At 37.1% G+C, this 278332-nt stretch overlaps 34 protein-coding genes, 1 long non-coding RNA gene and 1 pseudogene across 66 annotated transcripts in view; 14 read left to right on the top strand and 22 right to left on the bottom strand.

Moving 5' to 3' along the window:
• Positions 1-6219: 6219 nt before the first annotated feature.
• Positions 6220-31167, top strand: LOC140762690 (uncharacterized). 2 transcript variants are annotated; one of them, XM_073100588.1, is made up of 15 exons: positions 6222-6426; positions 7704-7799; positions 7906-8013; positions 8931-9169; positions 10631-10787; positions 16481-16558; positions 16738-16812; positions 17659-17778; positions 18505-18669; positions 25505-26030; positions 26113-26269; positions 26431-26540; positions 27982-28094; positions 29503-29863; positions 30618-31167. In XM_073100588.1, the coding sequence occupies exons 3-15, from the start codon at positions 7939-7941 to the stop codon at positions 30935-30937; spliced, it is 2496 nt and encodes an 831-aa protein (XP_072956689.1). In that variant the 5' UTR covers positions 6222-6426; positions 7704-7799; positions 7906-7938; the 3' UTR covers positions 30938-31167. The 2 variants fall into 2 exon arrangements, with proteins under 2 accessions (XP_072956688.1, XP_072956689.1); XM_073100587.1 differs by having other exon boundaries at positions 6220-6426; positions 7704-8013.
• A 596-nt stretch (positions 31168-31763) lies between these two features.
• Positions 31764-45207, bottom strand: LOC140762484 (uncharacterized). 4 transcript variants are annotated; one of them, XM_073100319.1, is made up of 18 exons: positions 45052-45204; positions 42611-42829; positions 42284-42359; positions 41488-41671; positions 40082-40134; positions 39716-39804; positions 38099-38335; positions 37730-37794; positions 35802-35862; positions 35603-35720; positions 35446-35527; positions 35283-35355; positions 35145-35206; positions 34810-34905; positions 32928-33082; positions 32468-32564; positions 32146-32223; positions 31764-32069 (listed from the first exon to the last, which is right to left on the bottom strand). In XM_073100319.1, the coding sequence occupies exons 1-18, from the start codon at positions 45056-45058 to the stop codon at positions 31959-31961; spliced, it is 1863 nt and encodes a 620-aa protein (XP_072956420.1). In that variant the 5' UTR covers positions 45059-45204; the 3' UTR covers positions 31764-31958. The 4 variants fall into 4 exon arrangements, with proteins under 4 accessions (XP_072956420.1, XP_072956422.1, XP_072956421.1 ...); XM_073100321.1 differs by having other exon boundaries at positions 42284-42347; XM_073100320.1 differs by having other exon boundaries at positions 42611-42826; positions 45052-45197.
• A 192-nt stretch (positions 45208-45399) lies between these two features.
• On the top strand, positions 45400-47705 carry LOC140763325 (ubiquitin-like protein 5). The gene is made up of 2 exons (XM_073101457.1): positions 45400-45765; positions 47524-47705. The coding sequence occupies exon 1, from the start codon at positions 45529-45531 to the stop codon at positions 45748-45750; it is 222 nt and encodes a 73-aa protein (XP_072957558.1). The 5' UTR covers positions 45400-45528; the 3' UTR covers positions 45751-45765; positions 47524-47705.
• Positions 47706-49075: 1370 nt separating this feature from the next.
• LOC140762901 (auxin response factor 18-like) lies at positions 49076-53251 on the bottom strand. The gene is made up of 5 exons (XM_073100880.1): positions 52643-53251; positions 52418-52475; positions 51130-52283; positions 49755-50635; positions 49076-49293 (listed from the first exon to the last, which is right to left on the bottom strand). Exons 3-5 carry the CDS (start codon positions 52246-52248, stop codon positions 49224-49226), a joined length of 2070 nt encoding a protein of 689 aa, XP_072956981.1. The 5' UTR covers positions 52249-52283; positions 52418-52475; positions 52643-53251; the 3' UTR covers positions 49076-49223.
• A 10601-nt stretch (positions 53252-63852) lies between these two features.
• Positions 63853-66353, bottom strand: LOC140763972 (UDP-xylose transporter 1-like). Its single transcript, XM_073102371.1, has 8 exons — positions 66223-66353; positions 65868-66046; positions 65459-65643; positions 65299-65366; positions 65028-65160; positions 64732-64893; positions 64272-64544; positions 63853-64143 (listed from the first exon to the last, which is right to left on the bottom strand). The coding sequence occupies exons 2-8, from the start codon at positions 65986-65988 to the stop codon at positions 64018-64020; spliced, it is 1068 nt and encodes a 355-aa protein (XP_072958472.1). The 5' UTR covers positions 65989-66046; positions 66223-66353; the 3' UTR covers positions 63853-64017.
• A 1197-nt stretch (positions 66354-67550) lies between these two features.
• On the bottom strand, positions 67551-71499 carry LOC140763973 (cytokinin riboside 5'-monophosphate phosphoribohydrolase LOG1-like). Its single transcript, XM_073102372.1, has 7 exons — positions 71226-71499; positions 70567-70664; positions 70453-70483; positions 69920-70019; positions 69320-69390; positions 68433-68576; positions 67551-67807 (listed from the first exon to the last, which is right to left on the bottom strand). Exons 1-7 carry the CDS (start codon positions 71355-71357, stop codon positions 67715-67717), a joined length of 669 nt encoding a protein of 222 aa, XP_072958473.1. The 5' UTR covers positions 71358-71499; the 3' UTR covers positions 67551-67714.
• Positions 71500-83311: 11812 nt separating this feature from the next.
• Positions 83312-85111, bottom strand: LOC140763474 (probable cytokinin riboside 5'-monophosphate phosphoribohydrolase LOGL6). The gene is made up of 4 exons (XM_073101677.1): positions 84986-85111; positions 84328-84425; positions 84214-84244; positions 83312-83743 (listed from the first exon to the last, which is right to left on the bottom strand). Exons 1-4 carry the CDS (start codon positions 85085-85087, stop codon positions 83573-83575), a joined length of 402 nt encoding a protein of 133 aa, XP_072957778.1. The 5' UTR covers positions 85088-85111; the 3' UTR covers positions 83312-83572.
• A 314-nt stretch (positions 85112-85425) lies between these two features.
• On the top strand, positions 85426-88717 carry LOC140762403 (uncharacterized). Of its 2 annotated transcripts, none has more exons than XM_073100183.1 (5): positions 85426-85623; positions 87204-87225; positions 87824-87901; positions 88177-88281; positions 88361-88717. In XM_073100183.1, the coding sequence occupies exons 2-5, from the start codon at positions 87208-87210 to the stop codon at positions 88475-88477; spliced, it is 318 nt and encodes a 105-aa protein (XP_072956284.1). In that variant the 5' UTR covers positions 85426-85623; positions 87204-87207; the 3' UTR covers positions 88478-88717. The 2 variants fall into 2 exon arrangements, with proteins under 2 accessions (XP_072956284.1, XP_072956283.1); XM_073100182.1 differs by having other exon boundaries at positions 87201-87225.
• Positions 88538-92995, bottom strand: LOC140762401 (protein CNGC15b). Of its 3 annotated transcripts, XM_073100177.1 has the most exons (8): positions 92872-92995; positions 91926-92478; positions 91142-91354; positions 90781-90840; positions 90551-90648; positions 90366-90477; positions 89932-90168; positions 88538-89807 (listed from the first exon to the last, which is right to left on the bottom strand). In XM_073100177.1, the coding sequence occupies exons 1-8, from the start codon at positions 92898-92900 to the stop codon at positions 89127-89129; spliced, it is 1983 nt and encodes a 660-aa protein (XP_072956278.1). In that variant the 5' UTR covers positions 92901-92995; the 3' UTR covers positions 88538-89126. The 3 variants fall into 3 exon arrangements, with proteins under 3 accessions (XP_072956278.1, XP_072956276.1, XP_072956277.1); XM_073100175.1 differs by having other exon boundaries at positions 90551-90840; XM_073100176.1 differs by having other exon boundaries at positions 90551-90840; positions 91142-91225.
• Positions 92996-94426: 1431 nt separating this feature from the next.
• Positions 94427-101732, bottom strand: LOC140762402 (synaptotagmin-3). Of its 3 annotated transcripts, XM_073100178.1 has the most exons (12): positions 101459-101732; positions 100693-100791; positions 100517-100567; positions 100231-100354; positions 99097-99215; positions 98921-99022; positions 98759-98833; positions 97088-97164; positions 96505-96754; positions 95901-96266; positions 94921-95049; positions 94427-94837 (listed from the first exon to the last, which is right to left on the bottom strand). In XM_073100178.1, the coding sequence occupies exons 1-12, from the start codon at positions 101570-101572 to the stop codon at positions 94709-94711; spliced, it is 1635 nt and encodes a 544-aa protein (XP_072956279.1). In that variant the 5' UTR covers positions 101573-101732; the 3' UTR covers positions 94427-94708. The 3 variants fall into 3 exon arrangements, with proteins under 3 accessions (XP_072956279.1, XP_072956282.1, XP_072956281.1); XM_073100181.1 differs by lacking the exons at positions 98921-99022; positions 99097-99215; positions 100231-100354; ... (1 more) ...; positions 100693-100791; positions 101459-101732 and adding an exon at positions 97260-97360 and having other exon boundaries at positions 94429-94837; positions 98759-98794; XM_073100180.1 differs by lacking the exons at positions 98759-98833; positions 98921-99022; positions 99097-99215; ... (2 more) ...; positions 100693-100791; positions 101459-101732 and adding an exon at positions 97260-98736 and having other exon boundaries at positions 94429-94837.
• Positions 101733-106406: 4674 nt separating this feature from the next.
• Positions 106407-112564, top strand: LOC140763883 (protein ETHYLENE-INSENSITIVE 2-like). Its single transcript, XM_073102258.1, has 5 exons — positions 106407-107172; positions 108585-108763; positions 108848-109878; positions 110531-111725; positions 111977-112564. The coding sequence occupies exons 2-4, from the start codon at positions 108742-108744 to the stop codon at positions 110834-110836; spliced, it is 1359 nt and encodes a 452-aa protein (XP_072958359.1). The 5' UTR covers positions 106407-107172; positions 108585-108741; the 3' UTR covers positions 110837-111725; positions 111977-112564.
• Positions 112565-125698: 13134 nt separating this feature from the next.
• LOC140762241 (phenylalanine ammonia-lyase 2) lies at positions 125699-129447 on the top strand. The gene is made up of 2 exons (XM_073099916.1): positions 125699-126210; positions 127576-129447. The coding sequence occupies exons 1-2, from the start codon at positions 125813-125815 to the stop codon at positions 129323-129325; spliced, it is 2148 nt and encodes a 715-aa protein (XP_072956017.1). The 5' UTR covers positions 125699-125812; the 3' UTR covers positions 129326-129447.
• A 1169-nt stretch (positions 129448-130616) lies between these two features.
• Positions 130617-134316, bottom strand: LOC140763077 (uncharacterized). 2 transcript variants are annotated; one of them, XM_073101115.1, is made up of 3 exons: positions 134171-134316; positions 133991-134073; positions 130617-131192 (listed from the first exon to the last, which is right to left on the bottom strand). In XM_073101115.1, the coding sequence occupies exons 1-2, from the start codon at positions 134264-134266 to the stop codon at positions 134014-134016; spliced, it is 156 nt and encodes a 51-aa protein (XP_072957216.1). In that variant the 5' UTR covers positions 134267-134316; the 3' UTR covers positions 130617-131192; positions 133991-134013. The 2 variants fall into 2 exon arrangements, with proteins under 2 accessions (XP_072957216.1, XP_072957215.1); XM_073101114.1 differs by lacking the exon at positions 130617-131192 and having other exon boundaries at positions 131202-134073.
• An 851-nt stretch (positions 134317-135167) lies between these two features.
• Positions 135168-141455, bottom strand: LOC140763603 (uncharacterized). 3 transcript variants are annotated; one of them, XM_073101876.1, is made up of 5 exons: positions 141353-141455; positions 138158-140134; positions 136644-137012; positions 136328-136535; positions 135168-135763 (listed from the first exon to the last, which is right to left on the bottom strand). In XM_073101876.1, exons 2-5 carry the CDS (start codon positions 139931-139933, stop codon positions 135411-135413), a joined length of 2706 nt encoding a protein of 901 aa, XP_072957977.1. In that variant the 5' UTR covers positions 139934-140134; positions 141353-141455; the 3' UTR covers positions 135168-135410. The 3 variants fall into 3 exon arrangements, 2 of the variants coding, with proteins under 2 accessions (XP_072957977.1, XP_072957978.1); XM_073101877.1 differs by having other exon boundaries at positions 136644-136925; XR_012104850.1 differs by having other exon boundaries at positions 135751-135763; positions 136079-136535.
• Positions 141456-142764: 1309 nt separating this feature from the next.
• LOC140763604 (adenosine kinase 2-like) lies at positions 142765-149375 on the top strand. The gene is made up of 13 exons (XM_073101878.1): positions 142765-142947; positions 143839-143892; positions 144276-144322; positions 144422-144453; positions 144546-144647; positions 144768-144835; positions 145613-145689; positions 146317-146414; positions 146486-146556; positions 146641-146707; positions 146782-146904; positions 148452-148512; positions 148967-149375. Exons 1-13 carry the CDS (start codon positions 142865-142867, stop codon positions 149107-149109), a joined length of 1026 nt encoding a protein of 341 aa, XP_072957979.1. The 5' UTR covers positions 142765-142864; the 3' UTR covers positions 149110-149375.
• Positions 149376-149979: 604 nt separating this feature from the next.
• On the top strand, positions 149980-157224 carry LOC140762253 (uncharacterized). 15 transcript variants are annotated; one of them, XM_073099934.1, is made up of 5 exons: positions 149980-151310; positions 152956-153503; positions 153895-155246; positions 155565-155757; positions 157086-157219. In XM_073099934.1, the coding sequence occupies exon 1, from the start codon at positions 150042-150044 to the stop codon at positions 151257-151259; it is 1218 nt and encodes a 405-aa protein (XP_072956035.1). In that variant the 5' UTR covers positions 149980-150041; the 3' UTR covers positions 151260-151310; positions 152956-153503; positions 153895-155246; positions 155565-155757; positions 157086-157219. The 15 variants fall into 15 exon arrangements, with proteins under 15 accessions (XP_072956035.1, XP_072956036.1, XP_072956037.1 ...); XM_073099935.1 differs by lacking the exon at positions 155565-155757 and having other exon boundaries at positions 152956-153184; positions 153415-153503; positions 157057-157196; XM_073099936.1 differs by having other exon boundaries at positions 155565-155735; positions 157057-157196.
• A 6224-nt stretch (positions 157225-163448) lies between these two features.
• Positions 163449-164772, bottom strand: LOC140762950 (phosphoenolpyruvate carboxylase kinase 2-like). The gene is made up of 2 exons (XM_073100938.1): positions 163949-164772; positions 163449-163834 (listed from the first exon to the last, which is right to left on the bottom strand). The coding sequence occupies exons 1-2, from the start codon at positions 164739-164741 to the stop codon at positions 163779-163781; spliced, it is 849 nt and encodes a 282-aa protein (XP_072957039.1). The 5' UTR covers positions 164742-164772; the 3' UTR covers positions 163449-163778.
• A 4106-nt stretch (positions 164773-168878) lies between these two features.
• LOC140763210 (subtilisin-like protease 4) lies at positions 168879-172198 on the bottom strand. The gene is made up of 3 exons (XM_073101294.1): positions 171272-172198; positions 170596-171104; positions 168879-169820 (listed from the first exon to the last, which is right to left on the bottom strand). Exons 1-3 carry the CDS (start codon positions 172186-172188, stop codon positions 168979-168981), a joined length of 2268 nt encoding a protein of 755 aa, XP_072957395.1. The 5' UTR covers positions 172189-172198; the 3' UTR covers positions 168879-168978.
• A 5625-nt stretch (positions 172199-177823) lies between these two features.
• LOC140762587 (subtilisin-like protease 4) lies at positions 177824-182151 on the bottom strand. Its single transcript, XM_073100460.1, has 3 exons — positions 181230-182151; positions 179559-180065; positions 177824-178790 (listed from the first exon to the last, which is right to left on the bottom strand). The coding sequence occupies exons 1-3, from the start codon at positions 182149-182151 to the stop codon at positions 177949-177951; spliced, it is 2271 nt and encodes a 756-aa protein (XP_072956561.1). The 3' UTR covers positions 177824-177948.
• A 2021-nt stretch (positions 182152-184172) lies between these two features.
• LOC140762586 (subtilisin-like protease 4) lies at positions 184173-187354 on the bottom strand. Its single transcript, XM_073100459.1, has 4 exons — positions 187240-187354; positions 186183-187148; positions 185213-185719; positions 184173-185128 (listed from the first exon to the last, which is right to left on the bottom strand). Exons 1-4 carry the CDS (start codon positions 187352-187354, stop codon positions 184287-184289), a joined length of 2430 nt encoding a protein of 809 aa, XP_072956560.1. The 3' UTR covers positions 184173-184286.
• A 1418-nt stretch (positions 187355-188772) lies between these two features.
• Positions 188773-193435, bottom strand: LOC140763774 (inositol phosphorylceramide glucuronosyltransferase 1-like). Its single transcript, XM_073102122.1, has 10 exons — positions 192990-193435; positions 192297-192417; positions 192003-192188; positions 191283-191440; positions 190985-191092; positions 190714-190851; positions 190474-190623; positions 189574-189853; positions 189364-189487; positions 188773-189015 (listed from the first exon to the last, which is right to left on the bottom strand). Exons 1-10 carry the CDS (start codon positions 193221-193223, stop codon positions 188874-188876), a joined length of 1641 nt encoding a protein of 546 aa, XP_072958223.1. The 5' UTR covers positions 193224-193435; the 3' UTR covers positions 188773-188873.
• Positions 193436-194041: 606 nt separating this feature from the next.
• LOC140763620 (protein root UVB sensitive 2, chloroplastic) lies at positions 194042-199204 on the top strand. Its single transcript, XM_073101897.1, has 10 exons — positions 194042-194169; positions 194252-194374; positions 194783-194871; positions 194960-195044; positions 195218-195277; positions 195354-195447; positions 195609-195706; positions 195927-196106; positions 198247-198369; positions 198447-199204. The coding sequence occupies exons 1-10, from the start codon at positions 194155-194157 to the stop codon at positions 198873-198875; spliced, it is 1296 nt and encodes a 431-aa protein (XP_072957998.1). The 5' UTR covers positions 194042-194154; the 3' UTR covers positions 198876-199204.
• A 5229-nt stretch (positions 199205-204433) lies between these two features.
• LOC140762856 (transcription factor MYB4-like) lies at positions 204434-205954 on the top strand. Its single transcript, XM_073100826.1, has 3 exons — positions 204434-204673; positions 204799-204928; positions 205301-205954. The coding sequence occupies exons 1-3, from the start codon at positions 204541-204543 to the stop codon at positions 205818-205820; spliced, it is 783 nt and encodes a 260-aa protein (XP_072956927.1). The 5' UTR covers positions 204434-204540; the 3' UTR covers positions 205821-205954.
• Positions 205955-208899: 2945 nt separating this feature from the next.
• LOC140763827 (uncharacterized) lies at positions 208900-210292 on the top strand. The gene is made up of 3 exons (XR_012104896.1): positions 208900-209025; positions 209295-209537; positions 209922-210292. It is a non-coding gene; the product is annotated as an uncharacterized lncRNA (long non-coding RNA).
• Positions 210293-210607: 315 nt separating this feature from the next.
• LOC140763336 (probable E3 ubiquitin-protein ligase XBOS34) lies at positions 210608-216141 on the bottom strand. Of its 3 annotated transcripts, none has more exons than XM_073101477.1 (9): positions 215714-216141; positions 215493-215596; positions 214367-214447; positions 214178-214266; positions 213998-214089; positions 213740-213821; positions 212895-212997; positions 211830-211915; positions 210608-211535 (listed from the first exon to the last, which is right to left on the bottom strand). In XM_073101477.1, the coding sequence occupies exons 1-9, from the start codon at positions 215791-215793 to the stop codon at positions 210900-210902; spliced, it is 1353 nt and encodes a 450-aa protein (XP_072957578.1). In that variant the 5' UTR covers positions 215794-216141; the 3' UTR covers positions 210608-210899. The 3 variants fall into 3 exon arrangements, with proteins under 3 accessions (XP_072957578.1, XP_072957577.1, XP_072957576.1); XM_073101476.1 differs by having other exon boundaries at positions 210609-211535; positions 215493-215623; XM_073101475.1 differs by having other exon boundaries at positions 210610-211535; positions 215493-215607.
• Positions 216142-221168: 5027 nt separating this feature from the next.
• Positions 221169-222625, top strand: LOC140763195 (chitinase 2-like). The gene is made up of 2 exons (XM_073101278.1): positions 221169-221680; positions 221784-222625. Exons 1-2 carry the CDS (start codon positions 221363-221365, stop codon positions 222378-222380), a joined length of 915 nt encoding a protein of 304 aa, XP_072957379.1. The 5' UTR covers positions 221169-221362; the 3' UTR covers positions 222381-222625.
• Positions 222626-223723: 1098 nt separating this feature from the next.
• On the top strand, positions 223724-226576 carry LOC140763696 (zinc finger BED domain-containing protein RICESLEEPER 2-like). Of its 3 annotated transcripts, XR_012104874.1 has the most exons (4): positions 223724-224039; positions 226005-226132; positions 226226-226280; positions 226376-226576. XR_012104874.1 is itself a non-coding variant. In XM_073101997.1 (3 exons), the coding sequence occupies exons 1-2, from the start codon at positions 225143-225145 to the stop codon at positions 226271-226273; spliced, it is 1038 nt and encodes a 345-aa protein (XP_072958098.1). In that variant the 5' UTR covers positions 225050-225142; the 3' UTR covers positions 226274-226280; positions 226376-226576. The 3 variants fall into 3 exon arrangements, 2 of the variants coding, with proteins under 2 accessions (XP_072958098.1, XP_072958099.1); XM_073101997.1 differs by lacking the exon at positions 223724-224039 and having other exon boundaries at positions 225050-226132; XM_073101998.1 differs by lacking the exon at positions 223724-224039 and having other exon boundaries at positions 225050-226132; positions 226226-226292.
• A 1332-nt stretch (positions 226577-227908) lies between these two features.
• Positions 227909-230598, bottom strand: LOC140761953 (putative wall-associated receptor kinase-like 16). The gene is made up of 3 exons (XM_073099512.1): positions 229559-230598; positions 229296-229463; positions 227909-229227 (listed from the first exon to the last, which is right to left on the bottom strand). Exons 1-3 carry the CDS (start codon positions 230457-230459, stop codon positions 228053-228055), a joined length of 2244 nt encoding a protein of 747 aa, XP_072955613.1. The 5' UTR covers positions 230460-230598; the 3' UTR covers positions 227909-228052.
• Positions 230599-233211: 2613 nt separating this feature from the next.
• On the bottom strand, positions 233212-235801 carry LOC140763186 (putative wall-associated receptor kinase-like 16). Its single transcript, XM_073101269.1, has 3 exons — positions 234784-235801; positions 234521-234688; positions 233212-234449 (listed from the first exon to the last, which is right to left on the bottom strand). The coding sequence occupies exons 1-3, from the start codon at positions 235688-235690 to the stop codon at positions 233314-233316; spliced, it is 2211 nt and encodes a 736-aa protein (XP_072957370.1). The 5' UTR covers positions 235691-235801; the 3' UTR covers positions 233212-233313.
• A 2034-nt stretch (positions 235802-237835) lies between these two features.
• LOC140763257 (putative wall-associated receptor kinase-like 16) lies at positions 237836-240460 on the bottom strand. Its single transcript, XM_073101363.1, has 3 exons — positions 239497-240460; positions 239221-239391; positions 237836-239118 (listed from the first exon to the last, which is right to left on the bottom strand). Exons 1-3 carry the CDS (start codon positions 240404-240406, stop codon positions 237983-237985), a joined length of 2217 nt encoding a protein of 738 aa, XP_072957464.1. The 5' UTR covers positions 240407-240460; the 3' UTR covers positions 237836-237982.
• Positions 240461-242028: 1568 nt separating this feature from the next.
• Positions 242029-244678, bottom strand: LOC140762039 (wall-associated receptor kinase 5-like; annotated as a pseudogene).
• Positions 244679-246306: 1628 nt separating this feature from the next.
• On the bottom strand, positions 246307-249113 carry LOC140762585 (wall-associated receptor kinase 2-like). The gene is made up of 3 exons (XM_073100458.1): positions 248006-249113; positions 247742-247909; positions 246307-247650 (listed from the first exon to the last, which is right to left on the bottom strand). The coding sequence occupies exons 1-3, from the start codon at positions 248919-248921 to the stop codon at positions 246515-246517; spliced, it is 2220 nt and encodes a 739-aa protein (XP_072956559.1). The 5' UTR covers positions 248922-249113; the 3' UTR covers positions 246307-246514.
• A 1821-nt stretch (positions 249114-250934) lies between these two features.
• LOC140762655 (PH, RCC1 and FYVE domains-containing protein 1-like) lies at positions 250935-261647 on the bottom strand. 2 transcript variants are annotated; one of them, XM_073100535.1, is made up of 10 exons: positions 261135-261647; positions 260821-261065; positions 259577-259663; positions 256719-256808; positions 256490-256576; positions 256276-256395; positions 253276-255330; positions 252990-253136; positions 251879-252327; positions 250935-251363 (listed from the first exon to the last, which is right to left on the bottom strand). In XM_073100535.1, exons 2-10 carry the CDS (start codon positions 260866-260868, stop codon positions 251204-251206), a joined length of 3243 nt encoding a protein of 1080 aa, XP_072956636.1. In that variant the 5' UTR covers positions 260869-261065; positions 261135-261647; the 3' UTR covers positions 250935-251203. The 2 variants fall into 2 exon arrangements, with proteins under 2 accessions (XP_072956636.1, XP_072956637.1); XM_073100536.1 differs by lacking the exons at positions 256276-256395; positions 256490-256576; positions 256719-256808; ... (1 more) ...; positions 260821-261065; positions 261135-261647 and adding an exon at positions 255980-256083.
• Positions 261648-261792: 145 nt separating this feature from the next.
• Positions 261793-268405, bottom strand: LOC140762656 (protein CHLOROPLAST J-LIKE DOMAIN 1, chloroplastic). Its single transcript, XM_073100537.1, has 10 exons — positions 268161-268405; positions 267886-267979; positions 267683-267787; positions 267483-267560; positions 266503-266558; positions 264948-265005; positions 264068-264193; positions 263126-263221; positions 262903-262974; positions 261793-262266 (listed from the first exon to the last, which is right to left on the bottom strand). Exons 1-10 carry the CDS (start codon positions 268268-268270, stop codon positions 262204-262206), a joined length of 858 nt encoding a protein of 285 aa, XP_072956638.1. The 5' UTR covers positions 268271-268405; the 3' UTR covers positions 261793-262203.
• Positions 268406-269283: 878 nt separating this feature from the next.
• On the top strand, positions 269284-271853 carry LOC140763337 (wall-associated receptor kinase 5-like). The gene is made up of 3 exons (XM_073101478.1): positions 269284-270298; positions 270382-270549; positions 270635-271853. Exons 1-3 carry the CDS (start codon positions 269308-269310, stop codon positions 271801-271803), a joined length of 2328 nt encoding a protein of 775 aa, XP_072957579.1. The 5' UTR covers positions 269284-269307; the 3' UTR covers positions 271804-271853.
• A 4500-nt stretch (positions 271854-276353) lies between these two features.
• LOC140763506 (putative wall-associated receptor kinase-like 16) overlaps positions 276354-278332 on the top strand; it is a 2629-nt gene continuing 650 nt past the window's right edge. Inside the window, exons 1-3 of the mRNA XM_073101723.1 lie at positions 276354-277266; positions 277349-277516; positions 277600-278332. The exon at positions 277600-278332 is cut by the window's right edge and continues 650 nt beyond it. Of these exons, the coding sequence (XP_072957824.1) occupies positions 276354-277266; positions 277349-277516; positions 277600-278332 (1814 nt within the window). The remainder of the gene's footprint in view (positions 277267-277348; positions 277517-277599) is intronic.

Raw genomic sequence — 278332 nt, 5'->3', positions numbered from 1 at the left:
TGCCACTTCTTCTTGCCGTCCTTTTGTCTACGATCAATCTCTCACAAGGAATTAATTCTACTCTGTCCTCCGTCCTAACCTCTAACCCATCTCTAGCTCCGTTATTTTCAGTATTAACTTTTTTTTCTTATCCTAAATTATATTTTTTTTATTTCAAAATAATAATTAAAATTGTATCACTAATTTATTCTTAATACCTATCTTATTAACCTACTTTATATTAATTTTATAATAATATTTTAAAAATTAATGTTCGAATTTTTCTCTTTTTATATTCTCTTACATTTCTTTTATTTTATTTTTCTTTCCCTGATATATTTGTTATCCTCTCTTATTACAAGTAGACAGGAAGATAGGCATGAGAAAAGTTCTGTATGATTTTGTTTCTCTCCATGGCATTGGATGAGGAGTTTGGTCAGTATAGGAGGTTCTCTCTTACTTGCCTGCCTTCTTTCCTCCTCTCCCATTTCGATGTTCTCTAGGTCTAGGGCTCTAGGGTTATTGGAACGGTGACTTGAAAGATTTTTGGAGGTTTCCTCTCTGTGTTGATGCTCTCAAGGTTGAAGTTTCTAACTTCATTTGTTCTTTTTTTAATTATTATTATTTTATCTCAATTCAATGATCACTTAACGTTGAATCCTCTTGTATGAGTGTGCAGCTATGTGCTCTCTTATCTCCTGAAATACTTGGAATATAAATAAAGTTGTTGTATGATACGATGCTCAGGTCTTTATTATGGATTCTATTTGCATTGGGAGGCTTAATGTTAGTGTCTTGAATTTATGTAATCTTTATCAGTTTTGTGTATAAGAATTGTATTTACTCTCGTCTTGTCTTGAATGAAAGGTTCATTTAAATATTATATTAGCTAAGTACTGACACAAATATGAATTGAATATTAGATATATCGATGTTTATTTATTTTTAATCTATAATAATTTGCAAACTTAATAAACATATAACATAGTTAGTAAATATCTATGAAAAGTAGATTAGAATTTCATAATATTGTATATAATATACGCGTATATAGATATTGACTCAGATACTATTCCTCGACCTATACAAACTATTCGAATATAAAGTCAAATTAGGTTCAGATTTTATCCATGTTTTCACCTTTATATCTTAGAAATTTATGAATACTACTTATAATTTTGAGAAATTTGTCAAAAGCACTTTACCATATGAAATTTTCTGACCTATATATCTTGCTTAAAATGTCTATAAGTTTCTTGACGATCAATTACCATATACATAAGTTAAAATAACTGACCTTAGAACCATTAAATGACTTTGAATAAGGCTTTTAAGGTTAAGATAAAAATAAATGAGTAATTAGATTTTAAATTCAGATGAGAGATATTTAAACATTTTTACTTTTGAGTCATTAGAACTAAAATATCCATATTGTAAGGTGACAAAAGCAAAAGGTTGTGCGTTGAATAAATATTTCTATTATTTGATCAATAACAGCATGTGAATCAGATAAAAAGAAAAGTTGGCAGTCATTTCACTTGGAAAGTTCTGAGAGCTAGCTAGCTCAAAGCTCGGCGAGCAATGGCGGCAGAGTAAAGAAGAAGCAATGGAGGAGGTAAAGAGGAAAAATAAATGAAAAGGACGAGAAGGAGAGGGCCCAAGTGATGCTACAGATGTTGATTTGCAAGTTGCAACCCCATCCATGGCCTTGATGTGTTCACCATTTACTTTATGATTCCATTACCAAAAACACCTTCTAAAGCTAGCATGTTTACAGATTCAAGTATTATTGTAGTCGATATGTGTGTGATCTCTAGGCAAAACCATTGCCTTTGCCATGGAGGGCCTCGTAAAGCCTTTGCTCCCTGGTAAGTGGGCGACGAAGCTTTCTCCTGGCATGCAGCCTGTAGTGCAGGTGTGAGACTTCTTACAAGGACTGGCGATCGAAGGCAAGCAGATGTCAACACTATCTCTTCTCCAATGCCATCGATATTGAGTCAGATAGTGAAACTCCGATACTTATCCTCCCCTCCATTTGTTGATTAAATAAAATGTGTTATACTAATCACCCTCCCTCGGAAGAAATACTTTCTTTTATTTGGGCCTAAGCTGCTGCCCATGATGCTAGCTTTCTATTTAGGACTACTTTGGGGAACTGTTTGGGATACCTAAAATATTTTGTGGCCCACTTTCTAGGTAATGAAATTTGTCTTTCTTTATAATAATAACAATAATGATAATAATAATAATGAGGAGAATATGGAGAGGATCTTAATGTAATCATCTCTTCTGTCAATTCATTTAATTTTTTTTTATTATTTATTTCACGTAGCACGCAACAAAAAGGAGGGTCCATAATTCCATATGGAGTCGCATGGCTCCAATTCTCGGATAAGAAATTATTATTCAGTTTTGTTGGCATCTCGGTAGTTAATTCCCTTCATACGTACTTTGCTCGGGACTAAATATGGTTTTAGCGTCACGGGTGGTCAAAGAAATTTAAATTTAAATTTAAATTTTAAAATTAGAAAGAAAGGAAGAAAGAAATGGAGGGGCCACTCAGCCGAAAGGTACATCGTGTCTTTCTTTTTCTTTTTTCTTTTTTTTAATCAAAGAATTTGATGAATATTCTCACATGAATTAGATTAATGGCATCCATCGATATAAGTTTGGATAATTAATAGCCTCTCTTATTGCATCACTGGTGATGTCTTTTTGTGTCACGGTGCAATTGTGCAAGTGTTGTTCTTTTTCACGTCACTCTAAGATGGTACGGCCTAGAGGCAAATGGGATATGATCTATACTACCACTGGTTCTTATATATGTGTGTGTGTGTATATATATAATTAGCGTAGTTTAAATAGGAGATCGTTCTTACTAATGCAACTGTTAAATAGCTCTCAATTAATGACTTCTTAGGCGAGTAATTAAGTATTACCACATAATTACAAATATTTTTTCTCCATACATAGTCCTCCAAAGTTGTGTATTTCTAAATTTCATATTTTCGTGTGTCTTTATAATTCAAGAGTTCGTAGGCCACGCAAAGATCGGACAAGCCCTACTTAGATATAAAAATATAAATACCCCGTGACATATTAATCACTGCTACTATATTACAGAGGTAGAAGCACCCACTCGTGGCGAGAGGTCACGGATTCGAATACCCACGAGCATAAATTTTTTGCTAATAGAATAGTATTCTTTTAGTTAAAAGGGTCCATGTTATATTAGTGTTTCAAAGTATAAATCTTAGTAGCATCAGATTAATATTAATAATAAGCTAAACAGCTGAACCAAGAATAGACAGGCCATCAAGCTCAACCTACAAAGCCTCTAATCTAAGCTAATGTATCACCGAATAATTACTCCGAACTAATATATCCCAAGCTATTCTTTCAAACTAAAGCATTGTCGAGCCATCCAACTGATATGCTAGTCCAAACTGTATGCGAAGCATTTTTTAGATCTACGCATCTAATTTGCATGAATTCAAAGTTGTGACCAACCAGTCAGTACCTCCTAGCTTTGAAAGGTTGATAAAGTATATATTCTAAAACGTAACTTTTTTGCATGGATACCAAGTTACTTTTTTTTTTTTGACACTGATAAGTTAAAAAACTTAGTAATTTAGTGGATGAAAAAGACGTATATATTTTTAATTGTAAAGAGTGTATGGGAATATAAAAAAGATAATTTCTATCTTTTTATAATTAATTCAATGAAACATGATCGGTTACGTTTTTATGAATATCCATGCAAAACAGCGGCAAATAATATTTAAAGTTAATTATATAAAAATCAAATATTTTGAGAGATATACATACAAATAATAGATTTCAGAAGAGTATGTATACAAAACATCGTAAATAAATAATAAAGGGGTGTCTATTAAGAACACGACTACTAATTAATTAATTTTTAGGTTGCTTATCAAATCCTTGGTTGGTTAGATGTCGGATTAATTGATCTCCAAAGTTACTATGCAAGTCTTATCAAAAGGATATCACTTAGAAGTTGCCTTTTGACAACTTGCTAGGGGGCCGGCTACTAGATTCGACTCTCAACCAATCTAAAGAACCTGAACTAAATTTAAACTTTGATTTTAAATCCTATCTCTGTATCAATTCACCACACTTAATTATCTTTACCACCTCTCTCTTTGCACCATATCAAATCTATCTCCCTCGTAGTTGCCTTTGGTTGCTTAATTAACACACTTCCACACTGCAACCCCTCTCTCTCTCTCTCCCTTTATTTCTTTTCTTCTTCTTTTTTTGGCCTCTCTAGCTATTAGCTACCTTTGATTGTTGAACACACTTCACTCTCCCCCCACACCACCCCCCCCCCCCCCCCCCCCCACAACACTTTGCATGCATACTTTGGGCTTTTGTTTTTGAGCTTAAGGGCCACTTAGTGCTACTTTTGGAGTGTCACAAGGCTTGGCCATGAAAAGACTTGCTCTCTTGCTCTCTTTTGATCATTAGGGTTTAAAGAAAACTGGGCCATATGTTTGTATGAGAAGTAAAACTAACTAGACCTAGTAAAAGAGTTACTAGGTTGCCCAATCCATGCAAACTTTCACAAAACCTAGCACTGTCTTTAGTTGTCCTCAAAAGAACACTTGCTTCCCCTCTTTTGGGTGTATTTGGTTGGTAGGGGTAATTCTCTAATCTTATAGGATAATTGATCTTATTATGTTATTTGTGTTAGATAACCAATTGATTGAAAGGCTAATTATATTTATGCTCTTCGAACATTTTTTTTTTTCACACATACTTTTCCTAAATTCTTTTTTATGACACATACACCCTCTGAAGTATTAAAAATACTTTAAATACTTGTTTCGTTAAGTTTTTATTACTTTTTCTAATATCCGAGAGAAAAAAAAAGAAAAATTTTAGTTTACCCTAATAATTTTACTTCTCAAGGGGATTTGATATTTTCAGTTTTTCCGTCTACAATATATATATGTAAAAAAAGAGTGATAGTTTAACGAGTTTAAGTATAATTATCTCTTAATGAAATCTTAACCTATAAATTTTTTTTAAGAGAGATGAGAATTTAACGATATTTAAATTGATGTTGCCGGAATTTGAATCTCAAAACACTAATACAATATGAAATTCTTTATGATGACCTACCTACCTCTATCTCTAAGAAACTATGTTATATTTTGACTTAGTTTTATAGTTTGAGATTAATCTTTTATGATGACCTACCTCTACTTCTACCTCTACCTCTTCGGAGATTAATCCAAACGGTCTGATTAATATGGTTCTCTAACATGTGATTGATGGCCCCCAACTTTTGTATAAATAGATGAACCTTAATTACCATTTGATGTATATAATGAATCTTCTTCCAAACATTGTGGCTTTGAAATAAAATGTTTGATTAATTATCATTAATCAGCTTGACTTGAGGCAATAATTGTTGTCAAATCCGAACCACCCAAACATTTGTGGTCATTTAGATTTGGCATATAATTGCGGTGATAATAATTGATGTATAAGACTATGAAAACGAAGTGTTAGTGAGAAGAGATGTCTCACATCTCCAATAGGATTTAAATTTCTTGTTGGCTCTCAAGATATCACAGTGATTTAACAAGGTAATTAATTATTGTGAAGGTTTTACTTGTGGGCAAATTTGTTTGGCTTTTTATTTTAGATAGAAGACTTAAGATCAGTATGTTTCTTTACTATGCCTTTTTGAAAATTAAGTTGTTTGCAATAAAATATAAGGGGGTGAGGGGAGGAGTATATCATCGATGTGTTCTAATTTATTAGTTTTGTTTATCCGATGAAGTATGATATGAACTATCGAATATGCATGACTGACGTGCAAATCTATCCAAACAAAAACTGCGCTCGTCTTATTCAATTTAGATAGTGTTTGATTCGTGCATAAGAGTTACTTATTCATAAATTAAATTTTATTTGTAATCAAACACTTATTTATTTATATTTTAATTAAATTTATATAAAGTAAGTTACATAATAAAAATATTATTTTCTAAGTAAATTTTTTTATTATAGTTAATATACTTATTTACACTTTAATAATTAAATGTAAATTCTTATATAAACTTATTCTAGATAATTATTTTATTTTATAATTAAATAATAAAATATAAGTAAAATTATAGTTATACCTAGTTAATGTTTAAGAGATTACGATAAATTATCCTTCAAAAATCTGATAAACTAACCAAACTAGGCTTTAGAATTGCTAAAGGTTGCTTAATTGTGCCGAGATTACTTTGGATAAACATAAAAGATGAGTATCTACGAGGGCAAATCAATCGATTTTATCGTTCCTCTTATCGAGATCGTCGGATAATTCTCCACTATCGAACCCGGAAACTTCATAATACCCTCGATCCCGGGGTTTGAAAGGTTCCGTTTATTTGAGAGCCAAAGTCCGGCAAAGCGGAAAAAAGAGTAAGCTCGTTTCCTCTCTACATCTTTGCCCTAGTTTTTTTTCGGGTTTCTCTTTCCCTCAAATCTCTACTTTGTTTACTTTTGTCTATTGTGTCCGATCCGATCACCCTTATCTCGTAGTAGTTGATTCTCGTTCTCTCCATAGGTGTGTTTGACTTCATCTGATTTTAAGGGCTCCGAGTTAGCATTTTTGATACCTTCATCAAGATTCTTTAGTTGTTAGCTTTGGTTCTTATTGTAGAAAATAATGACGAGAAAAAAGCAGTACGTTTAGATTAAATGTATTTTTTAAGGTTTTAGATGATAATTAATTGTGATGCTACACTATGATCATGAGAAGAAAAAAGAATAATTTGTTGAGACGGAAAAATTGGTGGGAAGCAGAAGAAACATTGAATATTCCGAGGAAGATAACAGTAGTAGTCCGCCAGAGTAACCGTATTCAGTAAATTTTAGCCGAATAGTTCTAAAGTTCTATTTTTGCTTATTTCTGTTGTGCTATTTTCTATCTTCATCATCTTAATGCTAGAGCTTGATAATTCTTGTTTAAACAATGAAGGTCAATCTTCCATATCTTAGTAACAATTGGCATCTAAGTTTACTTGTATCCTTTCTAATATACCATTCTTCCTCGTGATATTTGTTTTATCATCAACATTGAGAGGGTCAATGTAGGTGGACAGTCTGTTGTGAACTTCCGTCAATTCCATCCGAGCCTTCTCATTTTTAGTTGTTCTGCAGATGACCTCATTTTATTGAACGGCTGAGCCTTCGTTTTTGTTTCACTCTACAATTATGGAAGCCTTCCTTTTCTCCTTTTCAACTTCTGCTTAATATTTCAACTTTCAAGGATCTTTGTGAATCACTTTAACATCTGAAAAGCATCTACCTACTCATTAATATCACTGATTTTACTTTGCTGAAATATCTTTCTGGACTTCATTCTTTTTACTGCCAGACAAATAATAACTATCCTTGGCTTCCTTGAACAACTTCAACATGCTTACTTAGATCAAAAGCCTCTGCTTCAATCATTGGATTATTGGGTGCCTCCATTTATCCATTTTATAGCTGCAGGGTGTTCAACTATTTGCCTTTTTGGTTCTCATAATCTGGACAATTTTCTTTAGAACTTTTCTCTATCAAACCAAATGCTCTGAAATATCTTTCTCAGTTAGCCGTTGGCATTCCAGAAGAGTGCATTCTTGATTTTATCTCAAAAGTAGTATAATAATGCTCATCCTTCTAGGTATTCTTTTTCTTGTTTCTATGTACAGAATGCCTAAGGGACCTGGGTCTTCTCTATCAACCACCAAGCCATCTAAGGTCGATGAAGAATTTCATCCAGATGAACCTGACAGCAAGCCTAGAAGGTCTGCTTTTTTGTGGCTGGCATTGTTTTTCCTCCTCCTTAATGGCTCTTGGGCAGTCTACCATATTCAGTTTGAGAGTCTCCCTCTTCCTCTGAATGCTGAGCAGGCTGGTAAGAGGGGCTTCTCAGAAGTCTCAGCAATGGAGCATGTTAAGTACTTGACAGGATTGGGTCCTCATCCAGTTGGTTCAGACAATCTGGATCTTGCAGTAAAGGTCTTTTTCTTTTAAATTGTCTAACTTTGTAGTTTCCATAATGTTCTACTAATTTAGGCTAAAATTTATATCGTTGTTCCCATATCATCTACATGTTATGGAATATACAAATAACTGCGGGTAGTATGTCTTGTTGATCTTTCCCCATTTTCAATTTTAATGAATGAGTTACTATCAACTACAAGGGAATAAAATTTTTATATGTGATACTTGTTATCTTCCTGTTGAATGTAGAAGCACCAGTTGATGCAGGAATTTTCTAAAGAAGCTAGTGGCTTATTATGTGTATATTTGGGACTACAAAACCTTGGCATTTGAAGTTTTGCACGGTCATCTTTCTTTGGTTGATTTGTGTAACAGTGTCATTTTTCTGAACACTGTTCAAACTGTAAATGTAAATGACTGTAGTAGGGATTGTAAGTTGATGTAGCTGAAGATGCTCAATTGATTCTCATTTATTTTAACTGCATATTTAGATGAGCTGTGTAGAACATCTGTGTAAAATACAACTGAAGCAACCAAATTGATTCCCTTATTTCCATCTATTCCCAATTCAGTGTAAAACAGGAATAATCTTCATAATTATCCTTTATGGTTATTTAATAGTTTGGAAACTTTTATATTAATATATTAATATCATATTTCCAAAATCTATGCAACTGGTAAATAATTTTAGTAAATGACAAATTATCATTGTATCCCTAGATAAACAGATCTTAGTTAAGGATATTAGTGATGGAATTTATCATTTAGAATCAGAATTCTCTTAGGTTGACATCATCCATGCCATTCTGTGTTTAACTAAAGAATATATAACTTTCCTGTGATGTTCTCTGTTTAATATTAAAGCTCCTTTTTATCATGCGTCATCTGCTGATCGTTGCAGAAGTCTTCTTTTGACATTTCTCTGCATTTAGTATGTATTTGCAGCATCAGAAAAGATAAAGAAGACAGCTCATTGGGAGGTTGATGTTCAAGTGGATCTCTTCCATGCAAGAAGTGGTGCAAATCGCCTTGATAGTGGTCTATTTAAGGGAAAAACACTATTGTATTCAGATCTGAAACATGTGGTCTTGAGAATTGTCCCCAAGTATCTACCTCAAGCAGAAGAAAACACGATTTTGGTCTCTTCTCATATTGACACGGTTTTCTCAACGTATGCTTCTCATCTGTTTTATATTATTTAGTAATTCTCTAATAAAACTATTTTTGGTTTGGCATCAACTTTAGATGAAGAGAAAGAATAGCGATAATCTGATAGATACTGTACAGTGGAGAAAAAGGGTGCAGATCTAGGGATAGGCCTGTTTCTTGTTTTGTACTTGTACTATTCATCAATTTACTGATGCTATTGTTAATCTTGTTCTTGTCTCTTGATTTGTTCACAAAGCATTATCTGACATGCACAGTCAAGATGTATGTTTAATCATTATTAATTCAGAAAGAATGGTTTTTTTTTTTTGGTTTGGTTTAGGGTTTTATATGTTTCAGAAGATGACAAAGGTTGGTACCTAGATGTTGACCCCAGGAAAACTGGTTAGAGTCCCTCCAAGGAGACAATATGCTTAATCATTTGAATCAAGTTTTTGTTTGAGGCCAATAGGCCATGTTAGAATATGGAGGATATTGACTATAAAATTCTATTTAACATTGTGAAATCAGTTCTGTCTGTTGATTTTACTTCGAAACTCTGGTGATTTACAATATAAATGAATTGAAATCACCAGGCTTGACACAAATCATTTTGAACTTTTAATTCTTTAGCCTAATATTGTTGGAAATCCATGTAGAACTCTTCAAAGTTTTAGCTTCCTTTTCTTATGAGTGATCTGTCCTCAAATACATCAATCTCGAGTAGTCATATGTTTTTCAGTTAGACTAGATCATCTGTCAACAACTGCTTTGTGAGATATTTTTTGGAAGCTTCACTGGTTTTTGGTACATATCTTGGTACAATAATGTAGCTATGCACAGCTGTGTTGTTGGATTCCTCATCCAGTTGTAAGAGTACGACTTAAAGAAGCACTCTTCTTTGTGTGACTTTTTTTTATTATACATTTCTGGAGATATATATAGCTAGTCGAAGTTTGACATTGTAGATTGGTCCAAAACTCCAAATGGTAATATTACTGCAAAATGGGAAGTGTTCTGTATACACTTATTAGAATTATTCCAATCTAAAATATGAAATTATCAAGAAAGTTTTATGAGAATGGCTGATGGTACCTAACTAGTCTGAAAGAATAATGATGTATACGAAAAACTAGTAACTTGAAGAGGTTTTGTTAACTGACAAGCATATAACTTGGTCAAAAACTTTACCGGAACACTTGTATTGAACATCTGTTAATTCTGTGAATTGATGTGTCTATGTTTTAGAAGCTGTAAAGGTCACAAGGGAATCCAAATGGTAACCTACTATATGATTGCTTGCTGTGCATATGTTACCTGGATAAGAGGCCTGACTGCACCAATAGGAAGTTCTATGTGTAACATATGTGATGCTGAAGTAATTTGGTGAAAGATAGAATTATTTTGTTTTTCTAATTCTAATGAGATGCACCTAGAATTCTTGGTTACTTGATTATGTAGAAGCTAACCTTTTGTTTTTTTCCAGGGAAGGCGCTGGCGACTGTAGTTCATGTGTAGGTGTGATGTTGGAGCTTGCACGTGCAGTATCTCAGTGGGCTCATGGATTTAAGAGCGGTGTGATTTTTCTATTCAATACTGGTGAGGAAGATGGACTGAATGGTGCCCACAGCTTTATAACACAGGTCAGTAGCATTTCGGACCTTAATTATTCAAATGAATTTTCAGTTAATTCAGAGATTTATCATGGAATTCTGAGAAGGTCCTAAATGGTGAACTCTTGAAGGCATAGATAAGGGCTATTTATACTCAATTGCCGCACTGTTATCAATGATGTACTTTACTGATGCACTTGGCTTACTATATACATCTTGGAGGTCATTTATTAAAGTGGCCTTTCATACCCTAGCTTCATTGAAGTGGCTATTTATTCTGACATTCTAAAATTTCTAACATAGTAAGTACTAACATCAATAGTTCATCTAATGCCCTTCAGTGTGTTTTGGATTTATAGATATTTTGAAATTGATGAAGATTATCATTTTTATGTCTTTGAGTCATTTCCTCTTTTCAAAAGTAATGTTCCTCCAAGATTCACATTTCCTGACTAAGAACTGTTGGCCAATTCCTGTAAGAACTTGTTTATAGTACTTGTTGAATTTCTATTTTGATTTCTATTTATTTTAATATTTTCTTACCTTCTCTAAAGCATTTCAACCCGCCACATGCCTCCCATGTGAGGTTTATGTGGAGGCGAAGAGGGCTAGCAACATATGATCAATATTGGATAAGACCAAGATAGCAAAAATGAATGAGGAGCTTGTAGGTTGTAACAAATCCATCCAAAATATAACAAAACGAGTAAAGTTCTTGAATATAAGAGCATATGTTGAAAAGAAGATACAATAAAGGAAAATGAACATAACTCTTTACAATATAATACACCATAAGAAAATAAAATAGGCCTTACGCCCTACTAAGTGAACTACTACCAAGCTCCTGTCATGATGATAGCCAATCTGCAACATATGTCAAATATAGATGAGCCTAGCGCTTAGCAAATGACACTATCACCAGCAGGATAACAGAGAAGTAGGTATGCCTAACATGAAAAGTGCATTAGCTAAATAATTGAAAGTTATGATAGCATAAGTCATGAACGCAAATATATTGGTTAGCACGGTCCAACCTAACGCATGCTAACTTTATCAACTCTCACTATGACTACTTAACATGCCTGATAGAAAACCCATCGACCATCACCCATACTCGTTTGACTTAAATGCCCTTAAGGGAGGATAGATCATAGCTGTAGAATCACTTGTTGTTACTCGACGAACAACTGATGGATTATTTGCCATCACAGACTAAGGATCTCAATTGTAGGTTCATCTCCAGATGACTTGACAGATCGTTCTCCACCTCCTTTATGATTTTGGTCATCTCTAGATCCTCCATGCTTGCTCTCCTTAGATCTGAAAAGAAGGGAAAGGTTAGTGAAGAAAACGTGGCTAGCTCCCTCGAGTTTGGTTGCCGCAACAAGGCATCCGCGGCACGGTTCTCGTTTCCCCGTTTGTACACCAACTTGTAGTCATATCCAAGGAGCTTGGTGACCCATTTTGCTGTGTCGACGTATACACCTGCTGTCTCATGAAGTATGACAATCTCCTCTGGTCCATTCGAATGACAAATCGCCAACCGACCAAGTAAGGACGTCATTCGGTGACGACGTGAAGGATTGCGAGCATCTCTTGCTCATAGGTGGATAGTTGCTGCAACCATTCAGATAGTGCCTTGCTCAAGTACGCCATGAGCCTCCTTTCTTGTATTAGCACCTTCCCAATGCCGATTTTGGATGCGTTACACTCAACGACGAACGTCCTGCTGAAATTGGGCACGCTAAGACCGGGGCTGTTGTCATGACGATTTTTAGCTCTTCAAAGGCTGTCGAAGTCTTTTGTCGAAAGAAATTATCCCTTGCGTAGTAGGGAGGTTAGTGGGGCAGCAATCTTGCTGTAGTTGACGACGAATCGTTGGTAGTACCTCGTAAGTCTGAAAAAACCTTGAAGCTCTCTTGGGTTGGTAGGAATCGGCCACTCCACCATGTTTTTGATCTTTCCTGGGTTGGCTTCAACTCTCGTCGTTGAAATGATGAGCCCTAAGTATTCTGCTCGTGGCTCGCCCCACAAGCAATTTCTCATCTTGACCTTGAGTTGATTATGCCGCAAGATGTCAAGCACCTATTGTACATGTCGCAGTTGATCCTTCCATCCCTTATTGTACACCAAGATGTCGTGAAAAAGACGAGCACGTACTGATGCAAGAGTGGATGAAAGAGATCGTTCATCAATCCTTGAAAAATTGCCGGTGCGGTGGTGAGCCGAAACGGCATTACCTAGAACTCGTAGTTCCCATCATAAGTCCGGGATGTTGTCTTGTGTACATCCTAAGGGTTTATACGTATCTGATGGTAGCCTGCCCTTTAGTCGAGCTTGTTGAAGTAAGCGACCTCGTGAGCCTGTCCAAGAGTTTCTCGATCATCAGTATTGGGTATCGGTTTTTGACAGCGATTGAGTTCAACGCCTGATATTTGACGCAAAAGTGCTGACTAATATTCTTCTTGTGCCCCAATAGGATCAGAGATGAGTAGGCTCTCCTACACAGTTGGATGATGTCGTAAGCGAGTATCTCAGCTACCATTTTGTTAATCTCCTCCTAGACATGAGGGTAGTAGTAAGGCCGAACATTGGCCAGTTTAGCCTCCGGAATGATGTCGATTTGGTGATCGTGCTTGCGGTGGGCGGCAGCCCTTGCAACTTATCGAATAGAGCCCTAAATTCTTGCTATAAACTTGTCATGTTAGCATGTATACCCACGGGTGGTTGTGACTCCAGATTTGTGGGTACCATTTGCATCAAATAGGCTCGGTCCTCACTTCACAAAAGACTAACCAAGGGCTGCAACACAGCACCGGGTTGTGGTTGCGATTGGTTGCCACCAACCGAACTCGTTTGCCGTTTTTTCTAAAGGACAACGAGAGGCTTGTGAAGTCAAAGGGGACAAGTCCCAAGCTCTTAAGCCATTGTATCCCCAAGGCAATGTTAGCACTCTTGCAAGGTCGACGGATACAAGTCGATGGTGAAATTCTGCCCTTGAAGCTTCAGCTCGACGCACCTGCACATGGTATTGGCTTTTAAGGTGCTGCTATCCCCAATAGTCACGTCGAACCCCTTTGTGGATTTTGACTCCAGCCCAATTTTTCTCAGCAACCTTTCGTCGAACTAGTGTCAATTAAGATTCGAACCACCGTTCTCTTCACTGTGCCACTTACGCGTAACATTATAGGTGTTGCAGATCCTGAATATGCATGGAGTTAGATCTCGACCATCAACTCTTCTATGCTCTACTCAACCACCTCAGCATCCTCTTCAGCCTTTGTAACCTCCTTAGCAGCAGGGTACCGTCACCATCATTAAAACCATCAATAAGCATCACTGATCCAATCGGTTTTGTGCAACAATGCCTTGGAGTGAATTTTTCTTTGTAAAGAAACACAACCCCTTCACCCTTATTTCCTCCAGTTGTGCTAGTGTCAAAATCGACCAGGAAGTTGTGGGGGTAGCTTCACGTCGTCAGAAGCCCTCAAAGGCACCAGTGGAGCCACGACTGTTCGTGTAGTCCTCGGCCAGCCCACGGTGCTCCCTCCCTACTGCCAGACTTGATATAGGTGGAGGTTGTCCATCACGAAGTGTCCAACTGGGTCTGGACTGAATCTTCATGTTCCGACGCTTCTCCTCCATCAGCACTGCATCCTCAAAGTCTTCCTTCAATGTTCGAGGTCGGAGGGCTCGTACGTCGGCTTGTATCTCTGACATGGAGGTGACGGTACTCTGGAGTTGCTGGTTAGTCCACCAGGGTTGGCACCAACTACTCACCCTCTCGAACTCCTCTCAAAATGCCCCAACGGTTGTCTTTCGAATGGTCTTCAAGAGGATGGCATCAAAGTCATCGTATGTTGTGGTGCCAAATCGTCTCATTAGCTCGGTGAGAAATCCTCCCACTATTCAAGCTTTCCTTGGGTGTTGGCCGATCGAAAGCAATGCAAGGTCGGCCCCTCCAAGTGGAAGCTCGCTAATAGTACTTTCTGCACTTTCGGAGTCCCTTGATAGAAGTAGAGCTGCTCCACTTGGTACATCCAATTGATCGGATCCCCACTCTTGAACTATGGATAGGCAAAGTGTAGGATCCTCGCCTACACCCGCATCTTGTTGTCTGATCATGCCCACTGCAAGGTCTGAGTGGAGGAGGGTGCACCATGACTGGTTGGTAGCCCCTTTGACGATGATCGTCTACTACGACGCAGGGAGGGATCATCTTGTCATGCAGGATTCCTCGTTAGGGCGGTCCTCCACTATAGTTCAACCACAGACAGTCTGTGTAGAATTGGTCTTGTTGGTCTAGGACTTGGAGGCGGCATTATGAGGGGCTCCCAATATTGAGTTGGCGAAGCCGGTGGTGGAGTTGAATGTTAGTGTCGGTGTGGTTGTAGATGACGCCTCCACATAGGATCTGCTTCGAGAGTTTAGCCACACTCCCCGGCCTCCCTTGATACTATGGTATTTCTCAGCATGTCCATGAGCATCCGGTTGGTCATGGCGATCTGCTCGATAAGGTTGCTATGTTGTGCTTGGATTGAATGGGTCTCGGCATTAGGGTCACCCTCGGTGGTCACTCTAACCGCTGCAGCCTCCGAAGTTTCTGCCGCAGCTGGGGTGGTCTTTTTTGCCGCATGTCTCGCCGACATAGCCCTGGTCGTCACGATGAATGTGGAAGCGTGTCAAGGACAACCACGCTTAGTATGGACCTTGTCTTAGTAGCTGGTCAAATATGGTGAATTAATGAAGGTGAGGTTTAACTGTGGTTTGATGGAGACGGTGGTCGGTTAACTGAAAATGGTGGTGGATGTTGGTGGAATGGGTGTTGCTAGGGATGTTATGATAGTGGTACCAAGGGAAAGAAAAGGTGGGGGGAATGGACCAGCCCTTCAAGACTACGGGGTTTGGTCGGACAGAGGAAGGTAAGGGATGGTGGCGGTAGGGCTGCCGTGGGAGAGAGGCCAAATCAATCATAATCCCAATATGGTGCCCACTACAAAGCTTTATAGGTGGCTATTCGGTCTTAAGTCGGTTTGGCTAACACAATCGATGAATCCAACTTCAACTTTAGCAAATAACAAAGATATAAGGATTAGAATGCAAATAGCAAATGCAAACTAAATAAGATAACTAGGGACTCAATCCCAGCAGGTCTAGCTTGAGGCAGTTTGGTCTAGTCCAAATCATATAAATAGTTTAAACTTTTGGATTGAGTCGAATTTTAAGACATGTATCAAATTATTAGGGAGGGCTCTAACAGAAGAGTTGGCTAGGGAAGAAAGAGGGTAGAAGGTAGACGAACCTCTGCCCCAGCTCGGCCACCCTAGACGCGCGCTAGCTCACCGTTGATGGCGTGTGCTGGGCGGCTGCGATGCCTGCCCCGACATAGGATAAAATCCTCCTTTTTTTTTTTTTCTTCTAGGTCTTGCATTCTCCATTTCTCTTATTAGGTCCTTTATCAATAGATTTCCTTCCTTTCAACAGGATGAACAAAGAAAAAGACCACCTCCATTTTTCTTACCTTCTCACTATTACATGTTTGTATTATTCTAGGCCAAGTCTGCCCAGCTCATAACTTTATAGAGTTGAAGTTCAGGACGTGTTTGAACAATCATGCATCAATATCATTGTAACTGTAATCTGGATAAATTTTATATCATTATAATCTTGTCAATCATATATTACCTTACATAACATTCTCAAATTGAATTATATTTGTGCAGCATCGATGGAGTAGTACTATTCGCTTTGCAATTGATTTGGAGGCTATGGGAATTGGAGGGAAGTCCAGTATATTTCAAGTTTAGTAACTTTGAAGTTTGAAGCTCCTTAACATTCTCACTTCACACATATTTTCCTTTCATAATTTCTGTTTAATATTTAAGTTCCTCGTTATTCTGTTTATTCGCGAATATCCTCAACAATACGAACCTTCATTTTCTGTCAAGTAGTTCACTGTGTTATAGTTATCTGTGAATAGGGTGGCTCTGCGCCATGGGCTCTTGAGAGTTTTGCTGCAGTCTCGAAGTATCCATCTGCTCAAATTATTGCACAGGTTGGCATCTTAAGTTCATGAAAATCTGTCATATTAGTGAACTTGTAAACTCATTGATCTTATATTTCCCTCTATAATATATCTATCACACTGTTATGCTATTGCTTGTCCATCATTTATTACAGGCAAACATTGAAGTGAGTAAAGGCTAACAAGTTGGCGAATCATCTATATTGAAGCATAAATAATTAAAAATGAAAAGATCTGAAGTACTAAATTTGATGTTTCAGTATGTATATTATTGTTCAAACTTTGAAATATACAGGCATGATCATTCATCATGTAATCCCCATGCTAGCGGATAACCTGCATGCTGGATTTTCATTCTAGTTCTGTGAACCTAGTTGTCAAAATATTTGTTTGGTTCAGATTGCTCATCATGCATCCATATATTAAACTAGCAATTTTATCAAAGTGATGTATTTTGAGTGAGAAACACCTTTGTGCATTACTAATCAAGTTAGCAGTGTTTCTATCTAATTCCATATAATTTTTGTAACTTGTCATCACTTTCATCTATTTATTTTGGACTGTTGAATTTATTAGCTAACTGTTCCTGCATCAACAAGTCTATGTTCTATTTTCTTTCCAGACATCCTGAGTTAAACATTGATTATTTCTGTGGGAAATAATCTGGCCATGCATATCCCACAAATATTCTCTCTTTTTAATGTTTACACTGGTACATGCAGGAATATTCTATTCATCTATTTTCTTTTTGAACCCCATTCACCTTTTCCATATGATACCAGAATAAAATCTAATTCTAATTTTGCTCGTACCTTGAGCAATATAATACATCCTCTATGTTAGCCCATATATCATATAAGACTAATATTTCTGCAGGATCTCTTTCTTTCTGGAGCGATAAAATCTGCCACGGATTTCCAAATATATCAAGAAGTTGCTGGTCTTCCTGGGCTTGATTTTGCATATTTAGAAGCTACTGCTGTTTATCACACGAAGGTCCATATTGTGATTTATATGAAATACCTTTTTGTATAGTGAAACACTGAAATTTATTCTCACTTATAAAATGTTTAATTACATTAGAACTGTATAGCACTGATATAGGAGTGTAAAATATGTTAGAAGTTGCAGCATATCTGGCTCTATGAGAATGTTTGTGTATATACTGTTGATATGCTTTGGTAAAGATTGATGGCTAAAATTGTGAATGAGATACATGTTTCAGATTAGCCATCACATCAATTGATGTAGGTCATCTTCCATATCCTGGTATTTTCAAATGCATGCCTGTTGACTGAATTTTCTTTGCCATAATGTATTTAGGTTAGCCATTAATAGTGAAATTTTATGTGATCTCTGAGTGCAATGGAACATAGTCAAGATCTGTAAAGAGAGTATGAGAAGACTTAATAGAAAACTTCTATCTACTCCATTATTTGATCAAAGTGAGGTTTTCTGAGGGGCCAGCAAGAAGTCTTGACTATGGATACACCTAGGAGTCCTCAATCCATTATCTTGTTGTATATATTCATTAAATTTACCAAGTGACATCTAGTAAAATTTATATACAAGCTGCCAGGAAAAAATGTAAAAAAGTACTGACAAGAAAAAAAAAGTGGACAAGAATAATTGGCAATAATTAGTAAATGGGTAATTATACAACTCCAAGTATTTTAGTTTTCTTAGTAATTAATAACTTGTTATAAAACCATGTTCTTGCAGAATGACAAGTTAAAGCTTTTGAAACCGGGATCTCTTCAACATCTTGGAGAAAATATGCTAGCTTTCCTGCTTAATACTGCTTTGTCTTCAAAACTTCACAAAGATGTGGAACAAGGGAAGGAAGAAGTCATTGATCAGAACCAGGCTGTTTTTTTTGATGTTCTGGTATTGTAAATAACCTCCTCAGTATTTTGATTCTAGTTTTGACATGAACATTTTATCATTTATATTTATGAGAATTGTCTATAGCTTTTGTACCAAATTTTCTTCTGCCTAGTATAGTATTACAAAATACAAATTAGTCCTGTGCTCAAACCAGTAAATATAACCAGGCTATTTGCATTTTTGGGTTAATGATAGCCCATGTATGTGAAAAATTGTGACTATAACTGACTAACTGATATTGCTGAATATATTACTGATACTGAAGTTTCCTTGTATGAGATCTGTTCCCACTCATTTGAATGGTTAGACATACATTAATGGTCTGGAAACCGACATTACTTTTGAAGCTTTATTCACTTTATTGTTTCCATTGTTAATCCACCACATCACTATACTTCATGGTCATAGTGAGATTATTGTTGGTCATATTGTACTATTACTATCAAGTAGAACTAAACCAGGAAAATAATTCTTTGAATAAAATAACCTTTGGACCTCTATTCCAGGAAGCAGTGATATGTTCACCCTATAGGTTTGTTCATAGTGGATACCATGGATGAAATACTTGTTGGATAATCCAGAGAAATATACTAGATATTTCCATTAAATATCTGACTTGAGAGAAAAAGAAAACTTGCTGATATGGCCTGGATATGTCTCAAAGACATTGGATACACTCAGGACTCCTATGAATGAACTTTTTAAGTATGAAGGAAATTGCTGCCTTTTATTGTGGCAAAGTCCAGAATGTTCAATGTAAAAGATAAGACTTTATTAATTATTTTAGGAGGCATGGTTTATGCACTAGGAGGGCAATATTACAACTTTATTAATTATTTATATGAAGCAATACAAGACCCAATCCTGAATGGGTTGTAATATATTGCTAGATATGAAAGAGGAGACTTAGCTTTATCTATACAAAGTTACCATGTATCTAAATAATATGAGTAATATAAGTTTAATAACTCTAATACCCTCATTTTCCTTAAACTCAAGATGGATCATAAATCGAGACTGCTAACTAGATGCTCAAAGCGCAAAAGGAGAAGATTTCGTAAAGAAGTCGACAATTTGCTCCTCGGTCTTGAGGCAATAGAGAAAAATGATGCCATCTCAATAATTCTATTGAGTGTAGTGCATATTGACTTCTATGTGCTTCATCCTATTATGAAAAATAAAATTCTCAATGAGATTCTTAGTACTATAATTGTCAATATGAAGAGAAGTTAGGAAGGGGTAAGAGAATACCTATGCCATTAAGTAGGCGACGGAGCCAACAATCTTCTTAGTCGTAGTACAAATAGCATACTCAGACCTAGTATTAGGGAGACAATATTCTGCTTCTTGCTTTACTAGAAAATCAGAGTCTTCTAGAAAAATGCAGAAGCCAGTAGAATAAACATAATTTGCATTAGAATAAACCTACAGTACTAAGATAGAAGTCAATGGCATGAAGAGAAAGCGAGTGATGGTGCTATGAAGGTATTAAAAAATACATATAAGATTAACATAACGAGTAGATCAAGGAGCTTCCATGAACTAAGTGACAAGACTAACTGTATGAGATGTCAGGCTAAGTAATGGTAAGGTAGATGAGGGGCCTGACCAATTAATATTATCCAGTCGAATATGGAAGAAACTGACCATCATTCAGCTGAAGCTTCACATGAAGTTCAACTGGGGTAATAGCGGGATGAATACCAATGATAGTTACATGACTGAGAATGTTTATAATTTGTAATATATTTCTCCCGCGATAAACAATATTCAGATCATGGTTCGCCTTATTGGCCGATCCCGATCTAGGCCCGATCCAAACTCTTTCTCTTTCACTCTTTCTTTTTGCTCTCTCTTACTTTTTTTCTTTCTTTTACTCTTTCTTTTTTTTCTCGTCTTACATATAATAATTGTTTCTCTAACGGAGAGATCTAGATCCGGTGAACTCCGACGAACTCCGACGAACTCTGGTATAATTTTTTAATTAATTTTTTTAATCTCTCTTAGATTTTCCATTTTTTCCACTCTCCCTTTTTCTTCTCTTTTCTTCTTTTTCTTTTTCTTCTTCACGACAGCATGTTTTTTTTTAAAAAAATTTTACTCATGCTTTTTTTGATCTCTTCTTCTTTTCAATTTTTATTGCACCATAATTTTTTCTTTTTTCTTTTCTTATTTTTGGTAAACTTTTTTTCTAAATTTTTAGAAGTTTTGCTACATTTTTAAATAATATTTAGAATATTATGTATTTAAAAAGTCCGATTCGATCCAAACGACCGATACGGCCGATTCAGCCGATATGCATCATTTTTTTGGAAGAATGATCCTGATTTTTCGAACCTTGATCCAGATATTACTGAAGAGGATTGAGGTTTTTCATTTCAAAATGGTGCTGAAAATGCTATTGAAGAGAGCAAATGCTAGCCAAGTCATCTCCGGTGATAAATCTATTTATCAACATACAGAATGAAGACCCAACCTTGAATAGAAGACCACAAAATAATGGATGGCTCAGAAGGGGTTCTTATGAAATTCATAATCTATACACAAGAAGCCTGCTTGAGCCCGTAGATAGCTCGTCGTAGTTGACAAATATGACCTAAAAGAATAGGGAAACCAGATGAAAGATCCATGTACACGTTGCTAAGAAGACCGTGAAGAAATGAATTCTTCACATCCATCTGACGTAGAAGGCACTGTGGACTAAAATCAACAGTAAGAAGAGTAGAACAGAAGTCATCTGGGCAATAGGAGCAAAGGTTTCCTAATGGTCTATTTTGTATTCCTATGTAAAGCCCTGAGCAACCAAACGAGCCTTATACCTGGCAATGGATTCATTAGGTCGATACTTGGCTTTGAAGATCCATTTGCAGTTGAGAGACAATATCGGATGGGCGATGAGCAACATCCCAAGTATACATTTGTTGAAGAGCCTGAAACTCATCTGCTATGGCATGTTGCCACTTCAGAACCTAGAAGGTCTCACAATAGGACCTGAACTAAGGGGGTGGAGTGGATGACTGTAAAGGTGTGAGACTAAGAAGAGTAAAAGAAGACATAAAAAAACTATACCAATTAGGAGGGGGATGCATACACTCTAGATAGCGAGGAGTGAGTGCAAGAGCCACAGTAGAGGATGAGACTATCAGAGGGATACTACCAAAAAAGAAAGGCTCAACTGTAGGAGGGATACACAACCTACAAGTGTAGAATATAACATAGTCGTCATGGGAGCGGGTACTCCTTTGGAAAGGCTAGGGACTCAACAAGAGAGCGGCCTGGAAGGGTAGAGGGAATTGGTAGTAAATGAGTATCCATGAGTAGAGGAATATTAGCATGTGGGGGACATGGTTGGGCCAGATTGGAGATACTCGAGAGAGCAAAGGATAGAATAGGGATAGGTAGATCTAGAAAAGATAAGTCCGAGGGAACTAAAGCATCGAAGAGAAAGAAGGGAATCTCTTTCAGAAAAGCGACATGGCATAATATTCTAAAACCACGAGCAGAAGTGTCATAACAAGTTAACAACGATAGCTTTTACACTTAGGTCTATATCCTCAATAAGATGCACTTAGCTACTCAAGAGGGCAATTAGTTGCGTTCACCTAGAGAAATAAGAACAAAACAAGTGCACTCAAAAATATAAAGATGATCATAAGATGACGAAGTATCATAGAGACGCTCGTGTGAAGTGACACTAGCGAGGATGGATGATGTAGTTCGATTGATGAAATAGAGGACAGTAAAAAATATCTCAATTCAATAAGAGTGAGGAATAGAAGCCTCAAAGAGTAGAGCACAAGTGGTCTCAAGAAAATGACAATGATTTTGATTGGCAACACTATTCTAAGCAAGGTATAGGGACACGATTGCTGAGGTAGGGTGTCGGCAGAAGTATGAATGGAACGAAACGTAGAGAAAAGATACTCACGAGCACCATTGGATCGGCATATCTTAATAGATTAATCGAACTGAGTACGAACTATAGAAAAGAAGTCAGGATAGACCTTATACACGTCAGAGCGTTGAGGTGAAATGAGAGAAATTATTATTAAAATACACATATTAGAGAAAACCAAGACCCAAAGAGAGGGAGTAGAGCCCCAAATGTCATAGTGCACTAGATAAATAAGGGAATCAAAGATACTTCACTAAGAGCAAAAATAATAGTAGTGTTTTGCCAACCTGCATCTAGTATAAGGTAACAAATAAGAAAAATATTGTTGTCTAAGGATCTAGATCGAGACATGGTTGTGAGATATTGACTCGATATATGACCTAGATGTTGATGCCACAACTTTGAAGGAGAGAGATGAGTAAAGGGGCAAGCACTGGGATGAGGTGATAGAAGGTGAAGCTGGTCCAAGTGGTAGAACTCGTGAATCCGTCTACCAATCTCAATTTGCTGGCTTATAGAAGGGTCTTGCACAACCCAAAAAGTAGAAGAGAAAAACACTATGTAATTAGAGTCATAAAGCTAGGTAATAGAAAGAAAACTTATGATTAGATCGGTAACAAGCCAAACATCCAATAAAGTAAGACGACTTGTGGAAACAATGGTGGGGGTAATGCTAGAAAACACGAATACTCCAAAACAGGTGGAGTATTTGTATCCAATATGTATTGAATACAGATACAGGTCTGATACACCTAGGCACGTGTTTGATACTCATAAAAAAATATTTGGATTAAAAATAAATCATTCAAATTGCTAGATACGGCTTGGATATGCCTAGATACGCAATGGATACGGTTTACTTGGTTATTGGTTATATCGAGTGAAAAGAACTTATTGACCTATTAAGCTTAAGTGAGAGGAAAAAGCTATCAAATCCTATTCATTTCATCCCTTTCTCGACAACGTGTTCCTCTCTCGACGTCGGGTTCCTTCCTCTCTCTATCAATGGTGACGTCAATGACAACACCACTCTTTCCTCTCTAATGATTACAATGACGATGAAGAAGATGACAATGGGCGACGACAGCCCTTGTTTCTTTCTCAAGGATATGATGACATTTGTTTTTATATCTTTTTCTTTCTTTTCCTTTTTTTTCCGCTTTCATTTTGGCAAGAAAGTAAGGCTTTTGCCTCGTTTTTTTTCTTTTCTTCTTTTTTCTCTTGAAGGTGGCTGCGGTAAGAGAAATATGTTAGAATATGCCATATGGTTTGTATAAAATGTTTTGATGTTAAGGATATGTTAGTAGGTCATAGAGTCTACAGAAAATATTTTAGTTTGTAAATGCTTTGATGTTGACAATAGATTTATTTATTAACATATCTATATTCTATGTTTTGAGAATTTGTTATATCCCTGTATCTGTATCACCGTATCTCCGTATTTTGTATCTGTATATATGCTTCATAGGATTAATGTAACCAATGCGAGAGATGAGGTAATGAGTCACATTAGCAGTGTGAACATGAGAAAGGGCGAGAGGGGCAATGGTGAGACTAGTGAAAATGGATGAGACATCTATTATATGATATGAGGTGCTAGAATAAAAGATCTAGGGTTTAATCATACTAGAGACAACAGAGGTAGAAGTAAAGACACCAGCGAAGCTAAGGGCACTGTGAACAAATTGTTGAATTTGTTGGAGTTGTAGATTGCCAAAAGTGGGACTGGTGAAATGATTAGATGGGCCGATGTTTGGGGCAACGATCAAAGGAGCCAAATGGCGACTCTCGTCCTTGCTTGATCTCTTCTTGCTAGAGCGGGGAGTGAGCTCAGGATGAAGACGATAACAATGAGCGGCAAGATGACCAAGATGACTGTAATGAGTGCACATAGGGTGTGATGAGTGATGGTCTCGTCTAGGCACGAGTGACACAAGAAGTAGTGAAAATATTAGTCGTGACTAGTAAAGCAGTGGGAGCAACGCCAAGCGCAATCTCTGTGGTAGTAGAGGGTGGTGTAGAGAGACCTACTAAGAAAGCAGGAGATGCTGCCTAAGCTCCTTAGGTTGTAACTCAGCGATGGCATTGTCGAACCTCAAGAGAGTGGGGCGATGCAACAGATGATAGTCAAAATTTCAAACTCTTAAAACAGCTAGGAAGTCCATCAAATGATCCTCATTGCGATGACACTGAGCAGCCACCAGGTCAAAGGACAGAGAGTATGCTCCATTGATATAAAGCTCATGTCTGATGTCAGTTATGCGACTGATCTCAAAGCGATGCATTAGACTCGACTGGACCAACGACTGAGGAGCCCAGATAGCTGATGATACTATTTGGATTTGAGGTGACCTTAGATAACCTAATCTGCAGGATGAGATAGGTATAGACCTTTATGTCATGTAGAGCCCACTCAACATATGCAAGGGAAGGAACCTCCAATTGAATTGTTTTAAGCATGTTAAACTTAGTAGAGGTCACAATAGTGGTTTGAATGGCTGTGCGAGAGGGACCACACCCTATAGAGATGCCATTAATGTGCCCGAGGAGATGTCTCATGTGGAGGAGCATCTTGATAGAAAATGCCAATGTGATCCAATTCTTGGTTAATTATTTTCATAATTTATTAAACCATATGGATTTACTGATACACATTATTAATTTTGTTTGTTCTATTGTTTTAGCACATATAGACTTGGATAGAATTCTTCAATCCCATAACATGTTTGGATAAGACAATTGGAGGATGTAAATATCTGATTTTTCTTCATTTTCTTTCATGGCATGACTTCAAAAATATGATACGTGCCATAGAAGTTAACTCGAACCTCCGATAGTCATGTTTAATAAAACTGATCATGCCCTACTTCTAGCTATTTGCTGCTTCTATAATTTTATTCTATGGTACTGTGTTCAATTTACATTTTGCTAATTTTACAGGGCATGTACATGGTTGTATATTCTCAACGACTGGCAACCATGCTTCACAACTCAGTTATATTTCAGGCACTTCTTCTATGGACTGCATCACTACTTATAGGCGGTTATCCTGGTGCCATATCTTTTGGCATAGCATGCTTGAGTATTATTCTGATGTGGATATTTTCCATCGGCTTCTCTATTCTAGTTGGCTTTGGTCTACCCCTTATATGTTCCTTTCCTCATCCGTATATTGCAAACCCATGGTTAGTTGTTGGGTTATTTGGTGCACCTGCAATTCTTGGGGCATTAACTGGTCAGCACATTGCCTTTCTCCTCATTAAGAAAAACCTGCAAAAGAACTTTTCTAAAAGGATTCCCAGGCTGTCAATGAACATCGAGGAAAGCATAATCAGGTTAGAAGCTGAAAGGTGGCTTTTTAAAGCTGGTTTGGTCCAATGGCTAGTCCTTCTTATTATTGGCAACCTTTGGAAGGTTGGATCTTCCTTTATAGCTCTTGTTTGGCTAGTGTCACCTGCTTTTGCTTGTAAGTCAGCATTCTCTATAAGCAATTCATGATTTTGATATTCATATTTGAAAATTGAAATGACTACATCCTTTCTGCACAGATGGTCTCATGGAAGCGACACTATCCCCAGCACGGTCACCTAAGCAGCTTAAAATTGTGACTCTGATTCTTGGTTTGGTCTTGCCCATTTTGTTCTCCGCTGGTACGGTTATTCATTTGGTGGGGACAATAGTTGGGAGTACTGTTCGCTTGGATAGGTAGATCTATGACATAATTAAGCTTCCTAACCTGCTTTCCGTTATCTCAATGTTGGTAGATTCTGCTTTGGAGCTCTTATTCCATCTTGACCTGTAAAGATGCAATATATTTCCTTAGTGTCATTCATGATATGCATTACCTCATTTACATTGGCATGCAGGAACCCAGGTAGCATACCTGATTGGCTTGGAAATGTAATAGTTGCAGTTTTCATAGCTGTTGTTGTTTGCCTTATGTTGGTTTATCTTCTTTCCTACATTCATCTCTCAGGTATGTGTATCTTATCTGTGGAAATATTGAACGTACCAATGAGCTCTTTTATATGTCACTTGATTGTCAATATCGATTGCTCTATTGGCTGATTTTTTGTTATCTAACATTCCTCTTTCTTTCTAGAGATGTATTGCTTGTGGTTGACTATACTAATTCATTTATCTACCTGCTGTACATGTATAACCCTATCAGGTTCATTTGTATATAGCAAAGCACAAGCTGTTGCATCACTATCACCATATTCCTGGTTTTCATTCATTTATTATCATCCTGTGATACATGTATAATGTTGCACTGACGTGCTTGTGAATCTCGTATGCCATCTGTGTTGTTATGATCTTCGCATTTCTATAAAATGACATGCTGGGAAAAGTCGTCTTTGTTTAACATGTCATGCATCAAAAGAATGATTAATGCAACTGCATGCTTTTTTCTTTTAAACTTTTCATAACTGATGGTAATCTTTCAATGGTTTAATAATTCTGGTTCCGGAGAACCTATTTGTTTCAGATTGTCAGGCATTTAGATTTATGGAACAAACAGGTTCTAGTTATCTGACTTGCATATGCCATTTCTACAAAAACCTAAAATATTAGTAGTCAAGATAACAGAGAAATGCTTGCTGAGTGTGGGTTATTGCATAGCCTTCAAAGCAGTTATAAGCCCCCTGTTGCAAGGGTTAACGTGAATAGTGAGTTGCAGATCTGCACACACTCCCGAGAATATTCTTATCGAATGCTTCGGGGATCTGTTGCATTCTGTGATCTTTCAAAAGTTCCAGGTCTGGAACAAGTTATAATGCAGAGGCTATATCTTTAAGAGGTCAGGTTACTCATGTTCTAACAAGTGGTACAAGCACTGGGGCAGACAACATAACATATGTTCTAGCTTAGGCTACTATACCTAGATGAAGGCACGACCATGTGCGCTGAGGCATGATGAAAATCCAAGTGATACGCCTCAGGAAGCATGTGTTAATTGGTCAACTGCAGACCTGGTCTTAATTTTACAGTCCAATATTCCAAAGATCAAATTATCTAGCTTTAGTATTGGACTAATCACTTATTCATAATCAAGTTTTACTAAATGACTTAATTAGCAAGTTGTGCTAACTAGCTCCCAAATATTTCAGCTAATCTCTGAAGACAGAAATTAGGCAAAGTTGGTTTTATGTCCAAATTAGGAGACACATTGAGCTGGCTGAGCAGAAGAACGGTAGAATATCTCAAGTGACAGATATAAAGCTCTCAATTATAGGATAAAGACTTGTTTGGAATCAGGATTTAACAAATAATTTTAAGTTTGGATCTCTGTGCTATTTATTTATGTTGACTTTGCAACTGAGTTAATGACACTAATTTTCTGGTTTTGTATTTCCTATGTAAATATATTTTGGACATTCTTTGAGAGGTGACTGATTTCTAGAAACTGATCATAGGTGCTAAAGGACCACTTGCTTTTCTGATGTGTGCACTCCTTGCTATAACACTGGCTGCAGTATCAACCGGCATTGTCCCAACATTTACAGAGGATATTGGTCGAGCTGTGAATGTAAGTTATTTCTCTTTTGCGGGTTGTTTTGGTCGTATGAATTGCTATCATGTTATTGTTATGCTCAGCTTCTTCTTTGGTAGCTTAATGTTTAATAATTTTTTGTTCATAAACAGTTCTATTGAAAGCTACTAAAAGAATGAGAGAAAGGAAATTACTAATGGTATGAGATGAAAGGAATTAAATTATCCACGTGGTTAGAGTAGAGTTGTGTGAAGAGAAGATAAGTTCTAAAAGTTAATATTGTAGACAATATCTCTGCAAATCCTTCTCGACAGTATCAAGTAGTATAAATAGCAAGGTTGCAACATCAAGTAAATGCCATATGGTAACTTGCTATCACTAATGCTAGATAGATACAAACTACTTATGCAAACGATAATTTGATTGCATGACTTTGATGGCTTGAATTGGATATATCATATTTTTATTGCAAATTTATTTTTGTATCTTTTTTCCCCAAACATAGAAGTTCTTGTGAAAATATCAATCAAACGATACTTCTCTTTCCGATGAAGAAAGAATACCTTTCTAAATGATAAAATGTTCAATTTTTTACCTTTTTCTTCCTACATGTGATTATCTTGTCGGCCTATTGGAACCTCTTGAATAACAATATTTTATGTAGAAATGTTGATTCTTGGTTTTGTTATATTTGAAGTTTTCATCGATATATATTCTTGTGGTTAATTGTCACTATAGATCTTGTTATATCTAAGGCATGTTAGTGTTGTAATAAGTTGATTTCATGATTAGAAAATGTACTGTGTAAGAATGAAGTGTTGAATGCCTTCTAAGTTGTACTACTACATCTCTTGAACTTTTAGGCTTAAAAATAAAATCAATTCTAGAATATGTACTCCTCTTTGTTATTTCCAAAATAAGATACTTATTCTAGTAATAATTATTCTTTTATTCACTTGTCTTTTAGAATAAGGGTGTAATAATTATTTTTCATGTGATATAAAGTGAAGAAAATAAATTTTTTTTTAATTACCATAACTACCTTTTGATTTGATATAAAGTAGGTTGAGAAGATAACTATCAAGGGTAAATTAGTAATTGAGTTAGTAAGTGATATAATATGTAATTTTAATGAATAATATTTGTATTTTAGAATATAGTTATTATGATGTTTAGTTATCTGGAATAAGTTATATTTCAGAATAAAAAAAAATGTTCCTGAAGTGAACGGGGCGGGGCTTAAGGTTTTCTCTTCACTTCAATTAATTTCTCCCACAATGTGCTTTTTCTTCTGGAATTACTACAACCTAGGTTGAACCATACTTTTCTTTATCTTTTCTCTTCCTTATCATTTACCTGCTATATGCTACTTGCTAGTTCTGCAATTTTCTCTTTTCTCTTCCATCTGCTATATGGTAATCTGCATATTTTATTTCCTACACAGGTCGTGCATGTTGTGGATACAACAGGAAAATATGGTGAAAGTCCAGAACCATTATCCTTTATTTCTTTGTTTTCTACTACTCCTGGTAAGCTGACAAAGGAAGTGGAGAATCTAAAAGATGAAGAATTTGTTTGTGGGAGGAGTAAAGCTCTTGATTTCGTTTCTTTTACTGTAAAATATGGCTGTGGTAGTCACAAAGAGAGCAAGAAAGGATGGAGCAGATCAGAAATTCCAACACTCCAAGTAGAAAGTGATTTAATAACAGACGTTAGAGAAACAAGAGTTTCTATTGATACTAAATTGTCTACACGTTGGGTGCTTGCAATCAATAAAGAAGAAATTCGTGACTTCACATTTCAAGGTGAGCTTCTTACATTTTTCATGAATGATTTGTGGCATAATTAAAAGGAGTGTGTCAGATGGAAGATTTGATTCTGTTTGAGATCCCATTGAATGTAGAATGGACTTTATAACAACCATTACTTAGATCATATGTTTTAGCTGTTAAAAATTAATCTGGTTTTATTTTAATCGGTGGGATCTGTGTTGGCCTTAAAACTGTCAATGCACATCCCCTGCATTGGAACCATGGGGCTCAAAACAGAAAGATATGCTCGACCTCATGGACGCCCACTATCACCATTTTGAGCTCTTGCAGAAACAGGCCATCTAACTAATTTTCAATGATTGTAGCATAGAGATCATTAAAGATATTTTTCATCTCGTTTATGTCCATTACTATAGCATGTACCTTCAACTGTCTATAGAGATGCCTACTGCTCTTTGTATTTCATAGATCAGTTAGAACTGACATAAAAATATTAAAATATTGACTGGAATTTTAGTTGGAAAAGCTACTATGTGAGCAAGACATTTTTCTTTTTCTTCCTTATTTATCTGTTACGTGTGTGTATGTATGAAAGAAACAATGCTTTAGGGTAGTATCAGTTTTTTCTTTATTAGTTATTGGTGTATGAAAGAACCATGTTCACCATTTCAAGTCTAAAAAGAGTATGCTTAGTTCGTGATATTGTAATAACTTTTGGCTCCTGTGAGACTTTTCTCATGACTTTTACAATCTGATACTTCATGTTTTTCTTGGAATTTCATTTCAGTGGACTCGGAGGAACTGGTTCCATTAGGCGAAAAGGGTGCAGTTGATGGATGGCATATTATTCAATTTGCAGGAGGCAAGAACTCACCTACAAAGTTCCAGTTAAACCTTTACTGGTCAAGTAATTACACCTCTCCGTTGCTGAAGGACAAGCAAGAAGAGGACCCTCCTCTCTTACTGAAACTAAGAACAGATGTGAACAGGATCACACCACAAACCTCAAGGGTCCTTGAGAAGCTTCCATCTTGGTGTTCCCTCTTTGGTAAATCGACTTCTCCTTATACATTGGCTTTCTTGGCCGCACTTCCTGTTCATTTTTAGGGACATAGATCTCACATACCTGCCATGAGAACTTGCCAGTTGTTTTGAGCTCAAGGCTGTTGATGGATTATATACGCATCTTCTGTTGGAAGGCTTGTAGTTATTAATCCTTCTGACTTGTATTTTCTAGTATTTATTCATGTATTATTTGAGGATTGGACATTAATCCATTATTTATTGAAACTGAAATCTGAACTTGAAAAGATAAATATGTCATCATTTTGTCTCAATCATCAATTGTAGTTAATGGAATGCCAGAGGCGGACAATTAGATTGCGTTATCTTGGTTGATTTCAGATATTCTGTTACTCTTATTATGCCTTCGACTCAGAAAAGCTGGAATCTGTTTTACTGTTGTGCGGAAAAGCTTCAGTGGCATGGCAACATGCCCTTGAGTAGCTGAGTGGTGTTCCGGATGTGATGAGTTATAATTAGATGCTTGCCTGTATATATGAAGGGTTTACAGGTTGTTCTTTGATGGTACTGATGGATATATTTTAATTTCCATTTCTTGCACGTTAATTTTGAGTTAGAATTAAATGTCCAACTGATCACCTGTTCCTGCTGATTTTAGTTCGTTAGAACCGTCTTCCCTGTTAAATAGAACATAGTATTATTTCTGATTGACCAACAATGCAACGTTCTTGAGGAGGCTATAGGACAAAAGAACAAAGGGCAAGTCGATTTACTGATGCCAAAGGGCAGTTCATGCATATTAACACTAAAGAACATTGGAGTGAGAGAAGGAACTTCACCTGCACACTCATGCTTTGAATAATGACGCACACAGAGACTTTCTGGCCATAACTTATTTCTTGATCATTGAATAGCGTGGCCTTATAACACTGAATACAACAAAAGAGTTGCAAAAAAAAAAGGCTTAGATATCCTATACTCACTCCCCTAACACTTCAAGCAAGCTATTGCGTAAGCACGAAGGTGTCACTCAGCCATCTCAAGCAAACAAGGAAAAGATGTTCGGGCTACCCGCATCCCTGTGACATGCCTAATCTGCTTGATCTCATGATTGGTGTACGTATTTGTGAAGTGCTGACATGTCCAGCGCCGAAAACTCCTGCACGGCTGCTAATACGACAAGCCCCAGCTTAACAGCATCTTCATTGCTTGGTGCCTGTGAGCATATTCCATGGTGTGAATGATGCATAGAGCCAGACCAACTGCTAGTCAAACTATGGGGGGAAACTCACCTCAATGTTCAAGGGAAGAACAGGATCATGGAGTGATAGCCTTAGCAGGAACCACCCACCATGGCCTGAGACTCTTATCTGCATAAACAATACAAGACATTGGATTAGACAAGAATGACATCGAGACACAATGGGGCGCTGAAAGGTTTATGAGCAACAAAGCTGTCTAGGGAATCAGGGAGCCACAAAAGATATATTTAACTGCTGAATGAAGCACCTAGGGCAGCATTTTGAATGTTTCATTTTAAAAATACTACACTTAAGACAGAAATGTAGTAAATAGATGTCTACATAATAGCAAACCAAAAGATATTTGACATACTCCTTCGTAATTTTTGGGAGCTTTCTGTAACTTTGGATCTAAACTGATGGTGTTCTCCAAATGTTTTAGCACAGCCTCTCCATATTCACGGAAGGACCTGGAATGATCACCAAGGACAGAAACTTCATATTACAAATATACCATCAAATTAGGAAATTGATATGTACATTACTTCACCCTATATAATCTACCCAACAAAATATACATCCTTCCAGTCAATTATATGCTTGGTGATAAAGAAAACTTGCATAGATTTGGAGCCTTCAGATGCAAAGTTATCTCAACTAAGATCTCATTTATGAAAAATTGGAAATGGATATAAATATTAGACAGAAACATCCCAGCTTATACCCTATATGCCAAGAACCCAGAGAGAATTAATTTGAAAGGATTAGATATCAAACTTTCATGTGATATAGGCATAAAAGATACAAATGCTGTGAGCTTCCATCAGACATACCCTCCTTTAAGGTCTGCATGATTCTGATCAATCTTCAACCTTAGTTCGACTGTGACAGCAGCTTCCTCCAGACCCGCAACCAACTCAGTTAAAACTTTGCTACCGCCATTTGATCCCAGAGCTCGAGTAGAGGCAAGTTTATTCAGAAGCTTAACCTGCAGTAAAAGAAAGAAAGCAATTCAAAGTTGCAGGTGATTTGTAGGAAAAATGCTGAGTTTATATTCCTTAATCTTTGGTTGGATCCATGGATCCCAATTTTGGTGGGATCAGTTATCACTGATCCTGATCTTGTCTAGAAACCAGTCTGGTGACTAGTTTCGGTTTGGTATTGCCCAGTTTCAACTGTATAGGCCAATTTGCTTCAGTTGTACTAGATGAAACTGTTTTTTTTTTTTTTTAAAAGACTTCGATCAGGTAAAAAATGGATTGAATATATAATACATTAGTAATCAATGACCTCAACTACAATTTAACTTTTCTTTTTTCAAGTTTTCAACTTTTACTCTATCTCTCACATAAAACACTCCTCTTATCTCTTACATTTCATTGAGCTCATTTGACAGCCGATCGATCAGGTGAGCTCTTTCAACTACTTTGTATTCTAGTGAATTTAGAAGAATGTTTTTTTTCTCTTTTATTTTTTTCCCATTTCTTTTTGATCTCTTTTTCTCGCTCACTCTTTAACTCCCATTTTCTTACTACTACAGAACAATAGTGAAAAAGAAAGTTTTTCTTTTTATCATACTTCTGCAATAGTAATTTACAAGTATAGAAATTTATCAGATTTAGTTTGAAATTCATCATCATAGTTTTAAGTGAATATTTTTTTTTTATTTTTTAGGCTTCATATGTGAGTAATTTTTTAATCCATTTTTTTAAATTTTTAGAAATTTGTCTGCATATTTAAAATTTTATTTAATTAGAAAATAGTCTAATCTGATATGGACGACCAATACGAGCGATATAGCCGATACATATTATTTTTTTGGATAGCCAATCTTGATCCTGAGTTGCAGAACATTTGTTGGATCATATTGGATAGGCAACTTGCTAGCTTAAGCCTTAAACTACAGCACTAAGGTAGACAAACTAGCTAACATAAAACACTAGGGAACTTGTGAATTTGATATCAAATCCATACATTTACACAAGAAAGGCTTAAAAGTTAATAACCAACGATTGAAGGATGGTGGTGTGAACCCAAATAAATAAAAGCTTGTATAAGATATAGTAAGTTTTTGCATCTTTGGATAAAATAGAAGTATAAGGACTAGGAAAATTTTCGAAAGCAACTTGCTAGTATAAGCCTTAAACTGCAGTAATAAGGTAGACAGTGTGAAACACAAAAAAAAGTTGATAGAATCTTGTATAAGATTTAGTAGGATTTTGCATCTGTGGACGAAACAAAGGACGATGACATAAAGCAAGCTGCGATAATTGGCTATGTCGAACAAGATTCCTTCTTCTAGGGGATCTTCACGAACCAAGAGGATAAGTGACACTAACTGAACATTACATTGATGTAGCTTTACAAAGGTGCTCACGAGCATGGCCATTCTGATTGGCTCAGGGTTGGAGTTTAGTTATAGACAATTAGGCTCAACTCTAATCCTGAAACCCTGAAGCTTGATGATCTAATGCTCAACAAAAGTTTTGAGGAAAAAAGAAAGAGCACTATTCCAGGCTATCCATCCTGACAACAAGATTGGGTTCACTTGGCCAGGTTCTACCTCAAAATATCTGGCACACAGTTTACAGTTTACTTTGCAGCCTATTTACTGAGAACAATTTATTACCATCTAGGCTTGCAATAGATACATGATTCAAATCCAGCAAGGCATAAAACATACAACAAAGTACCAAACAAAAGTCAGTTACTTACCATAAGGAATGCTCCATCATCAAGCCAGTGATTTTCCTTCAAAGCTCCATGACCGCTGGTTTCAATAGCCAGATGTGACTCTTCGCCAATAGAATTCTGACATTATTTTCCATATAATAAATCCTCTCCATTCACAGCAACAATATGATGCAAACTCTTTCCAAAGTTTAACAATAAAATAACATTTAACAGCTAATGGATGCTATACCTAACTTCAGGAACCTTATAACCACAGTTTTTAACTAGTAAGATGCAGAAAGTCAACTCATAATTGTAGGGTATTTTATTATTAAGAACCAAATTTTGTGTTGATTGCACATTAATTCAAATCTCACCAAGCGAATTGCTTCATCAATGACATTTTTGTAGCCTCTTTTGAACCGATGATGTTTTCCTCCTTCAAGAAGACAAGTAATCAATCTGTTATCATGTGAACTGTCTATAGACTCTATACAACCCAAACTTTAATTTACCTAACTTCTTTTCGATAAATGCAGTCAGACCATCTGAAGTCACACTATCCGTGACGATAGTTGTCCCTGGATGCTACTCATAAGAGAAAACGCAGATAAAATTGTAAATGTCACACTGATGAATTTCTCAATGTGCAAGACAGAGTTCTCATAGAAATCTTACCTCCTCGAGAACAATAGCAGACATTAAAGCAATTAACCTGTTGCGGTTAAATTCACGACCACTGGAATCCACGGCAGCAGATCTGTAGACAATAGCATTTAGTAATGGCCAATTGTGCACACAGAACAGAAATGATTAACTATGACTCTATGAGTACCTGTCAACATCTGTATCAAATATAATGCCTAAATCTGCATTATTCTCATGCACTGCCTTGGTTATTGCTTTCATTGCATTCTTATCTTCAGGGTTAGGAATGTGATTTGGAAACAAACCTGGTGATAAAAATTATACAATGTAGTTAAGAATTAAGATATAATAACCAATCCCTCCACATAAGTGTAATTAGTTATTACCATCTGGATCCAAGAACTGGCTTCCAGCAGTAACTGCACCTAGAGGTTCAAGCACCTTTCCCTGATAAAAACACCTAATTTGAGCATTAAAAAAAATTGCATAATAACAAGGATTATGGATGTACAAAAAAAATATTAATATGTGAAGACTTCGATTAAAAAATATGATAATCAGAAACATAGTAGGTAAGGTGTAAGTTGCAACAAACAATATTTAGGGAAATCTCATGACTGCTTAAATATTTTATTCCTTTTTTACCAATATATAATGTACTAACAAGCCGGCTGTTGTAGAGTTGTAAAAACAGATCTATAGTACAGTTTCATGATAGGAGCTAAAGTTACTAGATATAGGTGCCCATTCCTATTGTTTTCCTAAATAAACATAAAAGTGCATAGAATAGGTAGCAAGGCATGTCTCCGAAACCTTTCACAAATTGAGAGGCCAATTCCATTAGTTTCATCTCTGTATATGTATGCCATACATATTTTAGATAATTAGATGTCAACTCTTTCTAGTTTCTACCTAGTCTAAGAAAATCACAGTGATCATGGACTAACATAAAGACAAGAATGCTATAGGGTGAAGAAATGCATGGAGGTTGAAACATTAATTTTGAGGACAGGAACTTCATTCCAGAATAAATTTTTCCATGAACCAGATTATCATCGTAAATACTGTACTATGCACAAGGAAAATGACTTTCTAAGGTTAATTTCAAGGCCTGAAGATTCAGGCGAGATTAACAATCAATAGAAAGAAAACTGAGAACTAGGAAATTGCAAAATTGCTGACAAACTAAGCTTTTCCAGAACTAATAATTAAAGATGGTATAACTAAAAATGTGCAGAAAACGGCATAAGATAAAAGATGACCAAGATCATGAACCTAGAGTTTTATGACTTTATCGCACTTTGAATGCAGAAATTTAGGACGTCTATTTCTTCAGACAGTTGATAAGACAAGAAAAGGCATGGATAATGGTAAGTTACAAATTTGCTTCTAGAATTGGCCTTGGACCAACTTTTTGCCTAACCACACCACATCAAGAAAAGAAGTAGCAGCACTCTATTCATTAGACCTAGAAGCCTACTTGCATTGCCTAAAGGAAGTTGGAAAAGAATAAATCTGCTAGTAATGGGGTAAACATATGATAATGGCCCATCATTTATCTATCACTAATCTAATAAAAAGAAATAAAAAGAATAAGAAGAAAACAAGTATATTTCTTAACCATAATTACAGACTCACAGTGGCATGTCAGCAGATGTGATACAAATTTCTCAATTACACATGGAGTTAATCTAGGTTTATCTCCAAAGGACAACAAGGAGAAAAGATAAAGATAAAGAAGAAAACTAGAATAATCTAAGTAGGTCGTATCAATACCTTGTAATGAGACCATCTCAAGTGACTGAGCATTGCAGATATATGCATGATCACAGAGTTAGAGATATGCTTACAGATCAGGAAACTTAAAGAACATTGGCATGTGTAACTCAATCTATTTCTTCAAAAAATCATGACTTGAAGTCGAGAAATAGTGAAGATAATATCTTAAATTCCAGTATGTCTGTGCTAAGGTAGGCAAGGTTTTAGCTGCCTAATAATTTTAGTCAAAAAAAGGAGACTCAGGAAGAGCTTGGAAATTTTACAGGAGAGTTAATAATGTAGATATAGTCAAAATGGGTCACCAAAAGTGCAACAAGATATGCTTGAATTGGGGAATCTAGACACCACAAATTGAAAGGGATTTAGAACAGTCCCTCATGCTGTTTTAAAGCAAGAGAACCATATACCAACAAAATCACAATGTATATCTGGTTTAAGGCGGTGACCAGCAGATCTTTCATGATTAGCCAACTTACTATACAATGTTGCTCTTTGGAGGCTCCAACCTAACATGTAAGGGCAAAGATTAAATTACCGCAAAAAATCCACCTGCTCCATTTCCTGCATCGACGACTATGTGAAACCCTTCCAATGGCTTCTCTGAAAATCGATAAACCGAAAATAAGTTGATAAGGTTAAGGTTATATTTCTTATCAGATAATACTTTCTAAAACTTGTTGTTCACATGACATAGAAAGAATCCCCTCTTTCTAATATCCAATAGTTCAATATGATTACTATATTTCCCCTGACTCTGCTATACAATACATAAGAAATATAGACTTGCAACTAAAGGCACAGTAAGAAGAATAATATCTGATCTAAAAGTGACAAATGATAATTAAGATCTTGTAGTCTAAAATCTCAATATTTCAAAGTGGATTTAACAGAAAAGAAACATCACCTATGTTCCCGGCAGCTTTACGAACTGCTGCCACAAGATCAGAAGTATAGACTGCCATGTAATCTACATTTCTTACAGCTGCATTAGCAGCTTGTGCTGATGCCTTTAGACTAGCTTCTGAGAACTTCTCGTATATATTTGTAGCACGCTCCAAGATGTCCTTGATATCAGCTTTACCGAGTCCACCATCACTTGTGAAAAACTTGAAACCATTGCGATTATAGGGAAGATGGCTTGCTATTAATACATATAAGCCACAAAAAACCAAGTTAGTTGATAAGGATTGCAATAAGAAGTTTGTAAAACCAAGGTTCCAAAAATCGGTATCAGGATCGGGATCGGCCGTCCGAAAAAACGATACGTATCGGCCGTATCGGCTGCCTGTATCGGATCGGATTATTTTAATTAAATAAAATTCTAAATATTATTAAAAATGTTGAGAAATTTCTAAAAATTTAGAAAAAATTATAAGAAAATAAGAAATAATAATTACTCACATATAAAGCCTAAAAAGTAAAAATATTTTTTTCTCCCTCTCTTCTTTTCTATTCCTCTAACTGTTAGTCTAAAGTATCTATTCTCTCCCACACTCTTTTTTTTATCTTTTTCTTTCTCATCTTTTTTTTTTAATCTTTCCCTTTCCCTCACTCTCTCTTCCTTTTTTCCTCTCTCTCTCATATCCTTTTTTTTTAATCTTTCTCTCTCCCTCACTCTCTCTCTCATACCCTCTTTTTTTTTTAATCTTTCTCTCTCTCTCTCTCTCCCTTTCTCTCCCTCACACACACACACTCTCTCTCTCTCTCTCTCTCTCTCTCTCTCTCTAGCTGCTGCTGATAGCTGACAGCTGACAGCTATTGTTGTCTGCTGCCACCTGCAACAGGCCGGTTTCAGCCGATCCCACTCGGGATCGGCCGAAACTCGAATCCTTGTGTAAAACAAGATGACAACAAACACCACATGCTCTGGTGCAAGACTTCACTCACAATGACTCCAAAGAAGCATAATAGGAGCTTAAGATTGTCAAGACCTATTAAGTAAGGTCAGAAAACCAACTTAGCTGAATGCTGAAGAACCCTCATAACCAGCTCCTTAACAGAGTAATCTATTCGTGCATCATGTCCATTTGCACCATGGGACAAACCTTTTTTTATGGTTTCTGTTTTACTCTTAAAGGTGCTCAATCAGACAGCCACACATGAAATGTCAAGACGATTAAATGAGGTTAAGAGCTTACGCTCCCAGTCAAAAGGACATCATACCTATTCAGCAGGAGGATGTACATTTCCAAAATAGTGAGAATAATACAAACGAAGCTATTTGGCACCAAGATCATATAATGTTAAGACAATCTAAAAGTCTAAAAACATTTATTCTTTCATTTTTTTTCTATTTTCATTATTACATCGATAAAGAGAAGGAATTTTATGGCTTTGACTCTCTAAATGACTTTTAAGACCTGAAATTGTATAAAATTTCTTTTCAACAGCTGCTAAACTACGAGGCCGCAGAAGATTTGAGGACAACATATCAGAACTACTTTCACACCAATTTGTTCATCTTCAAGATAGAAGCTCTATTCTTTGTTTTTTTTTTCACGAAATAAATTTTAAATTATACCTGTTATCATTATGGCTCCATCAACGGGACAAAGATAGTTCTCATCTTCCGTAAGTGTGCTGTTGAACATTGCTGGTGTTGATGCCAATCTGCATTTAGAAAGAACACAAGTCAGGAGAATGTCTGACCATATCTACTATCACAGGGAGCATTGGAACTTAGAAGGCATCAATATAGCCTCTCATATATCAGTATATAATAATAAACATGACGTTCTTTGGGCAACCTTCCTAATAAAGATTCATGACCATTTCAAGATCTCAGATATGATGGAAGTAGCTATATTAGTCCATATTGACATCAATATTTGTTGTAGAACTGAGGGAAACAGAAAGAAGAATATTAAAGGAGAGACCATCAACTCACCCATACTGAACAACGTCAAGCCCTGCACCAGCAATTCCACGAGAAACTGCATCCTGGAAGTTGAGCAGCCAGAATTATAATAATCAGAAAGTTTGCAGAAAGTGTAAGACTAGATGAACTCATACATGCAGTAAGCATGTGCATTTCCTGATTGTTAATAACTTCTCTAATAACAGCAGTAGACACATCCTAAGATGGTATGCAGCAATTGCTCAGAGAAAGCAGCATCAGTTGCCACAATAATTATGCAATTACCAATGATAGAGCCAACCTTGTGCACCTTAGTCAGTAAATTTTCTGTCAAATGATTTTGAATACAAGTCAAAAGAAATTCCTAGAAAACTCCAATATTATCAGTAGTTAGTCTCTGAAATAACTAATAATGCAGTATGATCTATGATGTGCAGAGGAATCAGTAAAAGCAGAGAGTGAAATTCTAAGCTTGGGAAATAGATGACAAAATGTATGGTCTGACTTTTAAGTCACTGTCACCCTGCAGACCTGTAATTGGGATTTTCACCCCTTTGACTGTGATCTTTTGCATGGAAATAAAGCCAAATATAAAAGATCAGGGTCAATAAAAGTGAAACTCCCAATGACCGGCACATGAACTTTGGAGATCACCAAGATTGACAACAGGGAGACAAGAAAGCCCAACGGAGAAACAAGTGCCCAAGTTGGAGAACAGCTCGTTATTCAATTGAGAATAATTTCAAGTGCAAAAGCTGAAACAGAAGATGAAGCTCAATTGAGAAGAGAAAGGACATCGAACCAAAGTAGCAACTAAGAATCTGGCTGACAAGAAAAGACGATATGAAATGCTTTTGTCATGATAAACTGAATGTCTCATACAGGGTAGGAATTGAAGATGAGATTACTCTTCAAAGAGGATATGCATGTCTCTTGGAATATAGGCCTATATGTCGCACCTATTGATAAGTCAAGAACTAGTTAGCTGGTGCAGGATGCACCAAAGCAAAAAATTGCTGTATTATTGCCTTATCTTTCAAAGCTAGTCAGAGGCTCAAAATGTGTGGGTGGATGTTGGCAGCCTGTTGTTTCAGTAAGTCGGAGTTAAATTTTCCATTATGCAAGTCGACAAGCCATTACTTTTCCTGAAGTTCTCATTTCAGTGCAATGAAACTTATAACTAAGTACATCTTCCTATTTAGCTGGGGTTGGACCCTTTGTATATGAGTCACAAGGAGAGTTGTCCTGCGAGATGGATGCATTAGACAATGTGGTTGAATCTGTCAAAATGATAAGCATCTCCATATTGAAGACCTCATAATCTAGCAAGCATCATTTGTGTTTGAATTCAGAGAGGGCGAAAAGAAAATCTTTATAATTAGAACAAGAAGACTGCTTAGGAGTTAGGAAGCAATAAAACATTTAAACTAAGCTACCTGTAGTTTTTGTGCAGATATACGAGAATCATGACCAATGGAGATCTTTAAACGTTTTGATCCATCTGTTTTCTTTTTATTTAGTAACCATGCGGCAAAAGCAGCAGCTATAGCTTCTGTAACAGGTTCAGTAAGATTGACAGGCTCCCCCTCAACACCAGCAACAGCAACACCGCGGATATCACTGTGAAAAGGCATGGAATATGCCAATAGCTTCAATACATTTTCAAACTTAGAAAAAGATAAGAATGTACACTGGATGATGCCAGCATTAATAGCTCTTAGATTTGCTAGTAAAATACATAACTGGCTGACAGCAGACAAACTAATATCATTTTCCAACATATTTTGAACATAGATCTGGAAATCTCAAGGTGATAATAGATTTAGCTGCTAAGGCCTAAGAATGTAACACAAACAGTACAAAATGAGGTTACTTTGAGGAAACCTTCTTTACATGTTACATTATTTGGTGATTGAAAGAAATAGAAGAAGAAAAAAATATCAGAAGATAAGGGAGAATTACCTAGGAGTATGGAAAAAAAAATTCTCCTTTTTAAGTTGGTGCCTTGGTAATTGAAAGAATTTGATCTAAGAGCGCTTAATTTTATTAAAAGCTAATGTCCTTACAAATTTACAGACTATTGTTTCAGCAATGGTCATATTCAATGATCATTCATAAAGCAAAATGAAGAGAATATATTCAAAATTCCAATAGTTGGATAAATCTTTTTATAAGTTCTTAGGTTGCAAATACAGCATATTAAAAGCAATTATAAATTAGTCCCAACTTTACCTTCCATTTTGGAGCTTGAGAAAATTAACTTTCTCAAATGATGAGACAGCATTGCCTTGAGTAGCTGCATTGAGAACTACTATATTTTAATCCATCGTATGCATAACGAAAACAATCACAAGAAATACAAACTACTCAATGACTAGCTGGAGATGCATTATATAGTTAAATGAGGATAAATGGAGCATGGATTCGTTTGTAGTATAGTTGAGGAACATGATAAAATTTGAAAACAACAAAATGATCTAGTGTGATGAGTTCTTTGAGTAATGAGTAACCTAGCATCACACTTGAGAACAATCTGAGTGGTGAAAGTCTAGAACACACCGTTGCAATAGACTCTTTCTCCTTTTCCAATATTAGTCCATGGTGTTGCTAAGGTATGTGACCGTATGACTAACATGTCAGTCCATGCTAACCGTAGCCCGTGAAGGGGCTGCGTTCTGTGCATATGGAGAGCACAAAACTCACTGGGATATCTGGTGTTTTGTCTAGTCCATTGGCACGATGCCAGATTTATATTTTGTATAGTCTTCCCAGGTACTGCTGCACAGATTGCCAAATCTATCAGAATCTTGATCTTTTGTTAGCTTAAGACATTCAATATGAAATAAGTTTCTTAGTTCAACTGCCATAGATAGGTTTTCAATCACTTTGTTTATGAGTTACATACAGTAATTCAGCAACAACAAGTTTCAAACGAGCATGACAGTAGCAGAAAGATTTCGTAATTTTCGTTAATCAAACATGTAGTTGATTGCAAATCCAGAAAGAGATCTAGACCACTCTTGATCACCTGGTCATTCTCAGAATCTTAGATGTTCACCACAGGATCCATTATGGGATACACAAATAAATGCTTCAAACAAAATTTGATCTGCTCTAATTATGATTTAGAATGCACAAACTTGATGATATGATGCAATATCAAACAAGAACTTCCATAGAGGTTACATAAGAATGACAATTATGTTTGGCAACACACATTTCATTGCACTAATAACCTACCAGAATAGTGCACGACACTTCCTTCAATATTTTCTATGGCTTTGAGCCCAATTGCAAACCCACCCCAAAACAGGTAAATTCACTGTTCGCACAGGCTGGTTTCAATCAGTTTCAATTGGAACTACCAAAACTAGATAAACAAATGATTTTAACTCCTATTTTATGTTATTAAGTTGTATCTTCGGGCTTTCTGAACCAACTCTAACTCAAATTTATGAATAACAAAAATAGGTATTGGCTCTCTTTCTCCTTTCCATTAGGATCTTAAGCCCGATCTACATGACATAAAAAGAGGGTGTCCTAGGGCATGAGGCTCCTAAAATGCATGATATCACTTGGTTAAATGACTTAAATCCCAAAAGGCCAAAATAGGAAAAAAGAGAAGTTACCTTCAACAACCAAGTTATATATTCTCTTCTTTATCATCGATATTTTACGTGTTTCTCCTTTGATTTGCTTCCTGTTCTGTATTGCTACCACTATTGCAACAGTGATACTGACAGCTACCTTTAATACTTGCATGATCCACTCCCGAGTTTTCTTTGTATCTGAGAGCTATTTCATTATGCCGATGGGTGTGAGTTTCAAATTCCATTTCGACACCATAGATAAAAGATCCGTAACACTAAAGGTGGTATCATGCTCCCTTATTTTGCATACAGTCGACAATTAGAAAGCCAACATTCTCATTTCATCATCCAAGGTCTCTCCCCAATAAAGCCGTCCCAGTTCATGAGGCTTTTGTCAATGCATGATCTAGGATCAAGAATAAGATGTATGCAGCCTTAACCCCTAAGGCCATAATCGTGCATCCATAAGAGGTTAAAAGTTAAAAAGGATTTACATGTTGGGGTCAATCATTTACACCCAAGGAAGGAAAAAAAGTTTCCCACTTAAATCCAAGGATCGACCTATGCCAAAGTATACTCATATCTTAAATTATTTGAGTGCGAAACTTTATATTGAATCCATGAAAATTCCCATAGATTAATTCAATCTCTCGAGACATCCCTAAATGTCCTTGTGAGAACATGACTCGTCTCTAATGATAAGAAGCCATTCTTGTTAAACTGTAAGAATAGATCTTTCAAGATTTCGGGATTTCCTCTTGAGAAATTCTCTCCAATTTTCTTATGGATTTCTCCTCTCTCTCTTAGATGGTGAAGAAGAGGAGGATACAATAGATCTGTATAGATTAGAATAACCATTCAGATTCTGTCTCTTCAAAATCTTGTAGCTAAGGGACCAATCCACTTGGAAAATAGACAATTGAGATTTTAGAAGTTGACTCCCCTTATTTGCAGATCTCATAATTAGTCTATCAATAATTATAGTTTTACTTGAATAAATCTACATATTTATGGACCACACTTTAATGAATATATAGATTACCAAATAATCTGTAATTCAAATTGATCGCTTTAGTAAGGCTACATGACAGCATGTAATTCATAATTATATTACATAATTGCGAAACTTTGGATATTATGATCCAACATTACATAAAGAAGTCAAAAGGCTTTTCTTTCTAGCATGAAGAAGATAAGCATCTTTCCCCATTTCTCACAAACATCTTAACTGTTCAATCTAAAGGCAAGTATAATCCATATAATCCTAGGGTTGAAGAGAAAGAATTATCTAAGTCGAATCAGATTTAGGGGCAAATCGACATTAACGTATGCTCGAAGATTCTAATACTTCCGACGATACATTTCAAGCGTGAGGGAAGGAAAGAGGATAGTATGGAGGAGCGAGGAGACCTGCCATCGGTCGAAGGGAAGAGCAAATCTTGGTTTCTTCTTCGGACGGAGAAGACGAAGGAACCAAAAGGCTCGAGCGAATGTTCCTGAAAGGTTCGAGCTGGAGTGGCCGAGTGGGTGGGTATGACTACTTATACGGGGGCGGGAGAGAGGGGCGGTGTTACGATGGATGTACGTGTTCGTGTATGTGGAATTGTAGATCGTAGACCAAAACATTTGGATAAGCCGATTGGCGAGTTTGGACTTTGGATCCATGTCTTTAAGGCCCGATCCGTTTTTGGCCCAATTAATCCGATAGTAGAATACCAAAACATATACGACAAGAAGACGGATGCCGTGACTCTCTTGGTTTCTTCAATCCGCGTCGGGCGTCGGCTCATCATCCTTATGTATCTATCCTTCCCAAGTCCACAAATTATTAAATACTAATACTAAAAAGTTTCTAGGGTTTGAGAGGAGATCGAAAGGGCGGCGGCGATGATCGAGGTGGTGCTTAACGATCGATTGGGAAAGAAGGTTCGCGTCAAGTGCAACGACGATGACACGATCGGCGACCTGAAGAAGCTGGTGGCCGCGCAGACGGGCACGCGGGCGGAGAAGATCCGCATCCAGAAATGGTACAACATCTACAAGGACCACATCACCCTCAAGGACTACGAGATCCACGACGGCATGGGGCTCGAGCTCTACTACAACTAGGCTCCTTTGCCTAAGGTCGATCCCCTACCGTTTTTTTCTGTTTTACTCCAACAGTCCTTCTTAATTGGTTGTGGTGCTAAAACGATCTGCTTGTAATGAATTATGCGTTTGCTGCATGTTTTCTGCGATTCTCTTGTGGAATTTAGATGTTTGTAAGGCCTTAATATTCGTGAAATAAGTTGGAAATTGTGACTTTATATGATCTTTTTTAGCTTTTTCTGAGCAGCAGTTCAATATGCTTGGATTGAGTATAATTAATTTAGTGGAAGATAAATATATGAATAATTGTCAATTTAAATTGGGACAAACCAGGAGCATTAAACTGCTTAGCGATGGGAAAGATTGAAACGGAGAGGTGCTATTATGAATTTGTTAATCATGTCAACAAATTACGAACATTGGAAACTTATTAAGCTTGATAGGTTGTTTTCTTTTTATTTGTAGAAGCTAAAGTACTAATTTTTTAAAAGAGCAAGTCCTCTTTTTGTGACTTGTATGATTTTAGGAGTATGTTTTAATTGACTTCTTAGCATTAGTACAATGTACAACTACAGGAAGTAGTTTGATCATGTATTGCTTTTGTAGAGGTTTTAAGAAACACAAAGGCACCTAGGTTACCATTGTAGCCAGTGTTGAATCCTTGCAGCATATGACAAAAGTCATGAGTTCGATTTCCACCGTAGATGTTGAGATTAATATTTAGTAGGTTTTTTTACTGAAGCGCTATATGCGTATGGTTTGAGCGTGTTGTGCTCTATCTTTTGAGAGAGTTTGTCTAGTTGTTCAACCTACACATCAAGACAGTCTAGCCTATTTATTTAGTCTATGATTAGCTTATGAGTTCATGATCTATCAAAATGAAAAGAAAAATCAAGGCTTCTTCAGAATGAGAAAACTTTTATTGGTAGTTTATTTTGAGTTTTGAATGAAGGTGAACATATTTTAAAATTTAATAGAACATTTCAAGATAAAGTTGTCCAAAATTTTGACTGTAAAATGCTCATATTGTTGAGAACTTACGTAATATGTAGTGTCTTCTTTGATCATATATTGTGGTGCTTGTGCTTTGGCTAAAAAATTTGGGGTACAAGGGTTGAACGAGAAAGTCGTTTTACAGTTGGATTGCAGCAACTATCAACATGGAATGCTTAGAGCAAGTATTAATTTTAACAAACTAGTGTTTTGTATAGAAGTTTTAGGAGATATGGAGTAGGGCTGTCAAATGAGCTCAAGCCTATAGTTCCAGGCCTGACATGTTTCGATCCTATTTGGTAAGTCTGGATCCACATCCGGTCCAATAAGGTAGCGGTAGGCGTAGTATCAAGACATCAGTTTCTTGGTCTTCCAGCTAGGTCGGTTGATCCTTATTTATACTTTCAACCCGCACAAGAAAGAAAGAAAGAAAGAAAGAAAGAAAGAAAGAAAGAAAGAAAGAAAAGGAAAGATTCTAGTGTTTCTTCTCGTCTTCCACTAATCATCCGAGCAAGATGTGGTCGAAAAGTGGGCAAACAATGAGACAGATGAAGCTCAAGTACCACATTGCCCTCACGGACTATGGGATCGAAGACTGCATGAAGCTAGAGCTCTACAAATCTTAGGTAGCTTTGCCTAAGGTCGATCTCCTTACCTTAAATTCCATAATCCAAGAAGTGTTTGATTTTCTTGTGTAAATTGGATATGTATGAGTTCATTATCGACTTGTTCTCATTCAGAATAATTTACTCTATGGAAATAATGTCTCTGCTAATCAATCAACCTGCTTTTGAAATGCAGGTGTACTAATATATCTATACATATAGTGATGGCGATGGACGTCTATTGGCATAGACATGCTAGTCCATAAAGTTGTTGTTATAAAGACTGACTGTTATGTACTGGCCTGTATTCTATATGATTGATTCCAGATATACTGTAATGCTGCTATAAGAATATGATGGCTCTAGTTTGGTGTAGAATTTGATGAATGCGTTTCGTTAAGTCATTTTAGTCTCTCCTCTCTTTTTATCGCAAAATTCTCAAGCGTCCTTTCAGCCCCACGTGATGTGATGCTGTGAGCCTTTGATCAGACAGTGGATACTTACGGGATTTAACGCAAGCTTTCCCGTGGTTAGCTTGTAATAACAGAGTTTTATAAGGGATAATCTTGCTAAAAGGAATTGGATTGCTGCAGCTTTAGCGATAAGGATGAAGTGATCTTATTGCTAAAGTTCTTAATCTATGCTAAAATGACCTGGAGGAGGTTTTGGTATGCGGAAAAATATCAAGAGTGGAGAAGAATTGTTGAGAGGATTTGGATGGCTGCTTACTTTTCGGTCTCTTTGGCTTAAAAGAAATAGCAGTAACTTTTAATAAGTTAAAGCCTAAGCAGTCTCTTGAGTTTGTCTATCATATTAACAAATTGTTTATCTGTTGAGCTGGTTTAAAAAGATGATGAGGCGTAAAAAGAAGGTGAACATCGAGGTTTATGGCAGGAATGGGACTGGCAATGTTTTTTTTTGCTTTCTTTCGTGTCTGATAGCTGATGTTCTGGGCGTGAGATATAATTCCTTGATATGTTTTGTTGAATATGTGTGAACTGTTTTATATCTACATGAGGTAGATCAAATTTTTGAGCGTTTCATGATGAAATTTAGTCATTTTGGGCTTTCGTATAAGAAGATAGAAAACAAAAACGCAATCTACAGTAGATCACACGATCGTTCTATCTAGCTACTGAATGAACGCTGCATGTTTTCTTTCGTTTCTTTTCTCTTTTTTATGTTCTTTTAGAGCAGGCTAAGGTTGGAGAAGCATTGGACCATTGAGAAACGAAAACCATAAGTATGTTTTGGATTATCAAAAAAGTTAATTAAACCTAGACCTCCTATGCTGGGAGGATCGTTTTACTCTTAATTTAACTTTGAAAAAACAATTAAGAATAAGACAGCCTTTAATTATAACCATTAAGACAATTGAAGAGATATTTACAGGTCTAGGTATCATTAAACATTCACAAAATTAGTGTCTTTCTCAATTCTTCTCTGCTCATGGCAAACAACTATGGCATAGGAATAGGAAGTACAAAGACAATCCAGGAACATGCAAAAATAATGTAAGCGTCCCATGATTAATGCTTTGTTTGCAGAAAGGGAAATCAAACTAATGCAGAGTAAGGGGGAAAATTTTAAATGCTTTCACAATCTGATAGAGATGCATGCTCATCTCGTAAACATTTCTACCCTCTAAGCACAGAGAACTTTTCATATGAAAGTATGCATGACAACAAGTGATTCATGTTGGTAGAAATTCCTAGACAGAAGAAAACTTTACAAGATGAACAATGATCTGCATTTAAAACCATTGTGGAACTAAAATGAAAGAATACTACATCTTGGAACATGCGTGAGAAATTGAAATGAAAGTTTCCATTAACTCTGAACTGAATAAGAGACTTTGCTCATTGAACTGTACATTTCGACAAACGGTTTTCTTTCCTACCTCTCTAAGTTGTTGCTGCCCGTGTCTGTTAGTATAGTCAGCCTTCTTGCGGATTTCATGAACTCACTGCATGAATACAAAAAGTTTGGGTTATGTGATGCAATATCTCAAAAACTTTGAAATCATGCTTAATTTGTGCAAGACAATTGACAAAATGATGAAATATTCAGATACAGAATCAACCATCACAAAATTCCAGGATGTAACAAACTTTAAAGGAAAACAAATCATAATATTAATATCCTTCAGGTATTGAGTTAAGAAATATATACAAACTAAAATTTGTATTTGAAAAATGTCAAGACATTTCCTGATAAATTTACTTTTCCAAACCCCTAGTAGCTCGCTACATAGTATATCAACTTCAATTGCAATTTTGTCTATAGCTCATCCGCATCAAAAATGTAGTTGAAGAAATATGTTATGCTTTAGCCAGATAATGGGACAGTGATAAGAGAATGAAAAATTAATTCCAGAGCAAGACAACAAATTTGTAGCAAAACATAATCTAGTGCAGTCATGCCCACCTGAAAGGCTCATTGCCAGTATGTTTAACTGACCCAGCTGCATCCTGGTAGAGGACATGGCTCGCCAATTCAGCTTTCTCAACTCCGAACATGTCCGCCAGCCGCCCATATAATTCCTCATATGAGCCAAAGACGGAGAGGTCGAGCGTGCGACCAACATTCTCCGACTCCATAAATACCTTGCAATGCCCTGTTCCCAACCCAAGCTCAGATGCCTGGCTTCCTTCAAATGATGAATTCTCTGTGGGACCATTCTGATTAATAGCAGAACCAGAACAATCTGAGATATTTGCCAACTTCTCAGGATTCCCATCTGATGAATTATTTCCCGTGACCCCTGGGGACAGGGTGTCCCAGGAGTTGCTGAGCGATATCTGTTGCTCTGTAAGTATAGGCTTTCCAAAGAGTACCAACTGAGGCACCTTTCCATTGTCTAATGTCTTTGTGCCCTCAGACGGAGTGCCAATGGTTAGCAAGCATGAGATATCGTTGTGAACTGGGGAATTGCTAATGAGAAGGCCTGTAGAGTTTCTTGAGGGCGGAGTTACGTGGTCAAGCTGATGAAATCCAGTATGCAACAGACTCGACTGCAGTTTGTTGAGGTGGAGATCTGATATAGATATACCAAATTGAGCATGCCTGGCTCCCTGTATGCCTGCAGGAGTGCTGTTGACAAAATAAGGCCCTATTGTGTTTCCATGATATGTTGGAGTTGGAAGCTGGCAATCAAGAGGAAAGTCAGGGTGTGGGGCAATGCGAAGCTTCTTCCTCGGCGGTGAGAATGGTGCTATATGGATTGCAGGCATGTTTGAAACAAGTTCAACCAGCCATGGGTTCACCCGTTTCACATTCTGCAACAGATCTGGTTCATCCCAGGTCACCTGTAAAGCAATTTCAAGCAATAATTGGAAACTCCATACATCAACAGAGAAATAAGAGAAATTAGGAAATGAAGAAAACGAGGCACAAGCTTTATGTTGCAAATCCAAAAGCAAAAAAGCTACATTTTGCGAAAATTAAGCATCAGGAGATTAATGACAGCATATCAGTAGTAGCAGTTAAATTGTAAGTTTTTGTCTATAGCCCGACAGCTATCATTCATTGAGGTGTCAAAAGGAAGAACTCTGGTACTAAAGCAAGTTGAGAAATGAGGTATCTGATTTGGTTTCGTAAATTCCAGAGAAGTTGCATTAATTCAAATGCCGTAGTCCGTAAGCAAAGCATATATTACAAGTTAGAAGCTAAATCTAGGTTAGAATTGCTGCCCATGAAGAATCAAACATGAAGAAAAAGAATTTATTAGAATATAAGCAACATGTGCGCAATGCCATCCCAAATTCTACTAGAACTAAAGTATGTTGGCTAAAATTGGTACCTGAAGAAGCCGCCAAGGTGAATTTGGCCATCCAATAGGATCAGCAACCTGAACAGAAGATATTGTTCCCATGAACCAGCTGATTCTTGAGGAGTCCTCAGTTTCAAAGGCCATCTTAAATCTCATGCCTGGGCACCACTGGATCCTCATTGCAGCTCTCATTGCTGCAGCCTTCACACAGAATTCAGGTGTACTGGCTCTAGGGTAGTAAACAACCTCAAAAGGTTGTCCTTTAGCTGCAAGACTAGCCGCCTCAGCAACAGACTCGGCCCTCAGCCTCCCCCTGCTCCTCATATTCCCACCACAATTCACAGTTCCACTTGTCCTCATCAACTTATTCTCCTCCTCCCTTAAGAGGACAGAGAATTTTCCATACGCTGATAGACAATTTCCAGTCGGAGGATTCCACCCTGGTGGGGATTCAGGACCCACACCAAACCCCCGTTTAGCCCGCCTGATTCCAACACAGAGTTCGCCGTTTTGCGTTCTCAGAAAAACTATGGAATCACCTGCCACGAGTTTCTTCTGGTTCACAAATGTGCTCCACCCAGTTGTGAGAAGATGCCGGCGAGGAGTCCCCCTATATATATGCCTAAACTTCCAAACCTCGCCGTGCACATCTTTTGCAAGCACGGTCTGAACAGGAGGGTCTGCCGAGTAGTCCAGACGAGGGAAGATGGTCTCAGCACAGTAACGAGGAACAGAGAAACCACCACCGTTGTTGGCATCTGACTGTGTCAACGTCTTTGCAAACGAGGCGGGCTTCTCAACCTCCGGCCCGTTGCAACCAAGGCCGATTTCATCATCATCAGCATAGTCTGGTTCGTTGGACCTCACTGGAACCAACCGGATCTTGGTGAAAACTTCGTCGCTCTCCGGATCAGCCATGAATTTTACACCAGTCACCCTGCAAAGGATGAAAGCCGGGATCTGGGAGGAGCTCTCAAAGTCGACCGTTCCGTGAGCATGTTCTGCATGACCCTGAGGGAAGTAGTAGACCTTGGAGTGCACAGCCGGCATCTGAACCATTCCACCAGCACAGGCATGCCAGAGCTGGGGATCTAGGCACTTATCTGAGTCCTTCATCGGTCCCTTGGTCAATTCATCGAATGTGATCATGATATAGAACAATTCTCACTAGCTCTCAAATAGTGCTGAGAAAAAACATATATATACATATATAAAAAAGTGAGAATTCTACTGGGTTAGGCAGGAGACAATGAAACAAGAGAGACCTACTTCGCATGAGAACTTAACAAATGCACAGAAAAGTTCAGATATATCTCACCTTCCGACAAGAAACCCAATCATCTCTTCCTAAAAACGTATCATCTTTTTCCGAGACACTGGATATAGCAATTGCAACCATGAAAGACCCAAATTAGACTTCCAATTTATATATATAATAAGATCAATTTTATGAAGTAAAGACTCGGAATAGACTATAAAAAATTAGCATAAATTACAAGATGGTTAGCACTGTATAATCTAAAGAATTGACCTGATCTCTTACCTTTCTTAACCAGTAGACAAAGTGCAATTAGATCCAATCTACAATGAAGAATGCGAAGAAAAATCCACCTCTGCCCAACCTTGCTTCGGATTTCTTGAAGACAGCCCTTAAAACCCCAGATCTCAACTACTCTACACTGACCTCTCTACAACTAACAAAACCACTAGAGAGGAACAGGAAGACTACAGACCCTACTAACTCAGAGCTCCTCCAATGAAAAACTAGAAACCCTAGACCCCCTTCGAACCCTTGGAACCAAGATTACAACTTGCACCGAATTCAGCTAAAATACTAACAAAATATCATTCGCCACAGACCCACCTCCCAATATCCCACCTTTACCCCCCCAAAAAATCCCAACTTCCTCAGAATCGCACCACTTGCCTCTTTCCCATAGACTTCCTGCTCCCAATTCAACACAGATTCCTCACAAAAGAGGCTTGTATATTTTCCCTTCTAATATCTTCCTCGCCCCTAAAAATCACAGCAATTACACCACAGGTTTTTTTTGGTGGAATCTCGGTTGATCTGTGACCTCCCAAAACAGCAACCAAAAGGTTTCTTCCCTACTATGAACACCCTCTCTCTCTCTCTCTCTCTCTCTCTCTCTCGCGTTTATAAAGAGTTATCTCCCTTGGCAAGTGGAGAAATTTAAGGAAAATATCTTTAAAGAATTAATTATGTTGAATTATATTAATTTATTAATTCATGGAATGTTTGCCGATTATTTTAATGCCGAAGTGGCAGTGGAAATGGATGACAAGTGGATCACCTGTTTTACTCGCAACAGCGTCGGTAAAGAAGATAAAGTAGGCGACACGTGTGCTGGTAAAAAGTTGGGGCGGGAACAGCGAGGAGAGAGGCGATCTGACCGTCCCCTACGGGTTTCGACCGCCGATCTTTTGGTCGGGAGAAACGGGATCTGTGTCGACGATAACGTCGGCAATTCCTCGCCGAGGCGCCCGCCTCGGTCGATCGGTTGCAGGTTGCAGGTTGCAGGGTGAAGCTGACGAGATCCGCGCTTTTTCTTTTTCCACCGAAGGACCTCCGCTTCCCATTTATTTACGTGCCTGCCACTGCAGCTGTAGTGAATTAGCGAAAAAGAAAAAAAGAAATAAATTGAGAAAAGTAATTTGCTTTCTTCTGTGTGTTTCCAATAGGATAGCATTTTTGTTATATATACCCTTCAATCTTCTTTTCTCTTAAGAAAATTCTCAATCATATCTACTTAAAAAATATGTTAAATAAATAAAAATCTCTCAGCACCCATAAACAAATAGGGTTCTCAAAATAATTAAATCATCTCAGTATCTCAAAGAGTCAATCCGGATGTATTAGCTCATACTTGAGTTCAATTTTAAGTTAAAATTACACATAGGCCGACTTGAATCAGACTCGAAGTTGACACGTTCAAAGCTCGAACTTGAAACAAGACTCGAAGTAAAATTGATCGATCTAAGCTTAATACATTCGGTCAGCTCAAATTTTAATTTCGAGTAATACTTGTTTACACCTTAATTACGAAGAAAAACAAGAGTTTTCATTTATGACTCTATTAAAAAAGACCCCAAAATGCAAGTATTTTTACCTACACACACAATTCTAGAAACATAAAAAGGACTGCTGATGCACATACAATCTACTTATCTAATTGATAGAAATGGACAAGGATGCATGTCTGTCAACTTCCTTCTTTAGACAAATAGTTTGAGACTTTTACAAGAGTTTTATAATTCTCAACAACCTGAGCAACTTCATTGTTGAACCATGTAATCTTTTCACACTCTTAAAACACTAAAACAGGCAGGTAGATGGCGACTCTTCAAACTACAATACGGAAGCTTTAGGCTGCTGCTTGGTTGGAGAATAACTTCAATTGCAAGACTGAGAATTTGATAGGATTGAGATATGAAGTGAAGTTGGTCAAGAATTTAAAGTTGTTGGGTCTTTGTATTTTAATCTGAGACGCCATCCATTTAACTTCACCACCCAATTTTCAATCTCTCTCCATTCTACTTATTTTATTATAACAAGTGTTACTGTCCTAAATGAGGGGTTACTAATATAATTTATCTTGAAAGTATAGCTTTTTATTCTTTCTAACCTCTTGAACAAACCCTGCAATTTCCTCTCATAAATATCCATATAGCACGGTATAAGTAATAATAATTGTTTTTAAAAAAATAAAAAAAAATTCACAATAAAATTAACCTAATAATATAAAGGAATAAGGTGCAATAAATTAATGAAATTTGTTATATATAAATCTAGGATTCATAACCAAACAAGCTACAATTTGGATCTAGTTGAGGTTTCAAATATTCCAGGTGATCAAACGAGGACAAACTTATATCGATCTCAATCATTTTTGTCGTCCTACTCCTCTATCCAAAGAATTCCAGCTTCAGAATAGCTGTACCAACTTACATAATTTATCTCATTTTTATTCTCAGGAACTCTTCTTATCCCCTATTTTATTCCTCCACCCTTTTTGTTCTCCTTCGTAGTTCTTGCTTTATTAAAAAGATAAAATAGGCTCTTGGTTTAGTTAATTACTGTTCACATATAGAGATTTATGACACCCCAACTAACACCTCATGGAAAAATAAAATAAAAAGGATCTGGATAACATCAGAAGAATATAATTTTATTATAGAATTAGAGAATGAGACGTGCATGATTAAGAAAAGAAGCGTGTGAACTGTCTTCCTATCCAAAAAAGATTCAAAGTATTGTACTATTATAAGATGGTTGATGTTAACTCACATTACATACTTAAACTTAGGGGAAAATTAATATTTCACACCCTAAATAATCCTTTAGGGATTAATGGTTCACATCCTACCTTCTCTATTTTCACATTTTGGATCCTATATTTTATATTTATTTTTACCAAAGTATTTTTAAGACAGTAGATTGAGACTTAATGTGGAATCCCTAATATACCGATCGATCTAGTTGAATGAATTAAAAGGTTTACTAAATTCAGTTTTATATTGACAAATAAAAAAGAGAGTTAGTTAATCAACTTTGTAAGGCCTGCTTTAAAAGTCGCGCTGCATTGGATTTGGACAGTAGAGTGCAACACAAAGTACTAATGTTTTTACTCAACAATAATAATAATAATAATAATAATAATAATAATTATAAAAAATTATAATTAATGGATGATTAAGACATTAGGTTATTTGATTGGGCACTGAGGAATGACTACTGTAGCCTTAGAGATCATGTGGACTTTGGACTTGTGCTTGCCTTGTCATATTGTTCTAATTTAGACTCCAACTTGACATTGAAAAAGAAAACAATTGGGATTCTTTGGCTTCCTGATGACTTTTGTTTTAATTTATTCTACAACTGCCGGTCTACAATGGTCTTTTGAAGCAAAAGCACAAGCATTGTGGTGTTACCAAAGTCAAATACCACATCTCTTTTATGATAGTGTAATTCCACCTAAAATGTCTCTATCTTGGAGGATTATTATATGAACAAAGATGTAGATTATTGGATAATTATTTAATAAGTAGCTAGAATTTACAAAATAAAAACGATTGGATATTAGAAAGTAGTTGTGGGTTTGGTAGTGGATGGCAACCATAGATAGGATAAAATCTTTATCATTTAAGTTGTATTCAGATATGGTTGCTCTATTCCATCATTAGTTTGCTCTGTTTAATACTTAAATATCATCAACTTCATTTATTAAGCAAAGTAGCTGAACTAAAATGAGTTAGAGTTTGATTTATGTCAAATATAATTATTTAGTTTTTTTTTATTATTCAAGAGTCCTAAGGCTAGAAATAGTTCACACAAAAAGTCAACTCTTCATAGATACAGAGGTACTTAGATCTTGCCGAGCTTTAGCTAATATATTAAGCCCCCTTTTCTAGGCTTCGAGCTATGTGTATTATCGAATTAAATATCGTCGAGATATTACTCCAAGTTGTCGCACTATCGAGCTGCTCCTCCAAGTCAATCGCACCGCTGAGCCATTGAGCTAAGCCAACAAATAATTTTCTTCGAATTGGAGTTGATCTTTCAACCTTTTTTATTGTAGAAAATGATACCTACAAACTCTATAAGAGTTCGTTGGTATTATTTATTATTTATATGTAGGCCAATTTTATGCATGTCAATCTAAGTGTGCTGTATGTCTTAGTCCTAGAGAATAATACATACAAACTTTACAAAAATTGGTTGGTATCATTTATTATTTTATTAAGATTAGTATTTACTAGATAGGAATTATATGCAAGCCAAATTTTGTCCATATTGGTTCGGGTGCCTCATATGTCTTAATTTCACACATCCGTCAGCTATGTTTGCAACTGCTAAAATTTTACGACCTTTGTATTTATTTCCAAGCATGATTGAAGCTATTGGGTGTGCACGATTAATATATTGACAACGTCCTCTTACCCGTATAAAATCTATGCTTCATCTGAGTCTCAATATGTTTTAAGCTAATAGTGAAAAAATTATGATATTGTCAATAACTAGAATATCATGCATGGCAAAATTATAGTCATTTTCAAGTAACACCTACTATTTTCTAATAATTATATTTTTTATGTTTTTAAATTAATAGAATTTATGTATTATACTCTTATTTTGCTACACTGCATTATAAAATACCATATACTCTTATCTTGCTATACCGCATTATAAATACCACTATTTACGACACAAGAATTGGTCATAAATTAAAGAGAAATATATAAAAAAACAATCTATCTTTTTTTATTATCGTTTACATCCAATATTTATTATTGAACTATTTTGCTTAAAATATCTCAAAACACCCTATCATTAGTTCTCCTAATGGTTAGCTATTATATAGATGAGCTAAAATAACTATAGATAAATAATATTGAATAAAGTTATTTAAAGTTAGAGAAATTTATGAATATACTATGAATTTTGTTTTTTATATAGTTTACACTTACTTAACTATAAACATATTTATTATTCAAACCCTATATTTTATCTTTAATATCTCAAAAAAATACTGTAGTTAATTTTACCCTAACGAAAGTTAACAATAGATAATATTATATTACTTTTAAAAATTAAAATTAAAATACCACTCATTTGACTTTAAATATTTATTTTTATCTTAACCTAAAATCCTTATTCAAAGGCTTTACACTTATTTTGTATCTATAGTTATTTTAAATAATAAATATTATTTTAAAATCAGAAGATCGGTATTTAGGTAATTTTTCTTAAATTTTAAAATCACTGGAAAATATTATCTAATCTGTTAGCTGCTATTAGTATAAAATTAATTTACGGTGTTAAAAATAAAATAGAGGGTTTAAATAATAGATATGAATGATAAATAAACGTAAAATGTACGGTGTTTGAAACAAAATTGATTAAATTAAATATACCTCAGCCGATTAATGTACAAGACCTCGCCGACTATTTCTCGTGTGGATAATGAGAGGGCATTCGTGGGATCCCGTAACGGAGGCGCCGGGGACGGACAGCGACAACCGAACCCCGATGCCGTCGGTGGGCCCCGAGGCTTTGTTTTGACAGCTAGGAGACAAGACGTAAGCCACAGTGTCCGTACCCAGCGCGAATTACACTGCCGCTGACGTGTTGCGTGGCGACGGTGCACGTGGCGAGATCTCGGTGGACGGAGTGGTCACGCCCCGTGGGGGGGGGAGATTTTTGTCGTAGCGGACGACGACGACGGATTCGGTGGGATGGGGACCCCACCATATTGGAGCGGCTGTTGCCTGTTGGTAAGGTATGCGTCCGAATTATTCTAACATAAATATTTTTCTTTAAAAAATAAGTTTAATTTTCTACTGCTTTATCATCCGAACCGATACATTAAATCAATCCACCAACTTTATTTATAAGAGTTAATTAGTAATATTACTTTGATATTATCTTTATTTATCGATATTTTTTTAAGGAGCCTGAGACGCAGGATTCAGAGTACAATTCAGATCAGGAGGTATAGAGTTATTCCTTCCAAAATATATATATATATATATATTAAAGAAAAAAGAAGAAGAAGAAGAAGAAGAAAAAACTGGCTGGTCCTACCACAGCGGGCAGTTAACAGATTGTAGAATATTTATAAAGTAGTGTTGGTGGTAATGCCAGATTGTGAGAGAATGTGGGATGTCGGCACCCAATTTTAAAGGTTGGCTCTGCATGCATGGTTTCCAAAAGTGGTCAATGTTGTCATCTTCTTATATTGGATGCCAAATCACTGTTACAGTGAAAAAGAAAAAGAAAAAAAAGGATTGTAAAAGATGATTGTTACCTAATCAATTACTATAGCTTTTAATATAATAATAATAATTTGTATTATTAGAATTATTTGATTTTAGATGTAACAAATAGTAAAAGAGAAACACGTAGAAAATCTGAATCCTTCCAAGCTATTTTGTGGTTTATTAATATTTTTGCAGTTGCTTTGTTTATTTTTTTTCTATGCCCATAAAACCCTTCAAACTATCAAAGCAAACTATCCCGAGCCAATCCTAGAGCCAAACTTATCTTAACTCGTTTCAAAGGCTAATTTATTATCTAAAAAAAAATCTCCATCTATTTAACTTAATTTTTAAAAAAAAAACAGTTATTCAAATGTCTTAAACTTAGAAGGGAGAAGTTATGTTAGAATATAATTGTATCATGTTGGGGTTACTAGTGGGCACCTTTAATTGTGCATATTTTAGGATTACATCATGTTATATTAGGCTGCTTCAGCAGTGGTGGTGCCCAATGTGTTCCACTACATGTCCAAACTTTTAAGTAAATAGTTTGTGGTGACAGCCTATTCATACTACTGAGACGTTGACGGTGTCTCTGAGTAATTTAATTAATATATATTTTCCTGCCAAAGATTAAAAGATGTAAGATGAAATGTTTGTGAGAAGTTATATTTTTATCACCTAAAATCTAATTAGTATAATTTTAAATATATTAAAAAATTTATTCAATTATTTATAATTTAGTCAATCTTATAATAAGAGTTAAGTACTCGAGTTAATAGTACACTAAAATTTTATAAAATTGAGCTAAATTATGAGGAGGTAGCCAACTAAGATGTCCGATTGGCCATCAGATGCTTCATTAGATCTCAGGATCACCTCTCGTATTCGTTAAAAAACATAAGCTTTGAAAACTTGGTTTGATTAGTTCTTTTCAGGGAGACAGAAGAATACTTCTGCTGCCAAAAGGTAAACAGCACCTGTAACTATAACGCCGGAATCCACATCAAGCTCTAACCTTTTAAAACTTCTAATTTTGCTCCCCTTTTAAAGTAAAGATAAAAAAAATTAAAAATTAAAAAACAAGGGGCCTGTGTGAAAATAGCGACTGTTCAAGGGGTCTTATTCCAAAATTGCCTACCGAATCCATTTTATTTTAACGCCTCGGGATTCGGGATCGTGCCCGTCGCCCCCGATTCCCAGCGCACGTGAACGGCGCGTGGTTCTATGCGCCTCACGTGCCTCATCATGAGCCGTCTCCGGTGCGGCCGCCCTATCATGCGCCGGTTGGCGATGGTCGCCCCCACCCCACCCCCCACGTGCCATTAATTAAAGTTAATTAAATAGTTTTAATTTGTCCGTCATTAGTTTAATTAAATTTTTTCTTCTTCTTCTTATTATGCACTACTCTGGTCATTTAAATATTTATTATTTGACTCCTATATTTTACTTATAATGTTTTAAAAATAACCTTATTCATTATACTAAAATTACTGTATAGATGAGTTAGAATTAAAAGTTCTAATATCTGTTAGGCTTCAGATGTACAAACAACCACACAAGTTAGTACTGATTACTGTTCAAAAGACACTCATCTGTCTGAAAAATAAATGAGTCAGACAACATCTGGATTAAGTTACTCTCTTTTGTTAGGCTAATATTCTAATGGCAGACATCCAACTGCTTAGACTATTAACTCTACAATTGAGGATATCATTACCCTCACTCAAATTAATTAAAACCTTAAAACTACTCACTACACCTATAGGAAAGCCAACTATATCATTGATTGACTTGCAAATTGGAGGTGAAATACTATCTAGCTTCTTCAACCTTTAGTTTTCAACTCTTCTAGCAGAGCATTTTGTAGTCGTGGAAGTTAAATTTATAAATTGACTTTCTTAGAGTGTTATATATATATGTATTAAAAATAAAATATAAGGTGGATATCTATGTGATGCATTGTGAATCTTAATAAACAAGACATAGGTTGTTTCAATAGTTCCTCTTTTAAGTTTAATTGGATCATTTATATAACCGATGACATAGAAAAGGCTAAGGTCAACACTAATATGCGTATGTGGTTAAATATATAGATCTACAAGATTAGTAATTTAATATAGTGTTACATATTGTATGACATAGCTCATGTGCCGTGTCCTTATATTGTGGACTATTGTTCATAATAAGAGATTTGGTGGACTAGCGACTCCTTCTCCTTAATGAAAATGATCGATTACTTTGATATTTCTACTTGACATGGATGATTTTTATAATTGTTCAAGAATATACTTAGGTGGTTGACCCTTTAATTTTCAATTAGTGTCGGTTTTATGAATAGGTGTAATAATATTGCCGCTCATAATTTTGCCACAAACCTAGTTTAGGCCGCTATAATTCTCATCTCGAATTATATACCTTGTTTTAGAAAAATAAAATTATGAAATGTAAAGCAATTTTTATTTCATCCCTCCTCTTTTTTTGTGTTGTCAATCTAGATAGATTCCTACATATTTGAATCATTATCTAAATAAAGAGCTCCAATCTAGTACCAAGTCGTTATCATCTTGACAAAAATATTCTTTATTTAATTCAAATTATATTTTAGATAAATACAAGATTCCTATATAAGACATTAATTAGGTTTTTTGTCCAAATTACGTATGCATCGCCTTTGTCATTTATATCAACCTAATCAACGATCAATTCTAATAAGCATCTTAGCTTTATTGTTATGCATCACTTCTTCACGAAGCATCTTAAGAATTATTTGCAAACAAGTTTATGCTTTGAATGACATATAATGGTTTTCTTATCTTTTTGATAAGAAAACCCATAGAAAATTTATTAACAAACAAAAGTAACATTCCAATTTGATAGCAAATCAGTCTATTTCTTATATAATTGATCTTGAATATCTAGATTGACTAAATTGTGAGCTACCATATTGTTACCATTGTGGCCTCATGATTTGCCTCTAAAAATATAATTATTTTGAACTTTCCAAATTGCCTACATGACAACAAAGGAGTAAGCCATTTGCCTATGTTATTGGAAAAATTAAGTAATAAAATAGAAATACATAAAATCAAACTAACCTTTAAAATTTTAGTTTCGTCATTTTTCTCTTGGTAAGTCAATTAAGTTATGTAAGCAACTAAGATAAATTCAATTAAATCATGTAAACCACTAAGATAAGTTCAATTAAGTCATGTAAGCCTCTAAGGCAAGTCCTAGTTCGAGTCGTATAAATTTTTCGGGCTAAGTCTGAGTATGACTTATTGTACCCCACCTCTATATAGAGGGGCTAGAATTCTTTATTTATTTATCAAAACATTCAAGCATTGAAGATTAATTGGGTTTATTTATTTTCTTATTATCGTATTTATCATTTTATCATAACTGTCAGATCATTCTTATCTTTTTAGGAGTAGATCGTAGTCGTAGAACCTCCAAAATTTTCAAACCCTGGCTACCATCTTCCTCCAACAGCCACCATACTATAGGCCATCTATTACCACTGTCTGTCACCCTCCGACGACCGTTGCAACGTCGGATATTTATCGATCTGTTCCGTTCTAATTTTTCTCTATTATTTTATTCATATCCTTTTATTTTGACCTCCGATTTATGTAAAACTAAAATTATTAGAATCCTAACTTACGAAGCTACCACTACCTATATGAATTCTCTTATGTTTGGATTGGTCTAAATCTGGTATGGAATAAAATATAGTGAGTAAATTTAATAGAATAGAATGATGACTCTAAAATAGTCTTTCCAAGAATCTTTTGAAAATATCTGGTGCGTTTTTCGTTTAGTTTGGATAGAAAAGAAGATAATTTAATTTTAGACATAATCACAAAGGAATAATTTGTAATTTATCCTAAATAAAAATTTAGTGTGCAAAAAATAAAAAGCAATCCCCCAATTTAAAATAAACCTTCATCATCAAAACTCATACAATTAGGGATGCAGAGGATCCACAGTCGACAGTCTTCTAAGAGGATCCAAATAACAAATGGGATCATCTTATATTTTTCTTTTAATTTTTTATTTTCTCCATGTAGTCTTTGACTTGAGAAGCACCAAAGATGGTGAAACCCTAGATAAAGCCTGCCCTAATTTTGTGGCACAAGACTAGCTCATTACTTTTGTTTTTTTGAGATGCACACAAAGTAGATGACAAGGAGAGGAGACATGGTTCCAAAGTTTCAAGTGGGCCTTAAAGAAAATAGTCTTGGTTTTTTCCAAGTTTTTGACCAAAGGCAAGTCAATGGAGGAAACCCAATTTATTTGTTTAAATTCTTAGTTAGATATGGTTGGATTTTGGAGTTAAGGTAGAGGCATCAGACAAGCAGTGGTTGTAGTAAAATAATGGCATGGACTTTTTGGCTTAATAGGCTTGGAGTTTATAATTAGTAGGGTTGGTCTGATGCACTGGTTTTTAATAGCTCCTGCTGTGTTATTAATTTATCTTGGCTGATGGGATCTAGGACTTCTTATGTTTGTTGACTTGTAATAAAAAGTATAATTAGTCTCTGTGACCAACCAAAAGCACATACCCTCCCTCCTCTAGCCTTCTATGTGGTATTTGGGCTTTATTTTGCAAATGGACAACGGGCCGGCCTTTGGGAAATTACCCGTTTAGTTTAGTTGCGAGATAAGAAAATTAGGGATAAAAATAAAATTAAATATATTTTATTATTCTTTACTTATATCCAAAATTATTTTATATTTTAGTTTTTCTATCAAATTTAACCGAGCACCATCAAAATGACTAAATTGGAATTATCAAAATAGCTACGATGCTAAATTTTAACGGTTTCATTTTAGTTATAAATACAGAAACTATTTCGAGACTTTTTGAAGCGTAGGTGTTTAAAATTATATTGGGCATCCAATTTTTTCTTTTAATCTTTTTGTATTTGGTTGGATGAGAAAAGGAGGATAAATGCAATGATAGTATTAAAATTGGTAAGAGGTGCAGATTATTTAGATGTTCAAGTGTACACTCAAAAATACACGATCACCTTTTCTTGTTTAGAAAAAAGAATTATCAATTGAAAGAAACTCCCTATTTTTAAGCAGTAGAATGGTAGTTATACATCCTTCTACCAATATAATCAATAAATAATACTAAGCATAAGAGTTCCTTGACGTCAAGGGGAGTCCATTTGGTTTCTTTGTATCTCTGCTGTCTTCTTCTTGGTGATGCACCAAACTTTTGGTGGTCAAAAGAGGTTCGACCTCCTTCTCTGCCATCTGCAACAACATCAAATGATTGAAATTAGAACTAAATCTCCAAAAAATTAAAATAAAAAACAATCAATAAATTTTTTTTTTTTTTTTTCTGGTTGCAGATATGGAATTTAAAGGTGCATGAATCAAACCTGGGAGATCGGCAACGAGTCGTCGATCGATTTCTTCTTGTTCTCCTGAACTGAAGAGTAGGAATAGAGTGCCATACCAAAGATGGCAATGAGGATGCCTAAGATGTTCCTGGCAGTGAAGGGGTCATGCAGTAGGATGTATCCAAAGGAGAGAACTAGGCATGTCTTTAGGTGGCCAAGCACTTGGTACGTCACCGGAGATGTCGTCCCGATGACGAGGAACGTGCTAAAGTTCACCGATACCGCGATCAAGCATGACAAAATGATGAATCCCTGTATCATTGTTCATGCACAAAAGAGAAAAAGAAGAGGAGTTTTAACAAGGCCAATGCTTGTTCATAGCTTGAATAGGTATTGCAGAATGTATTTGCATATGAATGGACCATTTTATAGAAGCATTTACATACAAACTTTGTAAAAATATTATGTGAGCAACTTTGAGATTGAACTGAAAACATACCAAAACTACAGGGGAATAACTGTAAGCGAAGACACTGCGCCTGGTAAGAAGCTGGTCCACAAAAGGGCCAGTGACAAACAAAATGGCAGCTTGATATGGTGAGGATTGGTATAGGAGTTGTGTGGAGGAGATCTTCAACCTCTTCTGTATTGTATTTGTCAGCTTTGTAAATTATGGAGTTAAGGACTAGAAATATAAGAGTATTTGATTAGTGTTATATATATACTTTTTTCTAGTTATATGTGTGTATGCCAGTGTTTGCTAAGCATGTCTTAGAAAAATGGAATAGAGGATACAATTTGCCCAACGCACGTCGTAGCGATGGCGAGGAGGGAGAGGATGGAACCAAGAAGATTGAGCTTCAGATCGGTAACGGAAGCAATGCCAACCCCGAGGAGCAAGACGAGAAGAGAGAGCTTGATGTTTTGGCTGCAAATTATATTTACTATCAGTTCATCAAATAAACTAGTTTGAGCTATATATATATATATTTATATGGCAAAACTATTCATGACTCAAGCTAACTCAAATAGGTGTCAAAATATTACTTCAGTTTAGTTTCATAACCTGAATTTTTTGTTAAGAAAGAGAGTCTCCAACAGCACTGTGAAAGGTATGATGGCCAATTTTGTCATCTGCAAAGAATATTGTTTTCAATTCAAAGTTTTGTTACAAAAATTTTGGTTAAGTATGAATAGAAGAAGATAGCATAAGGGAGACTACTTGCCTGGTAGAATCCAATGGAATTGAAGCCCAAACTAAGGTTGAGGAGGCCAATGGAGGTGCCATTGAGTACCCCGAAGAGGATCACCGTCCGGCCGTCGATCTGCTTTGGTTCGAACATGCGAAAATGCTGCGCTACGTGGAGTGTGCAGAAGGTCACCATCAGATGCCAGCTTGTTAAGGTTGTTGCTGTTCAAAATTAGCATTTCAGTTCAGTATCAGAATAGACTTGCTTAGTAGTCAAGTGATCAATTAATTTGAGCTTCGAAATCAATAGAATTTGTCTTCTTGTTTTTAGTTTCAAGTCATGTTTCAATTTTCCCAGATACTTGATATATGGATAAAAGCCAACCTCATAGATCTGTTTGATGGCAATGAGCAAAAAGAAGTGGAGAAAAGGATGAGATGCAAACCAAAAGGGAAGCCAAGAAAGCTGATCAGAGCTTTGTTGCAGATGACAATGGCGACTGACGATGTAACCGAGAGCGCCAACGATCCGATCACGCCGAGCTGAAAGCCTAGTCCTGCCGTCATCTTGGCCGGCTAATTCTTCTCTCTGTTGCTCGTAGCTAGCTAGCTATCCAATTACAAGCTAACAAGAATAGATGTGCAAGTATATCAAATTAGTTTGTAAGCAATTATAGGAGATTGAGTATAACTTTGTCTTATATAAATATCAAGTGAATCTAGTCATACGTCTAATACTTTGAAGAGTAACTAGGATAACAAAAGAGCATCTCAACCTATCAAACTATTAAGAGGACTCACCTTGATACTTTTAGGTCGCTCCTCTGAGAATGGCTGTGAGAGAGAGAGAGAGAGAGATGTTAAGTATACACTTTGAGAGGAGAAGGAATTGTGCCATTTTATTTTCAAATTTTGGGAGGGTGGGTGGTCAGATTCTAGAAGCCGTCAAGTGTTCGTTTGTTCGTATACGAGCATATGATTGTATAGTTATAGTAAGAAGTTCATTTTTCCTGTAAGATAAAATAGAGACAAACAAAAAAGAAGGCAAAGAACCTTATAACTAAATTATTGTAATTAATTTCCATCTGAGTTCGTTTCCTTTTATTTGAAGCTAAGTTGGGTGGTTGAATATAATGCACTTTCTGGGACTGCAAGCAAAGGGAATGGCTCGCCAGCCTCTATCAGATTATAAGGTCGTTTGTTAGAACTTAGTATTCACTCTAAAAGGACTCCACTTTACTAAAACTCTTTTCTATAATGTTACTTAGATATCACTCATACCTCTAGAGCTTTGGAGGACCCCTTTGGTTTTGCTTAATTAAGAGAGGTATTAGGTCTTGGATGACCATACGGTTCATAGAACCTTCCAACATAGTACTAATAATGTGGCCATTGGCGATTGGTTAGACAAAGAATTTAGTTATAAAAATTTCAACTTTATTAGTCGTTTGATGACCTCTTCCAAGCATTTTCCCCTTAATTTACTCTAACTAGTTGATTCACTTAATGGCATGAGTTACAAATTCCCACTCAGTTGTTCTTCTGACAGGCAGATGTTGAAGCCCTGGATAATACTTGAAGGTTTACAACTGACACAAGGCTTCCTCTTGTTTCTTAAAGCATTTCCAGTATGTATACTCTTTTCAGTGAAGCAAAGCCTACATGGGTTCAATTATTTCTTCTTCCTCTTCTTTTAAATTCTTAGGAATGGTTCTTAAGGCAGCGCTTAGAAAGAAAAATGATCAAGTTAGGAGCTTGTAATATTTGAAGTAATGACAGCAAAAGATGTGAAGAGTTGAAGAGGCAAAAGAGACACCATATGGTAATTTCAAGAGAAACTTTTAATAACATCCTATCTCTGAGGGTTCTGTAATCCAACATCTCTTTTTTATTAATATTTTTCATCTAATATCTTGAATTAATCTAATCTAACTATTTTCAAATATAAGTGCATCAAACAAGAAAATTATATTCGACTAATTTTTAAAATATCTAAATTAATTTTCTCTATTTCGCATAAGAGGTTGTAAGCAATATTTGTGGCTGAGTTTGGTTTGGAAAATGAGATCAAGACCCTGAAGTTGAATCATAGAAGAATCAACAAGCATATATTTGAGCACAATAAAGAGTGAACTGAAAAGTTCTACATGTTGATGACCTTCTCCATAATTTACAGAAAATGGAATCAAAACGTGTAATCCAATGTTCATGCTATAATATTTTCAATCTGCTCTTTACTACCAAAATGCAAAATGTGCTTCCACCCTTGCCTTGGATTAGCTTTCCAGTCTTCTTACATAGAAACCTCACATTTCTGGGAGTAACTTAGCTGTTCGATGTCCCAATTCAGGTTGGCAGCACCACCCTCTTGACAAGGGAAGTACTCCTACATGAAAAAGAAAACTAACTTCAATACCCTCAAGATAATCGTGACTGCGTAGAACAATGTCGAGGAATGCATGAGATGAAATAACGAACAAAGTAGAGACGAGAGAATGTCCTTGTTCAAGTAAACATATGTTTCAAATGGATACGTAAATAAGTAAAAGTAGCGGAATCTGAGTTCATTTATTTTGTTGACCTTTTATGTCGCTTGAAAGAAATTTGCCTAGTATATAAATCAAGTACTTTAATCATCCCGAACGACTGTCTGAGAGAAAACCAACAGCATAAAAGAAAACGAGTTCTATACAACCAAGAGAGAATCTATTTATGAACTTGACAAGTACTACCTCACGGTAGATGCACAGTTCCTGGTATCAGATGAATCTTTTTAAGGAAATCACATAAAAGAATCATCATAATATAAGATTGTCCTATTGCTCTATTTCTTCTGCATATCATTTACAATCTAAATCATCCATAAAAGCAAAAGATATATGAGAAAACCCTGCTAGATATATGTGCCACAAAGTTATGAAAAGCAAAGTTACATTAGGTGCATGGGAGAAAGATTTAGATTGAATTTCTTCATAAATAAGCATATTTGTTGCAAGGGAAAGTCCTATTACCTCTAATTTCTTGACCAATTCCTTTGCAGTTGGAGCTAATACAATGATATGGCGAGCAGTAGGGTTGATGAAACCTTCCTCTACAGCTTTGTCAATGAAAGATAGCAATGAGTTGTAGTATCCATCTACATTAAGCAATCCCACCTACAAAGTTTGAATGGTTAGAATTATGGCATGTAGTCAACTATGTACTTCCTACAATAAAATGCAAGAGCAATGAACCTGAATATCGTAAGACAAGTTTCTGAAATGAGTTTCTCTAGTCCAAGCCAAACAGAAAACAGAAGAGTAATATAAAGACACAATAATAAAGTAAAATGTTCCGGCAAAGGAGATGAGATTACTCAGATTGGTTTGTTTTAACAAAAACCAATTTGATAAGCCTCAATTCTTCTTACAAAAGTTTAATAGCTTTGTTGGACTCTGTTTGAAGCAAAATTAGACTAAGAGGAAATTTAATCTAACAGCAAAGATGAACTACATATAGAAGTCTACAATATTCAAACAATTTTGTCATATCTTTCCCTTTATATCTCTATCTTTATTCTTCTTGTTTGAATGACCCCTCATTAATATGTCATCTTGTTCACAAAAGTTAGTTTTAGATCCTTCTAGTCATGATGACATCAGAAGCCTCAAATTGTGGCTAGTTTGAAATTCTAAAGGATCTATTTATAGTTTAGTCTAAGTTCTAGTAGCTCAAACATTTCTTGTTAGCTTTTTTGCATATAACTTACTTTTCAACTTGTATTCATGCTCAAACTGGTAAAAGAAATAACAAATTAAAAAGCAAGAAAACAGACTAAACACGCACATATTTTTCTGCTAGTATGAAAAATGCATGAAACACTTAATTGACCAAGTGGAGGGAGAGAAAAGATCATTACTGGCTTGTCATGTATTCCCAGTTGAGCCCATGTAATTACTTCAAGCAACTCTTCAAGAGTCCCATATCCCCCTGCACAACAACCCAAATCAGCATTACCATGTATAATTCATGAAGATGCTGAAGAATTCTCTAGCACAATATTGGATAACATATGCTTTTATCAAATATGTGTGATAATCAAGCCCTACAGCCCTTGAACATTACTATTAGTGCTACAGAGCCAAGTGAAAAGCTTGAAATGTTAAAGAGCAATGAATAATTGTTTTTTTATTTAGTGTTCTACCTTCTAAATGCTCCACCTTACCAATTGGACTGTGAATTACATGAATAAAAATCATAAACGAAAAGAAGAACAGATTGCCAAATTTTGCGTCCTCAGTTTTGGATTTTGGATTTCCAATGAAATGTAGATAGGTATGGCCTACTACCCTGTTTCCTATTTGTCCTTTTATCTAGACACTGAGCACTGAGCTCCGTTACTAAACTCCATATTTGTCTTCCTGTGCAATCACCCTCTACCCTGTGAGAGTATTTGGGATATCTCCTTTTATTTTCACCTTGAGATATCAGTGACAAATATGCAGGCTTTTACACTAACCAGGTAATGCAATAAAGGCATCAGACTGTCTAGCCATCTCAGCCTTTCTTTGGTGCATATCTGCCACTGCCTTGACCTCCCCCACTGTCTCACCAGTTATCTGCAAAGGTAACAAAAGAGCACATAAATATCATCCTTTTTCTGTTTTAATCCCCAGAAAAGTACTTTTAGCATAAAGCAGAGAGAGAGAGAGAGAGAGAGTCTCCAAAGAAATAATTTAATGGCTCATTGCAGAGAAACAGTAATGAATGTTGCAGGTGGGGGACAAAAGAAATTGAGACTATTTACAACAGTAGCTATACATATGAAAGGTTAAAGAATAAACAAATCTTTTGAGCAGAATTCAACATAAAACAAGTGAATTAGAAAAGATTCCGAAGGGGCCATTCCAGAGAACAAATTGGCTAAGTCTTGTCACCTTCTTTGCAATGCTAATAATGTAAGAAGGCCATCCAAATGAAACTAGTAAAAGTGGAAAAAGGAAGAGAAAAAAGAAATATGAAAGATTGCAATCAGTAAAAAGACAGACATACCTCTCGAGGCATGAGAGTCTTCGGAATCACCCTGCACATAGACAATAACATGACATAAATAACTACTGACAATTAATCTTAAACTACTAGACCAAATAATAAAACTTCACATACCCAATGACATGCCTTCCACCATCATAAACAGCTTGGGAGACCAAACCCATCAAGCCAATACTCCCTCCACCGTACACCAGATCAATGTTCCTTGACACCTGAAACAAAACCAGCACACTATTTCACACGAGGATAGATGTCACCTCGAAACCCACATTCTTGTGCAAGTAAAAAAAAAAAAAACCATGTCTTAGATTCTACAGGTTCCCAACTTTTTGTTTGAAACTGATCAACTAAATCCATCTACGCACATTTGGTTAATGCTTAGGGGACCATGGAGTAAACGCCAACACACATTATTGGAAACAATGAAGGATGGTAATTAAGATGACAGGATATGTGGGGCTAGAAAGAAAAGAGGTACCATGAGAAGACTCCAAAAATTAGTACAGAGAAGGGTAGAAATTTGAGTCAGCTAGATAGGTATTGTGATGTGAGAATCAAACTCCACTAGTAAATGTGATAGAGAGAGGCATTATCCATTATAAAAAAATGGCACATAAAACAAGCCAAGAAAACACAACGCCAAAAGCTACTGAAAGCTAACAAAAAAAGGAACAAAATTTCCAATGGCAAACACAATAATACTTCATAGCAAGCAATACCAACATCGTAAAAATTGCTTTAAGAAGTTGGAGGGGAATCATTAGCATGCATACCAACTCCATGCCAAGCTCAATGGCAGCATCGTGATAGGTCTTCTTCTTCCCTTGGCTGCTTCCACAGAAGACACATATCCTCTTAAATCTTGATGGTCTCATCTCCTTCTCCCTCTCCATTACTCTCTCCATTACTCTCTTTCTCTCTCTCTCTCTCTCTCTCTCTCTCTCTCTCTCTCTCTCTCTCTGGTTTGCTTTGCTGGTGAAAGATGGCAAGGAGAGGAGAGAAGCAAATATCCACTACTAGGCTTGACCACTTCCGAGTGCGCCACCAATCGAGCCTATATCTCTCTATATATATATACACACACACACACACAAACGCACGCATGAAAGGGAAGGTTGCGCACGTGCGATCAGGGCCCACAGTACACACGTGCCAGCACAGGAGGATGGCCTCCCAAATCAGGTTGACACGGTTGGAGGTTTTAATGAGGATGGAAGGATCTCTTAGCTGTTGCTTTGTGGTACCACTTTTATCCTTAAAAATTAATCTATTATTTGAACAACTTTGAATCTTCTCTCTATATTTATTAAAAATTTAAACCATACTTTATATTTCTTTTACTAATACTTAGTTTTTAAGAATTTTATAATACAACTCCTTATGTTTTCCCATATGCATACAAGAATCGTTTAGTTTTTGAGAATATGATTTAGATTTAAGATATAATTTTGAAAAGTAAAATTTAGATTTAGTGGAATAAAATTTAGTTTTGAAAAAATATATATACTTTGAAATATTTTCTTAAATTAGTGCTCACCAAATGAGTTTACGAAGGCTCCATCACCGGCAAGTTATCTGAAGAAGTACTAAATTTTTACCATCTACTCTTCTTTTATCACCTTTCCATATCATTGAATTCATAAAAGCTTGTCGGAAATTCTTTATATATCGAATAGTGTGGCATTAATTCTTTAAATCAAGTACTTGAGGCAATACTTGCTACTCTAGGTGGCATCAAATGCCTCATGCTGGGCTGGTTATGGATGTACATTGCCCACATACACAGAGAGAGAGAGAGAGAGAGAGTTCCCATCAACATCCAATTTCACTTTAAAAATACCTTTGATTTGCATACATATCCTTCAAAAATTTAAAATTTACCCCTCTAAATTTGATATTTACATATATATACTCTTCGAATCCGCACTCAGTTCTAAAGAGAGAGACAGGAGAGAGAAAGAGAGAGAGAGAGAGAGAGAGAGAGAGAGAGAGAGAGAGAGAGAGAGAGAGAGAGAGAGAGAGAGAGGGGACCACACGTTTTATCTATAGACACGGAGTGAGAGATGGGGAGGTTAGCCAATCATTATTGGAGCAATAAAAGGTATAAGGATAAGTACACATATAGTATTCACTCCATTTATTATTTTTATCTCCTCATCATCTCTATGCTCTCATCTTGCCATGTCCACAGGAAACAATATGCGTTACACTCCTCCATCCAACTCCCTCTCCAGACCAAGCATGCTCTGCTCCATCCACGCCATTCTCCCTCTCTCCCCACCACCACCACCACTAATTAATTCCCAGTTTGCTATTTACTCACCCCTTCCTTTTCCTCCAAAATTATAATGACTTTAATAATATCCCAATGTCCACATATCTTAATCTCCTCATGTATTTTTATTTGTCACTGGGATCTCCTAGGTGACCACTTCTACTATTAAAATTAGCCCTCATTTCCCAAGACATCAGGAGCTAATTAATATGGCTTATGATTGCAGTGCCAGCGCTTTAACTCGGGTCCTTCTTCCTTCTAGGTACAGTTCGATGGGTTTAGTGTCCATTTATTATCCATATAACCATCAGTTTTGGCAAAGTTGGGTAATATAATAAAAAGTTAATACTTATCTCCATGCTTGCATCATCTGAATGTCATACCAAACCAAACAAAAGCTTCAAGGGACACTCATCATTGCAGTGCAACACTACGCAAACTGGATTAAGTATTTGGTCTCTAAAACCCCAACACAGACAAAGCGTAATAACTCCACTTCCCAGGGCTTACTTGGCAGCACACTCCTGGCTGTGGTGCTTAGAGAAGTCCTGCAACCTTAGCTGCAGTGGATCTCTCAACTCTCCCTAGCTTTAGATTGATTGGTCCATTCATCTACCACTAGGAGGATGGATGCCGAGCATGTCCATCGACGACACTTTGGATGACTCCCACCTTCAAATGTTGCAGGGGCAGGGCAAGGAAGACAGAGGTGAAAGCAGGATATATTAGTAGGTGTTGCAATTTGATATGACACCGGCAAGATGGGACTTGTAACTTAGTGGACAGAGCTAATGAGCCGTCTCATGGAAAGAGAGTCCACGTCAGATGGGCCACACAAATACTTAAAAGCTTCATCTCCATAGTCAAACACTTTAAAAACTTTGAATTTTTTTTTAATTTTACATTTAACATCCGGCCTTTTTACCGTTTGGATAAAGATAGGATTTGAAAGTTTCTCGCTAATCTTGGTTTGAAGCACCGAGTGTTTAATAGCAAAATTAAATTATTGTTTTGCTGTCGATAGATATCACTTCACTCGACTCGTTATTTTAATCATTTATCTCCTCTCTCTCTCTCTCTCTCTCCCCCACCTCGTAGATCTTTTGTTAATATTATTTAGTGTACTTTACTTATTAGTGAAAAATGAATTTGTAGAAATCAATGAAGCAATAACCAATCTCTTTCTTGTGTGCTTTGAGTTCATAGGGTTCCTTGATAGGACTCACTAACTATGTTTTTTTTAAAATTTCTAATAAAATCCACTTCTCAATAAATAAAGAATTAAATTTTAATTAATTTTAACTTTATCATTGACATGATTTAAAACTATTATTTCTATCATTAGAGTCAAAGGGCATTCTAATCTATTAAATTTATATGTAATTTTTTTTACTCTAAACCTAATACATTCTTTTTTGCATCACATCAATAATAATAATTATAATTTAGATTAGTTTACAACCAAACATCATATTTTTCTTGGCTTAATTTAGTGTATTTAAATCAATACTAAGAAATAGTGTCATTAATCAAGTTCGGGACTTAGCCTCAAATTAAATATAGCCAAAATTAGAATTAGTAATAAGCAAACTATTAATCATGAAAGAAGAGGTATGATTAATATTCTTGTCATTTGTAATAGTGCAGAAATATTTGGTTTTAAGGCCTCCATTAAGTAAGATTGCCTGTATCTCTAGGGCAAACAGCTCGACAACCTTTTTCCATTCTTGATCAAAATACTTCTCCATCGAGCTCTTCAAAACTCTCTTATTTCTCTATTCGTCATGTCAGAGTTGGTGAGTTTTCCTTATTTTCTTCGATGAAACCTCGCTTTTGGTGTTATTTTTCACTTTGGGCTGTCGGGTGAGCATTTTGGTTTCTCCTCTACCACTGCCTCCTTTAGGGATGTCCTGTGGGCAATGAAACCCTAGTCGACGAGCTTGAGGGATTAAGTTACCACTATTTGGAACCTTTTTGAGCCACAAATATCATCTAGTTAGGCCTAGTCTTGCTCATGGCATTCACTCCTGTTGGAGCTTTGAGCTCTTTTGCCGTGCCCCTCCCCTAAGGATACAATAGACACCATTTCCCCTTTGGTTGTTATCCATGGTCGACTACTTGTTGTTCCCTCATTTGCCTTCCTTAGCGTTAGAGCTATCTGATTTGCTCCATCTTCTTTCTCGTCTCCTTGATTGTTAGTTGGTGTGTGTTGGACCCATTTCTTGTTCCTTGGCCAAGATCTCCTTACGACAACCTCCCCTACTTGCTTTGCTCGCTTGTTAGTTGGTCGTTTGGTGATGTGGGTTGCTGACGCCTTTCCTTTGCCTTTCGTGGCTATGTGCGCGAGATTGGGGATAGGGTGACCCCTTATTAGGCGAACCCAAGCCCTAGAGTAAGGGCTCGGGTTGGGCTAGTTGAGCTTGATCGGGTGGGTGGGTTAGGCTAGTCTGGCTAAGCCTGGCCTGAGGCCATGGGGTTGGTCTAGCCTGGCCAAGCCTAAACCTAAGTCCATTGCGGGCCTTTTCTTATTCTTTTATTTTAAATGTTGCAATGCTAGTTTTGACTTAGTATTTTATTGCAGAGCTCTTCTAATATAGCGCCCACCTAGAATAGACTGGGATTATAGTGGAACGGCTTGTCACTAGAAAAAATATAGTGTATCCGTGCAAGTGGACTATCTTATCTTACTGATTGTTGCTTGATATGATATGTCACCTTATAATTTAGAATAGTCACATATGATAGAGTACCTTGAATTTTATAGTCGAAAATATTAATTTAATTTTGGTGGTTAATATGACTAATTGTCATGATTGCTATGCATATCTATTAGCAATGCTTTTGTATAGTAACAAATATTACCCCATAATGATGATGTTTCTATTATGCTTATTTTTACTGTATAATATCATGCTACTAATACACATACACTATTATGAAGACAATGATGTTTGCGTCTCAATAACACCCAGTACCTCCTCAGCCAGGGTAAGACGCCTATATTTGAGGTCTTATCTGTGGATCACAGATAATCAAACATATTACTCGTCAAGCGATGAGGTGATTTTTACTATCAATTGACGAGAGTCAAACATTTCATGATATTTAAGTTAGAGATTAAAGGATATAATGATATGGATATAGCAGTACTCGATAACATAGGGTGAGGATGCCCTTGAATGGCAACTCATAATTGTCGCACAGATAGTGTGATGATGTTGAGTCAAGAGCTTCGATAGATAATATTGAGATGCGACACTGATGCGCTTACAACTTAGATTCTTAGTATGCAGTGGTGCACAATTAGTCAGCTGTTCAAAGGGTAATAGTGCTAGTGATGAAGCACCGGCTTGGCTTCTTGTACAATGAATAAGAATGAGAAACTCGAGAAAATCAAGAGGAAGAGCGTACCCTTGATTTGCTCCACTGGCTTGGAGGTTCCATAGTTCAACTCCTTGCCCCATGGCTTCTCACTTACTTTCCTTCTTCCCCTAAACCCTCGCTTGAATCAAAATACTCAATCGACTTCACTTTCCCAGATGACCACCACTGGCTTGCCCTCTTTTCGGGTCTTGATTTGCCACCTATTACGTGTATTTTTAATTATGTTTTACAACTTTAAACATAGTAGTATCATGTTTAAGGTTAAGAAATGAGGGTTAGTTTGAGACTAGCCTAACTAAAATTTGGAGTTAACCTACAATCAAATGCCACCATATAGCTTACTAAATTGAACCTAGTATTTCACAAAAAAATTTCAGAGAACAATTTGCTACTAGATCTTATTAACTGAACTTAAATAGACATCCACGTAGGGTTCCTCGTTTCTGGCGAATCCCTTCCAAGCTCCTCACTAACAACCAGACCACCCACCCAGCCCGTTTGAGATTTTGACAAAAAGAAAGAAGAAAAAGATAAAAGAAGATTTTAGTCCTTTTAGTATTGTTTTTATACATATCTTACTGTTACCTTAACCCAACATATATTATACAAATAATATATAAAATGCATGGTGCGATTTACAAATATTAAAAGTACAGGGTGCAAACTGTAAACACATATAGAAATGATAAAGTACTAAGCGTATATTTTCTTAGATAAAAGTGAAAAGAATATTCAACCAAATAGTTGGAAGTCGTTGCAGCAAGTCAAATTATTTAACTTTTTTTACCTCTAATGCGAATCCTAGTTTACTATCATATAATGCATGCATTTGCTGCATATATTGTTTTGCTAGAACTTCATGGGCTGCACTACCTTTGACTGACTAATGACTAATTACAAAGTGCTAATATATAATTCTTACTTCTTAAGATACTGGGATCTATTTCTTTTGTCGCTTATATCGTTGGCCGACATTGATATCTTCATTAGTTACAGAAAGTAAACTTTTTTCTGAAGCATCGAATCTATCTCTTGTCTTAATTTGCTCGTTCTGTTTGTCCATGTTTTGCAATATGTCCAAATAGGCATCAAACAAGGAGATGGTGAATGACTTAAATTCACAAAGATCGTGAGTACATGAAAACTGTCAGGCAAATGCTCGAGCAGTAAGCAAAGCCTACAATTTAGCCCTAAAGTTTTGGCTTTTGCATGATCTTTTTTGACTAACGTCTTGTTTATGTAAAAGATTCGAAGAGATCGAGGCACCAAAAGAACGTTCTTCGATTGAATCATGACATCTAATTCGATGTTTTTGGATGCCTTCAATGGTGTAGAGTTGGATGATCTGCATGATATGGTCGATGCAAATTAGCTAAACCTGCTAAAGTTTGGGCCTAGTAATTATCTTGGATCGATTCTGCCAGACGTTCAAATTTCAGTCATTTTTATGAGAATTTGGTACAATATGGATGAACACATAATATAATTATAAGGTTTGAAATGAAAACCCTTGCAAAATGATCCAAATAGTTCAACTCTTAGATGGGCTGGTTAATGGGCCATAGTTTTAAAACCCAAATCCGATAAAGGTAAACGGATCAAGTCGGATCCGATATAATCAATACGCCAATATTGTTATTGGTTTTTGAGTGTATTTGGATCCGGATAATTCTACCGATCTTCTCTTTTTTGCATCTCCATTTCCGCTGCTCTCACTTTCAATAGTTTCTACAATAGGAGAATCGACAAAAGGATCGAGGTAAGCCGTCCGTCTCATAGAGATATCTAGGATTTATATTTATTTTGCCGTTATCATTTACGTCTTTTGGCTTTGGCTTTCAAATCGTCTATTTTCTTTTAATTCTCTGTGGAAAAAGGTTTTGGTGGTGTGTACTCTTAGATGGGTCTTGGCTAATGGTTATTTACTTGTTAAAGTTTATAACTTGTTAGGATTTAATTTTGTCTTAGGTTTACTCATGGGAATTTGTATTAGGTTTACTCTCATGTGAAACTTGGGCTTTTGATAATTCCAATAGTATTTGGATTTATTCTAGTGGAAGTTTAGCGTGAGGTTACAGTTTCTTGGTTTCATTGGAAACTCTGAAGAAAAAAACCATGAGGCTTTGACCCAGCAAACTTCTTCACAGAGAACCTTGATTTTGAAGCCTCTTTGCAAGGCAACAAGAGGTCTTCTCTTATGGCATCTCTGTTATCCTACCACTGGGGAAACCCTTCTGTTCTCACTCTTTCCATTCTCATGGATAAATTCAATTAGAACCAGACCCAAGTTATGGGGTGGACCAATATCACAGCTTGTGTGCTTGGTTTCTTCGTTTCACGTAATGGTTAATGGCTTTATTGAGGTCACAACCTCGATGAAGTTCATGGAATGAGTTTACAAGATATCATCCGAACAGAGTGGGACATTAAATAAAGCTGAGCTTGCCAGTTGGGTCATTAGATCCAGAGTTGGATTATAGGTTGAAGTCAACTGACTTATAGATATTTATTCTTTTTTCTCTTTTGGATATTACTTGTCAATACCAAGCACGTTGTGCTTTTCTTATTATTGGCTTCATGCTGGCCGTCAAGTGCGAATATATATTTTCCAATTCCTAATTTCTTTTCTTACTTGATCATAGTTTACTTAATGTTGTACTTGTTCATCTACAACCATTTCATGTGCTAACGTAACGTAAGTTTTTGTTTTGCTTTACAGAAGACCAATGGAGGAAGATGCCAGTGTAAGCTTGCTCTTTGTATTCATCACGATAACTCAGACATGTTTATGATTAGAAGATATGGCGAATAATAATGAGTTATTGATACGGCTGGTATCTTCTTACAGTAATAGAGGGATTCAAATATTTGTCTGTGCCATTACTAAGTAGATTTATATTTTAGTGTGGATGCTTGATTCAGTAAGTCTTAATTCTACTTAAGTTCTCCAAGACCTCTGATTCTCCTGAGACGTTCTGAAATCTGCTTAAACCAAGCAGAACTCTTTCATTGACATAGTTAATCTGTCACATTCACAATGTTCCGACTGTAATGCAAGTATATCATCTTGTTCTGTGAAGGGACAGCTTACATGGGCTAGATTAGATTTGCATTTGCATATATTGGTATAGGTCTATCTATCTACCCTAAGCTTAATGCAAGTTAAATTCATCTCTCTCTCTCTCAAACATCAGCTCTTCTCCTCCTCCATGGACTCAGAGACATTCATTACTTCTTCATTATCGGGTGGCCCCGGCTCCACCACATCTCTCTCCTTGCTGCAACGTTCTAAAAGGCTGAGCTCTACCGACGTCCTCCTCCGCTTCTGCTGCCGCCGCACCGCCTGCATGAAGCATGCGGCCCATGTTCGCCATTGGTATGAGTAATACCTGAACTTATGTCGGAGCTGCTTACGATGAAGCTGTCGAAACTGCAATGCGACGAGCGGCAAACGCCTCGACGTCCGTCACCGCCTCAACCGTGGGACTGGACGACGGCAATGCAACCGTCGGTTGTGGGTCAAGTGTCCACGTCAGTAACTCCTCTCCGCAGAACTTAGCGGCGCCGATGCGGCAGGAGTTGAAGCAGCCGGTGCGGTTTACACCTTGAGAGGAGAAGGAATTGTGTCGTTCTATTCTTAAAGTTTGGGAGGGTGGGTGGTCAGATAGATTCTTGACGCCGTTAAGTGTTCGTTTGTTCTTATACGAGCATATAATTGTATAATTAATACTAATAACTTCTCTTATCTTGTAAGATAAAATAGAGAAAAATAAAAAAGAAGGCAAATGACCTTATAACTAAATTATTCTAATTAATTTCCGTCTGAGTTTGTTCCCTTTTGGTTGAAGCTAAGTTGGGTGGTTGAATATAATGCACTTTCTGGGACCGCAAGCAAAGGGAATGGCTCGCCAGCCTCTATCAGATTATAAGGTCGTTTGTTTGAACTTAGTATTTACTCTAAAAGGACTCCACTTTACGAGAAGTCTTTTCTATATTGTTACTTAGATATCACTCATACCTCCAAAGCTTTGGAGGATCACTCTTGTTTTGCTTAATTAAAAGAGGAATTAGGTCTTGGATGACCATACGATTCATAGAACCCTTCCAAACATAGTATTATAATGTGGCGACTGGTTAGACAAGGATCTTAGTTCAACTTTATTAGTCTTTTGATGACTTCTTCTAAGCATTTTTCCCTTAATTTACTCTAACTACTTGATTAGCTTAATGGCATGAGTTACAAATTCCCACTCTGTTGTTCATTTGACAAGCAGATGTTGAAGTCCTGGATAATACTTGAAGGTTTACAACTGACACAAGACTTCCTCTTGTTTCTAAAAGCATTTCCAGTATGTGTACTCTTTTCACTGAAGCAAAGCCTACTTGGCTTCATTTCTTTCTTCTTCTTTTGCATTCTTAAGAATGATTCTTAAGGCAGTGGTTAGAAAGAGAAATGGTCAAGTTAGGAGCTTGTAATATTTGAAGTAATGACAGCAAAATTTGTGACGACTTGAAGAGGCAAAAGAGACTCCACGCAGTAATTTCAAAAGCAATTTTCAAATAACAACCTTGCTTTGAGAATTTTGTAACCCAACAAGTTCTTTTTTTCCTTTCTATTTCATTTTATCTAACACCCCCAGTTAACCTCAATATTTTTAAACATTAGCACATCAACCAAGAAATATTCTATTAAAATACTAATGATAATTTCCAAAATATCTAAGTTACCCTTTCCTCTCTTCTCTATGTCGTTTAATGGGGGTAATAACCAATATTTGTGGCTATGACCTCTTTCCCATTTCAGTGGGTGTATGAGTTTGGTTTGGAGAAAGAGATCAGATAATAGAGAGGGTTGGTGCGCTAAAGTGGAGTACTGTAGCTTAGAAAGGGTTTGGTTACTGTTGATCAACATGATATATTTGAATCCGTATAAAAAGAAAGCATGATATATTTGATTAATTTGGTAATTTATCCAATAGAGTTACATAAACTATAAATTAAGATTAATGGCATTTAGTCAAAGTAATAGGGGTGGGGTATAAATGATTAAAACATAAGGTGTTATTTGAAAATTTCACTAATTTCAAAGCTAAACCCTGAAGTAGAATCATGGAAGAATCAAGCATGCATATATTTGAGTACAATAAAGAGTAAACTGAAAAGTTTTACATTTAGATGACCTTCCTCCATAATTTACAGAAAAGAAAGAAAGAATCAAGACTTGTAAATCAGATGTTTGTGCTATAATATGTTTCGATCTTCTCTTTACTACCAAAATGCAAAATGTGCTTCCACCCTTGCCTTGGATTAGCTTTCCAGTCTTCTTACATAGAAACCTCACATTTCTGGGAGTAACTTAGCTGTTCGATGTCCCAATTCAGGTTGGCAGCAACACCCTCTTGACAAGGGAAGTACTCCTACATGAAAAGGAAAACTAACTTCAATACCCTCAAGATAATCGTGACTGCGTAGAACAATGTCGAGGAATGCATGAGATGAAATAACGAACAAAGTAGAGACGAGAGAATGTCCTTGTTCAAGTAAACATATGTTTCAAATGGATACATAAATAAGTAAAAGTAGTGGCATCTGAGTTCATATATTTTGTTGACCTTTTATGTCACTTGAAAGAAATTTGCCTAGTATATAAATCAAGTACTTTAATCATCCGAAACGACTGTTTGAGAGAAAACCAACAGAATAAAAGAAAAAGAGTTCTATACAACGAAGAGAGAATCTATTTATGAAGTTGACAAGTACTGCCTCATGGTAGATGCACAGTTTCTGGTTTCAGATGAATCTTTTTAAGGAAATCACATAAAAGAATCATCATAATATAAGATTATCCTGTCGCTCTATTTCTTCTGCATATCATTGACAATCTAAATCATACATAAAAGGAAAAGATATATGAGAAAACCCTTCTAGATATATGTGCCACAAAGTTATGAAAAGCAAAGTTACATTAAGTGCATGAGAGAAAGATTTAGATTGAATTTCTTCATAAATAAGCATATTTGATGCAAGGGAAAGTCCTATTACTTCTAGTTTCTTGACCAACTCCTTTGCAGTTGGAGCTAATACAATGATATGGCGAGCAGTAGGGTTGATGAAACCTTCCTCTACAGCTTTGTCAATGAAAGATAGCAATGAGTTGTAGTATCCATCTACATTAAGCAACCCCACTTACAAAGTTTGAATAGTTAGAATTATGACATATAGTCAAATATGTACTTCCTACAATAAAATGCAAGAGCAATGAACCTGAATATCGTAAGATAAGTTTCTGAAATGAGTTTCTCTAGTCCAAGCCAAACAGAAAAGAGAAGAGTAATATAAAGACACAATAATAAAGTAAAATGTTCTGACAAAGGAGATGAGATTACTCAGATTGGTTTGTTTTGACAAAAACCAATTTGATAAGCCTCAATTCTTCTTACAAAAGTTTAATAGCTTAGTTGGAGTCTGTTTGAAGCAAAATTAGACTAAGAGGAAATTTAATCTAACAGCAAAGATGAACTACATATAGAAGTCTATAGCATTCAAGCAATTTTGTCATATCTTTCCCTTTCTATCTCTATCTTTATTCTTCTTGTTTGAATGAGCCCTCGTTAATATGTCATCTTGTTCAAAAAAAATTAGTTTTAGATCCTTCTAGTCATGATGACATCAGAAGCCTCAAATTGTGGCTAGTTTGAAAATCTCAAGGATCTATTTATAATTTAGTCTAAGTTCTAGTAGCTCAAACATTTCTTGTTAGTTTTTTGGCATATAACTTACTTTTCAACTTGTATTCATGCTCAAACTGTAAAAGCAATAACAAAATAAAAAGCAAGAAAACGGACTAAACAAGCACATATTGTTCTGCTAGTATGAAAAGTGCATGAAACACGTAATTGACCAAGTGGAGGGAGAGAAAAGATCATTACTGGCTTGTCATGTATTCCCAGTTGAGCCCATGTAATTACTTCAAGCAACTCTTCAAGAGTCCATATCCCCCCCTGCACAATAACCCAAATCAGCATTACCATGTATAATTCATGAAGATGCTGAAGAATTTTCTAGCACAATATTGGATAACATATACTTTTATCAAATATGTGTGATAATCAAGCCCTACAGCCATTGAACATTTCTATCAGTGCTAATGAGCCAAGTGAAAAGCTTGAAATGTTAAAGAGCAATGATAAATTGTTTTGTTTTTCACTCAAAGTTCTACCTTCTAAATGCTCCACCTTACCAATTGGACTGTGAATTACATGAGTGAAAATCATAAATAAAAGAAGAATAGAGTAAAAAAATTACAAACTCAGTTTTGGATTTTGGACTTCCAATGAAATGTAGATAGGTGAGATTTACTACCCTGTTTCCTATTTCTCCGTTTACCTAAAGACTGAGCACCGAGGTCCATTACTAAACTCCATATTTGTCTTCCTGTATAATGACCCTCATCCCTGTAAGTCAAGTATTTGGGATCTCTCTTTTTATTTGCCTCGAGATATCAGTGTTAAATATGCAGGCTTTTACACCAACCAGGGAAGCAATAAAGGCATCAGACTGTCTATCCATCTCAGCCTTGTTTTGGTGCATATCGGCCACTGCATTGACCTTCCCTTCTGTCTCACCAGTTATCTGCAAAGGTAACAAAAGAGCACATAAACATCATTCTTTTTCTGTTTTAATTCCCAGAAAAGTACTTTTAGCATAAAACAAGAGAGAGAGAGAGAGAGAGAGGGGGGGCGGGGGGGGGGGGGGGGGGGGGGTGAGAGAGAGTCTCCAAATAAGTCATTTATAGCTCATTGCAGAAAAACAGTGATGGATGTTGCAGGGGGGGGCAAGAAATTGAGATTATTTACAACAGTAGCTGTACATATGAAAGGTTAAATAATAAACAAATCTTTTGAGCAGAATTCAAAACAAAACAAGTGAATTAAAAAATATTCCAAAGTGGTCATTCCAGAGAACAAATTGGCTGTGTCTTTTCACCTTCTTTGCAATGCTAATAATGTAAGAAGGCTATCCAAATGAAATTTATATATATGGGAAAAAGGAAGAGAGAAAAGAAAAATGAAAGATTGAAATCAGTAAAAAGACAGACATACCTCTCGAGGCATGAGAGTCTTGGGAATCACGCTGCACATAGACAATAACATGACATAAATAACTACTGCGAATTAATCTTAAACTAATTGACCATATAACAAAGCTTCACATACCCAATGACATGCCTTCCACCATCATAAACAGCTTGGGAGACCAAACCCATCAAGCCAATACTCCCTCCACCGTATACCAGATCAATGTTCCTTGACACCTGAAACAAAACCAGCTAACTATTTCACAAGAGGATAGATGTCACCTCGATCCACATTCTTGTGAAAGTAAAATAAACCCATGTCTTAGATTCTACAAATTCCCAACTTTTTGTTTGAAACTGATCAACTAAATCCATCTACGCACAGTTGGTTAATGCTTAGGGGACCATGGAGTAAACGCCAACACACATTATTGGAAACAATGAAGGATGTAATTAAGATAACAGGATATGTGGGGCTAGAAAGAAAAGAGGTACCATGAGAAGACTCCAAAAATTAGTACAGAGAAAGGGTAGAAATTTGAGTAAGCTAGATAGGTATTGTGATGTGAGAATCAAACTCCACTAGTAAATGTGATAGATGAATTATCCATTATATATATATTAAAAAAAAGGCACACATAAACCAAGCCAGGAAAACACAATGCCAAAAGCTATTTGAATGCTTAAAAAAAGGAACAAAATTTCCAATGGCAAACGCAAACATACTTCATATCAAGCAATACCATCATCACAAAAATTGCTTTAAGAAGTTGGAGAGGAATCCTTAGCATGCATACCAACTCCCTGCCAAGCTCAGTGGCACCATCGTGGTAGGTCTTCTTCTTCCCTTGGTTGCTTCCACAGAAGACACATATCCTCTTGAATCTTGATGGTTTCATCACTCTCCCTCTCCATTGCTCTCTCTGTCTTTGTTGTGCCTTGCTGGTGAAAGATGGCAAGTAAGAGGAGCGGAGCACATATTGAGGGGTAGAAAAAATTGAGATAACCCGGCTCTTAATCAGGTTCGGGTTTAGTCTAATCGGGTTCGAATCATAAAGTTAACCCGCGTAAGAAAATTAGTTATCGAGTCGTGTTCGGATTTATACCACTGACCCGTTTGACCCATTTAAGTATACGGCTCGGCTCGGGTCGGGTCGGGTCGGGTATACCCGCCAACCTGCAAACCAAATTCGATATATAATATATCAAATTCTAACCCTAATCCCCCGAGGGCCGAGTCACTTACTCACACACACGCACGCGCGCGCGCACACACACGGCTCATCAAAATAAACCCTCGTCGTAAGAAACCCTCGTCGTCTCTCCTCACTCCTCACGCCTCACGCCTCACGCCTCACGCCGTCGTCGCCCGTCAGATCTCCTCACGCCGTCGTCGCCCGTCGGATCTCCTCTAGCCGACGCTTCCTCACGCGAGGTCTAAGACTCTAAATCATCTTTTGTTTGCAATTACTTGTCGTATTTCAGTTTTGGAACTTAGAACCCTATCGTTGGGTTCTTTAGCGAATGTTTAGTGGAAACTAACTTTGCTGGTTTAGCTATAGCTTTATACTCTTTTGTATCTTACAGAATGAGGCTTTGGTCGTAACTGCGAAGTATAACTTCCAATTTGATGTTGATACTCAATATCCCTGTCTTGCTCGGAACGTTTTTGTCCAATATTAAGAATTTCTGAACCCACAAGCATGCGTATCTTGACTGCGAATCCATCTATATAGTTTAGTTTAGTGTCCAATGCTTTTATGGTAGCTAGATCTATAGGTGATGCATACATGAAACATGTCCAGTATAACCGGTTTGTTCTTTTCTTTGTTTTTGTCCTCAAATTTCTTATACATCTACTGCTAATACGTAGAGAGGCAGGGTCTGATTCTAATTGAACTTATCCATGAAAAGGGAAACAGTGAGAACAGAAGGGTTTCCCAAGTGGTAGGGGAATAAAGATGCCATAGGAGAAGACCTTATTTTGCCTTGGAAAGAGGCTTCAAAATCAAGGTTATTGAGGATCAAATCCATCATCTGGGATCATCAATTGCTCACTCTAAAGTTTTATTCCCCATTTCATTCTTCTGTTCTACCTCATTAGCCAGATGTGCTAAGACTCACCAAAGAGTACAAACCACTGAAAACGTCTTCCATAGAGGATTAAATGCAAATAGACGATTTGAAATTCAAAAGAGGAGAAGAATAAATTTTGAACCCTAAGAGCAAGGCAAGAACAACTAAAACGGATATAAATACTAGATATCTCTGCAAGACGAACAGCTTACCTTGAGCACTTGTCTTCTCTCGTCGACTCTCCTATTGCAGAACCCTAGAAAGTGAGAGCAGCAGGAATGAAGATACAGAAAAAGTCAAGACTGACACAAAAATATACTGGCAGTCACCTGTATCCAAATGTACTCTAAAACCAATAATAATATTGACGGTAATTATATTAGATCCAACTTGATCTGTTTATCTTTAACGGATTTGGATTCGAGTTGCACCCTATAGTGTTATCTCTCTTTCCCTTCTCATCCATAAGTTCAATTAGAATCAGACCCAAGTTATGTGGTGGACCAATATCACAGCTTGTGTGCTTGGTTTCTTCATTTCACGTAATGATTAATATTTTATTGAGGTCATAACCTCAATGAAGTTCATGGAATGAGTTTACAAGATATCATCCAAACAGAGTGTGACATTAAATAAAGGTGAGCTTGCCAGTTGGGTCATTAGTTCCAGAGTTGGATTATAGGTTGAAGTCAGCTGACATATAGATACTTATTCTTCTTTTTTTTGTGCGGATATTAGTTGTCAATACCAAGCACTTTGTGTTTTTCTTATTATTGGTTTCATGCAGGCATTCAAGTGCATATATATATATATATATATATATATATATTCCAATTCCTAATTCCTTTTCTTACTTGATCATAGTTTACTTAATATTGTAGTTGTTCATCTACAACCATTTTGTGTGCTAACTTAAGTTTTTGTTTTGCTTTACAGAAGACCAATGGAGGAAGATGCCAATGTAAGCTCTCTTAACAGAAGTTTTTAAGATGATTCTGAACTTTTTCATTATTGTATGCTAAATGTTCCTATTCTAAAAGGCAAAGTAATAAAACATAATAAACCTCTCTGAGATAATGATGATTCCTTTTCTAAAAGGCACTTTGCATTTCCTTGTTCAAGCAATAGTTAAGATGTATATCAAACTAGTATATCATCAAACTTCTTGGTAGCAAGAGCATTGGAAGCATCCTGTTGGTGTTGCGCCATAGGTCTGCTGTACTTTGTCGTCATATAATGATATTTTGGAAGCATCTCATCGGCATTGCTTTGCAAGTCCGTTTTTCTTCATGCCACTTTTATAGGATCACTCGTGCTGGAAGAACTCCTAGAACGAGAACCTATGGTGCTTATTAGGTTTCCTTTCCAACTGCAATTGTTTCTATGGATAGTATTTGATCGTTTGAAAATATCTGATATGTACGAACATGTTAAGGAGTAAATGCTATCTATATTATAAATTCTATTTGCGATTGGTTGAGTTGCCTTTTTTTTAATGTTAAATCATGAATCTGAGACTCATAGTGACATGTTGACATGTCTAAACTCTTTTATGACAGGGACCAAAGAAAGAAGAGGAGGAATTCAGTACAGGTCCCCTCTCTGTTTTAATGATGAGTGTTAAAAACAATACCCAGGTAAGAGGTTCTCTTGTTAACATGTCTATATGTGGGAAGGAAGTCATATCTGTTTTACAACTACAATATCTCCTTTTGCCTTAGTAGTCTGATTGAAATACAAGCCTCTTGAACATTTATAGTTTCTCAGAGCTTGTGAATTCCTTGCTTTATTTAAGGCATATTCTTCTAATTATACTAGTTAAATGATATATAAAGTAATAGCTGACTGTTCATTGCACGGTCAGTTTATAATTTCAAACTAATTAGAAGTTGACCTTTCTTTGTTTCATCAGGTGCTCATTAATTGCCGAAACAACAAGAAGCTTCTTGGCCGTGTTAGAGCATTTGATCGCCATTGTAACATGGTTCTTGAAAATGTTCGGGAAATGTGGACTGAGGTATATCAGAAACATTTTCTTTTTCTAGTTTTCTTGCTTTGGGATTTACACTTTGCTAAGATCTGTTTTACTGTTGCAGATACCCAAGACTGGTAAGGGTAAGAAGAAAGCTCTCCCCGTAAACAAGGATAGATTTATTAGCAAGATGTTTCTCAGAGGGGACTCGGTCATCATTGTTCTTAGGAATCCAAAGTGAGGATCCACTTTTCTCTCATACCAACTCAGCTCTTGGGATCGCAACGATGATGTGTATCTGTTCTTTTTTTTGGACTAATATGATGGTTATCTGTTGTCGAGATATGAGTGACCTGTAGTCTACTTCATGTTTTCTGTTGAATGATGTGCCCTATGTCTTAGAGCTGTTCACTTTGACATTTATATCGACACTGATGCTAGAAAGTATTGTGACATAATATTCACGCTTCTTTGGATTTAATAGGCGGTCAATTTTTTAGTTGTTTTATGGTATTGACTTCTATCGTAACTATCAATCTACTATACATATCGATCAATCCACTATACATATGGAGTTATTTCTCAAGCAGAACTCTTTCGTCGACATAGTTAACTACGTCACTTTCACAATGCTGTCCCTTCACAGAGAAGCAGGTTGTTCTGGGTCTTGATATAAGTTCCGAGTATAAGGCAAGTATATCAGCTTCCTCTGTGAAGGGACAGCTTATATGGGCTAGATTAGATTTAGGTTTGCACATATTGGTATAGGTCAATCTACCTCACCCTAAACTTAAAAATTCCTATCTCAATTATCGGCTCTCCTCCTCCTCCATTAGACTAAAGAGTAAAGAGGCATTCATTATTTCATTAGCATAACGAACTTTAGTGCATCAGCTGTCTTCCTCCTCCAGCGAGAAGTCCGGCTCGGCTGGCTTCTTCAGTGACTTAACTTGGCCGTGGCCGCATGCCGACCTTTTCTCTCTTTTATTCCTTTTGCTTGCTGCCAGCCGTGCCACGAACACCGCTGCCCCGGGCGGCCCCGACTCTACCACGTCTCTCTCCTTGCTGCAACGTTCTAAAAGGCTGAGCTCCACCGACGTCCTCCGCCGCTTCTGCCGCCGCCACGCCGCCTGTATGAAGCATGCAGCCCATGTTCGCCATTGGTATGAGTAGTACCTGAACTTATGTCGGAGCTGCTTACTATGAAGCCGTCGAAACTGCGACGCGACGAACTTAAGATCCTCTGCGACGAGCGCAAACGCCTCGACGTCCGTCACCGCCTCAACCGTGCGAGTGGATGACGGCAATGCAACCGTCGGTCGTGGGTCAAGCGCCCACGTCAGTAACTCCTCTCCGCAGAACTCACCGGCGCCGATGCGGCAGGAGTTGAAGAAGCCGGTGCGGCCGCCTTGAGTGGTGTAGGAATCAAGACAGCCACGGATGATGAAGAGCATCTCGCTGACAGGATCGAGCTCCCGGACTAGGGACGTCCCCTTGGTATACAGAGCTGGCTTGAGTCGTTCACAGATAGCTTCCAACATTCTCTCATCCATTTCGTCGAACAGTGGTACCTGCTCAAAGAACATGTATGAAATGTTTATGAGAAATTAATCATCAGAGAGAGAGAGAGAGAGAGAGAGAGAGAGAGAGAGAGAGAGAGAGAGAGAGAGAGAGGAAAATTGGATCAATGCATACTCTTCTAACAAGATCAACACAAAGGTGGCGCTTAATGTCCCTGCGAAGATCCTTCGGCAGTCCTTCGAGCAAGGCTTCTTCGTCTACTCCTCTGGTTGCAACCCATCTGTACTGATGATACCTTCTCACACACTGCTGCAGCTCTGGAGGTAGCTGCCTATGATGCATCCATCGCTCCGTGTCAGTCCTCTTTATCCTCCATTCTTCGAGTCGGATCATAGTTGATTGGAGATAAGACTGCCAAACATATGAAATTCGATTATGGGTCAACTAGTTATCTAATAGTTCCTTCGGTACAAAAATAAGCATCAAACCTGAGTTAGAACTTTAGCATATTCTTTTTTTTTTAATATATAACATATATAATCAGATACAGTTTTTATCATTTCCCTGCATCAAGTAGATTACAAACTAGTCCGTGAGGAAAAATTTACCTGCATATTGCCAATGAGCAAGCCAAACAGCACCAAACCGAGAATGGCGATGATAATCGCGAAACATATTTCTCCTATGAAGATGCTTGTAGAGAGATTCTGGCCCAAACAGCTGCAAAGTTTTGATAAGAAATCATAAAATTTCGAAATAAAAGTTTGTACTCGGAGCAAGTTGAAATAATTACCTCAGGTTCTTCAATCCCCACCAAAAGCAGTAGAAGTACTTCTGGATGAATGGCGATGATGTTACGTTAAAGTTCAAAGCCTCAGCGTAGATTCCAAACTGATAGAAATTGTTATTTGGATCACATAAATTTGTTATATTGCTCGACTTATACCACCTATTCCTATTACTGCCAATTCTACTGCAGTCGAAGAATGGATATTGACAAGATGGGCCATCAAGACGGCAGACCTCTCTCCAGCATGATTCCTGGCGATCAACTGACAGGAGATACCACACTGCTCCTAATACCTGAGAAATATTAGGGGGATTAAGGAAACACAATAAAGATGATAGATTAATCTTTACTACTATAAAGTATGTTAGTCTTTGGCTAACTAATATATTTATAAAGCAGATAATAACTACCACTTCATTAGACATGCATGTTTTTTTTATTATATGATGAATTTACATGATTTTATTAATGGAAATTGTTTGATGTAGCGGGTGCTCATAAATTATAGTCATCTACTATATCAACTAAACTGTTAAGATCTATCAAAGGAAAAAAGGAATCAATTCGATGCGAAAACAAGTTTGCTCTACTTACATGGCTTGCAAGCATGTATAATAGGAGGTTGTATGCAGCTCCGGCCCATGCAGTTTCTGTAATGACTCCTGTCGTCATGACAATCTGCTTTGAGAGTGGGAAGATCAGGAAAAGCCTTGTTAAATATTGGAGGATGATGGTAAAGCGAAGAAGGTTGCGTTCCTTGGTCAGTGTAGATCCCTTAAGGTTAGGAACCACAAACCATATCAGAAACTGCAAGGAAAAGGAGATGAGGATTACCTTCTCTCACTGTTACAGCACAGACTGAGAAGGACAACAAAAGGAAATTATAGTTTAAAGTCATGCAATGATTCGGTTAATATAATCCGGGTATCAAACGAGTAATCAAAGTGGAAGTGTAACTGTAGGATTATAAAGGACTAATGGCTGTGACGCAGAGCATCTCCTCTTAAATGAAGCAGGCCATAGAATTAGCCAAATCACCCAGATTGGATTCTCTCTGTGCTCATGTTTAGTCCTTATCATCTAAAATTTGAGGTGCAACATAAGGGACCTTGATATGAAAACTGCTCATAGGTTTGAATGCAAAACGAGTTATATACAGTATTGTTAACTCCTTTGCATTGTTCCCCGACTCAGAATCGTACTGTTATCTCTTCACCAGGTATTCAGAAAAAAATTTTAGCTAGATGTCTTTTTAACTCAATTATCTGAACATCTAAGAGAAATCTGTTTCCTAAAACATGAAAATGAAAGAGAAGAAAATATTATTACTTCAAGTTGAAAGAATGACAGATTCACGAAATTAAACGAAGTATGGTACCTGTGGTAGAGGCAGTGCAGCAAGGAGATCAAGCCAGAAGTTCTTGGATAGATACCTCGAAGAAATCTTGGAAGGATCAATAACAAGCTCACCTCTCCCAAACACTCGTGAGGATGGAGCAACAAATGCTGTTCGAAAGCGAACAAAAATCTGGATTGCATAAAATACATCCGCTAGCGAGCGTACTAGTGTGAGAGATAATGCATTTGAAGTTTGCATGTCAATACAGTTAATCTGTTTGGTTCCAGGCAAGTAGAAAAATAAAGGATCCACAAAGAGCGAAACGAGGCATGAGACGAGAAAAATCTTGTTCCAGCGATGAATTGTATGCCCACGAGGGTCGAAGAGCTTCTTTTTGACATGCATCAGAGACTCGTAATCCTCAGAGAAGACTCGAGACAGTACTTTCTCTTTGAAGGATTTGCAGGAGTTCTCCGGGCTGACCTTTGACGTCGACCCACTTTTCCTTGTTCCTTCAGTATTATGAGTTTTCTTGGTTGAGTAACTTGGACTGCATCTTGCAGATTGTGCCACTTCAACGTCATCTCTAAATCTGATTCATGCAAGCAAATGTAGAGAATTCTAGTTGTCATAACCATTGACTATAAATCTCTGAAACTATAATCTATGCTGAACTTAAATATTGAAAGTATATGAGAAAAGAAGAGGTACTTGATTTAGAAGAATTGATTAATCATCAGTTTTATTTTTGCATTAACGAATGAACTAACATGGCAATGAACTTGAATCATGGAAGAAAGTTTCTCGCCGTAAGGAATCCTCGTCAATCATAGAACCCGAACAAGACAGAACTAATGATATGTATTGCAGATGAAACAACTTTAGAGAGACAATTCCAACTCAGACGAGAAGAATCTACACATTAACCTTAATGAAGAAAAGTAGCCATTCCATATGCTATTACTGATAAATTGAGAAAGCTGACCTCACAGATCTCAAACTACTGTAACCCATGGCGCGCTGCGAAAACTCTTCTTGTAAGGCACCATTCAGTTGTTCTAAGGTCTGGAATATATATATGGAACAAAGGTCTTCAGAGAGGGACAACAACCGAGTGATCAGCCTTAAGCATCACAAAAGTTCTAGAATAACTACTTTTATAAAAGATCTTGTGAGTAGAACTGCCAACTTGCATTAAAGGCACAAAAGGTCCCTCCCTCCGGGATCTGAAACATACGGCAGCCTCATGTGGCTATGACATTTCCAATCTTCTCTCCTTTAAAGCACTTTAAGTACCATTCACTATTCTTCGTCTTGCTTGCATGTAATCATATGGTCCTCAGTATGTATAGCTTTTCAAGTAAAATGAAATTTGAAGGAAATATTGGAAGAAATGTTATTAATTGATGATAGATTGGGTAATTATGAATTGGAGAATATATCAACAAAGTATGAAGAAATACTGAGAGACAAGCTATTGTACTCATGACATACAAGTGATCTAAAATTATTCAGCACTAATCATATATGATCCCAGTTGTACTAATCCAGATTCTGTTGAATTTCAGACAGACTTTATTCTTCTGCTATTCCATTCATCATCTATTATCCGGAAAGTTTGTTCCTTTTTGCATGAATAAGCTGACGAGCGACGACTTTAAAAAATGATAAAGGTAAAAATAGAGAGAATTTAATCAGGTTTTGGACTACCTGAAACACCCAAGTTTCAATCATGCCTCTAGTGAATTGTGGAGGATATTAACACCTGTGAAAGTAAAAAATAATTTCTTCTGGTTCTTATTTGTCACAAGATTATTTACATTGATAGGTATCATTGAGGGCCAAGTATGAGTGAGAGGACACCCTTGTTTCCTTAGCTGCATACAACATGAAGCATGTGAACCATCTTTCTCTTTTCCATGGTGCCAATTTGTCAACTGCAATTATTAAAGCTTTTTTGTTTTCATGCCGCCATGAAATGATTTCTGACTTCAGATCAGTATTAAACAACTTGTCTTCACACCAGCCGTCAATAGCTGAAGTAGCACTTGGGTCACCTGTACTGAACTTTGTTTGAGAAGTCAATTCTTAAAAGGGGTTCATTACTTAGATCTATGAACTGTTGCTTATTTTCACCTAGTCCCTCCTATTTATTATTTGTAATATTTTAACTCCTTCAACTATCCAACATTTCTTGTCCACGTAAAAAGAAAATATTATATAGCGACAAAAATTGATATGGTAACTAAGAAAAAAGACAGTTGAAAGTGGTCAAAGTATCACAAGAAAGAAAGAAATAAATAAATAAAATCAATTTGAAAAATGAATAATTGTTCAAGGAGTCTAAGCCTCTAAGGTGCAACCACTTGAAGGCTACACCGACAATTACAAACAAAAAGGCACTAAAAGTTTGATGAGGCACACGGTTTATCTACTTTGGTAACATTTACTTGTAGGAACTTGGTTCCCATAAAAGCAAAGCTCAGGTTATTCCCGAAGGCTATAGGAAATGTCTAATGAGTAACGACTCAAATGATTACATATTTCCAACAATATGAGTAGTACCCCAATATATATACATCATCACTGTCAGAACCAAATCGGAAATCAAAAGAGTAAGATGACACATATGCTCTTATTAGAATGGCTCCATAGATTTCCTCTATTTGAAGCATAATACAAACTAAGCTCATATGATTATGAAAGTAAACATTTCTCTGCTGTACAATGATTTCTTCAATATTTTTGCCACTAATGAATGTACAATAAATATTGTTGTAACATCAAAGAAAGGGCCGTTTTCTTGCTCAGGAAAAAAAGCATCACACAGTGACCCATTTAATCTCAACCTGCATCATTCCGTTCCTCGAGTTTATTAAATGGTATCTTTCGTTAATGCGTCCATTATTCACAACATCTGACAATCTGATATCTACATACCCAAGTGATTCCTATGATAAACCAAAAGGCATAAAAATAATAAGTCGAAGGAACGGAAAGAGAGAAAAAAACAGATATCTGACAATGTCCTGACCGTAGTGTGAAAGCTGAAACCTCTTCGTCTGCTCATGACTTCGATATGAATCTTATCATCCATAGGGGCCTCTTCTAACATGAATTGGAACTCTTCGTTCCATCTTGGGGCCCTGCTTTTCTTGATAACCTGAAAATTATACCTTTAGAAGTTGACAAGCAAAATCAAAAAGATCACAAGTTGGCAGGACGCAACTATTGCCAGTTGAGAAACAGTATGCAAACAGCTAAGGTAATGTTTAGGTTTAATCCAAGTAACAAACAAATGATGTAGAAACACAAATAAAGTATGTAGCAAATGAGAAGATATCTTGAAGTAACCAAAAAACATGCTTTACAGATGGGAAGCTACTGTCTGTGTGTACGTTCATGACGGAAACTTGGAGAAGTTACAAATGGCATAGAAAAACATCATAGAACTGCAGAAATAGCCTAACAAAAAAAAATTTTAAAAAAATTATCTCCAAAAAATAAGCATAATTTTTATAAGAAGAGGAACAATCAAATCTTCTGAACAGAATACTCGAGTCTGAACTAGGTAGCACAAACTTATTAGACATAAGAATGAATCCTTCAAGATTTATGTCAAAACTAAAATGTGATTGTACTATCAAAGAAACAGTAAGTATTCTAAAAATTGTTGCCCAGAAAATATATCATATTTGGACTTAAGGTGGTGCACCAAAATTAAAATTTCATCCCAACTTTTTATATGCAAATTCTTTCCTTATTTTCAAATTTCAAGTCTTTGAGAGAAGTTATTTCTCTATATTTTCTGCACCTGTAGGGGAACTAATAGTGATGATCTCTTCAAGATATTAGATCAGGAAAATCTGGTTTGGTATAATGTATCTTTGAACAGTGATTACTATTTCAAAGAATAGTCACTATACCTCTTCTATAAAAAAAAGCAAATTTAAGAAGTTCAAAATGCAGCATAAGTATCAATTGGTTTATTAACACAAATGAATGGAAGTGCACCTTAGTTTTCTTCTTTTCTCCTCTAAATATAACAACGGCATATGGATTATTGTGATGCTTGCCTTCTACATCTTCAGCACCCTCTATTGTCACCAACAATACCCCGCCATTAGATGATATATCGGGGTAATCCTGTTTAATGCTATTCACATTGCTGTCTCCATTTAGAATTCCACTGAACCTGCCATTCTCCTCTTTAAAAGGATCAAATGTCAACTCAACTACAAGCTTTCCTCTGTTCTTCTTATTATGTGGATCGTTTGGATTCAGATTTTTAAGAAGATCAAGGGTAAAGGACTTAGTCTCATGAGGAGTAAGCAACCGAAGAGGAACTACTTGCATGCCCAACTTATCATGCATCTTCACCTGTGAAGACACAAAAAATGTTAAAATTATGAACACCATTTAGTCCTTGGTAGGTAATGCATTAAGGGTATCTAGCAAAAACAATATAAACATGTACAGGTAGAAAAAGACTTCATTATTCAGGTTATCTAAATCAAATATCAGGAAAGCTTACATCATGTATGCTTGTTCAACATTTCAAATAATAACTTAAAGGAAAATAAATGAAAGAAGGCAAGATGCCTACAGGAAGCTAAACCTTTTCCCAGTCGTAGACATGAAGCTCAAGAACTTGAGTCTCAGGATCTTTCACGATAAGCTTAAACTGTTCATTCCATTCAGGATTCAGATTACTCATCTTTATTGAGGTTTTGTTTGACGGTAATCTCTCACCACTCAAACTGAATTTGACATATGGATCAGATTTACCAAGGAAATCCATCTTAAGGAGATTCAGTGCCCGAATGATCTTCACATGTAATATGCCAACAGGTTTCTTTGTAGCTCCACTACAAAAAGAGGACATCAAGGCATACGATGATGAGTAGATTGAAAACTAATCCATGTGAGAAGCATAAATTTAAAGCCCACCGACAACTAAAAGACATGATCTTTATAATGGAGAACAACCTCTCATTGGTCAAATGTCCTACACACTGTAATGAGCAAGAATATAGTCTACACGAGTATGAAACTGAAAGTTATAAGGCAATTAAAATGAACTTATCATAAACTTATTTTCTCTGACAGTAGTAGTTATGCATAGAAGAATTTCATACTAGAAATATAGCAGAACAAATAGTATATAAATTTCCATCAGAGACATTATTGTGGAACCTCACCTAGAATCATCTAGAATAGGTACTTCTAGGACTTTAGGCCAATGATAGAGAATTGAAATTTCTGCCGCAACTCTATCCTGTCATGGAACAATATCATGAGAATCAGTTACTTTAATACCAAATACCATCAAAATATTCTGAAGAATCATGGAAAAGAATCTATTTCACCTACATGCATAAGCCAAGAACTTCAAAGTTCAAACTATGTCGCAACTTTGCTAGTTCATGTAGATTCCCCTTCCTTGGCTAAGAGGCAGACTTTCGTGGAAAATACTAAAAGCAGAAAATTGATGACAGTGGTAGAGGGAAAATTTAATGATGGCAGAGAAGATGACATGATATTTGACTCCTAGTTAAACTAAAATAAGTAAGCCAATTCGATCAGTAGTTTAAAGGTCAAGAATGTTAAGACTAGCACAATATGAAAGTGAATTGTCATAATCCATAATCCATCCACACAAGAAAGGATAATGCATAAAATGCATCATGGGTAATATAAGAAGGATAACATCTCATCTATATACTACCTTTTGAGACCATGAAAAGAACAACAGAAAAGAGTCAGAAAGGAAGGTGCACATGAAATAAAAATTAGGAAGAGCTAGCGAAGATCCTCTTTCTGACATCATCACTAGAAACTATCAGTCAGGAATAAAATTGGCAAAAGTTGTTCTCAAAACACAAAAGCCTATAAGATCTGAAATGAATTTTTTATTCAGTGATCAAAAGTACCAGATGTATAAATATGAATTTTTCAGGAATATATTGTTTTTCTTGGAAAAAATAGATCAAAGTTTTCACCTATAGTTACTGTATCATATCAGTGCAAGAAATTGAACCAGACTGAATAATTCTCAATTGCAACTACTCACGTTAACTGATATTCAATTCAAAGGGAGTATGTGTTCTCATGGTTATCCAGACATGGGTATACTGAGTTCCGAAAGTATTATCTTCTCATGACAACCTAAAGAATAACATCATTTCCAGTACAATGACATATGAATACTTTATAAGACATGAAGATAGTGAATCCTATGATCAGAAAGGTTTATTTCAAAAAAAAACACTTGGAAGAAAGAAAAAGGAAGGTCAGATATCCAAATTAATTGGCCCAATAGATTAATCTACTCTATATATTGAAATGTACCCCTGCTCTCTATCAACTCCAGAAAAAAACTACAATGTAATGATTCCTTCTTCAGACTTCAATAGGAGCATGAAAAAAAAAATTTGTTTGGTTCTTAGCCAAACACTAGACATCTAAGAACATGGAAAAAAAATTCTGTAAGATGCAAAACATGGGTTCACTTTAGCTCTCGTCTGCACTTAACAACCTTTCCTTTCTTTTGCCTCTGTCCCCACTTTAAAACAGACCAAATGTGCAGTATTAAGATTATAATCATGAGTCACCATACATGAGGGAAGCTATATGCAGTATGCAGTTACGCACAAATAAGTTCCATGAACAACAGGTCCAAAGGACATTATAAGAGAACATACATTGAAATCTGAAGAAAATATAGTACTATCCCAACTTCAAAAGTCATTATCATAATCCATTAAACTAGTTTTATCATTAATGATACAGCATAACTTCTACTCCATTTTCATTTGCTAGGAAATTTGAAGTCCAATTCAACCAAAACAGAATTCGATAACAAATTAGACCTGAATAAACTGATACAAGCCAGGTATTGCCATGATATCTCCACCCAAAAATTTGAATCCACAGTCAAAAAATGGCTGAAATAATATAAATGAAGTCAGGAAATATTAATGAAACATCATATATTCATATTAAATATTTCTGCCAGAAAATGATTCAATTACCTTTTCCATCAGTGATATACTCAAGTTCGAAAAGCATGGAAAGCTTGGCACAAGTGGCTTTAAAGTGACACGTGGTGCCAATGATATTTGTAAATCTGTTAGCTGGAAACACCACAGCTCTATATTAGCAAATGTGACATGTTTGATCACTTACAATGACTTAAATCACATCCAACCTGCACTGGCACTTTCAAACAGAATAACTTAAAAACCACAATGATATTTGTGGTGCTTGCCCATCGAACTGCAGGCTCAATAACTAGCTCCTTTCCTTGAACTTCATACACCTTAACACCTGTTAATCAACAATCTCAAATTACTAGTAAATATACATGTGCGAACAATTTACCATGCCAAAATTTTATCTGCTCTAATCTTCAATTTGCAGCACGGTAATTTGCTTAGACATGCAATAGATGAAAATATAATTGCATAGAAATAATAGATTTAGGTTTAATATAATTGCATAGAAATAACAGAGTTAGGTTTAATATAATTGCATAGAAATAACAGAGTTAGGTTTAAGTGAGTTTAACATGTTCAGAAAAGAACTGACTTTGAATTCTAAAAGTAAAGTTGTATGTCAATAATAAATAGATGTCTTTCATACTTTTAAAACTTACTTGGAAATTGTGATATTCAAAAATCAATTAGGTGATTTATGTAATGAGTCAGAATTTAGTTGCCAAGCTGGTCAACCAAAAATCTTGTAGATTTTTACCACCCTAGATGACTAAGCGTGTCTCCTTAAAGAGAAGGGATCATTTAAACGTTGACAAATATTGAGAGATAAAACTTAGAGCCTTTTGAGTTAGATGCATCTAACATTATAAAATTATTCTAGTCTTAATTCATGTCTTTCTCTTCTTTTTTCTGATTAAAGATTCATGTCTTTACTTAAGTAGGTACATCTTTCAAACTGAACTCATAATTACTTGTTCTAATTCATAAATCTTCAATAGCTTTCTACTTGGTAATTGGTTTCACTTTTGGTGTTTGTTATAACTAATTAGTGTCATACCTTGGGTATAGATCTATCATTCAAACATATATTTCATTATTAGTAAAGATATATTTGAACTTAAACTGAATTGCCAATAAGTTTATTACATGATTGCATGCCCCTCATTTATTTATCCAAGGCAAAACATGTACACTTATCTGTATAACTATCTGTTATATCCCTCAACAACATCTCTGAAAGAGTGAACATCAAACATGCAATTGTTGACATCCTTATGTAGGGAAACCTTTCACTGCCGAAGCAATCACAAGTTAAATAGATGTACTTCCAAATCAGGAACACAAACCTTGAATAACAGGTGGAAGAGTACCAAGTGTTAGATGGTCAAATTCGATTGATTGTATCCCATATTTCCCAACATATTGAGCAAATATTAGCTCTATTGTGTTTTTTATCGTATTGCATATTGCCTGTAATACCAAAAAGAAAAAAAAAAGGGGATATTATGGCAATGGAAACTAGGTAAAGTATTTGTCAATCCAAATAAATGCTAGAGAACATGTAATCTACTAAGCAACAACATAAGTGCAAATATGCATGTGCCAGAAAACCCATATGGAGTTTGAGAAAACCTTATCCAAGTAAGGCCACATATCAAAAATAAATTTATTGAGCCAATCAACCTGCAGAAGTAAATGAAGAGTATAAATAATTAGTTAATTAGCTTATGCTAAAAAACACTGCAGTTGGTACAGTGTTTTGAGGAATCTGTATTTGGAAAAGATAAGCTATGACAAATGGAACTCACTCGATCATAATCAGGATTCTTCACCCACAGTGGAATCTCAGTTAGAAGTTTATATAATGTCTTTGAATCTAACTCCTGCAGGGGTCTAATAATCGGATCCTGCAAAAGTTAGTCACAAGGAAAACAAAAACCAACAAATATTAGCATATGACTATATCATTGGTTCATATCCATAAGCAAGTAACTAGTTCTATGAGTAGAATGATTGACTAATCTTTAGTCTCAGCAAATTAACAAGAATGCAAAGGGAAAAAAAAAAAAGACTACTTGTATGGGACAATATCGAAATCAGTACAGTTCACAAAGGTGTCTAAATCACAGTATAAATTTATCTGTAAGTCAATGACAAGTGCCTTTGGCCAGAAAACGCATGCAGCCCCACCATTATAAATGCGTCGATTTTAATTTGGAAAATTCCAAATTATAATCAATAGGCATCAGTAATCCCATAGCTGAGAAACGAATAATGACTCATAACAATAAATTAGCAATAACCCTAAGAGGACAGTCTGTCTTATCACGAAGCCATATTCAACAAGCAAAACCTCACAACCGATCAAACAACAATCAATTGATTCAAAAAATTATCGACCAATAAAAAAAGAGAACCAACACCACCACCAAAAGACAGAGAAGATGAAGTTTAATTATATTTCAATCACATTCCATCAAAAACACCAAAAATCTTTCTGGGTTCTTTCTAACACCCATAGAGCTACGATTTTCAGAAAGATTCTAATCGAAAATAACAAATGGGTAATCTCACCGTAACAACATCTCTGGGCCGGAAGTATATGAAGATGAAATAGCCCACCAAGATCCCAATCGGAAGGCCAAATCCAAAACCGATGATACCCAAAACAGTGCTCACGACACCCATCTCCGCCGATCCAAAACAGCATGAAATCGAGATCGATGAGAGATTAAAAGAGGAGGAGAAGAAGAACAACAAGAACAAGAACAAGAAGAAGAGGAGGAGGCAGGTGGGCTTCTGTGGAAATGTCAAAAGAAGTGAGGAGGAAGATGGAAAACTCCGCCCCGGCAAAGAGCAGGCTTCCACATTATAACCGCCAAAACTTCGGTCTCGATTGTTTAACGACTTCGATTCTCGAACCCGAGCCGGTTCTTGATTGGAATTACGGATTTGCCACTAGCACATATTTTGGGGAAAATATAATTTATAACTCAAAATTCAGAAAAAGTGGCTCCTCCTTTATGATTCTAAGTTTGCCCGATAGATTTTAGTTATTATGTAATAAAATACCAAAATTCCTTTATTATTTTACAGTAACTAATTAAATAAATAAACTAATGATTTCATATAAATTAAAACTATAAGAGAGTTCGGCGAAAGAAATAAAAAATTTAGAAAGACATTTTAAATATTGTACTAACTACTACCGGGAGTAAAATATATTTTCACTTTCTTTTTTTTTGATAAGAAAATTATCGATTCTCACCTTATATTTTATTATTATTATCATTCTATCTTTAAGAATTTTATAATCTGACACTTTATTTTATTCTATAATTTTTATATAGCACTGTAATATTTTGGTTTATATAATTCTACTAATTAAATTACAAAATTACTTTTTAATTTCTTTTCATCTAGTCCGACCCTAACTAAAACTCTTTTTAGCACACCCTACGAAAATAGGGTGATCGAGATGTAATTAATAAAAAAAAGATAATAAAAATACAGAGTGTTATATAAAAAATTTCTCTTTTTTTAATATCGATTACCACCCTTCCTATGACATGAGCTTTAAAAATAGGGAAAAGAAGAAAAAGAAGAGCTTTTCTTAACTTCGAATCAAACCTATTTAAAATCAATTGCTTTGCTTTGTGTCTAACAATCTCTTAGCTATCTTTCTCGGAATATTCTGAGGAAGGAGTTTGTTTTTAGTCTTTAATGGTGGAAATAGTACAAGTAGAAGTCGTATTCTAGTGTTATATCGAGGTGTGCAAGTATATCCAATGCAAGACTTCTCTCTTTCTAGCTAAGTTTCCCATAAATAATTGAAAAGGATGTACGCCAAGAAGATGCTCTCATAGATGGGATATGTGGAAACCAATTGACTTTATTTTAAGATATATTAAGAATCCAAGAGTATAATTTTTATTTTATCTTTTAAAGAATAATTATCGAGTTGATAAGCTATTCTAGTTAAGCAAAAACATATTAGCCACCCACTCTAACTAAAATTAGTTGAGAGGATGAGATAAATGGACTTTGCAACATGAATTACATGATATTGCTTCAAAGATAAGAGTTTGACTTGGTGTACAAATTAATGGGTGTGGAAAATTTTAGGAGTTTATTTGAGCAGTCTATATGTTATGTTGACCTTTGCTTTGCCTTGACTTATTTGAATTAGAGAATTTTATCAAAGATATTCTATGTTTTATCTTTATCAGTGTTCATACCTTGTCATAGACCATGTATATATATATATATATATATGTAAAATGACTTCAATATATTTGAGTAAATTTTTAATTGTTAAAGTAAAACTAATATGGCAATCAGATTCTAAATATCAAATGAGAAGTATTTTAGGTAATTTAATTTTTAACTTCAAAGATAATTGAATAAAATTAAAATATGATAAGGTGTGAGTGATAATAAAGGCGAAACATTAGTGTTTTTGATAAGGTTTTCAGGTAATAATTAGATTTGATAGGCTAAATTATTTGCTTCCTTATATATATGGAGTTCACCAACTAACCCTAATGACTCAATGAGGTTAGCTTGCGTATGGAGCAATTAAAGGTGGAAAACTCTCCACTAAATAAGCCTTCCAAGCATCAAAGATAATTTAGCACAACTAGGCTTTGAAATATTTGCCAACTTATTTTGTTTGAAAATTTAATGCAAACTACTTCTTTTTCTTAAGAAGAAAGGCAGAGTCACTGCTTACATAGTTAGTCCTAACCACAACGGGTGCAGATTGATTAAAATAACAAAGTCTTTCGTTAGTTGAGGCATATACTCGGAGCCACCCGTAGGCAAATTTTATTAAATAGAAATATTCCCAGCTGGCTTGCATCATTAATTATGAAAGCAAAGAAGTATAGATCTATAGAATTGCAAACTAGTTATATGAACCTATTGAGCACTTCTCCACAAGCAATCGCTTATTTGGGCCCAATTGGTATGCATTCCGCCAGACTCCAACTCGAGTCTAGCGTATATATTATGAGCTTAGTTTTACTGGTCGTCTTGCGAATATAGCTTGCACGATTGGGCCAACTTTGAAGATGGATATAGTGTAACTAGAGTCGCGTTGGACAACAGCCCGTGAATCCGACTACCGATCCCAATCCTCTGGGCCAACAAATGTGTTGTGCAAGACACTCAGCACTATATTTCAATCCCACGCAGCTCGTTCAAAGTATGTGTTGGATGCCGAGGCCATGTTCTACTTTAACATGTTTATTATAGAATTAAGGAACAAGGTGAGGAGGTTTGCTCGTTGGATGGGAGGTGATGGCAAGTCAATATCTACTTGGAATAATAATATTTATCGAGGTAATTAAATCCTTCTTTCTCTCCCACTGTGAAAGCGCGCTCATGGGAAAACTATTGCTCTTCTAGAGGGAATGGAGGATCCACTCTCTCATACTGGAACGTAAAAAATGTCTAGCTATTCTAACCATCAGTTTCTATTTATTATAGCAGCATATGCAACAATATCCAAGTCTATCTCCTTGCTAGCATAGGATTTTCTAATGGCTTCACAAAGCTTTGGTCTTAGCAGTCTACTATCTACAATTAGTGGCTTCTCGGACAAAAAATGTTGAATTAATTGCTGTTTATGCTTTCCTTTTTACGTGTATATATGCAACTAAAGTAGTTTCTCTTGGCCATTAGACTGGCTGCAGATGCGCTTATTTCAAATTCCAGATGATCAATTAACAAAATCTAGATATCTTCTGTTCACCTTAATGAGCCAAATTGTTATTCCAATATCCTCGGGCCGGTTAAATTCACAAGCATTCAAGTCAAATGATTCTTTTTTTCCAGGAAAATTGCCAGAGATATCATTCATTCTTAATATATATTTTTAAGTCTGATACAAAGATGAAAACAAAAAATAATTTTAAAAAATCTCACAATTTGCAGCAAGAGGTCTAACACTTAGCATCAGTGGTTCTATTAAACTCAGACCGGAACCAAATTTAATCCGAAAGTCTTCACGATGTCCAGCAGTCCAGGGTCTGAATCAAATCCATGACCTTAGCCTGATCCCATATCATGGCTGGAATGATGCACTGCATTCGGCTCAACTCCTCTCATTGGAGGTGATCAGGAGGAGGCAATTGATCGAGAAGCATCTAACTTTGAGGAAATAGCGAGATCTAAAGGTATATGTTCAGATCAACATCATTCAAGGTTTTTTTTTATTTTATTATTTATGAGCTCGAAGGCTAGATATGAACTGGATAAAGAGCTAACCCTCCCTAAATATAGAGGAAGTATTTTAGACCTCACCGAGCATTTAGCTGTCTAGTCTAAGCTTCAAAGCCATATATATCGCCGAATAATTGCTTCGAATTAAACGCCGCCGAGACCTACTCCAAGCTGTTAGGTTGTCAAGTTGTTCTTCCAAGCTAACCGCACTGTCGAACCATCAACCGAATCGAGCTAAGCCACAAAACTATCAACCACCAACCACTAAACAATTTTTCTATAATATTATTTGGGGTTAAAATTAAACTCATGACCTCCTTAGTTATGAGCAAGATATCTATCTAACTCTACTAGAATTGATTGGTATCAGCATCATTCAAATGTCGCCAAAGTCCATATGTAGCTCTTGCCTCTTCATGAATCTTTGACTATGACCAAAGTGTTGCTTTAAATGTAACTGTCAGCTCTCAAGACGGATTCGGGACGCCGTCACTAGCTCCTCCTGGTTGACATGTGGCCACGAAACCGGAGAGGGTTTGAAATCTGGTGTCATGTTTGTTCTCACCCTGGAATTTTCCCCTCGCATCATTTGAAAGGGTCTTCTTCGTTTCTTAAAAGCTACATAGAAAATTTTGACTTTCCTTCTTCTCTCCTCTATTTATAACGACGTTCCTCTTCCTCTGGATCAGACAAGGGGTTTTGGTTTGGGTTTTCGAGAATTAGAGGCAAGAGATGAATTGGGTCAGCCGAAAGATTCATCTTTACAACGTCACCATGGGGCTATACATGCTCGATTGGTGGGAGCGCTGCCTCTTTAGTATCCTTCCTCAATATCTCCATTTGGGTTTATTACTTCGTTTCTGATTATCTAAGTTCCAAAGAGTTCTAATTCAGCGAGTCTTAATTGCATCTTATGCTATATTTGAGGTTTCTTAACTTCAGTAGATATGCTGATGCTTGTTTTACTTTGGTTCATATGCTACAATGGCTCCCAATTTGCAAGTGGGTTCTATGGAAGGTGAATCTGTCTCCAAATTTAGATCTTTTGGATGTTTTATCTACGCAATTGATGTTTCATTTCAGCTATCTAGATTTCAATTTCTATACTTCAGAGTATCATCTTCTAAGGCAGTAATAAAACTCAAGAATATGCAATCACAAAGAGAACATGTAAATTGTTATCCTTTATTGTTTTAGTTTTACATATACTGATTGGCTATAATTTTCTTCTCTCAGCTATCTGAAGACTAAAATCATGCTCAATGGAAGTTTCGCCACCGAAGGCAGCATACCGCCATGATCAATAACATAGATCATGGGATGCGATGGCTCATAGTCTCTCAGTATCTTCTATTACAACAGAGGTTTTGGATTTCTTGCGATGCTGTAATCATACATCATCTCTCAGGAGAAACCTAGGAATATTAAATTGTGTTTCCTTGTTTCATGCCCTAATTTTTCAGGCATCTTCTTGTTTTTTCTTATAGTGTCGATGATAGCTAAGTGAAAGACTTGATTTGTGAGACTTGTGTCCACTCGCTCTCTCTCTTATCTAACTCATTTATATTAAGTTGTTAACAGAATGCGGAAGCTTAATTGTACTGTCTAACGGGGTTTCTCTTTAAAAAAAGACGAGTAAATCAGCCTTCCAACAGTAAATTTTCGAACTTATAGGGTGATATGTGCAAAAAAAAGACATCCCCTTTGGCACAAAATTGCAAAATCTCAGGTGTTTTTCTTCTTCTTTTTCATTTTCTGATTTATATCTACAGCCCCCATGGGGTCTAGTGCGAGATTTTAGTAAACGGAGATGAAGTTGGATCGACGAGAACTTTTAAATGAGTGAGTTTGCTCTTCCTCGTGCCATTTTTCTTCTGCGGGTCATGCGTTACAGAAGGAGAGAAGTAATGGAGCACATCTTTGGAAACCGTCCTCTTTTGGGCTCTCACAAGTTTTATTCTCTTGCCATTCTTTGTTCTTTTGCCCTCTTGATCTTTAACTGCTTGAAGAGAATAATTGCGGAGAAAAATTGTAGATGGAAGCGAAAAGATGGCAGCTTTGAGGTAATACATCATGAAAGATCTCTTCTTCTTTTTTTCTTATTGTTATATCCATTTTGATAACTTTATAGTCTTGGATCTTAGGGTTTTTGACCTTTTATCTATTTTCTAGTTTTGTTCTATAACTAGGTATATTAGGGAAGTTTTATACATAAGGTCTACTGCCCTTTTGTCCTTCAGAGACGATCTTATAAACGATGAGCCATGATAAGAATTATCTAACTATCCCATATTACTCCCCACTCCTTGAGTCAAATGGTTTCGATGCAATCACCATTTAGAAGAGGAAAGAAGCATGCTCTTATCATTGTCCTAGAAGATATGGGTCAAAAAATCAGAAATTACCTACAAAGTTTAGTCTAAAATCAATTTCACTTAAGCAATTGAGTTTATTTTTTAAGAAGTATCATATACCTGGTTTCTGCACATTCATCTTTCCCTATCTTTTGGATTTCTTTCAAGGCTAACTAGTTGAAAATAGGAGTTAAAATTTCGATGCGTGTAGCATAGATAGTTTTACTACATGTCTACATCTAAAAATTGGCTTTGATTCCTTTTGTTTGTTTCCTTGAAGATTTTTCTTTGTCTGTTCTCTTCATCTCTGGCCTAGTTACTGCCCTAATTCGACATTTAATGGTTTGTCGACCTACCTAATTGGATCCATCATCTTATAGTGAAAGCTTCAGATATCGTTCCAGTATCTCAGTATACCCTTCTACTTAACTCATCATCAAGTTTTAAGATGGACACTTTAAAATGTCAATATGTACAGAAATTTCTTTTCTGTCTTGTCTATCATGCACTGATTATGACAAGAGTCATGATTTTTCTGTCATTGTTATTCAAAAATTGTTGCTGGATATGATCAGCTGACAGCACTACCCTATTCTATTCTTGTCCTCCTTGTTTAAGTTTTCACATCCTTGAGCTTCTCATTTTGTTTGGCACTGAAATCTACAATGTCAGCAAGCGGTAGGACATATATGCAGATTTGCAATTCAGGCATGCAAAATGATTGTGCTGAGGTATCCAAGGGTAGAAAAAGAAGTCATATGTATGACCCATAATCTGAAGTTCTGGTTTTGGTTTTGGTTGGTTTCAGCTTGGTTAAAAAAACAAAATGTTTCGGTTTATCAAATCCAGCTTAGAAAAATTGGATGCTAGTTTCAGATTGGATAGAGACCGAAATGCCAAATATTTTAGCGAAATGTCTCTGTTTTGGACAAAACTTTAAACCATGGTATGACCATGACAGAATTCTTTAAACAAAGAAAGGTCGAGGACTTGTATGGAGATCCGATCTAATAAATCATTTATGGTGGTCAATCTTGATAAACATACACTTTGTTGGTTCTGAATTAGTAACTAAGGAACCTTCTTCTTTTCTAACTTCTACCTATGCTTGTATCTGTCAGGCACTCTGTCCAGAGAAAACACAATCCATTTTTAATTTGAAATCGCTGGAATTGCAAGATGAGCTCTCTATTGGTCCTCTTGCTAATCGAGATATTGTTCTGAGCAATGAAACAAAACTAGTCAGGGAATCAGAAGTGGTTATGCAGGACAAGAAGGATGACGACGGTTAATTATACTTGTAAGCCTCTTAAGTATCCATGTACGTCAACATTCAAGGCACATGCATCTTTTAATAGTGCCAAAATAAAATGTAATGATGCAGGTGTTGGGAGCAAGAATAGCACGGCAACAATTGGACTGACTCGTTCTGGACGACGCCATTTAGCATTTTTTCTTGATGAGTTCTGGGGACATTTGTTTGACTCGCATGGGCATCTGACAGAGAAAGCAAAGATCATTAGAGCAGACATGTTATTTGATTTGGACTTAGAGTTAGAGGTATCCTCCACATCTGTCAAAGCAGAAATGACAGGAAGTGGATGTTTTCGCAATAACTCATGTAATACAGAGACTAGATCAGAATGCCTGACGAGGTCAACGAGCTATGATGCTACCATGCAAGTGAACTTTTCAGCATCGAGGAAAATGATAATGCATTCTTGTATGGATGAAAGAGGTGGGCAATCAGATGATTTCTCAGGTGCAATTTTATCTTTAGATAAATTGGCAAATGAACAATCTAAAAATCTGAATATTTCTGTCTTAAAGTCTGAAGTTAAGGAAGTGGCATGCAATCATCCTTATCAATCAGAAGAAAATAAAAGCCACTTTTATCAGGCTGTTAACCCGATACCAGACTCTAAACCTTTATGGGCTCCTCAATTATTCGAGGGGAAATTTGTGACAAAAAGTTTACCTAGTAAATGTGGGGAACCGGGAGTATTCATAAAACCTTCCACTTCAAACATTATCTTTTCCTACATAGAATCAGAAGCCTTGGTACTGCACTCTTTTAGAGGTTGCATTGGAAAGCTCTTAAATCTAGAGGGATCTGATTGGTTATTCACTCGCAAAGGTGGTTATGATGAAGAGCTAATAAATTTGATAGCTGCCGCTGAGAGATTTAAAAATGGGGAGTGCAGTTGCAAAGTGAATCAAGCCCAAATGGGCATTGAGGAAGAAGTGAGCAAGCTCTGCTCCTCAATTCCTGGCTTTGGAGAAGGCTGCGTTTGGCATGCTGATTTGATTGTTAGCTTTGGAATTTGGTGCATTTGCCGAATTTTAGAACTTCTGCATGTAGAGAACCGGCCAGAGCTTTGGGGCAGGTATACCTATGTTCTCAATCGCCTGCAGGTAAACATGTACAGCATAACTCTGTCTTAGCTCCAAAGGCTTGACTAAAGTACTGCCATTCTCTGTTTTAGAAGTAATTTTTATGTTGTCAGCAGTAGCAAAATCTGAATTAGTTTCTTTCTCTTAAATGGTGAAGAATCCAGAGTTTTCTTTTTAATGTCACATAAGGATATCTAGATTCTCTCATTCAAGGAGATAATGAAGAATATGGAAAAATGTTCGTAGGCATGCAACTGTGTCGAATATGTGAACTTGTTATGGCATGGTTTGTCCATTGTTTGCAAACGTGATTCAGGAAGTAACAACCTTGGAAGCTGAGAGAACCTATCGTAGAAAATATTTGCTTACATGATATTACACTCAAAATATTTGTCTGGAAGAAGTCAAACCAAGTTACATGTAAATGTCGTCATTAGCTGAAACTGGCCGTGTCTCATAGTATCCAGGTATCTGCTTGGGAATACAAACTCAAATCTGAACCAAAAAATTGAAAAATTGACAATCAGGGTCTACAATAAATAGGAGCTAACTGTAGTTTTTTTTTTTCTGTAGTACTTTATATACAATCTCATATGCAACCTTATTTGATGTAAAGTTACACAGTGACCATACTTATTGCCTTCCATTGATAATATGTGAACATGTGATGCAGGGAATACTTATTCCTGCATTCTTGAAACATCGCCGTCGAATTGTCCCATGCAAGTGCCTTGACCACCCAAACATGACTGCTGAAGAGTTCAAGCTGATCTTAGGAAGGCTAAGCAGGAGCCACTGCACAACTGCAGACCTCATCCTGCAAATGCTAAAGGGTGTCGAAGCTGCTATATCTCGGCGCAGGGGCCAAGCTGGAACTGCGGCAGGTGATGTTGCCTTCCCTAAGGGGAAGGAGAATGTGGTCTCAGTCCTCAAGCGGTACAAACGCCAGCTTTCGAAGAAGTCCTCTGGTACAAAGTAAAAAGTAGGAACCACCATGATACGCTAAGGTTCTCCTTAGCTTTGTGGCATGTCCCAATTTTCTGACGCATGGCCTATGTTGGCAGTCCATTGGCAACCGTGTAACATTGCCTATAGATATGCATCACATTGTAATCAACAAATAAACTCAAAAAACTATGACAATCTTGTACAGAGCGAGCAATCTACTAAGAAGGATCAGTTGTTTTGGATAAAATCTCCACGAATTCTTCGGAGTCAACCTCAACGATAGCCTTCTGGAAACCACGAGCCATTGCTGCTTGAAGAGCAATTGTCTGCTTCCGCCTCTAGCGACCCAGCCAGCTTCACCTTGATGCATCAAAGCGTCAAAAGACCGATCTGAATTGACTTTAGGCCATCCTGATGGGAAGAGGCTGCCATTTGATTAACTCAAACTGCTTAGAGAGTTTGTTTCTCCCCCATTCAGAAGTTTGTCACAATAATGATCTGAAGTAAGTTGAGGAAATTCATATAGGTATCGTATGGTGATGCAGGTACTTGAGTGCGGAGTGATGGGTGATTTTATATTTGGTCCTCTATATATTTTAACCCACTTAATTTATAAACTTTATTTTCATAATTTACAAATCTATATGTTTTAACCCACTTAATTTAATAATCTTTCTTAAAGAATAGCATGCAGCAATTTGTCGACATAAACAGTTTACACGGGGAGATACTATATATATATATACCTGAAGGCAAAGTACCACATGAATAGTTTACACGTGGCGGACTTTAAAAGACAATACAAATCCACTTTACTCTCTCGCTATCGGCAAATAGAATGAGAACCCTTGCAGAAGAATAGAAAGAAAGGTTACGACTTTACGACTATCAGAGCTTTATCCGAATTCCGGCCATCAGAGGTACGATTATGCTTTATTCCATCTCGATTTCCCTTCCGTTATCCATAAAAGTTAATAAAAAGATAAAAACCCCGATAGGACTTTATGCATGCTACTCATCAGGGGGTTTATATGAATAAGAAAAAAGTTCAATAAGGTCAACTGTAAGTCTGTAATCCAATCCTCCCCTCATCCCCTCTTTTCTCTCCCATGATCCAAAATACTCCTCCCTGTTGCGAATAGTTTGCATCTATCTAATGGTGTTCCTGCAGGGAAAAGTTATACGACTCTTAACGTGGTCCTACAAGAGGAAGAGGATATGGGATATGTACTGGTGATATCTCTGCCGTTGTTCCTTATCCTGGTGGCCATCGCCGCCGTTGCTTGCTATCTATTCGGCCGCGGCCGTGGCCGATCCATGTGGCAGGGCCAACGATTCTATGGGCCCCCGGCCCCACCACCCATGGCCCAACCACAACCACCCCCACCACCAAAGTAGTCGGTGGAAATCCTCATATCTTTATGTATATAATATTATGCATTAATTGGTGAGTGAGACTGCTTATGATGTGGTTACTTTCAATCTTTGGAATTCTAGTCCTGATTAGTTGAAAGAAGCAGTTGCTTCTTAGTGGATATGTTGTACAAATAGAGGCTAAAATACTATTTGGCTGCTTCTCTTACGAATGAACTGTGGGTGTTGTGTATACCATTTTGTTTTCTTTTATTCGGCCTCGCATAAGATTATATTCTATGTTCTTGGATTCCATCTTGCATTCTTTGTCCTTTACCGTGGCTTGATCAAACCACTAGGTTGAAGGATTCGAGATGTAGTTGGTTAATTAAAAGGAAATCTAAAGCGAAAGTTGATTAAGGAGAGATTAAGGTGATGTATGCACCACAAGCTGGACTTGTCATAATGGGCCACTTGATCCTTATTTGGGCCTCTCTCTTTTTTTCTTTCAAATCGTGTTACTTTGAATTTATATAAATTATTTTATTCAAATTATAAACGAGAGTGATCTGAGTTATAACTAATGTAAGTCGATGAACTAGATTATATTAAATCCAAACTGCTTTAAAACTTTTAATTTCATGTCAGATTATCATGTCGAGTTAAAGAATTGTCAACCTTAAATTCAAGTACCTTATTTTAGTTAAACCAATATCTCAATTAAATTCGAATTTAAAGCATGTGGGAGAAGATAAAATGTGTTAATTATCGATTACGATGGTCCATTTGTTAGACAAGAAATATTAAGGAGTTCTATGTAGATGAGAGGCATATTAATTAGGGAAGGATGATGGTTGCATTCATGAAACGCTACTAATTCCAAAAAATTGGTCAAATTGGGTTGGACTTCTTAATTGATTGCATGTGCTAAAATTAATGCAACCTCTATTGTACTCATTTTTAAGAAAAATTATGAGATTTTTCTTATTCACAATTTTAGTGTTTATTCTACATAAATATTTTTATTTGTTATTTTTAGAATAAGATTTTTATTTTAATTAGTTTTATGTTCACCTGTATTTATGTAATAATTATTTTTAATATAATATAAAGTTAAAAATAGGAAAAAAGTTGTGTCCTTTTAAGTACCTTTGGTTTGATATAAGATAAATTATGAAATAGATATTAAAAAAATTGGTAATTAAATTAGTGCGTAGTATAAGATATAATTTTGATAAATAATATTTATATTTAGAATAAATTATTATAATATTTAACTATTATTATAAAAAAAAATTTATATATATATATATATATATATGAATTAAACAAAGAGCTAAGCTTTCTACTTTGTCGAGTAATCGGGCCTCCAAACTACCACATGATTGCAATACTATGGATGATGATCCTAAAACTTAAAAAGCAGCTTCTCTTGCTAATATAATTTATTTTAAACATGGCAACAAGGTTGTATACTTCAATCACCATTAAGATAGCAATAGGTTACCTTACACAGAAGAACTCCTTGTTTTCCATGGATAGAGATAACTTGGTTTGTTCTGGCATTTCACCAAACACTTCTTCGAATGTTAGGTGTATTACTTTTTCCCAGGAATTTAGAGATTCATGTACAACACAAGCAAATTATTTAACAACTCAAATTATTGACTACTAAGATGAATAGGGTGTAAATAAGTCAAGCTCAAGCAAGCCAAGGTTGGCTCGACTTGAAATTGTAGTAGGTAAGCTCAAGCTCTAGTCGAACTTGTAAATGCTAGCTCAAGCCTATCCACCGGTGCACCAACACTCCTAACCTTTTACAAAATAGACTACTATATATACATATATAATTTATTAAGCTTGAGTAAGTCAAAGTTAAGCTCGAGCTCAAGCTCAACTTATTTATTAAAAGAGCTTGAAAATTAAGTTTGCGACCTTTTTCGACACCCTAGGATTGAGTATGTTTTAGCTAAATAACAACAATGTAAAGAAAATATATAAGAAAACAAGAATACTAATCTTATCACGTTTAAAAATAAAATTTAAAGAAAAAGTGATGGCATAATATAATCCTTCTCTCCGAGTTACGTTGTGTTGTAAGAAATTTGCGTGCTATTTATTGCGACCTAACACTTTGAAACATGTTCGATTTTATCCAATCCAATGTATATGTATGTATCTACCAAACTACTACATATTTGGTGATGGTCTTGGAAACAAGTGGAAAATAATAGCTCTCATGTGGTGGATGAGTGGATCACCTTATAAAAAAGTCTGCATGTATATATATATATATATATATATAGAGAGAGAGAGAGAGAGAGAGAGAGAGAGAGAGAGATTGGTTGGTGAAACAAGCGGACTAAAGCTTGCCACATTATTCTTACCTACCACCTTCTCTTCCACAAGCTCATCTAACTCTATCTCAACTGCAATCTTAATTTTTTTTCTTTTCATGATTAAGTTTTAGATCAATTAGTTATCTAACAAGATGTCAGAGTCTGATCTTCTAGAAATCTTGAGTTTAAACCTTGTTTAGCTCCTATCTAAATTATAGAAATTTTATCAAAACACCATAAACATTTGATTTTAGTATTGTTCATATGTTACCATCTAATTATTTAACATTTGATCCATACATTTTTCTTTTATTATCTCAAAAATACATTTGCATTAAATTTAACAAATTAACTGCTGCTGAGAAATAGAGAATACATTCTTCTTTCAAAAATAAAAAAATCTAAAAAAAAATGTTTATCGTATATTTTTTATATCTCACTTTTTATTGTCTATTGTTATGTGATGTGTATATACAAAAGCTTATTCATATATGTCTCATTAATGTGTACATAACTTGCTGTAATTCATAAGACCAATACACCTCCTTTGGAGGTGGTTTGTAATCTTGAGCTATAATGAATTCTAGTCTATTGCTTTCTTTATAAATATAGACCTCAATAAGCTCATAAACGAGAAGGGCAGGAGAAGACTCACTGGAATATATATGTTCCAACACGTGGCTTGTTTGGTAAAGGGTGGAAGTGGAAGTGTGGAACAAATGAAGTGCCATGCCAATAGATAGATATATATATATATATATAGAGAGAGAGAGAGAGAGAGAGAGAGAGAGAGAGAGAGAGAGAGAGAGAGAGAGAGAGAGAGAGAGAGTAGTGTGTCTGTTTTATTATCTCCATGCCAAGTTGCCAACAAATGGTTTGAGACTCTTATTGGAGTGTAGTTGGTGGAGGGCATTGGAGACCAAACACTTGTGGCAAATTGGGCACCAGCCTGCAAACAAGAATTCAACTATGCCAACCCTTGAACAAGTCCAGTTAACTATGGCCCCTGCTTTTGTTACTTAGTGGGGGGTTTCTCTCCCACCTACCCACATTGCTCACTGGATGTCAAAGATTTGTGAGTCGTGGGGATTAATTTATTTGACTCAAAGTTTTGGCGCACGGAAAGAAAGAGATTATGTCATAGAAGTAATACTTCTTACTAAGACAGCAACCAGGACTGTCTTCTTAATTTGTTCATGGTTTTTGACCAGAGTAGGTGTGTATGAACTTCAAAAAAGAAAAATAGAATTGCATTACTTACTCGAGTAGGTACGATTGCTTGTTATCTAGTGTGTGGATGATGATTGATACTCATAGTTGGAGACTTGAAAACATTTTAAATCGCTACTCAGATACTGATTATTTAATGAATGTTGGTCATTATTATCGGAAATATATCATAAAGAACACTGGCATAGATATCAAGACATACATAGCAGAACCCATGTAAACCTTTTCAGGTCATTAATAAAAGAACATCAATCATTGTGCTGCTACGATCAATCAAGTTTTTGTCAATTCAATAATTTTCAAATTCTCATGACAAAGGAATAAGCTACTTCTTGTTCTTATTCTCCCAAAAGGCTTCATTTCTCCATTTCCCATTCTTACACAGAGACAAGAAGGACACCCTATTGATCAGAACACAACCTTCCTTTAAGCTATAAGAGAATCTTTCAAGTTGAATAAAAGTGATTTATTGCATCTAACTAAGATATATATGTATATATGTATGAATTAGCACAAATTTAGTATATTTTACAAGAAGCTCGATCGGTAAACTTTTTATTTCAGATAAGGTAAATTTAAAAATTTGACATAATACAGCGAGAAAGAAAATCCAACTCTGATACTACATAATATTAAAACACATGTGTCATATCGGCGAGAGTCGTAGGACTAAAGAATAACAGCTCAAACCTAACATTATTGACCATCTATACATTTATTTTGTTAAAAAAGAAGGGCATTGAATTACTCAAGATCACATCTTTTGATCATCATGCCCAAAGTGAAAGCAATAAATTGATGGGAGTCCAATTAACTAGATCTATGGTCCCTCTACATCCCAAATGCATGTCCATGATTGTTTAATGTTGCTTGAGTTTTTTATCACTCTAGAATTAAGCCTTTTTTTTTCCTCTCAGCATAAGGAAGGAAAGTTGTCAACTACTTGTTGCCAACTTTCTTTCAAGGAGAGAGGAGAGTTTGGTAGGGGTCTGATTTATAGCTGCTCAACAACAACTGGACCAGTGCATAGATCTTGGATTCTAAAATGGATGCCAAGGTCTTATTGGTGATTTACCATCTACTGACAAACTGAAAGGCTTGTTTTTTATGCAAGAAAATTCCTTCCTTCCAGCAGTTGCAGTATTAGATTATTCTACTGAATTGGGGTAAAATAATAGAGGTGTGGTAGTAGATGATCAATTCAATGAACATCTATCAATTGTACTTGAAATTGGGATTCCAGCTGTAGAGTTTTAAGTTAGAGACTTGGTGATCACATGCATAGTTATCTATTAATGAAGCAATAAGGTATTTGATGAAATGCTTAGTGCTCACAATTGTTAATTAGTGGTTGGTAACTATAAGTTCTCAATTACTGCTGGCTAAGGTTTTGAATCACAAAAGTTTTGAGTAGTTGAGAAAACAAAGGTCAATTTTGTGATATCTCAACCTAATCAGATAGACCTAAGTAAGCTAAATCTGTGGATTGGTTAGTTGCAACTACTACCGTATTGTTAACCCCCTTGATAAAGCAACCAATTCTGGAACAATGGACGCATCCAGTAGCTGCTCTAACAGAGAACATTCAGACGCATACGCTGAAACTGAAGTTAGTTAGATAGGCAGTTATTTCTACTGTATGCATTAAATGCAGTCTGTTACAAATGTGTGGCTGAGATGTGTTGACAGTTGTAATCTGAAGCTTATAAATAGCGATCCCTCTCTGTACTCTAATTGTGTGAAATGAAATGAAAATTTCCCAATCATCTCTTTCTCTCTAAACTCTATTATGGTATCAGAGCCCTGAAAAGAGCTCGCACTCATCGTCAATGGCGAATTCATCGACTCCTCTTGCTCTCTCAGTCAGATCGACTGCTCCTATACAATTTTCACATCATATTCACACCACACTCGACAATGAGAATTTCCTTCTCTGGAAATCTCAAGTCTATCCTGTTTTAAGAGGCCATGGCCTTATCGGATTTCTTGATGGATCAAGATCCGCTCCAGATCCGTTGGTTTCAGGTACAAATGACAAAAATTCTCTGAATCCTGAGCATGAATTATGGATTCAACAGGATCAATTGATTCTAGCATGGCTGTTCAGCTCCATTTCTCCTTCAATTCTCTCTCAAATTGCGAGATGTCAGACATCAGCCGAGGTCTGGAACACTCTCAACCATCTCCATTCGTCTCAATCTATGGCGAAGATCTTGGATCTAAAGCTTCAATTGCAGATGATGAAGAAAGGTGGATCCACTTGTGCTGAATTTCTCAACAAGATCCAGAATCTTGCAGATCGATTGAGGAGTATTGGTACTGATGTACCAGATTCTGAGCTTGTGATGTATATCGCTCAGGGTCTTGGATCTGATTTCGAGAATTTCGTCACTGCATTATCCATGAGAGCTTCAACTCCTTCCATGACTGAGTTCAGCACACTTCTTCTTGCTCATGAAGCTCGCCTTCTTACAAATCTAAGATCCTCTACAACCTCTACTGTTCACCTCACAACTAAGTCAGAATCAGGTAACACTGACAACTCTGACAACTCTGTCTACTATGCAACTAGTTTCAAATCTCAGAATAATGGTAGGGGTAGAGGACAAGGTCGAGGCAGGAACAACTACCAAAAGGGGAGAGGTAGAGGCCGTAACACCAATTCTTCTGCTGACACAGACATTCAATGTCAAATCTGTACAAAATGGGGGCATAGTGCTCTCAATTGTTACCATCGGTTTGACATCCATTACACCTCTCCAACTTCTACCAACTCAGACTCTACATTCCCCAATTCTTCACAACAACCTTCACATCAAGCTCTTATGGCACAACCAACTTGTACACTTGATTCCTCCTCTGCCTACTACATAGACTCCGGTGCCTCTACACATGTGACAAATGACCTTAATGCCCTTAGCAATGCTTATCCCTACTATGGTCCAGAGGCTGTGCATATTGGCAACGGTAAAGGGCTTCAAATTGCACACAAAGGTTCTGCTCTTTTGCCAACCTATTTTCAATCACTTCAACTCAAAAACGTCTTACATGTGCCTGACATGACAAAAAATTTATTGAGTGTTTCGCAATTGACCTCTGATAATAATGTTACTGTTGAATTTGTATCTGACTCATGTTTTGTCAAGGACAAGGCAACACAGCAGATTCTGCTGCATGGCATCTTGCATAGAGGTCTTTACAAACTTCAACCAGTTCACAAACAACAAGTCTTTCAAGCAACTCACTCTTCACCAGATCTGTGGCACTGTAGGCTGGGTCACTGCTCTTTTCCTGTCCAGCATAAACTTCAGAAGGCTTCTCTCATTACCTCCAAGTCTTCTTCTACTGTTTCTTTCTGTTCAGACTGTCACAAGGCAAAAGCTCATAAGCTTCCCTTTCAGCCTTCATCTTCTGCTGCTACAAAACCTCTTGAGGTGGTTCACTCAGATCTGTGGGGTCCAGCTCTTGTGCTTTCCAAGAAAGGGCATAGATACTACATTCAGTTCATAGATGAATACTCTAGATTTAGCTGGTTGTACACCTGTGCATCCAAGTCTGATATACCTAATATCTTTGTTCAGTTCAAACAGAAGGTTGAGAATTTGTTGGATTGTACAATAAAAGTGTTTCAATGTGATGGAGGATCATAATTTAAACCAATTATGAGGCAATTTCCTGAAATTTCTTTTCAAGTTTCCTGCCCTTATACACCTGAGCAAAACGGTTTGGTTGAAAGGAAACACAGGCATGTAGTAGAACTTAGACTTGCCAACATGAGTCATGGATCTATTCCCCTTCAATTCTGGGATTATATTTTTGAAAGCATGGTTTATGTGATCAACATGCTTCCATCTATGCCAACTGGTGAAACATCACCTTTTGAGAAACTTTTCAAGGGAAAACCTGACTATAACATGTTACATGTTTTGGGTTGTGCATGCTACCCTTTACTTAGACCATATAATAACCATAAACTTGAGCCAAGAGCTGAAAGGTGTGTTTTTCTAGGATATTCATTTATTCACAAGGGGTACTATTGTCTGGAATTGAAAACAAATAGACTCTACATTTCCAGACATGTCACTTTTGATGAAAATTCATTTCCCTTCTCTGAACCTGATGTAATTGCTTCTGCATCATCTTCAAACACACCTCCAATTCTTACATCTGTACGTCTTCTACAGGGTCATACTACTCAGTCAGATCCTCAAATTCCGGCACAACCTACTACTTCACAGCTAACACCACCACCACAGACACAACAAGAACCTACAGCTCAGTCACAACCTCAACCTCCACCACAATCTGATGCATCTCCTTCTGCTACCCCTCCTCCTTTGAACAATTCTTCAGAAAACCATGCATCATCTTCTACTTCTCATCATATGCTTACCAGAACAAAAACAAAATTTTTAAAACCAAAAGAATTCCCACATCATCAGCTTTATGTTGCATCTGATAAACCTATTGAACCGACTTGTTACACACAAGCCATTAAGGATCCTTCATGGAGACAAGCAATGGCCAATGAGCTTACTGCTTTAGCTCATAATGCCACCTGGGATCTGGTGCCATGTCCACCTGGTGCACATGTAATAGGGGCCAAATGGGTTTTTAAGGTGAAACTCAAATCTGATGGCACTGTTGAGAGATGTAAGGCTAGACTTGTAGCCAAGGGATATAATCAACAGGAAGGAGTTGATTACTTGGAAACATTTAGCCCTGTCGTCAAACCAGGGACAATAAGAATAATTCTCTCAATTGCTTTGTCTCAGCAATGGAAAATTCAACAATTGGACGTCAACAATGCTTTTCTCCATGGAGATATCTCAGAAAAAATTTTCATGGAGCAACCTCCAGGCTTCTCTAATCCAAATCTTCCATCCCATGTCTGTAAACTCAAGAAAGCCCTTTATGGGTTGAAACAGGCTCCTCGGGCTTGGTTTTCTAAACTCAAGAGTTTTCTACTGTCTCAAGAGTTCAAATCATCACAAGCTGATCACTCTTTGTTCTTCGAGGTTAATTCTCAATCAATCACCTACATACTTGTCTATGTAGATGATATTTTAGTAACAGGAAACTCTCCTCAAGTCATTCAGTCTCTACTTCAAGCTCTTCAACAGCAATTTTCTTTGAAAAATCTGGGTGACCTTAATTATTTTTTGGGAATCCAAGTAACAGATGAAAATGGCTGTCTGCATCTGTCACAGAGAAGATATCTTCACTCTCTGTTGGAGAAAACACACATGGCAACTGCTAAACCGATTCATACTCCAATGGTCACTGGTCAACAGTTGTCAAGATACACTGGCACCAAATTATCAGATCCTCACCTCTACAGGTCAACTGTGGGAGCATTACAATATGCCACAGTAACCAGACCAGATCTCACCTTTGCAGTGAATAAAGCATCTCAATTTATGTCTGACCCTACAGATGCTCATTGGCAAATGGTTAAAAGGATATTGAGATATATCAAAGGTACACTCTCACATGGATTAACTTTTCAAACTAGTTCAAATCTGTCACTGCATGCTTATTGTGATGCAGACTGGGCTGGTTGCCCGGATGACAGAATATCCACAACTGGTTTTGTAGTTTATCTGGGTCCCAACCTCATTTCTTGGTCGTCAAAGAAACAACCAACTGTTTCTAGGTCTTCCACAGAGGCTGAATACCGTAGCCTAGCAGTAACAGCATCTGAGTTGGTGTGGATCTCATCTTTACTCCGAGAATTGCAATTTATATTGAATCAAGCTCCTACTTTGTGGTGTGATAACCTTGGAGCTACATTTCTAGCTTCAAATCCGGTTTATCATGCAAGAACCAAACATATAGAACTGGATTATCACTTCGTTCGAGAAAAAATTGAAAATCGACTTTTACAAGTCAAATTCATCTGTTCTGCAGATCAGATCGGTGATTTCTTCACTAAAAGCCTTGGAAGAACTAGGTTTCAGCTACTAAGGAACAAGCTGCATGTTTTTCCAAACCCATCCAGCTTGAGGGGGGCTGATAAAGCAACCAATTCTGGAACAATGGACGCATCCAGTAGCTGCTCTAACAGAGAACATTCAGACGCATACGCTGAAACTGAAGTTAGTTAGATAGGCAGATATTTCTACTGTATGCATTAAATGCAGTCTGTTACAGATGTGTGGCTGAGATGTGTTGACAGTTGTAATCTGAAGCTTATAAATAGCGATCCCTCTCTATACTCTAATTGTGTGAAATGAAATGAAAATTTCTCAATCATCTCTTTCTCTCTAAACTCTATTATGAACTGTAATGAATTAAATATCATATTTAGATAACCATTTTATTTTTATTTTCAGAATTTCACAAGTTTGTAATACTAATAGAAGAAGTTGAGAATGGTTAGAATATTGTTTATTGATTATACTTACTATTCTTTAGAGAAGTTTTTTTTTTTTTTTGGAAAAAAAGTCCGTAGACTGATTATATCTTTCTATTCAAACAACTAATTACAAGTGATATAAAGAGAGAGAAGGCAAATAAGACAAAAATCCTAGAAACGAGCTCCACATTTGGCTGTATTACTGAACAACAATTAAAGCATGTATCTAAACAAGTATTCATGCATAATATATAGAGAAGATAGAGCAGACACTCTAAAAGCAAGCCTTCCACTTAACCAGCCAGTTGCACTACGTGAAGAACAAATCAGACTTAGCACTCTATAAGGAGTAAATTTCAACAGGAATTCAAGATCGTCGATGACAGAGTTTAATGACTTTAACAACAAATCACTTGGAAAGCCTCATTTGAGAAATCACGAGAAACCAGATCCACAACTAAAAGCAAAGAAAAAGAAAGGAAGAAAAAGGGGGGAGTATTAAGCTATTTCTACGAAACCAAATAATTCAATGGAATTAAATTGAGAGTTGGTTCTTCTTGTCGTATATATAGGTCCATATAATGAGTTGACAAACTTGAGATCTACCTTTAACGTAATAGATAGATGCAATATTTATACAACACTGAATCAACTGTGAGAATTGCAGAGAAAGGCCAAAAGAAAGGGGGAAAAATGCTATTTTGTTGTTATCTTTTAAATAATTATAGAGCAGACACTCTAAAAGCAAGCCTTCCATTTAACCAGCCAGTTGCACTACGTAAAGAAACAAATCAGACTTAGCACTCTATAAGGAGTAAATTTCAACAGGAATTCAAGATCGTCGATGACAGAGTTTAATGACTTTAACGACAAATCACTTGGAAGGCCTCATTTGAGAAATCACGAGAAACCAGATCCACAACTAAAAACAAAGAAAAAGAAAGGAAGAAAAACGGGGGGAGTATTAAGCTATTTCTACGAAACCAAATAATTCCATTGAATTAAATTGAGAGTTGGTTGTTCTTGTCGTGTATATAGGTCCATATAATGAGTTGACCAACTTGAGATCTACCTTTAACGTAATAGATAGATGCAATATTTATACAACACTGAATCAACTGTGAGAATTGCAGAGAAAGGCCAAAAGAAAGGGGGGAAAATGCTATTTTGTTGTTATCTTTTAAATAATTATAGAGCAGACACTCTAGAAGTAAGCCTTCCACTTAACCAGCCAGTTGCACTACGTGAAGAACAAATCAGACTCAGCACTCTATAAGGAGTAAATTTCAACAGGAATTCAAGATCGTCGATGACAGAGTTTAATGACTTTAACGACAAATCACTTGGAAGGCCTCATTTGAGAAATCACGAGAAACCAGATCCACAACTAAAAGCAAAGAAAAAGAAAGGAAGAAAAATGGGGGGAGTATTAAGCTATTTCTACTAAACTAAATAATTCCATGGAATTAAATTGAGAGTTGGTTCTTCTTGTCGTGTATATAGGTCCATATAATGAGTTGACCAACTTGAGATCTACCTTTAACGTAATAGATAGATGCAATATTTATACAACACTGAATCAACTGTGAGAATTACAGAGAAAGGCCAAAAGAAATGGGGAAAAATGCTATTTTGTTGTTATCTTTTAAATAATTATAGAGTAGACACTCTAGAAGCAAGCCTTCCATTTAACCAGCCAGTTACACTACGTGAAGAACAAATCAGACTTAGCACTCTATAAGGAGTAAATTTCAACAGGAATTCAAGATCGTCGATGATAGAGTTTAATGACTTTAACGACAAATCACTTGGAAGGCCTCATTTGAGAAATCACGAGAAACCAGATCCACAACTAAAAACAAAGAAAAAGAAAGGAAGGAAATCGGGGGGAGTATTAAGCTATTTCTACAAAACCAAATAATTCCATGGAATTAAATTGAGAGTTGGTTCTTCTTGTGACAAATCACTTGGAAGGCCTCATTTGAGAAATCACGAGAAACCAGATCCACAATTAAAAGCAAAGAAAAAGAAAGAAAGAAAAGGGGGGGAGGAGAATTAAGCTATTTCTACGAAACCAAATAATTCCATGGAATTAAATTGAGAGTTGGTTCTTCTTGTTGTGTATATAGGTCCATATAATGAGTTGACAAACTTGAGATCTACCTTTAACGTAATAGATAGATGCAATATTTATACAACACTGAATCAACTGTGAGAATTGCAGAGAAAGGCCAAAAGAAAGGGGGAAAAATGCTATTTTGTTGTTATCTTTTAAATAATTATAGAGCAGACACTCTAGAAGCAAAGCCTTCCACTTAACCAGCCAGTTGCACTACGTGAAGAACAAATCAGACTCAACACTCTATAAGGAGTAAATTTTAACAGGAATTCAAGATCGTCGATGAAAGAGTTTAATGACTTTAACGACAAATCACTTGGAAAGCCTCATTTGAGAAATCACGAGAAACCAGATCCACAACTAAAAACAAAGAAAAAGAAAGGAAGAAAAAGGGGGAGTATTAAGCTATTTCTACGAAACCAAATAATTCCATGGAATTAAATTGAGAGTTGGTTCTTCTTGTTGTGTATATATGTCCATATAATGAGTTGACCAACTTGAGATCTACCTTTAATGTAATAGATAGATGCAATATTTATACAACACTGAATCAACTGTGAGAATTGCAGAGAAAGGCCAAAAGAAAGGGGAAAAATGCTATTTTGTTGTTATCTTTTAAATAATTAATATATCCTGTTCATCCAAAGTTTCGTTTCTAATATCCTCTGAAAGTGTTTTTGTTGTATAGCATCTTATAATAGGTTCACTGTTAGTGTCGGCAGCGTCTTTAAAAAAATAATAGGTTAATGTTCTTGGATTCCTTTCCTTCCGGATCGAAATTAAGCACAAATTTTCAGTTAGATTAAATTGAGTATTTTTCACACAGTAGATTGATGTTCTACTATTACTGTACTTTTTTTTTTAATTTTATTTATATTTTTATGGGAAGAATTCGATTAGATAAAATTTTACGCCGTAATATTTTGACACCGTAAATATTCTAGACTTATTTTAAAGGATTAGATATTCAGTTCAAACTCGATCGACAATGTCAATGACTGTCACCACCTTCGGTAGCGACTATTTGTCTCACCCTAGTAATCTAGAAGTATTTTTCTTTTTAATATTACTTTGGTATATTAGTAATTTAGTAGTATTAACACCAAGTAAAATTACATAATAAGCTTGTCCGTAGATCTAATTATAAAATTAACATAATCTAGAAATATGTATATCTTTCTCCATCACTCTCTCTAGCAAGGGTAAAAGTGTAATTTTAAGATCACGCCGAATTAAGTGATAGGTAAAATGGGAGAAATATGATGAGAAATTAAACAAAGGAATGACGACAGGCTTACCACTTGTTCCTACCAAACCCTTCACCCATCCTGGACGACTCCACCCCTCGCGCCACGTGTCGTGCGATCATCATCGAATCCAACGGCCCACGTAATTTTCCAACTAACCCCATCTTCCCTCCCACAACCACCCACCTCTCCCCGAAGACCCCCCCAACCTTCTATATAATCCCTCTCCGCCCCTCCTTCCCATCTCAGGAAAATTCTTACATTCTCGTAATTTTCCTACTCCGCGCCGAGAAATTTTCCTCTAGACCCCCTCCCCCTCCACCAAATTACAAAAAGATCACCTCAGGCTCAGGAAGGGGAAATGGAGTGCGAGCCCACCGCCCACGTAAACGGCAGCGCCAACGGATCCATGGCCGACTTCTGCGTCAAGGACCCGCTGAACTGGGGCAAGGCCGCTGAGGCTATCTCCGGGAGCCATCTCGATGAGGTGAAGCGCATGGTGGAGGACTACCGCTCGCCGGTGGTGCGCCTCGAGGGGGCGACTCTGAACATCTCGCAGGTGGCGGCGGTGGCGGCCGCGGAGTCGGCGGTGAGGGTGGAGCTGTCGGAGTCGGCGAGGGAGGGGGTGAAGGCGAGTAGCGATTGGGTGATGGATAGCATGATGAAGGGGACGGATAGCTACGGGGTTACTACCGGGTTCGGTGCTACTTCTCATAGGAGGACCAAGCAAGGTGGCGCTCTGCAAAAGGAGCTCATTAGGTATCTCTCTCTAGATCTCTCTCTCTCTCTCTCTCTCTATCTCTCTCTAGATCTCTCTTTCTCTATCTCTCTCTTTCTCTCTCTCTCATGGTAAATCTTCTTTCCTTTTTACGTGGTTAAATTTGTTGGTTGAGTTGTCGAAAAAGTTAATCGAGTTAGATAAACAGTCGGTGGCTGGTATGCTGTCATTTGACATGATAGTAATAAATAAAATAAAATAAAAACTAATATTAATAAGACGATACTTAACGCGTTTGTTTCCCTTAACCAAGTCAAATAGTAGAAGTTCGAAGATATGCAAAGTAGTCAAGGTCAAGGATCCAACTCTACTTATTTGAGTTAATATTGCATGATATATATATATATATATATATATATATATATATATATATATATATATATATATATATATATAGGTATATGCTTGTGATCCAATAATTATCGAACCATCATTTGGTAGGTAGGTGGTATCTTTCTAATATGCATGGTGGCTTTACTTTCTAATTAATTTCTCTTTTAATCTACGTCTGCCACCAAGTTGCTGGCATAGTAGGTGGATGGGAAATATTGCTTGCAATAAGGACCAACCATATGAGACCATGTGATAACAATAAACAAGGGCCATGGGTACGGACTTATTCTTGCTTCATGGCATCAAGTAAGAATAAGTTAACTATGGTTTCTGGTGTAGTGGTACTTGCTATTAGAGAAGACAAAGGGTATAAAGCCTCATAAGTTGTCAGAAGAAGACATTCAATTTCTTGAGAAAGACTCAAGGGATTTGTACAAACATTATTGCTTCCACAAAGCAGTGGCTTACCAACCACCACCCACAAAAGAAAGTGCCTCGGAGATCATTTTCATTACAACCTGGCAGAAGCTATAATAATATGTCAAACTTTATTTTAGAATTGTATATAGTTCAGTATATTTTGTGATTGGGATTTGGCATGCACTATTTTCATTTTATCATTTACCTAGGGTATGGGAATGAGCTGGATAAACTATAGTGAATATGGAGTTGACTATATATATATGTAATTAATAGGCTGGTATAATAGTTGGCATGTTAGAAATATTTGAGCCATTTAATAATACTAGCTAGCTGTCAACCTAGATTAAAGGAATATCTTGAGGAGTTGTACTATTGTACACCTTTCAAGGATACCATGCATGTCACTATGTTAGAATGTAGTGAATGTGCCAACTTCCTTGATGTCGAGATATCGTGGTAGCTGAGTTAATTCCCCGTGCTTGATCCTAAAGTTGAATGGTTGCAATTAATTACTACTGAATTGCTCTTCAGTAACTGAATTTAACTACCACACTGAGGACGTACTAACCAATGAAATCTTCTCCCTCCAGATTCCTGAACGCCGGAATATTCGGCTCCGGCCCGGAATCCGGCCACACGTTGCCTCCCGCCGCCACGCGGGCGGCGATGATTGTCCGGATCAACACCCTCCTCCAGGGCTACTCCGGCATCCGGTTCGAGATCTTGGAGGCCATGACCAGCCTCCTTAATTCCAATGTCACCCCCTGCCTCCCGCTCCGCGGCACAATCACCGCCTCCGGCGATCTAGTACCGTTGTCCTACATCGCTGGCCTCCTCACCGGCCGTCCCAATTCGATCGCCAAAACCGTGGACGGCCGGTCCGTGGACGCGGCCGAGGCGTTCCGCCTCGCCGGCATCGCCAACGGCTTCTTCGAGCTGCAGCCGAAGGAAGGCCTCGCGCTCGTCAATGGCACCGCCGTCGGCTCCGGGCTCGCCTCCATGGTGTTATTTGAAGCTAACATTCTTGTAGTGCTGGCAGAAGTTATATCGGCAATCTTTTGTGAGGTAATGCAAGGGAAGCCAGAGTTCACAGACCACCTGACGCACAAATTAAAGCATCATCCGGGCCAAATTGAAGCAGCTGCTATAATGGAACACATACTAGAAGGCAGCTCGTATGTCAAAATGGCTAAGAAACTGCACGAAGTTGACGCACTACAGAAGCCAAAGCAAGACCGCTATGCCCTGCGCACTTCACCTCAATGGCTCGGCCCACAGATTGAAGTCATCCGAGCGTCAACCAAATCGATCGAGAGGGAGATCAACTCGGTCAACGATAACCCACTAATTGATGTTTCAAGGAACAAAGCCCTCCATGGAGGCAACTTTCAAGGGACACCGATTGGCGTGTCTATGGATAACACTAGGCTGGCCATTGCAGCCATTGGCAAGCTAATGTTTGCTCAATTCTCTGAGCTGGTGAACGACTTCTACAACAATGGGCTGCCTTCCAACCTCTCCGGCGGCCGCAACCCGAGCTTGGACTATGGATTCAAAGGCGCTGAGATCGCCATGGCGTCGTACTGCTCCGAGCTGCAATTTCTTGCGAATCCCGTGACCAACCATGTCCAGAGCGCAGAGCAGCACAACCAGGATGTGAACTCGCTGGGTTTGATCTCCTCAAGGAAGACAGCCGAGGCAGTGGATATACTCAAGCTCATGTCTTCCACTTACTTGATAGCTTTATGCCAAGCCATCGATCTCAGGCACTTGGAGGAGAACTTGAGGAGCAGTGTGAAGAACACAGTGACCCAAGTCGCCAAGAAGGTCCTCACCATGGGCGTGAACGGTGAGCTCCACCCCTCGAGGTTCTGCGAGAAGGATTTAATCAAGATCATAGACCACGAGTACGTCTTCAGCTATGTCGATGACCCGTGCAGCTCCACGTACCCATTGATGCAGAAGCTAAGGCAAGTTCTCGTAGACCACGCACTCAACAACGGAGAGAAGGAGAAGGACGCCGCCACCTCCATCTTCCAAAAGATCACCGCTTTCGAGGAGGAGTTGAAGACCCAATTGCCGAAGGAAGTCGAGGCCGCGAGAGTCGCAGTGGAGAATGGCAACTCTGCAATTCCCAACAGGATCAAGGAGTGCAGGTCATATCCTCTGTATCGGTTTGTGAGGGAGGAGCTCGGTACCGAGTACCTCACCGGCGAAAAGACTCGGTCGCCGGGCGAGGAGTGCGACAAGGTCTTCATGGCTATCAACAGAGGCAAGGTGATTGATCCTCTTATCGAGTGCTTGAAGGAGTGGAATGGTGCTCCACTCCCCATATGTTGAATAAGGGAAGCAAATGCTGAACAAAACTTATATAGTTCTTGATGTTTAGAATTGTGATGTATAACCTGCAATTCCTAAGCAGGGAGAAGTGAAATCTATGTTGTATCTGTGGTTCTTTATTACCTCTTTGGTTTTTTTCCCCCTTTTGTTTTGATAACTAAATAGCTTGCAATTGTAATTGCGAGGCAAGGACAAGTGTTAGAAAAGTATTTGCAGACATAAATTGTTGAATTTATTTTCAAAGAAACAAATGGGATTGACAGCAAATGTTGCGGTGAGTATGAAGTTGATGGACAGATTTTTATAATTTATTTATATTTAATTTCTTGATTCAATGTATAAAACGTTTATTATATATAATGCACATAATTATTCTTATAACATTAAAAAAAATATATAAGATTAGTTTGTCACTTGGCCAGAGTAGTTTGGCACGAGGACAAGTCAATCAATTTTGGTTCTGGTGATCTGCTTGTGTTGGTGATCCTCCACCTTCCTTGATAAGGAAATAGCTGTTTTAAACGAACTGAGATAGGTCTCATCCACAGATAGGATGCCGCCAACCTTTTGACCATTCTATGGATCATGGCTGGAAGAAGGCAGCTCTAATTAAGATTGGGACCACATTATTGTATACCCAAGTAATGATTGTATGGTACTAGTCATAACTACCCTCCAGGTCTTTCTTAACGTCAAGCAATTAAATTAGAGATCCAACTTTAATACACAAGGCTTCTTCGCTTGTCATTGACCTAATTATCACTTAAATTTACTGACCTGCTAACTGTAACGATCAACATGAAACACAACGTAAGTAGTTTGAAGGCCATCAAAATGTGTCTTTTAGCGACAAGCCCCACTGAAGCGAAGGGGAAAGAGAGACGGCACGGCGATGAAGTCGCTTAGGTTGAATGGCAAGGAAAGTGTGATGACAGCGGTATAATAGATGTAGAGAAGACGGCGAGACGACGAGGATGGAGTGGGCGTCATGGTCGAAACTCCTCCCCCGGCACCACCTCCCATTTGCATCTCGTGGGTGAAGAATGGGGAGAATAAAGAGGATAAATCCTCTAGCGAGGGCCGTCTTTCTAGTTTCATGTTACATTGAAACTTCATGTTTTCCTGAATTGGTAATTAATCAACATTAGCTAGGGATGATCGACAGATCCACGAGAATGAATGGGAATGCTGGCTTTTATTCTGTATTAATTAAAGACCAATTACCATCAAAATCTAAGAAGAGAGATGCACTCTGATTCAAGAATACTACTCATTAAAGCCACCCATGTAGCTCGTTGTTGTCTGGCTGGATAGCAGACATAGGCTAGGCTAATCTTTCCTTTGCAAGCTCCCATTAATGAAGAGTCAATTTTGGACAGCAATATTTTGACTTGTATTTCCACTTTACAGATATAAATTCACACAACTAAAACACTAAATAGGCAAAATGGCAGACCACTGACCTTATGTTAATGACAAAAAAATACCATTAGAATAAGCAGCTTTCAGCAGTAAGCTTAAATGTAATCACTTCCATCTTGAATCAGTTCGTCCCGGATTCTTGAGCAGCCATGTAGTATTAACTTGTCAGGCCTGGAAGTTGGATCCATCAATTTTTAGCTATTCTTTTCCTCTGGGGTTCCCGGTTCTACTACCGTTCCAGTTAATTTCAGCAGTGACTTGATTACAGCTTTATGGTTTCAATCATAAGAAGTAATCTTTCAACGCTAGAACATTTTCTAGAAGGCAGTTTAAACTCTAAAATGGATCACCTAACACACCAAGTAACCAAATTGCAACAGCATGTGCACTCTTCTGGCTTAAAGAAAGAGAAGAAAGCTAAGAAGATAAATCTTCCAAGAGTCTCCTGCAAAAGGTTTCAGCATATTGAATGTCAAATCCAATCTGAGAAGCATATACAACTGGTCTTTAAAAAGATACATATTTATATCCTAATCAATTTCTTCAGATTTTATCCTCCTAGGAGGAAATAAATTGTTACACCCAAGGCATCAGGAGTTGGTTCTCAATCAGTTACAGTCAGGCCTGTGGATTTTTGGATTCAGCAAAAACCTAAGAGGTTTAGTCAAGATATCTGAAAATACATCATAAAATTTGAAAAGATGTTGGAAATGCTAGTATATATGGCTTTAAGGTCTATTGTATCAGACAAATTATGCAAGAATAAGTATGAAATAACAAAGAACTTATTCCGGACATGCTGATGCATGGTTGTTTCGCTACATAATACCTATCATTGTCTTTGTAAATTGTTACAAGAAGGGTAGGTGAGTGTACATTTAAGGATGATTATGGCAGTGGAAGGTATCAAAAGCAATTGTATAACATCATCACATGGTGACAGAATCTCTTACAATCTACATCTGAAGGAAGTTTAGAAAAGCAATCGTAGAGCATTATCATATTGGTAGCAGAACTTGTATCCTTTATTGAAAACAGAATAAGTTCAGCATTAGAAATGAAATATCTGGAATCTCTGTTACTTAGCCAACACTGTAAGAAACAAAATAATCAAGTTCTAATAAGAAATTAGATGGCCTAAATGAAGTATCAAGTTCCCATTTCACATACTTGTTAAATTGAAAAGGCACAAAATATTTGCAGAATAGGATAATTTGCCATTGTTTCTGAAAATATAAAAGAGACTAGAGGGATATATACTGCCTCAACTTAAACACAAAGATACATATAGAAAAGTTAATTACTTCAGCAGAAAGGTTCGCAAACTATTGTAGTAAATCTCATTGTATGGCTCAACAAATGGTATTGGAACTTGGAAGCACTTCAGATAATAGACAAACAACAATTCAATAAGATGAAACTGCCTTTGCACTGATGACAACAATTATTTTTGAGTTAGTTTCAACAAAGTTTTTCCAATTAAGAATGAAAATTATGTCAAGTTCAGTGTTTTCTTGCAGCTTCAATCAGTAATTTCTGGTCAGATTCAGGTTGAACCAGATGCAGTCATGCTTCGACCAAAGTCATTCTATTTACGACCACAGTGAGTCCTGCTACTTAATCCAAAGTCCAAACCCAACATATCTTAAGATATCCAAGTATGTAGCAGGTTGAATCCACTTGTCCAAATCCGAATTCTGAACTCAAAATGATGCATATTTGAAAATCGGCCTATATTTTAGCATTTTGCTTTCATTGTAACTGGATCAGTATAGTAAACTCATTAGTTACTGAATTCTGATGCAGGGCTAGGTGGATCACACTTTTGTCCATTGCTGCATCTATATTTGAAGCAATCAACAATCTAATCTCTAATATTTTTATCAGTATTCTGCAAGTTATAAAGCCAATTCTACATGTCCTATGCTTATATACTGATACATCCGTCGATCTAAGACATTTACACCCTTGTTCCAAAATAACTGAAAGTAATCACCTATAACTATTAACTAAGTTCTAAATTGTATTATTAGCTTTATTGTGAAGTTCAAATTGTTACTTCCCTGGGTTCTGTAAAGGTTCTCAAATGACTGACTGAGCAAGCTATACAACGTGGCTTAACTCTTCAGCCAAAAGTTCAAGGAACAATTGGTCAATCACTCAAAACCTTTTTGAAAAACATGATCTTAAACTTCAAGACATTATTAATGCTCTGAAATAACAAAGCAACATTCCTATCGGATGATCTTGGTCTAGAGGTGAGTATGGTACCAAATATATAGCATCGAAATCCAATATGAATAACCTTGATAACTAGTTCCAAGATTGTCAAAAGCATGAAGTAGGCACCTATTCTATTTCCTTAAGTACCTTATTTGTGTTCTTGTGTCATTCGAGTAAGCATTCAACAAGATGACCAGGTAGTGCAGATATGGTCTCCTAGCTACCATTATTATCACATAAAATATGAAATATTTTATTAAAGTTATTACAAGTTTGGCCCATCCAAATCCATTTCAAAAGACTTCTGTCTTCTGAATAAAAGCAGTATCTACTGACTTTCCTTTATCATACTTCATAGATGTGCTTTGTAGCACCAATTCATAAGAAACACTAACCAAAAAATTTATCGCAACAGCCATACAGAATCAGAATAGTAGTTAAACTTGCAGAGCAAGTGAAAGGCATTAATACATCAGAAACACACCTAAGGCTGCCAACCTCCTTGCCATATATCAATTATCAAGCAAAACTGGATAAATTTTGCAGCAGATAGGAAAGCACATCAAAAACTTTTCTAATAAAAACAAAGACTTTGAAACAGAACAATGGATGTCAAGGGAACTTCTGAGACGCCTAACTTATCTCCGTCAGAAACATCTTTCTTATTGCCAGAACCACTTGTGAGCCACTAAAAGGCAAGGATTAGAAAACTATGATATATTATTATCATAAATCCCAGTATATCAAAAGATTTACAACATTTACATCCATTACACATGAAAGAAGATTAGAACGAGATGATACTGAAAAATAAAAACAACAACAACAAAAAAGGCACTAATCCTAATCAACCATCTCGGTGCAATACAAAAAGGACTACATTGCAAAATCCACCAGCCTCTCGGTCACCCACGAGGAACCCATCTCGGAAATTAATCAAGAAAAATTATACCCAATTGGGTGAGAAGAAACAGAGAGCAAAAGATCGGAGTTTTAAGCAACGGGAAGTATGTTACTCACTTCTTGGTATCTCGAGTTAGATCCTAATGATCCTTATTCCGCTGGGGTTGCTTATCGGTAGCCAATCTGTAGATCCAGTACACCTACACGCCAAAGAGAAGAAGAACCAAAAAAGAAAAGGTTAGAGAGAGAAAATAGAGAGGGAAAGCGAGGGCTTTTGGATTCGATTGGGAGCAGCACCAAGGCAAAGACGTGGGCGGCGATGAGGAGGACGACGAGGAGAGGAACGAGATCCAAGATCCACGGCCGTGGGATCGCATGCGGCACGCGAGCCATCGGGAGGAGAGGATGGAGCAATGCAGTAGCAGCAGCAGTGGCAGTCCAACTTCCCCAACTCCGAGAAATTGGACATTTCCTTACATAAAACCCCTGCCGATAGGAAAGAGTGCGTTCCCCAAATGACTAATCTGCCCCTGGGCGTGTTAACTGCAGCTAATTTGACGTTCTATTATATTTGGGGTCTTCTACAGAAATTTTTTACATGGTTTAGAAGATAAATTGCCAGATTAATGATCATTTTGGATATCTTTTTGTGTTGGTTTTTAGTTCAAATTTCCTAATGTTTACAGGCTAATTGACGCCATATGTGGTAAAAAATGTCAAGAGGAGGATTTTGTATTTTTATCTTATAAATCAAAAGAGTGATAGCTAACCAGAAATATAAACATGAGAGAGAGAGAGAGAGAGAGAGAGAGAGGTGTAGATTTAGATGTATATTTAAGAAAGGTTCTTCCATAAACTCCTAAAATGAAACAATCTTTTCGAAATTAGAATCCTATAAGAAAGCTCTGCAGTTGATATAAGACCAGCAGCTTATTGTCATGCTGCAGCATGCTTGGAAGATCTGGTAATTACAACAGTCTAATAGGGGTTAAATCAGAAGATGCACAACCTGTCAATCTATTGTTACAACTAACCTAATCATCTTCTCAGATTTTTTTTTTAAAGAAATCCACATCAACAAGTAGAATGTGACACACCAGTTAATGTGGATTGCAATTTAACAGTGATGCTTAATTACTAACACCCTTGTTTATAAACCCTTTGAAAGGATTCATGAGGAGAATGGATTACTTTTTTGAAAGAACAGCAATAGCTTAATCTGGATAAAAAAGAAAACTCATAAAATTCTGTAAAAGAATTTCAAGTATCATTCAGCAAGCACCTTATTAAAAGCTTACTGAAATTAAACTGAATACAGTTAACATGTTAATTTTAGATTGCTTTTGAGCACCAAGTCAGATGATAGCCATCTACTAAATTCATGTATCATCTCCTTTAACTGTAACCATTTTGGCAAGTAAATGGAGCAGGATATAAGCTGATGAATAGAGATGAGCGGGGGAAACCTATGGAAGAAGCCAATTACAAGCTGCTCATGACAATGAAAAGGACTGCAGAAGCTGACTTTGTCAGTCTCTTATTCCGGGATGAAGCTTTGGCACCACGCTGCTGGAAATGTTGGTCTAAAGGAGGGTGCATGAGGTGCAGGTGCTCGGCGCATATATCCAGCACTACTCCTAACCGCAGAATGCATCACATTGGGGTGAGGCAAACTCAGACTGCTTGATAGGACTGTAGGAGCACATTGCGCTGCCAAAACTGGTTGGACAGAAGAAGCTATATGGAAGGATGAGCCAAAGGGCCTTTCTGACGAAATTGGAGATTGGCTTGGGAATGAAATTAGTGTGGATGCCGAGATTGGTACTGATGCAGGACACGGGGCAAATTGTGGCTGTGATACCTGAATGAATTGTGTCATAGAACTCAGACCTGCACAAAATATACGAAGAGCAAGAATGAACATCATCAGGAAAAAGGACACCAGTCAAATATATGAAAATTGGAGTGAAGAATCCTTGGTGAAACCAAAGCTCATTGAGGGCCCTTTTCATAGAAGAAACTATGGGACTAAGGCATACCAAGCATCAGGCAGTTTATCTCCATATCTCTCTCTCTCTCACACACACACACACACTTATGCACGTCCGTACACACACTAGGAAAATGAAGTCGGATGTAATTTATGGAGTCTTTATTTAATTCAAAAATTCTTACAAGTAATGCTGCGGTTTCCTGAGAAGTTACCTTTAATAATTATGTTAACGAGCAGAACTTCCTATATGGCAGAGAAAACAAGGTAATACGAAGGAACGTGGTGGATATTGATTAGGACACATCAACAATTTTAGTCCCTTCCACATAGGAGATCCCATCCACTAACAATGTTCTCAGATAACACAAGCATTTTCTAGATCACAAGTCATTCTGATTAGTCCGTTTAAATTGGCCATGGTTCCAACTGAATTAAGATGGATATGAAAGTGAGTTGAGTACCCTGATGCGCATCTGTTCCCCTTCCTGAAGGATTCGCAAATATCTCAAACCCTTCGGCCAACATCTGATGCTTGTGAATTTTGTCACAGATTATCTCCAGCTTCTTTTTGCTCTGTAAATGTTCAATTTCAAAATCACGTATTAATTCATCATACTTTCTTCTTACCTTATTTATCTCTATCTGACAGTTGGATTTAAGTTCTTCTCTCTGTCAAAAAGAAAAACAGAAAACGTCAAGACAATGGCTACAGAAAAGACAGACAAACTTAAGGGAAAAGGTACTATCAAAAGAAATCATTAAAAGAAACTTTTTAACCTTCTGCTCATGCCTCTGGGTGATAATTTCATTAATTTTCCGCAACCTTGTCAACTCACGATCCAGAAGGTTTAAATCAAGTCCTTGAGGTCTAGATTGAGGCAAAGTATAGCTTACTGGAAATTGCCTGGCTCTCTCCAGCTGAACATTAGATGGACTGAGATACTCTGACTGTGCTCTTGCTGGTTGAATACTGATGGTTGGCAGCACTGAGTTCATAAATGGTTGAGGACTTGAATGGTTATGTTGCTCCACCTGTGGAGTTGTGGCCATCACTTGTGCCTGCACAGATGCAGTTGCAATCTGGGAAGAACGATCTAGCTGATTTAATGTAGCTATATCAGAGGCAATGCTGTTAGATTGAGGCAGCTGCAGCAAAATTGTTTCAGAGACTATCAGAATATGAAATGGCTGGATCAACTTGGCTTGGTGACAAACATTGAGTGAATCAAATGCAAGTTCAAATCTACCATAAGACTTAATTTAAGCACGTAAACTTATTAACATTTGACCTTGAAAAGCAACAAATGATATTACCTATGTCCTTAAAATTGTGCTATAGATAGGTAGAAACAAACAACCAAGGTGAAAAGATGATTTGATATCTTTTTTCTTATTAGAGTTAGTGGGCTAGGCTTAGTTATGCATAATTGATTAAAAGAAAGTACAAAGATGATTTAATTTCTTGATCAAGTCTTTGCATTATTATCTTTATGAAACATACATTATGTAATTAGACCCACTTTTCTTCTAAAAGCTACCATTATAGGTCTGTTCCAGCTTCCTCTATTTCTTACCAAATAACTGAGCAACTTATTTCTTACATGTGAACCCCCGTTATGAACTTCTTCACTTATCTCATGTCTTCATTTATTCAATTATCTTAGACTAATAACTTAAGACAAATTGTCCAAACAAAGAAAATGACGTTATTGTTTCAGTAGAACGGAGGAGTTGATTTTACAAAGATATAAATCTATCTTGGATCTACTAGTTCTTTTTTGTTTTGTTCTTTATTGGGCAAATTACAATGTACCCCTTCATGGTTTGGCCCAATTTCAATTTATCCCATATAACTTAGGCACTTAACCCCTTGTGTAGTAGTTCATATTTAAGTCCTTTTACATCTTATTAATGGTTTGACTAATGGTTGCAACTTAGTGTAGACTACAGGAAAATAAATTGTAATTTACCCTTCTTTATTTTATTTCAGTTATTTTCTCTTCCTCCATCCCTATCCAGAGGTACATTGTTCGAATCAATAGAGAACTTACGCATAGGCTGCATTAATATTAAAAGTTCAACCAACAAGCTCCTTTAGTAGCTATCCTTTTTATTACTACCATTATCAAATCAAAGTGATTTAAAACTTGCCTTTTCCTTTACTTGCATAGCTTCAAGAGAAGTTTCCATTTGAATAGTTAAGCAACTGATTATAAATCCTGTAGTTATAAGAAACTATAAAGGTAATCTATTCAAGGTAACAAGTCAACAAGTAGGATGATCAAGTATACCTCACCACACAACGGAGATTCAACACATCTAGAATTTGTCGACACATATGCAGAAAAAGATAACTCTTTTAGACTTTGAGAACAAGGATCTGCGGATAAAGCACCATCAGAACCAGTAGCTCTGGGCTTCTCCTCAGTAGTAACAGTTGTTCTAGAATCTTCTTTAAAACTGTGTAATGCACCACACAATGGAGATTCAACACATCTAGAATTTGTCGACACATAAGCAGAAAAATATAACTCTTTTAGACTTTGAGAACAAGGATTTGCAGATAAAGCACCATCAGAACCAGTAGCTCTGTGCTTCTCCTCAGTTGTAACAGTAGTTCTAGAATCTTCTTTAAAATTGTTTAATGCACCACTTATTTTGTCAGACTGAGAAACAGGAGTGGCAGTTCCCTGGTAAACGTTCTCTTCCCCTCCATGTTGGATTACTTCTGAGAAATTTGAATTCGGCCCAGATGTTTCAAAAACTCCTCTCCTTTCTCTCTCTTTGGGTGGAGAAGCCAGAGTTACCATTTCTGTCAGCATGTCTCCTTTCTGTCTGTCTGAAGAGCTAGAATTTTCTTCTCTGACATGTTCAGTTATTACTGAATCAAGAGAACTTGGTCCAGTTATTTCATTGTCTTCCATTAAATTTGAGCAAATGGGTTGAGAAGCTGGAATGTCACTTTCTGTAAGCATGTTTTTTGACTCTCTGGCAGAACCAACTGCAGCAATTTCAGTAGCTAGACCTCTCATTTCTTTAGATTCAACTGACTCTCTAAGATCTGAAGAAGAATCAAAGAGTGGTCTAATTTTCCCCGGGCCTCCATGATTTATTTCTTGCTCACCAGATTCGAATTTCTCCAGCTTGAATCCAGTGTCTGACAAAGGAATGTCATAAAAAGACTTTTCAAGAGTACCAGCTTTGGCTTCTTCTGTCCAGCATTTCTTGATATTTTTCTCCCTATTTCTAGCTTGTATTTGCATGACTATAAATCTTCTAAACTGTAACTGCATATGCTTATCAAATCTAGTCATCAAATCTGTAAATTTTTGTTTTAGTAATTCGGTTTTGACATATCTTACTTTAGGAACAATATGCATTCTATGCGTAAGGTCCAGATCCCAATAATGTTTTGCAACCAATTCTGCCTCTTCCTTCCTTTTTTGGGTTTTGAACATTTTGAGTTCTGCTTTCTGCTTGGAAAGGAGTTGTTGTAGCCGTCCTGAACAGATTTCATCAATCTGTTTCTTCAAGTGCCCACCCTTTTCCAAATCCACCATAGTTGGTTGCTCAGAGCATTCAGTACAATTAAAACTCTCTTTGATTTCTCCTTCTTCCAGCTCTTCAGTAGTCACTGAAGTTATGTTCTGATTTGGTTGATGCCTGAAGTTTATCGAACCACTTTCTTCTAGGACAGATGACTGGCCGACAGTAATGTCTCTGTTTCCTCTTCCTTTAGCATCATATAATATTATCTCTAACATACTGTCATCTGATAGGATTCTAGCAGCATCTTTTCCTTGCACAGATTCCTCTTCCTCTCTGATCTCACCTTCTTCCAGTTCATCATGGTCATATGATGTTCTTTCTGAATGCTCTTCATACACAATGCTAGAAATATCTTTGATGAGCATAGATGACTGAGCCTCTTCACATACACCTTTTTCATGTTCATCATGATAAGATAATGATTCTTTGAAATTACATCTATTCATGAAATCTTTACCTGGGACTCTTCTCGATAATAAAGACCTATTCTCCAGAGTGTCCAGATCAATATGTTTCATCGTGGCAGGTTACAGAAGAGAAAATACACAGAAAAATCAGCATTCAAGAGAGCAGGCTTAAACGATTGATGTATACCCCCAAAGGATGAAAAACTTCTTTGCAAGAACAAGCAGCTCTTTATTATCAACCTTCATGTTTGAAAAAGAATCATAATTGGCATGCCAAAATTTACATATGGTAGCAAAAGTTGGATAGGAAAACTGCAAAGATAGATAAAAATAAAATGATACATTAGTAAGGAGTCAAACATGACATATAACAGAAGACGAAAAATTTACTGAACTAAATGCTGCCAAATAATAGTGAATGTTCCCTTTATGGTGTAGTTCCTTCTAAGGAAAACAACATAAACTTGAGAATGCATTAGGCTACTTCAGTATATGAGTTCCAGGTTGTATAGATATGGAAGTATAGACTAAAACCAAGCTTCTTAGAAACAAACATTTTCCTCTATTAACACTAGCAGCCTTTAGATACTTCCTATGCAGAGTAAGATGACTGCTTCGTGAAGAATTATGATGTAACTGAGATCTCAAATCTAATTAAGCTTCATAAGTTCCTTATTTGGAAGTCAGAAGACAGAAAAATGGAAGTCCTACAATAGTAATACCAACTATCACCAAGTACATGGCATAACTGCGTGTAATTCTCATAACCTTTCATTGGGTAATGAGAGAAATCCACATAAGACTGAAATTCCACAACAGAGGTAAAAGATTTCAATAATCTTTGGATCGACAAGAGAAGTTTCCGTAAGAAACATAGTTCCCAACAAAGATTAGTTAGGAATTTTTGAGGAACAGAGAAAAGAACTCATTAAAACCAATTACTTACTCTTTTGCAGGAGCATACATGTTCTATAGACGTTGGTCTGACATATTGCAACAATACTTTACTATTTGCTACTAAATCACAGGGGAGAAAATTATAAACGAAGTGAATACATAGATAAACTATCAACATAATAAATAGTAAAAAAGAAAAAAAAAACAATACAATCATACAATAGTCATCAAGCATCTATACGTTTTAACATCACAGAGGAACAAACTCTAGGTTGATCACCACACCAAGACATTTTTAACTCGAGAAGAAGTGCACGAACGAACTACTCGATCCAAAGAACACAACATGCAGATTAAAACCCTAAAAGAATTCAAAAGAAGGATCAAAAGCGATGAAGACAAACCGTACTATCGACCAACCAAGAATGCTAACACAAGTACTAGTACAAAAGAGATATCTACCAGAGAAGAGCATAAAAGGGAGAAAATTTAGGTACTGGGTCGAAGTCAAGAACGAAATCGTTTCGTACCAGAAAAATAATTTTTAAAAAAATAATCAGAGAAAAAGAGAGAGAAAAGCTCAGCTCCAAATGGGAATTTGGCTTCAAAGAAACGAAGAATTAGGGTTCTTACAACAGTGGGATTGGTGGGAACTTCGGGATACCAGTCTTCGGGGAGTGAGAGATTTCTCACTGGTTTTGAATCACCAGCAGAAGAAGTCGAGGATGGCAACAAGAATGGAAACGGAAAAAGACTTCAATTATGACCCTCGACCCCGAATTAGCAAGTTATATAGACGACGACGTGACGTCTAAAGCGTCTCCAAAATTACCAGATTGCCCATTCCTTTTTTGGTATGTGAAGCGGTCCAAGTGGACCCTCTCGTGAATAACATGGCGTTCTTTTTGTTTCTCCCTATTTTGTACAGGGAAATTCATATTTAACGCCTTTCTTTCAAACGCTATTTATAATTTACACCTTATATTCTTATTATTTATTTACAAATAGTACGTACATTTTGCCTAAAGTATGTTGATTTTTGACGGTTAGAGAATATAGCGCATCTGTTAGGATTGAATTGTTCATAGGAATAGATGTTTTTCGGTTGACAAGAACACATGCGTCTATTGAGATTCAAACCGTTCATGAGACTACTTGGTTCTGTCAGAAAAAGATACTTCCTTTTGAAAGACAATGTTTTTCTTTTCCAACTGAAATAACTAAGCACCTCTTCATAGTGGCTGCTCAATCTTATGAATAGGATAAGAGAGTTCGCATTAAAATTTAATTCACTGCATACATTTCTTTTGCTGTTGTTGTTATTTTAGTTTAATAAAACACTCAAATTATTACTTCTTTCCGTACGCAAAGATAGTTATTGAGAGATTATTAAACAACACTGAAGACAACGTCGTCTCCTCCTCGGCACTCCAAAGAATTATTCAATCAGGATAAATTGGGCTATCCAATAGGTTTTGAGTTTGGTTGAAACTCGAGAGAGCAGGTTGAAATAAAATTAGAAAAACAAAAATAACTCGACTTCCTACTATCATGGCTACTTAATTAAATCACTTTGTAAGATAATAATTTATCTTGTTGACATAGTATTTACGGTCTTATTTGCTTTGAGTTTAAAGATCTTTCTGAACTAATTTAGGAACTTATAACTTACTTCAGTAACAAAATATGTTTATATTATTTTATATTTAATAATATTTTTTAAAAAAATTAAATTTTAAAAATAAGATCAACTAATTAATTTCATATTGAATGCATGACATAGTTGAGACCCCTCCATTCATGTTTGAGCTTATGTTCAAACCAAACAATCCCGGGACTTAAGAAAGGAAAATGAAAGAATGCTTCCGAAACTTTAGAAATAGTTTGAAAAATATATTAAATGGATAATTTTCTTTTTATCAGGATAATAGATGAGAAAAAAAAAATCCACGTGTTCGTTCGGTAAGTTTTCGAAATATATTTATTGTTAAAATAATATCCTAATTCAGAAATTCGTATTAATCATAGGGTAGGTAAAAGAAAGGGACCATCACGATCGCTCACACTCGCTCAGGCAACTCTTAGAGATCTCTCTCTCTCTCGCGCGCGCGCTTCTTGCTCTATCGCCGACGGTACCTCACGGAAATGGCTTGCGAGGGCGTTCTCTTGGGGATGGGGAATCCCCTCCTCGACATCTCCGCGGTCGTCGACGAGGAGTTCCTCGCCAAGTAACTCCATCTCTTCCTTTCTCCGCTCCCCGACTTAGATCTCCTTCTTCGATCCGTTCTTGGTTGATTCGATTTAGCTTTTCTCGTGAGTGATTCTGGTCATCGTAATCCGTTCTGTTGATTTCTGGACGTGTTCGTGAAGCTTCTTCGTAGATCTTGTGGTCAGATCCGTGGATTTTTGGTGTCAGTGCGGAGAGGTGTATTTTTTCGGAGTTTTGTTGGGATCATTTGATCTCTCCGCGATGAGATGGGGATGGTATTGTTGTTTTACAAATTGTGGATCTTTTAGGGCATCATAAAGAGCCGAACTTGGATTTCTGTCATCTCGGGCAGTTCCTCTACGTGTTCTTTCCGATGATTCTCTTTTGTTACCTAACTTTGGTCATAGTTTCTCGTTGTGCTATAGTCTATGTGTTTTTCTTAATCTTCTTTTATTACAATACTTTTTTTTTTCTCGTGCAATATCAATAATCCGACTACAGGGACACACAATTTACATAACTTGCTTATTTTGACAAGTCAAATTTTCGTTGCAGTTATTGATGCGCTTGTTTAATAAGATGTCGTAAATCTGGGATCCGGATTTATTAATCTCATCTCTCGTTTTCAAAGTTCTCTTTTGAGGTTCAGAACTCCCAATATCCTGGTCTCCTTGATGGTTACTGCCATTCTTTTTATTTTTATGAACATATTATTAATAATGTGATTTTACTTTTCTATTCCTTTTAAAAATTGCTATAGCTTCTCTAAAGAATTGTATTGGGATGTTGCCATCTTTGTATGTATTTTTCTTGACTATCACTCTATCGCTCATTATGTTACATGAACATATTAGAACTTGTGACTTGTGCGAGTAAAAGGAGCAACTTTTCTTTGTTTTTGTTTCATCAGGTATGACATCAAGTTGAACAATGCAATTCTTGCGGAGGAAAAGCATTTGCCTATGTAAGCTTGCCATTGCAGATTTGCAATTTGAGATGAGATCATATTTTTCGTTTCAATCCCATTCCCATCTCTATGAGCTGGAAATGAGCTTTAATTTGTTACTTTTTCTCCCACTTAAAGTTAGCTTATAGTTCTAAATTATGCTTTCCACTTCTCTTTCCAAAATGATGATTGAAAATTAAAGATTTCCAAATTGCATTATCCAACTTGTTCAAATGTACTGTCATCTCTCGTTTTAAACAAGGCAGTAACATATGTCCATAGTAATTGAATATCATGTTGTCTCATATTAAGCGACTGCCTCAAGCTGATGCAGACTTTCTTTACTAGCCTGATAGTGCACAACAACGTGATGGCCTTAAATTTATCTGATATTGTGCCAGGTATGATGAAATAGCTTCAAAGCACAACGTTGAATACATTGCTGGAGGTAAGACTTCTACTATTAGTGTTTTACTTACATAATGAAATTGTAACTAAATCTTAGTTTATGTGCTAATTTTCTGCTATCTTGGTACTATCTCTCCAGGGGCCACTCAAAATTCAATCAGGGTAGCCCAAGTAAGTTTTTTTAAGGTTACTAGCATCTTATTGTTCAGGATCTTCCATTATTCGTATGGATCTTAGTATCTAACTTTATCCTGCTTTTGAAGTGGATGCTTCAAGTTCCAAATGCAACAAGTTATATGGGTTGTATTGGAAAAGACAAGTTTGGAGAGGAGATGAAGAAAAGCTCAAAAGCTGCAGGTGTTAATGTAAGTATAATTTTGTTGCTAAATTCTATCTCATGTGATATGCATCCTTTTCATTATCTTTCTTTTCTTTTGATATCACTACATGTTTCTTAAGCTAACCTTGCACTGATCCTTAACCAGGTTCATTATTATGAGGAGGAGACCGCTTCTACTGGTACATGTGCTGTATGTGTTGTTGGAGGCGAAAGGTCAGTCTTCAGTCCATTTTTCTGTGATGATATTACTGTGTACTATGTTTATAGAGGTCAATAGATAATATTTTAATTTTTATTCACATACACCCTCTGAATAAAAATTTGCAAATTTAATGATACCTCTTGAAGAATGAGAAACTGCATGCGCTCTTGATCTTCATTTTTACAACTTAAACCACATTAAGATAATTCAAGCTATTTCAAGATGTTAAATAACAGGTTCTAGGACCCTAAGTTACCATGAAATGGTTGTCCTGATGGGATAATGGATAATGATGTGCTTTAAAGTATCATATCTTAACAAATACATCTTTTAAGACATTAAGATTCATTATTGAATCATGTGTATGGTCATTGAGTTAGGTATACAAATAAAAGAAGTTATGATGTTGGGATGTATCTGCTTTATAGTTCCCATTTTCAAAATATTCAAGTTTCATCTATGTTGTTTCAGTTTTTATTAGCTTCTATTCAGTGATCCATAGTTATGTGATGCTTCAATTATGTTGCACTTGCATCCTTTGATAATTTAATATTTCTTTCTATTGATGTTTACTCTTGTCCTACTTCAATGAAGTTGTAGAGTTTGCATTCATTTTTTATGGCACCTTTATTTTGATGGTATACACATGGTTACGTACTTTCCATATTTCTTGTTTTATCATGTTATTATCTGATTAGATTTATTACTTGGTACAATGTATGATTGTTTTAATTCTGGACTAATATCTCCTTATGAAATGGCATTTTAATGGCATCATTGTTAAGCAGGTCATTAGTTGCAAATTTGTCTGCAGCAAATTGCTACAAATCTGAGCATTTGAAGAGACCAGAGAACTGGGCGCTAGGTATCTAATATCATACTTTTAAGAATTTTTGAAATTTTGGCAATCTAGTGGATACTAGAAACTGTGTCTTCTTTGAACTTTTCTAATATATGTATTTAGTACTCCATAGGTTGTCATATTCAATAATCATTGCAACAAACTTTTCCTTGACCTCCTTTGCATTTGGTGAGCTAAGATGTCTTATAAATAGAAAATTGGTATTCTGACCAGGTTTCAAAGTATGTTTTTTCTTCCAAATCCAAGTTTTAACTATTTAAGCAAGTGGTTCACTATGATGGGCAATATTTGCATGTTCTGTTTGATATCTGAAGTTCTAAACATACTGCCTAAGTTGAAAATAGTTGTACACTTAGAGTTTCGGAGATGAATTAGTTGTTTCCTTTTGTACCATCAATGTACTTGTTTAGCTGGGTTGTGGTTTTCCTGATCTCTTTAACTCCTATAAGTTAGCTTATAAGATATTCCTTTAAATGCTTCATCGATGATGTGAATCTGCTCACATATCTTGATTGCACTTGTTAATTTACATTACTCTTGGTCTAAAATGAATCTTTTAACCATGAAAAGTTGACCCATCCGTTTGTTTGGTTAATCGATATTTGAATAATCATACTACTATTATGACAGTTGAGAAGGCAAAATATATTTATATTGCTGGCTTTTTCCTAACGGTTTCGCCGGAGTCTATTCTACTTGTAGCGGAGCATGCTGCTGCAAATAACAAGGTACAAGCAAAATCCTCTTGTTTCTGTGGCTATTGGAGATCATAGCAATAAACTCTGCTATCTACTTGCAGGTATTTATGATGAACCTTTCTGCTCCTTTTATCTGTGAATTCTTTCGTGATGCCCTAGAGAAAGCTCTACCGTAAGTGTTTCAGTTGTTTAATCAATTTTTATTTACATTTGACAGCTTTTACTCAATGCTTATATTTATGTATTTCTATCCCAGCTATGTAGACTATGTATTTGGGAATGAGACTGAGGCAAGGACATTCGCTAGAGTCCATGGATGGGAGGTAATAGTCTTTTTATTTATTTGATACTAGCTTGCAGTTGAGTTCCATGCTGATAGAATACCATTAATACATAGACTGAGAATGTTGAGGAGATTGCTCTGAAGATCTCAGCATTGCCTAAGGCATCTGGAACCCACCAGAGGATTACTGTCATCACTCAAGGTTGCGATCCAGTAGTTGTAGCTGACAACGGAAAGGTTAGCTTCCTTCCATGGAATCTTAATGCTTCTGAAATATCAAAGTTTACACCTTTTAAAAGATACTGGAGAGCAACGAAAGAGATGTTTTTCGGTCTTCGGCATGTTAATTTTTAGTTTTTGATTTAAATATATGTATTAAAATCTATATTGTAATATTTTATCTTTAGATTATTTTTGTAAATAACCTATTTCATTAAAGATATATAAATATTATTTAACACATAATACGATTGAATACATTAATTAAAACTAATATTAATTATTGAACATTTCTTAATATGATTGAATATTTAATATAATTGAACATAATAACATTCAACACCTAATATTATTTGATAATAGTTTAATAATTAAAATTAATATTTAGTTAAATGTAGCATTACAAGTAAAATCAAAAGCTTTATTTGCCGGCATAAGAATAGCACGAGAATGTTGCACTAAATACTGTCAATAATTTTTAAAACTTATTCGCTGATAGTATTACTTGTTGTAATGTTTTATATTGTCTTTATACAAATAAAAATTTGCAATCTTTTTATAATGTGATATAAATATTGAACATACACGGAAACTAAAATTAATTTGATGATGATTAATAAAAAAAAAAAATATTTTTTAAAAAAGGATCCCACATGTCGTGCCACTACCTTGCTCATTTTGCAATTACACCACAAAATCTCGTTTATATATTGATATTCATGACAACAGAGAGGGGACATGGAGAAAACCAATGGAGAAAAATTGGCATGTATACTACAGCAGTAATATGGTTTGCATAACAAACTTGTAGTATAGGTGGAACTGTTGTGAGGTTGTATTTTTGTCTTTGCAATGGTAACTCTGTCAAGCCTTATCCAACTACGTGGGTTAAATGTATCCTTCTACTACAGACTATGTACATTATGGTGTACTGTTGTGATATCTGTCTCCATTGAGGACTACCTCATGTGTTGCACTTAACTTACATCTAGGTAGCAGAGAGGTTTCTGATCTTTTGTGACCCTGGGCCTGTTTGTCATGGGTTAGAGTGGTAATCAGGAGTTTTATCCTTGCTATACAAGCAAAGAACATTTCTTTTGGGGTAGCAACCAACAATTTTGGAGCATTTCGAAAAAATAGGGAATTTCATCCTTGGAATCCTAATATAATCCCATAAGATGACTGGGGTTTTGTCCACATTACTGGTAGGAATTTTCTGTGTGCTGGGTATATTTGTCCTTTAACATTTATGACATGCTTGTAAGACTTTCCTTTTGGTGACCATGATCAGCTTATTTCATTCTTAACTACTTTCTGGCACCTAGTTACATACACTGATGCAGATAATTCTCTCTTTCTTTCTAAAGTTCTTTCTTGCCTATTTTTTGTTTGATACAACCCTTTTATCATGCAATATTATCGGTCTAGCTTTTTTATAAGATTTCTATGTTAATCATATATAACATAGAGATGAATGCACTTATTTGATGGCATATCTGATTGTATTACTTTTTAATCATTTTCTTCATAGTTCATAGTCTCATTTAATGATATTCTGCTGACAGGTCAAAACCTTCCCTGTGATCCTTTTGCCGAAGGAGAAGCTGGTTGATACCAACGGTGCAGGTAATTTCTGCAATATTGGATATCTAGATCTCCATCTTGCTTTTGGTCACTTAGATATGTTTACTTCTTGCATTGAACAGCTTATGTCAGAACCAGTTTTTAAGGGTTTAATTTTCTCTAAACCTGTAGCACATGAACTACAACTTATTTAGATTCAAAATTAGGATTTTAACATGTTCCTACAGTATATTAGGAATGTTGAGTGGAAATGATGGTTTAATTAATGCTTCCCGTAACTAACTAGTTTATAGAATAAGTTAATACTGTTAGAATGAGGTTCCACTATGTTATTGTTCCTTACAACTATCTGAAAATGTATATTTGTTTTACAAAATATTTTGGCAGGCAACAATTATTTGATGCATAATAAATATCTCTTTTCTATTCCCTGCTTTCTGATTCCTCCTATTTGTTTGCTTTCATTTACTAAATTTCAACCTGAATTTTTTGATAGGTGATGCATTTGTTGGAGGGTTCCTCTCTCAACTGGTTCAGGAGAAGAGCATAGAGGACTGTGTAAGAGCCGGCTGTTACGCAGCAAATGTTATAATCCAACGGTCGGGCTGCACTTACCCAGAAAAGCCTGATTTTAACTAGAACAAATTTGACGATCAGTTAGGACTACAACAGAGGCAACTTATCCCCCTCCTGTTCACATTTTGTTCTGTAATATTATTTTTGGTCTTTCCAACTGCTTCCTAGCCAGTCTTGTTTGCAGCCATCATATAGTGATGACACTATCTAGACTGTTATATTTTTCCATTAAGGCTTAATGCCATGAGGTTACAGTATGTTAATTATTCATGCCATCAAGAATTTCTGAAATGAAGCAAACAGAAGACAGTTTTTTTTCTTGTTGCAGTATTTTTGAACTTCATATCAAACATAAGTACGTGCAGTTCTATTTGATTGAGGAAAAACAAGCTATTGCAGATGCATGCTATAATATATAGAGCATATATCTCTAGTGGCGAATGTTTTGCAGGATATATGCATTAAAACACGTCACCTACAAAGAAGTTACTTTGGTTTGTTGTGGATATATTTTTATATCTAACGGGTATATAATATCTACCCTAAGCAGTATAGATTTTTTAATTTTTTTAATTTTTTATGTGTATGCAATTATCTGCACCATTTATGCATAATATATTTGATTGTAAAAGCCCGGCGTATTTTTCATTCGTGTGGACATGATTGGAGCGAGCAATTTGATCTTATTTACAAGCAGCAGGCCTTCTTGTCTATATTTATTATAGATATGATTATAAAGTGGAATTAATATGGATCTAAACGATTTTTAATTTAGAAAATTGGTAAAATCCAAAATGAATATAAATTGCGCGGCGAAGAGTTCATCCATGATTGCATTTTTTCCACGGCCTTCCAGTTCCGTGTTTCCAAGTCAACGAGAAAAGAAGACTTACGACCACAAGGAACTGAAAAACGACAAAATTTGAACAAAGACCATTTCCAATCTTCCATTGCATATCTCTCTATAAGATCAAAGTAACTCCGACCAAACTCCCATGGCGGACCTGACCCTTGAGCTGCGTTCCACCGGCGACTTGCTTCGCCGCTCCTTCATCTCCTTCTTCGCCTGCTTCCCATCCCTCCTCCTCGCCTCCCTCCTCATCTTACTCTACCGCTCCGCCCTCCTCGCCGGAGCCCCAGGCCTCGCCGCCATCTCCGACCGCATCCGCACCATTAACATCACCTCCACCACGTCCGCTATATCTGAACGTCACAACCACGATCCCCCGTTCCTCGACCTTCCCGTCGCCCGAAAACTAGACGCCGCCGCCGCCGTTGACTACTTCTTCTTGTCCCCTCCCACTTCCTCCTATAACTCCTCCTTTCCGTCCTCCTCCCTCAAACCCTTCAAAATTAGTGTTCCGGCTTCCCACTCCGCCCCCTTCTACTTCTACATCAACCCCGACGCTGCGGAATCCGATGGCCAAGATCGAGCCTTCGATCCTAGAATCCTCGATGAACAAGTCTTGCAGATGCTTTACATCATAGTCCACGTCTCCTCCTTCTACATCCTTGCCACTCTAGGGTTCGTCCTCGTCTTCTCCTCCGCCTTCGGCATAGTCTTCTTCGCCGTCGCTGCTTCCCACCTCCGGAAGCCGGTCTCCACCATCAACGGCTTCTTCTCTGGCGCGCTCCTCGGGATTCGTCGTCTCAAGGCACTCGTTTACTTGCGGTGGGTTTCAACGGACACCTTAAGCCAATCCCTCTCCCTCCTCTTCTCTCCAGACTTCCACAATCAGGTTGATCTCTTCAAATTCTCCCTCAAAATCAAGTTACTGACCTCCTTGATATCACTGGCGAGCTCGAAACTATTCCCCGAGGTAATCCCGGGGTTCATATATGTGTCTGCAGTGCTCGATGCAGCGGGTGAGGTAATTTTTGCAATTTTGCGGTGGGTGGTGGTCATGGGCCGCAATGGGAGGCAGCCAGGAAGGAGCGTAGTGAAGGAAGGGTGGTATTTGGTATCGCTGATGCCTGTGCAAGTCGTCGTTGTCAAGGCATTGGAGACGATTATTTGCAAGAGGTGGGGGAGGTGGGTTGCGCTGAAGGTCGGAGGGAGAGTGCTTGGTGGGTTGATTCGTTCTCTGGCAGAGGTTTACTTCATGGTGCTTTGGTTGGTTTTCTATTTCGTGGCGAGGAGTAAAGATGTGAGATTGGAAGGGAGGAGGTTTGGGCTGGAGGATTTAGAGGAGTGTATCAACGGAATCAGATGACAGCAGTGGTATTGGCTTGGAGGATCTCTCTGTATTCAATCAGTTGTAGAGGTACTATTTGATGTTTCGCTTGTTACACTATTTCTTCGAAGTAAAGTACACCTTTGTTTTTCTTGTTGTCTTCATTAATGTTGTGGTTAGGTTGATCAACTTGCACGTGCAATTCTTGAGAAGGACTCTGTGTATAGATACCAAACTTTACTATATCAAAACTAGTCCTTATTTTCGATAGTAGGCATTGCCAATGGAATTGAAACCTTGATGGTACAACTAATTTTACTGTAATTTTATCGTTCTGGATCTCTGTGAACTTTATTTGAAATGTCTTATACTTAAAGGACTGGAAGGTCACAATGGGAGAATTATTTCTTTCTTTTTCTCTATGGGTCGAAAAAATGCTCTCTCATGTTTGTTTCGGTAATACTAGTCCATGATGAACACTTTTTCACTGTGAAATGTTGAATGCTGCTGCATTTTCTGCATGGCCCACCCCTTAAAAGTATGTTGACATGAAGAGAACTGGTCCTGGACAGGGTGAGTGTTCTATTTGGGTGTCAGCATGCTTTTTGCATAGTTAATGTGGAACTGGTTAATAGATTAATAAATTAATAATTTGTTATGTTTGGGATCTGTCTGAAAAGCCATGTTAATTTGGCAAACTTGAATAAGTGATATAATTGTGATATACTAAAATTTCTGATTTATCTATGTTAGAATTTTGTACTGGCAACTCATGTATAAAATATTTTGTACGAGCATGATTATAGAAGGTAAGAATATAATTTAACACATTTGACAAGAGTTAAAATAAGTGAAAGATATCTCTTGGATTATTGGAGGGTGTTCAGACGACTACAATGTTTCATGCAATATGAAGATTGTCTTTGAAATACTCAAACGGTGTTATGATAGTTGGAGTAGTATGAAAAGAATACTTATGAGCATTGAAACGACCATTTTGCATTCAATTGTTTGTACAGGCCCTTCGACGTTCAAACGCTTTTGGCATAGAGTATGAAATTACAAGACGTTCGAATGCTTGAGCCGGACTTGAGTAGGTTCAGTCTTACTTAAATTAGTTTTTCAATCTATTTCTTTACACATAAATCAAATAATCCTAAGTTGAGGGATAATTCTGATTTAAAAGATTTTGAACCCCAGAAAAGTTATGATTAAGCGTTATTGGTGATAAAAAATGTTAGAGAGATGAGATTTATTGAAGATTTCTAATCTCGAGAGCTACTGAGATTGGTAGATCAATCACTTGAAGCAATTCATCGCGAATTCAAGTGAGCAAAATAACTTTAGATATAGCTGTGAGATTCAGTGAGAAGTTTGTAAGTGCTTCTTGTATTTGCAGATTATTAGTGATTGATTTGAAGTATTTCATATACAATCGTTTGTGTTTACTTTAATCTTTTTTATATAATTATTTGTCTATATTTGTGTTTCTGCTTATCTCCTAGATAAGAGTTAGCCTAAAATTTTCAATTGGTATTCAAACATACCTTAGATTAACGTTTTTCCAATTTATTTTGAGCATATTGAGTGCTATAATTTTTATAATCTTCATTGTACTAACTTAGTATAATTTCTTATTCATAACTTCAAGATTTAACTCAGTATGTTTAAATTCTCACTCCAGTTCTGTCCATCAAGACCTCACCAAGAAATACTTAACGCATGACCATTACAGGATTATGTTGTTTTCAGATCCAATAGCGAAGTTAGAAGAAGTCAAAAACGTGATTCGGATGCCGGGAGCATGTTATTTGCTGATAATTAGCACACCCATGTATTAGTGAGCAAATGGATGGCAAAGGAGCGAGATAATCTTTTAGTCCTCCATTTGTGGGAGGTTTTTAAGATTGACATATAGACTGTATCACTTTGACGACCTTAAGATCAAGGTTACACAATTAGAGGTGATTTATCCAACAGCTGTTCAAATTTTTTGCAATTGTTGTTCTGTCGTTTTTGTGTCAATTGTGCAGTCAGTCTTATTTATCAGCATACAATAGTGATGGCACTGCTGTTAGTAACGCCACGAGAATGGTTTCAGCATTTTATGATTTCCGTAGTTAACAAGTATAGGTTATTGCCCTACTCAATGATAGTCATATTTATAGTTTGTATGAAGCTTAAATGTCTATAGATATAAAGGAACTTAGGGAAGGATGCAGATGCAGCTCAACGCCTTCTTCAGGAACAGTATGATGTTGTGAAATCTCTCCAAAAATTGAGGTAAAGGCTAATTGCAAAACTTGACAGTTGTGTAATGGTACAAGTTAGTGATAGAAATTAAACTTTTAGTAACAGATGACAGAAAACCTGATATCAACGAATCCTGGCAATTATAATTTGTTTATGCTGCTGATCCGAACCAAGACATTCTCAAGCTTATTTGTTATTGCTTTCCCCTACCTTAGAACTACCGTAGTTCGCCCATTACTAGTTTAAATTCTCGTAATCCTCTAAATAGGGTCTTCTTATAGTTTTCATTTGAAGTTTTGTGCTATGAATCCTCACTTCTATTGGCAAGACTCTTGAAATTTGAAAGTCTATTGGTATCAGATTTACTTACCAGCAAAGCTTGTTGCTTAGATTTTCGGATTTCTGATTTGGCTTTATTTAGGGCGTGCTGCTATGATCTCTTCAACTTTGAAATGAAGAAAATGCAATCAAGTTATATTGAGGAAGGGTGGTAAATTTCCTTTCCAATTAGCTATTTCTGTATCAACTGTGATTTCTTTAGTCTTACTGATCAGTGTGCCCATTTTATTTGCTCCTCTTCGGATGAGAATAACTAAGATGCACTATCTTCTACATCGTGTTATTTAATTTGATTAGTTTTTCTAGTTGGATCCAAGCTCAATTGATCATGCTAAATATTCGAGTGGCTTGTAAATAGCTATTTCTTCTAAGCAATACAATGACAAGCTCAATAGCTGAAACTGTTGTATTTGAATCTTACCTGAGTTTTAAGGTCTTGGCTAAGCTTGTTAAGTAGTCTGGGGCTCGTTGAACAATCTAGGCTCATGGGATTTGTTGATTTTCTACATACTTTTTGATAGAATAACTACATTGTTACTTGTTTCACCATGAGAGATCCATGACTCGATTAAAGAAACTTGCCTATGTAATAAAATAAAAAGAAAGATGAATTTTATTACCAAATTAAATACGAATCTTCTCAATTCGAACAATTGCATTTGTGGGTTAGCAAAAGATTCACTCTTACATAGTTCGCTGGTTCCTGGCAAGTCCGTCCCATCATAAAGCTATACCAAGCTCAAAATTCTTTTTTCTTTTTTAATATAAAAAAGGTAATAGATTTGAGAAAATTAAATTAAATTAATGCATTAGAAGATCCGACGAGATTCTGGTGCTGTCTCCGTGTCGGTCATCGAAGGATTTGTTTGAATAATAAGAACGAAGGAAAGACTTTTCCAGTTCGTTTCAACCACCATAGCGGACCCCACGCTTGACTTCCGTTCGACCGACGACGTGCTCCGCCGCTCCTTCGTCTCCTTCGTCGCCTCACTCTTCCTCCTCTCCTTCCGCTCCGCCATCTCCGGTTACAATCTTACCACCTCCACCACCAGCAGTTCCTCTTCCCCGACCTATTACATCGAAGGTGCCGCTGACCACTACTTATTCCCCTACTCCGACTTGTCCTCCAGTCTGACCTCCTCCTATATCGTCTCCTTCCCCAAAGCCTTCGAGAGTAAATGTTCTCACCTCCCACCCCCCTCCCTGAATCCGATTGCCAAGAACCACCCGTCGACTCCTTCGCTCGTGGAGGTTTACTTCATGGTAGTCTGGTTGGTTTTCTACCTTCTGGTGAGGCGTAAGGATGCGGAATTGGAAGGGAAAAGGTTGGACTGGAGGATTTGGAGAAGTGTATTAGTGGACTCAGATAACTGCATCGGTGATGGCATGATGGTTTGGTCGGGTGGATCTTTGTAAATGCGATTAATCGTGGAGGTACTATTGATGTCTCTTTTGTTATACTTTTTGTTTCGTATTGTTGCGCTTGGGGTATGAATCTTGCTTGTTCTCTTACTAGAAAAAAGAATTTGTTATAGAAATACATAATTTGATAATGAAATCAGTGCTTTAGGTGATAGTCCTTGCTATTGATGTTGACCTTGAACTGGTAATGCTAATCTTACTGCAATTTTGTCTCTGTTGAGCTTTGTGGACGCCTTTTCCATACTTGGAGAATTGGAGGGCTATGCCCTTTCCTTTTCCTTCCACTGATCTTTTGATCGTGTGAAATTTTTGTCCAATTTTAAAATCTAGTAAACAGTGCTTGGGCAGAAGTGGAACGAAGGGAGTCAAAGGAATTCGGGAATGGTCTAGTGCCTTGGTGTTGTATGGAAATATAAATCCAACATGAATATGCGGCAAAATTACTCTGTAAAGCGTATCAACTTGAAGAGAATCTATCTCGACAGCATATCTTCTACTAGGGTGAGGGGACTCTTTTCCGGAGGTGAAGTGGAACCATTCAATAGAATCATCGTTTATTAGGAATTTGTGATTGCGTCCATGATAAACCATATTAACTTGTGAAAAATAGACAATTGATATAGTCTGCCTTCCTCAATTATCTGTGTTACCTATTTGAAATAGAATGACTGAATCCGTGATTGTTTCTTGCAGTTATATTTTGTAGTCTTCATTTTACTAACTTGGTCTAGTTTTTCTTTTAGTTATAGTCTTATAATTTGTCTCAGTTGGTGTACTCAAAACCTTGCTAAATTTAGATGCTTGCCATCCAGATTTTGTACATATCTTGGTTTCAATTAATCATTCTGTTTATCGAGATATTATTTGACCATTTAAAATTTTAACTGTCATGTGGTTGCTTTACTTTTAGCACCTACTGTAGTTGGCAAGTTCATAGAAGATCCTACTTTCTTCTTATTTATTTTTTCTTCTTCACTGTTTGTAACTCTTTCTGCTTTTTGCAAACTTTCTGAATGTACATGAAAGTCATTAAGAATGGCGGCAGGCTACAAACATGTTCAATAGTTTATCCAAACCCTGTACTAAATAAGAGGAACAGCAGAGCAACATGCTTGTGTAAGTAAAACACCGCCAATTCATGGTATTAGCCAAGCAAGCCTTTGTTTTCTTTTGCATGCTATACTCATGAAACTTTCTGATTGAGAGGCTCTACCTGTGTTCTGAGATCACTAGCTGCTTATTTCTGGGTTTTCTTTTCTCCCCAATTTTTTCCTGTATACTATCACAATTTCTTGCCAACATCTGTGCTATCTGAGCCACTACTTCCTATCATATTGCACGACACCTTGAGTATCATGATGCAGTTTTTGCATTCAACAATCATAAGAAGTAGGATTACATTTTCGTTTATAGAAAAATAATGTATCCAGGATTGTTTTGTATATTGTCTCCCAACTCTTTTTAGATATATCTCTTATTATTCTCATACTTAGTGAGACACGCTGCCTCAGAACTTTATGTTGAGAATAGCCGTAAAAACCATGTTCTTGTCAATGTATAGTTGTTTCTGGATCTCTACTTTAGTGTTCTTTGAGAACTTTGTCTTAATCCCTATTTACTTAATTCATTTTTTCACTATTATTTTCTGAACTCCCATCATGAGGAGATAAAGAAGATATGTAGTAGGATATATACATACAATATACACCTATAGATTTTTATTGTTGCATCAATATCTATGGGAAAACATGAAAATGCTAGAACATCTATAATACATTTTATCTAGATTATAACATGGTATTTACATATTCCTCTTTTGTAGATCTGCAACTCATCTTCGGATCTTATTAGGTGAATTGTTGGAGAGATTTGAGCGTTAGGAACATAACGAGAATTTCTGTTGCTGTGAACCGACGTTATGAAGAACACCAAGGAAGTTATTCTCATCACAGGGGATCCAGAGTTTAGTGTCTGCTTTGAACCCATACTCCTCCCTAGCTTGATCAAGCAATTCATGGAACAACGGATGCTCAAGGAAGGCGACTTTAATTACATACCTCGTGCGCTCCTCTCCCACGTACACTACCGTATGACCCTTGGGGACATCTTCTGGAATGGTTTCCTCTTCTTCCTCCTTACAGTTCAGAAGAATCCACTTCAGCTTATCACTGCTTATAGAGGTTGGCAACTCATAGCTGATCTTCTTCCACCTCCTCAGGAGGGTCAGGAGGAATCTCCTTTTGAACACCTTCATGTTTCTAGTGTGAGAAGTATAGTAATAGTATGAAACCTATGAGAATATTCATGCCTTTATATACTGTTGGATGCTTTATTGCGGAGATTTATAAAAAAGACTTGTAATTCATTAACTTAGATGTCAATTTATTAAGCCTCTTGACCCATGTTGGTCCTGGAGCATTAATAGGAAAAATTGCAATTATTAGTTGGATTGGGGAGATGCTCTACATCTTATAGGAAATATATATATTTCTTTTGTCTATCTATGCTGATATACTGATATCTAATATGATAGCAATATATAAATCAAACTTTTTTATTGACGTCTAATTTGGTTTCCTGTGTTATCTAGATATGGATACAATAGAGCTCTCTCTCTCAAGTGGATTGCATCTCAAACTGAATCTACCATAACTGCTCCTCGAAGTTCTCAAGGGCTTTATGCCACATCTTTGGCACTGGCAAGGATAAGGTTCCAAGAGGAAGAGAGGTGATGGGTCTCACTCACTCATTGGATAGGGTGCTGCATTCAATATGGAGGGATTGTGGATAAAAACATTGCAATCCTACCTCTAACAGACCTTTAATCTATTCTACCCCTACTGAAAGCAGCTCCTTTCAAGCCAATCGTCGTAATGTTTGACCAAATTTAAGGTTTATGTTTCTTTTGGCACTTCAAACACTTGCCTGGTCAGGCCATGTTTTGATTCCTCTTTGAATAGCCAATTCAGAATCCTAGAATTTCTCCCTTGATTGTTAAATATTCGAGTCTAAGAATGTGCTACAGCTATGCATTGATGGTATGGTGCTAGTTGATGCATGACTTTATAAACAGGTTTTTTTGTAGATTCTAGTTGAAAGAAAAGATAATGTCTCTGAGACCTGAGAGCTCAAGGAGGTTTGGGACACTTTGGTAACATCTTTATCACAATATAATGGGAGTAGTTGAGTTGCAAAACATCAAGATTATTACTTGGTTATTAAGGAGTTCTATGACTGGAAGTAATGTTGTATCACGAGACTAACAATGATAAAACTCCCATTGGTTTTTCCGTATTGGAAAAGGTGATGCTTTTAATAGGATAAGACCATAAGATGGTGATCTTGGATCTTTATCCCTATTACGGAAACTCCTCTATTATTTGAGAGGGTTCAATAATTAAGAAAGTGACAGTCGAAGATCCGTGTGGTTCTAATTCCAACTTTCTTTTTCTTTTATTTTTTTTATTCTTATCATATAATCATTGTTTTTTGTACGGAGATATCTAACTCCGACAAACACCGGGACACAAATTAAACCCGGACAAACTCCGATGAATTTCTATATATAATTTTTAATTTTTTATTTGTCTCTTAGTTTTTTCTTTTTAATTTCTTTCACTCTCTCCGTTTTCTTCTTTTCTTCTTCTTTTATGCTTCACCGTAGTTTTTTCTCTTTTATTTAGTTTTGTTTCCGGTCATTCTCTTTCTATTCTTTTCTACTTTTATTACATCATAATTTTTTTTATTAAATATTTTTTATATTTTAAAATAATATTTTAATTTTTATCTCGATTTTTTAAAGCTCGAAAAAAAAACCATTATGCTACGAGGATTTGTGATAAATAACAAACCTATATTTTATGAAAGGTTATATATAACCATTTGTAAAATTAGAAATTCTGAGTTGCATATATTTAGGGCGATCTATCTAGCTTGTTGTCCTCGAACAATTTGTATTTTGCTCGAAATTTTGTTTGAAAATGAATCACATATTTAATAAATGATTCAGCATGAACTAAAATTTGAGCTTTAAATATAAACGAGTAGAGGCTTAGCTCTCCTGTATTCAACTTGATATAGCTTTCTACCCATTTGATTGGTATTGTAATCGTAGAAAATTGATAACTAGTTAATAGATATTCTACTCATTAGATTGATATTAATGGTTAGATCTTTAGTTCCTTAAATTTATTAGTTTAACTCTGGCTAGTTAAGCGAAAGTTCTAAACGAGCTTGACTTAACTTGGCAAGCCAAATGAGCCGAATACAAACGAGCTCAAAAAAATTTCAAATAAAAATAACAATTTAGAAGATTAAATATAAATTAAACTGAAAATTACATAGGGTAAAATTTGGCCTAAAGAGAGGAAAAAAAATAAGGATATTCCAAGACGAGTTGGATTTGGCCTACCAAAGTTGGTCGGGCCTCGAGTTGAGTCCGATCTGACCCGGTGTGTACCAAAGAATGTTAAGTTCTTAGTGATAATCAACAGTGAAGGGTCTAAATATAATTATCTCATATTCTTACTATCAATTATTAATAAGTGTATGAAATAATGAAGCTCTCACTTCATCTTCATTCTCTATCCTCCAAGAAACTGGTGGACCTAACATCTTCCTTGTGCTATAGATGAGCTTGTAAATTTCCTTTTCAAAGTATATATGATCATGTGTGTACTAATTAACATCAACTCCAAAGTGGAGCTCTAAGATTGAGTCAAGGAAAGGAATATGGAATGAGCCCCACAGTCTTTCTTAATAGTTTGATGCTGTCAATGAGACAAATGCATCAGATAGAGGGAGGTTCTCATAGAGCTTATAGTCCTAATAAATCTAGTCATGAAATAAAAGTAGATTATTGCACTAGTGTTATTCACAGGCAAAGATGATTGCTTATGGGCAAGTGGTGTTTGGGATAAAATTAGGTTTTTGTTTCATCAGCTGTCAGAGAGCACTCTTTAGATGTTTGAAATAAATCTTTTGGCTCATTACGTATTTTGAGAATCTAAGTACTCACTCAAGTACAAGCAATCCTATAGATAAATTTCTTTTTTTTCTCCTCAAAATTTATGAGACTATGCTCTGATATATAAGTTATACAAAATAGGTCATGATAGATCTAAACTAGACATTTATAATGCTTCAGTGTAAAATTCACTTAACTAGTGGAATTGAATCCATAACTTCTACTACGAGTTAATATGATCTGACCAGTGTGCTCAATTGTGGAGACTCAAATAAAGTTAGGTATAGATAAGTATTGTAAATATGCATTAATTAGATGGGAATATAAGTGAGTTGATTAGATAATGTCTAAACGCGGCACTTAAAAAGCATGTTGGGTTATTTATTTTCATCCTAATAGATATTTATTATCGATTATAAACCCTTATTAAAATAACTAAACAAAAAGAATAATTACACAGCCTTTTTTATGCTCACTAAAACCTCTAAACTAAAAAAAACTAAAAAAGACGTCTACATAAACCCTTTCAATTAAAAAGGAAAGGAACTATTTGGACTCTCTAAATTTAAAATAACTATGCGGTAAAAAACAGGTTTAAAAAAGATGTACATATAATAAATTATGATAGTTTAATAGGACTAAATATAATGAATCTTTCGAAAAGAGTTTGAAACATCCTGCTACGTGGATATAATATTGTTTGGTGCCACTAAGTAGAGTGACATTTTTATATCATTCACAAAGAGATGTTAATACGGCCAACTAGGTTGCCCTAGGCATCGTCCACAAAAATACAAAAGAGATGGGGTGGAGTCCTAGTCCAGTCAGCTACCCGATTACCTTCTCCACAAAAATGGACAAGAAAAAAAGGGAGGCTAACATAAGCTATCATTCACATTTTATTGAAGGTCCTACCAAGGAGGCATAAAAGTAGTATGTGGGTCTCGAAGGTACATTCAGAATTCAATATTAAAGTGTTAGGTTTAGGTAGGTAAGATGCCACAAACATTTTTATCATTCTTCATTTCTATCTACTTTTCTTTAAAAAAGAGAGAGAGAGAGAGAGAGAGAAAGAGAAAGAGAGGTTCTCCACTTACTTCTAGAACGATAATTTTGCTTCTGGATTAATTAAACTTAATTTTGCTAAGATTTAACCTCGAAGTTTGTGCTCTAAACATGTCAGATGACAACCAAACTCCACACACAATTATTTATTTAGGCTTAGCTATCAAAATATTCTCAAAACTTAGAGTATAAAAACTGCATCCAGTTCTCCACTTGATATATATACATCCTTTCAGGAAATTCTTATGACACATACATCTCCTACATTCTAAAACATATCTTAAACATTCTTTTCATCATTTTCTCTATCCATAAGTTATCACCTATTTCAATTTTTTTCCATCTATGATTTAAGAAAAGGTGAAGCATTGTCAATAGTTCAGATATTCTATATATTGAAGAAAAAGAAAAGTTTAGAAATCTAAGTGTAATTATCCTCCAACTCACACTCCACAATTCCACAAACATTATTGTCAGCTCCTTTTGATAATTCCTGAAATGACCCTCAGGAAGCAATATTGTCTTTGAAGTACTTAATTTGGGTCACTATCTATGGGGAAAAACAATATCGACTTAGACTCTGTTGAGAGTTACGTGTGGGCCTACAACCATGTGTGCATGTTCTCGGTTGGATGTTTACTGGAACTCCACCACTTCCATGAGAAACACCATTAAATCTCCGTTGACCAAATACAACGAGACAAGCTCTTGACTCCTAACACGCACACACACACACACACACACACACACACTCTCTCTCTCTCTCTCTCTCTTTCTCTGTATATAAATATATAAATATATAAATAAACATTGTGGAAGGAGAGGAGGATTCCGTGGAGATTTTGATAACAGATAGAGTAGCTACTATTCCTCAATAAAATTAAATACATAGTTTATTGGACGCCGATACTTTGGGTCCTTTAATATTTGATATTGTAGTAATAGAGTCTTAGGATTTAATATATGATATGAGTAAGATCCATTAAACCTTGGAAATATTGACCCAAATCTAAACCCCTCATAACTGATCTTTTCATCTACTGGGCAGGCATTTGACTCCTGCAAGAGTTCACGTCTCTTTTCACATCCCATTTAAAAGGACCCAATATATATATATATATATATATATATATAGAACATTTCGTTCGAAATGGTCTCACGTCAATTTTCTTCTTCTTTTTTCAAAGTTTGACAGAAGCTACAATTCTTTGCTAATATTGTATAGATGAACTGTACCTTTCCTATTTTTTATAATATTTTTTCTATATCTAGTGCAATGATTATATATTGAATAGCTTAAATTATAAAGAAATATTTAAACGATAAGAAATACGATGAGAAATATTATAGAGAGATTCTGTAACCTTTTTGACGGGGGCGGATTGATTATGATAAGATCCACCGACTCTCCCTTCATAATTAATAGTGAGATAGTCTTAATAATATTATTGATCTCTAAGAATTTTATAGTAAGAGTGATGATTTGATAAGCTTGGGATTCTCTTCACAATTAATAATGAGATAGTCTTAATAATATTATTGATCTCCTAGATTTTTATAGTAAAAGTGACGATTTGATTTGCTTGAGATGGATCTCTGCAGATCATTCTAGAATCTAACTCAGCGGTGCTTTGTTTCGCTTACTCTTTACCATCTCTACTTTTTTTTTTAAAGGAGGTGGTGATTAACCACACTTACCTCGAAGGCAAATTTAAATTGTTATCATAGGTAGTGGTAAATTTAAAGAATATATCAAAAGAAAGCGATGAGAATGCTGCAACTAACGACAGGTAGGTCATCTTACTCGGATTCCAACCTCATATAGATCCGAAAGTGATAAGTGCCAGATGGAGGTACAATAAAGAGAGGAGAATATATAATAAGACCTATCAGAGGAATCCAAGCTAGAGGGCACCGTACTACTGAATACCGTCAAGCCCAGAACAACAGCCTTTCTTTGCTTATCTCTCTCTCTCTCTCTCTCTCTCTCTCTTCCTTGGAAGCCAAGCAAACAAATTATAGGCAACCCGTCACCCCGTGTGGTACGGCAAAACTAAGCAACGAATAAACCCCAGGATATGCTTAAATGCTATATCCTACCCTTGGTGATAACCGGACCCATGAGAGATAGATACTCTCAGATCAAATCAAATCAAACCAAAAAGGCCACGAAAGAATGTCGAAACTTAAAAGCCATGCCAAAATTATTCCATATCATACAGCTAGTTTTCCTCTTCCTTTGTACAGACAACAGACAACTGGACATCTAAAAGAAGGCAGCAACAAAGCTCCCATTCACTCTCATACATTGCATCAGAGATTTACACAAAATTAAAGCTCCTCTCTCTCTCTCTCTCTCTCTGATCGCCCCTCCAGGGGAGCTCTCGTCTTCCAGAACCTTCGCATATTCACAAGTGGTGCCGGATAAAACCCAAAACTAGTATATGTACTGTTTTAAACGCCATATATGCGTACTTTATACGATCTCTTATCCTCCTCTGGCTTTTTTTTTCTCAGGTCAGCTCCTCCGCTGGCCTCACTTTCCCTCCGCTCCTCATCCACGGATGGGCTGTTTAAAATTAATTACAAAAACATAAGAATCCCTAATTAGAAGCCGAATAATAAATCTACGAGATTAAAACCCTAATTGGAGAAGGAGAACAAGTTAATCTCTGTTATTTACCTAGGACTTGCTCTGCCGAGAACCTTCTGGAGACGTCCTTGCACATCATCCTCCGCATCAGATCCTTCGCCGCAGGCGAGATTCCTGAGAAGATTCTCGTAGGAAACCTAAGGTTCCCGCGCAAGACGGCCGTAAAGATATCCCCTGCTGTTTCCCCGTAGAACGGGGGCGCCCCTCCGGCGAGCATCACGTACAACACCACCCCGGCACTCCACACGTCCACCTTCTCCCCGTACTCGTCCCCCCTAACCACCTCGGGCGCAACGTAGTACGGGGTGCCGACCAGCCCTACCATGGGCCGCCCGGCGCCGAAGAAAGCCGCCGAGCCGAAATCGGTGAGCCGGACGCCGCCGGTGCCGTCGAACATGACGTTGTCCGGCTTCACGTCGCGGTGGGCGACCCCGCGCCGGTGGCACGCGGCTAGGGCTTGCATCAGAGGGGCCATCACTGCCGCCGCCTCCGGCTCCGAGGCCGGCGAGCCGTGGCGGATCCGGATCCACTCGAAGAGATCTAGGCCGGAGCAGAGCTCCATGACCAGGTGGATCCAGTCGGCGTCCTCGTAGGCGTCGTGGATCTGGATCACGTTAGGGTTTCCGGCGGCAGCAAGCTGCGTCACCTTGGCCTCCAAGGCCGCTCCATCGCGGTCGACGGCGTCCGCGAGACGCGATTTATCGACAGATTTCAGAGCGAACGCCTCACCGGTGGACCGGGAGGTGCACCGGTAGACCACTCCGAACCGGCCGCGCCCAATCTCCGGTCCGATCTCGTAATCTCGCTTCAATTCTTCGCTCATTTGCTAGGCCTTGCTCTCTCTGAGACTCTGGACTCTAGAGTCTTCTCCACCTCTTTCTTTATAGCAAAGGAATTCGGAGTTCCATCCAAGGGATATTCCTTTACACCTGGACGCCCAGATGCAGTCGAGATTTCCATCCAACGGCTGACCTTCGAGGTTAGTCCGAAGCTTTCTCTACTTTATTCTTTATCTTTTTCGCACTTGCGGATCTTGGACGTTGGTTTGACAGGATCCGATATGGTAGTAACGGCCTTTCGGGCAAAGTTTCGGCCGTTACGATAGCATAGTAGGGGGGCACTAGAGACCATTCCGGACGGGGTGTAGTACGAAAGAGAAGTAACGAATAGATCACGGACACGTCGACAACTCGCTTTTTAATAGCCACTAGAATGGCACCGCGTGTAGGAGACAAGGCCATGTGATAGGTATGGGCTTTTGGTCGCTGGTAGCGCTTTTTTTGACGAGGTAGAAATAACGGAAAGAAACGAGATTTTGTATAAGTTATCGTCAGTAGCTGATAAGTTATTATCGCCCCGGGAGCTCCAACATTTGCCCCTGGTAAAGGCCAAAACTAGAAACTGCCATTATAATATATTATTGTATTTAAAGCATGTCATATGGAAGTTTTTCTAATTTTAACCTACGACTTGGTTAACTAACACGACACTAATAAATGGTTTCAAATGCAAACAACACTTTCTGTCAGGCTTAACATTGCGGGGGGGGGGGGGGGGGGGGGGGCTTCTAGAAATATTACTATAAACTTATTAACTACTTTTCTTAACTTAATATTTTGAGTAAGTTAGATTATTTAAGCCCTTCAGTGTTGTCAAGTGGGACTAGTTAGAAAATTATATAAAATTTTGTGGTTCTAATATAAATTTAATTCTTCGTTGCCTTTAAATACGATAGTGGCATAAATCGTGGGTATCGGTCGGCTGGTGCCAACGGTTTATTCTAAGTTTAGATTATCTGTCTCTCTCTCTCTCTTATTTTTCTAATTATTATTTTTAAAAAAAAAGTTTCTCTGAGAGGAATAAGTCATTGGCAAGATCTATCTCTTTCACCACTTTCTTAAGTATTGATGGGAAAGTAGACAACGTTGTTCATGTCATTTGTGAGTCAATATGAAATTAGATACGTAGAAGTGTAAGCGAGGGAGGTTGCGTATGTGAAATATTAGTGGACCAACTAGGTAGAGTGTTGATAGTCCTGGCATGACATCATGTCAATGGTGTACATTTGAAATAATTGGATCACTTTGGAAGGCTAATACCTTGGGAGAATTCTTCTAATTTGTGGGCACTCAAATGTTGGAGTTAATGGGTTTTAAACGTAGCCTTGGGACTTTCTCAAGTTGACTGTGGGTCTGTTTGATGTCATGTATCCCGGTGACATTTGCACATGCGTTATCGCTTCCACCCTGCCCCCTTTACCACGCCACTTTGTCGAGAAAAATTAGCCATCCTTAATCAAATCATATCATATCAAATCAAATCAAATCAAATGTATATCGAAGAAAATTAGAAAAGAATGTTTCTTAGACTCTTGTAATATTCTATTGGAAATATCATATATTTTGAGAATGAATATTATATAAATTTTGAGCTCAAATTTAAGTGAGGATCGTATATTATTTGTAATAGATTAACGTTGTGGAATTAAAAGAGCTTAAAAGTATTTTAATATTATATATTTAAATTTATGAAGAAAAGTAAATAAAAATTAACTTTAAAATACGTATTATGACAATAAAAAATTTATAAAATTGAATTTAATATCATATTGATTATTTGACAAATATCAATTAATAAGGTATGTAAGTGTCACATTTTTCGTGAGTTTTTGATCTTTTTGAGTATTTACTATTTAGCAAAATGAATATATGTAAATCAACTCACATATGCTTGTGCCGCTCAGCCCGGCACAATTCAGTTCGTGCGCGTGGGTAAGTCCAAAAGTATTTAGACCCAAAGTAATGCATCCATTAAAATACCTTTCATTCTAATCCAATTGAATTTTTTGCATCTCTTTATTTTGGTTATTTAAATTTTTAAATAGGCATACAATCTGCATTAATTAATTACTGATCCATTCATATTTTTTTGAGTCTTCTATTTTTTTATTTGAAAGAGAGTAGTATTATATTGTTTTTGGTTCAATACCGTATTCAAACAACAACTTGCTTTTGTATGCAATATAGTTGTTGTATTCAAGGAGAGTAATATTCACTATTCTAAAGGCAATTAATGAATGACAAATTAGTCTTAATGAAAAAGTATTCAATATTAGACTTAACTATACAAAATACTATATTTTATGATCTATAAATTTATTTAATTTTTTATTTATTTTGGATCTAATTTTATGGCCGTTAAAATCAAAATTTTCCAGCCAATATATTTTATGTAAAAAGTTGACTATCGCAACTCAATTGTTGAATTTTACTAGTCTACATCAGAGATCATGAACCGTGCCTTCTCCCCGAAGTATAACTTCTCAAGTTGACCCTTAGTTTATTTTCCATCATTTCTATCTGTTGTCAATTCTACACCTCCCTGGTATCACGCTACTCGACTATGATCAAATCAAACGTTAAGTACCCATAATCCTCTCAATAAAAGGTCAACCATTATACCTCAATTGTCAAATTTATAACAAAGATCATAACTCACGATCGAGTTTAATTTCTCTAATAAGCTTATAATTTATATTTAATGTTATATACACATGGTTTGAATTTATCATAACCCAATCTCTCGATAAGATTAGTCTAACCATCCAACCCATATTGTTTGGGTGGGCTAGTTTCCCTACCTAGCAATTGTTACGTGCTGGGATGGTAGTTGATGTCCCACGTCGCCGGGTCAGTGTGGTTACTGGTCCTCACATTGACACCGGGATTAGAGATATAGAAGAACTAAGTTTGAAAACTCCCTCCAAGAGTTGGTGCTTTAATATTGTGAAAATAGCAACGTTTATTAGAAAACTGATCAAGATAATTGTGGTGGAATTTTCGCCTATCACTTTTTATGCCAACAATTTGGGGTTTGCCTTGCCGTACGACCACGACCGAGGAACTTTCCGGCCGAGATTTCAAATTTGGATATCATGCCTACCCCTCGTTTTGTTCGGAATAACAGAGTCACCCTTATCATGGGATATTCTAAAACAGAATGATATATTCCGTTCAAACTTTGAGGAGTTCCAACGTATCAGTCCATCAAATAGGAATCGCATTCAAGGCTTCAGCGTCTTCTTGTGGTCTAGATTTAAGTGGTCAAGTTGACTATTAGAGTCAAATAATAGATATATAATATATACATATATTGCAGAAGAAAACAAGTAGATATTTTCTTCTTCTTTTTCGTGGAATTTTCTGTAGGCATAATAGAGGAGGAATAGAGAAGCTAATTACTATCGTGTGAGAAAGTACAAAAATATTGTCAAAGTTCATGGAATTCTGATTGCAAACTAAAGAGACGTGTCGACGTGATCTTGTATTTTGTTTTTCCAATTTTCAAACATAGAGTTGGGGGTCATGGAACTCATTTTTAACCTATTAGCTAATGTTTGCGATACAAACTTTTAATTTAGTTATATTGATCTCTTTCAGATATCCTAATGTTATTCTATAACTAAGGATGTTATAATATCGATTCTAACACTAAATAATTATTGTGGAGAAATTTATTGATTAAGATGATTAATTTAGAATTATTATTATTTTTTACAATAACCTCTTAAAATTCTTTTAGTATATAATAATTTTATGAACTATTAGAAATATTCTACTTCACCACTTTCTTTAGGAGGTCATATGTGCTAAAAAAAAAATTTAAGAACTTATTGTAAAAAATAGCGATAGTTTAGAAGGTAAAAGTAAAATTATTCCAAAAAAACTACTCCCCTTCCTTAAAAGAATTCCAAATTAAAATTAAAAACTAAAAGTAGTATCTCACTCTCTTTTATCTTCTTTATCTTCTGTTCATATTGCACAATTCCATACGAAAGTTGCCTAATCCATCCCTTCTCATTCTAACAGAAGGTTGTGAACGCATGTCAAAGATACTGTACTTGCAAACATGAAAACGGATAATTATGCAAGAACCCTCATCTTATTCCTCAACATTGGACCCCATTTATTCATTAATAATATTTTTTACATATCGATCATGATAACTTCATGATAATATAGTCAGACCTTCACGTAGGAAAGGGCCCATTTTGCAAATAACTAAAATGTCACAGAAATAGGACTAGTGACAACGTGCTTGCCTGAAACCCATGAGATGATTCCCTCCGCAACTTGGTACGTCGGTTGCTGGCTAACAACGCTAAACTCCATATTAAAGCTTAGCTTTTGTCCAAGCCTTGAGAACTGGAGCTTGTTCGGTGATACTACCACTTTTACCCCGTTAGGCTGCACAATCTTCACTGAGTAAATCTCATTAGCCTCCCCTACATTTGTCACAGTTCGTCTCACATTCTTTTTCCAACTATTTCTAAACGAGAAAGTAATCGATGGATAATTCAGTTGTTCTGCACTAATCTTTTGTACCAGCGAACACTGTACTCTTGTTCTAGTGATAACCATAACTTGGTTATCCGAGTAACCCATACCGCAAAGGTAAGGAATGTAGTCATCAGGCTGAAGGTCGTATACTAGACCTGGATTGTTGGCTCCGGCTGGGTTCACATGCCCGGCCCCCATGGCGGTGAAGCTCGCCGAAGTGTAGTCCGCTTCGTCGGTTATGCGATTTCCATTAAAATCTACCATGTATGCAGTCGTCATGATAGCCGACTTTATTGCCGCCGGCGACCAGGTAGGGTGGTTTTTCTTGAGCATCGCAGCGATGCCCGAGAGATGTGGCGTCGCCATCGACGTGCCGCTCTGGAAGTTGAATGTTGATGTCTTCACACCGGTTGGGTTCGGGCCGACCTCGTACGGCCATGCTGCTAATATGTTCACTCCCGGCCCAAGTATGTCCGGCTTAATTATGCCACCGTTGTAAGAACTCGGACCTCGGCCAGAGAAGAAAGCGACGGAAGGCACCGGACGGTGACCAAACGTTGTACCTTCAAATTTAGGGAAAAAAGTTTGGTACGTTGCAATGTAAGAAAATTAGGGTTAATTAGTTGCTCATATACTATAAAAGGTTTAACCCCTACGTGTTTCCTATTTGCCATTGTTCCAATATATTGAGTAAGGATCACCGTAGGTTAGATATAGAGTGCATGGCCAAAGCAATATTCTGGTATTTCTTGCTGGTGTTTTAGTTACCATTGTCTTTTGGACAACTCTCAACTGAGGTGTTTCCGTGCCGGCCCTAGCAGGAAGCTCTGCTAGGGTTTCGGCTTCTTCTCCTCTCTCTCGTTTGAGGGATCTTTTGCCACTGCTACTGGTGGCTTTGCCTCCTCTCCTCTCCACTCCACTAGCCTAATGGTTAGGTGGAGTGGGGAGGTCTTTCCCCTCTTTTAGGAAGTTTATATTTTTCTTCTCTTAGCTCTATCTCTTTTTCCACTTTCTCTCTCTCCTTTGCACCTCTCTTCCTTCCTTGTCACTGTTCACCCTCTGCCCTCGTTCATCAGATTCGTGGCTTACCTCGGGCCTTTCTCCTTCGAGCTCACCCTCCATCCCGGACAATGTTACATGCTCTATTCTCTCTAAATATTTTAGAGTTGTGCTTTCTGTTATATTTGTCTACCCTTGGGCTTTTTACCCGATTTTCTATATGGTGTTGTTCATTATTATAACCAAGTATACGACTTGTGTTAAAAAGTTCGTCAGTTTCCTTAGAATTAATATGACGAGAAAGCATCAAATATGACGATGTTGTGAACATAAACGTACCTTGAAATATTATCTGGCCAGTCGCCCATGCGGTGGACTGAAGATAGTACAATATCTTTTGGCCATCGAGGAAGCTAACGTGCACTGTGGGGATAACATGCGCATCAGCAAAGGTGGCAAACCCCCACGACTGGTCGTTCATCACGATCATGGCGGCACCGCCTGCATCTCTTACAACTTCCCCCTTCTTGGAGTTGTCGATTTCCCCTACAACGCAGAGGACTATTTTCCCCCTCACATCAAACCCATCCAGAGAGTCCTCAAGGCATTTCATTGCGCGATCGTTTTGGTACCCTCCTGGGTAGACGAGCGGGAGTTCCCCGGGAATGTAATTAGCTGGCTGGTAGGCAGACTCGCCGTAGAATTCCATACCGTTACCGAGTCTGATGGTCGCAGAAATCCTTCTGTCGTGTGTGCTCGCTCCGACTGTTAACCCCCATGGGAAGTCATTAACGACTGTGCTCCTTGTAGGGCCGTCGTTCATTGCGCAGATGGAGGGGAAGATACCTGTTGGAAATATTGGAAACTTTTTTTATTCTCATTGTTAATTCACTGACTTAATTAGGTAATAGTTGTTCTTAATTTCGTTAATACTCTAGCACTCTTGCTAAAATCTTTAATAGGAGGTTCCGAGGAGGAAAGCCCTCGCATGGTGGACTCCATGCAGTACCTTCCTTTCTTGATGGCCGCAAAAGAGGCGATTGCCGTCTCGGCGAAGTACAGAGGCTCGGGTTTTCCCCCCAACGACATTGAGAGGACGTCGACGCCGTCGATGATCGCCTGGTCAATGCCGGCTAATATATCGGCATCGGAGCCTCGGTTGTTGTACAAGACTTTGTATGCCGCCACGTGTGCTCGCGGCGCTGTGCCGGAGGCGGTCCCGACTGCGTTACCGAGCACTTCCGCATTGTCGACGAAGGCACCCGCCGCGGTGCTGGCCGTGTGCGTTCCGTGGCCATGGTCGTCGAGGGGCGAGGGCTTTGTATTGTAATAGAAGGCCGTCGCACCGATGAGCTTGTTGCCGGAGCATAACCGCTGGTTGAAGTCACATCTGCCGCGCCATTTTGACGGCCGGGGCGGCAGGCCGTCGTCGCGGAAGGAATGGTGGGTGGGGGTGATGCCGCTGTCGACGACGCCGATGATCATGCCTTCGCCTTGGTTGGTGTCGTACCACATGCTGTTCTGTTGGTTCAGGCCCAAGAACTCCGGGGTGTACGTCGTCTGGCCATAGGAGAAGCCGCTGCGGACAACGAGGAGGACGCCCTCGGTGGAGTTGAGTGCTTGTGCTTCTGCGCCGGTTAGCCACGCCGCGAAGCCGCCTATCGCGTGGCGATAGGAATAGATAAGGCGGGGTTTGCCGGAGTCGAGAGTGGCATTTGGCAGGAAGGTTCGGTGCCACTTCCTACGATCTTCGTCGCCGAGGAGGTCGGCTCGGTTCTCAGGATCGTCGACATGGACAATGTACACCTGGAGGTCGGTGGCAATATTGTTTCCAACTATGCGGAGATGCTGGCTGTGAGTGGGGAGTAGGGTTTTTGAAGTAAGGAGTAGGAATACTAGGAGGGAAATGGTTAGGTTTTGGTCGATCTTCATGGTGAGTGTGTGAAAGAATACTACACCTCCTGCTGTAATTTATAGTGAGAGAGCTTCTATCATGCATCATTCAATATAATTGGCATTATATCAACAAAGTCATTGGATACTTCTTGTCCGCAAGCGATGCGCTGATTCTTTCCGCAACCCATGAGCTGAATTCTTTCCGCAACGTGTAAAACCTTTTGTTTGCCCGAAGCCCATTGGAGAAATAATTTAAGTTATAAATATCTTAAATGCCAAAGCAATATGATTAGATCCTGCCAACATGCTTGTGGGAAGCCTAAGGGATGAGTTATCCTCAACGTGGTATGGCCCCTTGTCTATTATGTTAAACTCCATATGTATTAAAGATTAGCTTCCCATCCAAGCCATGCAAACTCAGAGCTGATCCACTAATCATGTATTGTCGAGAAGATCGAGAAAATAGGGATAGATAATTGAGCTGTCATGCACTAATCTTTTGTACGTATTATCGAACGGATTACGAGGCAACGGATCGAATCCACTAATCAGGAAATAGAGTACGTACATGGACTCTAAATTTCTTGGAGATATTAATTTTTATCTGACGAATACCTACTTATACAATCTAGGTTAAAAATCTTAATAAGACATACTATTGGGAGATTCCTAACTAAAAAGTCGTACACTTAAGATCATAAAGTCATACACCATCCTTGGATTGTTAACTTGGAATAGGTCCACTCTTTTGGTCCGATCTCGAATGGTCATGATGCTAAAAGGATCACTTGTGACCTAATAATTAAGTGTACATATTCCTCCTATTCATGCCACTATTGTGATAACTCAAATTGGTGGTCACACTTGTACCTTGGGAATTTTATGGGATAGAATGAGTATGCTGCAGTGCAAGAAAAATAGGTTTAGATATTCATACAGTTTGATAGATGCATGAACTCTTACCATGTTTGATTTGAGTTCAGGAAACCTAATTCTTTTCTAATCAAATGCAAAAGGTGAAAGAAGAGAGAGAAAATAAAAATAAATTTAAATTTAAACTCTTCCAAAAATAAAAATAACTCGCATTCATATTTTAAAATTTAATAATTTTTTAGTATTATTTTTATGATATATCCTTAATTTTTCTACAAGGAATAAATACATTTCACTTTGTTCCATCACATCAAGATAACAATGACAAGAGCATCTCCGAGGCCAAGAGCCAGGTACAGTGTGCTCTATATTTACTAAAAAAAACTAATATAATATATATATTTATATTATCTATTTTAAATCACTTAATAAGTTATCCTAATGTTATTATTTTTTAATAAAAAATATATAGTTAGAAAGAAATATTTAAAATAAAACTAATATTCAATAATTTTATAACTACTTTTAAATTAAATAAATTATGATTATATTAGATAAAATAAATCTCAAAATAAGTATTATATAAAATAAATATCGAAATAAGTATTACACGTCGTTACTAAGAATATCAAAATTATATTACACAAAGTAAGCAGAAATTAATATTTGATAATAAAATAAAGTATTACACAGTTTGGTAAGTCAAAAATAATTTTAAAAATTAAATATTAAAATAAGTATAAAATAACTGAAAAATAACTTAATATTAGACTCATCTAAAGGTCTTGACTAGGGGCGTAAACGAGCCAAACCTGAGTGAGCTGACTCTAGCTCAGGCTCGGCTCAACTCAACTTAAGCCGAGTCTGAACCTGAGCCGAGCTCGAGCTTGAAATAAGCCTATCATCAAGCCGGATCAAGCAAGATCAAGCCCAAGCCGAGCCAAAGAAGAAAAAGGAGGACGAGGGGATGAGGAAGGGCACCGTGGGTCCACGATTGCTTGTTGTTGTCGTAGAAGGAGGAGGGGTGGGGCACTACGAGTCCGCGACAGCTTGTTGTTGTCGAAGAAGGAGGAGGAGGATGGGTGGGGCACCTAGTGAAACACCCAAACCTCCAAATACACGTGTAAACAGCGTGGGTAAATCCTCCCACGCGATGTATCACATGACCTGTAAGTATAAGGATTTCACAAGGCACACAATAGCACAATTTCACCATAAATAAACTCAACTATAAAAGTCCGGATATAAGTCCGCAGGCCACAACAAGCCTCCCAAATATACATCCAAAATACAATGCTAAAGTCCAAAATACAACATCATCACCACGCCCTCACAGGGGCTTAACACAACTAACATACATACTAAAAAGGAAAAGCAGCTACTCCTCGCTACCCGCACCTGCGTCCCCTAACTCTGAAATAATGCCACCACGAGGTGGTGAGCTTACAGCCCAGCGAGTAGGATCCATACAATTTTAAAATAATAAAATCACATGTGTATATCCAATGTATGCCCATATTTGCTAACGATAACGATATGCTTATTGAAAAGACTTACCATAATTTACTAAATCAATGCAATTAATAAAAATTACCAGTCACTATCCTGGAACATGCTAGTTCCTAAACGTATCATGATAAGTTCACACAGATATAAACCTTGATACAATCTCTTATTCGTACACATCTCAATCATAGGTTTTATATGTTATACATAGCAATAAAATAACAGTTTAGTCATCTCAGGCCTACCAAAGCATTAATCATACTTATCATCGCTCATCGAGCTATTCACCACACAGGGTAAATACTCTCAAGAAACTATCATCCATCACATAATCATCCATCATCTCATACATCGAGGGGGGATATATATACATCTAGCGGTAATGTCACCTACACGTGTATGGCGACACTACATATGACCGGTTGTCTGTGGCCATCAGACTAAGGACTCCAGTCGTAAGCCCGTATCTCACTCTCTCTAAATCATCACCGCCCTCGGCGGGAAAATCGGGAGCCCTCGGCTCATCAACAGACGCTCTAACCCTGCGTCGTCGGGTACCGCTAGAGTTATATCCCCGCCTCACAATCATGTTCTTCTATCATCATAATCTAGTCCTAACTATGCAGTATAACTACCTGAATGCCACACAGGCTTCCCGACCTTAGTTTAGGCCGCTAATAGTATAGTCATATAAGATACACTCTACCCTTAACCCTGGGCTGAGTGAGTAGGGGTACTGCCTAGTCAGAATTCGACTACTAATGATAGGTGGAAGTGGTGCAGTGTTTATGAGTGTATAAAGTAGGTTATAGTCATCATGATTATTACATTCTATATTCACAGCAATCATACATCTATGCAATGGTATACCAGGACACATGTAAAGCATTATCATACTAATGTTGATGCTACATTAACATTTTCATAATATTATGATGAGCAGGTTATAAATAACTACATATGCAAAAGATATAACAGGGTGTACCAACTGTATGCATTAATACCGACATTTCCTACAGTGTCATGACAGGTATAATGACTGTAATTATGCTATTTTAGATTTGTATAACTCTACTCGCCTGGGGGGTCTCCACCGTATAGTAAATCTCGTCAGCTAGCCGGCTACTCCGGAATCCCAAAATCCTTCACACGCGGTGTTAATCCTATTAATTCACGCAAGTAACGTCATACGTAAGATTAGCGAACTAATAGAATTAATTATCTTATTAGCGCATTTATGTTTGGTAAAATATATGAGTCAAGGGTCTCTTACGGCGAGTCTTATGTTATCCTAAAATTCACATGATACTAGATTATCATTACGAGGGATCAAGCTAATTAAATCAGGTGAAAAAGATAAACAGGGTTATAGAGTCCAAATGGCCCCAAATGGGCTAAGCTAGAGGCAATGGGTAAGCTCAAACCCAACCCAAATAGCAAGAGGGCCTTGGTGGGCTGGGGGCCCAACCACAGCCCACCAAGGTTGGATTAGTGGGTTGCAGACTGCAGCCCACCCAACATTTGGGTTAGTGGGCTGCAGCCTGCAGCCCACCCAAGTCCAAGACCAGGTGGGCTGCGGCCTGCAGCCCACCCGAGACCACTCCAGGTGGGCTGCGGCCTACAGCCCACCCAAAACAAGTCCAGGTGGGCTGCGGCCTGCAGCCCACCAACACCCATCTCCCACCCCCATTTCTTTTGGGGGAGGGAGACAGAAGGGAGGCGGAGAGCCCGAGGGGCTGCGACGCTGGCGGCGCGGCACGAGGCCGATGGTGCCGGCAGCACAGGGCCGGCGGCGGCGCAGCACGAGGCCAATGAAGGGAAGAAAAAGGGGAGAAAGGAAGGAGGGGAGGAGGGCTTACCGGAGGGGGGAGGGGGCAAGCTTGAAGGCTCTCGGTCCGGGCTCCGTCGGCACCGGCATCGGCAACCCAAGAGAGAGAAGAGGAAGAGGGGTAGTGAGGTGGAGAAGAGAATGAAGGGGGCTGCGGGATGGCTGCGGTGAGGGGGAAGAGATGAGGGAGATAGGGAAGGTGGCGTGCACGGCAAGGGAAAGGGAAGAAGAAGGAGAAGGGAGGACGGGGTGCGCAAGCTTCCGTGACGCACGTGCTCGGCGCGTGCGTCGGGTAATTTTTTTTGTTTTGTTTTGTTTTGTGGTGTTACACCTAGGGTCCGCGATTGCTTGCCGTTGCCGAAGGAGGAGGGGAGGGGCAACGCGAGTCCGCGACTGCTTGTCGTTGCCGAAGGAGGAGGAGAGGCAGAGCACTACGGGTCCATAGCTGCTTGCTGCTATCGAAGGAGGGAAGAAGAAGAAGGAGGAGGACGAGGTCAGGATTTATATCGAGCCGAGTCCGAGTGAGCCGGCTCCAGCTCAGACTCGGCTCGATATTAATTTCGAGCCAGTTTTAGCGGCTTAGGCTCAACTCAGCTCTGACCGAGCCGAGCCCGAGCCGCTTATCGGGCTTGCCAATCCTAATCTTGATGAGATCTTTCCTGCGATACTATTTTGGTTAAAACTCAATTATATTAAAAGTTACTGTGCAAACGTAATCAAAGCAAGAAAAATTGTTGGTAATTTCATGTATTTGACATGAATTTTTTATTAACTTTGAGCTAAGTTGTAAGTGGGGCTCACATATTATTAATGATGGTTTAATGGTGGAATTAATTTAGCTCAAAGAGTACTTTATTGTCTTATATTCATTTAGTCAAATCCATGAAGAGAAGTGAATGAAAATTGGCTCTAAAGTGGGTATCATAACAATGAAAAATAAAGAAAAGTAAGTTTAGTACCATATTGGATATTTGAAAAATATTAGTATGGTATATAAGTAACAAACTTCTTATGGGCTTTGGGCTCCAAAAAGGGTACCTATTTTATGAGTAAAAATTACTATGCAACTTAAATCACACGCACGAGCTTCGGCTCGATTTGCACACACATATCCAATACTAGACTCACTATTCAGAATATATAATTTATTTATTTTAATTAAAATTTTTGCGACTCTTTAGAATCAGATTCTCGAACTAACTCCAAGATCTTTTACTTTCGAAAAAGGGAGATGGAAAGATTCTAGACGACACGTATCTTATTTTCCAATCAGACCTGGCCATTAATTTGTTTGTTCATTTTTATTCTTATACTACCTTTTCTTTTTCCTCCTCTTTTCATGGAGAGTTCCTTCAAACATTCTTAAGTAAATAATAAGACCTCCTTAAGTTCTAGCTCCCTTTTGTTTGGAAAAATAAGGAAATATCTACTGGCTATCATCCGCAAGATTTCGTCTTAGTCCTCAATCGGGTAGCATTTAATTTTATTCCATTTATAATATGTATTACATATCATGACACTTCACATCATAATATCTCGTTTTTCTCTCTCTGTGTGCATATATGGCAAAGGTTCCAAATTGTAAATATCTAGAATGTCACAGAAATAGGACTCATGACGACGTGCTTGTTTGAAACCCATGAGATGATTCCCTCCTCAACGTGACCCGTCATTTGCCTGTCCACAACGCTAAACATCACAGTAAAGCTTAGCTTCTGCCCTACATCTGCGAACTCGAGCTTGTCCGGTGAAACCTTCACTTCGGTTCCCTGGGGCTCCTCAATCCTGGGCAAGTAAACCTCATTAGCGTCCCCTACATTTGTCACAGTCCGTGTCACATTCTTGTTCATGTCCTTTCCAAATGAGAAAGCAATGGATGGGTAATTCAGCTGTTCTGGACTAATCTTCTGTATCTTTGAACACTGTGTTCTTTCTTTAGTAATAACTTGAACTTGGTGATCGGCGTAACCCATGCCACAAAGGTAAGGGATGTAGTCATCGGGCTTAAGGTCGTATACAAGCCCTGGATCGTTAGCCGCAGTCGGGTTCACATTCCCGGACCCCGTGGCGGTGAATTTCGCCCGCGTGTAGTCCACTAGGTCGGTTATCCGGTTACCGTCACTATCTATCATGTTTGCCGTGGTCATGATAGCCGACTTTATTGCCGCTGGCGACCAGGTTGGGTGGTTTTTCTTTAGGATCGCCGCGATGCCCGAGAGATGTGGCGTCGACATGGATGTCCCACTCGCGAAGGCAAACGTCGACGTCTTCCTCCCTGTAGCGTTCGGGGTGACGTCGAACGGCCACGCTGCTAGTATGTTCACTCCTGGCCCGAGTATATCTGGCTTAATAATGCCACCATTGAAGCTGCTCGGACCTCGACCGGAGAAGGAGGCGACGGAAGGCACCGGATGGCGACCAAACGTTGTACCTTCAATGTTCGAGGAGAAAGCATTAGTACGTTGTAGTGCAAGAAAAAGTTGGGTTCCTTGTTCATTCTTATCATTCGTAAGGTCTACACTATACTCGATATATAATATGGAGTACGCATATCAAACCCCACAACTGTATTTTATATAGAACATTTGCCGTAATGTTAGGCATATCATTTTAAATTTCTAATTAGTAAGCCCATTTTGGTTCCTAACTAGAGGATTCTCTGTTCTAGATTAAAGAATACTACTCTAGATTTGTAGTCAAAAGTCAAATTATCTATATTATAGATCGGAACATATTATTTAAATTATTCCATAATATAAGATTATTTTACATGTCATGTCATTCTATAAACCAAAATATTTTCGCTCAATTTATTTAACCTAATATTTTATAGATCACATAACTAGATTTGGGGCTGGATATGATCACATGAGGAATTAATTACAATAGCCTTAGGTCTGCCATAACTTATTGGGTTTAGATTGAGCACGGTTCGGTCGCAGACCTGATCCAATTAATGCTCAGGTCTCGTTCAAATCTACACGCTTAGGATTCACAAATCACAACTATTTTCTCAATAGATTGAGTAAAAATGACTCACTATGGGTTAGGTCAAGCTTCTCACACTTAAACAGTTATTAGAGTGCATGCCATGATGTATATCCGTTTAGTTACCTAGACTTAGAACCGAATGGCATGGTAGGACTTGTTTTACTCATTCTATTCTATGAAAAATCATAATTACAAACATAAATCGTACCTTTAAATATAATCTCAGCAGTCGCATTTGGTGTGGTCTCGAAGTAGTTTATTATTTTTAACGCATCGTGAAAGCTAACATATGCCGTGGGGATAACATCTGCACCAGCCTTGAGGGTAAATCCCTGCCATGGTTGGTTCATCAGGATGACAGCGGCGCCACCTGCTTCTTGGACAACCTTGCTCTTCTCGTCGTTGTCGACATGTCCTGTGCCGCAAAGGACTATCTTGCCCTTCACGTCAAGCCCTTTCATGGAGCCCTTGAGGCAAGCCAACGTCTGCTGGGTTTTTTTCACACCCGGGTAGATGAGCGGGAGTTGCATGGGTGCATAGTTTGGTGGTCGGTAAGCTGACTCGCCTTCAAATTCCATACCGTTGCCGAGTTTAATGATTGCAGAAATTCTTCGGTCATGTGTGCTCGCGCCGACGGTTAACACCCATGGGAAGTCGTTGACGACAGTGCCCTCGTTTGGGCCGTAATTCGATGCGCACATGCTCGGGAAGATATCTGTCGAAAAAGATTAGATCTAATTGTTGATCCGAAAAATTATAAGGCTAATTCATGCGGTTTGATTTGTAATTTTTGTACAACCACTCATTAGTAGTTTTATTATTTTTTTAAGAAAAATTTGAATTAATACTCGCGTTTTAAAGAAATTATAGTTTACACCTTATTTTTTTTTTAATATTTGTAAATCAATTCCTATGATTTAGCAAATATGTGCATAATTAACGATGTGAGAATAATTATTAAGGAGAGATATTTTATTTCTTAATAATATATAGTTGTTATCAAGTCTTGATTTCCAAAAAAAAAAATTAGATCTAATTGTTGATCTCAAAAATTATAAAGCTAATTCATGGGGTTTAATTTGTAATTTTTGTATGACCACTCCACCTAGTTTTATTTTTTTCAAGAGAAATTTGCATATAACACCCGGTGTATTAACGAAATTATAGTTTATATCCTACATTATTTCTATTTGTAAATCGAGTCCTACGATTTAGCAAATATAGGTAGAACTAACAATGTGAGAATCCTTTATTAAATAGAGATATTTCATTTCTTAACGATATATATATGGTTGTTATCAAGTCTTGATTTCTCGTATGAGAGATTATCTTAATATAAATGTATTAATGTGCTACTCATTTCCTAATAATATATAATGGCCCAATTAGTAATTTGGGGTTCATTGCAATTTCTTTGCAACTCGTTCATTTTAAGAATAAGGCTAATTCTAAAATAGGTATTTCTCTTTGTTATTCTTAAACTATAGTCTAAATAGTAATTCTTATCTTCACTTATATTTTAGAATAGGAATGTAATAATTATTTTTCATGTGATATAAAATTAATGAAAAGATAGAAAAAGTGTTTTATTTTTTATGTAACTACTATAAATAATTTTTAATTTGATATAAAATAGATTAATGAAATATATTTTAAGGCTAAAATAGTAATTAGGTTGGTGTTCTATATAAAATGTAATTCTAATAAATAATATTTATATACTAGAATGGAGTTATTATGATCTTTAGATATTATTCAGAATAAAGAGTTATATTTTGAAATAAAAAAAAATATTGTTAAAGTGAACTGGGGCTTGTATTTTGAAAAATCAATTTTTTGACTACATTTTATAAAGTATATATAAAGAATACAGCAATACCTTTCTTGATGGCTGAAAACGTGCCGATCGCGTAAACGGCGGTGTGCATTGCCTTTGGTGTTCCGCCTATTGACAACGAGAGCACGTCGACGCCGTCGTCGATCGCCTGGTCGAAACCGGCTAGGATATCGAACTCGGAACCTTTTCTGTCGGTCATGACTTTGTACACCGCCAAGTGCGCTCGTGGCGCTGTGCCGGAGGCTCTCCCGAAAGCGCTGCCGAGCAATTCCGCGTCGTAGACAAAGGCGCCCGCCGCGGTGCTTGCCGTGTGCGATCCGTGGCCGTCGGTGTCGAGGGGCGACGGGAATACACGGAAACTATCGAATGCCCTCGCGCCGATGAGTTTGTTATTGCCGGCACACACCGTCGCGTTGAAGTTGCATTTGCCGCGCCATTTCAACGGCGGCAGCGGCAAGCCGTCGTCGCGGAAGGAAGGGTGGGTGGGAATGACGCCGCCGTCGAGGACGCCGATAATCATGCCTTCGCCTTGGTTGGATTGGTACCACATACCGTTCCATTGGTCTAGGCCCAGGAAGTACCCCGAGGTGTACGTCGTCTGATCGTAGGAGAAGCCGCTACGGACGACGTGGAGGACGCCATCGGTTGAGTTGAGTGCTCGCGCTTCGTCGCCGGTTAGCCACGCCGAGAAGCCACCTATGGCGTGGCGGTAGGAGTAGATAAGGCGTGGCTGGCCGGAGTCGAGAGTGGTGTTTGGCAAGAAGGACTGGTGCCAGTTTTTTCGCTCTGTGGCGCTGAGGAGGTCGGCTTCGTCGTCGGGATCATCGACGTGGACAATGTAGACTTGGAGGTCGGTGTCATCGTCTTCAACTACGGGAAGAAGCTGGCTGTGAGTGAGGAGTAGGGATTTTGAAGCGAAGAGTAGGAATACTAGGAGGGAAATGGTTGGGTTTTTGTTCTTCATGATGTGAATGTGAATGTATGGAAGAAGACTACATCTCCTACTGCAATTTATAGAGAGAGGAGAGTTGGTTTCTGTCTTACTGCATAAGTAAAATGGCATCCTATGAGAAACGGGATTGGATGCTGCTTCGAAGTTGTGTATATATTGACTATTAGTGAGGACTAGACGAAAGTGCATGCTCTGTTCGCGACTGTTCATCATTGAGTCAATTGGGCTAGTGGATAACATATATACGTATTTCGGCAACTTCCGCAGGCATCATAATTGGGGAGATCCAGAATGATACAGTTTCGATTGGACCCACTATAAATATTAAAATATATAGAGAACTTTCATTAAGAAAAGAAGGTATTCCGCCATTGAAGAGAAACATAATAAAGATATTTCTGTTGTTCTAATTATTGGATAGGAAAAAAAGTAATTTGGATTAGTTTCGATAGGAAACAAGATTTATAGTTTAACAGTACTCGTGGTTCTCATGCACATCAGTTTTGGCAAAAGCTATGGTTGCTAGATGCTCAGAAGCATAAGTCATAAATGTAATTTATATGTGTTTGGCTAGGCTAAAACTTACTGTCTTCCTGAGTTTTAGTTGCTACACTTAACTGCTTTATAATTTTATAAAAAAACTGCTTTATAATTATAATCTATGTAAAACTGCTTGATTTTTTTATTTTATAAAGAATAATTAGAATTTTTTTTATGAAAATCAATTTTTTTTTAGTTCTCAACCTTTCTCTCTTTTCTATTATAAAAGGTTATCTACAGTTTTAATGAAATGTTATCTACATGGTTAATTTTGGATGGAATTCGTATAGATTGGAATTAGAAGGGCTTAAATAAAAGTTCTTAGGTAATTAAAATTTGGCAAAAAAAAAAAACGTGTCGTGCATATATATTGGCTTTCATGCAGAATAAGTGAAAGTACTTGATATGGCTATTTAGGAATGATATTGTCTCTGGTGGATAAAAAAGAGGAAAAATTTAAGGGACCTACCGTCGTGAAGTGTAAGCCACCGGTTTCATTTTATTTTTGATCGCTAATTTGACCGTTAATATTGTTACGAATCGGTCTAATTTGATCCGCAACGGTTTTAAACTTAATAAAGCACATAATTTCCAAAGAGTTCTGCGAACAATCTAACCAACAGATCCTATTGAATTTTAGATATGTTGTTGCTCTTGAAGAGAGCTTTCTAACGGATCCAAGATCATATGATTTGGAGAGTTAGATTTCATAATATCAGTCGAACAGTGATTGAAAATCAATTAAATCCTAGCTTGATAGCCCTCAAATAGCTAGATGGATGCTAGGTTTAGTTCTTGGTGTGAAAGGGAAGAAGTTGTTGTAGAAGATGGTGATTGGAAGCTGAAAGAGGCCGACCAAAACTTTGGGCGGTGAAAGAAGGGAGGTGGGAGAGGACGCCAATGGCCAGAAAAAAGGAGATAAATGCTAAAGTCAATTCCAATATCATTATAAGACATCAATTAGGTTTCCTCCATATTTATATAGAGGCTCACCCTAAGAACTCCTCACTAGGTTAAACAACTCCAAACAACCCTAATAATTCCTAACAAAACTTACATTTTTGCTGCGGTGCGTTCGAACGCTCTCGATCGCGTTCGAACGCGAAATTTCTGTTCTCTATCGATGCGAACGTTGTGCAGATGTTCGAACGATCGTGTTTGAATGGCTCGATTTTGTTCAAACGCGCCATTTGTATTCTCTGTTTTTGCGAACGTGATGTAGGCGTTTGCACTACCCGTTCGAACGTGGTCCTTGCGTTAGAACGCATTCTAGCAAAAATAATTTTATTACTTCTAACAAACTCAACTAGATAAATAGGTTTATTCCGATAAACTTAATGTCACGTGTGGAGCTAACATGGATCGAATTATATCATATATCTTTACTTTTTAAAGAGCAAAGATTTTCATTTTAATCAGCAAAAGATAATTAGTATATTTTTGTTCAAAATACAAATAAAACATACAGGCAAGTAAAATTTTTTTAGAGGGATATGCATGCAAAAGAAACATGTCTAATAATTCGATCCGTCTATAATACTTATTACACATCATGATTCTTCACGATGATATCGAGTTTCTTTTTGCATATATATCCAAGTAAATATCTAGAATGTTACAGAAATAGGACTCTTGACGAGGTGCTTGTTTGAAACCCATGCGATGACTCCCTCCGCAACGTGATGCTGACTTTGACTGCCTACAACGCTAAACATCACGTTAAAGCTTAGCTTCTGTCCTACACCTGAGAACTGGAGCATGTTCGGTGAAACCACCACTTTGGTTCCCTTGGGCTCCACAACCTGGAGGAAGTAAATCTCATTAGCCTCCCCTACATTTGTCACTGTCCGTGTCACAATCTTGCTTATGTAATTCCCGAATGAGAAAGCAATGGACGGATAATTCAGCTGTTCTGGACTAATCTTCGGTATTATCGAGCACTGTACTCGTGTTCTAGTGATAGCTTGAACGAGGTTATCCGAGTAGCCTAGGCCACAAAGGTAAGGGATGTAGTCGTCGGGCTTAAGGTCATATACAAGCCCTGGATCATTAGCCGCTGCCGGGTTCACATGACCGGCCCCCATGGCGGTGAGTTTCGCCGGCTTGTAGTCCGCTTGATCGGTTATCTGATTACCGTCACGATCCGCCACGTGCGCCGTGGTCATGATAGCCGACTTTATTGCCGCCGGCGACCAGGTAGGGTGGTTTTTCTTGAGCATAGCCGCGATGCCCGAGAGATGTGGCGTCGCCATCGATGTGCCGCTCTCGAAGTTGAATGTTGACGTCTTCACACCGGTAGGGTTCGGGCCGACCTCGTACGGCCATGCTGCTAATATGTTCACTCCCGGCCCAAGTATATCAGGCTTAATTATGCCACCGTTGTAAGAACTCGGACCTCGGCCGGAGAAGAAAGCGACGGAAGGCACCGGATGGTGACCAAACGTTGTACCTTTAATGTGTTAGAGGAAAGAATTAATATGTTGCAGTGCTAGAAAATTTGGGTTAGTTGTTCCTAAACAAAAATAAACTGTACCTTTAAATATAATCTCGGCGGTCGCCCCAGGTGTGGTCTCGAAGTAGTTCAGTATCTTTAGTGCATCAACGAAGCTAACATGAGCTGTGGGGATAGCATGCGCATCGGCAAAGGTGGTAAACCCATTCCACGGTTGGTTCATCAAGATCATACCGGCGCCACCCGCATCTTTTACAACGTTGCTCTTCTCAACGTTGTCGACATGCCCCACCCCGCAAAGGACTATCTTGCCCTTCACATCAAACCCATTCATGGAGCCCTTGAGGCAATTTAACGTCTGCTGGGTTTTATTCACACCCGGGTAGACGAGTGGGAGTTGCACAGGGACATGGCTAGGTGGTTGGTAAGCTGATTCACCATCGAATTCCATACCGTTGCCGAGTTTCACGATTGCAGTAATTCTTCGGTCGTGTGTGCTTGCGCCAACTGTTAACACCCATGGGAAGTCGTTGATGACAGTGCGCTCGAACGGGCCATTATTCATTGCGCAAATGCTTGGGAAGATACCTGTTATAAATAAAGGGAAAATTTTGGATCTAATTGTTAATCCACTGTCTTAAAAAGGGGAAAATAAAATAAAATTAATCCATGTCGTTTTATTTTTATGAAAAAGAAAATCGTACGATTTTCAAATTTTCTATAGTTACTCTTTATATTTTTATTTTATTATTATGATGCCCTCTTACATTAAAGTTGAAAGAGACCAGTATTCTTATAAGTATTATCAAGTTCTAGGCCGCAAGGCCTGCAAAAGCACTGCCTATGAGATATTGACGCCGTCTCATGCTGGATTCCTTGTATGAGAAAGTATATATTTATAACTCCTGACTTAATTTCCTAATGGTATAATGGAGCAAGTAACTTGGGTTCCTTTGCAACGTTCTTTAAAATTTTGTTTGTATCTAAAATATTCTATGCGGATTTTCTTTTTTGATCTTAATCGTATATTATATAAAGGATACAGCAATACCTTTCTTGATCGCCGAAAACGTGCCGATCCCGTTCGCGGAGGAGAACATTGGCTGTGGTTTTAATGAGCCTAAAGACATCGACAGCACGTCGACGCCGTCGAGGATCGCCTGGTCGATGCCCGCTAAGAAATCGTAATCGGTTCCTCGGTTGTTGTATAAGACCTTGTAAGCCGCCACGTGCGCTCGCGGCGCCGTGCCGGAGGCTGTCCCGACTGCGTTGCCGAGCACTTCCGCGCCGTAGACGAAGGCACCGGCCGCGGTGCCCGCGGTGTGCGTTCCGTGGCCGTGGTCGTCGAGGGGCGACGGATGTCGATTGGAACGGAACGCCATCGCGCCAATGAGCTTGTTATTGCCAGCGCACACCGCCGCGCTGAAGTCGCACCTGCCGCGCCATTTCAAAGGTGGAAGCGGCAGGCCGTCGTCGCGGAAGGAAGGGTGGGTGGGGATGATGCCGGTGTCGATGACGCCGATGATCATGCCTTCGCCTTGGTTGGTGTCGTACCACATACTGTTCCACTGGTTTAGGCCCAAGAACTCCGGGGTGTACGTCGTCTGGCCGTAGGAGAAGCCGCTGCGGACGACGAGGAGGACGCCCTCGGTTGAGTTGAGTGCTCGTGCTTCGTCGCGGGTTAGCCACGCCGAAAACCCACCTATGGCGTGGCGGTAGGAGTAGATGAGGCGGGGCTCGCCGGAGTCAAGAGTGGTGTTTGGCAGGAAGGATTGGTGCCACTCTTTTCGCTCTGTGGAACTGAGGAGGTCGGCTTCGTCCTCGGGATCGTCGACGTGGACAATGTAGACTTGGTGGTCGGCATCGTCATCGTCATCTTCATGAACTACTGGGAGCTCGAGAAGCTGGCTGTGAGTTAGGAGTAGGGATTTTGAAGCGAGGAGTAGGAATAATAGGAGGGAAATGGTTGGGTTTTGGTTCTTCATGATGTGAATGTGAAGGTGTGGAACAACATAGACTACAATTTAAAGAGAGGAGAGTGATTTCCATTAGGGAGAATTCTGTGGTATCCTATGAACGAGAGAATTGGATACTGTTTTCAAATCTACGTTGTGTATATTGGTCATTATTGAGGGCTATACGAAGGCGCTTCATCCGTTTGCGACTGTCCATTATTGAGCCAATTAGGCTAGCAGCTAATATTGCGGCAGCTTCCGCAGACATCGGAATAGGAGACATCCAAAATGATACAACTCTAATTGGGCCCACAATTAGAGGTGGGGATGCCATTTAGAGACAAAAGATTACCTCCCCATTAGGACAGCACAATAAAAATATTTCTGTTGTTCTAATTATTGGATATCAATATATATATATATATATATATATATATATATATAATTTGATACAAAACAAGATACGGGAGGGACAACCAGGTACAAAGTTATTATTCTCAAAAAAGTTAAAAAGGGTATATAAATATTAGCACCAAATATAAGTATATCCATTTAACTACATAACTCTATCAGAGAGTTCTACTAGGATTTTAGGGGGCTAATGTGTTCCCTCGCCTCGAGAGTCTTCTTTGTGACCGCCGGTGTCTTTCCCTTCTTCCCTTCTCTATCCAAGTGACTAATGGAGGGGAGGGACTCTTTCCCTTCTTTTTGGAGCACTTTTTTTTTTTTTTTCTTTCTTCTCTCCTCTTTTCTCTTCATGTAGTCTTCTTCAAATCAATCGGACTCAATTGGATCAGTGTCTTATCACCGCTTGCCATCTTCAACCTCCCCACTATTAAATCTGCCTCGCCTCTTCCACCTTTGTTCACTTCCACTTCCACTTCCACCTTCCCCGACTCCCTCCCTCATCTTCCGCTACCATCTCATGCCCCTACTGCTTGTCATCTTTACTCTTTACTGTCTCTTTGGATCTGTCATCTTTGACCTCCATGCTATTATATCTGTCTCCCCATTTTTACCTCGTGTCACTATCGTTGCTGCTACCTCCCTCTTCCCTACAAATGGCGGCGGTCATCGTCACCTTCACGATTGCAATCACTATCACTGTTTTTCCCTTCATGGTTGCAATAGCATGGCTTTTGATTTTGTTTTTTTGTTTTTTTTTTCTTCTTCTTCCTCTTATTTGACGTAGTTTGTTGTGCTACATATTTTAAATGTTGGTCCGGATTGGATGGGTGCAACGAAATCGACATAAGCGCTTTGTTTGCTAATTTTTCTTCACTCTTTGGGCTCGGTAGAATGTATTATTTGACATATTATTAATGTTCACAAAGTTTTGAGACCTATCCAAGCTATCTTCTCATTTTTTTTTTTTTTTGTATCAACTATGTAATCTGTTGATTTTAACATTGTGGTTGAAATAAATAATATCTCACTAATGAGCTTTCACCACTAAAAAAATTAAATAAAAGTACCCCCCACAAATAAAGGAATTTTAGGAGGGCTTCTATGAAAGATGTTGTCTTTGAAAATTGATAGCAACATGCTTTATGTCCGCGTTCTTTTTCGTATATATATGTAATTTTTGGTTATGTTTAGAGAGCAAACTGGGAAGATATGGCAGTAAGTAAATTAAGAGTCTTGCAACCAGCCTGCACGTATGTTAATGCATGGAAGACCTCCAAATTAGATGAATGTTTCACCAAAACTTTTGCATCAAAAGATAATGTACAGATCTCAGATACAAGAAGGATAAACTGGATCAATGGTACTCATGCACATCAGTTTTAACACAAAAAACATTTGCTTCTAGTTCTTGGTAGATGGCGATCATTCTGGCCTTTGACAAAAGCTCTGATAGCTAGATGCTCAGAAGCATAAGTCATAAAGGATGCCAATATGAGACCTCCAACAACCATCAAACCTAGCCTGCTTAGAAATGAAGAGAAAAGAACCTTTAGATATATTAAAATAGTAAGAGAGAATTTACCATGACATTGTTGCACAAAACAGAGCATCACATCTTCGCCCAAACAGATGTAAGCATCAAGGAGTGAAAAGAGTCTGCTTTATAAAAATTTAGCCTTTAATATGGACTAAATACTGCAAGAGCTAGATAAACCATAGGTTACCAATTGTGAAAGAAAATGCTAAAGAAATCTTCCACTGTTTATGTACCTTTTGTCAAGTCAATATTGAGGGACAATTAAAATAACTTTAAACTCTTCTTCCACTCACTAAAGTAATTAGTAGCAAATGGGTTGGGATTACTCGTACCTTGCAAATAAAGCAGTGACGCCCAACAGGCTCGGCAACAACAGTGGAGTAACAGCTAGAAATGACATTCCTAACCAGTAGAACCATGTCACGATTTCACAACTAGGTGTGTTGTGCTGATGACCTGCACCAGACGAAAAACCTCATAGTGAGAGACAATACATAGATCTATATATACTTCTCAAGGAACTTGAATGCAACACAATGGACCTTTTCTTGCGCCATACTCGGATGAATCAGTGCTGTCATATCTTACTTGACTTGCTGTAGCTTTTCCCCATTGATAGACAAAATTGATGTAACACTCAAATGTTATGAAAAATGTTGCAAATGTCCACTCGTACATCAACAGCAAACCTGTCCATGGCAGTACTTGCTCGGGAATGATGATGTATGCAAGTGCAAGAGATATTGCAGCAGATATAAAGCAGAATAAGATTGAGATGGCGCCCAAGTAAGCAGGTAACTTGGAATGTGTGCCATTTGAAACCTGTTAACAAATTAGATAAACTATTATTTTGATATCTCTGAACTTCAAATAGTGCATGACAAGACAAAATTGCCAACAGAACATTAGAGCTTCACTAGTAACGGAACTAGATGGTAAAAAACGTAGCAGACAACCTGGTAAAACTTTCAGACCTAAAGCCCCTGATTATCTATAAAAACAAGGCCAAATCATCAATGATTGATTCAAGATATAGAAGTCATCATTGAATTGCAGTAATACAGGATAAATCGTAAACCATCTGAAGAAGGCCAGTGATTTAATTTGCTATGTTGCTTCCTTAAGGATAACATCACATTAACTTCTTTATCCAAAATGGGACACTTTAATGCCACCTAGGAGGACTGACAAAAAAAAGTGAAAGCCTCAGATCAAGAAAGTTAGTTGGCTTCACAGAAATTACTTAATGTCATTTGCCATCATTTAAGATCACGATCAACCCTAAAATATTAGTTTAAAGTTGGGAAGAATTAAGAGGTAGTGAAACAATACATATAATTCTTTTTATCTTGATATATTTGAATTTCTGTCTCATAGATAAACATGTGGATGAAGCTGTAAGCTATAGCACGTCATATATATTAAAGTATGAAAGCAACAACCTGTTGGTTTGAATTGGCAATGGAAGATGAAGCAACTCCGACATTGGAGTAAGTAGGAAGCACCCCTCCAGATTTGTATTTGTAGTAAACTCGTCTAGCAAATGCACATAAGTAACTTTGACAAGATAAACTGAACAGATTCTTGTTTGTCTGCCAATAACAAGAAGAAACCCCTCGATAAATAGTCAACAACAATTTCATACGCACATTAAAACATCAACTGAATGAAGAGTTGCTAACCTGAAGGCATGGTTGATAAATGCCAAAGAATAACAAGCAAAAGGGAAGAATGAACAAAATTCTGACCACAAGCTGATCATGAGGATTCCTTCCTCCACCAGTTCCTGGAAGAGATTCTTCAAGCCTTTCCCGAACATTCTGCACCATGGGCACCATAGATTGACGAAAACTTGACACTTTTAGTGAAGCTTTGAAAATATTTTGAGCCAAATGCATATTACAATATTGAGCTAATTTTTGAGAATAACATGAACATAAAGCAGTACATCACCTGCCATACTTCCACAGGTTTTACAAGCCATGCAGTCCACCAGTCCCAGGGTTTTAGGGGACCAAGCGTGTAGTGAATAACTCGCAGTTCTTGTTCATCAACCATCCACTGTGGAGAATCAAGTAAACAAGACTTAGTGCCACATTACTGTGACAAAATTAAGTAAATTATGCTGTATATTTATAGGGATGCGAGAAGAATATTATATTATCTCTAAGACAAGTACAGTGAAATCTATGCAAGCATAAAGAATTACAAGAATCTGAAACATAGCAGTTCAAATTAAGTCCGCAATTACCTTATTAGCTAACATGTAAAGACCAACATCTGCATTATATAGTGTAGACAGCCGCTGCAGTTCAGGTTCACTTGAGCTTATTTCTGAAGATTTGTTTGGCTCAAAGACATGGGCATTGGGGAAATCAGCATAAAAGGAATTTAGAAAACCTTGATCTCCTGCAGGAGTTAATCAATAGTTGAGATTATAACCATCTCAAATAGCCAAAGGCACAAACAACTAATATATCAACAAACAAGTACCCACAATGAAAAAGAGGACAAAGAAGATCGTACAACCAAGTAGATGATTATATGACAAAATATGGCGGTTGCTGATAGTTTTACCATTGTACTGAGAGAACTTCAGACAATGCAAAATGATCCACTACAAACAAAAAAAATCTCAAGAGAGAGCAATCAGATCATGTACACGATATACCGCTGGTAAAGAGATCCAATAAGACCATTATAATGGTCCATCTTTACCTATCAGACAGTTCTTTTGTGCATAAATAAGACTATTCATGTGCATAAATAATACATCACTAAGCGGAATATTCGTCTTCGAATTCAAATTATGTTAGATAACACAAAATTTTACTAACTCTCTGGATGAACTGTCTCAATTAAACAAGAAATAATATGGCCCATCAAACATCAACTATTTGGGAGAATCAAAATTCATGTTTCCAATAAAAGACCCAAAGAGAGAAAATGAAAGATTCAGCGCTGACATTACCTCCAGTATAAGAATATAAAGTGTTCACTTTGCTCATCATGTCCTTAAATAAACTTTCAGATGGCTCAACAACCATAACTCCAGAATTCATTCTTTCAGAATGTTTTAAGTTTGCACAGAACTTTCCACACTTGAAGAGATCTTCAATACTCTTCACTACAATTGTATCTGCATCGAGATAGACAACTGGAAAGGATGATAAATTAGAGCAGTCATCCAGAAAAGATGACAGAAAGAAAAAGTAGGTCAAACCAGTCAATTGTTGATAAGAACAGAATGATTTTCAAAATTTACCTTTCTTATACCTTGTCATATTAAATATTTTGAGTTTGGTGTAGACTCCCCAGAATCTTTTTGGTCTCACATTATTTGGATTAGCCAATAAACTTATATGCTCCATTTTCCAACCATCAGCCTGCCAGTTTATAGAACAGTACAGGTCAGCATAAGGCTAGTGAAGAGAAATGTAATGAGACTTAAAATCTTGGATGTCATAAAAACTGAGCAATTCCAATTCTCTAAACAAAATAGAAATATAAGACATTTCAGTTATATGTTTCGCACTCATTAAACATAAAATGGTACACTTTGTTAGATATATACAATGCTCAGCAGTAGGTCATAGAGAAGATGCATTAAGTGGCATAGTTGAAGAAAAGTGAGAAAGAACCCTTTTTTGTTTAACCATGAAATATGTAGCCGCGAAAATATAGGCATCATAATGGCCACTTATATGAACTGCAAACTAAATATAGCTTGTTATGCCAATTTCAACAAGCTTTAGCTTTTACAATCTAATGAGACGAATCTCACCGTCCAGATCACCTTAACTTTTAAATTCTACGCAGCTTTCCCCGCAATCAACTCCAAACACAATCTTTACACAACAAATTGAAAAAACTATGATCCAAAGTTCCAACCTGTCACACTAGAACAACATATATTTCTTCAATTTTGAACCTTTCAGAAAGAGAAAGGAGAACATACCTTGAGAAGTCTCTGGGAGTACTCCGAGACGCCATCGGAGTATAGCACGACCATGTCCTTGGTCGATCCAGTTTCCCGAATCGACTTCCCGAGGACGCGAACTCCGAGGACGAACTCATCCCCATAGAGGAGAGTCACATAGGCCTCCTCGGACTCGGCTCCCACGCGAATCCCAGCTCCGAGAAGCACCAATAGAGCCGCCAAGAGCCCTACTTTTGACGCCGGCGACTTCATGCTACGATCGATTGAGATGCCAGAGAAGAGAATTCCGATCGCAGAGAGGGGAATTCAAAGAGGATTTGGTATAAGATGGCGCCGGCGAAAAGGGCATCCAGGTTTGTCTACTTTGGTTTTCGCCTATTCCGTCAATGGAGTGGACAATTCAAGCCGCCCAAACTAGAAGAGTAGAGAATCTGGAGATCTTTATTCTGGCCTCTCTGTTACATGTGATGCCTTGTAGCCTTTTAATAAAAAAAAGAAGAAGTAATTATCGTAATCCAGTTCCCTAAATTCTCGAGATATTTTTTAACATAATAGTTTCCAACTCTCTCGTCAACTACAATGTTTAATTTAACATGCAACTATGTAAAACAAAACAAAGACATTACCGATATAAATTATGAAAGAGTTTTTCCATAAGAGGATATTCCAGAGCTTTCAGTTAGGATGTATTTAATTGCTAAAAAACGATTTCAGTAAAATGACTCTCTACTCAAATGGTTTAGGGCATCAGAGCAATCGATTATATAAGAGTCTATTAGATTTTAATTCCTTACCATTTAGTTTTTATGGTCATTATTTATATTTTTATTTTAAATAAAGAAGACTCTAATTACATCTTATTTTATTTTTAATAAAATTTTAAATTAATTGAACATTAGGAGTCCATTGGGGCTGGAGTAAAAAAAAAAAATTGAACCCAATTTTTGGACTGGGGCCAGGCCTAGACTGTCCTTAATGTGGTCCGGGCCAGGCCCAGCCGGATTGAGCATCTAAGCTCTATCGCTATTTCAATGTTCAAATCAAGGGCAGTTCAGTTGTGTTTTGATATATTGCAATCTAGAAAGAATCCAAGTGCAAATCTCTCACTCACATACCAACGTTCGATTCCGCTTCTTATCCCTCGCCGCTTCTCTATCCAACTCCGTCGAGCTCCTCAACCCCGATGAATTCGTTACTGGTTAGAGGAAAAAACTTATTTTCCACTATCCTCTGTGGCTATATCAACTTCTCTTTTATCTCTTCGTTTTCACCTATTCCAGGATAAGTTAATAGGTTCGAAGAAGGCGACGAAGAGAGAGGAAGTCCAGCACCCTGATTTCTGGATCGAAACCTCTGATTCCATCTCTCACCTCTGCTGCTTCGACGCCGACGACCGTCTCTGTGTAATTTTTCTCTTGCAAACTTAATTTTATAGCGAATACAAGTACTTTGTCCGATCAATCCAATGATTAGATTTGTTGGGTTATTTAAGCATTATTGCGATCGATAGAAATGTTGGGCATTTTTAGCATTTGATACTTTCGGTTTAACCACGATTTATGAATATTCTTCTGTTGTAGACTTACCTATAGAAGAGGAGCAGGTAGTACCTGGCCATCCCTTTTAATTTCCTCATCTTCATTTCTTTGTTCGCGGTTGAATTCTCTAGTTAACAAAAGCTAATGAAGGATATTAGATATCTTTCTTAATTGAAGTTAAAGTCTCTGCATTTCTTCTTCTTTTTACTTGGAGGCGATTCTTACCTCCATTTTCCCTTTTACTCTATCTCTGAGTGGATATTCTAATTGCAGATGAAACTTGTCAATGATGCTAGACCGACATATCGTAGGATGGTTGAATCTTTCCTGAACAAATTTTTCCCGTCAGGGTATCCATACAGGTAGGTATCTATAACATGGATGTTGGTATGTGTCACTGTGGATGAAGGTGTCACTATAATTATTCCTAATGAAAAATTTAAAACTCAGTGTGAATGAGGGTTACTTGACTTACACCCAATTCCGAGCGCTCCAGCATTTCTCCAGTGCTGCATTATCTGTGCTGTCAACACAGGTCATTTTATATGTTTTGTTTGAATTTATTTTCTGGGGGTATAGCCATCATTTGTAAATAATTGAATGAATGATTTTCTTTCCTTATCTGATTGTGAACAACTACTTGATAGTAGAAAAAAAAAATCGATGACTATTAGTATGCATTTGAACTGACAACCTGTGTTGGCTCAGTCACTGCTATTTGCTGCAGGCTTGCGTCCTACCCCTGCACAAGCGACTGCTGTAAGCTGGGTAAGGTGATGGATATACATGTTTATTTACACCTGTACTTTATTGAGATTTTGTCTAAGTATGTAATTCGTTTCAGATTCTAAAAGATGGGATGCAGCACGCAGGAAAGCTCATATGTAGCAATATGGGTGCAAGAATGGATTCAGAGCCAAAGAGTTGGAGGATACTTGGTAGGTTACATTGCTATAGTCATCACTTCTGCATTTGTTACAGATAATAATCATGTAATCTTGTAAGACTATTTTGTTTATAATCTTTATCCAATGGTTTTCCCCTGATTTTTCTACTTATTGAGAACTATTACGATATATACATACTTTTGGTCTTGTAGCTGATGTGCTCTATGATCTTGGTACTGGGTTGGAAGTCCTTTCACCATTATGCCCACATCTTTTCCTTGAAATGGCGGGCTTAGGTAACTTTGCGAAGGTACAAGTTTCCTTATCAGTGAATGTTATACAACATCAATGTGAAATGTGCTCATATTAATTTCATTGTCTCTCCTCTTTATTATTCCCCTAGAAGATATTGGCCTATCTACAGTTTTGATACTTTAAACATATATATTTTAAAGTTTATGTGACTAAAGAAATATATCCTATTGATATTTTGTCACTTATCAAATGTGCTCTCTTTATGTGGTTTAAAGGGAATGGCAGTTGTTGCAGCAAGGGCGACAAGATTACCTATATATTCTTCTTTTGCTAAAGAAGGTAATCTCAGTGACTTATTTGCTAAAGGAGAGGCAATCTCTACTTTGTTCAATGTCGCGGGGATGGGAGCAGGCATTCAGTTAGCATCTACAATTTGTTCATCAACCCAAGGGAAGGTATGCCCTTATTATCTAAACATTTATAATGGTGAGAAAACTAACAAGTAACATCTGATAACTTACTATCAGCATTAGCTGTTCTTTAGTTTTTTATTTATTGGGAGACCATTATAGTACTCTATTTAAAAGTAGGTTTATGATGGTAATAATCATGGAGCAACACCAGTGAATTTGATAGGTAGTCTACACTCAAAGCTATTAATTTAATGTGATTGTTAATCTCATATTGTATCATCGATTTTGTCATGCGTTATTAGCATGCCAGAGGATAATTTGTGCGTCTCATATGCTACAATCTTGTCCTTACAAGATAGAGGGCATAATCTTTTACCCTAAATAAAACTCAAGATATTTTTGGTAGGGTATGTTCTAGGTCTAAATTATATTGAGTGTCTCTTTTGGCAGATGACAAAGTAGCTGCAAATGCATGTTAAGCTAAAAACTATGCAATTCAATGATGGTTGTGTCGATCGGTACGGGACGTGCTGGTCGGCACTTACTATGTCAGTAGCATACTGGCACGTGGCATGAGGGGTGCCGCGTGGCACCCCTCATAATAGTGATCCCCTCGCCGTCAATCTCGTCATTGAGCTTTCCGCCGCCACCGAGGTCAAAGAGTGAAGGTAAGTAGCCTTATTTTCTCTTCCTCTCTTGCGGCACAACTGACAAGTGTCGTGACACAGTCATCCTTGATGCAGTTAATATCTATATTTAACATTTTTGTTTCAGGACATTGAGGATTGTATGAAATTTAAATCTATTCTATGACCTTTTGTTCAATCTGTTTAAAAGATGTCGATAAGGAATAATCACCAAAGGGCCTCTTGAAGTGCAAAGATTCCCTGCTTTGTAAACAGAAGTGTGGGTGAATCTGATGCTAAATTATATATTATAGGTATAAACATTCACATACCTTGATGAAGTATATGGGGGAATCATTGATCATCTTTACAAGGCCAATCTATTTCATGAAGGTAGTCACGTAGTTGAGTTACTTTTGATGTAAGCATGTTTGTCACCAATTATACAACTGAAAATGCATATAAATAAACTTTGCCTTCCTATTTTATCATATTCCTGTTTCGTGTGCATGCTCCAAGCCAAAAGGTTGCTAAAGTAGAAAAGTTTGCAACTTTTATGAATTAAGCAAGAGAACGAATAAAAGGTTAGCTTGATCGTCAAATACACAACAAGAGACTGAAAGTGCTATATGATAGAGGGGGTCAGAGGACAGAGAGTAGACACTAGCCCTCAGATTGACAGTCTGCCTCACAGTCTGCATAGTAGAAGTAATTCATATAGCTAATTTCAGTTAGTTAGGCTTTAAGGGGTAAGGTGCTTCATTTTTTGTCATAATTATTTTACTTAAATGATTATAACTGGAGTTTTTATGAAATTTCAATGAGAGTCTTGGTTTGGTATGTTGGAGAAGTAAACCACAGTTGTACAAAAGTAAGATAAAGAGATAAAAGAATATTAATTTTGTGTCCTACGGAAGCATGACAAGAAATATAGGAAATCTCTATGAAAATGGTGGAATCTGGCAATAGGCGCTGCACACAATTTTCTGTAAGATAAGAGTACTTTGGGAAGATATAATAGTTCACTAATATTGGGGAGTAACTGTACATATAGTTTTTAACTTTAAATCTTTTATCTCCTGTTTAATTTTCCCTTTGATGATTGGTGAACCAAGCAACCTATTTTGTTATGCAACCAAAATTACACTTCCATGTCTCTTCGGAGAATGGTAATTAGAAAATTGCAAATATTGTTGCTAGAAACTAAAGCTTCTGTTTATGACTTATGCATCTATCTTTTACGTTCAGTCAGATCATTTAAGATTTCAAATTATATTTCCAATTGCATATTAGTGTCCTCTTCTTGGTATAGTGGGTCCTCCAAGCTCTACCTTGGAAAATAGTCCTTATATGCTCGTCCCATAAACCTGCCTGGCACATAAGCAGTAAGTTAGTGTTATAATTTTGCCCTTCCCATGATGTTTTCCTTCTTTGTCCATATGACACATAAATCTAGCTGCTATACAGTATTATAGGCATGCCACCCTAGTGAAAATTTGAAAAATCAGACTTGCAAATGAAAATTTTTCTGACGAATTGATTCTGTATTTCTGCAGATGATAGTGGGCCCTTTGCTTTCTGTTGTACATATATACAGTGTAGTCCAAGAGATGCGAGCAGCTCCCATCAACACATTAAATCCGCAGAGAACTGCTATGATTGTAGCAGATTTCATCAAGGTGTGAAATGAATTCAATCACAGAACCTGTCTGCCTTAAATGTGTATTTTCTGTCCTAATGGTTGCATGCAATCCAGAGTGGAAAAGTTTCAAGCCCTGCAGACTTAAGGTACCGAGAAAATCTTCTCTTCCCAGATCGTGTATTAGAGGAAGCAGGAAGTGTGAAGATTGGACGGCCACTTCGTGAGGCTGTGAAGAAGCCTCAGTATTTCAAGGAGCTGAGGGATGTATTCCGGAAGGAAAAGTTTCTGATCAACCGAAGAAACCAGAGAACTTACATGGTTCTTGAACAGAGTGCAACTGGGGAGGATGCACTAAGGGGGTGGCTAGTCGCTGCCTTTGCTTCAAAGATGGAGAACTCAGCTCTTGGTTCAGAACAGGCAATTCTACACGAAGCTTATGAAAAGATGGAGAGAGTTTTCCCCTCATTTGTCTCCGAAGTGAAAACTAGAGGGTGGCACACGGATCAATTTTTAGATGGAAATGGTAGCAGATTCGCATATTAAAGTCCTCTTCAGCAGTTGATCTAACTGCAAACCAGTGATTGAGGAGCTCCTTTAGTATAAGATGACGCTATTTTGCAACCTCACCCAGTTTTGGCATGCAGTTGATTGCTAGCATAATAGTTTGCTCGTCTTTAAAATGATTTACTCTTCAATAGTTATGTAGAGTGTTTCAATTTATAGTGGCCATGCAAAGAGGCCAGAATTATTGTAACTTTGGTTCATTAACCAAGGGAGTTATATCAGTAGAGTGCTCTTCTATCAGCTGTTGGCATAAGTATTTACAAACGCTTCTTTTATTATCCAAAATTTATCTATTGATATGAGTTTTTATCCTTGTGATACAACTGTTTATCTTGTGGATTAATTAGTAAAGTGGTCTTAAAAAATAAAACACCTGACATCTAAACCAAGTTATCATTGCAAACGGAGAAGATGACGACATAACCCACTGAATATAGTTTCGTCGCCTTCCTTCTCATCTGTTTCGTTGCATGCACTTTGAACGATCATTTGAAGTCAAACTTAGTCTTTTCTTCTATAACCTTACTTGAAGGTATCTTTCTGTTCCCTTCTTCGTGTTGGATTTCTATTCCACATATCTATTCACCTTGTGAACTTAGGGTGGGTTGGCCTACTCTAATCTCACACCTCCAACTGCACCCACTAGTAGTGGACTACATTACTTCCATCCGACGTAGATATAGGTTTTGAACTCCTAAGGGTTTATTAGCTTGAACTTAATATATATTTTGTTTACTAATGACATTGATTAGGTCTCGCTAAACCTAAACGGCGATCGAATACCTTATTTTTCAGAAAATAATTCAACTTCCCAAAAATAAATAAAAGGCATGCATGTTTATAGTATGCAAGGTATAGTAATGCAACTCTTTCCTGGAAATAGTTATCCATTTAATGGATAATTAAGGCTCGCATTAAATAGGTCAACCAGGTGTGGTTCTAAATTCTGTCGTACTGGCCTAACAAGTAAACTAGTCAACAAGGTTTGGCCGGGAGAATACGAAAAGAAAGTACCGTACCTAAATGTGGCCCATCATGTTACATCTTTGTTGTAAAGAAAGTACTAGTTTATATGTTAAAAAGATCTTAATAAGACGTGCAGAACTAATCTAAAGACTGATAGAGTTCGATTATTACTGAGCTATAATGATACAGTGCTCGGTCTGCAATCATGAGATGATTTATTTTTTAAATTATGAGGCCATCGATTCATTAGGGCTTATTTGCTTTGAGTTTAAGAACTGACTAAATATTTTTTTATATCTAATTAAGTTTATTTTTAAAAAAATTAAGACTAAATAATAAGATTAACTAATTAAGTTTTAAGCTTAGTCTTAAATTAATCGAGGATTAGATGATTTAATACCATAGGAGACAAAATGATGCCCGGGAGTCCAACTCGTAGGAACTTTTTGTGATTAGGATATTTGGCATTGACGCATTGGGTGTTAAATAATACATAAATATTGTACAAAAAGTAATGGCATAGCATCGTCCTAGCTATTAAACTATATGGGGATGGAGAGAAAAAGATGTAGCTAGGAAAAAGAGAGCAAATTGTACTTTCAAACTTTGAAGTTGGAAACACTCTTTTTACTCGAGTATTTGCCTCGTTTGACAAGATCACCATTAGTGCCCAACTCTTCCAACCACAAAAAGAAGAAAACAAAGACAGTGATCGCAATATATTAGCATGTGGAAAACTTCTCCTTCAAAGCTCCATTCGGTTGCTTAATTTCCACGAGAAGAAATATAAAGAATATGAGCACGCCAGCTTTGTGTCAAGTTTTCTGTCACATAAACTATCATCTCATCAGAATGCCTTTTTTTACTAAAACACTTTCTTTCTCCCCCCTCTGTCTAAAAAGTACAGTCAGTGTAGTCCATCTATTCCAGTAGTGTGGAAGGTGGATTCTCACAAACTCCGAGAAGAAAGTTTTGCATGAAAGCAAACCTTCATTTGTTCTCTGCAAAGTGACAAGATCTCTAATGCCGGAAAGTTGTACAGATTGTGCTCTGACTCGCTTTGCCATTAGAAAATTGGCACAGGGTAATCACTACTCATCATGGCAAATCTTGCTGCGTGTTTGCTATGTCACTGTTAGATAACCACTGGTTGTTCAAAAGTCTTAAGTTGATGGTGAACGATGGCTTACTATTTTTAACTCGGGGAGATAGTTTGGTAAGATCAAGAGAGCGATTTCATGTCAGAATTTTCTTCTCTGATGCTATTTTTTTAATTTTGTTTGAATATCTAACCATTAAGATGCTAGTTATAACTTAAATTAAGGTAGAATTTCCACCAATTCCAAGCAAAAGTCCAAACCCCGTTATAAAAACATTTTCTAATTCAGGTCCATTCTGATAGAAATTATGGAACTAATTATTGTCACTAAGGTTGAAATCAAACCTTTCTAACCAAGAGGATCAATCTAAGTGTGCCATCAAAAGACTATATAATTTGAGTAAGTAAAAATGAAGCCATCATATGCATGTATTTAATTATTTAGCATTCATCTAATTTCACGTTAGAACTGACCTACAGAGGCTGGTCTATATCGAATCTCAATCCAAAGATTGAGTGTTTAAGTTCTTACGACAGCAAATTGTATCAATAGGGTTAATTAATTGGCTCATTGCCATAAGTTTCTATCAAAGAATCATTGATAAGAGTTAACTCCCTGACAAAAACTACCTATTTTATATAAGACCAACTCAGACCGTGTTTCTTAATTCACCAATGTCACGACTAAACTTAATATATTTATTACTAGTCTTTGATATAATGCCACTCATATAATTAAGCCTATCGGAAATATTATATTCCAACTTCCAAAGATTTAATCTTACCAAACCAAACCACCGTCAAAGAGTCACATTTATCAACCTATGTCAATTTTAAAATTACAAGATAAATGATATTGAAGTGCTACAGCTTGAGATGACGATTGGCTGAGCTAAGAGTGAAGCACATATATTAACATTTTTTTTTAAAGTAGAAATTAACTTAGGTGTCAAATATCCATGACTCTTTTTTTGTCACAAAGTGTGTGAACGCATGCTCGGACGTCCAATTAACGTATGCTTTCACAAGCTAGCTTAAAGATTTGATGCAGATGATCATACTCTAAAAAATAATCTCTTTTACTCATATGAACTCTTTGGATGTTAGCTGGTGGACAACATTTGCACCATATATATATATATATATATATATATATATATTATATATAAAGAGACAATGGAGTTGGCGTAGGATTATATATAAAGTCGACGAGAATGCATCAGTGGAGTTGGTAAATTGGTTTAAACTTTGGACGCTCGTTTGTATTGACTTCTGTTAGTGCAAAATATAACATATATTTAAGTTCATGGACTAGAAAAGATAGAGATGGTTAAACAGAAAATGCTATATGAGTCTTTTCTTATTTGAATTCCAACAACATCTATTTAATTAAACTGACAGAGAGTGTCTCATGCACATTATGGAAGTTTCTGTTAAAGATTAGCTCAAATTTAGTTTTCAGTAAATTTCAGAATATATCAGTATTTCTGTGCCGGTGTGTTTGAATGGACTCTAAGGGCGTTCGAACATGGTTCCAGACAGAAGCAGTATGATGCAGGTGTTCAAACGACCCAGCCACGTTCAAATGCAAATTTCAACCCGAGAGCAGTTGTGATGTAGGCATTCGAACGGCCCAACTGCATTCGAATGCAAATTTTAACCTGCGAGCATTCTTGATATAGGCGTTCGAACGAGACCTTCTAGTGTTCGAACGCCACTTGAGTTCTGCAGTGTTATTACTAGACGTGTTCGAACGCGCCTCACGGGCGTTCTAACGCGCCACGGAAAAGCCCCAATCTGAGCCAGCACTATAAATACTAAAGTGGGATTTTCAGGACTTGATTATTGGAAGAACATTTATCTTGCCAAACTTTTACTTTATATTAGCCCTAAACTCTCTCTCCGAATATATATTTATTTAATAAAAACAAAATCATTTAAGTAATATTTATTTGTATCTATAATTTACTTTAAAAATAAAAAATATGAGGTAATTAAACTAATTTAAGGGTAAAATATTTTTTTACTTTTAATTATATTATCCGTCTATAACCTACCTACCCTTGAATTATTATAAATAAAAAGCGATTCAAAATTTTTATTTTGAAAAGAGACAAACCAAAATTTCAGACCCCCATTGGCCAATTGGGCATGGACTCATACACATAATTGCACGCACGGCAGACTACACACATAGGTTGACCTTGGACTCGTCGACAAATGAAGCTAATTAGTCGACCTTATCCAATTCAATGTCTTATTATTTTTCATGGGATGGAATCATATAATAGTCCATAGACATGAGCCCACTAAATACGCTTATACTTTTTGACTCTTAGGAGAAGATACAAACAGGTCTCCAAAATCACAAAAAAAAAGAAAAAAAAAAGAAAAAAATAATATTCAAAAAAGATTGGCAATGTGAACGCATCCAGTCATCAACGTTTGAAGATATTTCTCCATGCATCCTTTCCTACCTATCGACTTCGTCATCCAACCACTTGGATTAATGCCATCCTCACTAGTCCTTAAAAAGAACCAAACAGGATCAAGTGTGGCTCAAAATCCAGCCCTTGGTTGACCAAATGATCGTTTGACCATGCATACATAACGAAAGTAAAATGGATCTTGTTCTTTCTTTTTTTTTTTTTCTCTTCTGCAAATATCTAGAAAAGTCTTCGCCCTTCTGGATATTTGCAATTTCTACACCTCCTTCTTGGCAGAATATTTTAGGTACTTGCAATCCAAAGTATATGAGGTATATAGGCAGAACAATTTTGCCTTTTGAGAAGAATGAGTAATAAGAAATATATTTGAAAGAGGGAGGTAATTTTATTTTGCAGTAAAAAGAGACCTTTGTACTTGATAACTTTGATTGAATATTCTTGGGTAGCTACCTCGGAGTACTAATAAATGGAAGATTACGATATGCCAATGGTCAAGAATGAACTACTAAATGAGAAAAATAGCAAAATATGAAAAGTATAAACTCTCACCGCCTCGCATTATTTACTGGAGACATCACGTAACATCTTGCATTGAGTGTCTCGTTCCCTTTTGAATTCCTTCCCAGGCAGGCATTAAGCACTTTGGGCTACTTTCTTGGACTAGTCTAGGTCTGTGGTGTTCTAACTTGGAGATGTCCGGTGCCAAGTACAAGCATTAGAACTACAACTCACCCAGTGGACAAGTTTTGTTTGGCAGTAAACTAATACCATCATCATGATGCAGGCCAGGCATGGTGACTTGGTATGTCCACTAACTAATATTTGCTTAGTCTAGCAAGAAATGTCACGAGCTAGAGACCTTTTCATTACTAAAAGAAATGATATATGACTCGTTAGGACTAAATCTTCTCAAGACTCCACTTGGGTGGCCCCTCCTTCGTGGAAATTGCCAAGTGTTGATGGCCACGTTGAGAATTGGGTTTCACACAACGATAAATAGCTCAAGAGCTTCACAGCTCTGCAGTCGTCTAGCTCCTGGATATAAGCTAGAGAAGAGAAGACAGCTATTTTTGAGAACTACAGAGGGGAAGTAGGAGGTGAATCAAGTAGCAAGCTCTTGTTCAACTCCAAGATGGTGAGAGCTCCATGCTGTGAGAAGATGGGACTCAAGAAGGGGCCATGGACTCCCGAAGAAGACCAGATACTAGTCGCTCACATACGAAAGCACGGCCATGGGAATTGGCGAGCTCTACCGAAACAAGCCGGTATGTCTGTTCGATCGAGCTCACAGATCGATCGATGGGTCACAAAGGATTTCTCATGAGCTAATTGCTTTCTTTTTGGCGAAACGAGTCATTTATCTGGTTGTCTTTTGTCTTCAATCCTACAGGTCTCTTGAGATGCGGAAAGAGCTGCAGGCTTCGATGGACTAACTATCTCCGGCCGGATATTAAACGCGGAAATTTCTCGGCGGAGGAGGAGGAAACGATCATCAACCTTCATGAATTGCTTGGAAACAGGTAGCCACAAAATTCATTTTTCTTTTGCTGAAATCTTATCCTAATTTTGTTATACATGTCACATGATGAGAGGAAAAAGTTAAAGATTAGCCTGCATAAGGACCACTTTGTTTATTAATTTATATATAATGTAAAGGATGAAGAGCTTCAAAGATTCTTTCTTCCATTTGGCTTTGGCAATGGGTGATTGGGAGAGCTAATGATACAACCTTACCCATGCCCACAGACCCACCATCATTGTTTAGATAAAACCATCCATCAGTGTCCCACATCTCCACCACTATACGCGTCGATCTCACTCAATTTGCTTTCCTTTCATATTACCTTTACTATAATCTCTCTCTAAAGAAACCTCTATTCCTTTTACTGCAGATGGTCCGCAATAGCGGCTAGATTACCGGGGCGAACCGATAACGAGATCAAGAACGTATGGCACACGCACTTGAAGAAGAGGCTGACACCAAAACAAAACACCCAAGGATCCAAGAAAAGGAAAGAATGCGGTGCAAGGGCCAGTGCTGCTTCCAATCCTACAACTGCTCTAGAGTTTAATGCAGAGTCACGGCGCCAGAGATTCGATAGTACTCCAAGCGTCGTTTCGATGTCCCAAGAACAATCATCCAGTGAGAACTCATCCTCGGTTAGCGACTCGTATGCCTACAACACCGCTGCTTCGAAAGAGGAGAGCTTCTCTTCGCAAGAGGTGCAGGAGATCGATGAGAGCTTCTGGTCAGAAGCATTGTCAATGGATGACTGTGCTTCACACTTAGAAGTAGTGGTACCTTCAAGTGATCCTTTTCTCTCGTTCGGTGCCTCCAACAGCGATGACATGGACTTTTGGATGAGAGTATTCATGGAAGCTGGAGAGATGAAGGATTTGCCGTTAATCTAACTAATGCTATAGCAAATGGAATGAGATTTAACTCGTTTTAATTCTTTTTGCCGAAAGATGTTAGTAAATTAAGGAGGTTTGTTAAAAGGAAAATGAAGAAAGGCAATGCACTAACTCGGCTTCTTTTCTGGTCCTTCTATTATTTGTACAGAGAGATACAATGGTTGCTTTTCTTTTGATTAAAATATTTTTATAAATCGCACCCTATATTTTATCTATTTTATGGTTCGTACTTCGTCTTTGAGGATTTTATAACACGACCCCTTATTTTCATTTAACACCCTGAGTTAACTTAACCTAACTATAATCAAACTGAATGGTACCAAAAGGAGAATATTATATAATCAAACTGAATGATACCAAAAAGAGAATATTCTGTTATAATCCACTGTGTAATTTAGAATATTCCTAAATTACTCTTGTACTTATCTATAATTTTATTCATAATATGAACATCCATATCTTTTTCTTAAACCATGGAGAACATCACCTAAATATCAAGCCAATCTTAGAGCTTCCAAACTTAAGTCATGGAGATCTTAGAGCCCCCCAAACGCCAAGCCGATTTTTTTGCTTGCGACCTCAAAGATGGAAAGGGAGATGAAGAAAATTTGGGGAAAGATAAGGAAAAAAAAGGGTTTGAGTTAGAGAGATGAAGAAAAATAGGTAAAGTTGGGAGAAGCTTCTAAGATTTGTTCGTTGTAGATATTTTGGGGGATTCTTGTGGGATGTGGGTTTTGATATTATAATTTTGTGAGGTAGGGTTTAGTTATAGATAAGAGGATTTAGATTCTATGAGGTTAGAGTTTAGTTTGGGGAAGAAAGATTTTGTAGAAATTTAGGTTAGATCACAACTTTTTAAGGATATTTTAGTAATCTTTAAATTATAGCCACATAAACTATATAACATGGTTAATGTCAGTTAGCTAAAGTAACGTTGGGGTGTTAAATGAACATTATCGAAAAAATGAGGGGCGTTATAAAATCCCCAAAGACGAAATACAAATCACAAAATAGGCAAAATGTAAGGTGTAATTTGTAAAAATCTATTTGATTAATCATAAAAGTAAAAGTTTGCGGCTTGAAGATTTTATCAAAGGAAAATCTTTCTACTTTGCAAAAGTTTAGATGTTGTGATGATATGATCTTGAGTACTTTGGCGATCTATAGTGAGTTTTTAACCAGAGTCTTTTTTGACTAAAAGCGAGTTAAAAGGTGACCGAATAAGACAACGATTTTTAAATATAAATTGCACGACTTATATATAAATTTTAAAATGGCTTAAAAATTACCGAATGTGAGAGTATAATTTTTTAATAGAAATCATTTTCGGATCAATTTTTAAATATAAATTATTACTTAAATTAGCTATTTATATAGAATGTTTATTAGTATAGCAATTTTTTTTAGTAAATTTTAAAGTTGACCGAGTCAGTAATTCATATTTAGACATTATTATCCATCAACTATTTTTCAACTCATGTAATCCTATATTTTAAGTTTCAAAGAGAATTAGATAAATTGACAGACTTAAAATAGTCAAAACCTTGTCCATTTGCCTATTCATATATCATACAACCACAATACACTACAATATAATGTCAATGAAGCAAGCTTATATCATCATATACTAATAATTTAATAATAGGATTACATCATGAGGCTCTTGATTATTGGAAATTAGTGACTTGGTTTACAAGTTAAAACGAGAGGATTCCATGTTTCTAAGTTGGTAAAACCCTATAAATAATTTTAATAATTGGATTTTTCATAGTATAGAACAAGATGGTGAAGAGTTAGTCAAACAACTCTAATTATAAGGTGACAAATAAAATTTAAATGGACTTCTAACATGGTTCACGTTTTAGGTTAAGACAAGCAATCAACTAATCCAATAACCCCCTTGTGTAGTCTTCAAGCTTGGCGTTTTGTTAGTCATTCTGACTTCGAACAGCAACAACAGTTCTTGATCATCATCAAATAAGTCAGTTAGTTCATGGAGCCACTTTTCTTGTTAATTCCAATTTAGAGCAAGATATGCGTTTCATTCCCACTGTCTTTTTATAAGGAGGAGGAAAAGAAAAGGATTTTGGTTAGGAGCTTGACAGATTCAGCAAATGATTATACATAATTATCAAGAGCAGGTAAGATGATGACCCACAAGTTGTTGCCATCCAAGTAGAGTTATATTATTTTAGAAAAGAAGAAGAAGAAGAAGAGTTCCAAAGGTGCTGCATGATGCTTAGAAGTAAACTTGCCCCCTTGTTCTTGGTGTCTATTTGAAAGTTTCAAAGGGCTCAAAACATGAATCAGTAAAAATTTCAAAACTCTGGTCCACTTAGAACTCTTCTTACTGCAAAGTTCATACCCTCCTATCTCTTCCATCTCTATATTTTTGCTTAGCTTACTTTAACTAGAAGTAATATTAATCTTGTAATGCTGACCGGCCTAACCGATTCAAAGCATGGGTTGGATATTCCCTTTGTATCCTATACCAGGTAGAGAAAAAGAACTCATGGAGTTATTCTGGGCTTCCTTTAGCTCAAGTCTTAAAGTAATTATGGTCTACAACTACTTTATTTCTCTGATATAGAGCATAAGAAAACAAGAAAGCAGATAGAACTTTGTAGAGCAGAGGATAACATTAATTTCAAACCGACTGCAGTGAGACCTTGTGGTCAACTGCAAAAAGGAAAAGATTGAAGAATTGAGCAAGAAAAACACATGTTTTTTTTCTTTTTTTTCACCGTCGACTTCAAAGCCGTCTCAATCTCCACCTAAATGATAGTGGGTTGAGCCAGGAAGCACTAAAGTGCATCTAAGTTTGTAAGACTAACCATAATTGTATGCTCCCACTACTGATTTCTCATGTGAATGCACTAGCATGTTTGGCAGCAGATACACGAGGAAAAATACATAATTGTAGCTGTTTTGTTTCTTTGTGCTAATTAGTCCAACTCTCTTCGCTTAGTCTATGCGATGTTGATTCGTAGTTATTCGTGACATCATACTGAGGGCATTCAACTTTCCAATTAGAGCATATCATCTGAAAACATTCGCTGAACATTGCCCGTACTACTTTCTAAGAAGTGTTGGCTTTGATTCATGATTCTTTCGTATGTTTCAGAAACTGAAATACTGTTCACAAAACAATCAGACCTCTGGGAGAACTTCAATTCGTCAGAGGCTTCAAATCATGATTTTGGTGAGTTGATTAATGTTAGTCGATGAAATAATTGCCCGTGATTAATGTAACATTTCTTTTCTATGCCTGAAAATGATATGCTAATCCTGAAGTTTTGTAGGATTAACAGCTAAAAGCTGACCTCAGACGTTATCTTATAGCAGAATCTTCCTTTCTTTCTCCCAGAACTTATGTTCTCCTTAGCCAAACAACAGTATAGTAATACTTCCCATTTTGCTATCGATCTATTCATAATATCATTGGCTTCTATGTTGTTATTTTTATTTCAGTTAAACTATACAGGAAACTATGCGGCAGGAGTTCAGTACTGAAGTAGATGAACATAACTTTGACAAGTATAATTTCGATGCGAGTCTTCAAAACTCGTAAAAATTATGTCTTCGCCTCCACATCGCCTGGTTACGTCATATACACGAATCTGAAACACCACCGAAGGTACACCAGGTACAAGTTGCAGAGAAGTGGGCCAATTTTGGATGAAACCTTACCTACTGCTGCTAAATTTTTGGAAGGTAATGTACAAAATGAGTTGTGTCGCTTTAATGCATGATGATCCCTGAGGAAATTAAGAAGCAAGAGTCAATTTTGGATTATTTGAATGAACAAAGATTAAACTACGCAATTCAGGATTAAATATAACAACTAGGAATATGATAGGCTCAATAGAAACAACAAAATCTACTCCACATTTCTAAAAGATATCAAGGATCCCTTAGTTGGGTGCTGTAGCTTTCCTATCATTATCCTTTAGTCTACCCAAAGAAATCAAATTATTCAAAGTCAGTACATTTCTGAAGATCATTAGATTATTTATCTTATGTTTCATGTTAAATAGTTACAAACTTTTACCATCGTTATCGCCTAATTACCAATCTCAAACTCGTTTAATTATCCAGGCAAGTGGAATCCCGTCCCATAGGACATCCCCATCCAGCTCATTGCAGACAATGAGCACTTGGCCATCAAATTGACATGAAAAGGGCACTGACAACTGCAGATGGTAGATATGAATATCTTAGCAAAAGCCAACAAAAATCACAGGTTGTCAAAGCGAATGTGAAGGTAGAGCGTCTTCTTTGCATGTCGTGGTCATCTCATACGTAAGGCACTACTGGACAAGTACTCAAAAGAAATGAACTCTATCCATGTTGTAGACAATAGAACAAGCCAGATCCACTTGCATAAAGAGATTGGCCGACAGCTTAAGCTTTTATTATGGCAATTTTAGATTAGCATGGCTTGTCTCTGAGGCACATAGTCATTTGAAGATAATATAAATTTTATCAACTTTATACTTGAAAATATCTTCACTTCTTGTGATTAACAGTCTTGTAATGTTAAAAGATACAACTTTTTTTTTTTCCTTTCACTTCTTAATAAGAAAAGCCATCTCCCACATCTCTTCTTGATATATATTAAACAACTGCACTCGCAACTGGCAATTAACTAAGACAATTTAAGCAGGCAGACAGTTAAAAGAATATTACGGACTTAGAATATGAAATCAAGAGATGTAAGAATTATTTACAAAGAGAGAAAATTTTCTGAAGCTATCCAGAGTAAGGAAAGTAGATACTTACATGATACATCCTGCTTTGGAAATAAAAACGCAGTAAGACAGTTATACAAAAACTTCAATATTGTTTTTTTTCCCACATAACTAAAAGCTTACATATTAACACAGGCACACGTACACTGCACACAAACTCAATGTATATACAACTTGACTCTACTATTCTTTGTTTATCACTGACATTTTCACAAATATAAGTATATATGTTGGATAGTTATGTAAATATCCTCACAAAAGAATGTCTAAGAATGATACTGTTGCTCATGCAACTCTATTTATAGGCATTGCATGTATATTTCCCTCAAACAGCATAGAGTTTAACAATCTGGTCTATTTTGGCACGACAAACAGGGCATCCCCAATTCTTCTCTTCAATCTCTCTCAAACATGACATGCACCCAGCCATGTGACCGCATGGTATGCATGCGCCCTCAACCAGAGCATCCAAGCAGATGACACAAGTGCCTGTACTACTACTACTACCATTACCAACTTTTGCTTCACTTGTCCCAGGTTTATGGTAGCTCTCGGAGGTACTGTTCCCTTGTTTAATTTCACCTTTTTCAGATCTAATTCCTGTAGTGGGAAGGTTTATATCCACAGAACTGGAATCTACTGATGGATAGCGAATAGGACCATCATAGAATGTTTCTTCAACAACTGGAGGGGCAGAAGGAACTATTATGGGTGGAGATGCCCCCTGTGATGATGGAATAGTGCTTGATGAATTGATGTTACCAATCTGGGCAATTGGTTGGACATCAGGGACTCCCTCTACTAAGGCAGTCTGATAGGAAGCATTAATGGCCAGGGCTAATTCTACATCTTCTGGATTTGGCATAGGTGTTCCTGATAATGTTGCCGGAGCATATGTGGTTGTTGGTTGTGGAATTGACACAGGAGGACCTGCAGGTGCGGCTGGAACATTATTGTTGACCTGCAAGAGAAAACATCCTGTAGAAATTCAAGTTCTGAATGCTATTATCATTAGATTCCAAGTGCTAAAACCTTTATGTCACTTCTTAATGGAAATATAGATCAAATTGATAAAAGGAAGTTATAATGTTCCACCAATACCTATCCTGTATACTCAGATTTTCACTGTAATATGGGATCTCAAAGCGACCAATATTCCCTTAACTAATGTTTACATCATTTTGCCCAATATGTTCATTTTTATTATTTATTCTGATATCTTTACAAATTTCCCTTTAATAATGCTAGTAATTACCTGAGATAATCCTAGGCATGCAGTGTAAAACCACTGTATTTGTTGCTTGTCGCCTTCATTTGCTGATGAAAATTTGTGCCGTGATTCTGTATATGAAGAGTAACAAAAGAAGGAAAGGGCTAAGTGATTGGGTAACCAAACCAAAGTGATGAACTCTTAGCAATGAATGCAGAGCAAAAAGGTGCTCTAAGTTTCTAACTAAATGCCAGTAAGGTGTAAAATTATAATCCCATGCAAATGTTCAGATATGTACTTGGAAAAGAATGTGAGGAACATGCATTGGAATGCGAAGATCAAGATTATTATCCATAGAAGACAAAGAAGTCCTCAAATATCAATTCCAGAATATACTACCCAGAAAACACATAAAGCAATATATACTTGCTAGAGTCCATATCCATAGAAGACAAAGAAGTCCTCAAATATCAATTTAAGATAACAAAGTTCCAAATTTTCAGCACCAAAAAAGAGAACAATTTGTTAATTTAAGGAGCATAATGCATTTGATATTAAATGCACTTTTATTGCTCAGTTGTAAAGTATAGCATCTGAATCATGTTATTCAATTGTTTAAATTTCTTGTGGCTAGAGCAGAGCCAAAAGTTGAGCAATAACAACTGTAAGTAGCCTCTGCCTGCTAGAAGAGGTTCGCATCTGGTAAACTAAATCTACTAAGCTATGTTCTACTTTTGTGACTTATTTGTCTACTAAGCTATATTCTTATTTATCTAATTTACATTGTGTAGGTGCGCAGTCCAACAAAACATTCTGATTCAAGAAGGGATAAATAGAACAATCATCTTCCCAAGTTATATACTGTGTCAACAACTTCTGGAAATTAATTAATGAATCTTAATGAAGATTAATTATGCCATTATCAACAATAATCAAAGAAGGATCAGCGATTATTTTACACAGGATAGCAGATTATGCCAACAGCCTACACAGTGTAACAGTATGATCCAAGAAGACTTAACTAAAAAAACGATCATTCAAAGTATTATACCTAACATCACCAACTTGTTCTGAAAACTTGAAAAAAGAATCTTACTGCATAAGACATACTTGTGGACTTATCAACAATAATTACAGAAGGATCTGTCTGGTTGAATTTTGGTTCCTCAATATGAGATTTCCATAGTGAAATTTCTGTCTGGGGCTTAGCAGCCTGTTTCCAGGGATAAAGAAAAAACAGTAATTAGAAATTTTGTACATTTTATCCTAGACAAGGAAGGATGAAAAAAAAGTAGGACCAAAGCAACATTCTGAATGAAAGAAATATGAAAGTGTAATACATTTATAAATAAAAAGAAACAAGGTAAAGAGGAAAGCAATTCATGCATAGGAATACCACCAGTAGGAGTATTCTAGTAAACTATTGTCTCCTAATTGTATCAGGCTATCAGCATCCGTAGGACCATCCTTATACATATGTTCTCTCTATCATACTTGAAGGGGAAAAATAAGCATAACGTCTTGAACCTAGAGTTCTTACAAATTAATACAAACTCCAGTGGAGGTTCCACAGGTATTTCAACATATCAGTTAGAACAAAATCTAGTCTATCATATGGTATTATTGGTATCATTTTCTACTCCATGCTTTAGTTTGGAACAAAATCAGGACATTGATCCACCTTGCAAAGCATCATTTAATAGTACATATCAGGGCCCATAAAAACCATTAATATGAACAGATAAATATAAAAAATCGTCGTCATTCATACATCACTTTATGCAGAATAACTTTTGTGCCTTCATCATTCAAGTTTGTGTCAAAGATGACTATTGTGCTGCATTGACTATACTCTCTAGGGAACTATATATTCATTTACACTCCAGACTTTCAGAGGTATATAATCACCAATGAATAAATAAATAAATCATGAAACAAAGACATCTTCTCCATACCAGTAGATCAGGATATATAGCCAACTCAAATTTTTGAGGATTCGCTGGATTACGTGCATCACAGGGTAAAACCACAGCCCAACTGTTGCATATATGCAATGAAAATCAGCATCTATTGGTGAATCTTCAAAAGATGCAGAGCTATTATATGGACTCTGTATGCCCTAACTCTCTAACTGCTTTTATTGCATCTCTGCATAAGCTTTTACATGAAAGAGAAAAAAGGGAGAAGCCAAAGAAAATGAGGTAGGTAAGGACATTTTTCTGGACATCCATTGTGGAACCAATGCTTCCAGAAAGTTAGGACCATAATGCTCCCGCAGCCAGCCAGAGAAAAGGGAAATATGGTTCTGGACAAACAAACAGCACTTAATGAAGAAAGAACAAAGATCATAATAATCTTGTCTTAGAAGTAAAAAAAGAAAGAAGCAAGCATACCTCAATTGCACGAACAACATCACAGTGGCCCTTTTCTCTTGCCAAATCAAGTGCAGTATGGCAGTCGTCATTCACAATGAAAGGGTTTGCTGACAAAGTAAACAAGATAGTTTCTCTTTAAATGTAAAGATAGCAGATCATTCATGTTCACAAGCATATGAAAGATGTATGCTTTCTTATAAGTCATACCTCCATGAGAGAGAAGCAAATGCACAGTTTGCTCAAGACCCCTTTTTGCAGCATGATGTAATGGAGTTCCTCTAAAGCGACCTACAGTATGTAAAGAAGCATCAAACTCTTGCAAGATAAACCAATAACTCAGAAGTGTTTAAGACTTGATCTATTGGAAAATGTTTCAGTTGTGGATTACAAAAATCTAACATTTCTTCAAACATATCACTGCAAAATTCGACTTGATGTTAAATGGGGAGAGTAGGTCTTTATAGTTCATAGGCTGTAAAATTTACATATGGGATCTCCTATGCTTATCCTGTGCCAAATAACTACTTCCAGAGACTGGAAAATTAAACAGAACATGATAAATGGAGAGAGAGAGATGACAAGAAACTCTCAGAAAATTAATTGTGTATAAGCTAATGTTCCTGAAAACAGAGATTGGAGGGATCTGGAATCATGAACACATAACAGATGACATATATTTGAGCAGAATTGCTTCTCTGTTTAGGAGCAATTTAGGATGTATTCTAATGAAAAAAGATGCATGACATTTTGCTGTCTGAAAAATAAAGAACTACTCTAGACATAAAACCATCAACTGACCAGGGTTATTAGTCCTATGGGATTTTATTATCACTACGGAATTTGCATAAATGTAACTCAGCCTCCATCATAACTAACCAGCAATCAATTCACAGATATGCTACTACTTAACCTTCCCATACCTACCATACAAATTGAAGGGCAAATTAGTTACAGCAGACTCGATATTTCAGGTTTTTTTTTTATCTCTGTTGAGGAGAAATCAGGATGTTATCCACTGAAATAGGATGCATGACATTTTTCTGTCTGAAAAATAAAAAACTATTCTAGACATAGAACAATGAATTACCCACGGGTGTTAGTCCTATGGGATTTTATTATCACTATGAAAATTGCATAGATGTAACTTAGCCTCCATCATAACTCAACCAGCAAACAATTCACAGATATGCTACTAGTTAACATTCCCATATTTATCATACAAATTCAGAATTTTTCTTATCCACATAGCCAATTTGAACCGTAACAACTAGAAAACCAGTTCAATAAATAAATAAATAAACAAATGCATTCTGCACCAGATTGGGCTTCTTACCAGGGCGATAGGCATTCACATCGGCACCCAACTCAATCAGAGCTTTTGCAACAGTCAAAAGATCAGAGCTCAAGCATGCAACAATAAGCGGCGTCTTCCCTTCACTGTCCATCCACTGCACAATGTTTAACCTTCCAATAGAAACTATCCATTGAAACCTCCAAGAAGAATAACGAATTCAAAACCAATCTCCCCAAACTTGAAGGCACGAATCTGCTTACCTCCAAGCCGGCGCCTTGGCGACGCAGCTCTCTAATCCCTTCAATGTTTCCATAACTAACCTGACGGTAGAGCAACTCATCTTTGGATTGCAGCGCTCCCATCAGCACCTCTCAGAAGAAAGATCCCAAAACCCACAATTCCACCAAAAATTAGAAACAGAAAACCCGATAATTCCACTCCACTAAGGATTTCAATCAAAGTTACAAAAAATCGGATCTTTCGCCCCAAAATTCTCAGATTGGGTCCAATGTCGAAGAGTTTCTGAGAAAGATCGGAGTCACCAGCAGGCAGCAACCAACCACCCAAAACTCAAACTTTTTCCGGAGGAGAGAGTTGACGGAGGAAATTTCGGAGGAACGGAGGAAATAATTACACTAAGAGAGATAGATCGATCGAAAAGGAAGACGTCTACTAATTATTTCTCCATTTCTTTTTCGTGTTGAATAAATACGCACTCAGTTTTGATTTTTTTTTTCCTTTTTCTTTTTCTTTTTTATTTTAAAATACACCTGAAGAAAAAGCCTGCGTGGAAGTGGCTCTTTCCACCTAATAAACTTGATTCTGGCTTCAATTAACTCGAATGAGTCAACTATAAATTTCCCTGGTATATCTCAGACAGTATAGATAAAAAGAAAAAAGAAAACTATTAATTTCTTCAATAATTTAGGAGTACTGCAACATATAAGAGTAAGAAAAAAAGAGAGACTAAAACACTAGTCTCTTGTACATAATATATAAAAGGCTCATCTAAACTATTTGGTTAAAGAAAATAAAGTAAAGTAATGCACTAGAATGAACAAGATCATCTTCCCTCAGCTTCCTCGTGTCGTGATCTCTTATCGTTATTGGAGATCATGCATAGATGCAAGAGCAAGACGATCCAATATACTAAGAAGATGACGGTCTCCAAGGATCCGCTGATGAGCAAGGGAAGACAAAGGTTGAGGAAGAACAAGGTGACGAGATCTACCAACTCCATTACTCGAACGTGGAAGAAGACAAAGAAATTTAACTCAACTGTTGATTTTGATAGGGTTCAGGCATATACGTATATGTGTGTGTGTGTATATATATATAGGGATAGATATGCTCCTTCTTTTTATTTTCCGATAATAATTAGGCATAATGAGGAGATAAGTGTGAACTTATCCACGATTACTTCTACTCAAACTTCTTCAGTAAAGATATATTTCGTTCTTTGCCGAGAGTTTTATGATCTCTTAAATTTAAGACAAAAGAGTTATAGAGAGTTTATCTTTAGGGAAGTTTTTAAAACAAAAAGGAAAATAAAGACTCTGGATTGTAGAGCTTTTATAATTTTATCCCTACTTTATCGTTTTTTAATGAAAAAAACCCAGGCCTTTTGCAACACTTAATTCAATTAACATACTAATAGTAGTGTTGTAATCTAGCCGAGCTTGAACGTGTTTGGATTGAAAATAGGAGTCTAAATTTTATGATCAAGCTTAAATTAAAATTATTTTAATTTGACTTAATTTTAAATTTGACTCCTAAACGAGTCGATTATTTCAAGCCCCAATTAATTAAAGCCTAGATCTTATTTATGTTTGAATCAAACTTAAAATAATATCTAATTTAACTATTAAAATATGAATATTATACAAATATAAACTAATTGAGATCTTTATATATTTTTAGAATTAAACTTTATAAAATCAGAGTACATAACAATAATCTATTTAAATAAAATTTTAAAACATACTAGAAGTATAATGTAATGTAGAAAATATTTATTTATATTATATACTTATTTTTTGAGTCTTATATTATATTTAGTTAAGCTGGCTCATGATCAAGTTTAGCTCCAAATAGCACATATTAATGATCATAGTTCTCAAATTATTGAAATACTGTTTCCGAGATAATAATCTGAATACACCATAGGAATTATTAGTATTAAAGAACATAAAGATTAGTAGGAAGAACCGAAAAATTAAAAATTATATATTTGCGATGGTAAAACCACTATATATGAGATCATTATGAGCATTAATTAATGGGATAACTCACAAATTTTTAAAATATCACATTGAATATGATCGAACATTTCCTTTTAGAGTCTATGTTAAAATGAGATTAGTTCAATTAAATCCAAGGTATTAAATAGATAATGTTTTACATTTTTTGAATAAAATGATAGTATAGGGTTTGAACCAAAATAAATCAATCTATAAGGTGGCAATGGATAGTGTTTAGTTGGTTAAAGAAATTCATACTGTACGGTATGTTCAAGTCTGAAACACCAATATCGGTTTAATCAAGGGGATCTTAAAAAGAGCAAATTAAATCTATAAGATAGGGAGTTGTTAGTAGATTTTTATTATATATCTAACTTTTTTTTTCAATTTTAGGAGTCTAGAAGCTGTACATTGACTAGATAAAAGATCAATCTTTCTTTGACATATAGGTACTTAAATCTCACATATTTTTTGGCTAGCATATTAAGCTGTTTAGTCTAGACTCTAACTAAACTGAATGCCAGCATCTAATAAGTTATTATTCTCACAATAATTGGTTGGATCATAACATAAAATAGTATCCCTGCAAAAGAAGTTTTATGAGAGGTCCATATACAAATATTGGATTTAGAGAGGTATAAAACTAACAAGCAAATAAGGAGACTTAGAGGAGTGCATATGCATGCAAATTAAAAAAACCCTTTAGAGTAGATTTAGGAATAGTTTACTGCTCTATTACATAGCAGTTGATTGATTTGTGAATTGAGTGGTTTATATGTAATGCCAATGTCTTAAATTTCTTCTTGTGAAAATTGGTCACTAAATTGAAGATTCTAAATAAGTTTAGGTTTAACATTATTGGGTTTGGATCGTAGATTCAAAATTAACCATTAAAGTTCAGTAGGTAGAATCATATCAACTTTTGTAAGACCTGCGCCAAAAGAAATTAGTGTAACTCTTTTAAGTCTAACTTATTTAATCCATTAAATACAACAACAAACAACATTATAAAGAAAAGGTTCTCTTGAAAAATTATTTTGTTCAACAAGAAAAGAAAAGGATTCCTGTGATACAAGATTAGTTATATGATCATAATGCAAGTACTAATCACAGAGAGAAAATTAAACCAATACACAAAAGTCTCAAATATTACGTAAACAATGCTAGAGACCATAAAACTAATGCACTATAAGGAAAAGATTGATGCCCTACTGCAGCCTAAGTAATTAACCTTTACATTATACTACTCTTGTGGACCATCTTTCTCCATGATATATATATATATATATATATATGACCCTAATCTATCAACACCCATTCAGCTTCCTCACTACCATTACCAACTCCTTCAGCACTGTCCTCATTCGCGTCTCTCCTGATAGAATGCCGCCTTCTTTGTTCTCGAGGTTCGGCGTTACCGGAGAGAAGTACTTTTTCGACGATCATGAACCCATACAAGAGAAAGAGCAAGAGAATCCATATTACCAAGAGGATACGGGTCTCGAAGTGTCCGAAGATGTGGTATGGGTCTCTGATGAAGAAGGGAAACAATAGGTTGACGAAGAACAGGATGATGACTTGTAACAACTTCATACTCTCGCGAGGAAGAAGAAGAAAGAAGAAGAAAATTTAAGCTATCGGTTTTGATAGAGTAATATATGCGTATATATATGGAGAGAGAGAAATATGGTTCTATTCTGATTATAATTAGGCACCAAAGATTAATATCTCGGTACTTCCGATCGACTTCAAATTAGTCGTAAACTTATCCACGTTCCCTTACTACTCGGGTCGTAGTAAAGATATGGCCGCTAGACATATAGATGTGAAGGGAGTTATAGATATGCAACTAAATTAGATAAGATATACTTCTTTTTAATAAAGAGTTTTAAAAATTTTTAATAAAAAACAAAGAAGAAGAGAGATTTCTAGAAACTAGAGTTGTGCTGGATATTAAAATTAGGTGGTTTCAATTACAATGCCCCTTACCCCCTTAAAAACTTTGGATTTACTTTAGTTGCTTTCTTCAGTTAGTTTACGCCATTGTTTGAAAGGAAACACATATCAATTTCATTTCAGTCTAATAATAATGGACCAAAATACACTTCACCATAAAGTATATTGAAAAGGTGGGATAGTTAGGGTATTTTGGTCTAATTGTTGTTAGTTTTTGATAAAATATTCATCAAATGTTCCTAATAGATGGTTGTAAAAATGAATAAAAGCGTATGAATAACTAAAATATCATTCTTTCATAAAATATATACCACCAAATAATTTTTTAAGAAAAATATAAGAATACTTTTTTCTTGTATTATGATATCCGGTAACATTATATATCTTTTCAACCAATTTATCCAAGATCACAATAATCTTTTCTTTATATAAATTCTTTTTTAGTTGTGATTAGTATTAACTAAATGACATTTTTTTAAAAAAAAAAGCTTAATAATTTCGATGACAAATATGATAATTAGAAGAATATAATGGCAATTATCTAAAAATCTCTTCTTTCTTTCAAAGAGTTTTAGAAATTTTTAATAAAAAAAATTAGGTCTCTTCATAAAATTATTTACCTAAATGGCCCAGTCTCTCCTCATAAACTTATTTCTTAAATGGTCTACTCCTAAATTTATTTATCTAAAAGGCCCTATTTAAGATATGTCAACTGCCATCTCATGGCCCATTCAACGTTTTACTTGGGAAACTAACCAAATATAAAATGCATATTAGATTTATATTTATCAGATTTGAATCCGATACTCATTATAATCCTCTCTTGTTTATCCGATCAATTGTATGGATCAAGTAAAATAGGATAATTTAGATCAATTAGTGCATGATAAATATCACGTTACAATCAGATAAATTAGAAAGATTTATTATCAGATTGAGACATCAATTGGACAAATATAAATCAAAGAAATATTCTCCTCATCTTCATTAGATAAAGACAAATAAAGCCAGACAAGTTCTGCATTCCCTTTGTATATATTGAATTTGGGTGGAGTATTGGATAAATAAAATTTTCCGTGAAGGCTCAGTTTGGTTTAAAAAAAAATTTCCAAAATCCTCAAGTATTGCAATAGAATAATTCTAAATAAAAGAGACTAAAAATATAACAATGATAGCGAGATATAAATATTGCATGTTCGAATATATAAAACATCATACATGACGGAGCATTTAATTTTAATGGTTGTATATGTCCACCTATATTAAATGTTAGTATTTTATTGAATAACTATACAAATTAAGCACTGTTTTTCTTAAAAGACTAATAAGATTGCTTCTAGTAAGATTCCTGAATTCAACATGAATCCTACATATCTTAACTCATTCGGCCAAAGGAATTACATTTATGTAGATAGATCATAGCTATGACTGACTTATTCAAACTGTCAAGCAAGTAATAAATTAAATAAAAATATCAACCCATCCACTAAGTCTTCTACGCGCCTTGAAACATTAAACGTTTAAACCTTGCAAATCTGAAGATCCGTCAAATGAGACTGATTCAAAGTCGTCTTCGATTAATTTCCATTTGTTTACTTCGTTGATAGTACTACTATTTATAGATGGGCTTCTCTAGCTTCACTTGTATCGCATCAATTACACGTACAATTAAACCAGTGATCAGCTCTAGCTCTTTTACTGTTAACCTCTCCAATGGAGTCTAACTCTAAGTTCTTGCGCTCCTCCTTCCTCCTCTTCCAACTCCTTGCTCTTCTCCTCCCAACGAGTCTAGCCCAGAACTCCAATGTATACCAAGAATACATCGGAGCTTTATTCAAGAACGTCAAGTTCACCGACGTGCCCATTAACCCTAACGTCGACTTCCGCTTCATCCTCGCCTTCGCCATAGACTACACCACTTCCACCTCTCCTCCCTCCCCCACCGAAGGCCAGTTCGGTATCTTCTGGGACAGCAACAACCTCTCCCCCGCTGACGTCGCTGCTATCAAACAAAACAATGGCAATGTCAAGGTAATTAATATAAGCTAAAAATATAGATTTGAATTAGTAAATAATTATAAGCTAGTATTATTAGAAGAAGGACGGTTTTTAATCCTTGATTATATTCTGTCAGGTTGCTCTTAGCCTTGGTGGCTCCACTATAAGCGACAACCCAGTTCTCTTCACCGCCTCATCCGTAGACAGTTGGGTTGGCAATGCGGTCTCCTCCCTCACAAGCATCATCCAGCAATACAATCTCGACGGCATCGACGTAGACTACGAGCAATTCCAATCCGATCCCGATACATTCGCGGAGTGCATTGGGCAACTCATCTCCACTCTAAAGAACAGCGGCGTGATATCGTACGCCTCGATAGCTCCCTTCGACAGCGCCGACGTGCAGAGCCATTACCAGACCCTGTGGAGCAAGTATGGCAGCGTGATAGATTTCGTCAACTTCCAGTTCTATGCGTATGATTCGAGCACGACGGTGTCGCAGTTCTTGGGCTACTACGACACGCAGAGCGCGAACTACAACGGGGGGAAGGTCTTGGCCGGCTTCACCACCGGCACGGATAGAGGGCTGACGCCGGCGAACGGTTTCTTCGACGCGTGCTCTTCGCTCAAGTCGCAGGGGAAGCTTCCCGGGATCTTCGCGTGGACGGCAGATGACTCGGCAGGCAATGGCTTTCAGTATGAGCAGCAAGCGCAGGATCTCTTGGCTAGCTAATGGTAACTTAGATGATCAGAAGCGTTGCTCACTGATCGTTGTATGTGTTTTTTTTATTTGTTAGCTGCCAATAATTAATGAGGATGGATATGTATGTTCTCAGACATTAGGATTTTAGTATTTACGTGTGTAAACCAAGAATAAGATGTGTCTAATTGCTGTTCAAGTACTCTAATCTTTAAGATCAGAAGATCGAGATATATACAATATATGTGTGGTCAATAGATGACCTAATTAAATTTCAATTGTTTTTCAAGTTGTTTATTTTTTATGCCATTCCCTTAGTTCCACGGGTTCTAGAAAGGCAGAGGAGAAAGATAGTAATTGAAAACGCGAGAAGAGAAAATTAAATAATACTTTTATGTTTTCTTACGGAGAGAATTTAAATCTGGAGGACTTTTCTTTAACATGCATTTCTTAGATAGGACAAGGATAATATTTCTTTCCTTCAAGAAGTTGTCGAAATTCTTAGTGGAAAAAAAAGGAAGGAAAAGTTTTAAACTAGAGTAGTAGAAGATTAAGCAAGAATGAGTCAACTACTTGGAAGGCAAGTATTCGTGACTGGTTCACATTGTTAGTCCCCACGTCATTAATAGGACTAACGATGGAGTTGGTAACACTAATCTCAAAGTTTTGACAGCTTAACTCCTCTATTAAAAGCCAGGCCCTACCCATTAGAATTTTAAACGCCGCCAGACCACGCTCGAATATGTCTTTGTAAATTCGAATTAATTATATTCGAACGATTTTTTATACGTTTCTATAAATTTAAACGGTTGCTGCAATTTAATGCTATAACTTAAATTTTTTTGATAAAAATCTTCGATCTAAATTGTAAAAACACTTGTTTATATATTTATATTATATTGATAAATATATATATATGTAATATTTTATATATATTTATCAGCTCAAAAATCATTATAAAGCCGATCGAAACGACTTCTAGGTTTGGGTCAATCTAGTTGAGTTATAATTTTAATGAGTCAATTTTGAGCCACAATTTTATACTCAAAACCATTTCATGAGCCAATCTTATTAATGATTAATGACCACCGAGCAAGTGGTCATTAAGTCCGGTTGACTCCAAGTCAAGCCTAGGGGTGTCAAGCTTGTCGAGCAGTTCGGGCTCGGCTCGGGCTCGGCTCGACTGTAGCTCGAGTCCGGCTCGGCTCGGCCAGAGCTGAGCCGAGCCCGAGCTGCTGAAATAGGCTCGAAATCACTATCGAGCCGAGCCTGAGCTGAAGCCGGCTCGCTCAGGCTCGGCTCGATCGGCTCGGTATAAAACTAAAAATAAAACCCTAATCCCCAAATCTCACCTTCCTTCTCCAAAAGACCAAAACTCCTGTTGGCTGCTGCATCGTTCTCCTCCCGCGAAGCTCCGCCTCACCTTCCTCCTCCAAGGCGTCGCCGCTGTGTCATAGCCTCACCATTCCTTCTCTAAGCCGTCGCCTCACCTCCCTTCTCCAAGCCATCGTAGCCTCACCTCACCATTTCTTCTCCAAGCCGTCGCCGACGCATTGTCAGCCTCACCTCCCTTCTCCAAGCCGTCGCCGTCGCGTCGTCGCCTCACCTCCCTTCTCCAAGCCGTCGTCGCTCGTAGCCTCACTATTCCTTCTCTAAGCCGTCGCGTCATCCTCCTCCATCGACCGGCAAGAGGTATGATTTCTCTACTTGTATTTCTATATCATTTTAATGTTAAGGGCAGCTTAATCTTTCTATATTATGGTATTTAGTCTTTTTCCTCTTTATTCACCTAGATAAAGGTTTGTGATGTTCTTATTTGAGGAATATTTCCAGCAGATGTTTTTCTGGTGATATTAAGTGCAGGGCATGTCTTTGAGAAACTAACCTGTCTGCCAATTTCTTTCACCAATTGAGATGCTTTTTTAATAGAAAAGTGGATCGAGTCTAGCTCATTAACAACCTTACTCATTTGTTCAGTCTAGCAAATACAGGAAGAGATAACAAAATGAGTCTCATTTGCCCTACTCTTGAATAAAATCAAACAATAGATTAAAGGTTTGATGGAAAATCAGGATAGGCAACATGCCTGTGCTTTGAGAGCAGCTGCAGTCTCAGTCTCAGCGACATGACATGCTTGCTCTTAATGATCTTTGTGAATTAGGCATGGCTTTGTTGCGCCGTCCTTGACGTGTTCTTGCTTGATTCAGGAACTTGAATCTTGGCAACAAGTTCAGTTTCTGGTTACATCTCTTTAATATTTGTGAAAGTTTTCAAAAATGTCTTCTTTTCTAAAACATATTGTTTTCTATGTAAGAAATAAATGTCTATATAAACTTTGTTTTGCAATCGAATATATCATGTTATGTAATGTGGATTCACTAAGTATAAGTAAAAGTCAAGACGGGTTCACTTGAACAATCTTCTATAAGTTCTTGTAGATATTAGGTTGTTTAAATCTACTGGTGTTCCATTATACTCAATAAATGGATGATACATGGATATCTAGTACTGCTGCTCAAGCTTATCTTCAATGCTTAACTGAAGATAAGCTTGAGCAATCTTCTATAAGTTCTTGTAGATATTAGGTTGTTTATTATGCCAATGATGTTGCTGCTAAGACTATTATGAATAACTTTCAAGTTAGAGATAAATTGTACTTCAAGGGGCTTATTTTTCATGTTAGATGTTGTGCTCATATTTTAAATCTAGTTGTTCAAGATGGGATCCATGTCATTCAAGATGTCATTGAAAATATCAGATACAGTGTTACTTACTTAAAAAAGAGTCCTTCACGTATGTACAAATTTGGTGAAATTGCAAGACAACTCTCTGTTCCTACTTCTAAGGGTTTAGCTTTGGATGTTGCAACTCGTTGGAATTCTACATATGTTATGTTAGAGCATGCTTTTGTGTACCAAAAAGTTTTTGAACAATATGCAACGAGAGATGCAAATTACAAATGGCTACCTTCAGAAGATGATTGGTTTAAAGCTGCAAAAGTCTGTGAATATTTGAAAAAATTTTATGATGTTACTCAAATTATATCGGGAAGTTCATATCCTACTGCAAATCTATTTTTGATTGATTTATGGAAAGTGAAAGAAGCTTTAAATAAAGGATGTGAAAGTGAATTCTACTTTTTGAAGGATATGGCTATAGAAATGAGAAAGAAATTTGATAAGTATTGGGAAGAATGTGATATGTTATTGGCAGTGGCAGCAGTATTAGATCCCCGATACAAAATGAAGCTTATTAATTTTTGTTTTCCAAAAATATATTGCTTTGCAGAAGCTCAAATAAACATGCAAAGGGTCCACGGAGTGTTGTATACTATTTTTGAATCATATAAACTTGAGAATGCATCAGGTGAAAATAATAGAATGAATGATAGATCTCAACTTGATAAGAGTGATGACTTGATTGGTGCTAAAGGATCAGAAGGTCAAGCAGAATTTAAAATTTTTTTGGAATCAACAAATGCAGTTGAACCTCTGAAATCTGAATTAGAAATATACTTAGAGGAGCAGACTACAAGTTTGATTGACAAGTTTGATGCTCTAGAATGGTGGAGACTAAACATGTTGAAATTTCCTATTCTTTCCAAAATGGCTCGAGATATCCTTTCGGTTCCTATTATCACTGTTGCATCTGAATCAGCTTTTAGCGCCGGTGGTAGAGTTTTAAATGATTTTCGAAGCTCTTTGTCTTCCGAGACAGTGGAGGCTTTGGTATGTGGAAGAAATTGGATTAGAGAATCATCGAAAAAACAAATCAGCTCTTCTAGGGTATGTGTACTATACTTCTCATAATAAATTTTTTTCATTTTATGCTTTTATAAACTATTGCTGACTTCTTTTTTATAATCTTATTTTCTTTAGGTACCGGCGATGGATAATGTGTTTGTGAGGATTCCAAATATAGTTTGATCTTTAGGTATCATATATTGTATGTCTTTTCCTATTATTATTTATTTATACTAGTTGCATGATGTTTAAGCTGTAATTAACTTATTTCTTTTTTTTTTGCAGTTATAGGATGAAGCTTCTTTTTAGTGTTAAGACTTGAGAGTTGAGAGTGCCAAATAAATTTAGTCATAATATTTGGCATGTTATCAGATTTTATTGTAATATTTGGCAAGATATAAGTTAAGTACTTATATTGTAATATTTTGCAAGTGATAGACTTATGATTTGGATGTCATATCAAAATTTGGATTTGTTTTGAGCCAAAATTTGATGAATTACCATACGTTAATATTTTGCAATTAGTGTGTTAATTTGCTTGACTTTATTAAATTTTGTATAATTTGAGTTAAATTCATTTGGTTGGCTTTTATTATGTTTACTAGTAAAATTTTTGAAATTGGTGTGATTATTTTGAGCCAAATTTTGATAAATCTATGTTAATATTTTGCAATTGGTATGATAATTTGCTTGGCTTTAGTAAGGTTTTGTATAATTTAAGTTAAGTTTATTTGGTTGGCTTTTATTATATTTACCTGTAAAATGGGTGTGGTTGCTAATCAGAGATTAATATTAAATTTTATAGTCAATTTGGTTTGCTTTTATTTTATCTACAGATAAAATTTGTTATTCAATTTCAGCTTTTTTCACTTTAAATATGTTGTGGCTCGGCTTGGGCTCGGTCCAGCTCGAGCCAGCTCGGCTCGAAATGAGGCTTGATAATAGGCTTGTTTCAGACTCGGGCTCGGCTCGGGCTCGATCAGGCTCGGCTCAGGCTCGGCTCGAGCTGAGGTGAGCCGAGCCTGAGCCCAATAAAGAAGCTCGAAATTAATTTCGAGCCGAGCAGCAGCCGGCTCGGCTCGGCTCGGCTCGTTTACACCCCCGGTCAAGCCTAGGCTTGGTTGACTCCAAGTCAAGCATTGGCCGACATTTTTCTTTCTCCTCGAGCCTTAGTTCTCCGTCCAATAATCTCCGCACTGTTTATATATGACATGGATATCGTGGATAAAAGAACGAAAATTTGAGGAATTTATCTAGAGATCGAGCTAATCAAGACTAAAAGTTGTCTAAAACATAGAAGTCAAGGTTATGTTTGAAAAAATAAATGGTCTCAAACACTCTGTGGAATGGATACGCTAGCTAGTTTGAAATCCCCAACATTAGAATTTGATGGAAATTAAGATGGAAATTAAGATTCTAATTTTAGCAAATTCATTCTTTATTTTTCTCCTGCAATTTAAATAAAAAATAATATATATTTTTTATTTTTCCTAAATTATTTTTTATGTTTTTAATCAAAGAAAAATTAAAAGATTAGTATTAATAAGATAGTACTTAGTCGGTTAAAGAAAGCTATACTGTATAAGAGCTTTTGAGTTTGAATCTTAGTCACGGTAGTATTTAGTGGGATACCATTATGTTCTTAAATCTTAAAACAAATTTAGGTTGATAGGCCAAAGACATACAAAGAAATTATTATATCTCACACAAATCATTCTAAGAGAAAAAAAAATCATCATATAATACACTTATTTAAAAAAAGAAGTCCTATATCCTAGATATACTTCTTCTTTTTTGGCTATGAAGAATTTAGACAGAATATGAACTCCTTGCATTAGTATCAGGGATTTACAGAGAATATATCTTTTTTAAATTGAAACTTTGAAGCCACCTTTAATAATATATATTATAAAAGTACAAGAGCTGATGCAGAATATAACATTAATTAACATATAAATTTAGTTATCTTCCAGATTCTATGCTTAATGCAGCTTTCTTCTCCAAGCTATAATAGCCAGTAGTTTCGGTCTCATGATAATTTGATGACTCGCTGAGCAAGCTCTCCATCTCCTCAGGATTATGGCTTACCCAAGGGTGATGATGCTTTAACTTTCTTAACCTATCTAGCTCATCCACTACTTCTTTCATTGTTGGCCTCTCTTCTCCTCTAATGCTTAAGCATGCCTTTGCTAGTTCAGCAACTTCTTTAATCAACTGCAATTCTTCTTCATTTGTAAGTTGATCATCGAGGAGTCCTTGAAGACGATCCTCCTTCATGGCTGACATGAAGTTTGACGAGAGGCTTCTCTCTTCATCTGGTGCTGTAAAGCAAAATGCCTTCCTACCAGTGATAAGTTCCAAGAGGACCACACCGAAGCTATATACATCACTTTTATCCGTCAACATGCTTGTTTGAACGTACTCAGGATCTAGATAACCACAAGTTCCTTGCACCAATGTGACAAACTGGATTTCATCCATGGGAGCCAGCATGGAAGCTCCGAAATCTGACACCTTTGCTACGTAATTTTCATCCAAAAGAATGTTTGAGGGCTTGACATCTCCATGAATTATTGGCGGCGATGCTGATGAATGCAAGTAATCGAGTGCTTTTGCCGACTCATGAGCAATTCTTAGACGAGTTTGCAAAGAAGTATGAGATATACTAGTCTTATCATGGATAAGCTGAAACAAGGTACCATTAGGGACAAACTCATAGACCAACATGGGAACTTCCACCTCCAAGCAACAACCGAGAAGCTTGACCACATTCCTGTGATTGATCTGGGAGAGAATTAGCATCTCCTTTCCGAATTCCTTCCTTTGGCTCTCGTTGATTAACTTCGATGTTTTTATGGCTACTATCCTGTTGTCTTTCAGAGTGCCCTTGTAGACAGTGCCATACCCACCTTGGCCAAGGATTTTGTTGTCGTCAAAGTTGTTGGTTGCCTCTTCTAGCTCTTCCTTTGAGAATATCTTAAATGCCAAATGCTGCTTCGACCTCATCTCTTCATATAGCAACCACCCACCATGTTGTCGAAAATATTTCTCTTTGACTTGGTTTAGCTTTCTTCTTTCTCTTACGAAGTTTATACCGAAGACAAGTAGGATTAGAACGACGAGACTGACACTGATCCCTGTAGAAAGATTGGATAAATTATTATAAGTTTTGATGATGATAGAAGCAGATGGACGAGGGTAATACCTATAACTAGCGGCTCCGTGAGTGAACTTTTTTGATTGGGATAACATTTCCCATTGAGAGAAGGATCACCGTGTTCCCCTATTGGGCATGAACATGAGAAATTCCCTGGTGTATTGTTGCAAATTCCAGAACACGGATAATTATCCATATCGGCACACTCATTTATGTCTGCAATTAATAAAACGTAAAATTAAGATCACCAATTTAATTACCTAATCAGAAAAGGAGAGGCCTGGAGAAAGAAAAAAGAAGAAGATAAGAACCTTGGCATCCTCCTCGTAGATAAGGATTCCCTTGATACCCATCGTAGCAATTGCAGAGATAACCTAGACCATTGGTTGAGTCGATGCACCTACTGTTCTCACTTACGCATGCATAGGAGGTCATGTTGAGCTTGGCTGTCTCGCACGTTTCATTACCAATGGCCCAATCAACCACCACTGGCACCTCCAGATTATACAACTCGCGCGTGGTGATGTAGCTGCTCTTGAACTCAAACCAATTGGCCTCCACCAGGACGGCGTAGCTACAGGAGCTAAAATTGTACACGTTGGAACTGTTAAAGTTGAGGTCGAACCAGACCCTGTAGTAGCTGATCCCCTTTGGAATGGCGGTCTGGCAGCAGCCGATGCCGGAGCACGACCCATTCGTTAGGCTCTCTCGACTCTTGCACATCGAGACACAGCCGCTCTGGATGCTGTTGCGGTCGATCCCGACGTACGCAAGCGTCTCGCAGCCGATGGTCGTGAACTTGTTGAGGACGTCGGAGAACCGGTACGGAGTGGCGGACAGATTCAACCACCAGTCGGCGTATTCGTCGCGGGTGGTGTTAACATAGCATTGGTGTGATACATGGTTGTTCATGCGAGCTTGGCCTGACGTCAATGATATATTGAGCACCTCGACGTTGGTGAGGAAGGGCCTGTAGGTGCCATTGGTCAAGGTGCAATTGAGCTGAAAGCCTTCTCTGAAGCAGCCGGGCCCGATGCCGAAGGGAAAAGGGATTGGAACATCCCCGCACCTATCTTTGCAGCCAAGCTGTGCGATGGGGTGTGACTCCGCCGCCGTCGACGGCAAAGTCATTAGCAGCAACTGCAGTGGTAGCCACATCCAAAGGATGCGATATTTGAGTAATCTCTTCATGCTATCTCCTTTAGGTTCCATGATCGTTCGCTGCCTTGCACGAAATGTTCCTAATCTAGCTCCGTAGAAAATTTGCAGGATGTTTTTCTTTTTTTATGGAAAGCCCGTAGGCAGGTAGTTACATTACAAGCTTGACTATATAATATTTGGAAGTCTTCGAAAGACTTTTCTCATCTCCTGATTAAATACATGAGCAATAATTCAGCGTAGCGATCGGGGACTTGCCATCTCGGTCTATACATCACGGTTAGCTTGGACTGTGATGTTTACTACTACTACTAGTCTTTCTCCTTTCACATCGGGACTGAATTATTGCTTACGTATTTAATGACGGAACGAGAAAAGTCTTACAAAAACTTCCAGATATTATATAATATATGGGCGTAATTTTCCTTTACCTAAACGAAAAAAGAGATTTATTTTCGATATTTATAGAAATATAGGGTGCTAAATGTAAATATCTTTAGTTTGATGAATTTTTCATTCCTTATATTTATGTGAATTTTGTCTCAAATAATATAGCAGAAATATGGGGTGCTAAACGCAAATTTTATTAATTCCAGTCATTTTTATTTAACACCCAATATTTATATGAACTGTTTATTTAAATAATATTATAGAAATACAGGTTGTTAAATATAAATGTCTAATAGTTTTGGTAAACTTTTCATTTAACACCCTATATTTATGTGAATTTTCAATTCAAACAATATTACAAAAATACAGGGTGTTAAATGTAAATTTTGTTTAACTTTCATTAACACACGTATGTGAATTTTCATCCCAAATGATACTGCAGAAATATGGGGTGCTAAACGGAAATTTTATTAAACCGATAACTTTTCATTTAGACCCTATTATGTGGATTTATTTCTCAACTAGTATTGCAGAAATTCAGGGTGTTAATTGTAAATGTCTTTGATTTTGGTGAACTATTGCCTTGAACCGTTGAACGCCGTATGTCTATGTGAATTTTTGTCCCAAATAATATTACCAAAATATGGGGTGCTAAATGCAAATTGTAATAATTCTACTAAACTTTTCTTTTAACACCCCACTTTAAAAAAATTTCAATTAAATAATATTACAAAAATACAGGGTAATAAATGTAAATGTCTATAGTTTTTGGTAAACTTTTCATTTAACACCCCATTTTTATATGAAATTTTAGCCCAAATAATATTGCAGAAAAATGGTGTGCTAAAAGAAAATTTTATTAGTTCCGGCCAACTTTTCATTTAACACCGTATATTTATCTGAATTTTTTTACCAAATAATATTGCCGAAATATGGGGCGCTAAATGTCTATAATTTATGTGAATTTTCATTTCGAATAATATAAAATGCAGGGTGTTAAATGTAAATGTCTATAATTTTGGTAAACTTTTCATTTAACACCGCATCTTTATGTGAATTTACATCCCAAATAATATGCACAAAGATGGGGTGCTAAACAAAAAAATTTATTAATTCCGGTAAGCTTTTCATTTAACACCCTGTATTTATGTGAATTATGATTCAAATAATATTAAAGAAATACCGGGTGCTACATGTAAATTTATTTAGTTCTAGATTTTCTGGTTACGTACTCTATTTTTAATTAACATCTCTATTCGTCTCAATGATTAAATTCAACTTTGAGTATATTCATTTTTTTTGAGGAAATTGTATGATTTGCTGTTGATAGCATTCATACAGAGGCTAATAAAGTGTTAATTGCGAGTTATATGCTAATGGAATTTGAAATTTTGCCCTTTTGTTACCGACTTATAAAGTCACCTCTTGCCCTCTTGCCTCTTGCCAAATGCCAATGAGGTAACTAACTCCAGGACAAGCTATATATATATATAAAACCCATCAATCAAATGATAAATTTCTCTTAAAAATATAAATCATGAAAATGAAAAATTTTAATAGGCAATGGAATTGGAAAAAGAATAATTTTTCGGAATCGTCTAAGAAAAATGAGACTAAAAATATATATTTCTAATAGCCAATTTCACACAAGATCCATTGTAGCTATCATGATCATACCAACCCAATTCAATCAGGATTTAAAATCCACAGTTTGGCTCAGCTCGGATTAACCAGGATTCAAAATCCAAATAACTCGCATTTATTTGGATGGATCCATTTGGGCACTGGCAAAAGGGGTGTAAAGTCTTGTAAATAGGTGATTAATGGGGTCCGCAGCGTAAGATAGGTCAACGTGTGTCAAAGTTACAAACGTTGAATGTTGGCCATTTTATTTAGGACTGTTTGTATGAATGAGAGCATAATTTTACCTGCATACAAAGTTGTGATGTGACCAAATAACAAAAAAAGATTAATTAACTACATAGTTACAACAAAGATTAACTTTGGGATTGGTGAATTATTCGACTATAAGAGTGATAGTATAATCTCGCCTTAATTAATTAACATATCATCTGCCGTTCAGATTCTATTAATATTATTGAATAAGAATAATATTTGTGTCCAAATATAAGACTATAATATATACTTACTATTTCTCTCAACAAACTCTGGAAAATAAAACTCCTACGCTAAGAGAAATTCTAAATATAACACAAACCCCCTAACGCAGTCACAAATGTGCTGCTCCAATGTAAGTATATTAGTCCTGTCTAGTTATCAATTTGGGAATCAAGACTAGAGTCAACTCTTGCAATGAAGTTGCGATGTGGTAGTTAATTGGGTCTGCGATGTAAGCCATGCCTACTTCAAATTAAAACAGAATAAACATAACGAAATATGAGCACATTTAGCGACAATTAATGGTATAATTAATATAGGATTAGATAGTTACAACGGGAATTTGAATTTGATTTATGTGTTGGAGAGAGTCCATAGATTTCATGTGGAATGGTCACTATCATCTACCGTCTAGACTGTAATAGTCGGGATCATCATAGTTTGGTGATCCTTGGAGCAAGCACTTTGTTTCTTCTGGATTATAATGTGCCCAAGGGTGATGGTTGAGTTTTCTTAACCTATCAAGCTCCTCTGCTACTTCTTTCATTGTAGGCCTCTCTTCTCCTCTGATACTTAAGCATGCCATTGCTAGTTCAGCAACTTCTTTAATCAACTCTATCTCTTCCTCATTTACAATTTGACCGTTTAGAATTTCATGGAGTCGATTCTCCTTCATAGCTGACATGAAGTTTGACGAGAGGTTTCTCTCTTCCTCAGGTGCTGTAAAGCAAAATGCCTTCTTGCCGGTGATGAGTTCCAAGATAACCACACCAAAGCTATAGACATCACTTTTATCCGTTAGCATGCTAGTTTGGAGGTACTCCGGGTCAAGATAACCACAAGTCCCTTGCACCAGTGTGACGAACTGGGTTTCATCTATTGGAGCCAGCATCGAGGCTCCAAAATCTGACACCTTTGCCATGTAGTGTTCATCCAAGAGAATGTTTGAAGGCTTGACATCTCCATGAATTATTGGGGGGGATGCCGATGAATGTAAGTAAGCAAGAGCTTCTGCCGACTCATGAGCAATCCTTAGCCGAGTCTCCAATGAAACATGGGATATATTGTCCTTGCCATGGATAAGCTGAAACAAGGTACCATTAGGGACAAACTCATAGACCAACATGGGAACTTCCACCTCCAAGCAACAACCGAGAAGCTTCACCACATTCCTGTGGTTGATCTGGGACAGAATTAGCATCTCCTTTCCGAATTCCTTCATTTGGCTCTCGTTGATTACCTTCGATGTTTTTATGGCTACTAGCCGATTGTCTTTCAGAGTGCCCTTGTAGACAGTGCCATTACCACCTTGGCCAAGGATTTTGTTGTCGTCAAAGTTGTTGGTTGCCTCTTCTAGCTCTTGCTTTGAGAATATCTTAAATGCCAAATGCTGCTTCGACCTCATCTCTTCATATAGCAACCACCCACCATGTTGTCGAAAATATTTCTCTTTGACTTGGTTTAGGTTTCTTCTTTCTCTTACGAAGTTTATACCGAAGACAAGTAGGATTAGAAATACGAGACCGACACAGATCCCTGTGGAAAAAATTGGATAAATTATTATAAGTTTTGATGATGATAGCAGCAGATGGAGGAGGGTAATATACCTATAACTAGCGGCTCCGTGAGTGAACGTTTTTGCTTGGGATAACATTTCCCATTGAGAGAAGGATCACCGTGTTCCCCTATTGGGCATGAACATGAGAAATTCCCTGGTGTATTGTTGCAAATTCCAGAACACGGATAATTATCCTTATCGGCACACTCATCTATGTCTGCAATTAATAAAACGTAAAATTGAGATCACCAATTTAATTACCTAATCAAAAAAGGAGAGGCCTGGAGAAAGAAAAAAGAAGAAGATTAGAACCTTGGCATCCTCCTCGTAGATAAGGATTCCCTTGATACCCATCGAAGCAATTGCAGAGATAACCAGGGCCATTGGTTGAGTCGATGCACCTACTGTTCTCACTTACGCATGCATAGGAGGTCATGTTGAGCTTGGCTGTCTCGCATGTTTCATTACCAATGGCCCAATCAACCACCACTGGCACCCGCAGATAATACAACTCGCGCGAGGTGATGTAGCTGCTCTTGAACTCAAACCAATTGGCCTCCACCAGGACGGCGTAGCCACAGGAGCTAAAGTTGTACACTTTGGAACTGTTAAAGTTGCGGTCGAACCAGACCCTGTAGTAGTTGATCCCCTTTGGAATGGCGGTCTGGCAGCAGCCGATGCCGGAGCACGACCCATTCGTTAGGCTCTCTCGACTCTTGCACATCGAGACACAGCCGCTCTGGATGCTGTTGACCTTGGGGTCGATCCCGACGTACGCAAGCGTCTCGCAGCCGATGGTCGTGAACTTGTTGAGGACGTCGGAAAACCGGTACGGAGTGGCGGATAGATTCAACCTCCAGACGTTGTATTCGTCGTGGGTGGTGTTAACATAGCATTGGTGTGATACATGGTTGTTCATGCGAGCTTGGCCTGACGTCAATGATATACTGAGCACCTCGACGTTGGTGAGGAAGGGCCTGTAGGTGCCATTGGTCAAGGTGCAATTGAGCTGAAAGCCTTCTCTGAAGCAGCCGGGCCCGATGCCGAAGGGAAAAGGGATTGGAACATCCCCGCACCTATCTTTGCAGCCAAGCTGTGCGATGGGGTGTGACTCCGCCGCCGTCGACGGCAAAGTCATTAGCAGCAACTGCAGTGGTAGCCACATCCAAAGGATGCGATATTTGAGTAATCTCTTCATGCTATCTCCTTTAGGTTCCATGATCGTTCGCTGCCTTGCACGAAATGTTCCTAATCTAGCTCCGTAGAAAATTTGCAGGATGTTTTTCTTTTTTGATGGAAAGACCGTAGGCAGATTAGTTACATTACAAGCTTGATTATATAATATTTGGAAGTCTTTGAAAGACTTTTCTCGTCTCCTGATTAAATACATGAGCAATAATTCAGCGTAGCGATCGGGGACGTGCCATCTCGGTCTATACATCACGGTTATCTTGGGTTGTGATGGTTTACTACTAGTCTTTCTCCTTTCACATCATGTAAATTTTGGAGAATGTAAAACGAGAAAGATTAGTAGTAAACCATCAGAATCTAAAATAACCGTGATGTATAGGCCGAGATGTTCCATCGAGAGGATGTGAAAGGAGAAAGACTAGTAGTAAACCATCACAGTCCAAGATAACCGTGATGTATAGACCGAGATGGCAAGTCCCCGATCACTACGCTGAATTATTGATCATGTATTTAATCAGGAGACGAGAAAAGTCTTTCAAAAACTTCCAAATATTATATAATATATGGGCGTAATTTTCCTTTACCTAAACGAAAAAAGAGGTTTATTTTCGATATTTATAGAAATATAGGGTGCTAAATGTAAATATCTTTAGTTTGATGAATTTTTCATTCCTTATATTTATGTGAATTTTGTCTCAAATAATATAGCAGAAATATGGGGTGCTAAACGCAAATTTTATTAATTCCAGTCATTTTTATTTAACACCCAATATTTATATGAACTGTTTATTTAAATAATATTATAGAAATACAGGTTGTTAAATATAAATGTCTAATAGTTTTGGTAAACTTTTCATTTAACACCCTATATTTATGTGAATTTTCAATTCAAATAATATTACAAAAATACAGGGTGTTAAATGTAAAATTTGTTTAACTTTCATTAACACCCCACGTATGTGAATTTTCATCCCAAATGATACTGCAGAAAATATGGGGTGCTAAACGGAAATTTTATTAAACCGATAACTTTTCATTTAGACCATATTATTTGGATTTATTTCTCAACTAGTATTGCAGAAATTCAGGGTGTTAATTGTAAATGTCTTTGATTTTGGTGAACTATTGCCTTGAACCGTTGAACGCCGTATGTCTATGTGAATTTTTGTCCCAAATAATATTACCAAACTATGGGGTGCTAAATGCAAATTGTAATAATTCTAGTAAACTTTTCTTTTAACACCCTACTTTAAAAAAATTTCAATTAAATAATATTACAAAAATACAGGGTAATAAATGTAAATGTCTATAGTTTTTGGTAAACTTTTCATTTAACACCCCATTTTTATATGAAATTTTAGCCCAAATAATATTGCAGAAAGATGGGGTGCTAAAAGAAAATTTTATTAGTTCCGGCCAACTTTTCATTTAACACCGTATATTTATCTGAATTTTTGTACCAAATAATATTGCCGAAATATGGGGCGCTAAATGTCTATAATTTATGTGAATTTTCATTTCGAATAATATAAAATGCAGGGTGTTAAATGTAAATGTCTATAATTTTGGTAAACTTTTCATTTAACACCCCATCTTTATGTGAATTTACATCCCGAATAATATTGCACAAAGATGGGGTGCTAAACAAAAAATTTATTAACTTTGAATGTTGGCCATTTTTATTTAGGACTGGTTGTATGAATGAGAGCATAATTTTACCTGCATACAAAGTTGTGATGTGACCAAATAACAAAAAAAGATTAATTAGCTACATAGTTACAACAAAGATTAACTTTGGGATTGGTGAATTATTCGACTATAAGAGTGCTCGTATAATCTCGCCTTAATTAATTAACATATCATCTGCCGTTCAGATTCTATTAGTTTTATTGAATAAGAATAATATTTGTGTCCAAATATAAGACTATAATATATACTTACTATTTCTCTCAACAAACTCTGGAAAATAAAACTCCTACGCTAAGAGAAATTCTAAATATAACACAAACCCCCTAACGCAGTCACAAATGTGCTGCTCCAATGTAAGTATATTAGTCCTGTCTAGTTATCAATTTGGGAATCAAGACTAGAGTCAACTCTTGCAATGAAGTTGCGATGTGGTAGTTAATTGGGTCTGCGATGTAAGCCATGCCTACTTCAAATTAAAACAGAATAAACATAACGAAATATGAGCACATTTAGCGACAATTAATGGTATAATTAATATAGGATTAGATAGTTACAACAGGAATTTGAATTTGATTTATGTGTTGGAGAGAGTCCATAGATTTCATGTGGAATGGTCACTATGATTAACATATCATCTACCGTCTAGACTGTAATAGTCGGGATCATCATAGTTTGGTGATCCTTGGAGCAAGCACTTCGTTTCTTCTGGATTATGATGTGCCCAAGGGTGATGGTTGAGTTTTCTTAACCTATCAAGCTCCTCTGCTACTTCTTTCATTGTAGGCCTCTCTTCTCCTCTGATACTTAAGCATGCCATTGCTAGTTCAGCAACTTCTTTAATCAACTCTATCTCTTCATCATTTACAATTTGATTGTGTAGAATTTCATGGAGTCGATTCTCCTTCATGGCTGACATGAAGTTTGACGAGAGGCTTCTCTCTTCATCTGGTGCTGTAAAGCAAAATGCCTTCTTGCCAGTGATGAGTTCCAACATAACCACACCAAAGCTATAGACATCACTTTTATCCGTTAGCATGCTAGTTTGGAGGTACTCTGGGTCTAGATAACCACAAGTCCCTTGCACCAGTGTGACGAACTGGGTTTCATCTATTGGAGCCAGCATCGAGGCTCCAAAATCTGACACCTTTGCCATGTAGTGTTCATCCAAGAGAATGTTTGAAGGCTTGACATCTCCATGGATTATTGGGGGAGATGCCGATGAATGTAAGTAAGCGAGAGCTTCTGCCGACTCATGAGCAATCCTTAGCCGAGTCTCCAACGAAACATGGGATATATTGTCCTTGCCATGGATAAGCTGAAACAAGGTACCATTAGGGACAAACTCATAGACCAACATGGGAACTTCCACCTCCAAGCAACAACCGAGAAGCTTGACCACATTCTTGTGATTGATCTGGGAGAGAATTAGCATCTCCTTTCCGAATTCCTTTGTTTGGCTCTCGTTGATTACCTTGGATCTTTTTATGGCTACTATCCGGTTGTCTTTCAAAGTGCCCTTGTAGACAGTGCCATTACCACCTTGGCCAAGGATTTTGTTGTCGTCAAAGTTGTTGGTTGCTTCTTCTAGCTCTTCCTTTGAGAATATCTTAAATGCCAAATGCTGCTTCGACCTCATCTCTTCATATAGCAACCACCCACCATGTTGTCGAAAATATTTCTCTTTGACTTGGTTTAGCTTTCTTCTTTCTCTTGTAATGTATATGCCGAAAATAAATAGTACTAGAACTACGACACCGACACTAATGCCTGTTAACGTATCGAATCCAATTGTAAAATTAGTTAATCATAGTTAATCTAACTAAAGATAGAGACAGATTAATTTCAAACTTGGTGGAGGATTTACTGTACCTATAGCCAGTATTAAAGCTGCTTGAAAATTATTTTGGTCGGGAGAGCATGTCCCGTTGAGATAAGGATTACCATGTTCACCTGGTGGGCAAGAACATAAGAATCCCCCCGGTCTATTGTCGCAGTTCCCGGAGCACGGGTTATTATCCTTATCGGCACACTCGTTTATATCTACAACAAAGCATAAAATTACGATCACCAATTTAAATTACCACTAAAATTGGAAAAGAAAATCTAAAAATTTAACAAGCCAGGAAAGGTGAGAGATCAGAGAACCTTCGCATCCTCCAACTAGATAAGGATTCCCCTGATACCCCTTAGAACAATTGCAAAGATAACCAGGACCACTGAGGGAGTCCACGCACTCACTGTTGTCACTAACGCAAACGTAGGTGGTTGTGTCGAGCCTGGCAGTCTCGCATGTTCCATTCCCAAAAGCGAATTCAACCACCACTGGCACTTGTTTACCAAACAACTCCGTTGTGGTCACGTAGTTCGTGCTGAAGTTGAACCGATCAGCCTCCACCAAGAAAGCGTAGCTGCAAGGGCTAAAGTTCCGGACATCAGAACTGGTCAAATTATTCTCAAACCAGACCTCGTAGTAGTTGATTTCCTTGGGGATGGCGGTCTGGCAGCAGCCGATGCCGGAGCACGACTCATTTGTTAAGCTCTCGACGTTGTAGCAACCTGAGACGCACCCGATTCGGTATTTATCGTTGACCTTGTTCTCGACTTTGATGTACGCCACCGTGTCGCAACCAATGGTTGTGAACTTGTTGAGGAGGTGGGAGAAACGGTATTGGCCGTATGGTGTGTCAAGTCCAAACCACCCGTGATCCAATACGTAGGTACCATCGATATAGCACTGGCTTGATACAGGGTTGTTTATGCGACCTCGGCCTAACAACAGTGAGATATCGAGCACCTCGACGTCGTCGCTGAAGGGCCTGTAGGTGCCATTAATCATGGTGCAATTGAGCTCAAACCCATCCATGAAGCAGCCCGGACCGATGCCGAAGGGATAAGGGATTGGAACGTCGCCGCACGTATCGTTGCAGCCCGGACGTTCCATGGCGTACGACTCCGCCGTCGGTGGCAAAGTCATCATCATCAGCAGCAGCAGCTGCAGGGATAGCGAGGCCCCAAGGATGGATTCCTCCATGGGATGATTTCTTTTATGATCCATGATAGTGTACTAGTTGCTTGCAATTAAGATATTCCCTCCTCTTGCTATGGTAGTAGATATATTGTTGTTTGTAGGAGGTGAAAGGAGAAAGACAAGAAAAGTCGTGAACTATCACGATCCAAGTTGCAATCTTCGTATATATATATATATATATATGTTGGTCAAGTCTTCTATTGCTATACTGAATCGCTTAAGCATTTGATCGTCGTGCAGTTGAAGAATTTTAGTTGTCTTCCAACTATAATACAATTAATGTATGGGCGTCATTATTTAACAATGATATTAAGTATTCGTAGATGGATTATTTAAGGCTTTAAGCTAATCACTTTCCTAGATCTCTGCCATGGGTTGTTTCTACTCCTCATCCTATCCGAAATTAGTGTCAAGAGACACAATGGAGATAAATAATCACATATGGAACTATCTCTAACTAATCTTATCTTACGTCCTTACCTACCCACCGTTTTATCACATAGCTAAGATCAAGTTTGGACTTTGTCGTTACGCCCATTTTTAATTAACTTCGGCCATCTCAATAGTTAAAAATTTAATTACACTTAGAACACCTCAACTATAGTCTAATATATAAATATGCTCTTATTTATATTATGTGATAGCATTAACAAGAATATTAAATGACTATTTTACTTGTAATTTTTTTCTTATCGATTTTTTAAAATAAAAGTAAAATAGTTACTAAAAGACCGTAATCGCGTGACGGTCATACTTTTTTGATAAAATAATTTAATAGATAATTAATGAAAAAAATATTTATAAAATTTTATATAATTAAAGTGTCAATGTGTCACGAAAAATTAATGAAAATTAAAGGCAAGTCTAGTTTTACTCGGGCCCCACCAGAGTTTTACTTAACTGCCATCATTCTTTTAAGATAAAATGGGGAATAAAACTCTGATTGAATTTAAGCCAATTAACTATTATCATTAATTTTTGATAAATTATAACTTCTTAACTATAGTATAAATAAAGCCTTCCTTTTTCTTCATTATTGTAAAATAATTTGTCTATTTCGAATAATATATTTATATTTTGTAAACTATCCTTATCTCACTTTTATTTCTATAACATGATTTTTGAGATTGATCAATAAGAATTTTAGATTCCTTGACCTTGGAAATGGGTATTTTGGTTTGTCCACATATGTTTTGGAATTTTAATTAACCTAATGGTTGGGCTAAGTTATATCTATCACAAAAATAAAAATGAAAAAGAATTCTCTTCCTCCACTCGAGGGTCAACTCTTATGTTTAAGGCTTTTTATTTCTCCATTATCAAATGAGGTTCACAATATAAATATAACTTATATTGTGGGGTATATATAAATCCAGTACAACTCATAAATGTACAAATATAAAGGAATTTTTTAAATAATTTACACTGAAAACTTTGTATATATTATAATAGTCACTACATTCTTCAAATAATCATAATTGCACCCAAACAAATGATTCCTTTCAAAGATATCATTTCATCATTTAAATCTAACTAAACTGAGTTAAAATTAATCTTAGTATAACAAAATAATATTTAGGGCTTATATAATAAAATGCAAATAAATCAAATATAAGCAACTCAGACAACATAATTGATGTGGTGCCCAATCCCAAATGATAAAATAAAGTACATATGGAGATAATCATTTAAACTCAATCCCAAATAAACAATAAGATCATTCAGAAGACATCCAAACTGGAAGAACAAACTATCCAAGATACCACCTCACAATATGTAAAACAAAAGACAATAAAATTTGGCAGAGAAAATATCAGTTTTTTAATCGTCGGAACCAAAACTCTTTTGAGTGCACCACACAATCACACTAACATATCATCTACCGTCTAGACTGTAATAGTCGGGATCATCATAGTTTGGTGATCCTTGGAGCAAGCACTTCGTTTCTTCTGGATTATGATGTGCCCAAGGGTGATTCTTGAGTTTTCTTAACCTATCAAGCTCCTCTGCTACTTCTTTCATTGTAGGCCTCTCTTCTCCTCTGATACTTAAGCATGTCATTGCTAGCTCAGCAACTTCTTTAATTAACTCCATATCTTCTTCATTTACAATTTGATTGTTTAGAATCTCATGGAGTCGATTCTCCTTCATGGCTGACATGAAGTTTGACGAGAGGTTTCTCTCTTCCTCAGGTGCTGTAAAGCAAAATGCCTTCTTGCCGGTGATGAGTTCCAAGATAACCACACCGAAGCTATAGACATCACTTTTATCCGTTAGCATGCTAGTTTGGAGGTACTCCGGGTCTAGATAACCACAAGTCCCTTGCACCAGTGTGACGAACTGGGTTTCATCTATTGGAGCCAGCATTGAGGCTCCAAAATCTGACACCTTTGCCATGTAGTGTTCATCCAAGAGAATGTTTGAAGGCTTGACATCTCCATGAATTATTGGGGGGGATGCCGATGAATGTAAGTAAGCGAGAGCTTCTGCCGACTCATGAGCAATCCTTAGTCGAGTGTCCAACGAAACATGGGATATATTGTCATTGCCATGGATAAGCTGAAACAAGGTACCATTAGGGACAAACTCATAGACCAACATAGGAACTTCCACCTCCAAGCAACAACCGAGAAGCTTGACCACATTCTTGTGATTGATCTGGGAGAGAATTAGCATCTCCTTTCCGAATTCCTTCCTTTGGCTCTCGTTGATTACCTTGGATCTTTTTATGGCTACTACGCGATTGTCTCTTAGGGTACCCTTATAAACAGTGCCATAACCTCCACGCCCAAGGACTGTCTTGTCATCAAAATTGTTTGTTGCCTCTTCTAGCTCCTCCTTCGTAAATATCTTAAATGCCAAGTGTTGCTTCGACCTTATCTCTTCATATAACAACCACCCACCATGCTGCCTAAAATATTCCTCTTTGACTTGTATTAGCTTTCTTCTTTCTCTTGTAATGTACATGCCGAAAATAAACAGTACTAGAACTACGGCTCCGACACTAATGCCTGTTAATGTATCGAATCCAATTGTAAAATTAGTTAATCATAGACAATCTAACTAAAGATAGAGACAGATTAATTTCAAACTTGGTGGAGGATTTACTGTACCTGTAGCCAGTATTGATTCTGCTTGAGAATTATTTTGGTCGGGAGAGCATGTCCCGTTGAGATAAGGATTACCATGTTCACCTGGTGGGCAAGAACATAAGAACCCCCCCGGTCTATTGTCGCAGTTCCCAGAGCACGGGTTATTATCCTTATCGGCACACTCGTTTATATCTACAACAAAGCATAAAATTACAATCACCAATTTAAATTACCACTTAAATTGGAAGAAAAAGAATCTAAAAACTTAACGAGCCAGGAAAGGTGAGAGATCAGAGAACCTTCGCATCCTCCAACTAGATAAGGATTCCCCTGATACCCCTTAGAACAATTGCAAAGATAACCAGGACCACTGAGGGAGTCCACGCACTCACTGTTGTCACTAACGCAAACGTAGGTGGTTGTGTCGAGCCTGGCAGTCTCGCATGTTCCATTCCCAAAAGCGAATTCAACCACCACTGGCACTTGTTTACCAAACAACTCCGTTGTGGTCACGTAGTTCGTGCTGAAGTTGAACCGATCAGCCTCCACCAAAAAGCGTAGCTGCAAGGGCTAAAGTTCCGGACATCAGAACTGGTCAAATTATTCTCAAACCAGACCTCGTAGTAGTTGATTTCCTTGGGGATGGCGGTCTGGCAGCAGCCGATGCCGGAGCACGACTCATTTGTTAAGCTCTCGACGTTGTAGCAACCTGAGACGCACCCGATTCGGTATTTATCGTTGACCTTGTTCTCGACTTTGATGTACGCCACCGTGTCGCAACCGATGGTTGTGAACTTGTTGAGGAGGTGGGAGAAACGGTATTGGCCGTATGGTGTGTCAAGTCCAAACCACCCGTGATCCAATACGTAGGTACCATTGATATAGCACTGGCTTGATACAGGGTTGTTTATGCGACCTCGGCCTAACAACAGTGAGATATCGAGCACCTCGACGTCGTCGCTGAAGGGCCTGTAGGTGCCATTAATCATGGTGCAATTGAGCTCAAACCCATCCATGAAGCAGCCCGGACCGATGCCGAAGGGATAAGGGATTGGAACGTCGCCGCACGTAACGTTGCAGCCCGGACGTGCCATGGCGTACGACTCCGCCGTCGGTGGCAAAGTCATCATCATCAGCAGCAGCAGCTGCAGGGATAGCGAGGCCCCAAGGATGGATTCCTCCATGGGATGATTTCTTTTATGATCCATGATAGTGTACTAGTTGCTTGCAATTAAGATATTCCCTCCTCTTGCTATGGTAGTAGATATATTGTTGTTTGTAGGAGGTGAAAGGAGAAAGACAAGAAAAGTCGTGAACTATCACGATCCAAGTTGCAATCTTCGTATATATATATATATATGTTGGTCAAGTCTTCTATTGCTATACTGAATCGCTTAAGCATTTGATCGTCGTGCAGTTGAAGAATTTTAGTTGTCTTCCAACTATAATACAATTAATGTATGGGCGTCATTATTTAACAATGATATTAAGTATTCGTAGATGGATTATTTAAGGCTTTAAGCTAATCACTTTCCTAGATCTCTGCCATGGGTTGTTTCTACTCCTCATCCTATCCGAAATTAGTGTCAAGAGACACAATGGAGATAAATAATCACATATGGAACTATCTCTAACTAATCTTATCTTACGTCCTTACCTACCCACCGTTTCATCACATAGCTAAGATCAAGTTTGGACTTTGTCCTTACGCCCATTTTTAATTAACGTCGGCCATCTCAATAGTTAAAAATTTAATTACACTTAGAACACCTCAACTATAGTCTAATATATAAATATGCTCTTATTTATATTATGTGATAGCATTAACAAGAATATTAAATGACTATTTTACTTGTAATTTTTTTCTTATCGATTTTTTAAAATAAAAGTAAAATAGTTACTAAAAGACCGTACGGTCATACTTTTTTGATAAAATAATTTAATAGATAATTAATGAAAAAAATATTTATAAAACTTTACATAACTAAAGTGTCAATGTGTCACGAAAAATTAATAAAAATAAAGGCAAGTCTAGTTTTACTCGGGCCCCACCAGAGTTTTACTTAACTGCCATCATTCTTTTAAGAGAAAATGGGGAATAAAACTCTGATTGAATTTAAGCCAATTAACTATTATCATTAATTTTTGATAAATTATAACTTCTTAACTATAGTATAAATAAAGCCTTCCTTTTTCTTCATTATTATAAAATAATTTGTCTATTTCGAATAATATATTTATATTTTGTAAACTATCCTTATCTCACTTTTATTTCTATAACATGATTTTTGAGATTGATCAATAAGAATTTTAGATTCCTTGACCTTGGAAATGGGTATTTTGGTTTGTCCACATATGTTTTGGAATTTTAATTAACCTAATGGTTGGGCTAAGTTATATCTATCACAAAAATAAAAATGAAAAAGAATTCTCTTCCTCCACTCGAGGGTCAACTCTTATGTTTAAGGCTTTTTATTTCTCCATTATCAAATGAGGTTCACAATATAAATATAACTTATATTGTGGGGTATATATAAATCCAGTACAACTCATAAATGTACAAATATAAAGGAATTTTTTAAATAATTTACACTGAAAACTTTTTATATATTATAATAGTCACTATATTCTTCAAATAATCATAATTGCACCCCAAACAAATGACTCCTTTCAAAGATATCATTTCATCATTTAAACCTAACTAAACTGAGTTAAAATTAATCTTAGTATAACAAAATAATATTTAGGGCTTATATAATAAAATGCAAATAAATCAAATATAAGCAACTCAGACAACATAATTGATGTGGTGCCCAATCCCAAATGATAAAATAAAGTACATATGGAGATAATCATTTAAACTCAATCCCAAATAAACAATAAGATCATTCAGAAGACATCCAAACTGGAAGAACAAACTATCCACGATACCACCTCACAATATTTAAAACAAAAGACAATAAAATTTGGCAGAGAAAATATCAGTTTTTTAATCGTCGGAACCAAAACTCTTTTGAGTGCACCACACAATCACACTAACATATCATCTACCGTCTAGACTGTAATAGTTGGGATCATCATAGTTTGGTGATCCTTGGAGCAAGCACTTTGTTTCTTCTGGATTATGATGTGCCCAAGGGTGATGGTTGAGTTTTCTTAACCTATCAAGCTCCTCTGCTACTTCTTTCATTGTAGGCCTCTCTTCTCCTCTGATACTTAAGCATGTCATTGCTAGCTCAGCAACTTCTTTAATTAACTCCATATCTTCTTCATTTACAATTTGATTGTTTAGAATCTCATGGAGTCGATTCTCCTTCATGGCTGACATGAAGTTTGACGAGAGGTTCCTCTCTTCCTCAGGTGCTGTAAAGCAAAATGCCTTCTTGCCGGTGATGAGTTCCAAGATAACCACACCGAAGCTATAGACATCACTTTTATCCGTTAGCATGCTAGTTTGGAGGTACTCCGGGTCTAGATAACCACAAGTCCCTTGCACCAGTGTGACGAACTGGGTTTCATCTATTGGAGCCAGCATTGAGGCTCCAAAATCTGACACCTTTGCCATGTAGTGTTCATCCAAGAGAATGTTAGAGGGCTTGACATCTCCATGAATTATTGGGGGGGATGCCGATGAATGTAAGTAAGCGAGAGCTTCTGCCGACTCATGAGCAATCCTTAGTCGAGTGTCCAACGAAACATGGGATATATTGTCATTGCCATGGATAAGCTGAAACAAGGTACCATTAGGGACAAACTCATAGACCAACATGGGAACTTCCACCTCCAAGCAACAACCGAGAAGCTTGACCACATTCTTGTGATTGATCTGGGAGAGAATTAGCATCTCCTTTCCGAATTCCTTTGTTTGGCTCTCGTTGATTACCTTGGATCTTTTTATGGCTACTACGCGATCATCTTTGAGAGTACCCTTATAAACAGTGCCATAACCTCCACGCCCAAGGATTGTTTTGTCATCAAAGTTGTTTGTTGCCTCTTCTAGCTCCCCCTTCGTAAATATCTTAAATGCCAAATGTTGCTTCGATCTTATCTCTTCGTATAACAACCACCCACCATGCTGCCTAAAATATTCCTCTTTGACTTGTATTAGCTTTCTTCTTTCTCTTGTAATGTACATGCCGAAAATAATTAGTACTAGAACTACGACACCCACACTAATGCCTGTTCATGTATCGAATACAATTGTAATGTTAAAATTAACTAATACAAGTTTTGATAAGTAAAAACTTTAGCGGCTAATATATCATTATACCTGAAGTTAGTGGCACGGTGAGTGAAGGTTTTTGCTTGGGGTTACATTTCCCACTGAGATAAGGATCACCGTGTTGCCCGGGTGGGCATGAACATGAGAAACTCCCTGGTGTATTGTTGCAAATTCCAGAGCACGGATAGTTGTCCTTATCAGCACACTCATCTATATCTGCAATAATTTGTAAAATCGAGTTCAATCTAATTACCTCATCATGAAAGGAGAGAGAGAGAGAGAGAGAGAGAGAGAGAGAGAGAGAGAGAGAACCTTCGCATCCTTTAACTAGATAAGGATTCCCGTGATACCCCTTAGAACAATTGCAGAGATAACCAGGACCACTGAGGGAGTCCACGCACTCACTGTTGTCACTAACGCAAACGTAGGTGGCCATGTTGAGCTTCTCTGTCTCACATGTTCCATTCCCAAAAGCCATTTCAACTACCACCGGTACCTGTTTATAGGACAACTCGTCTGTGGTCACGTAATTCGTGCTAAAGTTGAACCAATTAGCCTCCACCAAGAAGGCGTAGCTGCAAGGGCTAAAGGTCATCACATTAGAGCTGTTGATCTTATTGTCGAGAGAGACGGAGTAGTAGTTGATCCCCTTCGGGATGGCGGTCTGGCAGCACCCGGTGCCGGAGCACGATCCATTTGTAAGGCTCTCTCCGTTATCACACCCTGAGACGCACCCACTCCAGTACTTGTATTTCTCGTTCTTAAGAAAGATATACCCGATGGTCGCGCAACCAATTGTTGTGAATTTGTTAAAGGCGTTGGAGAAACGGTATGGCATCCCGACCATAGAAACCTCCCAACTGTTCTCCTCTTTCTCGGTAGCATTGATATGGCATAGGCTTGATACGTTGTTCTTTATGCGACCTCGGCCTAACGACAGTGAGATATCGAGCACCTCGACGTTTTTGCGGAAGGGCCTGTAGCTGCCATTGGATATGGTGCAGTTGAGCTCAAACCCTTCCATGAAGCAGCCAGGCCCGATGCCGAAGGGATAAGGGATTGGAACGTCGCCGCAGGTATCGTTGCAGCCCGGAAGTGCCATGGCGTACGACTCCGCCGTCGGTGGCAAAGTCATCATCATCAGCAGCAGCAGCAACTGCAGCGATAGCGAGACCGCGAGGATGTGCTTGAGAGATTGAATCTCCATAAGATTTCTTTTAAGCTCCATGGTCGTGTAAACACCTAGCTTTCAATATTTCCCCACTCTATAGCTACATAGACATTGTTCTCTTTGACATATATGCAGGCCAAGTCTTCAATTGCTATATATACTGAGTCGCTTATGCATCTAATCGACGTGCAGCTGTAGAACTCCAGTTGTCTTCTACAATGTATGGGCCTCATCATTCAATCATGATATTATTTGTCAATGTTGGGTTAACGTTTTATTTCATGTATTTTATGCAGAACTATATTTAATTAAGCCTAATCACTTGCCTCTCAGTCATGGGTTGCTTTACTCCTCAGCCTACCCGAAGTTAATTAATGTCAACAAACACGACATAAGGAAAAATAATCAACATTAATACGCGTTAAGAGAAATTTGCAGAGGTAACAGAGATAAGGCATACATAATTCATGGATTCAGTTAACGCAACTCTTCCCATTGTACTTAAGAGTAGGCTTATAATGTTCATATATATATAGTCAACTATTATAACTAATTAATTAATCTCTTCTTACGTCCTTATCTACCTACGACTTTATCACATCGATAGAGACCTAGGTTAGACTTTGTTTTACATCCATTTTCAATTAACATCCGTTATCTCAATAGTCCGATTCAGGTGGCCTTAAATATTATGTTAATGCCCATAGAGACTACAGCATGGGAAACAACGGCTTGGTTTGGAAAACTATTATTCATAAGCTTCTCCACGTCTTAATGAGTTATCTATTATTTGAAGCCCTTGTATTTAGAACTTGTATTTCTTTATCTGGTGGAGTCCACCGTATAATCATCAAACCTAGTTAAATCTTTTATTTCTCTGTCATGTAGGGTCCACAGTATATATAGACCTAATCAAACCCAAACATCTGAAAAATTTAAATAATTGCGACTGAGATTTTCTAAAATATCATTATTTCCTATAAAACATTAATTTCCTTTCAAACTATCATTATTAAATCCAAATAAAACTAACCTTAGATTAAGAAAATAATATATAATTTTTTATTTATACATATTGCTTCAACTAGTTGAGAAGCTATCTAATGCTACCGAATATCATAGTAAAATACTTTATTTTTTTCAAAAGAAGAATATTTAAGTTATTTACGTATATTTATTTACTTTTCCAACCACCTATTAGGAATATTCTGTAAATGTTCACTCGAAGAAAACTTAAATAATTATAATTCTAAATGAGTCAAATTTTGCGACAATTATGTAAAAATTCCTTTATGGGTTTGATAAAAATTTCCCATGGCAATTATTTGAAAATGCCGACTATAAAATATAATTACTCATGAAAGAATCCATCTATCGTAGCCCTATCGGACAATCAAATCTCTTAATCAGGTGATTATCTCATGTCTTTTTTTAATACACATTTGATTTATTGGTTAATTATCATCATTAATTATAATATCTCATACTAATACTTTAATCTTATGATTAATAGGATTCTGTTTCAATTAGAAGAAATTAGTGATAATTTAGATAAATGGGTAGTATTTCTATTAGTTGTTAATCATGGATAGACGTAAACTTGATTGATGTTAAAAAAAAGTTTTATATTTACCTGATGACCCTCATCCTAAGACTTCCTACGTATTGAACGGATTGTTTCAGCATGTCTAAGTTTGTGTGTTTTTCCTTCTGAATGTCAATTTAATGTTTTGCATATAAAAATAAAAACTTTTTTATCTTATTACAAAACAATAAAAATAAAAAACTTGTTAATTTGAAGGTTTAAAAGATTCTTCATAATATATGGTATTAGTTGGTTAGTTCTACAACATAGAAACCATGAAGTTTGAAGTGCATGAGCCAATTCCACAGACAACTCTCGCAAAGTCACCTGCATGGGCAGGTCAAACACCATGGAATTGATGCTTCAGTCAATCCAATACAACTCTCTATTTGATAATGACACACTATGCTTCTTGAATCTGAATCACATCCAACTAGAATCCAAGTCTAGATGAGATAATTTATCAAAATTCAATTTCAATTGGCAAAGAACAACAAGTAGTGGATATTTTCTACAGATTGTATACAACAGAAGAAATAAAAACAATAAAATGTACAAGAAAAAAGATGACAAAATTACAGTGTTGTTTTTTTTATCTCCTGACTGTCCTATCCTCCATTTTTCATTATTAGAAAGATGTTACTTTGTTGATACAATACTCTTAAGCATTTCTTTTTGGATGTGGAGCCTCCCTTCTGGAGATCAATAAGATGACTCCCTTGAGAACTATCTCTAAATCCGAAGTATCATGAAGCTAAGCTTTGGATGGTGGAACATCTTCCTCAGAAGCTGGCGGTAAATTTTTCAATGTCAACGAAGCTGCATGATGACCTCGATGGTTGTACTTTTGGAATACTCTTTCTTGATTTTCCTTCCACCACTCTTCCGCCTGCTGTTCAACGAATCTCCTTTTGCTGCTCACAGATGAACAAGTACAGTGAGGGAATCAGATGCTAAAATACACATGTGGAAGAGAATATTTTGCATATGCACCTCCATTGCAGGAAAAAGAAAAATATATATCAAAGCACTGCCCAAATGTCCTGGCCTAAATTTCTGGATTACTTGTAATACTCATGACACTTACATCCATCATATTGACCAACTGCCAATTAACATCTGATATAATTACTAACGTCAGATGCAGTAGTTAATTAAGATGCTAAGATTTTCACAAATGTGCTTTACATAATATATCCATTTGGCTATGAATGCAATACATTAAATGTGAAATAAAACATATATGAAGTATCAAGTAAAATAAGCAAATGAACGGCTAGGGAGTTGATGCATCATGAAGATAACCAAATCCTAAAATGTATTATAAGTCTAGAAAGGAACCTGTCATCAAAGTGAAAAGATGAATATTACCAAAAGAATAGAAGAGAAGGCACATTATTTGTCTAGAGTAATGTTTTAAGGAATCTACCTGAATCGAACCTGCTTGAAAATTTTAGTACCATCTCGGAGCTGAACAAAGGTGACATATACTCCAGGCTCAAATTGTTCAATCAGTTGTACTTCTCCATGACTACCATACCTTGGTGCAAAATCAGAATGCATTTTTGAGCTGTTTGTTGTGTTTTGCTGATCTGTAGCCTCCCTGCTGTCAGCAACATTTGCCTTGCTATTATGTGAATTACTACTTTCTGCAGAACTCTGTGTTAACCCTAATTCTTCTCCATTATTTCCCATCCTTTGTTCTCCAATTTCAATAGCTCCTTCACCTGACAGCTGAGGCTGATCAGAATCAGCCGCCAATGGAGAAAATTCTGATATGCAGTTCCATTTATCTTTTAGGAACCTTTCTGATTGAAGTTGCAATGCTTTCAAATTTTCGCAAACATCAGGGGGAAGCTTCTCCGCCACATCCTTAAGCTTCAGACCAAGAAAAGATGCATAACGACAAGCGGTCATTCCCACAAATTGGTATATAAGAAACTGGAAAGGTCACTGAGAACCTAATGATGCTTGATCAACAAAACTCATATTCTATAGGTACTTCAGAAAATGGTATTTATAATTATAGCTGATAACGTGCTGAAGGTCCAAATCTCAATAGAGATTCAGCAAGTAACATTTTTAAATTGATTACAGGTGTATGGAAATGAGAATATATATCCAACATAGAAGACAAAATTAGTCTCAATTTTCCGCATGCTTATGTACATGTTCTGCATGAATCCAAGCTCAAAAGGATGTAACATGTCCATAATTTCTATTAGCATCAGTAAGTGAATTTCAAATTACATCGACATTAAACTGACTCCTATTGTGCTTGTGAGATGAAATTTTGGAAAACTGGAAATGCCATGATTGCCACCCATAAATTAAAAAGAGGAAGAACTTATTTTCCTCAACATTCAACATTCCCGGAAATTGGGACCTTCAGTTGCAAACAGAATTGACTTTTACAGAGGCTTGCCAGACTGGGATTAGCTGGAGAATGGCCTGGATTTGGCTCACTCGTATAATTGAGAGTAAATGAAAAACAACAAAAATATTAGATGATAAATTTGTCAAGATATTTCACTGAATACCTGGGCATCAAGAGACTTGAGAAACTCCACTGCTGCATTATACTTGGCAGAATCTTCTGCTGCTAGAGAAGTAGTTTCCATTGATTTCCTTTCAGATTTCCGCAGCACTTCATCTTGGAATTCGCATTTATGCCTTAACTTGCTAACCTAGAAAATACCCTTGAGTTAATCAAAGTAACTAGTACTTAGAACCTAGGTTAAAAAAGACAAAAAGAGTATGAGAAATAATGGAGATTGAAATGAAGCATGGATATTAAGTTATGAGTACGAAAATTCTCATACTTGCCTTAGCTTGCAACTTTAACACTTCCTGATTCAGTAGCTCGTTAGACTTTTTCAGGCTATCGATGATATTTTTAGAAAATAGTGGAGTCGCAGGAGGTGGACTTGGCTTCCTCGAATATGGACTTGGAGGTAAAGAATTATTAACAGGTGTAGATGTTGATGTCACTATTGGTCTTAAAGCACTTTGGAGCGCACTAAGTGAACTAGGAAAAGAAACATCTTTAAGCTGTAATAAGGATGGAACTTGTGATGCTCGTATTAGAGACAGGGAATCTCCCTTTGTCTCGTTCTTTACAGACTTGAACTCAACATACTTGATAGGCAATGTGGAAGGTGAGAACAGAAACCTTGATGATCTCACTTCTGGCCTGTCTAACCTCTCTCTAGTGTCAATGGAACGGCGAGTAATAACATTTCTCTTATTAGCTGTAGAGACATGCCCGGTTTCTGAAGCTTTTAATTTCATATAACATGAATCACATACTCGATGTGGTTTGCCTGGAGTTGGTGCCAAAGCAGCTTTTAACACTTTTCTGGAGCTACAAGCATGGCAATGAACTAGTCCACAATTGTAACAATTATGTCTTTTTCTGGTAAATCCAAATGCTTGCCTACACCCAGAGCAGACTGACTGATCTACACCAGATACCCACTTATGAGTGCAAATGCATGCGGTGAAGTTTGAACCACATGAAATGCTTCTAACATGCCTATCTTTCAGAGCTTCAACAAGAGTAGGCATTTTTCTATCGTCTACATCACCATGTCCCAGTCTTCCATTAGCACCTCTACCCCATGTATATAGTTCGCTTCGTGAAGTCAATGCAGCAACGTGATAATCTCCACATGAGATCTCTTCAACTAACTCACCTATCAATCTATCTTGTACCAAGCAAGGTAGTTTACCATCAGACTGTGGATTTCCCAGCTGGCCATAGTTAGTACTACCCATGGTAAAAACATGACCAGATGTAGTAAGGCCGACTGTAATAGTATGTCCGCAGGCTAGCTGATGAAAGTTGTAGTCGATAAGTGATGGAACGCAGGTGGGGACCAGCCGTGCCTCCTTGTCACCATGACCTAAACGGTACTTGTCTCCATCACCCCAGGTAAATAACTTCCTAGATACAATATTTACACCTGTCTGACCCATAACTTCAACAATTGCTGCAGTATGCCATACTCCACAAGCAACTTTCATTGTTTTTAGTCCACTCAAAGATTCAACTTCCCTCGGGTATGCAATGCTCTCACGATTACCATGTCCCAGAGCACCAAACGCTCCATCTCCAAATGTGAATACCTTTCCATTTGAGGTGGTTAGTGCTGAATGCCACGTGCCGCATGCAATGTAGAATACTTGAAGTCCTTCTAAAGGACCAGAAACTCTTTTAGGGATCCAGTGGCCGCCTCCAGTGCCATGGCCAAGAAGTCCAGCATGATAGGCGCCATCTCCCCAAGTATACAAGTCACCAGAAGTAGTTATAGCACAAGTATGAAACTCACCACATGAAACATAATCTACGTTGGACACTGCCAGTGATTCAACTAGCTTAGGTTGGCTTACATCAGCATCAGTTCCATGACCAAGCCGTCCACCATTTTCCTCCCCCCATGTAAATACCTCACCTTGCCGTGTAACAAGAGCAGCATGTCTAGAACCACATCCAATCTGATGAACATCTAAAACAACATTTGATTCTAAAGGTTTTGGAAGTAAGACATCTATTTTGGAGCACAATGATTTTACCAAACTATCTGATACAATTCCATCACTCCATACTTCTCCCCAGACGTAAACATCACCTAAAGATTCAATATCATCCGGTCCAGAACCTTGACTGGAACAACTTGGCGCACTTGAAACACTAAGTCGACTACCATCTCCTATACTTGCTCTTAGTTGCATATTTGCACGGTCTGATCCCGCATCTGATCTTCCCGAATTAAAAGAAGGTGCAGTATAAGTATGTGGATTAAAACTACGTGATATACTTGAAGCAAATTCTAGTGCTGCACCATAGGAACGACTATCTTGAATTGAATCACCTCCATCCTGAAAAGGAAAAAATTACAATAGCAAACTCATTACTCAACATCAGTAACAGAACACACAATGGATTGTTTAACACTGATAGTAAAGATTCTAGTAAGAAATGAGATTACTTAACAAAACAGGAAAAACATCATTTGACTTACATCTCATTGGTTTCAAAAAATAGTCCAAAATCAATAGTGAGTTAGTGACATTTTGAATCTAATAAGCCTTTCTTTCCAGTCAGGCATAGAATAAGAGAATTTTTTTTTTTTTTACTTTGCATAGAATTCTCTAGAGCTTGAAAAAGGATGGAGGGGAGAGAGATGGAGGATGGCAAGGATAATGATAAAAAAAGAAGAGCACATATATGCAACATCAATGCTTAAGAAGAAGGGCGATGATTTTGGCAGAGAGACTCTTAGTTTTACAGATATTAAGGAAATGGCTACTTATCTAACATGTAAGCATTTTCTGCTTGTAGAAAAATTGCTCAACTAGTATTAAATAATTAAATCATTAATATAAACAAGCCAAAAGTCAAAGATTGTTGATATATATGCCTACTTATACAAATTTACCATCACTATTAACTCTGAAATGGTAATTGGGCTAATTTATAGATACTTCAAACTACAAGCAAGGGTAAAGATTGTTCGTAGATTATAACCTTCTGGTTTTAAGTCTGAAGATTCTGATTTTGGTGTTGCAATCAGTAAATCACACCAAATTCTACCCACCATGAAGAGGAAGCTTTCAGATGCTATGTTTACATAAGATTCCTGATAATCCCAAGAATTTTTATCTTCAAATTTAATTTAACAAACAAATGATTGAAAACTGCATAATCAGTAGTTGTCTCGGTCGTAATGTGCATAGTTCTCTAAAGATGCTACCAATTTACCACAATACTTGAAAATTCCTGCATGATAGCATGATTAATAGATTAAGAATAAACACACTCACATCAGAAAATGGTAATTCATCACTTTTCCCATCAATCCTGGAATGTCTGTATTGAACAGAGGTAATCACTGCCTGGAGGCCTGCAAACCACACCTCTGTTTCAGCTTGATCTTTGCAAATCTGTAGATCAAAAAAGAACTAGAAGTAATAATAATTTAACAATGATAAGAAATAACAAGTTATAGCTGGAAGGATCAAATGATGATTTCCTAACCAGATCAAGGGACCGTTCACCGTTTCTGTATATAAGGGAAAATGACAGGTAATCCTTCTCAGGGCGCAAGTACCTCTTGAAAACAGCCTGTATCAGAAAATAAGAGGATAAATTTTCATTTTAGCTGTAATTTGGACTACTTTTGGAAAAAAGAACTGCAAACATTATTCGGCATTTTGTTAATCTATGCAATTGAAAGATCACTGATCTCCAGTATAGTGTAACTCACAGTTCTCTGTCCAGGAATGATTTTCAATACAGAAGCTAACTTGATGCTCTTTTCCTTTTTATGCGAATACCAAATCAGTGTAGTTTCATCCTGTGATGACACAATATCATCAATTAACACTGGTATGAACACCTAAACTTAGAAAATTTATATGCATTAGTAGTGCAACTAATAATATCATCAATATCAATTCGTCATATTAAGCAATTTATTTGACTCATTCTGCAGTAACTGACTAAAGCAGTTATAAAATATAACACATATTCATACTCCAAAAAGATCCGGAAGATTGTATTAGCACCCTAAGACCTAAGTTCATCATATGAGAATAGTTGTCAAAACAAGTAAACATAGCTCTAAAGTACAAGATGACAAAAATAACAAACACCAAATAATTTTAGGAAGGCTTGAACCAAGGTTCTAAGTATGTCTATCGATATTGACATCAGTGGCTGAAAAAAATGATATATATTGGTTGTTGCAGTATCAAATAATTTTTTAATTACCTAAATTTCTAAATGATACAAAATGCAAGAAAAATCCTAAAAACTCAGAAAAAAAATGGCAGAAAAAATAATAAAATTTGGATAACTTGCATAAGGTAATAGTAGCATAATATGAAGAGTGACAACTACTAAAAACTGCATCCAAACCCGCCCTATTCACCACCAGAGATATACCAAAGATTGCTAGATAATGAGATAAGCAGTGGAAAGAATGAAACCCAGTTAAAAATTCAAAATTTTGTTTTGGCTTTAGCCGGTACATACAATACTAGGTTGACACTAAGAGAAATCTGGTTTTGGCCCCTGTTTTCACATCAACATTGGCCGATACATATCGGTATTTGCTGATTATTTGAACCGTTGTTGATTTTGGATTCCAATATGGATTGCAGCATGAAACTTGTGAGATGCTCTAAGTGAAGTTCGTGATAACAAAGTAATATGACCAGTAGGTTATCCCACTGCCAACTAAGCCATATTTTCTAGACCCTACCCTTCGCCATCATATCCTTTCTTGCTGTAGATCGCTAAGCCATATTTTCTAGCCCACTTCCAATAGCGTCACATTAGACCCTAACCGACTCTCCTCACTGGTCAATTATGCATGTACACTTTTCTTATATATCATCCTTAGGGGATCAATAAGGAAATTGAGTTTGGTTTTGATGAACATTCCTGTGTTTTTGACCTTCCAAGAACTGAAAATTTTCAATACTATTATTAGAAATTTTAAGATTTCACATATAAGACATCCTCCTAAATTTTAGATGAGTAGTTATTAAAAGTAATCAAAGATAACCCCATCTTCAACCTCTAAGTCCTCCTAATATCACCATAAGCTCCAAACTATCTCCACCTTGTTCTGTCACATGTGACAATTTGATGAAAAGGGCAATTATGAGGAGGTAAGGAGGATAGATTAATGACAGAGTGGGGCTTCAATTCAATGATGATATTATCACTGGTCGAGTCACTCACTTTAGCAACATCTTCAACGCTAGTTTGAGTTGAAGAGCCTTGATCCCCTTTGGTACTTTTTAGGTATCAAACTTTTTTAATCATCTCATGGTCTTCTGTTGTCTTAGTAAAAATATATTATAGATATTCTTAGTCGTGCCACCATCACTAACACTCATCTTGCTGCCACCTTAGTTGAGTTTTATGTAAAGCTTTAGCCCGATGATGGTCAGCTTTATCCAAATCTAACTAATATATTTAGCTGGTCGGGGCCTTCATCTACTTAATCATTATCCAGCCCGACATCTCTCATGTAGTTAGTCTTGTCACTCAATTCGTGCAAACTCCTCAATCTGCCCACTATATTGCTCTTATGCGTATTCTTCGATACTTTCATGGTTCTATCACTTACTCTCTCCTCATCTATCGACTTTCATCTATGCACTACAAGTTTATTTCGATGCAGATTATGCTAGTGGCAAATTTGATCATCAAAAAATTTATTATTGGCTTATACATTTTTTTAGGAAATTCTTACTGACTTCCATCCATCCATTATCTCTTAATTTCTCTAGTATTAAGTCTGAGTAACGTGCTATGTGTACTGCGATTGAGGGGATTGTTTGGCTCTATTGCCTCCTTGGTGACATAGATGTTCTCTTGTCTTTTTCAACTCCTCTTTACGTCGATAATGACAACATTAAAAAACTTGCTAAGAATTCTCTTTTTGGAGAGATGACGAAACACATTAAAGTTGATATACACTATACTCACCAGGAGTACTAAGCTGGCATTATTTCTCTCCATCAGCTCAACATTTAAGAGCATATTGCTGACTTCATTATAAAGTCTCTTCTCCTTTCGCGCTTTAAGTATCTAGTTAGCAAACTCTCGATTTATAATCCACCTTAAGTTCGAGGGGAGTATTAGAGTTAGAGCTAATCGATTTATATTTTATTGATTTATTTAAGATACATTGTGGCTTTGTATAAATAGGGCCGAGGCCCCTTCTTTCATATGATGAAAATACATTCTTATTAAAGCATCTCTTCTCTTTCTCTCTTCTCCCTCAACCTATTCTAGGGTTAGGTCTTGTATTGTTTCACAAGGAAATAAAGATACAATGGAACCTGTGAATGACTATTCGAAGTTACAAATGCATAGAATACGAGTAGTTCTAGTTATCATTAATATATATTCTTCAACAAAGCAAAATAGAATAAGCAAATGCACAGATCTTATGTGAAAAAGTTGAAAATAGAAAATGACAACAACGTAGAAGTAATTTTTGTATTCAAGCTAAAGAAACATTAAGATCAAATAAATATAAACTACTAAATTTGTTGTCCATACTTATTATACATAATTTGTAACAGCAGATGCATCATTACTCACACTAGAAAGTCTGAAAGGACGAAGTTTGGGTTTTCCTTTTCGACTATACTTGATTAGCTGGCTACCTTTCTTCAAAGCAATAAGGGCCTTCAAAATAATGAGGTGAAAGCATTAATTTGCTAAGCAATTACCTGCTTTAGTAGTTTGTACGTAAAATATGATTCCATCAATGAAAGGAAGAAAAGTCATGGTACACAAAAAATAAGAAACTGATTGCAAAGGCATCCAGAAATCATTTTGTCTCTACACAATTAGATATACCATTCAACTCTGAGCATCTTATCACTTCTAATTACAGAAAACAAGAAAACAAGCATAAGGACTAACCTTTTGGACTTGAACTCAGATTCAGGAAGAATTGATCACGGAAGCATACACACTCAGTTAGCTTGAGACAGAACCAGATATATTTAACATGGCATAATCAGATATTGTGTTTGTTAGAAATTGTTGGATAAGTCCAACAGTCCTGGGAAAGATCTTGTAAGTAGTGTCAATTAAATAGCAGCATAGGATGAAATTAAAAATAATCATTTCAGTTAGCTGTGGAAATCCAACTTTGTCAAGTAACCTAGCTATTTTTTGTTGGTGTCTAGTTCAGATAAAATAACTTTATCAGGTTCTATGGTGCTTGCCTCTTTAGAACTAGAAAGAACCGTCTGAGGCTTCTGCAAGTTGTACCACTGGTTAACTTACATTACTGTGCCGCTGTATTCACTCTTCCTAATAGATCTCATGTACTATTATTCTTTTCTCTTTTTTGTGTTCTATTTATATACCATATCATTTTTAGCTTTTACCATATAATGGGCGCGTTATGCTTCACATGTAATATTTTCCATATTTTTGTGCCAATCTCATCCATAGGTATTCTACACTCATATTAACTAAGGGCGATGTTGGACATCTAAATCTGAACCAGGATCCTAACTGGCAGTGCTGCGTCAAGAAACCAATAATTTGCATAATCAAACTAACAGTAAACAATATAGAGTTCCACTCCGAACAAACAGAATTCAATAGAAAATAACAGAAAGCACCTATTTTGGCATGCCAATAAGAAATTACACCGGCATTTCCCGTGATTTCGTCCATGTTTTACATACGAATTTTATCGCCACTAATGCATTCACCAAGAAAATGATTTTGCTGAAACTTTAGTAATCTTCTTATATGGAATAAGTATTATATTCCTAAGAACAAAAAACGACCGAACAGAGAGATATGGAGAAAGGAAGAAAAACCTGTTCGACGTCGCGATCAGGGTTCCCATAATTAGGTAGATCTGCCATTCCATCTGAAAGCGCTGTTTGGTGGGGTCCGCCGTGGAAACATCAGGCGAGGCGGCGACAACCCAATCTCCATGGATTGCAACAATGGTGATGGCAGTAAGGATCAAGATTCAGCTCCTCCCCGCCAAGGCCTATCATCAATTTCCAATCTTTTTCCTCCTGCTGAGGATTCTACACCTCGGACAAGAACCAGATCCCTGAGAGCCACAATCCCACTTGAAATCGAATGAACAGATCGAGAGAAACACGAAGTGAATCACACCCACCTGAACGAATTGACTCCTCTCGGACGCATTCGAGTTCAGGCTTGTTGGAACAAAGTTTACGACTTGAAATTTTTTGAGAACGAAAGAAAGAAAGAAAGAAACAGAGTAAATTTCGTGAAAGCCTCCTTTTGTACTATCCGTCTCTCCGGTATAGTAGGAGGAGGTAGGAGAAGGAATAGATTAGCAAAAGGACAAAAAAAAAGAAAATAAAGAGAGAGATAAGAAAGGAAGATTGGCTACGGTTTGTTATTTACTTTTCGCGGGAAAGTAGCTGATACGCCACACGTGGCGGCGCGAACAATGTCTGGAGTGAGGCAACATTAACGACACGCGGCCGCCATGAAACACACCGGCTGTATGAAATTCCTGCAATCGTGCCTGTAGAAATTACTGCAAATTTTCTCCTTTCTTTTTTAATTCTTTTTTTTTTTCTTCTTCTTCTTTTTTGAGAGGTCAGTATTGTAAGCCGTTTAAGCAATTGCCATAAGATTCTGGCCTTTCTCAAGTGATCTTTACATAGACAGCAGGATAAACATACTTTTGATAGCTAACTCGAAGGTGACCTCTGCAAGCAAAAGAATTTGCTGCAGATCACACCTTCACAAATCAAAACATTGTCTGCCTTTGGATGCAAAGGCAAGCCATAACTCCATAGCACTTAACAAATTCTTCAGTTGATTACCTGGAACGTATAGTATTATTTCAGATAATTCTCATAATGCATTGATAGCCCAATGCAGAAGATTCAAAAAAAGCAAAAGCTATTTCGGAGCAAAACTCATCTTCATCCTTCAAGTCCTTTACTAGCAATATGGGATCATCAGCTAGAGCACTAGAAATAAGAAGTCTTCCTGCTCTCTACTACCACTCGAAAAATGTGATGCAAAACAAAGACTATGCATCCAGAATGTATTTAATTTTCAGATCTAGTGAAACCCAAGATCGGCAATCCTCCAATGTAATGAAGGCACTACCTCTTCCTGTAAATGATGCCGGATATATAGAGCATCTATGAACAATAGAATTCCAAAGTTACATAGCCTGTAGAGAACTTGGCCAATGTCAGTCATCATCTGTAGTACGAAGCCATGACATAGAGCAGGACGGATGTCGTCGTGGTAACAATCAGCTCCTGCACGGTCAAGCGGACAAACCATTAGACTACATGATTATATGGTTTTTGACTCCACAGCAGTACCATGTAATGTAACAAATTTCTCTCCTGCTTAAAACAAATGTGTTTCCTTTGAAGGGGAATCCATTTTCTTGTATTAAGCCACTAAGAAAACTTAATTGGAAAAAGAATTAAAAGACCAACAAAAATGGGAAACCTGACTATAAAGTACTTCAACTATCAGAGTGAAAAACCAACCAGATCACATAAGCTCTCTCAGACAACTAAAGATGATCTGGAACAATATAAAAGAGATAAAGAGAAAACAATCTAACACCTCTCGTTGCTAATGTCTGACACAAGTTACTACTATTAGATGGACTCCATAAAACAAAGAGATCAATACATCCATAGCTTTCTCGTGTTCCACTTCTGTCTTTACCAAACAAAACATATGCACAGCACAGAAAAATCTCTCAGCTAGATTATTAGTCCTCCATATAGGCCCACAGTTATTTAAGACGAACAAATCCAAAATGAATTAGAATCCAATCCATAGTCCACAATGGTTCATCGGTAAGTATAGCAAAGGGTGTAACATCTGTATTTGACATTATATGAGGTAAAAGGAAAAAACATTCACCAATACTTTACCTGGTTGTTGTAAAGAAAGAGAGGAATGTACTGACCAAGAAACTCGATCAGGTTAAGTACTCCTGTATAACCCTGAACAGAATCATTAGAACAGACCAAATGAGACAACTGGAAACCAAATGTAGTATCATTAGAAAAAAGCATTAGTATTGGATCTGGTAATATTGACATTATTATTAGAGACTTGGTTGATGTGGTACATAGGAATATCCTATTGACGTACCAAGGATGAAACAGCTATACACCCAAACACTAAAGAAAGCGAACGCAGAAGCCGCTTTCCCATGCGTAATCCCCGACCTTCATCCTCACCATACTCCTGCAACAAAGAGGCAGAAGATGTCACTACTCACCAAGTTTAAGTACAAATAAATTGTTAAAGAAACTTCCAAGTAACTTAGATAGTTATCTGAAAAAAGAACGTGAAGATAATACACAATCCAATATGAGGAAGCGCTTCAATTGTTCAAAAACTTCCATGATGCAGAACTGGCAGATATGCCAACGCAACTTCATTCAGGTTTTTGGCATGTCTGTGCCACAGAAATGATGGCAGGGTACCTATAGTAGTGAAAAAAATGGTACTTTGTCTAGGCACTCCCATGTCTAGAGGACTAGGTCGTTGCTCTAGGTGGAACGGCCTAAGCTTCAAACATGAGTAAAAATTTATTGCACAACCAACCTAGTTTTCCTGGCAAGCAACTTTCTGGCCTGACGTCGTTATAACTGGGATTCTAAGACCAATTCATTGTGAACTTGGGATTAGGTTAACAACAGTTTGCGATTCTGTAGATGATATTTAAAGAATCTTCTCAAAGAAGCAGATCCACACCCAGAAACAGAAGCAAGACTCACTTTTGGCTTTCCTTGATCAACAGGCCACTCCTTTCTTCAACCTCAAGAGATTAAACTTATCTTTTAAAAACCTACATGACTATGGTTGATGGTTCATAAGTTTGATGAAAGTTTACGGATAGTAGCTGCAGTTACTTATGATCGTTTTTCTTCTTGACATCCTCAATTTGAACATAAACTCATTAATATTTCACAAAGGAAAGACAAAATTTATTGCCAGCAGGAAGGTTTCCAACAGAATTATCAGTCAACAGCTCATGACCAAAGCAAAATAAGATTAGAGAACAAAAGTTAAAAACATTTCACTCACATTTATAGTGGGAGAAACTGCTGGTTCAAAAGACTTCAGCTTCTCAAATATTCGATAGAAAAAAGCAAATGCTAGAAACTGCATAGGCTTCCATTCAGCACTTCGTTTGATGAAAATCCATACTGTCTGCAGAAATGAGTAGAGTTGAGCAAATTCCTAATACAATAATGAAGGAATAGTTATCTACAAAAGAAGAAAAACTTTTAACTTCTATAGCTGCATTTGAGATTGCCCTTACGATTAGACCAAGAAAAAGAACAGAAAAAAAGAGAAGGAATAACCAAGAAATTATCCCATAACTAGGAACTACAATAATGTTGAAAGCAACAAAGTGCAAGGAGATACATCATGCATAGCAATTGTAAATCTCTATATTTCCACTCGAGGAACAGAGTCAACAGACATCAGCTGCTCTTTCATGACTAGTGAACAGCACAGAAATATGGTTATCAATTTACTTTAAGCCAATGCACAATAGGATAAGACACAGCATGTACAGCAGAAAACTGCTTTCAACAATCTACATAAGAAGAATTTCAGATCTTCCCCAGTCTCCAAATTATGTTCAGCTTGAGATGATATTTACATACAGCTGTAAGAAAAATCAGGAAGTTTGAGAGACTCGCATGAAGAAACAATACACAGTTCATAATATGGGAACGTTTTGTGGTACTTTATATTATAAATTTTAAAGCATGTTTCACTGAACCTCTTTCTTCTATTGGCACATATAATGGTGTGAATAGAAATTGTTATTCATATCAAGTCATGAACAGGTTATTTCAAAACCCACAATCAAGGTGTCCACAAAAAGAAAGAAGTACAAGTACAGCATGAAAGAAAGGTTTCCTGTTTCAAAATTATGAAGGAAAAATCTTACAAATACAGCTGATATTGCCATATTTATGCGCATATCCTGCAAGCTAGACTTGGAGAATCTGCAAGCAAACAAAGTTATAGGTATGACAAAATATAGATTTTCTTTCTTTTCTTACAAATCAATACACATGGAAAGTTAGATATGCTGGAGAATACAAAACAACTATACCATAAAAAACATTAAATCCATAAGTTATGGAAAGCTTTGCCTCAGGTTTTAGTAGAAAATGTGCTACAAATTTCAATCAAGTAGTCCTATCACAAAAATATATCCGAATCATTTTGCAGTTTGCTCTGTCCATGATAGCTAGTGTAGACCTTAAGCACCTTATCTCAATGCTGTCAATCTAGAAAAAGCCAAGACCCTAATGAGACACTCATGGCCCTTCTAACTACAATTGTAAGGCATGAAAATTTATCATCCCCTACTCTCTCACTAATTGGGATGCAAGTAAACACAAAAAATGTTTCTTATAATTGTGCATGAACTTCTCAGATCGAAAGATAAGATGTACACTAATTGTTTGATTATGGATAGTTGGATACCATATACAACTTGCAAAAAAAAGTACGTACTATACTAATTATCATGGTTTGAAGTTTCGTCCAAAACCGAGACATCTCGCAGAAATGTTTCACATTTCAATCCTATCCGATTCAAAACTCTCCCCCGAAACTAGCATCCAACCGAAACAACCATAATAATGATTTTCCAATTTATGTTTTAGAGTCAAAGCTTGATGTGACTTGAATCCAACTTGACTCAATATCAACCTCATTGCTTAAATATTATTAGATTTTGTATTTTGTGTAAGTACTAAAAAATATGATAAAGAAGATTATTTTATTTAAAAAAATCTGAACCCGATACGATGAAACTAGAACTGAAACTGACCAAAATGTTTTGTTTTAGTTAATTACCGTGAAGCCCAAACCGAAACCGAAACTGAGACTTCAAACAATGCTAATTATGGAACTTAACTATACGATATAAATAAAATTCTCATCTCCAGCATAATGACAAAAAACAGTAACTATAAACATCGTTAATGAAATACAACCAAGCAGCTCATCCCATTTTTCACGAACTTGGTAGCAAAATAGATGAATCAATTAGATTATGACCTCACTAAAAGCATGTTGAACAATACATGTATCCATAATGTCTATGAGGGCAAATATGAGTTTCATGATAAATATATTTAAAATCTAACTTTATTTGTAATAAGTGTATAATAAAATATCTGGAAATTAGATTCTCATATTCCAAGGACCATTATTAAACTATAGTAAGAGATTCTGATTTAAAAAACTATAAAGTAAACGCTCAATTAAATCTCTAAGATCTTATGCAAGTTGGTCATTTATATCTACGTAAAGTAACAGAGACACCATCTACATGGCCGCATAAGCAGTTGTGCAATTGTAATTCAGGATATTGTGTATTCATAATGATATTTGCCAACTTCATATATGTAAGCTACAAACATATAAAACTATTTACAGTCTAAAGACAAAAACACTTGGCTAATGTTGAACATAAGCTTAGGGAATACCTTGGGCCCCATGGCACTATCGGCTGCTTATCAGCATACTTAATATCCTTTGACACCTAATGATGAGAAAAGAAAATGAAAAATAATCTATAAAATCATACTATTTTGCTATCAAATTGACAACATATTGAAAAATCAAAAGGAGCTAATACATAAAAGTGCGATAATTTTCTTGGTTCATGGCCTACACAAGTTGAAAAACAAGTCTTAAAAAAGAATTTCAATTTATAATATACAATCCAAAAGGACCAAAATATAGGCCTTTTGTAGTAACAGTGTAATACATACTAAGGAACTAAGACAACACAGCCAAGTTAACAATAAGATCTCTCAAGAAGCACAATATTCAAGAAACTAATTTCGTAATTTCTAGGCAAGGATGAGTTCTAAAAGGATGAAAGTTTCAAAGCTAAATATAGCTTTCACCAGCAATCCTTTATATAGACACTAAGGAACTGGATATCTTGAATCAGGCATTATCACATACTAACATGTCCTACACATTTAATATCATACCATGAGTAAATTCATCAATATATGCTCAAACAAACTCGCAGACAATAAAATCCAAGTGGTAGGAGAGAACCCCCTCTCAGGTCCTGACTATAGGTGATTGCTGGCTATATGGCTATTCCCATTCAATTCAATAACTGCTAGGCCGATTGATACTGTGAGATATTGGTGTTACGTGTCATGCTCGTTCAGTGATCCTCAAACCAGGGTTTTATCAAGGCATATGATAGGCTTAGAGTCCAATCAAAGTCCAAAACATCTTTGCCAGTCAAAATCCAGAGAGGCTAGGATACCAGCAATTTGTCAATTTATCATTTAAAGTTCAAGCTTATAATTTTGAGATACATGCTAAAGTATATGAAAAGGTAGAATTGCAAACATATATTTTTTTCCCATATATCATAATTTAAATAGAGTAAAGTTGTGGTTTCTAATAAGGAGAGAAGGAGAATTGGATGGAGGATAACCTGAAATGACCCAAATGTAACACCCTTCTTTCGATTTTGCAGCTGCAACATCATGATCTTGTCATATGCCCTCTCTAACTGCCACAAAGAAAGTGTGTTTGAATTAGAAATATCTACTCAAATTTACTGTCTTACAACCAGATGAGCATTTTAAGAACTAATTGTGACTCAAAGAAAATGAAAGAAGCCCTTTAACCTACTTTGGCCACATATGCTTCATCACCCCTTCTTTCCGCATCCTTACGCCTTCTCGCGTATGCCACCTTCATCATCTCAAACCCTTCTATTGGACTGACACCAAGAACCTAAGAACCATGATAAGGAGATTTAATAAAACCACGGCAATTTCCATTTAGAAGCAGCACTCCAAACTGATGAAAAATTCAGGTTACAATCACTTCACCTCATAAGGGTTCTCCTCACTCGCTTGCGGGCTCCCAGCAGCAGAAGTGGCTCTACAAATCAGCCCATAGCGTCTCGCGGGAACCCGACCGAGCCTGACAAATTCAAATTCGAAAATATATATATATATATATAGTAAAAAGCCACATTTCTCAACCAAAGAACGGAAATGCACAAAAATTAGATAAGTTGAACACCTTTTGCAATCAAGAGTAAAAGCAGCACTAAGATTCCAAAGACTAACAAAAATTCGAACAGAAAATGGAGGATGATCACCTCAACGAGGAGATGGCTGGAGCGGCAAGAACCGATGCGCCGGCGAAGCAACATCTACGGGAGGGATAAATTTTAGGGGAAATCACGGCATTGGAGATCACGGTCGCCATTTTTTAACGGAGTATTCTACGGGTGTGTTGGGATTTTTAGGGTTTTCAGGGTTTTCGCGCTCCCGGAAGGGGAAGGGATTGCAAATTGCGGATAGGTGCCATGGAAGAGGGCAAGGGGAATCCAAATCTCCCAATCCTGCAATCCACTCTTAATGGACTTCTTTAAACGCCAGAAAAGCCCGGCCCAACAATAGACTTAGCTGGGCCTTTATTTATTTATTTATTATTAAATAATTTGCAGTTCTATTCCTATTGACACTTAATTAGTAACACAATCGACCACCAAATCCTCTAGACATCCAGTAACAACACTTGGCCCTCAGGCCTTATAAAATACCATGCATCTACCAAAGGCATTTAAAATACTTTAAAGCTAGGCCTTTATTTGCAAATGCAACTGCAAAAGTTTAGACCCCAATTTGCTTTACAATATACGTCCACGTCATTATAATTGATACATTATGCGATCATCTCAATCCAGTGGTTCGATTTCCAACATATAAAGGTTCAAGTCCAATAATTGGAAAGAAAAGAGAACACTTGTTCATCGTTGATTAGAGATCCTAAAGCCAGGCAGGTAACACGTTATATTTTCAGTGTTGCTTTTGAAAAGTCGAAGACTAGGTAATTATTACTCCTATAATATTTTTTTTATCATTCATGGGCCTGAATGTTAAATATAGACTAGATAAAGGGCTAATTCTCTCTAGATAAAGAGGCACTTTACGTTGTCAAGCTGTTTTTTCAAACTAACCGCACTGTAGAACCATCAACAACTCTACTAGAGTTGGTTGGTATTACTCCTATGATATTGGACAATCCATTTCAATTAAGGTGTCACTTCCCCGTGTTAAAACCATAAGCAGCGATACGAATGGAGATCAAATCCAGAAACGCAACTGAAAAATGAACCAATAGCCGACCGCACGAAGTTCCTGCAACTGCGCTTGCAGATGATCACGTCAATTCACGCTTGATTCTTGCTTGGAGATTCTAGTCTAGTCGAAGTCGTGATCGATTGATCGTCTTTAGATGAAATGAAATTATTTGAAAACCTGGTATCTTGTGTAGTTGTGACGGTATTCTTATCCTTCTTTCACCTCCAGAGGATAGAGATGATCATGGAGCATAGCAAGAGAAATCCAACCAAGAAATTATTGAGGCACATCCTATGTGCGGTCTTGTTTCTGCTCCACTTCCAGCTGATGCCTCGGCGGACAGAATCCACGGAAGCCGTCGCACTTCCGGGCTGCCAAGATACGTGCGGCGGAGTCCGAATCCCCTATCCTTTTGGCATCGGAATTGAGTGCTCTATGAGAGACTTTGAGCTCACCTGCAACATAACAAACGGCGGCGTCTTTAGGCCCTTCCTCAGCAACGTAGAGGTGCTCAACATCTCACTTTCCTCGGGCCAAGCTCGCATAAACAACCCCATATCCAGACAATGCTACATCAAGGAGAACTCCCCCGACTTCAGACTCTGGAACTGGAATCTGAGCTCGACGCCGTATCGGTTCTCCTACACGCTCAACAAGTTCACGACGGTTGGGTGCGATACCGTGGCGTACATCGGGATCAGAAACGAGGTGCACAGCTACCAGAGCGGGTGCGTGTCGGTGTGCCAGACCCCCGAGAGCCTCGTGAACGGCTCATGCGCCGGCATCGGGTGCTGCCAGACCGCCATCCCGAAGGGGATCAGCTACTACGAGGTCTGGTTCGACAGTAGATTCAACAGTTCTAACGTATGGAACTTCAGCGCCTGTAGCTACGCGGTTCTCGCAGAGGAGGGTTGGTTCGAGTTCAAGAGCTCGTACATCACCACCCGCGAGTTGTATGATGAGTATGCGCCGATGGCTCTTGATTGGGCCATTGGTAATGAAACATGCGAGATAGCCAAGCTCAACATGACCTCCTATGCATGCCTAAGTGAGAACAGTAGATGCATCAACTCAACCAATGGCCCTGGTTATCTTTGCAATTGTTCCGACGGGTATCGGGGGAATCCTTATCTACTTGGAGGATGCCAAGGTTCTCTTTCTTCATCTCTCCCTCTCCTTTTATGATTAGGTAATTAAATCGGTTATCTTAATTAGCTTTCTTTTTTATCGCAGATATAGATGAGTGTGCCGACAAGGATAACTATCCATTCTCTGGAATTTGCAGCAATACACCAGGGAATTTCTCATGTTCATGCTCACCAGGGGAATACGGTGATCCTTCTCTCAATGGGAAATGTTATCCCAACCCAAAACGTTCACCCACAGAGCCGGTAGCTATAGGTATATGATATATCAGCAGCTAACATATCAAAACTTGGATTAGTTAATGTTAACCTTACATTAATTGGATTTGGTCTATACGCAGGCATTAGTGCCGGTGTTGCTATACTACTACTGCTAGTTTTCTGCTTCTACTTTATAAGAGAAAGAAGAAGACTAAAGCTAGTCAAAGAGGAATATTTTAGACGGCACGGTGGATGGCTGTTGTATGAAGAGATAAAGTCGAAGCAACCCATGTCATTTAAGATATTTACCAAAAAAGAGCTAGAAGAGGCAACGAATAAGTTTGACGACAGTACCATCCTTGGTCGCGGAGGCTGTGGCACTGTCCACAAGGGTACTCTCAAAAACAATCAGGTAGTAGCCATAAAAAGATCTAGGGTGATCAACGACAGCCAAATGAAGGAATTAGGAAAGGAGATGTTAATTCTCTCCCAGATCAACCACAAGAATGTGGTCAAGCTTCTCGGTTGTTGCTTGGAGGTGGAAGTTCCCATGTTGGTTTATGAGTTTGTCCCTAATGGTAACCTGTATCAGCTTATCCATGGCAAGAACAATACACCCCATATATCATTGAAAACTCGTCTAAGGATTGCTCACGAGTCGGCAGAAGCGCTCAGTTACTTACATTCATCAGCATCGCCGCCAATAATTCACGGAGATGTCAAGCCTTCTAACATTCTCTTGGATGAGAATTACATGGCAAAGGTGTCGGATTTTGGATCTTCGATGATAGCTCCAATGGATGAAACCCAGTTCGTCACGTTGGTTCAAGGGACTTGTGGTTATCTAGACCCAGAGTACATGCTAACAAGCATCCTAACGAATAAAAGTGATGTTTATAGCTTTGGTGTGATTCTCTTGGAACTCCTCACCGGCAAGAAAGCATTTAATTTTGCAGCACCGGAGGAAGAGAGAAGCCTCTCATCAAATTTCATATCTGCCATGAAGGCGGGTCGACTCCATGAACTTCTAAACGACCAAATTATCAGTGAAGAAGGCATGGAGTTGATTAAAGAATTTGCCGAGCTAGCAATGGCGTGCTTAAATATCATAGCAGAAGAAAGGCCAACAATGAAGGAAGTAGCAGAGGAGCTTGATAGGTTACAGAAATTTGAGAAACATCCTTGGGCACAACATAATCCGGAGGTGGAAAGCTTACTTGAGGAATCATCAAACAATCCTGAGAATGTAACCACTAGCTATTACACCTTAGATAAGAAAGCTGTACTAAACATAGAATCTGGAAGATAGATGAGCAATTTGTATAATTTTTACATATTCCATGGTTGGCGATAGACTTTTCCAAGCATTTCTTAGTTAAATTCCTATTGAGTTATCTGATGCAATGTTTATAGTATCATTGTTTCACTGTTAAATTTGCTTTATGTGGTTATTTAGGAAGATTAAAGCTACTTTGTATCAAGTACCATATGTCACCAGATGATAGAAGAATTATATTACATCTTACGCAAGATTGAATGTTATAGGACACGAACAGAGCCAACAGCTGAGAGCAGCATACTGATGTGGGCTGATATCTTTCTTGTGGTTTTATTGGGCATAGTAATTGATGTATACGGACCCATAAATCCTATGATCGTAGTAAAAATGAAGGTCGATTTAGCATTCGAGCGACTGGAAGGAGAGTAATTTAGGGCCTGTTTGGATGTATGAATGGGATCGAATCAGGATGAATCAGCCGATGTACTAATGGTAAATCTATTGTTTGGTTAATGAATGAACTATTTATATTAAACTCTTCATAGGATAACCTTAAACCCTTCTAAATTAATATATTCTACAATTATATAAAAAATATTATAAATTGAAAATATATATCATCTTATAAAATTATCAAATATTAATAATATTAAAATATTTCATCTTTCATATATTTCATAATATTTTAGAGTAAATTGGTAGATATATTAATTATTATAAAGAAGAGCGATGTGAATCCATTCTGGTATATTATTTAAATAGCAAAATATTACGACTTGGATCTATTTTATTCCTATAAAAAAATTGTTGGTTTATTTAATATTTATACTTTTTAATGTTTTAATTTAGCACCTTTTGACATCAAAGGGTAAAACGACCACTCAGATTCTAAAGACCAACTCCTAAGATTTTCAGATAATAGATGATGATGGTTGGACCAGCGAGAACCGATGCATGCCGGATAAGCAACATCTACGAGAGGGAAAAATTGAGTCTTATTTGACTTTGAATTTAGGAACCCCTGAATTAATTTAGAGGGTCCTAATCTGGTTTAATAACTTTTTTTTTTTATGTTTATATTTAACTAAGTCCATTTTTTAAAAAAATTTAAAATTAAGAAATAAAATAAACTAATCAAACTCTAGGCTTAGCCTCGAACAAACCAAGGCGAGATAACATACGTCATTTATTGTTGGATTGTAAATTGTAGATAGTGCTGTATAAATAGCTCAATGGGTGAGGGTAGCGGAAGCAAAATCTTTATCCCTAAATTTACTCAAATAGAATGGTAATGGCAAAACCAATACAAGTTTGGGAAAATTTTTAATATGGTGCTAATAGTGATGAAATAGCAATAAATAACTCATAATCATGTATTAAATACCCTAATGTAAGTAATCACGAAATATAAACAATAGGGACAATAACGAGAGAGGGAGACAAGATTTATGTAGTTCGATAATGTGCCTACATCCATGGGCATAACAATCTTCTTCACTATGTAAATCTCTCGATTACAAAGAGTTAAGCAACTCTAATCACCCTCATTACAGTGGTGACTCACCCTCATAAATTTTCACTAAAGCATCCAAGCCCTAAAACTCCAAAACAGTATTTATAGGGCTGACTTAAGTTAGTGAAATCTCACGGGGCGTTCGAACATCTGCATGCCCCGTTCGAACGCCACAAAATGCCGTGTAGGTGCGAATGCTCTTAGGAATTTGCATTCAAACGCTCTCAGGGTCCGTTCAAACACTTGCAAATACAAATTGCTCTCGAGACTTTGCATTCAAACGCCGTGCCAGATTACTGAAATTCGATGAAAACTAAATTTAAGTCAAATTTTAACAGATAGGTGGCATGGAAGAAGTGCCTTCTTTGCAATTAAGAGCTCAGCCCAATACTATACCATTGATGCAAAACTACACGTATGACCCACTTTTTAATCTTTTTGTTTTTATTAGTTCTTAGCTCAGGCATGCCTATATCTAGTAAGCACCAGAGGCATATTAGAGATGGATTTAGTAGTACAAAATCTATATTAGAGCTCCGTATAAGATTAGCTATGAAGTTAGCCACTCTATTCGCTTCCCAAGAATTGTGTTAAAGTCAATGCTATCGAAGCAGTGACTCATAATTCCACAATCCTCCCCATGTTTATGATCCTCTAAAGTGAGTCTTTAAACTGAGTTGAGGAGTTGTATAAGGATTTTAGAGTCCGATTCAATACTGATATTCCTCACGCTAAGCTCGACAGCTTCTTCTAATGCCATATGATGAGCTGTCACTGTCTCTGCATGAAAGGTTAAAAATACCTCCAACCATCTTCCTTCATGCGCATACACCTCCGTCAGCCGACTCACTGAGGTGAAGGAGATTCTCGAGTTGGTTTTATGGCCTACTTGGGCTACTTGGTTCGGCTAGCCTAATAATTTGAAGAGGATTCAGTTGTGCAAATAATCCAAATTGGTGAGAGAGACGAAAGCAAAATTCTTCACCCTCAAATAAATTCAAATAGAATAGCAATAATTTAGGACAAATTAAATATTAGCAATTCTAAAATGCTAGTTGTAGAGAACTTTTAATACCCAAAACTAATCACAAATAAGAACTCTAAATAGATGCGGACCATAAAAGGAGAAGAGGGAGAGATAAGATTACGATGGTTCGATGATGTGTCTATGTTCATAGGCGAAGTAATTTTTAATCCACTATATAAATCACCATATATAAAGAGTTTACAATTCTAATCTTACTCTAAATAATAGTGGCTCCCTTCTACAAGTTTTTTTCTCTTGCTAAATGCCCACATCAAACCTTAAAACCTATTTATAGAGCTATTTCAAGTTGGAGATTTTCGTGAGGTGTTCGAACGTGCCCCGTGGAAATCCATTCTATAAATGTAGACTGGCGCTCTAACGCCAAGGCCCCGTTTGAACGCTTGCATCAAGTTTACTCTCGGGTTCAGATTCATGTTCAAACGCGGCTGAGCCATTGGAACGTATTGCACCAATGGCCTCTGTCTAAAAACTGCGTTTGAATACTCCCAGGATCTATTCGATCGCACTGATATAGCAAACCAGCAAACTGCTAAAATCTGAATTTGAGCTAAGCTTTAACAAATTCTGCCTAGCAATAGCATTAGTAAAAATAAATATTGTTTACTTTTCCTCTATATAGCTATCAATATTTATGCATCAACTAAATATTGATAGCCATATAAGCTTTGTCATATTACGTGCTCAACTCCATTCTCGCCTCCAAAGTATTATTTCTTGCACATGATGCGAACATCTCAATCTAGTTATTCCACCGTTGGGAGATTCAAAACAATTAATTGGAGAGAAATGAGAACACGTCTTTGGTCGAGTCAATGCCAATATGTCAAAAGCTGAAACATTTATTATTCTAACGTTGGACAGTCAATTTCAACAAATGTCAATAGGTCAACGCTCAATTACGTCTACCCCTTGACTACTATCATTTTTGTTAATGTGGCGGTGAGAACTCCCAAACTACTCGAATGCTCAAAATTACATCTTTATTAGTTTATGTTTACTTTTCCCATCAATTTGACATACGAATGTTATATGTTTATTTTTTGCTCCTATTTGTATGGTAATTATCTCATCTTCTTCCCTAAACTTATACTATGACACCTTTTTTTCTTGTTAAATTCTTTTCTTTTCTTTTCTTCTTCTTTTAATATTTTTCTCTTATAACTTTGAGATATCATGCCAAAGCTGGTGTGTTGGTGTAACTTAGCACAAATATAAAAAGCCATAAATATCAAATTACTTCCATGTGATTATATGTAAAATTAATCTGCCCCTTAAACTTTTATTTGTATCTCTTTGCTCTCATGCGATTAATACTTAATATGAAATCACCTTTTCATTTAAATTTAACAAAATGTTATATAGATTATCATTAATAATATCATAAATAAAATTGATTCTTATATTTATGTTTTTGAGATGATTGGAATTTTTAAACTTAGAGAATAAGATACTATGAGTACATTTGATAGAAGAATGACAATTCTAGGGATGTAAACTAGTTGAGTCTAATCAAAGCCTGAGTTCGACCCTAAATTAAGTCTATTTCTTTGAGTCAAATTTAAGCCTATTTTTATTAAGTCTAAGTTAAACCAATCTTATTAGTCAAGTCAAGCTTAAGCTGTCAAGCCAAGAATGATTCCAGATGAACCAAAAAACATTGTGTAATTTACCCTCCTATAGGAACTATTCCTACGAAAGAATTCATTCGTATTAGAGAAACGTAACGAATAGAAATCAAATCCAGGGACGGCAACAACTAAAAACCAACCAATGGCTGCCGAGTACTCCAAGTGCTCAAAGTTGATCTCGTCAACTCTTTAATAAAAAAATTAAAAAAAAAACAAAAATATTCTCGTCAACTTACATTAAGTCTCGTTTCTAGATTAGGCCGGAAGTCGACAAAAGCAGTTTACGAAATTTGTATGAGCTTCGAAGTAGTCTTAGATGAAACCCAACTAATTGGTATATTATATTGTTGTGATGGTATTCCTTTTCTTCTTCCACCTCTAGAGGGTAGCCATGATCATGGAGCCTCCTAACACAAGTAGAAATACGATTAAGAAATTATCGAGGCACATCCTATATGTGATCTTGTTTCTGCTCCACTTCCTGCTGTTGTCTCGTGGGGCAGCTTCCGCTGGCGCCGTCGCACTTCCGGGCTGCCAAGATACGTGCGGCGACGTTCAAATCCCATATCCCTTTGGCATCGGAAATGGGTGCTTCATGGAAGGCTTCGAGGTCACCTGCAACCAAACAACCCACAGTCCCATCGTCCACAACATAGAGGTGCTCAACATCTCGCTTTCCGCAGGCCAAGCTCGCCTAAACAACCAGATATCCTGGCAATGCTACATCAAGGAGAACTCCACCACCTCTTACACCCACTGGAGCTGGAACCTGAGCATGACGCCGTACCGGTTCTCCGACACGCTCAACAAGTTCACGGCGGTCGGGTGCGAGACGCTAGTGTACATCGGGAACACCACTGAGGTGAACAGCTACGACAGCGGATGCGTGTCGATGTGTAACACCCCCCAGAGCCTCGTGAACGGATCGTGCGCCGGCATCGGCTGTTGCCAGACCGCCATCCCGAAGGGGATCAGCTACTACAGGGTCATGTTCGATAAGAATTGGAACAGTTCGAACGTGTGGAACTTTAGCCCCTGTAGCTACGCGGTTCTCGCAGAGGCCGCTGGGTTCGAATTCAAGAGCTCGTACATTACCACACCCGAGTTGCATGACAAACATGTACCAGTGGTAGTGGATTGGGCTATTGGGACTGAAACATGCGAGATAGCCAAGCTCAACATGACCTCCTATGCATGCCTAAGTGAGAACAGTAGATGCATCAACTCAATCAATGGCCCTGGTTATCTTTGCAATTGTTCCGAGGGGTATCGAGGGAATCCTTATCTACAAGGAGGATGCCAAGGTTCTCTTTCTTTTATCTCTTCTCTCTCCTTTTACGATTAGGTAATTAAATTGGTGATCTTAATCATTCTTTATTATTGCAGATATAGATGAGTGTGCCGATAAGGATAACTACCCATGCTCTGGAATTTGCAACAATACACCGGGAAATTTCTCATGTTCATGCCCACCAGGGGAATACGGCGATCCTTCTCTCAATGGGAAATGTTATCCCAAGCAAAAAAGTTCACTGGCAGTGCCAGTAGTTGTAGGTATACCCTCCATCTAGTGCTATCCACATCAAGACTTGCATATATTCGTTTTAATCTTACAATTGGATTCGGTCTATATGCAGCCATTAGTGTCGGTATTGTTGTTCCGGTTCTTCTTGTCTTCTGCTTATACGTTGTAAGAGAAAGAAGAAAGCTAGAACAGGTCAAGGAGGAATATTTTAGACAGCACGGCGGGTGGCTGTTATACGAAGAGATTAGGTCGAAGCAACGCTTGGCATTTAAGATATTTACGAAAGAAGAGCTAGAAGAGGCAACCAACAAGTTTGCCGATGACACTATTCTTGGACGCGGAGGTTATGGCACTGTCTACAAGGGCACTCTCAAAGACAACAGTATAGTAGCCATAAAAAGATCGAAAGTAATCAACGATAGCCAAACGAAGGAATTCGTCAAGGAGATGCTAATTCTCTCCCAGATCAACCACAAGAATGTGGTCAAGCTCCTCGGTTGTTGCTTGGAGGTGGAAGTCCCCATGTTGGTCTATGAGTTTGTCCCTAATGGTACTCTGTTTCAGCTTATTCATGACAACACCTCCCATGTTTCGTTGAAAACTCGTCTAAGAATTGCTCAAGAGTCTGCAGAAGCGCTCTCTTACTTACATCTATCAGCGTCGCCACCGATAATTCATGGAGATGTCAAAACCTCTAACATTCTCTTGGATGAGAATTACAAGACAAAGGTGTCGGATTTTGGAGCCTCGATGCTAGCTCCGATGGATGAAACTCAGTTCGTCACAATGGTTCAAGGGACTTGTGGTTATCTAGACCCCGAGTACCTACAAACAAGTGTGTTAAC

This window comes from Typha angustifolia, chromosome 7 (genome assembly GCF_048772165.1).
Source record: "Typha angustifolia cultivar Huaian chromosome 7, ASM4877216v1, whole genome shotgun sequence".
Lineage (NCBI taxonomy): Eukaryota > Viridiplantae > Streptophyta > Magnoliopsida > Poales > Typhaceae > Typha > Typha angustifolia.
The sequence above is the reverse complement of the archived record's forward strand: the minus strand, read 5'-3'. Positions and strand labels throughout refer to the sequence as shown.

Coding starts and splice junctions, on each gene's coding strand:
- LOC140762690 (XM_073100587.1), top strand. CDS start 7,705: ATGCCTAAGGGACCTGGGTCTTCTCTATCAACCACCAAGCCATCTAAG. Junction 16,813..17,658: donor CTGCTCAAATTATTGCACAG/GTTGGCATCTTA, acceptor ATATTTCTGCAG/GATCTCTTTCTTTCTGGAGC. Junction 26,031..26,112: donor AGTGTCACCTGCTTTTGCTT/GTAAGTCAGCAT, acceptor CTTTCTGCACAG/ATGGTCTCATGGAAGCGACA.
- LOC140762484 (XM_073100319.1), bottom strand. Junction 34,906..35,144: donor TTGATGAAGCAATTCGCTTG/GTGAGATTTGAA, acceptor AAATAATGTCAG/AATTCTATTGGCGAAGAGTC. Junction 32,224..32,467: donor CTCCCAAAAATTACGAAGGA/GTATGTCAAATA, acceptor TTGTTTATGCAG/ATAAGAGTCTCAGGCCATGG.
- LOC140763325 (XM_073101457.1), top strand. CDS start 45,529: ATGATCGAGGTGGTGCTTAACGATCGATTGGGAAAGAAGGTTCGCGTC.
- LOC140762901 (XM_073100880.1), bottom strand. CDS start 52,248: ATGATCACATTCGATGAATTGACCAAGGGACCGATGAAGGACTCAGAT. Junction 50,636..51,129: donor CACCTTGGCGGCTTCTTCAG/GTACCAATTTTA, acceptor ATTGCTTTACAG/GTGACCTGGGATGAACCAGA. Junction 49,294..49,754: donor ACTGGCAATGAGCCTTTCAG/GTGGGCATGACT, acceptor GTATTCATGCAG/TGAGTTCATGAAATCCGCAA.
- LOC140763972 (XM_073102371.1), bottom strand. CDS start 65,988: ATGACGGCAGGACTAGGCTTTCAGCTCGGCGTGATCGGATCGTTGGCG. Junction 65,367..65,458: donor ATTCCATTGGATTCTACCAG/GCAAGTAGTCTC, acceptor TATTCTTTGCAG/ATGACAAAATTGGCCATCAT. Junction 65,161..65,298: donor TTTCTTAACAAAAAATTCAG/GTTATGAAACTA, acceptor TATAATTTGCAG/CCAAAACATCAAGCTCTCTC.
- LOC140763973 (XM_073102372.1), bottom strand. CDS start 71,357: ATGGAGAGAGTAATGGAGAGGGAGAAGGAGATGAGACCATCAAGATTT. Junction 70,484..70,566: donor GGTGGAAGGCATGTCATTGG/GTATGTGAAGTT, acceptor GTCTATGTGCAG/GGTGATTCCGAAGACTCTCA. Junction 70,020..70,452: donor AGACTCTCATGCCTCGAGAG/GTATGTCTGTCT, acceptor TTACCTTTGCAG/ATAACTGGTGAGACAGTGGG.
- LOC140763474 (XM_073101677.1), bottom strand. CDS start 85,087: ATGAAACCATCAAGATTCAAGAGGATATGTGTCTTCTGTGGAAGCAAC. Junction 84,426..84,985: donor CTGAGCTTGGCAGGGAGTTG/GTATGCATGCTA, acceptor GTTTTGTTTCAG/GTGTCAAGGAACATTGATCT. Junction 83,744..84,213: donor AGACTCTCATGCCTCGAGAG/GTATGTCTGTCT, acceptor TTACCTTTGCAG/ATAACTGGTGAGACAGAAGG.
- LOC140762403 (XM_073100183.1), top strand. Junction 87,902..88,176: donor GTGTTAAAAACAATACCCAG/GTAAGAGGTTCT, acceptor TTGTTTCATCAG/GTGCTCATTAATTGCCGAAA. Junction 88,282..88,360: donor TTCGGGAAATGTGGACTGAG/GTATATCAGAAA, acceptor TTACTGTTGCAG/ATACCCAAGACTGGTAAGGG.
- LOC140762401 (XM_073100175.1), bottom strand. CDS start 92,900: ATGGGTTACAGTAGTTTGAGATCTGTGAG. Junction 91,355..91,925: donor CTGCACTGCCTCTACCACAG/GTACCATACTTC, acceptor TTTTCCTTGCAG/TTTCTGATATGGTTTGTGGT. Junction 90,841..91,141: donor TATACATGCTTGCAAGCCAT/GTAAGTAGAGCA, acceptor AATATTTCTCAG/GTATTAGGAGCAGTGTGGTA.
- LOC140762402 (XM_073100178.1), bottom strand. CDS start 101,572: ATGGGTGTCGTGAGCACTGTTTTGGGTATCATCGGTTTTGGATTTGGC. Junction 100,355..100,516: donor TGTGGCCTTACTTGGATAAG/GTTTTCTCAAAC, acceptor TTGGTATTACAG/GCAATATGCAATACGATAAA. Junction 96,755..97,087: donor CCTATTCTAGATGATTCTAG/GTGAGGTTCCAC, acceptor CTCTTTTTGTAG/TGGAGCTACAAAGAAACCTG.
- LOC140763883 (XM_073102258.1), top strand. CDS start 108,742: ATGACGACGGTTAATTATACTT. Junction 108,764..108,847: donor GACGACGGTTAATTATACTT/GTAAGCCTCTTA, acceptor GTAATGATGCAG/GTGTTGGGAGCAAGAATAGC. Junction 109,879..110,530: donor ATGTTCTCAATCGCCTGCAG/GTAAACATGTAC, acceptor CATGTGATGCAG/GGAATACTTATTCCTGCATT.
- LOC140762241 (XM_073099916.1), top strand. CDS start 125,813: ATGGAGTGCGAGCCCACCGCCCACGTAAACGGCAGCGCCAACGGATCC. Junction 126,211..127,575: donor CTGCAAAAGGAGCTCATTAG/GTATCTCTCTCT, acceptor TTCTCCCTCCAG/ATTCCTGAACGCCGGAATAT.
- LOC140763077 (XM_073101115.1), bottom strand. CDS start 134,266: ATGGCTCGCGTGCCGCATGCGATCCCACGGCCGTGGATCTTGGATCTC. Junction 134,074..134,170: donor CCGCCCACGTCTTTGCCTTG/GTGCTGCTCCCA, acceptor TTTGGCGTGTAG/GTGTACTGGATCTACAGATT.
- LOC140763603 (XM_073101876.1), bottom strand. CDS start 139,933: ATGAAACATATTGATCTGGACACTCTGGAGAATAGGTCTTTATTATCG. Junction 137,013..138,157: donor AATCTCCGTTGTGTGGTGAG/GTATACTTGATC, acceptor ATTTTGCTGCAG/CTGCCTCAATCTAACAGCAT. Junction 136,536..136,643: donor CCCAGAGGCATGAGCAGAAG/GTTAAAAAGTTT, acceptor TCTTTTTGACAG/AGAGAAGAACTTAAATCCAA.
- LOC140763604 (XM_073101878.1), top strand. CDS start 142,865: ATGGCTTGCGAGGGCGTTCTCTTGGGGATGGGGAATCCCCTCCTCGAC. Junction 144,648..144,767: donor CAAAAGCTGCAGGTGTTAAT/GTAAGTATAATT, acceptor ATCCTTAACCAG/GTTCATTATTATGAGGAGGA. Junction 146,557..146,640: donor GCCCTAGAGAAAGCTCTACC/GTAAGTGTTTCA, acceptor TTTCTATCCCAG/CTATGTAGACTATGTATTTG.
- LOC140762253 (XM_073099933.1), top strand. CDS start 150,042: ATGGCGGACCTGACCCTTGAGCTGCGTTCCACCGGCGACTTGCTTCGC.
- LOC140762950 (XM_073100938.1), bottom strand. CDS start 164,741: ATGAGCGAAGAATTGAAGCGAGATTACGAGATCGGACCGGAGATTGGG. Junction 163,835..163,948: donor CTCGGCAGAGCAAGTCCTAG/GTAAATAACAGA, acceptor AATTTTAAACAG/CCCATCCGTGGATGAGGAGC.
- LOC140763210 (XM_073101294.1), bottom strand. CDS start 172,188: ATGAAGATCGACCAAAACCTAACCATTTCCCTCCTAGTATTCCTACTC. Junction 171,105..171,271: donor TCTTTTGCGGCCATCAAGAA/AGGAAGGTACTG, acceptor AATATTTCCAAC/AGGTATCTTCCCCTCCATCT. Junction 169,821..170,595: donor TGGCCAGATAATATTTCAAG/GTACGTTTATGT, acceptor CTAAATTTGAAG/GTACAACGTTTGGTCACCGT.
- LOC140762587 (XM_073100460.1), bottom strand. CDS start 182,151: ATGAAGAACAAAAACCCAACCATTTCCCTCCTAGTATTCCTACTCTTC. Junction 180,066..181,229: donor GTTTTCAGCCATCAAGAAAG/GTATTGCTGTAT, acceptor CTTTTTCGACAG/ATATCTTCCCGAGCATGTGC. Junction 178,791..179,558: donor TGCTGAGATTATATTTAAAG/GTACGATTTATG, acceptor CGAACATTGAAG/GTACAACGTTTGGTCGCCAT.
- LOC140762586 (XM_073100459.1), bottom strand. CDS start 187,354: ATGTCTGCGGAAGCTGCCGCAATATTAGCTGCTAGCCTAATTGGCTCA. Junction 185,720..186,182: donor GTTTTCGGCGATCAAGAAAG/GTATTGCTGTAT, acceptor TATTTATAACAG/GTATCTTCCCAAGCATTTGC. Junction 185,129..185,212: donor CGCCGAGATTATATTTAAAG/GTACAGTTTATT, acceptor AACACATTAAAG/GTACAACGTTTGGTCACCAT.
- LOC140763774 (XM_073102122.1), bottom strand. CDS start 193,223: ATGAAGTCGCCGGCGTCAAAAGTAGGGCTCTTGGCGGCTCTATTGGTG. Junction 192,418..192,989: donor ACTCCCAGAGACTTCTCAAG/GTATGTTCTCCT, acceptor ATAAACTGGCAG/GCTGATGGTTGGAAAATGGA. Junction 191,093..191,282: donor TTTACATGTTAGCTAATAAG/GTAATTGCGGAC, acceptor GATTCTCCACAG/TGGATGGTTGATGAACAAGA.
- LOC140763620 (XM_073101897.1), top strand. Junction 195,278..195,353: donor AAGCGACTGCTGTAAGCTGG/GTAAGGTGATGG, acceptor AATTCGTTTCAG/ATTCTAAAAGATGGGATGCA. Junction 195,448..195,608: donor AAAGAGTTGGAGGATACTTG/GTAGGTTACATT, acceptor TTGGTCTTGTAG/CTGATGTGCTCTATGATCTT.
- LOC140762856 (XM_073100826.1), top strand. CDS start 204,541: ATGGTGAGAGCTCCATGCTGTGAGAAGATGGGACTCAAGAAGGGGCCA. Junction 204,674..204,798: donor AGCTCTACCGAAACAAGCCG/GTATGTCTGTTC, acceptor TCAATCCTACAG/GTCTCTTGAGATGCGGAAAG. Junction 204,929..205,300: donor CATGAATTGCTTGGAAACAG/GTAGCCACAAAA, acceptor CTTTTACTGCAG/ATGGTCCGCAATAGCGGCTA.
- LOC140763336 (XM_073101475.1), bottom strand. CDS start 215,815: ATGGGAGCGCTGCAATCCAAAGATGAGTTGCTCTACCGTCAGGTTAGT. Junction 215,608..215,713: donor GCCAAGGCGCCGGCTTGGAG/GTAAGCAGATTC, acceptor AACATTGTGCAG/TGGATGGACAGTGAAGGGAA. Junction 214,448..215,492: donor TGTGAATGCCTATCGCCCTG/GTAAGAAGCCCA, acceptor TACATACTGTAG/GTCGCTTTAGAGGAACTCCA.
- LOC140763195 (XM_073101278.1), top strand. CDS start 221,363: ATGGAGTCTAACTCTAAGTTCTTGCGCTCCTCCTTCCTCCTCTTCCAA. Junction 221,681..221,783: donor AAAACAATGGCAATGTCAAG/GTAATTAATATA, acceptor ATATTCTGTCAG/GTTGCTCTTAGCCTTGGTGG.
- LOC140763696 (XM_073101997.1), top strand. CDS start 225,143: ATGTACAAATTTGGTGAAATTGCAAGACAACTCTCTGTTCCTACTTCT. Junction 226,133..226,225: donor AACAAATCAGCTCTTCTAGG/GTATGTGTACTA, acceptor TATTTTCTTTAG/GTACCGGCGATGGATAATGT.
- LOC140761953 (XM_073099512.1), bottom strand. CDS start 230,459: ATGGAACCTAAAGGAGATAGCATGAAGAGATTACTCAAATATCGCATC. Junction 229,464..229,558: donor TCTACGAGGAGGATGCCAAG/GTTCTTATCTTC, acceptor TATTAATTGCAG/ACATAAATGAGTGTGCCGAT. Junction 229,228..229,295: donor CACGGAGCCGCTAGTTATAG/GTATTACCCTCG, acceptor ATCTTTCTACAG/GGATCAGTGTCAGTCTCGTC.
- LOC140763186 (XM_073101269.1), bottom strand. CDS start 235,690: ATGGAACCTAAAGGAGATAGCATGAAGAGATTACTCAAATATCGCATC. Junction 234,689..234,783: donor TCTACGAGGAGGATGCCAAG/GTTCTAATCTTC, acceptor TATTAATTGCAG/ACATAGATGAGTGTGCCGAT. Junction 234,450..234,520: donor CACGGAGCCGCTAGTTATAG/GTATATTACCCT, acceptor TTTTTTCCACAG/GGATCTGTGTCGGTCTCGTA.
- LOC140763257 (XM_073101363.1), bottom strand. CDS start 240,406: ATGGATCATAAAAGAAATCATCCCATGGAGGAATCCATCCTTGGGGCC. Junction 239,392..239,496: donor TCTAGTTGGAGGATGCGAAG/GTTCTCTGATCT, acceptor GCTTTGTTGTAG/ATATAAACGAGTGTGCCGAT. Junction 239,119..239,220: donor AGCTTTAATACTGGCTATAG/GTACAGTAAATC, acceptor ATACGTTAACAG/GCATTAGTGTCGGTGTCGTA.
- LOC140762585 (XM_073100458.1), bottom strand. CDS start 248,921: ATGGAGCTTAAAAGAAATCTTATGGAGATTCAATCTCTCAAGCACATC. Junction 247,910..248,005: donor TCTAGTTAAAGGATGCGAAG/GTTCTCTCTCTC, acceptor AAATTATTGCAG/ATATAGATGAGTGTGCTGAT. Junction 247,651..247,741: donor CACCGTGCCACTAACTTCAG/GTATAATGATAT, acceptor ATACATGAACAG/GCATTAGTGTGGGTGTCGTA.
- LOC140762655 (XM_073100535.1), bottom strand. CDS start 260,868: ATGGCAGATCTACCTAATTATGGGAACCCTGATCGCGACGTCGAACAG. Junction 256,809..259,576: donor GTCCTTTCAGACTTTCTAGT/GTGAGTAATGAT, acceptor GTGTCATCACAG/GATGAAACTACACTGATTTG. Junction 255,331..256,275: donor ATGAATTACCATTTTCTGAT/GTGAGTGTGTTT, acceptor TTTCCTTTTCAG/GATGGAGGTGATTCAATTCA.
- LOC140762656 (XM_073100537.1), bottom strand. CDS start 268,270: ATGGCGACCGTGATCTCCAATGCCGTGATTTCCCCTAAAATTTATCCC. Junction 267,980..268,160: donor CCAGCCATCTCCTCGTTGAG/GTGATCATCCTC, acceptor TGAATTTGTCAG/GCTCGGTCGGGTTCCCGCGA. Junction 264,194..264,947: donor TGGCAATATCAGCTGTATTT/GTAAGATTTTTC, acceptor TCATTTCTGCAG/ACAGTATGGATTTTCATCAA.
- LOC140763337 (XM_073101478.1), top strand. CDS start 269,308: ATGAAATTATTTGAAAACCTGGTATCTTGTGTAGTTGTGACGGTATTC. Junction 270,299..270,381: donor TCTACTTGGAGGATGCCAAG/GTTCTCTTTCTT, acceptor TTTTTATCGCAG/ATATAGATGAGTGTGCCGAC. Junction 270,550..270,634: donor CACAGAGCCGGTAGCTATAG/GTATATGATATA, acceptor GTCTATACGCAG/GCATTAGTGCCGGTGTTGCT.